General features: G+C 52.2%; 12 protein-coding genes and 2 pseudogenes across 23 annotated transcripts; 9 read left to right on the top strand and 5 right to left on the bottom strand.

Moving 5' to 3' along the window:
• The first annotated feature begins 2086 nt into the window (after window positions 1–2086).
• On the top strand, window positions 2087–10156 carry CNPY3 (canopy FGF signaling regulator 3). Its single transcript, XM_060110037.1, has 6 exons — window positions 2087–2443; window positions 6241–6364; window positions 7177–7273; window positions 9037–9159; window positions 9395–9512; window positions 9837–10156. Exons 1-6 carry the CDS (start codon window positions 2269–2271, stop codon window positions 10055–10057), a joined length of 858 nt encoding a protein of 285 aa, XP_059966020.1. The 5' UTR covers window positions 2087–2268; the 3' UTR covers window positions 10058–10156.
• Window positions 10157–17873: 7717 nt separating this feature from the next.
• Window positions 17874–20667, top strand: GNMT (glycine N-methyltransferase). 2 transcript variants are annotated; one of them, XM_060110039.1, is made up of 6 exons: window positions 17874–18118; window positions 19206–19333; window positions 19771–19887; window positions 20033–20175; window positions 20282–20403; window positions 20496–20667. In XM_060110039.1, exons 1-6 carry the CDS (start codon window positions 17874–17876, stop codon window positions 20665–20667), a joined length of 927 nt encoding a protein of 308 aa, XP_059966022.1. The 2 variants fall into 2 exon arrangements, with proteins under 2 accessions (XP_059966022.1, XP_059966023.1); XM_060110040.1 differs by having other exon boundaries at window positions 17913–18118; window positions 20090–20175.
• A 332-nt stretch (window positions 20668–20999) lies between these two features.
• On the bottom strand, window positions 21000–33105 carry PEX6 (peroxisomal biogenesis factor 6). Of its 2 annotated transcripts, none has more exons than XM_060110332.1 (17): window positions 32116–33105; window positions 30424–30587; window positions 29867–29950; window positions 26262–26364; window positions 25759–25892; window positions 25010–25121; window positions 24451–24659; window positions 23878–24073; window positions 23604–23680; window positions 23322–23454; window positions 23035–23240; window positions 22856–22917; window positions 22524–22632; window positions 22107–22223; window positions 21920–21997; window positions 21628–21767; window positions 21000–21433 (listed from the first exon to the last, which is right to left on the bottom strand). In XM_060110332.1, the coding sequence occupies exons 1-17, from the start codon at window positions 32995–32997 to the stop codon at window positions 21297–21299; spliced, it is 2943 nt and encodes a 980-aa protein (XP_059966315.1). In that variant the 5' UTR covers window positions 32998–33105; the 3' UTR covers window positions 21000–21296. The 2 variants fall into 2 exon arrangements, with proteins under 2 accessions (XP_059966315.1, XP_059966314.1); XM_060110331.1 differs by having other exon boundaries at window positions 23911–24073; window positions 32116–33081.
• Window positions 33106–36259: 3154 nt separating this feature from the next.
• Window positions 36260–37238, bottom strand: LOC132497895 (zinc finger and SCAN domain-containing protein 5B-like; annotated as a pseudogene).
• A 1225-nt stretch (window positions 37239–38463) lies between these two features.
• Window positions 38464–58105, top strand: PPP2R5D (protein phosphatase 2 regulatory subunit B'delta). Its single transcript, XM_060110125.1, has 16 exons — window positions 38464–38627; window positions 43521–43598; window positions 52543–52753; window positions 53009–53208; window positions 53307–53417; window positions 53539–53631; window positions 54069–54199; window positions 54337–54396; window positions 54490–54598; window positions 54813–54866; window positions 55175–55345; window positions 55454–55581; window positions 56229–56330; window positions 56425–56497; window positions 56640–56756; window positions 56903–58105. The coding sequence occupies exons 1-16, from the start codon at window positions 38601–38603 to the stop codon at window positions 57038–57040; spliced, it is 1803 nt and encodes a 600-aa protein (XP_059966108.1). The 5' UTR covers window positions 38464–38600; the 3' UTR covers window positions 57041–58105.
• On the bottom strand, window positions 57987–59715 carry MEA1 (male-enhanced antigen 1). Of its 3 annotated transcripts, none has more exons than XM_060110130.1 (4): window positions 59641–59715; window positions 58876–59155; window positions 58690–58792; window positions 57987–58382 (listed from the first exon to the last, which is right to left on the bottom strand). In XM_060110130.1, the coding sequence occupies exons 2-4, from the start codon at window positions 59143–59145 to the stop codon at window positions 58231–58233; spliced, it is 525 nt and encodes a 174-aa protein (XP_059966113.1). In that variant the 5' UTR covers window positions 59146–59155; window positions 59641–59715; the 3' UTR covers window positions 57987–58230. The 3 variants fall into 3 exon arrangements, with proteins under 3 accessions (XP_059966113.1, XP_059966114.1, XP_059966111.1); XM_060110131.1 differs by lacking the exon at window positions 59641–59715 and adding an exon at window positions 59492–59634; XM_060110128.1 differs by lacking the exon at window positions 59641–59715 and adding an exon at window positions 59532–59634.
• Window positions 59716–59957: 242 nt separating this feature from the next.
• KLHDC3 (kelch domain containing 3) lies at window positions 59958–71005 on the top strand. 2 transcript variants are annotated; one of them, XM_060110127.1, is made up of 15 exons: window positions 59959–60107; window positions 62308–62520; window positions 62699–62875; window positions 63028–63143; window positions 63332–63403; window positions 63513–63726; window positions 63805–63891; window positions 64038–64146; window positions 64274–64347; window positions 68778–68925; window positions 69057–69123; window positions 69203–69307; window positions 69597–69671; window positions 69778–69895; window positions 70370–71005. In XM_060110127.1, exons 2-15 carry the CDS (start codon window positions 62367–62369, stop codon window positions 70504–70506), a joined length of 1653 nt encoding a protein of 550 aa, XP_059966110.1. In that variant the 5' UTR covers window positions 59959–60107; window positions 62308–62366; the 3' UTR covers window positions 70507–71005. The 2 variants fall into 2 exon arrangements, with proteins under 2 accessions (XP_059966109.1, XP_059966110.1); XM_060110126.1 differs by lacking the exons at window positions 68778–68925; window positions 69057–69123; window positions 69203–69307; ... (1 more) ...; window positions 69778–69895; window positions 70370–71005 and adding exons at window positions 64471–64549; window positions 65674–65834 and having other exon boundaries at window positions 59958–60107.
• A 4220-nt stretch (window positions 71006–75225) lies between these two features.
• Window positions 75226–89927, bottom strand: CUL7 (cullin 7). 2 transcript variants are annotated; one of them, XM_060110058.1, is made up of 26 exons: window positions 89605–89927; window positions 88181–88768; window positions 87597–87748; window positions 86959–87456; window positions 86290–86428; window positions 85996–86192; window positions 85497–85725; window positions 84709–84946; window positions 84517–84622; window positions 83062–83289; window positions 82695–82785; window positions 82420–82591; window positions 82141–82246; window positions 81742–81837; window positions 81432–81607; window positions 81176–81309; window positions 80650–80832; window positions 80284–80390; window positions 80001–80183; window positions 77972–78132; window positions 77592–77808; window positions 77186–77477; window positions 76363–76508; window positions 76120–76246; window positions 75825–76030; window positions 75226–75601 (listed from the first exon to the last, which is right to left on the bottom strand). In XM_060110058.1, exons 2-26 carry the CDS (start codon window positions 88758–88760, stop codon window positions 75278–75280), a joined length of 5088 nt encoding a protein of 1695 aa, XP_059966041.1. In that variant the 5' UTR covers window positions 88761–88768; window positions 89605–89927; the 3' UTR covers window positions 75226–75277. The 2 variants fall into 2 exon arrangements, with proteins under 2 accessions (XP_059966041.1, XP_059966042.1); XM_060110059.1 differs by having other exon boundaries at window positions 88379–88768.
• A 401-nt stretch (window positions 89928–90328) lies between these two features.
• On the bottom strand, window positions 90329–93901 carry MRPL2 (mitochondrial ribosomal protein L2). The gene is made up of 7 exons (XM_060111041.1): window positions 93705–93901; window positions 92392–92560; window positions 91702–91843; window positions 91477–91592; window positions 91290–91400; window positions 90938–91011; window positions 90329–90577 (listed from the first exon to the last, which is right to left on the bottom strand). The coding sequence occupies exons 1-7, from the start codon at window positions 93798–93800 to the stop codon at window positions 90365–90367; spliced, it is 921 nt and encodes a 306-aa protein (XP_059967024.1). The 5' UTR covers window positions 93801–93901; the 3' UTR covers window positions 90329–90364.
• Window positions 93902–94212: 311 nt separating this feature from the next.
• KLC4 (kinesin light chain 4) lies at window positions 94213–106069 on the top strand. 5 transcript variants are annotated; one of them, XM_060111037.1, is made up of 17 exons: window positions 94213–94610; window positions 94990–95039; window positions 95737–96018; window positions 97021–97251; window positions 98892–98973; window positions 99581–99791; window positions 100232–100319; window positions 101421–101522; window positions 101772–101945; window positions 102260–102359; window positions 102560–102612; window positions 102826–102896; window positions 103078–103186; window positions 103769–103909; window positions 104211–104326; window positions 104681–104744; window positions 105599–106069. In XM_060111037.1, exons 3-17 carry the CDS (start codon window positions 95761–95763, stop codon window positions 105647–105649), a joined length of 1851 nt encoding a protein of 616 aa, XP_059967020.1. In that variant the 5' UTR covers window positions 94213–94610; window positions 94990–95039; window positions 95737–95760; the 3' UTR covers window positions 105650–106069. The 5 variants fall into 5 exon arrangements, with proteins under 5 accessions (XP_059967020.1, XP_059967018.1, XP_059967021.1 ...); XM_060111035.1 differs by having other exon boundaries at window positions 94955–95039; XM_060111038.1 differs by lacking the exon at window positions 94213–94610 and having other exon boundaries at window positions 94856–95039; window positions 104684–104744.
• A 1219-nt stretch (window positions 106070–107288) lies between these two features.
• Window positions 107289–167355, top strand: PTK7 (protein tyrosine kinase 7 (inactive)). 2 transcript variants are annotated; one of them, XM_060111614.1, is made up of 20 exons: window positions 107289–107543; window positions 143732–144019; window positions 144393–144495; window positions 144859–145049; window positions 145145–145295; window positions 146266–146414; window positions 146664–146930; window positions 150507–150640; window positions 150797–150932; window positions 151044–151163; window positions 152691–152840; window positions 152958–153108; window positions 153206–153333; window positions 154674–154877; window positions 155743–155898; window positions 156527–156759; window positions 157754–157834; window positions 164713–164864; window positions 165682–165860; window positions 166353–167355. In XM_060111614.1, the coding sequence occupies exons 1-20, from the start codon at window positions 107465–107467 to the stop codon at window positions 166511–166513; spliced, it is 3213 nt and encodes a 1070-aa protein (XP_059967597.1). In that variant the 5' UTR covers window positions 107289–107464; the 3' UTR covers window positions 166514–167355. The 2 variants fall into 2 exon arrangements, with proteins under 2 accessions (XP_059967597.1, XP_059967598.1); XM_060111615.1 differs by lacking the exon at window positions 107289–107543 and adding an exon at window positions 135376–135457.
• On the top strand, window positions 129230–130276 carry LOC132497100 (large ribosomal subunit protein uL10-like; annotated as a pseudogene).
• Window positions 167356–174288: 6933 nt separating the features above from the next.
• Window positions 174289–183136, top strand: SRF (serum response factor). Its single transcript, XM_060109804.1, has 7 exons — window positions 174289–175151; window positions 176774–177040; window positions 178513–178774; window positions 179336–179455; window positions 180986–181177; window positions 181562–181638; window positions 181851–183136. Exons 1-7 carry the CDS (start codon window positions 174633–174635, stop codon window positions 181944–181946), a joined length of 1533 nt encoding a protein of 510 aa, XP_059965787.1. The 5' UTR covers window positions 174289–174632; the 3' UTR covers window positions 181947–183136.
• A 1797-nt stretch (window positions 183137–184933) lies between these two features.
• Window positions 184934–223142, top strand: CUL9 (cullin 9). Its single transcript, XM_060109132.1, has 41 exons — window positions 184934–185032; window positions 186759–187362; window positions 187913–188067; window positions 188373–188885; window positions 189406–189541; window positions 189691–189884; window positions 190156–190555; window positions 190973–191165; window positions 193815–194022; window positions 195840–196036; window positions 196601–196818; window positions 197647–197896; window positions 197986–198091; window positions 198623–198850; window positions 199109–199199; window positions 199323–199494; window positions 200945–201050; window positions 201337–201432; window positions 201637–201812; window positions 202058–202191; window positions 202552–202731; window positions 202917–203026; window positions 203107–203289; window positions 203415–203575; window positions 203838–204066; window positions 204155–204344; window positions 213572–213717; window positions 213868–213997; window positions 214146–214345; window positions 214801–215051; window positions 216027–216372; window positions 219249–219389; window positions 219519–219683; window positions 219848–220011; window positions 220379–220472; window positions 220999–221073; window positions 221222–221332; window positions 221456–221573; window positions 221903–222036; window positions 222653–222726; window positions 222807–223142. The coding sequence occupies exons 2-41, from the start codon at window positions 186768–186770 to the stop codon at window positions 223015–223017; spliced, it is 7581 nt and encodes a 2526-aa protein (XP_059965115.1). The 5' UTR covers window positions 184934–185032; window positions 186759–186767; the 3' UTR covers window positions 223018–223142.
• Window positions 223143–238325: the final 15183 nt, after the last annotated feature.

The following is a 238325-nucleotide window of genomic DNA, read 5'->3' as shown; positions in this document are numbered from 1 at the left end:
GGCGGTGAGGAACTGTACTCTAACACTCCCCACACACATGGCGTCAGTGACTCCCAGCTTGCCAGAGCCCCTTTGCCCTTTTAGCTACTCTTCCACGAAAACCCTCACCTCTCCTCCACTGTTCATCTCTCACCAGCCTGTAAGGAGATTCTCCCAGCTCTTTTTTGGATCCTTCAAGGAGGGAGAGGGCAACAACTTCCGGGGAATCAACCTGTCCACCATCCCCACAGAGCCGGCTCCTTCCCTAACACACAGAATGAGGGAGGGGTAGGCTGGGTGGGGGTGGGGGCGTATCCAGCCATAATCTCAAAGTTTCTCCAGCCATTGTCCCTTCCCAGCTCTCAGCCCAGATGTTGAGCCCAGGGCTCCTGCCAAACTAAGCTGTGCCTCAGTAAATGTCCTCTCAGAGGCCCTTTTGTTTATTCTGGAAGCAGGCTTCCCTTAGCTTCAGTGCTCCTACCCATCTTGCCCCCCTTCCCCCAATCCTGCCCTGCCCCAGACTCTGAATCCCCACTGTGGTGGCTTAATGTTATTTCCCAAGAGGGTTCCTGGCCAGACTCTTGAGCCTCCTCAAGTCTTTTGAAGCCTAGAGAGCATGGAGGACCTCAGGACAATGTCCTGTCCCTCTACACTGTAGTATGAATTCTACATACCACAGCTCCTGCCTAACCAAAGTGCCTTGTCACCCACACAACTGTTTTGAGCAAGAAACTAAGATCAGGGGCTTCCCTGGTGGCACAGTGGTTAAGAATCCGCCTGCCAATGCAGGGGACACGGGTTCGAGCCCTGGTCCAGGAAGATCCCACATGACTGGAAGCAACTAAGCCCGTGTGCCACAACTACTGAGCCTGTGCTCTAGAGCCCGCGAGCCACAACTACTGAAGCCCGCTCGCCGAGAGCCTGTGCTCTGCAACAAGAGAAGCCACCGCAATGAGAAGCCCATGCACCACAAAAAAGAGTAGCCCCTGCTCGCAGCAACTAGAGAAAGCCCACACATAGCCAAAAATAAATAATTAAATAAATAAATTTTTTAAAAAAAGAAACTAAGATCAGGAAATGACAAGTCAATGGACTGAGCATCAGTCCTTTAAAGTCTTTATAAAATAGCATAAATATCCAACCTCTAGGAAGGAAACAAGAGGCACTGGGAAATACAGATTTATGGACAAAAATGGAATTTGCAGACAACCTCCCAGAGAAGCCAGCCTTGGTCTGTGCGTGTCCATAGAACACTGAGCTCAGGGGCAGCCTGAAGCAGCCCCAAAGACCCAGAGAGTCCTCCTCTTGATGACACAGCACAAGGGGGTTTCACTCAGCAACTCCTTGTGCTACGCACCCTGTTGCTGGGGAGATGGAAGGGAAATCAATCATTCATTAGCCAAGTCCCTGCCTTGTGGGAGCTCAGAATCCAAAGAAATAAACAATAGGCCAGAAAAGGGAGCCAGATTACACACTAAAAAGAAAATTATTGCATGAACTTTTTACAATCTGCTCAATAAGCTTTAATTCTATTAACCCCTTTGAGCGTCACAGGAACAGGCAAGTCTTGAACAGCAGCTAGGAGGATCACTTTGTCATCATACAGATAAAAGCTGAGGCTCAGAGAGGAAATTATTTGTTCTAGTTCTCACTGGGACAAATCTAGGGTTACTGGGCCCTAAGAAAGCTGATTGAAGGCTGGGGACTCTTTGAATCGTCCAGGTCTCATCCACAGCGCCTACTAGAGTGACTGGCAATTAGAACAATAACAACAGCAGCAATAATAATAATAAAATTTAAAAACTGGTTCTCAGTAAGTACTAGCTTCATAATGACCCCAGGGGAGAAGCGACGTGCAAGGAGGTGGCGAAGGCAGTGAAGACTGTCTTTCCCATACCTTTCAGGACCAGGGCGCTGCTTCCTCTCCCCTAGCCCTGATCCTCCAGCCCCTCCCAGAGCCTCCGTTATGGGATGGGAAAAGATGTTGCCATAGGTCACTGAGGGCACCATCCACTCTCTCATTGGCCGAGGACGAAAAAAGATCGTCCTCCCTTTCGCTAGAAGGCAAACCCCGAAAAGCCCATTGGCTGACTAGTCCGCGGGCCTCGGTCGGCTCTGGGGGCCGGACGAGGCGGCCTGAAGCGGGAGCAGGCGAGGGCGGGGGGCTCCCCGTTGGCCTGGTTACGCTGAGGCACGTGTGCAGTCCCGGAAGCGGCTCCGGGAAGCTGCCTAGCTCGCGCAGCCGGAGGAAGCGCAGCCGGGTCCGCTCGGGTCGGGTCCGGCTGGGCCATGGAGCTATTACCTGAGCCCGCGTCCCCGCCCCGGCCCGGGCCCAGGCCCCGCTGTCTTCTGCTTCTCCCTTTGCTATTGCTGCTGCTGCTACTCCTGGCGGCCCCGGAGCTGGGCCCGAGGCAGGCGCGAGCAGAGGAGACCGACTGGGTTCGACTGCCCAGCAAATGCGAAGGTGAGGGGGCGGGGCTTGCGGAGAAGCGTCGGGGGATCGAAGGTCCTGGGCTCTCCAGCGGGTCTCCACTCCCTGACCCTGGTATGTGCCTGGCCCTGTGCTGGACGTTGGGGACACAGGGGCGGGCGAGAGTTCAGGTCTCAGTGCACTTGGAGCTCAGAAATCGGTGAAAACAAGCACTTATAATCGGGGTAGTAGATGCCGTGATAAGGGAGGCACAGAACTTTGGGGGCTGGGTGAGGAACATCTAAATCTAGCCCAGAGATGGGGGGAAAGGCTACGTCCAGGAAGCCCTGAACGATTAGGAGTTAGCCGGGTGAAGAGAAGCGAAGCCACAGATGGAGAGGCCTACAAGCAAAGGACAAGTTTGAGGAACTGAAAAGATCCATATGACTGGTCTTGGGGGAAGAAGAGCTTGAGACGCTCCCTTTGTGCCCTCACCGCAACCTACTTTGTGTCACTGGAAGTCTCCCCCACTAGCTGTGAGCTCCTTGAGGGCAGCGACCTTGACTCAGATAGCTATTCACACAGTGCCTAGTAGGCAGCCAGTAGTTGTATTTGGAATAAGTATGAGTGAAGGGGGGTGGGGGTGCTGTGGGTGTGTGGAGGGGGGAGGAGGGTCTGAGCCCAAAGGGGTCACTTTAGGAGAAGAAGAGAGCTTGGGGGAACTTCCTGAGGGAGGAAGATTTTAGGAATATGGGAAAAGAGTAAATCCCAAAGGCTTCCCAAGGTGTGGCACTGGAGAGAGAGAGAAGGAGAGGGCGTGGGAAAGAGAGAAAATAGCGCCAGCACACAAACCAGCGATTCAGGACTGCGAAGGGCCTACCTTTTTTTCCCTCCCCTCTCCATTTCTGTTTCCTCCTCAGGGCTTTACACCCACTCCTTCCTTTTCCCCTCCCTAACCCCAGCCCCCCGCGAAAGTTGGCTATAAATCTGTTGCATCCTAATACAAAGCGTACAGTCGGCCAGAGGTTCCCCAAGCACTGGGAAGTGGGAGTAGTTTGGAAGGCGTAATCTTTTTGTTTGAGAGATTAAAGGTGAGATGCTTCAGAGATGAGCTGACCTCACTGGTGGGCCTCCCAATGTGGATTCTAGCCTCTACTTTCTCCCTTACTGCCTTGAATAGACAGTCAGAGGGTTATGATGCCTTCCTTTCACTCTTCTTTTAGTCATAGCCAACATCTTTTGGGAGTTTCAGTTCCCCTTCTCATTTCCTATCTTATTCTAATACCAAAGAGCCCTTACTGTTTCTCTTATTATTCTCATAGCCTAAGAAGCTCACATTTCTTTTCCTAAGACTCAAAATAGCACAGAGCTGGCAAAGATCTTTAGATCATTCTAGTCCAACCTGATTTTGTAGGTAATTAATACAAATAATTTTAAAGGGATTTTCAGTCATAGGATGGCTTGGCAAACTCCAACCCTTTGGCTCCTCTTAATCATGTATATTTACTTTTACTTACCACTGTGACATCTTTGATATTAAATGCTGACTATCTGGCCAACAAATCCTGCCTCCTGGCTCAGTAGCCTGAGTGGAAGAGGCCTTGGCACAGAGGAAGGAGAACCTGCCCAGAAAAAAGTGGGTGGATGTCCATGAGGATCTGGGGTCTGTGCCATGGGTCTCCTCCAAGTCTGGCTCTGGATGTGACCCCCAGACGGGGTCTTGAAGAGGTAAGGTTTGGAAGAGTTGGGCAGCAAGGTTGTGGTTGATGGGTATAAGAGAGATGAGTTGATGGGTTCCAACCTCCGGGGCCTGGCATAGTGCATGTTGAGGGTGTGGAAGAGGGGGGCACAGGAGCCATAAAAATGATGAGCTTGCACACAGTACAGGACAGAAGAGAGGAGGGAGCCCAGATCGTCCTGGATGGAGAGCCAGGGAGGTGAGACACCCTCAATTAATTGCAGACTCTGAGGTCACTGGCTTACATTTTGTAATTTTCATGTGTTCCAAGTTCTCCAAGCCATCTATTAATGCACATGTTATAAAATTTCACCAAACAAGCCTGCAGGGGATTTATTTGTTTCAGTAGTAAGTTGGTTTCCTCCCCAACTCTGCTGTTGGTGTTATAACAACGCTGATGGCATTTAGCCTGCAGACCATGTTCCACTCGGAGACATCAGAAGCTGCTCGAGCACCAGCACAGTCTCTGTGAGCAATGTTTATCAAGTATCCAACACATACAAAGTTCAAGACTAGGGGAATAAAGAAAAAAATCCAGTACATTATCCTCATTTTGAGTGCCCTTGTAGTCGAATCAGAGAGACACATGAGATGACGGAGGCCCTTAGTGAGAGCATGGATCCTACAGAGTCTCAGAATGAAATCAAGAGCAGGTGGTATTCATCCAGAAGGGCTTCCTGGGGGAGGAGGTTTTTAAGGTGAGGTTAGGAGAATGGACAGACAACCCCTGAAGGGGGACATCATGCACTTTCCTGAAGCCCCAGGCACTGCCCACTTTCAGTGCTAGCACTCCTTATGCAATGGTAATTATTTGTTTACACTTCTCTCTTCTCCATTAGACTGAGTATCTGGAAGGGAGGGACCTTGTTTCTGTCTGTGTATTCCCAGGCAGTGCCTGACACACAGGATTTGCTTAATAACTGTTCGAGGAAGCGTAAGAGGAAATGTGAAAATAAATGAACAAAAACAGTAGAAACAGGCCTGTGGGGGGAATGGAGCAAATTAACTTGGTAGGAATAGAGTGCTCGTGTTGGAACAACATGAAATCAAGAAATAAAACAGCCATGAAAGACATTTTGGGGAGGCTTCCCTGGTGGCACAGTGGTTAAGAACCCACCTGCCAATGCAGGGGACACGAGTTTGAGCCCTGGTCCAGGAAGATCCCACATGCCATGGAGCAGCTAAACCTGTGCACCGCAACTACTGAGCCTGTGCTCTAGAGCCTGTGAGCCACGACTGCTGAGCCCGCATGCCACAACTACTGAAGCCCGTGAGCCTAGAGCCCGTGCTCTGCAACAAGAGAAGCCGCTGCAGTGAGAAGCCCGCGCACCGCAACGAAGAGTAGCCCCCGCCCACCGCAACTAGAGAAAGCCAGTGTGAAGCAAAGAAGACCCAACACAGACAAAAATAAATTAATTAATTTAAAAAAATTTTTAATAAAAGATTTTAAAAAGACATTTGGAGAGCAACTGGGGAAATTTGAATGTGGACTGAGTATTAGATGATATTGGAATTGTTGTTAATCTTCCAAGTATGGTGATTTTTATGGTTAGGTAGGAGAAGGTCCTTGTTCTCAAGAGATGCGTGATGACTTGTTTAGGAGTGATGTAAGTCTACTTACTTTCAGAATGATTTAGCAAAAACAATGTGTATATTGTTGATATCTATTATTATCACATTGCTTTATATTATATATTGGGGAGACAGTGATAAATCACTAACGACTGTTTTTTTGTTTTTACTAACAACTGTTGACTGTGAGTGGAAGGTATATAGTTATTCATTGTACTCTTTCAGCATTTCAGCTTTTCTATATGTTTGAAAATTTTTTAAGTAAAATAAATGATTGTGGGTGTGGGGAGCAGGAAGGAGCTGGGAGAAATGAAGCCAGTAGGAATAAGGGCCAAGTGTGGACAGGGGGCAGTGGATCTTGGAGCCCGCTTTCCCCTACTGAGCTCCATTTGGTGGTCTGGTGCTAACTCCTTTCTGTGCTCCAAGCATTGACTCCACCCAGTCTGGGAGAGGCGTCCACTTGGGTCTGTTTTGCTGGGAGCCAGCTCCCGTCAAAGGCTCAGATGCACTCAGTAGGCTGTGCTGTGTCTCCTTCCCCCAGTGTGTAAATATGTCGCAGTGGAGTTGAAGTCAGCCTTTGAGGAAACTGGCAAGACCAAGGAAGTGATTGACATGGGCTATGGCATCCTGGACCGGAAGACCTCAGGAGTCAAATACACCAAGTCGTAAGTGAAGTGGTAGGGAGGGGGGCACTGGCCTGGTCTGCTTTTTCCTCGAGGCATCAGCAGCTTGAAGTTCCCTTCTCCCTTCTGGCTAGGCAGACCCACCAAAGGGAGGCAGCTCTGAGACCTAAGTTTGCCCACTGGTTCTACCCCCATTGTGTGGCCTCCGTAAATCCCTGAATGCCTCTGGGCTTCACATTCCTCATCTGTAAAAGCAAGACTGTTGGACCTTATCAGTGATTCCCAGGCTCTTGGATTTTACGGATTAATTTTTTTAAATATAGGATTACTGGGGAATTCCCTGGCGGTCCAGTAGTTAGGACTGGGAGCTTTCACTGCCATGGCCTGGGTTCAATCCCTGGTCAGGAAACTAAGATCCTGCAACCCTCACAGCGTGGCCTAAGGAAAAAAAAAAAAAGATTACCAACTTTTAACTTTGCCAGGTATAAATATTAAAAACAAACCAAAAAACACTTCCATCAGCTATGATCATCCTTTCAAAATGAAGTGATATCCTAACATCAAATTTTAATACATTTTGCTTTATTTTTTAAAAATATACTGAATCATTTAGCTTTATTAAAACAAAACAAAACAAAACTTCCTTCCCGTAGAGCTGTTAAAAGTGTGTCTCTCTGGTCTGTGTTCCGGCATTTCAGAGCCCCCCCCCCCACAGGTGACCTATCTTCCTTCCAGCTCTGCCTTCCCGTTGGTGAGATGTGCAGATGTTGGGGTGGCAGGGCTGGAGGGACAGACCACTACTCCACCGGGGTGAGGAGGGGCACTCAGGCCCTCTCGTGCTGCTATCTTGGCAGGGACTTACGGTTAATCGAAGTCACTGAGACCATTTGCAAGCGGCTCCTGGACTACAGTCTACACAAGGAGAGGACTGGCAGCAACCGATTTGCCAAGGTTGGGTTTGTGCTGGCCCTTCATCCCCACCGGGGCCAGGCTGCATGTTTAAGTGTGTCTGCTGGTCTGGGTGCCACTGGAAGATCGTGCCCTGGGAGCATCCCTCCTCGGTCTCTCCCCATTCTTCATCCGTTGCTGTTGGCACCCCTCCCCTTCTGAGCAGCCTGACTTTTCAGTGGCAGTGGGCACATCCCTGATGGTCTGGGCCTGCCCACTGGGGTCTTGCCTCAGCCCCAGATAGAAATGCTCCCGGGTGGCAGCCCCCTCGGAGGCCTAAGCACTTGCACAGAGAGAACTCGGGCTGTGCCGAATTGTGAGGGTTTAGAGGAGATGTCAGAAGACTCGGGGGGCGGTGACTGCCACGTCCCTCCTCTGGGCCCACAGGGCCCCTACCTGGACCTCCATCATGGTGCCTTTGTGACATTTATTGTGCTTACTGTGTACACGAATGCTTCTCTCCCTGGAGAATGAGCTTTCTTGCAACAAGGCCCACGTTTCTTTGTCTCTGCATCTTCCATGTTTGGTAGGAGAGTTGTCTCCCACATTTCTCCACCTAAGTACCCTTATAGCAAAGGAGATCCATCAGAAACCCCTGGGAAACCTAGATGAATAGTATCAAACCACAGAAGTCTTAGATTTTATCTTTATAATTGGTGTTAATGTTGTACTTGGTAATAAATCCATGTTTAATGTAAAAATGTTTAACATTATTTTCCATAGCAAAAAAATTAGAACCAACCTAACCATTCACCAGTGGTTAAATAAATCAGTGTGGCCGTTCAGTAGGCCATTTTGCAAAGTGTAAAACGAAGAATGAGATAGCTTTTTATGAACTGAACTAAGATCATCTCCAAAGTATATTATTAAGTGAAAAAGGCAAGGTGCCGAATGGTGTGTATGATACATACTGCTGCTTGTGTAAAAAGTGGGGGTGGAAGAGAGGATATATTTGTGTGTATATTTGCTTCTAGTCACGTGCATGATCTCTGGAAAGACAGAGGAGAAATAGATAGTGTGTTGTCTCCGTGGAGAAGAATATTTTTTATGCAACCAAGAGTCCTCCCTGCTTCGCCTGTGCCTCTTCCCCTCAAGGAAAGACACAAGCCATAGGAAGAACCGAAGCAGGGAGTGGGCCTGGATATGGGGGAGGCCACAATGAGAGGAAGGAGCCAAGACCAACTTATTTCCTGGAAAAGGAGTATTTGTCCAAAGGGCCTGAGGGCAACAGCAGACTTTTTTGGTTTTTGGGTTTTTAAATAAATTTATTTATTTTTATCTGTGTTGGGTCTTCGTTGATGCACATGGGCTTTCTCTAGTTGCAGCGAGCGGGGGCTACTCTTCATTGCGGTGTGCCAGTTTCTCATTGCGGTGGCTTCTCTTGTTGCGGAGCATGGGCTCTAGAGCACAGGCTCAGTAGTTGTGGCACATGGGCTTAGTTGCTCCATGGCATGTGGTATCTTCCCAGACCAGGGCTTGAACCCGTGTCCCCTGCATTGGCAGGCAGATTCCTAACCACTGCGCCACCAGGGAAGCCCCAGCAGACCTTTTGGAAAGGAGGAGTGTGGGGAGGCGGGACAGGGCGTGTGTGTGGAGGGGTTGTGGGATGCAGGCCTCAAAGAGGGGAGGGGAAGGTCAGGACAAGTGTGAGAAGCTATAGGGGGTCTTGACTTCCAACTGGGTCCTTGGGCCTCCAGCTCCACCGGGAGAGGAGGAGGCAGGGAGAGGAAGGGTCTCTGCCTCTCATGTCCGGTCGCCTCTTCCAGGGCATGTCGGAGACCTTTGAGACGCTACACAACCTGGTGCACAAAGGGGTCAAGGTGGTGATGGACATCCCCTACGAGCTGTGGAACGAGACCTCTGCGGAGGTGGCTGACCTCAAGAAGCAGGTACGGACCCCTCGGCCCTCAGAGGCCAGCTGTGCCCCACAGAGCTGGGTGGTGGGGGGTCCTCGGCTGAGGAAGGCCACCAGGAGCCGGGGGACCGTGGTCAAGTCGTTTCACCCCTCTGGCTGCAGCCTCCTCGGGAATCAGCCACCAGCCTGGTGGGCGGCGGGGCTCGGCTGGGCTCCTCGGGGAGAAGTCGGCGCCAGGCTTTGCCAACGCGAGGCGTTGTGGTTAACAGTGTGACGTGCTGGTGGAGGAGTTTGAGGAGGTGATCGAGGACTGGTACAGGAACCACCAGGAAGAGGACCTGACTCAGTTCCTCTGCGCCAATCACGTGCTGAAGGGCAAGGATACCAGTGAGTCTGAGGGCATGTTGGCCCTCGATCGTGTTGTTTGCCTCCCCCTCAGGGGACGTGGGTAGGGGGAGGACGGAAAAGAAATAAGAAGTGGGGGCATCGTAGCATCTGTCCTCAGGGAGCTGGATGGGACAGGGTGGGGTCAAGGCCTGACATGCCCGGTGCAGAGTAACGTGCGGATGCCTCAGATGCCCCAAAACGGGCCTGGGGCCACAGCAAGGCAGAGCTGGGACCCGTTCCAGTCGCCGCCCCCAGTGGCTCCGCAGCCAGTTCTCCTCACCCAGCAAAGCCATCTGTTGACGGTGTCTCTCCTCCTTGCCCCAGGCTGCCTGGCAGAGCGGTGGTCTGGCAAGAAGGGGGACACAGCCGCCCTGGGGGGCAAGAAATCCAAGAAGAGCAGCAGGGCCAAGGCCTCGGGTGGCAGCAGCGGTGGCAGCAAACAGAGGAAGGAGCTGGGTGGCCTCGAGGGAGACCCCAGCCCCGAGGAGGACGAGGGCATCCAGAAGGCTTCCCCCCTCACCCGCGGCCCCCCCGAGGAGCTCTGAGCCTAACTCAGCGCTCCTGCTGACCCAGAGCCCTGACCTGGGAGCTGAAGGATCTGGGCCCTGCCTCTGGCAGACAGAGCGGCACCGGGCTTCAGCTGTGCCTGCCTGGGCTGCGCCTCTTCTGCCACAGACGGACTCCAGCCCTGGAAGAACTCAGATCAGCTGCAGGCAGCCCAGGCTGGCCTTTTCCCTCTGCCCAGCGTTCCTCTCCTGACCCAGACTTCAGGTGGGCTCTGCGCTCTCAGGACTGCCCAGGACTCCAGTGTGAACTCGGGCAGGCAGGTGTTGAGCTGGGCCCCGGGACTGGGGCTCCAGAGCCCCGCACGCCCTCGCTCCTCCGGCACTGACACCGGGAAGCAAGACTGAGGCCCCAGCTCCTCCTCTCTGCACCCACCCCTCCTGTGGACACCTTGCACTCTGCCTGGCCCTGCCCAGGGCTCACAGAGTAAAAACCTTTCGGCCTTTTTCCGTTGGATTTCTGAGTCCTTTTCAGCCCCTCAGAGGGGCCTGGAGCCCCCTGTGGCTCTTCCCTGCCCCTCACCTTCCAGCCTTGGGGGCTGAGGATGGGAGGCTGTTCCCATCCTCCCATCACTGAGGCCGAACCTGCTGACTGTGGGGAAAGCAAGTGCAGGGAGGGCCCGGGGGGGCTGGGGCGAGGGGTGAGCCTTGGGTATGCGGTGGGGCCAGGCACAGTGCTCCGGTGCTGCCCCTCAGCTGCTCTTGGTCTCCCCGAGCCCCCCAGGCCGGGAGGGGCCTCACTTGTGCCCTGGCACCTGGCTGCCCTCATTCCTTCCCTCCCTCCCGCCTCTCCTCTCCCCGCCACCAAGGCCTTCCCGTTGGTTGTGTAAGGTGTACGCCAGTGACCCCACCAGCTCCCGCCCCTCGTCTCTACCTCCGCCTGGCCCTGCCTGTTGGTCTTGAACCTTGTTCCCTGATGACCACACCTGACCACTCCATGCTTCCCAGCTGTTGTGCCCGGAGCCCGCAGGGGAGGGAGGACACCCCCCAGTCCCCCCAGAACAGCTGGTTGCACCATATTCTCTGGGAGTAGGGGAGAAACAGGAAGGCTGGCCTCTGGGGAGAAGGGATGGGAGGCTCCGGCACCTCCCTGTCTGTCCTGAAGGCAGAGATCTGTGGTGGGTCAGAAGCATTAGTGGTGACAGCTGCGAGTACTCAGTGCTTTAACCCTGCAGTGCACTCGGGTGGGTGCTGTTAGCCCCGTTTTGTAGAAGAGGGAACTGAGGCTCAAGTCACAGGACACGCTCGAAGTCCTGTTGACAGTGGCACAGCTGCACGCGGACCCTGGCTTTGAGACCCCAGCCCACTGTATTCCCGCAGCCCCAGGGCCCCTCTCCCAACACCTGGCATCGGCCATGTGATTCGCATTGAACTGGTTTGGTTTCTTGCCCGTAACCCATGCCCACCAACAAGTCTCTTTTAGAAGGAAAATAGGACGCAACCCCTGCTTCTAGAAAGGAGAGAAGGGTGGAGGTTCCCGCCAGCGCTGCGCCCACACCACATCCCCTGAGCACCCGCACCCAGTCTCCCTCACACTCCAGGCTGGGCCCAGCAGGTAGGAGGGGTCACTGCTGAGGTGCCCCAGAAGGATTTTCCCAGCTTCTGGCAAAAAGGCTCTGGGGTCCCCACAACTGGGGCTCAGCCCCTCCCCCCTCCCCAGGGCTGGGAACACCAAGGCCATAGAGAGTGGAGCAAATTGGAAGCTGCTTCTCTGGCCCATGAGGCTTAGAACAGGCCCTTGGAGGACGATACTTTTTAGTCTAGCGCCCCCCTCCCCATCTCCAGCGCTGATACTGGCGCCTGTTGAAGGGGCTATGGGCAGAGATTCCAGCCTAGACCGTGGTCCCATCCTGGACTCTGGTCTGAGCATAGGAGGTGACTGCGGGGGTCCGGGATTGGAACCCAGGGCTGGGGAACCATTTGCAGGCCCCTGGACTGTCTAGGATTTGGTGGACAGTCTCTGACCACCCCTATCCTGTCACTAACCCACAGCACTTCAATACTTGGCTTAGGTCTGTCCCCAGAGCTTCACTGTCCTTAGAATAGGATGAGACAAAGACCTATCCCCTTACTGGGGTGTTGGCCCAGGGGCCCAATCCCAGGCCTAGGCCCAGACCAGAGGGAGGGCAGCGCTGTGACTGCTTTGCTCTTTGACCTGTGGCTGCTGCAGGATGAGTGCCCTCACTTGCCCCCCATTCCCCACAAGGCCAGGCATGTTGCACACTCACTAGCTCTCCACGCACCCATCCCAGCAGGCAGCTTCGCCCTGGCCCAGCCTAGAAAAGAAAGAAGGCAGGATCTGGCTTCCCAGGTTTTTCTTTTCCTCTCCCCACCACACACACAAGCCTTTCTGAACTGGAGTACTGCCTCCCACTTTCCCATAAGGTGAGGGGTCTGGCTGAGCTCTAGTGAACCTGATTTCAGTCCCTTTGTTAGAAACCCAATTAGAACGGGGTCTCCTACCCTCACCTGGACATGAGAGTCACTTGGATGCTTGTTAAACATACAGATGGGCCCCCCTCAGACTTGCTGGGTTGGGGATCTAGGAGTCTGTGTGGGTCCTAAGATGAGGCCAGCTGGAACCCACTCCACCAGGAGAAATTCGGGTGTTGTGCTAAGAGGGGCCAAGACCTCAATGAAGCCACACTGGAAGGAAGTCTTGTCCTCAGAAACATGAATTATCAGAACCCCAGAGGGGATCTGTCTCTCTTTTGGAGACTTTAATCATCCAGAACCACAAAGGCTGATGGACAAACCACAAGGCCAGTTTGTTCCAGTTCAATGACAGTCAAGTCTCAGGGGTTGGGGTTCAGTAGCCTCAGAAGTGGCTGCATCGGGGCCTCTGTGTATTCGTTTTAAGGAACAGCTCCTAGGAGGCAGGCTCCTCTATTTCCAAGTTCCTGGGTGGTATTTTCATGCAACATCTTTTCACAAGTTGGAAAGTGGTGCTTTTCACACCTTTGACTCCCATCTGTCAGAAAGTTGTTTTAATAAAAGTTTTGTTAGAATAAGACACTTGACTGCCAGAATTCCTGCCAGAAAATGATAATAAGTATACAAGCCCATGAGGTTTGCAGTTTGAATGGAAGCCCTTTAAATAAGGACACCTTGTGCAGTTCACAACTTGTCCACATGTGCACAGCAGCCCTAAATCACTTTAGTTCACAGGTACGAACAAAATTCTTCATATCTTTGATCTTGAAAGAAAAACACATTTTTTCGTGATAGGTGCATGGTCCATGCCTAACTGGTTTGTGGAAGGACTCTGTACTAATCCTAGCAGAAGGGCCAGCTGAATCCCTCTTGAACATCCACTGATGGCCTGGTTTGCACTATTAAGAAACTTCACTGGAATAATAATAGTAGCCACTGTTTTTTGAGTGCATATTACTATGTGGCAAGCACAGCTCTACATGCTTTAGTTAACTCATTTAATACAGCTGTGATCCACACAAGGCCATGGATTTTTAAACACGTTATCAAAGTAAAATATACAGAAAAGTACACATAAGTGTAAGCTCAATGAATTTTTACAAGCTGAACACCAAAGTCACCAGCATGCAGATTGTGAAACATTATTACCATCACTCCAGAAACATCCCCCACACACCCTACAAAAAGAACAGGGATTTTTGTCTACTTTGTTCACTGCTATATTCCCAGTGCTTAGTACAGCGGTGCCTGGCACAGAGTAGCTGCTTTCCCCCCCACCGCCGGCCATACCACAGGGCTTGTGGGATCTTAGTTCCCAGACCAGGGATTGAACCCGGGCCCTCGGCAGTGAAAGCTCAGAGTCCTAACCCCTGGAATGCCAGGGAATTCCAAGAGTAGCTGCTTAATATCTGTTGAATGAATGGAGCACAGAAAGGTTATACAACTTGCCCAGGTCACACATTTAGGAAGTGGCCCAGCCAGGTTTTGAACCCAGATGGAATGGCTTCAGTGCCCCGGGGCATAGCCTCCATGCCATAGAATCTTGCAGCCATAGCTGGTTGGCTCATCCACCATCCTCCCCTTAGACATGGCTCTCTCTTCTAGAAAGCAGACCAGCTGCTGTCCACTAGTCTATTTATGTCCTCAGAGTTTAAGGTTGGACATGCAGTTAGGAGTGAATTAACCTTCAAGTTTTTCTCCCCTTTCAAAGTTTACAGTTGTGTATAGCTTAAAGGCAGCTTGACCTTTAACGTTGCCCTCAAGAGCTGGCTTCTCTTTACAATTTCTTTAAGAGGAATCCGATTTTACTCATTCTTTCTTTAAAAGTGTACTCTCCATCTATCAAGTTTATACAGGCCAACAGAGCTTAAACTTCTGCTAAAATGGGTGTGATTCTCTACAGGAGATGTAGCTGCACATTGAGACCTGAGAAGTGGGCCAACCCCATCACCAGCTCCAGGGGTGGCAACATCTCCTACCATCATTACTTTTCTAAAATAGAAAAGGTTCTCTGTCCGAAAAACAAAACAAAACAAGACACTCAAAAAGCCAGGTGTGGGAATTCCCTGGCGGTCCAGTGGTTAAGACTCCGCACTTCCACCACAGGGGGTGCGGGTTCCATCCCTGGTCCAGGAACTAAGATCCCACATGCCATGCAGCCAAAAATGTAAAAAAAAAAAAAAAAGAAAGAAAGAAAAGTAATATAGCCACCATTAATCAGTGTTATAACCCACCAATATAGGGACCAATTTTATACTCATTTGATGAGGCTTTATTAAAGCAGATGAGTCATATCATATATTGAAAAGGCTAAAAAAGGATCCATTGTAATAAATCTGCTAGCAGAGTTCATGTGGGTGGGTGGCATCCCAATGGTCAATCTGGACAGATAATCAGCAGAGAAGAGTTTTTTCCAGCGGCTTGGACTAGAGTTTGGAAATTGGCAGCCCTCCTCTGAGCAATGTATTTCTACCTGTTCTGAATCAAAACAAAACCAGCCAGAATGTCTTCCATTTGTAGTTATTGTATATACATAATTCATAATTCTAAGATTTTAATGTGTCCTCAAATAGGTATAGCCTTGGAGTTTGTCCAGTTGCAGCCATGTTCCCAACCTAAAATCTCTTTGCAAACATATTATACATTTGGGGATGAAGAATTTAGTCTTTTCAGCCTGTTGCAAATAATAAGCATTGCATTTACAAAATATCACCTAGGGCTTCCCTGGTGGCACAGTGGTTGGGAGTCCGCCTGCCAATGCAGGGGACATGGGTTCGAGCCCTGGTCCGGGAGGATCCCACATGCTACGGAGCAACTAAGCCCCGTGCTCCACGGCTGCTGAGCCTGCGCTCTGGAGCCCGCAAGCCACAACTACTGAGGCCCGCGCGCCTAGAGCCCGTGCTCTGCAGCGGGAGAAGCCACCACAATGAGAAGCCGGCCCACCACAACGAAGAGTAGCTCCCGCTCAGCACAACTAGAGAAAGCCCAGGTGCAGCAACGAAGACTCAACACAGCCAAAAATAAATAAATAAAATAAATAAGCTTGCTGATTTCTAAAAAAAAAAAAAATCACCTATTCTTATTTTCAGCTAAGTCAAACTGTAAATCGATTTATATTCTGTGACCTTCTCTTCCATGGCCCAGGGTTATCTAAATTTGGGTTTGGGTTATCTAAAATTCACATAGAGTAACCAAGTAAAACAAAAGGCGGTTTTGATATATTTCAGTGGGTAGAAGACATGGACAAACAACCTAGCAATGAAGGACTGCAATTACTTGGTACATTTTGGTGGTAATTAAAGAAGATTACAACAATTAAATACAACTTTCTACCCAATGAAATATCAGTGAATACTATCTTCACGTAGAGAAGGTTGAAACAAACATTTGTTTTGCGTGACAGCATCAATTAATAGAAAACTTTCATTTGGAAAATAATTTCATCATAACCATCCTCATGTTCACTCTTCTGAAAAATTGTGGCAGCATCTTAAATGTTCAGAGCTTGGGGAGTGAGTAAACAAGTTGCAGCACATCCTCTCAGTGTAGCCAAAAAATGCTTAAGGCCAAGTAATTTATGGTCAAGAGAAGAAAATATGCTTTTGATAGTTAAAAGCAAAAAAAAAAAAAAAAAGAAAAAGAAAAATGGTCCATGCAATTCCATGTGTACTGTGATCTCGACGTTTTTTTTTAAATGCCTCTGGATGAGAAAGAAATCAAATAATTACTAACTTCAGGACAAAAATCTTGTCTTTGAAATGATGAGTACGTTTAGAAGCTATTCACAACCTATATATTTTTTTAAAAAACCAAGTTTACCATCAGCATTCATATTATTTTAAAAAATCATATTATAAACTCCCCAGTACAGTGTCTTTCTAAGCCTGTAGCCAAAGACCTGTCTGTAGGGTCAGTGTGAGCACAGACTCCACTGCTTGGGCATGGGCAGGCCCATTTGAGGTCGTCTGTGTGCTAAAAATAGAAAGGTAAGAATGATTACATATCTTTGGGATTCCTCCAGCTCCCAGATTCTATAGATGGTAAAAGGGGGAGGGGATGGGGAGGCTCCTTTGTTCTAAATTCCATACCTCTGCTTTTTCTGAAGCCAGAAGAACAAAGACAGGTGGGGAAGGCTGTTCTTGCTGTCTTGGGCTTCCCTGGGTGGCATCATTTTCCTGAATCCACCTCAGTCCAGGGTCTTGTCCCAGGAAGAGACCTTCTGCTTTGGGGAGGAAGGATGGATGTACAGTAACCAAACTAAACGACCGATTTATGAAGTGACAGTGAGCAATACGATAGCAAGAGCACCAAGCACTCCCAGCCCTGACCCTGGACTTCGCACACTGTGGGCACCTCCATGGAAGGCAGTTGGTCATTGGAAGGGCGCTTGGTTGGAGAGGAATTGGAACCAGACTTCACCTTAGGCAGCTCAAAAAAAAGCTTGATGATGCCTCACCTACAGGACAGAGGAACACCTGCCCCCAGGTGGGTGGAATGATTCCTTGGGCCAGAACTGCTCCTGGACTTGAATGGCCAAGCCAGCATTTACCCAGATACTCCCCATTCCTTCCTTCCCTGGCTGACCAGGCCCTCCTTCAGCTGGGCAGGTTTTTTTTTTTTTAAGATTTATTTATTTTATTTATTTTATTGTCTGCTTCCAGTCTTAGTTGCAGCACGTGGGATCTTTGTTGAGGCATGCGGGGTCTTTCATTGTGGCGTGTGGGCTTCTCTCTGGTTGTGGCGTGCGGGTTTTCTCTTCTCTAGTTGTGGCGTGCGGGTTCCAGAACGTATGGGCTCTGTAGTTTGCAGCAAGCGGTCTCTAGTTGAGGCCCGCGAGCTCAGTAGTTGTGGGCTTAGTTGCCCTGCAGCATGTGGGATCTTATTTCCCTGACCAGGAATCGAACCCGCGTCCCCTGAATTGTAAGGGGGATTCTTTACCACTGGGCCACCAGGGAAGTCCCTGGACAGTCCTTCTTTAGATACTCGAATACCTTTTTTTCCCTGCTAGGGAGAGGGTCCAGCCCTGGGCGCCCATCTCTGTGGACTTAAAGTTTCTTTCCAGCTTGGGGCGGGGGTAGAGCGGGCACTCTCACTTCTCCCCTTTCTCCTGGCCCTTCCTGGGCCCTCCTGCGACCTGGGTTAAGTGGGCAGGGGTCTGGGAGGGTCCCTTCCCGCCGAGGGATCGGCCAGAGGGCCGGATCTTCAGGCGGGCGAGAAGGGCTTGTCTAGGATTGCCGTGCAGCGCCCTCCCCGCGGCCCGGGCAGCCGCGGCCCCGGGCCCGGAGCCCAGCAGGGGCGTGTCCCCGCGCTCACCTGCCATTGGGCAGGTGGGGCAGCCGGAGCTTTGGCAGGGGCCGTATTATAAATGCGGAGCCGGTGGCAGCGGAGCCACGCACGTCGCAGGATGGTGGACAGCGTGTACCGGACCCGCTCCCTGGGGGTGGCGGCTGAAGGACTCCCGGACCAGTACGCGGACGGAGAGGCGGCGCGCGTGTGGCAGCTCTACATCGGGGACACCCGCAGCCGCACCGACGAGTACAAGGCCTGGCTGCTCGGGCTGCTGCGCCAGCAAGGCTGCCAGCGGGTGCTCGATGTGGCCTGCGGCACTGGGTGAGCCCGGGCAGGGGCCAGGGGACCGGAGTGAGCAGGAGCGGGTAGTGGGTGGCGGGTGGGGACCCGGGTGAGCGGGCGCCGGGGGACCGGGGTGAGTGGGGACCCGGGGCATTGGGGCGACAGAGTCGGCTCGGCCCGGGCAGCTTGATCGCAGGACTACGGCCGGGCACGTCAGGGCAGCCTCCTCCGCCGACCCTGAGCCGGGCGGGGGCACGACGCCAGGGCCAGGAATGAGTGTTTGCCCAGGCAGAACAGGCAGGGCGAGGCCGATGATGGCAGGACCGGGCCCAGGAGACCCAGGGTGAGAGCGAGGGTGTGGGCACATCGGGTGGGGAAGGCGGGTTCCGGAGGGCGGCGCAAGGGCCAGGCCTTGGGGCCACACCGACGTAAGCTCTGTTCGGGCTCCAGCGCGGCAGCGTTAACACTTGTTCGACATGTGCCTCTAACAAAGTACTGTGCCAGGTGCTTTTGATACATCAGTTTTTTAAATCCTCACAAAACCCCATGAGGTAAGAAGTGATATCCATTTACAGCTGTAGAAATTTGGCCTCAGAGAGGTAAAGGTGGAGAGAAGATGCGGACCCAGGTTGTTTAGGGTCTGACCTGTGCTCTGAACCACCATGCTGGGAGTTCCCCGGTGGCCTAGTGGTTAGGATTTTGCACTTTCACTGTCGAGGGCCCGGGGTTCAACCCCTGGTGGGGGAACTGAGATCTCACAAGCCTTGTTGCCCGGCCAAAAACAAAAACAAAAAAATCATGCCATATTATCTCCTGTGCTCAAGTTACCTGACTTCCAGGAGCCTCAGTTTGCCCCATCTCTCAAATGGGGATAACACCATCTACCTTACTGGATTGCCACGAGGATTAATGCACATCTGTAGAATACCTGACTCGGTGCTAAAACAAAAAAGAAAAGTTGCTACCGGGTTCTCAGCAACAGATTTGCCAGGTCAATTGAGGTCAGTGGAGAGAGGCTGGGGACAGGATATAGAGGAGACAGAAGTGTCCAGCACAGGGTCTCCTCCTTGCTTTCCCAGGCCCCCCTGACTGCCCCTCTCTGCCTGTCATCCCTGGTCCTGCCCAGGGTGGACTCCATCATGCTGGTGGAAGAGGGCTTCAGTGTGACAAGCGTGGATGCCAGTGACAAGATGCTGAAGTATGCGCTTAAAGAGCGCTGGAACCGGCGGCACGAGCCTGCCTTTGACAAATGGGGTACGTGGGTCCAGCCAGGCACCCTCAGCCCAGCCACCAAGGACACAGTTCTCTCCGCCCTGGGCTCCTTTAGCTCCTGTGGTGGGGTGTTTTGTTTTCCTCAAGGGAGACAGTGAAACCACTGTCATCTCCCTGAAAAGGGAGGCTTAGGCACCAGAATGAGGTATTGAGTATGAGGGGCTAGTTTTAATTATGTTTATAGTGTCTTGTCTTTCCCCCGTAAGCACAGAGCCTTCCTTCTCAACCATGGCTTCCTCCTCCCTGGGCCGCTCTTCCCCTTCACCCTCCATGTCCATAATGATCCCCTCCCCCGACTGGATGGGGAGTCCCTGGGTGTGTCTTGAAGGGGAAACTGAGGCAGGACTCCACTTGGTGGAGGTGGGTACTGCTGGTACCGTGGTGCCACCCTGATCCCTCTTCCCCTTCCCGGCCCCCAGTCATTGAAGAAGCCAACTGGATGACTCTGGACAAAGATGTGCCCCAGCCACCAGGGGGTGGCTTCGATGCTGTCATCTGCCTTGGAAACAGTTTTGCCCACTTGCCAGACTGCAAAGGTGAGAGAGGACGTGGCCTTGGGCATGGACACTGCTTTGAACTATATCCTTTCCAGGCCCCTGGGGAGGAGAAAGAGGGGAGGGAGACTGGTGCTGGGGGCCCTGAGCAGACGCAGCCTCTCTGTCCCTGGCCGGCGGAGTTCAGGGGACCAGAGTGAGCACCGGCTGGCCCTGAAGAACATCGCGAGCATGGTGAGGTCAGGGGGTGTGCTGATCATCGATCATCGCAACTACGACCACATCCTCAGCACAGGCTGCGCACCGCCAGGAAAGAACATCTACTATAAGGTGGGGCCCCTGGGGGAGGGGCCGCCCAGAGAGGGAGGTGTGGTACTGGGGTCCAGGTCCCACTGGTAGTTGCAGAGGCTAACGCAGCTGGCACCACCACCTGCAGAGTGACCTGACCAAGGACATCACAACGTCAGTGCTGACGGTGAACAACAAGGCCCACATGGTGACCCTGGATTACACGGTGCAGGTGCCAGGGACTGGCCAGAGCGGTTCTCCTGACTTGAGGTACCCACCTGGCAAGGCAGGGCGGGTGGGGGGGGCGGGGTGAGGGTGCTGAGACCACCAGTCCTCATGGTTGGTCGGGGGCTCTGTTGCAGTAAGTTCCGGCTCTCCTACTACCCTCACTGTCTGGCATCCTTTACGGAGTTGCTTCAAACAGCCTTCGGGGGCAAGTGCCAGCACAGCGTCCTGGGTGACTTCAAGCCTTACAAGACGGGCCAGGCCTACATTCCCTGCTATTTCATCCACGTGCTCAAGAAGACAGACTGAACAAGCCCTCAGCTCCCACAGCCCTCTGCCCAGGCGCTGCCAGGCTCTGTCTGGGGAGGAGGGGACCAGTAGCCCCACACCAAACCCAGCTCCCTCCAGTGCAGATCTTGGGGGTGTGGGGAGGGGCAGACTGCAGCTGGGGGCCAGGGATTTGGGTTCAGGCGGATGGAAGGCTGAACAATATAGTTTATGCCTTTTTCAGGTCCTGTATACCTTGTGTTTGTATCAAAAGGATCAGGCTCCTGCGGTGCCCACCCTGCCCTCCCCTGAGTTTACTCCGCCACCGGCTTGCTCTTCTCCACGCCAACCTTTTACACCACAACACCAGCAGGGGGCGGCATACGCTTTATTTTCAGCCACAGATGGGGCTCCCTCAGGACCTGATCCTTCCTCCTGAGCAGAGGGGCCTTAGTCTTGGAGCTGGCCTGGAGGGCGGACAGGTGGGCAGAGGATGCCTCCTGAGCTCTCTCGGGGCTCCTGATGCCACTCGGCACTCAAGGCAGTGCCTGGAGGTAGGCAGCGTTCAGGTGGGTCGGTGGCACTGGCCTGAGAAAGAGCCTTTGCTCTCTCAGGTCTCTGTGGAGATACCTTTAGCCCCTGCGGGCAGGGTCTCAGGCTGCAGGAGGTTCCTAGCAGGCAGCAAACTTGCGCTGGATGCTCTTGTACCGGAGCAGCTCGTGCTCGCTGACCGAGGGCTGTAGCCGGGCCGCAGCCTGCAGCAGGTCCTCCATGGTGAGCAGCAGTGCCGAGCTCCCGGGCTCCAGGCCTGGGGGTGACAAGGGGAGGTGAGGCCAGCTGGGGCACAGAGGCTGTGGTCTCTGCCCAAGCAGGGGAGTACCCTGGTAGGCACCTTCTTGCCCAGAGTCCCCCAGTGGTCAACAGTCCCTCCTCTGAAATCCAGAACCAGGCCTGGTGCCCACTAGGTCCTTGGCTGACCTCTGGGGCTGGTGAGCGGCTCACCTTCCTCCAGGTCCCGAACCCTGCGTTTGAGGGCAGCTGTCATGGCATCGGAGCATAGGGAGTAGAGGTCTGCGCCCGTCAGCTGGGGCGGGCAGTGGTCCAGCACGTCCACCAGGCTCACAGAGGGCTCGAGCCTGAATCTGTTGTGGGGATACAGGAAAGAAAGAGACTTACCTGGCATCCCCTACTCTGTCAGAAGGCATCCCTGACCAGCTTATTGTGCACTCTGCACTTATCCCCTACCCATCCCAAGGCTCAAGCCCTGTGGGGGTCTCCCTCTAACAGGGCATACTTGCGCGTGATGGCGCTCAGAACACGCAGCTGGGAGGCGCGGTCCTCGCTCACTCCCACAAACACCAGCTTGTCAAACCTTGAGGGAGACAGGTGGGTGTGAGTGCCAGGGTGCCTGGCATGAGGGTGGAGAGGCACCGGATGGGGGTCAAGGGACAGGCCCAAATGGGCCTGGCGGGGGTGCACACCTGCCGGGCCTCAGGAGGGCAGGGTCCAGGAGGTCTGGTCTGTTGGTGGCGCCAATCACAAAGACATCCTGAGTGCTGTGAAGCCCATCCAGCTCGGCCAGGAGCTGAGACACCACCCTGTAAAGGAGGAAGTGAAGGTGAGAGAGTGCTTGGTGCATCCTCAGCCTCTGCCCTGCTTGTGGTGCTCCTTGCAGGCTGTCTCCACAGGGCCCCCTGCCCGGTTGTGCTTTGTGTACCCCTCCACACAGGCCCCCTTCTCCTCAACGCCCCACACCCAACTCCACGGCCCCTTTTAGCTTCCGTTATACTATCGCAGAACCAGAAGGGCAGGAACTCTTTGGGCTCCAAAGACTAGTGCACCCTGTCTCACATCCCTCTGTCCTGGACCCCAGATTCCATTCTGGCTCAGACCCCCACCTGTCCATCACACCTCCAGAGTCTCCACTTCGCCCCCGGCTTGGGGCCAAGGAGTCCAGTTCATCAAAGAAGATGATGCATGGAGCTGCGGCCCTGGCCCTGGCAAACACTTAGGAGAGAGAAGGGCCCACAGGACGGGGAAGCCCAGGGGGGTTTGAAGTCAGGAGATGGGGAGGGAAACCCATGTTGACAATTCGTCACTAGCAGTTCAGGTAAGAGGCCCCACCCAGCAGGAACCTGACCTGGGGAGAAGAAGACTAGCAGTGACTGCGAGCAGCCTGAGGGTAGGGGCGGCTCAGGGGCCAGAAGCCCTGCCCCCACACCCCGCTCACCTTGCCGTACATTCTCCTCGCTTTGGCCCACGTACATGTTGATCAGCTCCGGCCCCTTCACGCTGAGGGAGGGGATGGGAGAGGGTGAGACTCCTCAGATGCAGAAACACACGACACACCTCCTGCCCCCTGCCGCTGCCCCCAATCCACCCGCCCTCCCTGCCAGGCCCCCTCGCCACCTGAGGAAGGTAAGGCTGCACTCAGTGGCTACTGCCTTGGCCAGGAGGGTCTTGCCCGTGCCAGGGGGCCCGTGGAGCAGAAGGCCGGAGCGCCTCAGGCCCAGGCTCAGCAGCTCAGGGTGCTCTAGAGGGAGCTGAACAGTCTCCAGAATCTCCTTCTTCACCTCCTGCAGCCCACCCACATCGTGCCAGGACACCAGGGGGATCTAGGAGATGGAAAGGGCACAGTTGGGCACGTGCTGGTGGAGGGAGCTCCGGTCCCACCTCCAAGCACCTGGAGTGTCTACCTTGGGGGCTCCGACAGCCTGGGAGTGAGCTGACTGCAGCTGCTCCAGCGCCTGCCCGAAGTCCTCAGCCAGGAGAGGAAAGCCAGCAGCACACAGCTCCCCCTCATCCTCCTCACTCAAGCCACCTGCCCAGCTGCAAAGGAAAATCCAGGGAGGCCTCTGGAGGACCCAACCTGAGGTCTCCTCCCCATAAGGGCCCTCACCCTCCTCCCTTCCTCACCAGCCCCTACCCACCCATACCGCCTCTTGCCGCCTTGCCCCTCCTGTGCCCAATTTCTTTACCCCGAGTTCTTGATCCTGGTGCAGGCTGCCCGGCTGCTGTGGGTCAAAAGGGCATAGAGATCCCCTACCACAAAGCCCTGGGGAACCACAGGAGAGGACACGTGAGCAGGGCACGGTAGGCAGGAACCCATGGGGGGCTGGACCCCTGGCTGGAGCAGAGGCCCATCACTGATGCCTCGGGTTCTCTACCCTCACCTGCACACTTGCATGGCAGCAGGACTGAGTACCCCCGGCAAAGAGTGCAGGGCGGCCCGTATCCTGCCTGGGTACTCACTGCACACCGCCGTGCCAGCTGCGCCAGGTTCACCTCTTGGCCCAGCGGGAGGTGGGCAGTGAGGGCCCGCAGTATGCTGAACCGCTGCCCCTCTGACAGCACCGGCGCCTCCAGCTCGTGAGGAAACGCTGTCTGCACATCCGCAGGCAGGTCCTGGGCCCGGCTTGTGGTGGCCACGACCATCAGGGGAGGGCAGCTGCAGACAGGGAAAGGGCAGCGCTCAGGGCAGGAAGGTGGCCGGCAGGCCCTGAGCACTGCCTCGTCCTGAGGCCGGTGCAGGAGGGCAGGGAGGAGGGGAGGGCTGGGAGGGGACAGGGAGATGGGCACCCCAAAGCTTCCTGGATGGGGCATCCCCCCCACACAGGGCGCTCAGTGAGGGCAGAGGCTGTGCTTTAGTGTCCCCCAAGAAATACCAGGGACTGCATCCTCCTCCCTCTGGGTACCCCCATGCCCCTCAGCTCAGGGTTGCCTGGAGAGCTGCCAGATGGGCGGTAGACGTCTAAGAAGCCACTGAGGGGGTGATGAAGAGAGGCCTGGACCCTACCCCCTTCCAGGCCCAGCGCTGGATGATACCTGGTGAGGGGGTCTTCATCCAGGAGGAGGCGACGCAGTGTGGCCACCACACGGGCGTCCTCGCCTAGCCCATCACGGTCCCGGCCCAGCAGGTCCACAGCTGTCAGCAACAGAACCACAGGCCGGCAGCGCCCGGCCCGGGAGAAAGTGGCCTGCAGTTTTGTCTCCACAGCCCCGCTACTGTCTGCACAGAGGCTGGAGCAGGGCACCTGGGGAGGGGGTCCCGATGGGCCTGTGAGCAAGGGGGCAGGGGTGACTGGGGCAGGAGAATGGGGGGAGGAGTCACAAGAAGGTACAGGCCATCTCTCTTTGGAGGGCAGGGATGGGGGAGGAAGGTAACACTGCCCGAGCCCTAACTCTTCTTTACCCTAACCTCATTTCCTGGACTGTCCACCAAAACCTGGGAGCATCCTCCTTGTTGAAAGCATCTCTCAGTAGCTCAGCATCATGGGACTATGCCTGACCCACTGGCCCACTAGGCCGAGGTGGCAGGGTCAGGCTTCTAGCCAGGGGGAGAGGGAGGAGACGTGGTTGGGACCTACTCTCCAGGGACCCTCACCTTCAGTAAGTGGAGCCCGAGGCGGCTGCAGGCGGCAGCGACTGCAGTGGTCTTCCCACTGCCCGGGGGGCCCCGTAGAAGGACACTGCCTGTTCCTGTCAGCAGGGCACCCCTGCAACCAGAGAAGAGACGTTTGTTTCCTCCATTCTGCCCAAATGTGAGAGTCCCTAGTGACACAGGGCCCTTTGGATCCAGAAAGCAGACACCGTCCTTGAAGCAAACCCCCTCCCCAACCCCCGGGGCTGTCGCCACATGGTGAGGCCATATTTCCCACACCACCTTGGTACTCTGGTAGGGGCATGGAGCATATCCAGCAGCTGAGACTAATTCTCTTTTGTCATCAAGAAAGCCTTGGCTATTCTGTCTGGTTTGGATTGTACTGGGCGGAATTAGGGAGGCGTGTGTGGTTACACTTAGGCCAGTGGTATGAGGACCTGTGTCTTTCAGGTACAGGATGGTGAAGGTCAGGATGGCTAGTGGGTTCCCCAAGGGGAATGGCAGTCTCAGAGACAGTTGTCCCCGATGGAGATTCTTCCTCCATAGCTGACCCTGGAGGACAGTGGTTATCCCAGGAAAGGAGCCTGGGAATTTGCTTACAGAAAGGACATGGGCTAGTGGCCTGGGCCTAACAGTTGGAGGGAGGTCCACCTAATTCCACTCTGAACAGGGAATTAGGAACTAGTTGTCTGGCCTGCCGCTCCTCCAGGGACGTTCTGAGCAGGTTTTTCTCACACAGAGGCCTCACTCACCCTGGCTGGAGGCGAGGCTTCAGGGCAGCACAGAGCTCCGTCACCAAGCCCTCCAGGCCTGGAGGAGACAAGCTGCTCCAGGGAGTGGATTCACCTGAAGGGAGCCTTGGAACAAGGCTCAGGGTAGAACCCACCTGTGAAAGGTGGGAGGAAGCTTTAGTTTCTAGAAGTTTTTTTTTTTTTTTTTTTTTTTTTATGGTTAATTTACAACGTTGTGTTAATTTCTACTGTACAGCAAAGTGATTCAGTTATATAAACATACACATTATTTTTCATATTCTTTTCCATTATGGTTTATCCCAGGATACTGAATATAGTTCCCTATGCTATATAGTAGGACTTCGTTGTTTATCCATTCTATACATAATAGTTTGCACCTGCTAATCCCAAACTCCCAGTCCGTTCCTCCTCCACCCTCCTTCCCCCTTGGCAACCATAAGTCTGTTCTCTAGAAGTTCTTTCTGCTCCTTTCCCCAAGTCTACCCCCACCGCTAGGGCCTCACCAAGTACAAGGAGGTGTGAGTGGTGTCAGCTACGTAGGCCCTGGTTGGCCCATCCGGAGCTTCCCCAACTGTTTTCTTCACTTTAAAAAACATCTCCCGCCACCTGCAGGAGAGAGGCCCAATGAACCCCAGATCCAGAGCACACACACCCCTCCCCAAGGGCAAGGTGGCTGTCTCAGTCAGAGGTCCACTGCAGGGACAAACTCAAGAGCAGCATAAATAAATGTCCCTAGACATGGTGGAGGTGGAGAGGAAGTGGGGGACGTGGAGGAAAAGGAAAGCAGATGGTCTTTCTTATCTCCCTGACTGGATCATATGCATTTTTTTTTTCCTGCGGTGCGTGGGCCTCTCACTGCTGTGGCCTCTCCTGTTGCAGAGCATAGGCTCTGGACGCACAGGCTCAGCAGCCATGGCTCACGGGCCTAGCCGTTCCGCGGCATATGGGATCTTCCCTGACTGGGGCACGAACCCGTGTCCCCTGCATCGGCAGGCGGACTCTCAACCACTGCGCCACCAGGGAAGCCCAATCATATGCATTTTGAGCACAGGAACTGTGCCTGTCCTCCACATCCCTCATGACAACATCACCTGAGGGTGTGTTTCTTCAAGTAAATGGCCTGCCCACCCACTCCAATGGGAGCAGCCACCCCTGCACCAAGCAGTGACCATCTGTTTTCACTGGCTTCAGAACACAGTCTCCCCCTCAAATACGTACCCACCAAGGCCACCCAAAACCTCAGAGGAAAGAGTCCCTTGGCTCTTATTCAAGCATCCACAAAATCTAATTGCAGGCAGATTCCTTCATAATGACATTTAATGATTAATGAGTCTCTATTTTGGCTGCACATTAGAATTATCTGTGAAACTTAAAAAGAAAAATCAACATCTCTCAAATACTGTATGATTCCATTCAGTAGATTAGTGGCTGCCAGGAGCTGAGGGAAGGAGGGAACAGGGAGTGACTGCTAATGGGGAGGGGTTTCTTTCTGGGGTGATAAACATGCTCTGGAATTGGCGATGTTGATGGCACAACCTTGAGAATATACTAAAAGCCACCGAACTGTACACTTTAAAAGCATGAATTTTATGGTATGTGAATTATATCTCAATTTAAAAATTAACAGGGCTTCCCTGGTGGCGCAGTGGTTGAGAGTCCGCCTGCCGATGCAGGGAACACGGGTTCGCGCCCTGGTCTGGGAAGATCCCACATGCCGCGGAGCGGCTGGGCCCGTGAGCCATGGCCGCTGAGCCTGCGCGTCCGGAGCCTGTGCTCCGCAACGGGAGAGGCCACGGCAGTGAGAGGCCCGCGTACCGCAAAAAAAAAAAAAAAAAAAAGAAAGAAAAAAATTAACATTTTCCTTCCTTTGGAAAAAAATAAAGACTGCACAGGTCCCAGCCTCACCCTGCTGCTCTAATAGGCCTGGGGTGGGGCTCAAGCATTTGTATTTTTCAAAAGCTCCCAGCCATAACCAGGGCTGTGCAGTCACTGGCTAGCGTCAGAGTGAGTTAGGGTTACTCAGCCTGCTAAGGGGATGGGTAGCAGATAGCAGTCACTAGTCCAATTTTCCAGGTAAAGAAATGAACTACTCCCATCTTTAATCCTCAGGCAGAACAGCAATGACAGAACCTGGGCCTCTTTAAGGTCCAATCAGGGTGCAAATTCCTTTGCTCAGCGTCGCACAGTCACAGAACTGCTCCCTCTGGCAGCAGAGGAGGGTGGGGGTGGGAATGCTTTCAGGTGGAGGGGGAAGCATACCAGGTTAGTATTATGAAACTCATGTAACTATAACCATAGGCAGTGACTGTGGTAAAAACTAGAACATAAGGAAAACTGTCCTACTGTTATTCATTATAAATAAATGATGGAAATAAATAAATAAATAAATAAATGATGGGTGGGTCCATAACCTAGACTGTCAATCAAGCTGAACATCCTGAGTCAGAGTGCATATGGCAGGCAGTGGAATCCAAGGAGGAACAGCACTGGGGCGGGGAGGGGGGAGGGAGACATGCCCACCCCTCTTCCACGGAGAGTGGAGGGACCACCTCAGTGAGTACACGGGACAGACCTCTGGAACATATCTGGACACTGCTGGGGAACACCGGGTTGCGTTCCCGAGAGCCAGATGGGAAACAGTGGAGCTGGAACCCATAGGCCTGGCGTGGGAAAGTGGAACGCTGGGGAGTCTGAAGGGGCTAGAGTGGACTTCCTTGCCAGGGATCACAGAAGCCTCCCTGCAGGGCTTCCCTTACCAAGTCCAAGAAGTGTGGCTAAAGCACTCATCTCTGTCCTTGGACCCACCTGTCCACCCCGACCCTGCTTTCCAGGACCTGCTCAGGGGGGAAGAACCATGTGCTCAGCACCCAGAGGAGGGAGACAGGTCTCCAGGGGGCTGGAATGGCAGAGGTCCAGGAACAGGACGGGCTTGCCAGTCTGTCTTAGGAGGGCCTAGTGCCTATTTTCCTTTCAAAGTACAAAGGGTGGGCATTCTGCAGTTTTCCTACAGAAAGCTAGCTCATAGACATTTGCTGTATTTAAGATGGGATACAGAGTAGGAAGTGACGGACAGCAGCCTGGCATTCTCCACCAGGACCCAGTTGTAGATTTGAACTGGGAAAGCTCAAAGAGGTGCCCTGCAGTGCCAAGTGGGATTACATAGGGCACTACCAGCCCCTTCCTCTGGGTACCATAGCCCTGAGACTGGGGAGACAGAGTGCTGGCCAGAACCCAGCTCTGAATACCGACCAAAGACGAATCAGGTGCTCCAGACAAGGCGTCCCTCTCTTGGCAGAGGGCCCAGGCTGGCTCGGCCCGGGACCTTGGGCACTATGGCTCTTATGCCCAAGTTCCGGCAGGCGGGTCCCACCACCTCAATGAGATTTCCTGGCAAGTTGGGTTAGTGTGCCTACCAGCTGTCTTCTCCTTCTAGTAAATCCCTACAGGAAATCAGTCCTGGGGTGTGGAGCTACACATTCTTCCCCCTCCGCATAAGGCCAAGTGGTCTCTGAATTCTTCGTCTCACCATCTTACATGCAACTTCTGTAGTCAGAGTCAACAGGAGGAGGAGAAAGGCTGGACTCCTTGTTTTGGGTCCCTAGCTCAGTTACGCTCTATTTCTCATTCTGTTGAGGATAAGGAAAGAGGGAAGGCCTCCCAAGGACAGCAGAAATCCCTCCCTCCCCTGCCTTGGGAGACAGGATTGAAAGCAGCATGTGCACATTCCATCCATTAGGATAGAAATCAGGGCCTGGGTCTCCTCCTGCTGAGTGTATCGGAGGTGTGGCCTAAACAACACTGGTTAAGAATGGAAAGCAAGGAATCCCACCTTGGTCTAGGCCATTAAGCTGTTCTAAATGCTTTACTTTATCTAGGACCACCAATCGATTTGAAGATAAACACCCCCAAAAGCTAGTAGGCTGTGGTTCTTAATTCTTTTTTTCAGTCACACACCTATTTGAGAACCTGAAGAAGGTATGTGCCTTCTGTCCAGAAATATGTGTGACAACAACAACATGTTCCTATGCACAAAATTATTCCATCCAAGTTGAGGACTCCTGCACCCAGGTTAAGAATCTCGGCTGTAGGAAAGGAGGCAGCTGCGTACCTGGGCAGTTTCTCTGGGCTTCCTTCCAGGATCTCTACTTGCCCGACTGTTGGCACACACAGAACATCCCCTTCCTGGACTGCCCTGTAACACAGCAGTGGCCCTGGTCAGCTCACAATGGGAGTCAAGAGCATGGGCCTGACACGTGCCCGCACAGCCAACCCCAACATGCAGACTATTCTTAGGGGCCTACTGCCCACCCAGAGATCCCAAGTAGTTGTACAGAGAACAAGTCAGACCTAGAAAGAGCTGCAGGAAATGGCAGAGAGGCTAGAGAGGGGATCAGAGACCAGAGAGGGGCAAAGCAGGATCCCGGCTGCTTTGGGGTCCTCCCAAATCAAAGTGGTTTCTCAGTTTAGGATGTCTGGATTCACCTCCTGGTCCAGATTACTCCTCTATTGTCCGCCTGACACAGCAAGAGGCTTCTAGCCACAATATTGCCTTAAACTGTGGCTTTTTAAAATCAGATGCTCTGTGGTACCTGAATCTAAGGCATGGGATAGGAGGAGAGCAATGAGGGTAAGGTGCTATCCTCCTGAAAGGGGGACGCAGCTAACCTGGGTGTCTGAAAGTGCCGGTAAAGAACATGGTCATAAGTTCCATTAGTGCTGTAGTGAGGAGAGGACACAATTTCGATGTGTAACTCTTTGGCAAACGGAGGCTCAGGCAGCACTGAGCAGCTTCCTTTGTCTTCAGGGGTGCTGGAGCCCTCCAAGTATCTCTATTAGAGAAATAACCACCACCTTGTAACCTTCTCCCAAGGAGTCAGGCTCTACCCAATCCCTTAGCAATCAATATTTCTGCTTCCATCCTTTATCCTTCCCATAACCATAAGGCTTGTGGGAGAGGAGACCTAAGGTAGCAGAGCTGAATACCTATATCTTCCTGAGAAAACAGAAACCTCTCCTTCTAGTGGGCACCAGGAAGAGATTTCTGACTCTGACTTTTCTCACTCTCCCTCCAAAAAGTTCACCAGGAAAGATAACCATTCCGTAATACCTTTATACTGGCCCAGAGCCAGAGAAATAGTAAAGACATTTAATGTCCACAAGTCATTTGAGTGACACCAGGCAGCCACTGGGAATATTAATTGGACATTAGTGGGGACACTCTGAATTCAGGCTGTAGTTAAAGGATATGATCACAATGAAGCTGAAAGGGCTGCGTTAGCTGAATGAGCTCCAGTCTGAGTAATCCAATATTTTTCCTCCATTCAGAAGGAAATCCACACCTAACTCCCATTCGTGCATATCTTATATCTCTTTTTGACATCCCATAGCACTAACTGGCTATGCCAGCATTACCTAATATAACTTTCTACAGTGATAGAAATGTTCTATATTAACATGTGGCTGTTGAACACTCAACATATGACTAAAGCAATTAACGAACTGAATTTTTAACTTCATTACTTTCAGTTGATTTAAAGTGCCACCAAGGGGCTAGTGGCTTCCATACTGAACAGCGTAGGCCTAAACCATACAACCAGGTGCTTAATTAAACAGTAGACTATATTTGCACCCCCAAAATAATTACCTTCTTGAAGTAAGCTTCTTAAAAGGCAGAAACCAAAAACTCCTCCTGGATATATTTAATAAAATATTAAACTTAAACACCAAGCACTAAAGATAATAAAGAGCCCTTCCCTTCAAGGAATTTACAATGTACAGTTGAGGATTAGACAGATTACATGATCATAACAAAACAATAAAATAAATGCTCTCTGAAAGGTACAATACAAAATGCTATAGTAAGAAGAAGTAATGTTAAATTTGTGGTGGTGAGATTATATAAGGCTTTGAGAAGATAATGCCACCTTTAGATGGGCCTTCAAGGAAAGCATGGTAGGATTTTAACCGAGGAGGCTAAAAGAATAGGAAGGAACTTGAAGTCAAGGATAGCGTGAGCAAAAGCTGGAGGTATCCTCCTCCATACTACCCAGTACAATACTGGATACACTGCAGCAATTCAACAAACAACTGATTAGATTTAGTAGATTAATATATACAAGTGGTAATTTGACCGTAATTTTCACCTTTCACCCAAATCGTGAAAGCCCTTCCCATGCACCACCAACATGTTTTAATTGTAGAGAATGGGTAAACAAGGCTAAGAGGCAGTAAGTGAAAAGTCCAAGATCTAAGGAGTAAGGGACCTAAATTCTACAGCTCTGATCTTCCAATTCAGTTAAGACAAAGAAGAGGGAATAAAGACGAGGAAGCATTCCTGACCTCAGTCTGGTATCCTACCTGAATTTTAAGCTCTCCCACCTCCAGGGGATCACAGCCGAGATTAAAAGCCAGAGTAGCAGGCACGAGGGCCAGTCCGTCAGCGAGGGGCTCTCCCAGCTGCCCAGAGCTGGGTCCCAGCCTTTCACAGAGGTCCCAGCGAGGCTCTAGGACCTGCACCGTGGCCAAGTGTGGCTGGGAACCGTTCGATGACTCTCCAGCCCGGGTCACCCACACCCATTCGCCCTGGAAGAGGCTGAGGCTACGAAGACAGCTCCGGCTCACCCCCAGTGCATCTCCAGTCCCTCCCAGAACTCCCCGGAGTCGCCGGACTGTGCCAGAGGCCGCAAAGGAGGACACCACCGGCGGGGGTGGGGGCCGGCTGCTGTCCTCAGTCTCCGGACCCAGTTTGGCCCGCCCACGGAGCTCAGTCACAGCTAGTCGCGTCCCTGGGCCCAGCAGCCCTTGTAACGCCGGCCGCGTCTCCAGCACCCGCGGTCCGGGTACTGGCAGGGTCTCTCCGCGCCTCACCAGCAACGGCCCGACTCTCGGTCCGAGCCCGGGCCCAGACGAGGTGCCGAGCAGCGCCCAGCCCAGCGCCGGGGGCCGCCGCACCGGCCGCGCCCGCACCCATGCCCCGGAGCCCAGGGCCAGGAGCCGCAGCAGCGCGTGGCTCACCAGCAGCTGCGGAGGCCCCGGCCCCTGCTCTTCGGTGCCCGCGCCCGGTCCCTCCAGGGCTGCCACTAGCAGCGCCGGCCCTGCCGGGCTCTCCCCAGCAGGCCGCAGCGCCAGCACCAGGCCCAGCCCCGCCGCAGGCCACGGGCCCCCGGGCGGCAGCAGCACCGCCAGCGGGGGTGTCTCCGTCGGGAAAGGCTCCAGGACCCGCAAGACTGCCAGCGCCATGGTGACAGGAAACCAACAAGCACAGAGCACAGCGAAGGAGGGCGCCTTCGGGAGCCGGAGAGCCAGACGTCCAGGCGGCTCACACGCCGCTTCCGCTTCCGTCAGGGGAGGTGCGAGGGGAAGTGGGCAGGACGTCGGATGCAAGAGCTTGCTCCGGGAGGGTGAGCTGCGCCTTGGATCGATCCGGCTGGTGTCTCGGTGGCAGTAACGCAGTCACTGTGGTCGGGTAGTCTACGCAAGCACCCTTTGAGAAGTGTTTACAGGGATTTACCTTCCGCGCCTGCTTGGGGAGTAACGTCCTGTCAATTACCCTCCCCATAACATGTATTTAACAGTTTATTGAATGATCAATGAACGGTCGTTGTGTTCTGCACCAAACTCGGCCCACTGCTGGGAGCTGTGGGTGGAGTGTTTAGGAAGGAGTCCACTCTGTGGAACTGTAGGCACTGAGGTTTGAGGGTTGTGGGGAAGGTTGCAGGAGGGAGTGGTAGGATTATAAAACTGTCTCAGACGGGCTTAAGGGGATAGGTAGTGGCTGCTGGCTGAATTACTACACGTGATTCATGTAGCCCTGGAGTGTTTGGTGTTGCCACACCTGTTCCAACACATCCCACACAAAACCCACGTTCCAGTGTTTTTTGTCCTGTTTGTTCTACTCCCACCAAGCCTGAAGCAACGACAAAGTAGCCTCACTTTTTCATCTCTCCAAAACCAGATGCTCTCCCCCCACCAATCCTTGCAGACTGGAGATCCATTCCTACTTTCACCCTACAGAGGAGTGGGCAGCAGAGCAGACAGAAGAGAGAGGTTCAAGGCTTCAGTCATGAGAACCAAACCAACAGCTTGCTTCCCATCTGCGCTGTTAGAGTTCATCCTTGTCTCCACCTCCACTGCTCTGTATAAAACACTTGGACACTGGCTTGCCTCACTTTCAGTTATTAACAATATTCTTGCATTTAGAATCAATGGATTGGGGAATTCCATGGTGGTCCAGTGGTTAGGACTCCGTGCTTCCACTGCAGGGGGCACAGGTTTGATCCCTGGTTGGGGAACTAAGATCCCACATGCCGTGCGGTGTGTCCAAAAAGAAAAAAAGAAAAAAGAAAAAAAAAAAGAATCAGTGAATTGGTTGGTGGCAATCTCCTCTTTCTGGACCTTGCATTCTCTTCCTTGCATTCCCTGCCTAACCTCCTTTCCTTCATCTTGAGGCAGTCTTCTACTTTGTATATTCTACTTTCCTGCAAATCTGAGAGGTGAATATTAGATTTACATGTTATAAGGTATTTTTTTTTGATGTGGATCATTGTTTTCTAATTAATTAATTAATTAATTAATTACTGTTTGGCTGCGTTGGGTCTTCGTTGCTGTGCGCAGGCTTTCTCTAGCTGTGGCAAGCGGGGGCTACTCTTTCTTGCGGTGTGCGGGCTTCTCATTGTCGTGGCTTCTCTTGTTTCAGAGAACGGGCTCTAGGCGTGCGGGCTTCAGTAGTTGTGGCATGTGGGCTCGCTAGTTGTGGCTCACAGGCTCTAGAGCGCGGGCTCAGTAGTTGTGGCACACGGGCTTAGTTGCTCCGCAGCATGTGGGATCTTCCTGGACCAGGGCTCGAACCCATGTCCCCTGCATTGGCAGGCGGATTCTTAACCATTGAGCCACTAGGGAAGTCTGATGTGGACCATTTTTAAAGTCTTTATTGAATTTGTTACAATATTGCTCCTGTTTTATGCTTCGGTTTTTTGGCCGTGAGGCATGTGGGATCCTAGCTCCCTGACCAGGGATTGAACCCACAACCCCTGCACTGGAAAGTGAAGTCTTAACCACTGGACCGCCAAGGAAGTCCCTATAAGGTATTTCTATTCCCTAGAGAGACAAGAAAATATTTTTTAAATGTTTGATTATATTTCCTAGTCCTAAACCTGAAATTGCCCAGTTCTACATCTTTAAAACAGCTTGCAAGAGTGTACTAGGGGAACTTCCCTGGTGGTCCAGTGGCTAAGACTCCACGCTCCCAATGCAGGGGGCCTGGGTTCAATCCCTGGTTGGGGAAATATATCCCACATGCTGCAACTAAGAGTTCACATGCTAGTTCACATGCCACAACTAGAGATCCTGCACGCAGCAACGAAGATCCCATGTGCCACAACTAAGACCTGTCACAGCCAAATAAATAAATATTAAAAAAAAAAAAGACGGACTTCCCTGGTAGTGCAGTGGTTAAGAATCCGCCTGCCAATGCAGGGGACACAGGTTTGAGCCCTGGTCCAGGAAGTTCCCACATGCTGCAGAGCAACTAAGCCCGTGCACCACAACTCCTGAGACTGCGCTCTAGAACCCCTGCTCTGCAACAAGAGAAGCCACCGCAATGAGAAATCCGAGCACCGCAATGAAGGTAGTCCCCCACTCGCTGCAACTAGAGAAAGCCTGCGTGCAGCAATGAAGACCCAACACAGCCAAAAAAAAAAAAAAAAAAGAATGTACTAGGTACCTGAATTCACAAGGATGGAAGTTCCCATTTGATAGGTCTAAATTATTATGTGGCTCTGTCCCCTGCCTCTCAGAGGAACCAAGAACTGGGAGGATGGTGGGGTGAGTCCAAAGAGGATATGCCCCCTTTACACAGTAGCAGGCAAGCTCCAGGCCTCAGGGCTATCATGCTCCTTGAGGTCTTGGGAATGGGTAAATACATCCGGTATCCTGCCTGGATCAGCATCCATACAGACACAAATATCCATCCACAAATAAACGTGCTTTCCTCCTAGGCTTTTCCCCCAGCGAATAATGGATGGCATGCCTTCCACTCTGCATTACCTTGAAATCATCATTTGTCACTGAATGCCAAATATTACTTCTGTAAGATAGCCAGGAGCCTAGATTTTGTTGCCTTTACTTCCATACCTCTTGCTCTTCAACCTGCTGTAACATTCCTTCCATTCTTCTGAAACTTTCCTACAAAGATCATCTGTAACCTCTTAACTGCAGAATATAGGTGAGGTTGTTTGATTTTTTTTTTTGACAAAAAACGTATTTGTTTATTTGAAATTTAAATTTCACTTGTTTTCCTATATTTTATCTGGCTGCCATGCCAGGAGCATCCTATTTTACAATGAAATCATGCCTAAAAGGAAGACAATCAGCAGCAGCCTAAGTTTCATGATAAAGTATTTAAAACCACTAGGACATGCATTGTTGAAAGCACACAAACAAAAACTTATTTTAAAAAACATAGGCTATACTAAAGTAGAAAACAAAATCCAAAGGGAAAGATAAGTCATCACTCAAAGATCCTTTTAATACACATGGATGGAACCCCATTGGGTTACAGTATCCTCCTAAGTTCTTCACATGTCATCCATCCTTTGTATCACAGAGGTGACAAATCATCCTGAATTCCCTTCTTGGAGCAAAAGGGACTTGGACCTGAGTGCGGGGTCCTGGGAAAGTCATTTGGAATGTGTTTTCTGGTGGCGTTTGAAAGTCCCCAGCTGACAGAAGGCACTGTGACACTTGGGACACAAGTATGGTTTGTGCACAGAGTGAGTGTGTCAGTGAATGTTGAGGTTCCCGCTGTGGCTAAAGACTTTGTCACAGTGCTCATGTCGGAAAGGCTTCTCCTTGGTGTGGATCCTCTTGTGAGCATGCAGCGTGGAGTCGTGGATGAACTTCTTGGGGCAGAAATCACGGCAGTATGGCTTCTCTCCTGTGTGGATTCGCTGGTGAACCTGCAGGTCCGAAGGCTGCATAAACCCTTTGGAACAGATATTTCATTTAAAGGGTGTCTCTCCCGTTTGTGTCCTCTGGTGAAGGGTAAGCTGAGATGGATAAGGAAATCTCTTCTTGCATATCATATTCATAGGGTGCCCATCCCCAGGCTTCTTTTCCCTCAGGAAGACTGGTTGGTCCCACTGTGCTAGGTGTACCAACAGAATGGGACCCAAGTTGTCCTGAGAATTCTCCTTTGTCCAAAGATGTGGCTTCTTCCTGACGCACTTCTTGGGAAGTGGGACTGTTGGCCTGTTTCCATTTGAAACATCTTAGACTCCTCGAAGAACCTCTTCTGTATCCACTCATAGTGGAAACTTCTCCCTCAGGACCCTTGAGAATTTCAGGCTCTTGAGATGCTGTTTGATCTTCATCTTACTCAATGTTTCTCTGGAATCTGACACTATTGACCAATCCTCTTATACTTCCTTTGCCATTATGACACCAGTTTACCTCCTACATTTCTGATGGCTTCCAGAATTCATCCTCAACTCCTCCCTTTCCCTTACCATCCTCCCCACAATCCTGTAATCAACAAATCCTGAGCAACCACAGGCTTATTCTTAAGCCTTCTCCAGTAGTCAACCTGCTACTGGAGTTGACTTTCTGAAACATATTCCTCCAGCCACCTCTAGGTTTGTGTAATTTATTACATTGTATCTTTTTAAAAATAAATTTATTTTATTTATTTTTGTTTGCATTGGGTCTTTGTAGCTGCTGGCGGGCTTTCGGAGAACGAGGGCTACTCTTCGTTGCAGTGCGCGGGCTTCTCATTGCCGTGGCTTCTCTTGCTGCCGAGCATGGGCTCTAGAGCGCAGCCTCAGTAGTTGTGGCCCATGGGCTTAGCTGCTCAGCAGCACATGGAATCTTCCTGGACCAGAGCTCTAACCCGTGTCCCCTGCATTGGCAGGTGGATTCTTAACCACTGCGCCACCAGGGAAGCCCTACTACATTGTTTCTTAATCATCTATTTGTACACGGCTGTTAACTTCACCAGACTCTGAACGTCTTGAGGGCAGGAACTGATCTTATCCATTAGGACACTGGCTTTGGCAGAGTGGGAAGTAAGGGATGTATTTCTGAGACACTCAGCAATGAGGTAGCATTTCCACTGCGTTCCCAAGTGCTCAGGTCTAGCCGGTTCCCCAACCCTAGGGCATATGCAGTAGGAACGGGGATCCTCTTCCCAAAGTTGCAACAAACCCTAGATTCTCATCTCATTTCACCCCGGTCCCGGCCTGCCAGGCTTCCCCTTTGATCCTCCTCAAGCCTTGTCTTGGAAAGGATGCCCTCGAGAGATCCTGGTAGCTCTCTCCACCAATTTTGCGTAGGCAATTAGTGTTACGTTACCCTGACGAAGAAGGGCACCCTTCATTTTAGGGCTTCTTTCCTTCAATTCGGACTGGGCGGAGTCGCAGTGGGGAAAGAGTAAGAACCACTTTAGAATTGAACGGCCGAGTCTGGGGCACACCAGATGCCGAAGTGCAGCACTGGGTGCAAAGCCCGGGCATCCCCTGACCCGCGCCTCTCACGCTAAGCTCGACCCCCTTTAGGGCGGGACCTCCCACTTCAGCCAATACTGGGAGCCGAACCCTGGCGGTTTGTACTCTTCCTTTCCAATGAGAAAAAAAGGAAGCCGCTTGCTTCCAATGACCAATCGGAGAAGGCGGCGCCTGGTTGTCAGGCAGGTTTGTAAGAGTTCGGGCCAATTGGAGGCACAGACACCGCTCGACCCGGGCGCAGCGCGCAGGCGGTGGCGAAGAGAAGCCGAGCGGGCCGAGTGCGGCCGAGCAAAGCCGGAGCCGGAGCGGGGCCGCAAGAGCCGGGCCGGGTCCGGACGGGCCGAGATGCCCTATAAACTGAAGAAGGAGAAGGTGAGCGTGGCCCTTTTCCCCGCGCCTCCGCCTCGGGGCCTGCGCGGAGCTCTGGGAGGGGCCCGAGCCAGGCCCGGGACAGCCCCAGACTGACCCTCCCGTCCGGCCCCCGCAGGACTCCCGGGGCCGGCCCTCCGCCCCGGCTGCTGGTCGCACCCCCAGCCTGTGCCGCAGCTGAGAAAGCTCCCTCCCTTGTCCGGGGTAGAGTACCCCCACATGCACCTCCCTCCACCAACCCCCGGCCCAGGGTAACCTCCTCCCTCCAGATCCTGCCCCACTCCCAGGTTACTCCCCTGCCTTTTCTGCCCTCATCCCCTCCCCATCACCACCCCATCCCCCACCCGTTTGCCGTTTGGGACAGCCGCTTATCTGAGACTGCACGTCCCTCCAGAACTAACCCACCTCTCCAACCCCGCGCAGCCCCTTCTCTTCCCTCCTCTTCCCGCCCGCCTGGGCCTGGGCCTGGGCCTGGGCCTGCGCCTGCCTTCTCCACCGTCCCCTACAGCCCCTTCTCCCTCCCTGCCAGGCTCCTTGACCTAGAACGGCTCTGCTTTCTCTCTCCTCCACCGAATCTGGCCTAGGCCCCTCCCTCTAGTTCTTCCTTCACACACAAACTTGTAAACCAGGACTGAGCCCTTCCTTCTGCCGATGGAACCTCGGAACGTCAGCGTGTCTGAGCGCATCCAGTGCAATCCCTAGTGATACAGATGAGGAGACTGAGGCCCCGACAGGGGGACAGGGGAAGGGACTTGGCCAAGGTCACACAGCCTACTGGAGGCCCAGCTGTAATATCAGGTCTCCTGACTTAAAGGCCTCCTCTGTTCCAAAGCCCCTCTAACAGGCATCAACCCACTCCCAGGTGCATCCTCAACCAGTCACCTTTCCTAATCTGGGCAGGCTACTCCCCTTATTCCTAATTGAAGATAACCTTTGCATTTTTCCTTTTTTGTACCAGTGCTGGGTTTCTGTCTTTCCTGGGCCACACTGTCCTCAAATTGGGAATCTGCCCTCACTATCAGATTAGCTGTCCTTCTTACTCCACAGGGCAGCCACCCCTGGACACCCTTGCCTTTGTCTTGGTGTCTTGACACGGCGTTTCTTGATGCTGCCTTCTTTCACCTTCCTCTTCTACCTCCGAACTGCCTTCCCCTCTTCTTCATCCCTGTCTTTCCCTACCCTCTGTTTCCTGCTGCTGCTGATGTCTGACTCAGAGGTGTGGTTCCTTTGAGGTACAGACTCACACAGAGGATGCTAGGATACCAGTTCCAGCCTCCCCCAGCTTCTTCTTTCCTGGGGCTGGTCCTTCATGGTGGGCGCTAGCTCTGGCCTGGTGTTCTGCTCACCCACTTTATGACCCCAGAGGTGTCTTGCTTTCATTTGCCCTCTGATTGGCTGGGTTGCTGGGTTGCCATCTCTGACCTTATCAGTTAAACTCCCTATCCTGGGGCTGTTGGAGATTTGCCAGGCAGCTCTGATTCTGGATTGTCCCCATAACCTCTCAGGGCCTGAGATTCTGAGTGTTGAGTTGGTGATGGTATAGCAGGCATTGAACCTCCTTGGGTGCTGAGCTGGGCAGGTTTGGGTGCCCCACCGAGGCCCTGTGTCCTTGGGGAGCAGGCATGCTGAGGTGGTTTGGGCAGCTTAGCTGTAGGTGATGCATACAAAAGTCAGCCACACCAGGAGCTGAAGGGCTCCTACAAGGAATGTGGAGAGCAATGCAATTCAGGGGAAGCTGGTGAGGTCCTCACTGATCTGTAGTTGTTAGTCTGATGGAACGGATACTGTCCCATCCACAGAAAGCCTTAATCTACTAGAGGATTGAGAAGAAGAAGAAAAATTCTTAAGACTTGCTAGGACCACAGGTGTTAAGTGTTTGGTTGGGAAAGAGTATGGGAAGGATTGGTGTGCATGGGGCCAGGCATCTCTGATCCCCTTTAAGGTTTAACTTTCCACTTTTGATTTCTAGTTGCATTTGGCCTCCTTCAATGGTTGACAAGTCCTGACGATGTCACTGGGGTTTGCCTAAAAGAGGTGGGGGCAGAGAGGAGGTGGGGGATGGAGGGTCTGTATTGCTCATCCATCACCTCTCCCCTTTCTCCTTCATCTCTGCTGGTCCCATGCCTGGCCTAACCTCATGGCCTCCTCCCTGAAGCCCGTCCTGAACCCTTAGTTGGGGGTGAGCTCTCCCTCCTCCCCTGGATTTGCAGAGTACTCGGTAGGTCATTTATGGCTCTTTTGTGTTCCCTTGGACTGGGATTAATTGTAGACAAGTCTTTTCTTCCCCCTTGAGATAATAACTAAGTTCCATTTTGGTTTGGCATCTCCTTGTACACAGTAGGTGCTCAATGGATGAGTGCTGAGTCAATCCTTGGGGAGATTTGCATCCTTCCTCTTCCCTCATGTTCTGATCTAGGACTTCTCTCTTTTACGTTCCTGGGTGGTGGCGTGCCTTTGCTCCCTCCCACTTTCTTCTTGTTCATAATAATAGTAATAACATTGACTAACATTTCATTTTTCATGTGCCAGACACTGTGCTAAAGGGAATTAGGGGTACTTCCCTGGCGGTCCAGTTGTCCCGTGCTTCCACTGCAGGGGGCACGGGTTCGATCCCTGGTCGGGGAACTAAGATCCCGCATGCTGTGTGGCACAGACAAAAAAGAAAAACGTTAAAAATTAAAAAAAGGGGGGGGGGGCGGAATTAGGTACTTTGATTGTCAGCACTTAATAGGTGAGGGAAACAGGCTCAGCGAGGCTAGTTAAGTTGCCCATGATTGTATAGCCAGTAAGAGCTGGGCCTGGAACACAGGGCTGGCTCTAAACCACATTGCCATGCAGCACTGGACAGCTGGGCTGGGCTGAAGTGTGTGCATTTCACCTGCTCAGCGGGAGCCAGGAAGCAAGGGTGGTGGCCTGGTTCCCACGCCCACCCCCCAACGCCACCCCCCAGGCAGCCGGGATCTTTCTTCTGCACATTGCCTGAGAGATATGTCTGAGTGCTGCAGGGTGGGTGGAGGGGTACAAAAAGGAACAAGGAGCTCACGATCAAGGAGAGAGGTGAGACGTGGGTGCAGATGGGCCAGCTTTGTCCGAGAGGCCCACGTCTGGGGTGTGTGCAGACGGTCACCTCAGTGTTGCGTCCTGCCTGCACCCCCTCTTCCTTTTCCTCTCCACCCCACACTCTGCACCACTTGCTGGCCCCTCGGCAAGGGGTGAGTGTGCCCCGCCTGGTCAGTGGGCCCTGGGAGAGCGCCTAGCCACCCAGAGCACAGGGCTCCTTCCTACTGCTATGACTGCCTGGAGCTGCTCCACACCTGGGAACGGCTTCCTGCCTCCCCACCCCCACGAAGCCTTCCCCCTGCTCCAGCCTACGCGGAGCTCTCTTCTCCCTGAAATCCTTTTGCCCCCGTGGGCATAATCACTGGATTTAACACTTCTCACTGAAGGGGCTCAGGTGCTATCAAGTGGCAGAATCTCAGAGCTAGAAGTGATTTCCAGGGTCCTCCAATCCGATCTGCATTTAAGGCTCGGGACCCTTTTGCATCATGCCTTGGAGGAGGCATGAATGCACCTCTGCTTGAATGCTCTTGGGTTGGGGAGCTTACAGCCTCACTAGGCAGCCGGTTTCTGTGCAGCTGCTCCAGGAGAAAAGTCTTCCTTCTTTGGAGCCTCAGCCTGTCTTCCTGTCACTTCTGCCTGTGGCTCTTGGGCCTCTGGATCCACATAGAACAAGTTGCATCTTTAGTCCACATGGCAGCCCTTCATTTATTCGTAAAGATCCCTCTTGCTCCCCCACCCGCCATGACTCCTCCCTTCCATTGTTAACTATCACAGTTCCTGCAGCTGTTGCTCTCAGGACCTGCTTTTGAATCTACTCCCTGTATGGGTTGTATTTTCCCCGAAGAAAACCTAGCCTTTGTCTTTGTCCCTCCCAAAGTGTGATGCTCTCGACTGTACCAGATCCTCCAGAATGGCCCTATCAGTGCCAAGGATGGGGCGCTTCCATGTCCCCTGGTGCCAGGCGCTCTGCACAGGTCTGTTAACTGGATGGCAGGTCACATGAGCTGCCGTGGCAGCCACAGCACGTGGATGATTTGTGTTGAGCTTTTGCAGTCAGACCTAAACCCCCAAGTCTTTTTCACATTTTCCTCATCCTGTCCCTGGGCAGTTGCTTTTTTTTGGCCCAAAGCATAGGAAGAGATGCTGGGCAGGCCAGGGCTCTGAGCCAGCAGCTAGGTTCCCAAGGGAGACTTTGGACTAGTGCGCATTCTTTATAGCAATTCTGGGCCTTATCCCCATCCCTGTCCTTGTGCTTGTCTACCGAGGCATTCTTGGGACGATTCCTATACCTGTTAGCATCCCTGGGCCCCACTGATTATGCCAGTAGCAGTTTCTAGTCTGGATGCTGTTTGTGATATCCAAAAAAGGCTTCCAGGTCTTTCCAGATGGCCTCAGGGGTAGAGTGGTGACCCCCTTCCCTCCAGCATGAGAGCCTCAGGCCCCCTCTGCCCGCTTTAGCCAGAAGCCAGTCTGAGCAGCTTCTTCCATGTTGCTCTTCCCTTGAGCCTCGTCACCCTGGTTCTTACTTGACAGAGGCCCTAACTCATACAACAGCCTTGTGAGGTGAAGGAGCATGGTCATGCTGGATTATTGTGTGTTAGAGTTGTCTTCCTAACCAGATTCTGAACTCGGTGGTGCCTTTGAGGGACTGAATCTCCCTTTGTGTACCCAACCTGCCACCCCACCGCCCCAGGTTTAAGGTAGGTGCTCAGTGGTGCTGATTGACTCATTGATTCAATTGGACAGAGGAGAATTACAACAGAGACCTGAGGGATGAGGATGAGGCCTCTCCCTTCCTTGGCATCTGTTAACTCTACCTTCGTCTTCTCCCTTCAGGAGCCCCCCAAGCTTGCCAAAGGCGTGGCCAAGCCCAGCAGCTCGAGCAAGGATGGTGGAGGCGAGAGTGCTGAGGAGGTAATGAACATGGGCATAGCCCTAGTTATGGTGCAGGCGCCAGTTACACCTGCTTGATGGCCAGTGGGGTGAGGGATCTCAGGGGGCCGGAGATTATTGGGGCAGAAGGGAAGGATACTTTCATAGCCAGGGAGGGGCCTGGACAGCCCATCCAGACTGCCCTCAGGCAGGCTTTCCCTTTGGCGGCTATGGACCAAATAAGCCCTCCAGTTTTTCTGATTCCGCAGGGATTCCTGTGAAAGTCAATTCTCTGTCTACCAAAGTGTTGAGAATTCCTTTTCTCTTAGGGCAAAAAGCTAGGGGTACTGAGTCCTGGGGAGGAGGGAAAAGTACATGGGAGCACATGGGTGCTCAGTGGGGTGACTTCAGTGTAGCTCTGGGTGGGGCAGGGGTGGGGAGTGGCTGATGTCCTTGAGTCGGGCAGGGCTGGGCCCACCTTTCTTGGTCCTGATCAGATGGGAGCTGCTGAAGGACAGGCATGAGCAGAGGTCAGCGCAGCTTGGCAATCTAGGGCTGTAAAGCAATAAATGACAAGCAGAGAGCACACAGGAGGGTGGAGGGACTTAAGGAAGTCCAGGGTGTGTCCATGGAAGTTTGGGAGTGTGCTCAGTGGGATGCTTGGATGCTGAACGGTCCTGGGAGCACACTGAGCAAGTGCCTGTGTTACCCGGAAGCTGGTGATCCTTGGTTTCTGTGCTTCCTCCCTCCTGTGCTAAACTGTTCAGAGGGATGGAGGTGAATAGGAAATGGAGCTGTCTAATTCTGGGCAGGTCTTGTGGGTTGGGGGCGGGTCATGGAGAGGAGATCGATTAAAAAGCGTTTGGTTGGGGTTAACTCTGGATTTGGATTTTTCTGGATACTTCTGGTCCCTATCACCTCCAAAGAGAGCCAAGCACTTTTCACACCTGCGACCATCATTTTACCCTCACTTGAGTGATGCGAGGAAGCAGGGTAGGTTGTCTCCATCTTACAGACGTGCGAGTTGAGGACCACAGAAGAGAAGTTCCTCCTTCCTCTGCACATACGCTGGCATCTGAACATGTCTCTCGGCCAGTCCTTATCACTCAGTGCCGGCACTGTTGGTTCCCAGATGTGTTTCTCCCCACCAGACTGTGAACTCTGAGGGAAGGAGCTTGCTTCTTCCCCACACCTGTGTGCTGACACCCTTGTTTCACAGGAGATCACCAGGAGATGCTTCTGGAGGGCACACCCTCTGGGCTCAGTCTCCCCTTCAGGAGCCGTGACATGTGTGGGACCCACAGGGAAGGTGGTCGGGAGCCGGCAACTGATACTCAAAGCGGCAAGAGACTTGGAAACAGGATTTAAAGGGACAGAAAGGAATAGCTTGGGGGGCCACTCCTGCCTTCTGCCGGACTCCCTCCTGCTCGTTCAGTTACTAGACAGATTGGCTGTCATTTCCTGGAAGCAGCCCTCCTTGACCACCCGCCCCCATCCCCATGCCCAGGACGCAGTCAGGGCCCCTGGTACCCAGCATCACTCCACGGCAGTGCTTAATCACAGCTGTAATGAAACAATTCCGTGGGAATTCATTGTGTGTCAGTTGTCTCCTGTGTTAACACTTAGCTCCTGAGAGGCTCTCGCTCACACCGAAGGGCCTGGCCCCCTGGAAGCACCAGCATTTGAATGCATTAGTGAATGGATGAGCAAACAAACCAACTTCCAATTAGACCTGGAAGGAACCCTCTCCTTTCATAGGTAGGAAAATGAAGGCTGAAGCAGCTTAAGAAATAAGCTGAGACCAGCTGCTGTGATTTCTCCACCGCCCTCTGGAAAAGAAGAGTGTCGTGTTCACCTTGGGCTCTGTTTTATGAAATGCCGCTCAGGGCTCACCTGTCTGAGGCAGCTGCAGGAATTCTGCTCCATGATTTTGCAGAAATGCACCCAGGTGGCCCCAGGCAGTGGGACATGGAATAGTTGGGGGCCAGGCTGTGAGGCCTAGGTCATCAAAAGCTGTTTGTCACAGTCCTTCTCTTGCCCTTTTTCTTTCTTTCTTTTCTTTTTTTTTTTGATGTGGACCATTTTTAAAGTCTTTATTGAATTTGTTACAAAATTGCTTCTGTTTTATGGGTTTGTTTTTTTTTTTTTTTTTGGCTGCGAAGCATGTGGGATCTTAGCTCCCAACCAGGGATTGAACTCTCAACCCCTGCATTGGAAGGCAAAGTCTTAACCACTGGACCGCCAAGGAAATCCCTCCGTTGCCCTTTTTCTAGTCCAGAATTTTGGGTTCTTACAGCCAAACTTACCCCGTGTCAAGCATTTGCCAGTCTTTCCAACTGATCTTAATAATTTATAGCAGCAAACATTTATTTTATTGAGCAGTTACTTGTGTATTAGTTTCCTAGGACAGCCATACCAGTTACCATGAATTGGGTGGCTTAAAATACCAGAAGTTTATTCTCTCATAGCTGTGGAGGTCAGAAGTCTGAAATCAAGGTGTCAGCAGGCCTTGTTCCTCTGAGGTTCTAGGGAAGAATCTCTTCCATGCCTCTCTCCCAGCTTCGGTGGCTTTCTGCGATCTGCTCCTTGGCTTGTAGAAGCATCATTCCAATCTCTGCCTCCGTCTTCACTCAGCGTTCTCCCCTGTGCCTCTGTCTCTGTGTCCAAATTTCCCTCTTCTTATAAGAACACCAGTCATGTTGGATTTAGGGCCCACCCTAATCCAGTATGACCTCATTTAACTTGATTACATCTGCAAAGACCCTGTTTCCAAATACGATCACATTCATAGATGTTGGGTTGATGTGAATTTTGGGGGAACACTGTTCAACGCAGTACACTCTGTCTCAGGCACTGTGCTAAGTACTTGCATGCATTTAATCTTATAATCTTCTCATTTAATCTCTACAGCAGTCGCTGAGGTCATCTGTTACCATTATCAGCCCCATTTTACAGAGGAAACTGAGGCTTAGTCATGTTAAGTAGCTTTCACTCAGGCCAGGTCTGTGGCCAGTCCTCCTGTGCTCTTAATGACCTAATAGGCTGGTTCTAAGATTCTAGAAGAGTCTTAGAATGGAAAGGAGCCTTGAGAGATTAGGTCGGACTCTGCTACAAGGCAGGGGTCTTTCCTGGCCTGTCTTTGGAAAAACCATTTCAGTGTTGTGGACTTTTCTATGTGCTGTGCCCTGCCCTGAGTTCTGGGAGCAGGGACAGAGGGAGGAAGAAACGATCCTGGTCTCCCCCACTTCAGCCTGACATCACTGTAGCCAGAGTTGTTACCCTAAAAACATTTTTGGTCCTATCAGTCCTTTACTTAAAAGCCTCTCTTGGCATCTCACTGCTCACAAATTCAAATACGCACGCAGCCTCAGGCCTCCTGGGCGGGCCCCGCCCTGTTCTTCCAGCCCCTCTGGACTTTCCATCTTCCAACCCGACAAGCCTTTTGTGGCTCAGGGCTCTTATTGGTGTCATCCTATTGGCCTGGACTGCTTTATCTCTCTCTTTTCATTCTTTGCCTAAACCCGTGTTTATCCTTTAAGAGCCAAATGAAAAGTCACCTCTTCAGGGAGGGCTTCCCTAATTCTTCAGGCAGAGTTTGTCACTCAGCCCTCTGAGTTCCTGAATCCTTTGCGGCGCTCTGGTTTTGCATTGCCCTGTACTAATGGCCGCTTTCGTGTCTGTCTTGCCCACTGGACGGTGAGCTCTTCGAGGGCAAGGGCCATGTCTTATTCACCTTTTAATCTCTAATGTGTAGCATGATGTTTATTGAATAAATGAATTAAGAATGGGTTTTTTGTAAGCTGTTACGAAAAACCCAAACTAACTCTTTGGCCAACCCAACAGCGCTCTAGGTGTCAATACAGGAGAGAATGCCTCTCTGATTTTCAGGATTTGAAACTAAAATGATCTTCTCTCAGCTAGTTAATTCATTATGCAAAAGCTTTAACATTAATCTTTGCATTTTTCACTGATAATTTTATCTTTCATCTTTCTACTACAGTACCTTCTATAGTGCTTAAATTATATTTCTACGTCCTACTTTATGTTTAAATATATGGGTTTAATGATTACCGGTGTCTGTGTTAGGGTCAGGTTGGAATGGAATTGGTTCAGAGTGGGCAAGTATAGTTGCAGTCTCCTGAGTGTGAGGGTGGTGTATAAATGCAAAGTCCCACTGGAGGGGCTTCCCTTGTGGCGCAGTGGTTGAGAATCCGCCTGCCAGTGCAGGGGACACGGGTTCGAGCCCTGGTCCGGGAAGATCCCCCATGTGGCGGAGCAACTAAGCCCGTGTGCCACAATTACAGAGCTTGCGCTCTAGAGCCCATGAGCCACAACGAAGAGTAGCCCCCACTCACCGCAACTAGAGAAAAGCCTGCATGCAGCAGCTAAGACCCAATGCAGCCAAAAATAAATAAATTATATATATATATATATATATATATATATTTTAAAAGCCCCACTGGATTGCAGGAGGTCTGAATCTAGGAAGGAAGGCTTCTTGGAGTTTGGATCCTGTTGCAAGTTTAGAAGTGGGAGGAGACGGTTGTTCAGGCAGAGGAGACAGCCACTGTGGAGTCTCAGAAGTGGGAGCAGGCAGGTCACCAGCTTGCCTTTGGGCCGTGTCCACCCATGCTCTGATGGCTGCAGAAGGTTCTCCTGGGGATGCAGCTGCCTCTCATCTCCAGCCCAGGTCAATAAAGGAGAAGTTGGAAGCTAGAGCTTTTAGGAGAAAGGGTTGAACGTGAAGTGAGTTGCTGGCACACACCTATACTCCCTTCTGACAAGTATGTTTCCAGGGCTTTGCTGGCCAGCCCAGCTGTCTCTCAGCTGCTCCTTGTATCTGGGGCCTGGGAGCCAATGGTCCTTATAAAACCAGGGTGGCCCAGTGGGCTGGGGGCGGGGCAGACTAAGCCGGCTCAGCTGCTCTCCGGCCACCCCAGCCTTCAACAATGCCATCCTGAAGGGGAAGGGACCTTAGGCATCAACTCATTGGGTGGCTTTTTAAACTATGATTTTCAGCCATGCAATCTCTGTTTTCTTAAAACCTTACTTGGAGAGTGTTTGGACTACTGATCTAGTCCAACCCTCTGCTCGTTAGCAGAGAAAATTGAGGTCTTGCTTTTCCCTTTTTGGGAAGAAGGCCTCCTTTCTCGGGATGTCCCCTCAGTGCGAGGTTCATGGAGATGCAGGGTTTCTGCATCTTATCCGGGAGGATGGAGAGAGACATATTCTTCCCGAGTCTTTTTCCTCAGTTGCCACTGAGCCCCTCAGCCTAGTATCTCTGATGTTTCTCCTTCCCACTCTGCTCCCACCACTGTGCAGGGCTTTGTTCTGAAGGTCCCCGGTCAGGACAGGAGGGACCTATGGAGATGGGCCTGGGCTTGGCGTCCCCCGCCCCCCCCCATCAATCAAATAACCAGTCATTCGCTGAATGCCTGTTAGGTGCCAGTGCCAGTGCTGAGGAGACCCAGAGGGGCACAAACCAGGGTCCTGGCTTTAAAGGGACTTGCTTTCTAGTGGGGAGATGACACATGAGCAAAGTGATCAAGAGGTGTCACTGGGGATGATCCCAGAGCCAATGGAACAGACAAGCAGTGTCAGAAGGTTGAGGGTGGAGGGTGGACATGCAAGTCCTGGAGTGATTGGAGAAGGCTTTTTGGAAGAAGGTGGGTCTTGAAAGATGCAATGCCTTCTTGGGTTCTCCCATTTTATTTTATTATTTTTTTGGCCACGCCACGTGGCTTGTGAGATCTTAGTTCCCCACCCAGGGATTGAACCCAGGTCCACAGCAGTGAAAGCACGGAGTCCTAACCATTGGACTGCCAGGGAATTCCCTGGGCTCCCCCATTTTAAAACAAGAAGGATAATGAACTCTACGGAACATTTGAGGTGTGCTAGTTTCAGGAATTTCCAGGCTGTATTCCTAAAATCCAGGGATGGGAAATAATAATAATGATAACGATAATAGTAGAAGATACTGCTTATAAGACACTTCTGTGTGCCATATACTGTTCATTTAAATCCTTATTACAACCCTGTGAGGTAGTACTATTGCCATCCCCACTTTACAGATGAGGCACAGAGAGGCTATATGACCTCCTGGAGGTTACTCAGCTAATAAATGGCAGAGCCGGTAGTCAAACCCAGACAGTCAGGCTCAAGTCTGTGCCCTTGACTGTTAAGCTCCACAGATAAGGATTGGGTTGTTCCTGCGATAGGGAAATGGGGAGAGTCTGATGCACACCAGGCTCTGGCCCCCTGGCCTTTTGCCTCTCTCCTTCATCCTCTACCAAGGTGTGATCCATCCTCTGTATACAGGAAGAGAGACCCCAGACTTCAGGGTGCCTTGCACTGTCTAACCAAAAAAATCACACTGGTTGAGTGTAGTCATGGCAAGGGAAGTGTGTGATGACTGCTCTTGCCCCACTTCTTTGCATTCCCCTAGTCAAATTGGTGTCTGGGGCTCATTTCAGGAGGAGGAGAGGGCCAGATGGCCAAAGCAGTAATGAGCTACACTGGACCCAAGACCTGCCCTGGGCTGGACCCATCGCTCCTCTCCTGCCTCTGACCCCCAGATAGGTCACAAGCTTGACATAATTGTTTCTATAAAAAATTCAAGGGCTTTCCTGGTGGCGCAGTGGTTGGGAGTCCGCCTGCCGATGTGGGGGGCATGGGTTCGTGTCCCGGTCCGGGAGGATCCCACGTGCCGCGGAGCGGCTGGGCCCGTGGGCCATGGCCGCTGGGCCTGCGCGTCCGGAGCCTGCGCTCCGCAACGGGAGAGGCCACGGCAGTGAGAGGCCCGCATACCGCAAAAAAAAAAAAAAAAAAAAATTCAAGAGCATACAAAGCATAACATTTGTCTTCCTCCTTGCCCCTTATCCCAGAGAGTTTCATATTCTCCCATTCTTATTTTATGAAGTAAGAGTTTATGGAGGGGGCTGGAGAGGAGGCGGGGATGGCAGGTGTGAGCACAGGAGGACAGTTTTCCTGTGGTGTGGGGACCCAGCTGGACGTGACCTCACTCCTCTGGTCCTGCTGCAGTCTCCTCTCTGGTTGGGGGGAAGGGCTGTCCTGTGGCTCAGCCTCTCCCCTCTCCCAGCAGGGGGTTACCTGGACAGTACCTATGAGTGGACAGCCCTGCAAACACCTGTTTGTGTGCTTCTGAAAATGGGCTTCGTGGGGCTCTTGACACCCGTGTCTGGGAGGAAGTAAAGAAATAACTTTTGGAAATTAGCTGTATTTCTCCCATTATATTGTCTTTCTTTTTTTTTTTTTTTTTTTTGGCCACGCTATGTGGCTTGCAGGATCTTAGTTCCCTGACCAGGGTCCTAACCACTGGACTGCCAGGGCATTCCCTATTTCTCCATTATAAAAGCAGTGTCAGCTTGTAAAAAATTTAGGAAAATAGGAAAAAGTCATGTCTCATTCTGTCATTACAGGAGATAGTCATGAACACAATGCACTTGTTCTTTCTTTTTCTTAACTGGATTTTGGGTTCTGTGCATGTTTTAATGTGGGTGAGCTCATTTTGTATATACAGGTTTGTATTATCCTTATTTAACTTAGCATATGGGAAGCAATTTTCTCTCATTCCATAGTTTTAGGCTTTTTGTTTTGTTTTTAATTTTTATCAGCATGGTAACAGGTGCATTGTTCAGAAGGTCAGATAATACTCTGAGGCTTTTAATGAGCAGGGCAGCCCCTGTCGCTGGCCCCTCTTCTCCTGTTGTTTTGTGTCAACCACATTCAACTCCTAACTCTTTCCTTGCAGATTGACTTTTTTTTTTTTTTTTTTAAGCTTGCCCTATTTATTTATTTATTTATTTATTTATTTATTTATTTATTTATTTTGTGGTACACGGGCCTCTCACTGTTGTGGCCTCTCCCGTTGTGGAGCACAGGCTCCGGACGCGCAGGCTCAGCGGCCATGGCTCACGGGCCCAGCCGCTCCGCGGCATGTGGGATCTTCCCGGACCGGGGCACAAACCCGTGTCCCCTGCATCGGCAGGCGGACTCTCAACCACTGCGCCACCAGGGAAGCCCCCAGATTGACTTTCATACCTCCAAATAAGATCTTTTTACTGCTTTTTTTTTTCCCCTTTAATTTGTGAGCTTTAGATATCTCTTGACTTCCTAATGTGGAAAATTAAGGCCCCAGTGTCTTTTACCTCCGTGCAGACTTTTCCCCTCCTCTCAGAATACTTATCACCCATTTTGGGTAAATTACTCTGACTGTGTAAACATTTTTCACAGCTGAACCATGTATGATTACATTTAGTACATAGTTTTCATAAACATAATTTTAACTCCATGATTTCCATGTATTTATATATTTGCCATTATAAATAAGACCATAAAAAGTGTTTTTGCACAAAGCCTTTTTTTATATTTAGGATTTTGCTTTATATTTCTAGTAGTTAAACTGCTGAGATATGGGAAGGAGTTTTTTTAACTGAAGACTGTCACACGTTCAGTAAATGATAAAATAGAGTAATCTTCAGTGTACTGCTAGATGCATTTTTACATATGTTTATGCTATGAACCACCTCCCAGACCCAGTCAAGATATGGAATGTTTCCATTAGTCAGAAAGGTCCTCGTGCCCCTCCTCAGTCACCACCCGCATCTCCCCAACCCACACCGCTGCCACCCACTCCCCGGCAGGAGAGCCACTTGTCTGACTTCTGTCACCGTCAGTCCATCAATTAGCTTTGCCTGTTCAGGAACAGGAGTGAGCGTTTTGAAGGCTCTTGATGCACAGGCAGCGGGCATCACTTTGGGAGACATGCCTTCTAGACCGCTCCCTTCCAGGGCCACATCCCGCAGTTATATCTGACCCTGGTCTTGGCTCCTTCAGGGCAGGAGGCAGCTGCTTGCTGCCCAGGCCCATAGAGGCATAAACGGACCCGGGGCTGGGCGGTGGGCCAGGCCTGGGGTGGGAAGCGTAGCTTGGCGAGTGCACTCCAGTGACTCGCTCGTTTGACCAGGCCCAGCCCCAGCCCCAGCCGCCACCACAGCCGCCACCGCAGCCGCCGTCATCCAACAAGCGTCCCAGCAACAGCACGCCGCCCCCCACACAGCTCAGCAAAATCAAGTACTCAGGGGGGCCCCAGATTGTCAAGAAGGAGCGACGGCAAAGCTCCTCCCGCTTCAACCTCAGCAAGAACCGGGAGCTGCAGAAGCTTCCTGCCCTGAAAGGTGCTTGGGAAAGGTCAAAGGGGCTGGGGCTTCGGACCTAAGGGACAGTGGGTATTGGTGGAATGGAGGTTTGGGAATGTTTGGGGGAGGGTGGAAGCCCTAGAGAATGGGAGGGGGAGTTGCGCTGGGGCTGGGGGTGGGCATCCGGGGAGCAGGATGGTGGCAGGAAGGGATCGGGGAACACCCTGCGAGGTGAGCAGGGCATAGCAGTGAAGGACCACAGAGGAGACCTGACCATGGCCAATCCGCCCCTAGACTCACCAACCCAGGAGCGGGAGGAGCTGTTTATCCAGAAGCTACGCCAGTGCTGCGTCCTCTTTGACTTTGTGTCAGACCCACTCAGTGACCTCAAATTCAAGGAGGTGAAGCGGGCGGGGCTCAATGAAATGGTGGAGTACATCACCCATAGCCGCGATGTTGTCACCGAGGCCATTTACCCTGAGGCCGTCACTATGGTAGGCACAGGGAAAGGGGAAAGCGGGCAGGGACGGGGGCCCCGGAAAAGCCCAGACCTGCTCAGAGAGCTCTCACCTGAGCCCTCCCTACCCCTCAGTTTTCAGTGAACCTCTTCCGGACGCTGCCACCTTCCTCAAATCCCACTGGGGCCGAGTTTGACCCCGAGGAAGATGAGCCCACCCTGGAGGCCGCCTGGCCGCATCTCCAGGTACCAGAGCAAAGGGGGCAGGGGCCTGGCTGTGGGCAGTGGGGCACTCTGAGCCCTGCAGCAAGGGGGCTCTCCCAGTCCTTGGGGAATGCCCCTAAGTGATGTTCCTTTCCCCCCGCAGCTCGTGTACGAGTTTTTCTTACGTTTCCTTGAGTCTCCCGATTTCCAGCCAAACATAGCCAAGAAGTACATTGACCAGAAGTTTGTCCTTGCTGTGAGTCCCTGAAATTCCTGCCTTCCCCTCCTTCCAGTCCATGAACTCTAGCCCCACGTCCCCTGACTCCAGTCCCAGCTGCTCTTTTTGGTTCTGCTGAATATAGGTACTGTATTGGGTTTCAGCTGTGTCTGGTGCAAATTGACCATGGGGGTTAAACAAACCTACTCTGTCCTTAAGAAGCTTCCAGCATAATGGAAGGAAACAAAAAAGCAACACTGTTACCCTCCCCCTTCCCCCCCCCACCCAATGGGGAATGCAGCATGTATTCCCAGACATCACCTGGGGTAGAGCAGTACAATAGAATCACTCTTCCCAGAGACTCGTCTCCACGCACCCTCTTCAGAGGGCTTCCTCTGGCCAGGACCCAAGTCACCCCAGCCCTGGCCTCCCCCGGCTCCTTCCTCACTGCCGCCTCTCCTCCCGCTTGCCCCCAGCTCCTGGACCTGTTTGACAGTGAGGACCCTCGAGAGCGGGACTTCCTCAAGACCATCTTGCATCGCATCTATGGCAAGTTTTTGGGGCTCCGGGCTTATATCCGTAGGCAGATCAACCACATCTTCTACAGGTGAGGCCAGGAGCCTGGGCTCAGGAGCAAAGCAAGCCCCTCACTAAGATGGGGTGGGAGAAGGGTGGTAGGCGGGACTCCACAGAATGCTGGAGGGGCCTCAGGGGTTATCAAGAGAGTCTTTGTTCTTCCCTCAGATTCATCTACGAGACAGAGCATCACAACGGGATTGCCGAGCTCCTGGAGATCCTGGGCAGGTGAGAGGGAAGAACCTAGAAGAGGCCGGGAGGATTGGTGCATTGAGCGTGGACCTGGCCCTTTGGTCCTGACAACCCTCCCTTAACTCCCAGCATCATCAATGGCTTTGCCTTGCCCCTGAAAGAAGAGCACAAGATGTTCCTCATCCGTGTCCTGCTTCCCCTTCACAAGGTCAAGTCTCTGAGTGTCTACCACCCTCAGGTGAGCTGCCTTCCTCCTGATGATCCCCGGCCCTGGCTGCAGAGAAAAGAGGGAAAGGGAAGCATTCCAGGCGTGATGGGGCGGCAGAGGGAGCAGGGGGCGGAATTCCTCTCTACGCCTCCCCTTCTGTTCTGGGGTCTGGTTTCTGTCACCGAACTCTCTGTGACCTTCTGAGCCCTGCACCTCACCTCCTTTCTGTCTCAACCTTCTGCAGCTGGCGTACTGCGTGGTACAGTTCCTGGAGAAGGAAAGCAGCCTCACTGAGCCGGTAACTCCCCTGCTGGGCCCCAGGGTCCACCTCTCCCTGTCAGCAGCACTTGCCAGTTGGTACCTATCAAGCAGTGCCGTAAGCACTCAGGGAGGATGTAACCCGACAGGTGACATGGTTTCCTCTCTAAAGGAGAAGTAAAACCTTTGTACACCTAGGGAGCATCCAAGCTGGAGAAACATGAGCACTTGGCTGAGGCCACCCAAGCTGTGCCCACCAGGGTTGGGAGGAGAGGGCAGGATGGTTTCCTGGAGACCCAGACAGGTGTTGAGTGAGAATTTTATTCCTGTGTCCTCCTCTTCTCACAGGTGATCGTGGGCCTTCTCAAGTTCTGGCCCAAGACCCACAGCCCCAAGGAGGTGATGTTCCTGAATGAGCTAGAGGAGATTCTGGATGTCATTGAACCTTCAGAGTTCAGCAAAGTGATGGAACCACTCTTCCGCCAGCTTGCCAAGTGTGTCTCCAGCCCCCATTTCCAGGTGAGACCCAGACCCAGAACATCCCAGCCCCTGCCTCCCAGAAAACTGAGGAGGGTCTCTAGCACAGCGAGCCATATCCCCACCGAGTCTCGCCCGTGTCCCCACCAGGTAGCAGAGCGTGCCCTCTATTACTGGAACAATGAGTACATCATGAGCCTGATAAGTGACAATGCTGCCCGAGTCCTTCCCATCATGTTCCCTGCACTCTACAGGAACTCCAAGAGCCACTGGAACAAGTAGGGAACTGGGGTGGCACTGGGCACTGAGGATCTGGTTTTGGAATGTGGGAGGGTGTGGATGGACTCAAGAGCCAGTGGTCTCATCTGGTCCCTCAGCAAGCGGGGCTGGTGCTCACTGCATATTAATAGGGCCTTGAGGGACTGACCGGGGAGAAAAGATACCCATGTGAGCGATCTGTGCTACCCAGCAGCAGAGCAGTGGCCTCTGTCGCATCTCTTCTTGAGGTCAGATATTCTGCAGCTTTGGAGATGTAATTCCATGTTGTGAGAAGCTGATGTGATCCTCTTAGTAGGTATTAAATCCCAGTGTTATAAAAAGGCTCTCCTGCTTAAAGCAAGTGCGCTGGGAGGCCATTAGTGTGGGCTAGAGGAGTAGGAAGTAGTGGGGAAAAGGGAGCTCTTGGAGCACGGGGTGTGGGAAGGATGGGTAGGCAGACTCATACCTGTAAAAGGCCTGAACTGCCAATCTCAAGTCACGTGATTTGGCCAGAGCGATGAGCTTACACTGTACAGAGGCTGGTGGGATGGGAGTAGTACATGAGAAAGCTCTTAGCAGAGACACCTCGTGGGAGAGACCAGATTGAGGTCCCGGCAGTGAGGGCAGGCTCTGGCCTCTCACACCTCGTCTTGCTTCCTGGCGGCAGGACAATCCACGGCCTCATCTACAATGCCCTGAAGCTGTTTATGGAGATGAATCAGAAGCTGTTTGATGACTGTACACAACAATACAAGGCAGAGAAGCAGAAGTGAGTCTCTCTCTCCTTGGGGGTGTTCCTCTTCCACACCAGTCCCCTGTGCTTCTCTCTCAAGCCCACCCCAATCCTGTCTTTGCTCCCTCAGGGGCCGGTTCCGAATGAAGGAGAGAGAAGAGATGTGGCAAAGGATTGAGGAGCTGGCTCGCCTTAACCCCCAGGTGAGGTGCTTCTGCCCTTGCCCTGAACTGAGGGGTCCGGCCTGGGCGGGGGGAGGGTTTGTCTGAGGAGGGGCAGGAAGCAAACAGGGTCCCCAGACTTCCCGAGCGGCTCTCGCCACTTGTCTGCCTCCTCTCCTCTCAGTATCCCATGTTCCGAGCGCCTCCCCCACTGCCTCCTGTGTACTCGATGGAGACGGAGACCCCCACGGCAGAGGACATCCAGCTTCTGAAGAGGACGGTGGAGACAGAGGCCGTGCAGGTGGGAGGGTACGGGGAGCAGAAAGACAAGACAGCCCTGGGAGGGAGAGGAGACAGGAGCCGCAGAGCCAAGGAATCAGGGCAGGAAACACTGGGGTTTCTCGGGGCGTGGTCCCCATTCCTCACCTTCTGCACATCCCCACACAGATGCTCAAGGACATCAAGAAGGAGAAAGTGCTGCTTCGGCGGAAGTCGGAGCTGCCTCAGGACGTGTACACCATCAAGGCACTGGAGGCGCACAAGCGGGCGGAAGAGTTTCTAACTGCCAGCCAGGAGGCGCTCTGACCTCCTCACCCTCCCACCACAGGGCCACAGCCCACTCAGCCCTGGGACACTGCCCCAGCCCTCCACCTTCTGCTCCCCACTGGCTGACTTGGGGCAAGGCAGGGCCTCTCTGCTCTAGGGAGGGGGATGAGGCACTTGAAGCGGGGACACCCCCAGAGTGGTCCCTCTTCTCCCCCCAAACGTGTTCATGCCTCCCTGCGGCTAGTACAGACAGGCTGAGCGCGGCAATGCTCAGCGCTCAGACAACTTGGGGATGCCTGGCCCCCTCCTGCTCCTTATCCCACAGCTGCCTGAGGCTGCTCTGAGAAATACACACGGGAATAATGTGCTCCTCTCCCCTCCCCTGCAGCCCCATTTGAACTCCAGGCGTCTCCTCCTTGTCTCCCTCCCCTGCAGGCATATAGGGAGCAGCAGGAGATGATTCTCACCAAAGTTATGTCAAACCCCATTGGCCCCTGGAGTGAATTAGCTGGAGGGGAGCCAACCCCCAACAGCACAAATAGGCCCCCAGCCCCAGCAGTGTGCAGGCTGATGGGGTTGCATTATTTCCTCTTACCCCTGCCTGATCAAGACAACATGGGAGAGCAAAAGGAGAAAAGCAGAGGCTTTGGACAGTAGATGATGAATATAAGGCCCAGATGGACCAAGAGAAGGGGATGAACAAATACCCTACCCTGTACCCCCTCTTTGGTGAGCAGCAGCCCTGGGATCACTGACATGGAAGGGACCATCCTGGGGCTGACTGCTTTCCTGTGCTGTTGGTCCCCAAAGCTAGGAAGAAGGAAGCAGGGGGCAGTGCCCTAAGCATGGCTCCCAACACCTATTTATTTCCCTGTTTGTGCTGATGCTGGGCAGGCTCTCACTTGTCCCTTTCAGGAAACTTGGAGGGGCGAGGGGTTGGGGGGGGGGGGCTGGACCCGGGTTCCAGGGGCACAGGCAGTGCAGCTTTTGGCTGTGTACATAGGGTGCTTTATTCCCCACAGAGTGATACATGCTAAGGTGGGTTGGGCTTGGACCGTTGTCCCCATATGTACAGAACTGAATAAAGTGGGTCTCTGAGAAGAAGTCTGATTTGCCTTGACGTGGAAGGGAGATGGGGAGGATGGAGATGGACATTACAACCAGGATGTGTTCAGTCCTGTGCTGGTTCTGGCCTGGGATGCAGGGAGATAAGGCACCTCTCAGGGTGATCACTTCCAGGAAGGGGCAGCCTGCCGGGCTTGGAGGGCCTTCTGTACCACATCTTCCCACTGGGCATCTGATATCTCCCGAGCCCAGGCAGGAACCCCTGGCGCAGGCAGGCTTACACCAGCCATCGTCCTTTTCACCAGCTCCACGTGTTCTGAAATCACAGGCAGACCAGTTAGGGGGTAGAAACAGTAAGACCAGCTCCCCTCCCCGTTCGTTGAATTAACCCAGAGCTTTTGGGCTAGTGAGGTCAGTGAATCTGTCCTGTTATTCCTAGGCAAGCCTGCCCATCCCCACCCCCAGCCTAGAAGAATAGCATCTCACCTGGATTCTGAAGTCTGCAAAATCTTAGATTACCAACTTGTTTTAGAAACAGGGTGTCCCTGTGACCTCCCTCTACTGGCACTAACCAGTTCCCTTCCTCCATTATTACTCCAGAATAAAAGAATGATCTCTTTTACCTGGGTCCATGGGAATAGAGCTGTGGTTGCTCGATGCTATAGCTCCCTCCTCATCTTCATCCTCACTTTCTAATGGTGGGTCTGGCAAATGAAGCCCCAGGGCCTGCAGAGCCAGAGATGACAGCTCAGGGCCAGTCCAAGGACTCCAGCTTCACCTGCTCAGGAACAATGCCTCCCCCACCATACCTGGATCCGATCCTGGATATCAGCAACTACATCTTCTCCATCCCCGACTGGTGCCAGCTCCACCTCCTCGTGTTCAGGATCTTGGTTCAGGGGCTGGTAGGAGTAGCCAGCTGGTCCTGCCCCCGTTTCCTCTTGCTCTTCCTCTGGTTCCTCACTGCTCCAATCCCCAGTGCCTTCTGTAGGGCCCTGGTGTGGCCCGAGTTCCTCAGTCTGATTGGGGAAGATACGTTCAGGACCCATGGTGTCTCCCCCTAGAACTACTGCTGCCATCGGGCAGGGGCTGCAAGAACAGGGCGGCAGGAGAATAGTGATCGGATGAAATTAAGTCCACCTTCAGCCCCTCATCCAGCTCCTTCTGGTCTCCTCCTACGTCACGAAACATTTAAACGCCCCAAGTTTCCTGCCCCCCTCCCCACCATCCAGCCTCTCCTGGGCCCTTCACCTCTTAAGCCGATTTATCTCCAACGGACGCCCACCCGCCTTACTCCGCCAATTCTTAACAGCCCAGCCAGAGGCCATGCCACCTCCCAAAAGACACCCCTTCGAGAACGCCCCTCCCCCCCAGTCCACTTAGGAACTCCTGGTCGCCAAATAAGCTCCCCTAGACAAGGCGTACCCGCCCCCTTCTCTCCTCTCCAAGGGGTTCCCCTCTGTACCGCCTGACGAACGCCCTTCGGGTCCCAGAGGTTTCCTTCAAATGGCCCCAGCTGCGCCGTCCCCAGCCGCCCCACCGAGTCTCGGCGCTGGCGTTTCCGCGCGCCTTACCCGCTCAGAGCCCGTTGCCAAACTCGCACCTTCACTTCCGGCGCGGCAGGACGTGCTGGGGTGCCTAGTCCTCCAACCCTGCCGCGCGCTCATGATTGACGCGAGCGAGGACGAAGGGTCCGCCCCTTGCCCCGCCTCCACCGTCTTCTTCCCGGACAACCAAGGACTACATTACCCAGTAACTCCCGCGATTTTTTGACACGTATCTGGGCACATGCCCAGAATCTCCTCAGGCTCCTGCCCACTCTTCAGCCCCTGACGTCCCTCCGGAGCCCCGTGAACTACAAGTCCCGATAGGCTTCGGGCACTTAGCTCTGACTGCATGTGCGCAGACAGCTGCCCGCCGGAAGGATAGAGCCTGGTTGTGTTTATCTCGTTGGGGACCGAGTCGTCGGTTGGCGTGCAACGGGGTTCTAGGCTGCAGGCAGCGTGAGGACCCGCGGCCCCGCCCCGGCCCGGCCTGGCAGGTAGCCCGGGGTGGGTTGAGGGACAAGGAGAATTATAGGGGCTGGGGACGCCCATGCTTAGCGCCGGAGTCGTGGGGGAGGGGCCTGAGAGTGAAGAGGTGGGGGTGGGGAGGGAGCTAGGGGGATGATGGGAAAGGAAAGTGTTAATGGGGAAAGAAGGGCTCCGGGAGGATGGTGAGGAGACCAGTGGGGGAGACCTGGTAGCCGGAGGAGGCACTAAAGGAAATTGGAAAGAAGATCGGGTTATGAGGAGAACAGGGAAGCTGAGGATAATGGAAGAAAAGGGCGGGGGGTGTCTGGAGTTGTGCGGGAGGGGAGGTTGGGATGACTGGGAGACGACAGGGCTAGCGTCACATACAGGGAGGAATATCTCTGGCGGAAAAGGGTCAATGGATATTAGCTTTTTTTCCCTTAGGGGAAGAGGGAAAATGGAGGGCTGTCGGGGTGGAGCTTGGAGTTGTGGGAGAAGGAAGAAGGAGAAAACGGCAAAGCTCTCAGGAGATCAAGAAGGGCCAGAAACGGGGAGTGAAAATTGCAAGAGAATAGGAAGGGGGGTAGGTACATGAAGGGAATTGAAGAAGCTTGAGAATGCGGCAGTGATGGAGGATGGGAGAGACCCAGGGATAAGAGGAGCCCCTGAGACCCTGGGGGCTTGTTCTCCACGAGCTTGAGTTTTTTTTTTTTTTTTTTTTGGAGGAGAAGCTAAGGTTTTTTTCTCCACCTTTGGATGGAATTGCTTCTCTCTTGTCCTCTGAGTTCTTTGCTTTACCTTGATATAGCTGAAGTGGGGAGTGGAAGCTATGAGGGAAGATGGACTCCAGTTCTTAAGCTCTTCAACCTCCTTCCTATCTGTCCTTACAAGCCCAGATCCAAGAGCTTTTGGATTGAGGACAGGAGTAATGAAGTGAGAGTGGTTTCCTGAGGGGCTATTTCAGGTTTGGCAGAGTGGCTATTTAAAGCATGGGGTTGGGGGTTGAGGGAGGTTGGGCAGGGGCAGGAGGGCTGGCAAGCCAGCTGAAACCTGTGTGTCTTTCTTGCGAGGGGCCTCCCTTACTTGAGCTTTTTCTGTGCCTGAGATTCTGCCTGGCTCTTCCTTCTGCCAGGGCTTCTTTTTTTTTTTTTTTTTTCCCTTCTGCCAGGGCTTCTTGAACAGGGAGCAGATGATCTACCCAAACCCAGCAGGTGCTGCCAGAGCAGGCAGTGCCAGCTGCAGGATTTGCCTGACAGAGCCTTCAGATGTACCCATTATCACTAGGTTAGCGGGTTGTCTTTAAGAGACCATGATCTCTCATGCCTGGGTCTTTTTCTTGTCCTGCGCAAGGGCATTTTTCTTTCCTTTCCCTTTCCAGTGCACACCCCCACCCCTGTCCCCTTTCAGAGACCCAAGTGGGAAAAGAGCTGCTGGAAATAGCTTGTTCTCTACCACAATGGCTAGGTTGGGCAAGTGGCACGAGGAGAAAACCCTACCCCCTCAATCCCCAGCACACACATACCTTTCTGGCTTAAGTTCTTGGCAGCATGCCAGGCACAGCTGTCAAAGGAACTCCTCATGCCTGTGAGGAGCCCTGGGTGACCCCAATGACCACAGCTCTGCTTGACAAGAGCCCCCTATGAGGGGCTGATCATCCATGGAGGTCCCTGTCCAGGATCAATCCCAGCCCGTCCTGGATAGAGGAACTGTTCCACTCTAAAAGCCTAAAAGCTTTTCTGCTTGGAGGCACTCATGCCAGCTTTCAGTGGACTGTCTGGGGTTGGCTGGGCTATTAATAGCTCTGAGTATTTTGAGATCCCTCTCCCCACCTCAAAGAGCACGGAGATTCTTAGAGAGGTGGCAGTAGGCAGAGCAGAGTCAGAAAGACGAGAGAACTCACGGACCTTTGAAGGGGGCTTGGAGCTTGGGCCAGGCCAGTGACAGGGTGCGGCCGCCATGAGTAGGGGACGACCACGTTGAGCCCTTGATCGGCAGTCTGAGCTGGCAGTCAGGTCAGAGCGGCCCCACCCTTTGCTGTTGGAGAACACAGGGCCAGGGCTAGCTTCCTGACCTCAGCAGCTTCCCTGGGGCAGAGCCAGCCACCTGAGCTGTGGAGGGGTGGTGTGGGAGGGCCACCAGGGTGACACTTCGAGGCAAGGCTAGTCCTGGGCAGAGTTGAGCCAGGCAAAGGCTTTGCCTGAGGAGCCCGTGGCCCTAACTTGTGTGCAGGTAGCGAAGGCAGCAGGCCGTGCCGGGGGGGCATGTTGCTGTAACCAGCGGCCCAGGGGATGTTACGGTGGACGGTGCACCTGGAGGGCGGGCCCCGCAGGGTGAACCATGCTGCAGTGGCTGTCGGACACCGGGTGTACTCCTTCGGGGGTTACTGCTCGGGTGAAGACTATGAGACGCTGCGTCAGATTGATGTGCACATTTTCAATGCAGGTAAGCTAACTCAGGGACCATCCCTGGGTGCCCACATCAGGGAGGGCAGTGGGTGGCTGAGTGAGGTTTGATGGTGGCCCCCACAGCCAGAGGGAGTGGAGGAAACTAACATGTGGTTTGGGAAAATGTGGACGGCCTGAAGGGAGGTTCCCAGGGCTGAGCAGAGCTGTGCCCACAGTGTCCTTGCGTTGGACAAAGCTGCCCCCAGTGAGGCCCGCCACCCGCGGACAGGCTCCCGTGGTACCCTACATGCGGTATGGACACTCCACCGTCCTCATCGACGACACAGTCTTCCTTTGGGGCGGGCGGAATGACACCGAAGGGGCCTGCAATGTGCTCTATGCCTTTGACGTCAGTGAGTATGAGTCTCTGGAGGCTGTGTTCTGCCAAATGGTGCCTTGCGGGGCTGGGGAAGGTGTGGGCTGAGGGGGGCTGGGAATAAGGCGCCCCAGAGTCGAGGAGGGAGCACCTGCTTGCTTACTGGGACCACCCTCTCCCCTCCTTCAGATACTCACAAATGGTCCACACCCCGAGTGGCAGGAACAGTTCCTGGGGCCCGGGATGGACATTCGGCTTGTGTCCTGGGCAAGACCATGTACATTTTCGGGGGCTACGAGCAGCTGGTAGGTCTGGGAAGAAACTAGAGGTTTCCCTAGGGTGGGAATGAGAAGGAGGAAGGGGAATTGAAAGTAGTGGAATGGGAGGCTTTGGTTTGCCTGCAGGTTCTGAGGTGGGAGGGACGGAGGGTCAGAGAGTGACCCCTGCTCCTCCCTTTTATTCCTTCCTTCACTTCCTTGCTCTTCCTTGTCAGGCGGACTGCTTTTCCAATGACATTCACAAGCTGGATACCAGCACCATGACATGGACCCTGATCTGTACAAAGGTTGGCCCTTCTTCCTCTCTCCCAGATCCCCACCCTCAACTTAAGGAACCATAGGGAGCTCAAACAGTGAAAGCTGACCCCTCCCCCTCCCGTCTCTGCTCCTGCCCAGGGCAACCCTGCGCGCTGGAGGGACTTCCACTCGGCCACAATGCTGGGCAGGCACATGTATGTCTTTGGGGGCCGTGCAGACCGTTTCGGGCCATTCCATTCCAACAATGAGATTTACTGCAACCGTATCCGTGTCTTTGACACGAGGACTGAGGCCTGGCTGGACTGTCCACCCACCCCAGTGCTGCCCGAGGGGCGCCGGAGCCACTCAGCCTGTGAGTGTCTGTTAGGTCCCTGCGGAGTCCCCGTCCCCCCATTGCCCCTACATTCTTGACATTCCTCTCTCCTTCCAGTTGGCTACAATGGGGAGCTGTACATTTTTGGTGGCTATAATGCAAGGCTGAACCGGCACTTCCATGACCTCTGGAAGTTTAACCCTGGTAAAGAGCACTGGCCCTAAGGGAGGGACAGGGAGCAATTGAGGGGGCGTGGAAAAGAAAAGAATAATCCTGAGTGGGTGAGGGGCGGGGGTGGAGAGGATTTCTGGGCTAGCAGGTGTTGAACCTCCATTTAAACTTCTCTTTAGTGTCGTTTACCTGGAAAAAGATTGAACCGAAGGGGAAGGGGCCATGTCCCCGCCGGCGCCAGTGCTGCTGTATTGTTGGTGACAAGATTGTCCTCTTTGGGGGTACCAGGTTAGGAGGAGAGAGGGGAGGCTTCCAGGAAGGGCCTAAGCCTGTGACTAACGTGGGAGACATTTGAGCGAGAGGGTCTCGTGGGTGGTCTTCACTACTTCCTTCATCTCTCTTTTGATCCCTGTAGTCCGTCTCCTGAGGAAGGCCTGGGAGATGAATTTGACCTCATAGATCATTCTGACTTACACATTTTGGACTTTAGTAAGTACGCTTTTTCTCTAAATGCTTTTGCCATCAGGGTCCCTGTCTTTGGGTGGTGATATCCAGGACTGGACCCTTTCCTCGGCTTTGACCATCTCCCTCTCCCCCACTCCTCCTTTAAAGGCCCTAGTCTGAAGACGCTGTGCAAACTGGCTGTAATTCAGTATAACCTGGACCAGTCCTGTTTGCCCCATGACATCAGGTACAGTGAATGGTTGGAAAGGAGGGACTGGTTGAGGGTGAGTGGGCAGCACAGGCGTGACCTGATTGGCTTTGGTCTCCGTGTGCCGGAGAGAGAAGATTTTGTTCTGTAGTGTACTTGTGGAGAGGGAGCTAGAAGGAAATATAAAACTGTCAGCTGGGTAAGTTTTGTGGAAAAAATGTCCAGTTCTCAAACCAAGCCCACAGGCCTCACTTCCTAATTCCTGAGCTTATGCAGTTATTTTTGTTAATATGCTGAAAAAGTTTGATTAAACCTTAGAACCTAGCTGCAGAGAAAAAACAAGTTTAGGAGCCTCTGGATCACATTAATTCCAGAATTAAGGGAGGCCCTTCCTAGCTCCTTCCCTTTGAATTCCATTCTTAGGTGTAAATCAAGCACTGAAAGTTGTCTTGTGTATAATTGTGCCCTTCTGGGTCATTCTGCGACACTTTTCCTCTCCTTGATTCAGTTCAGCTTAATTCTTACTTGCTGAGGGTCTGTGTGTTCAGTATTTGGTGATAGAGTATATAAGGCTGAACAGATGGATCCCAGGCTGGCCCAAGACGAACACATGTGCAAGTGCCTAGTACCAAGTAGAGTAGAGCCTTGGCATAAGGAGGCACTTTGTAGAATGACAGTTGTCAGAAAGAGAGGAATTTAATTTTAATATGGTGGGATGGCTGGGGAAGGCCTCAGGGAGGATAGGAGAGCTGAATCAGGGCCTTGAAAGGATGGGAGTTGAGAGCAAAACCCGACATTCCTGGTGGGGGGAGGGGCATCCTGGTTGGATCTGAGCAGAGGAGGAAAGGTAGGTTGGGACGTTTATTGAGATGTATACACAGATGTTTTTCTCCAGGTGTTGGGCACAAGAATATCAATAGGTAAACATAAACAGGAAGTCCACATGAGCTTGCAGGTGCACTAGTGGGTGGTAGTGGATTTGGTGGTGGGTGGAGGCCTGATTCTTAACCCTCACAGGGCTGTAAGGAAGAGCTGGCCGTGGGTGGTGGAGCTTTAGGAAGTTGAAGGTACTGGTGTGTTCATTGCTTTGTTTGAGCAATTCTGGCCTTGGGGGTGGAGGCTCCCCCTTCTGTCCTTTCTGCCTGTCATTTTTGGCCTTCCAGGTGGGAGCTGAATGCCATGACCACCAACAGCAATATCAGTCGCCCCATTGTCTCCTCCCATGGGTAGGAGGAAGTTTCTGCCGCCTCCCTTCCTGAGCCTGCTGGTGTCTTCACTGCCCTTGCCCATCTCTCCCCCGCCTGCCCCTTTGGACCCTGGACTTGGTATACCTCCACATGGAGTTGCTGGACTAGAGGTGTTTTCTGTGCTGTGAACTTAGTGGGGAGCTGCAGGGGGGAGGGCTAGGTCCCTTCCTCCTTGGGCCGAGGGCCCCTTCCCCTTGGTGCTCTGTCCCATTCACCTCCCTCCAACTGCTCCTGGGCCTCTGCTCTGCCCCAGGTCAGCCATGCTCTGCTGGGAAGCGAAGGGAATGGGGAGGAGGGAGAAGCAAGCAGTGTCAGCCTCAGGAGCTTCCCCTCCCCACCCCTCTTTCCACCTCTTCCCGCTGCTTGAGCCCTGAGCATTGATTGGGAGCTGAGAGGAGTTGCAGCTGTTGGCATGAAATCTCCTTCTCCCTGACCTGGGGAGGGGAGGACCAGCAGATAATCCCACCCTTCCTTGAGCTGTTGCTGTACCCTGATGCTCTCAGCCAGCTCAGATTTTATAAAAATGAATTGAAAGTCTCCAAACGTGTGATCTCTTTTGTGTGGAGTAGACAAGGGACGGCAGGAGTTTGCAGTGGGGCCAGGGTGCTGAGGTTCTGGCTTTTCAGCCAAGGGCATTAGGAAACCAAATACCACCACGGCCTGGCCGGAGTTTCTCTTCGGCGCGGAGTGCAGCCCAAGCGACAAAAGGGAGGGGGCAACGTTATTTACGGTGGGCGCCCTTGTCCGCCCAGGGAGGGCTCCCCGGCCGCCCACCAGCGGCCCGCCCGGCGGTGGGCAGGATCTGCTCTATTGTCACCAAGCCTCGCGGACTCGGCCTGCCGGAGATGCCGGAAGGAGCGGGGCGGGGCGGCGGCCGCCGGAGCGGAAGGAGCGCCATTAGTCTTCGGCGCGCCGTGCGAGCAGATGCTGAGTGCGAACTCCCGGGAATGGGCGGCCTCCGGGTCGCCTCGCGGGGCTCGGGACGGCGGGGGCCTGGGGCCCGGGGACCTGCAGAAGGGTGAGGGGACGGCGCCGGGCCGAGGGGCAGCCGCGGGGGCGGGGTGAGGGGCTAGTGGCACCGCGTGTGGTGCGGGCTCGGAGCCTGGAGACGCCGTGACCGTGAGACTCAGTTCTCTGAAAGATGCAAACACCGGGAGCGCCCCCAACGCACTGGAAAGTGGGGAGTGAGAGAGGATGCTTCCTGGATTAAGGACATCCTGAGCAGTTTTTTAAAGGGCGAAGAGGGTTTTTCGCAGGGAGGAAACGTTATGTTCAAAAGCAGAGTCAGGAAAGGGGATGGATTGTTGGGGAAGGTTTAGTAGGTGAGGATTCAACAAATTTTGCCAACATTAGTGAGCATCTGTTGTGTGCAGGCACAGTTCTAGATGCTGGAGATAACAGTAGTAAATAAAGCAGCACAACACTGTCCTCAGGAAGCTTACCTTTTAGGGGTTTAAAAAAACCCAAGCAAATTAATAAAAGACAATAAAACACGGAATTGCAGATTTTTAAAGGGTAAATTTTTTGAAAAAGGTGATAAGAGCTTTGAAGAGAAAGCAGGGAAGGAGTTACTGTTTTAAGTAATCACAGAAGGCCTCACTGGGTAGGTGACATTTGAGAAACCGTTCGAAGGAGGCGAGGGAGCAAGCAGTGCAGCTGGAGTAAGTGTTCCAAGCAAAGTCAGGTGCAAAGGAACTGAGGTGGGAGCATACCTTCCTGCTTAGGAACTGCTTGGAGGCCAGTTGACTGGAGAGGAGTAGGAAGGAGGAGATGGTAGGAGATGAGATTAGAGCCAAAACCCAGGCTAGGTCACATGGGGTCTTCAGGCTATTACAAAGCCTAGAGCTTTTCCTCTGAGCAAGATGGAAGCCATCGGGGAGTTTTGAGTTCTGGAGTGACATGACGTGTAGGATATGTATGTGGAAATGAGGTGGGAGTGATAAGATTTGCCTTTTTTTGTTTTGGAAAGAGGAGGTTACTTTATTAAAGACTTAAAGTGAAAACTTCAGGTCTGAAGTAGTTTCCTTTTGTAAAAAAATTTTTATTGGGAATATGGCTGATTTACAATATGTTAGTTTCGGGTGTACAGCAAAGTGAATCAGTTATACATATACATATATCCACTCATTTTTTAATTTTATATTATTTTTGGCTGTGTTGGGTCTTCGTTGCTGTACGTGGGCTTTTCTCTGGTTCCGCTGAGCGGGGGCTCCTCTTTGTTGCGGTGCGCAGGCTTCTCATTGCGGTGGCTTCTCGTTGCGGAGCACGGGCTCCAGGCGCGGGCTTCAGTAGTTACGGCACACGGACTTAGTTGCTCCGCAGCATGTGGGATCTTCCCAGACCAGGAACAAACCCGTGTTCCCTGCATTGGCAGGCGGATTCTTAACCACTGTGCCACCAGGGAAGTCCTATCCACTCTTTTTTAGATTCTTTTCCCATATAGGTCATTATAGAGTATTGAGTAGAGTACCCTGTGCTACAGTAGGTCCTTATTAGTTACCTATTTTATATATATCAATACTAGTGTGTATATGTCAATCCCAATCTCCCAATTTACCCCCTCCCCAGGTTTTGCTTTTCAGATGCCTCTCCCAGGCTGAAGCGGGGAGCATAGCTTTGAGAGGAGTGAGACTGGAGGTTGGGAGAGCAGTGAGGAGGCTAGAGTACTGATGGAGGTGAGAGGTGTTGAGCGTATCCTGAACCAGAACAATGGCGATGGTAGCTGAGCAAGGGAGACAGAGGTCCTTATGGGGAAACCTGTGAAGGAGTGATTTAAAAGAGCCTTACATATACACCTTCTTTAGCAAGGTGAGGCCCCAGGTACCTGGAACCGATGGGGAGTTACCTGTCAGTGTAGCGCCATTACAACGTGTGCTGCCCAGGACCTTCAGTGATGGGTCTGAAGGGGATGTTGGAAAGGATCAGTTACCTAAGGAATGAAGATGGGATGGCGTCTTTGCAGCAGTGGCAGATGCTGAGCTGAGTTGCGGTTCCCTCCCACCCCCACCTACCTTTCACAGGCACATCTCACATGTCATTTGAGGAGCTGTTAGAATTGCAGAGCCAAGTGGGGACTAAGACGTACAAACAATTGGTAACCGGAAACAGCACTAAGAAGCAAAGTGCCAGACCACCTGTCCAAAAAGCATGTGTTGCAGATAAACACAGGTGAGGCGCAAGGCCTGCCCCAGGAGTTGGAGGGTAGCTGGGACCTTGAGTAGGTGTCTGCTTTCTTGGGTGGCAGGTGGGAGGCCTTTGACAAGACTGGAGTTCCCTTGACCTGTTTAATTTCTCCACAGGCCCCTGGAAATGTCAGCCAAGGTCCGGGTGCCATTTTTGCGTCAAGTTGTTCCCATCAGTAAGAAGGTGAGGAGGAGCCAGTAAGCTCTTTCTCAGTGAAAGGAGACTGAACAGTTCTTTTATATTCTCTCTGTTCGCTCCAAAGGTAGCCCGGGACCCCCGCTTTGACGATCTGTCAGGGGAATATAATCCTGAGGTGTTTGATAAAACGTATCAATTCCTAAATGACATCCGAGCCAGAGAGAAAGATGTGAGTAACATGAGATTGGTCTGTGGGGATTCCGAGTGGTGAGACTAGAGCACAGGTCCGAGAGTCAGGCAGAGGGGAGCGGGGCGCGTCAATTTACTAGCTGTGTGATCATTGACAAGTTACTTAACCTCTTTTTGCTTCAGTTTCCTTATCACAGAAAGATAATAATTCCTGTCTCATAGTGTTTATGTGAGTTAACATATGCGAACCTCTTAGAATAATGCTTGGCACAGAGTTTCACCTAACATTTACAGAATGCTAACTGTCATACTCATCTTCCAACGTGGAGCTTGTGAAAAAGCAGCTGAAGAAGCGCCGTTCAGGGGAGGAGCGTGAGAAACTGCAGCAGCTGCTTCAGCAAATGGTGAGTAAGTCAGAATACGGGGGAGGGAGGTGAGAGCAGGTCGAGGCAGGAGGTGATTCAGTCCCTGCTATTCACCTGTCTCACCGATCTCATCTTTGCTCCTCAGGAGCAGCAAGAAATGGCACAGCAGAAACGGAAGCGGCAGCAGGAGCTGCACCTGGCCCTGAAGCAGGAGCGGCGGGCTCAGGCCCAGCAGGGCCATCGGCCATACTTCCTGAAGAAATGTGAGTGGGGCACAGCTATGACAGGCTAGTTACAGGAACAGGGGTTGGGTGGCCATAGCGGCTAGTTACAGGAACAGGGGTTGGGTGGCCATAGAGGCAGGATACTGTGTTCGGGGTCCATGAGCTCCCTAAGGGAGGCATGAAGGCTGGATCCCATGGTAAGTTGGAGGAAAGTAGAAATAGTAGGGAGTTGTTGTTTGTAACCATTCTTGTATCCCTAATGACTATGGGCAGGGAGTGTCCTTTTTATCTCTGTCCCACCCCCACATATGTGGATAGGGCACAGAGAAGGAGCTCATAGTTGGTTGAATTGAGAAAGAGTAGATTCATAGAAGTCAGCTTGCTTACACACGCCGGTGAACTCCAGATGAGTCACATATCCCTGCATAGTGGTTGAGAATTACTGACCTGGGGAAAGGGAAAGAAGCCGGCTTCCTCCTTTGCTTACCAGCTTTCTTTCTCCTTGTCCTCTAGCTGAGCAGCGCCAGTTGGTCCTAGCTGAGAAGTTCAAGGAGCTGAAACGAAGCAAGAAGCTAGAGAGCTTCTTGAGTCGGAAGAGGCGCCGAAATGCAGGCAAGGACAGAAGACATCTCCCTTTGAGCAAAGAGTAGTAAGGAGCTGTCCTCAGCTCTGCCACTGCCCCAGTGAGAAACGCATCTGTGGGGACACATTTGGTCTTGGCCCGTTCTGGTCTTTCCCATTCAAGGGCAAGGGTCACAGCTGCCTGGGAACCCAACTGGCTCAGAGATGACTAGAGGGCTCTTGGACTGCCTGAGGGCTGGACAAGAAGAGCAGCTCAGCCTTCTGCCATTCCACCCTTCTTCTGCTTGGATCTGGGTCATCATGTCCTCAAATCCTCCCATTCTTGCCCTAAAATAATGATTCTGGTATAGAAGGAAAAGGACTGGTGAGTGACCTTGAGGCCAGCTGAAAGCCATAGAGTCTCTGAGTGGCTCCCGGGACTGGGACTTTATGTAGGAGCCAGTTCATAAACACTCGTGTCACTCATCTTTTTATTCTGCTGCTTTTGTGGGTGGCCTAGAATTACCACTTCAGGGGCCACGTGTTGGATGGGCAATAAATCTCATGCTCCTACAAAGTGGGAAGTCAGATGAGAGACCCTTCCTATTTAAACTGAACAGATGACACGATCATTCAAAGACGGAACCAATCCCACAACTCATCTACTTAGCTTTGGTCTTGGATGCAAGGGGAGGTAGAAGATGGGGACAAAAATATGATAATATGGGGCTTCCCTGGTGGTGCAGTGGTTGAGAGTCCGCCTGCTGATGCAGGGGACGCGGGTTCGTGCCCCGGTCCGGGAGGATCCCACATGCCGCAGAGCGGCTGGGCCCGTGAGCCATGGCCGCTGAGCCTGCGTGTCCGGAGCCTGTGCTCCGCAACGGGAGAGGCCACAGCAGTGAGAGAGGCCTGCGTACCGCAAAAAAAAAAGATAATATGTAAGCACAGCTGGCTCTCAGTACTGTTTGGGTGGAGAATTCATATGGCCTATGTGGACTGGAAAATCCTCAAGCTGACAATTCAGTTTAAAGTGATCTCAGGTTGATAGTGCCTTTAGGCACCTGGCAGAAGCAAATGCATTCCTCTCTTTAGGATTGTACTTTAAACCCAGGCCCCAAGGAATTCCTTCAGATAAAATTTCAAGGAATCTAAGCTTACAGTGAAAACAAACAAGGGGAAAAAAAACCCCATAAGCAAGGGTCATTAGGAACAACAGGCAAGAGAATCAGACCAGCAAAGACTGAGATGTTAGAAGTATAAAATACAAAATACAAAATGTCTTAACGTTTAAAGAAAAGCTATGACCGATGAAAAAAATATCAAAAAGGACCAGATTGATAAATTTTTTTAATGAAAAATATGCTATTTGAAGTTAGAAACTTTATGGTTAAGCTGCAGATTAGACACACCTAGAAGGAGAATGAACTGGAAGTAGATGTGAAGTTACACAGATGGAGCCCAGGGATAGAGAGAAATGGAAACTGAGGAAAAGAGGTTAAACAACACGGAGGATAGAGTGAGGAGATGTGAGACAAATCAGAGTTCCAGAAGGACAGAGTATGTTAAAGGGGATGAGAATTATAATTGATAATTTATGAACCCTAAGAATCAGGAACACCAGTTAATCACAGACGGTGGGGTTGGGGACCTAGATAAATCACAAAAACTACAGAACATTAGAAAGATTAACATCTAAAAAACAGCTATAGGGAATTCCCTGGCAGTCCAATGTTTAGGACCCAGCTTCCACTGCAGGGGGCCCCCTGGTCGGGGAACTAAAATCCTGTGTGCTGTGTGGCGCAGCCAAAAAAGTAATAATTTAAAAAACAAAAAGCAGCTGTAAGGGAAAGGAAGAGGTAGAATTAGAAGTTAAGACATCTGTTATTGCTTGATGCTTCTGGGATGGGGGAAAGGATAGAGTTCTGATGACAGAAACGCATAAAATGCGCTTCTCCCAATGATTGTTAGATGAGGGCTCTAGCTACCAGGATAGTTCGCCTGTCCCGGGGGAGTGAGGGAGCCAGTGCTACAGGGTCCCCGGTGTCACGTGTGTCAATCCTAGTTTAAAGCCAAAAGACCGATTCTGGCTGATAAAAGCAGAAATAGACTATTGAACTACTGGGCTCACAGAAACACTCAGAAGGCTGGAGAGAAGCTCCAAAAAAGGAGTGGGGGATAGAGCAGTTAAAAGCACTGTAAGTCCTACCTGGGAACCAGTGTTGACGTGAAGATGTCAGTGCCGACACCAGAGGTGCCCCACTTCCCCCTGCTCTGCTCTAGACTGAGGCGTTCCTGGCAGAGGCGTCGAGTCACCTGGCTGCAAAGGCGATGCTGGGAAAGCCAAGTGTCTGGTCTTTCATACGGTGGGAGGTGGGCTCTGCCTTCTCCCTAGGTTTGTGGTAGGGAGTTTCTAAGCACAAGAAGGGGGTTCAGGTGAAGGGCAGTCAAGAAACCGTAATGTATGTCCACCACACGGCTGTATTGGTCCCCAAGCCTCCAAACTGCTACTTTTGCCCTTCAACGAGGAGCCAGAGGAGATGGAGAGCTCTGAGCTTCAGCTGTGGGTTGGTCTGGTTGGTTTTGGTTTTTACTGTTAAAAGCTTTGTTGAGATAGCATTCACATACCATACAGTGTATCCATTTAACGTGTACAATTCGGTGGTTTTTAGTGTATTCACCGAATTGTGTGACCATCACCACAATGTTGTAACATTGGTGACACCTCAAAAAGAAACCTGGTACCTTCTAGCAGTCACTCCTCAGTTCTTCCCAATCCCCCCAACTCTAGGCAACCACTAAACCACATTCCGTCTCTAGATGTGCCGATTTGGGGACATTTCATATAAATGGGATCATTATGTGGTCCTTGGTGTGCAAACCAGCTAAAGGGATATACGGAATTGAGGCTGTGAGGATGGTCTCATACGGGGATCAGGGAAGGAAACTTTCATCCCCTGAGTCAGCCAGGAAGTGTTTGCCCTGTCGAGATGGAAAGTCCTGAGGGCAGGGAAGGAGGCTCAGATCTTTACTGGTCCTGGTGAGAGAAGGGTAATCAGGACTGCTCGCCTGGGTGGCTGGATTTGGGTACCAGATCAGGCAGATCAAAGTGGGGTTAGACTGTGTGTGGAGGACAATGGGCAATGTAGGAGCTGGACTGCAGACAGGAACGTGCAGGGTTTTGGCGTCATGGCTGGTGTGCTCTTCCTTTAAAGACTGTTGGAGGTTTGTCCATTGCAGATGAGCAGGTGGGTACCCTGTGGGAGACTTCGGGGCAGGGTGACTGGGACGAATAAGGGGTTGAGCGAACGCCGTGGATGCGACTAGCGGCCTGGAGCCCAGCCCACACCAGAGCCCGTGGGGGCAGCAGCAGCAGCACAGGAGGTGGCAGTGGGACAAAGTCCCACCTGGTCCCCGCATGTGGTGCATGCTGGCCTGGCTACTAGAGCCCGGGGGCTCTCTGGGTTTCTGTGGGAAAGGGTAGGCTCATAAAGAGCATGAACCCAGAGAAGCAAAAGGCGCCGGCCCCACAGAGCTGGCACAAAAAGGAGGACGTGGCCTGGGCCAGCGAAAGAGAGTCAGGCCATGATCTCTGGCACAAAGGTGGAGGAGCAACCAAGTGACACAGTGCAGCAGCTCCAGTGTGCCCACTGCTGGCCCAGCCTGATGCCGCCTCAGAATAGAACGGACCAACAGGGCGGTTCTGCTGTGAGAACCACCAACGGCACCACAGGGCCACCACACTGCAGAGCAAGCAGGGGCCCTCTGTGTCCACACTTTGCTTTGTTGCCTCATCCTGGGCATCCTGACTCCCAAGCCCTGGCCGCTTTTTCCCTTACAGAATCTATTCCAAATGTCAGTCCTGGGTGGCACCCAGTTCGCTACGGCCAATGTACCCTCTCCCACCACCTGACTCTTCTGTAGCTTTTTCCTAGTCATCTAGTCATGGATTCAGGACGCCTGGGTCACTCCTTCCCTCCTGCGCTAAGGGCCCTGCCCAGACACAGAGCTCCACCCCTGGCACCGGGTCCCCTAGCCTGACCTGCCCTGCCTCAGTGTGGGTGGGGCCGGGGGGCCAATCAGCACAGAGCAACAGGCCTGCCTCTGGAGCTAGCTGGGGTCCAACTCTGGCGACAGTGTGCAGCTCTGCACAGCCAGAGGCGGGCAGAGGCAGGGGAGTAGAGAGGGGCAAAGAGGAGGAGCCCGTGGGAGCTGCAGATCCTTCTAGGTCGGCTTCTAACCCAGACCCTACAGCGTCCGTGGGGAACACATTAAGGTCCTGGGTGCCTGTAGTGGCCGCAAGGGTCCTTTACCTCACCGTCCCCTTGTCAGCCTTACCTCAGGACAGCGCTGTGCACACTTCTGAGCGTGGTGGCCAGAAGAGGGACTTGGTGGCAAAGCCTTCACCGTGTCAAAGGCTCCCACACGAGTCCCACAGTGACTGTCCAATTCCACAAACAAGTGAAATGGAGCCCTGCTGGATGATCTGCCGAAGTTGCAAGCCATCCAGCGCATGGCAAGATGGACTCGAATCTCCACCCTGCCAAGGTGAAAGCACTTCTGACCACATACCCTCCGAGAAGACCCATCCCCGGAGTCCACTTAATCCCCCGGCCAGGAGGGGGATGCTCAGTCACACCTGACTCCCTCTACCCCTCTCCCCAGCCTGCCATCCTCACCCGAAGAGACTCCTGGCACAGCATGAGACTGCCTCAGAGTGGAGGGCTCTTCTCCCCTTTCAGCCAGGAAAGCCCCTGCCCCTGTCAGCTCCCTAGCAGTCACCACACAGGCCAAGTAATCAAACTGCTGCATTTTATTCTGTAGAAAGCGCTGCCCTACATAACCCTGAGCCTGTCTCCAGGGCTACCGGAAGGTAGAGAAGCTCTGGGTGCTTGTGCAGGAGGCATAGGGCACGCCCCGGGAGCGAATCTGCAGGGTGTGGAAGGTGAGGGGTGGGTTTGGGCCCGAGGAGCCGGGGTTCAGGGACTCGGTGTGAGGCTCCATCACAGTCACGGGGACTGCATAGGACAGCATCTGGGGCCGGTCATCCTGGCGTCTCACTGTGCCCTTGCCCAGGAGGTGCAAGACACAGGAGAGGACATCAGCACTGCTGCAGGTGGACCCCCTGCCAAGGCTGCTGACCAAGCCCCTGGAAGGACACGGGCCCTTCTGCCAAGCCTCCAGCACCTGGTATGGAGCGGGGAGGGGAAACGATATGTAAGACGCCCAGCTTACTGCACCTCTAGCTCTCAGCCCCAGAACAGCGAGGCCATGAGGGGCACCCCAGCCCCACTCCTCACCCACTACAGGCTCTACAGTGAGCCAGAGACTTCAAATGTGGATCCATCCTCCTGTGGACTGCCCCCTGCCCCTGGCAAAGCCTCCTCACCCAACGCCCACCCCCGCCTACCCGGCAGACAAGCTGGTCAATGTGCAGGCCCTCGTCCCCGTGGGCCTTGAGGATTCGGAGAATGAGGCAGTTGAGAAGGTTCCGTCTCTTCTCCAAGTTCCGGCCCTCTTCGTCCTCAGCTTTCAGGTATGTCTGAGCTGGGATGAGCCACACGTTGCCCCTCCGAGGCCTGGGTTCCTCGCTACCATCTCGAATCTTGAGCACCCCTGAAATAAGCGCTGGTCACTTGGTGGGGGGGCCCTCGAGGAGGCTGGCCCCAGCTCAGGGCAGAGGCCCCGGGGCCCTAAGTACAGACCTCCTGGGGCATCCTTTGTCTCGTGAAGGTCCAGGGGGCCCCTTGAAGAGGTAAGAGGCCCAACTGCCTGATTCAGCATGTCTGGAGAGAGCCCGGAGAGCGCCAGCAGACTCTCCATGGAGACCGCCTTAGGAAGAGGAGGGAAGCGTCAGGGCCTCCCCAGGAGGTGGAGCAGAGAGGGTGGAGGGAAGGAAAAGGAGGGACAGGTGGGAGAGAGCAGGGAGGCGTGAGGGGCTGGGCCACCTTCAGCTCATTGAGATGCAGCAGCAGCCACATCTGCACGGTGGACACATGCAGCGTCTGGTCCCCAAACTGCAGTTCAGCCCGGCCCAGCCATGTCCACTGCAGTCGCCTCTGCGGGGCCTGCTCTAGGGCAGGGTAGCTCTGACCTGAGTGTCAGGGAGGAGGAGGGAGTCAGGGGGGCTGGTGAGGACGCACCATCGGTGGAGCTTTGTCCCCGTTAATCTCTGCAGAGTCTGGGGCCCAGTGTTTCCGGACACTGTGGTTCCTGGTCTGAGCTTCCAGAGCTCAGCCCTCTCTGTGTCTGCCTCCTGGGTAAGGGGAGCCCACCCTGTGCCAGGCAGGCTGTGATCAGTGCCTTCGAGGAGTTCCCCCATTTTTAAGGGAGACAAAACCATGAAGTGAGGAAGGACTGGGGCTCTCACCAAACTGGAAACGTCTTCCCCAGTAGTGTAGGAGCTCCCTGAGGGCAGGGTCTAAGTCTCACCACCCCCTCCTTTGTCGCTGCCCAGCCCAGGATCAGCCCCCACTGGGGAGATTAGGTTACAATGACTGACCAGGAACGAAACACCCACCACTCTCTGGTGGTCTCAGGTGCCTCCTGCCTCCATCCTCCCCACCACCCAGAAAGGGAGTCTTGGGTCTTATTTTAAAGACAGAAAAGACAACAGGCTGGGGATCTGGCACCTGTAGCCCCACCCCAAACCTAAGCTCCTGCCCTTTTCCTCAAATCTACCCCGTGAAGGCTGCCAGCCCCAGGGGCCACCCCCAAGCCCAGGTTCTTTCCTGGTGTCCCAGCCCCCAGTCCTCTCGGCCAGCTGCTCACTCTTGCTGTAGAAGTTGGAGTATCGGTTCAAGGTGCCCCTCAGGTAGGCAGGCAGGCAGGTTCTGGGGTTGAGCGTGTGGCAGATGGAGGCAGTGGGCCAGCAGCGTGGTGACAGGACGAGCACAGACATTTCTGGCATCGCCCCTTCATAGTAAAGGTCCTCGTTCTCATCCTCCTCCTCCTCCGCCGCCTCCTCTCCCGCCCCGCCGGCCGCCGATGCTGCCCCAGCTTCCAGCTCAGCTTCCTCTCCGGTCCCTCTCTCGTGCCCCCTGCCGCTGGCCTCGTGGCTCACCTGAAGACGATGGAACACAGGGCGCCCCAAAGCCAGCGGCTCCTCTGGTCTGCCCCGTGCCTCTCTCTGTGCCTCCCACCCTCCCACTTGCTAATTCCCTTCCCCAGTGCCCACCTGTATTTTCTTCTCTGTGTCCTCCAGCTTCAGGAGTTCCTGATCAAGCCGCTGGAGCTGGTACACGTGGAACTGGCGCTGCAGCTCCTCTGAGGTGCTCAGGCTCCGCAACATCTGCTGGGGGAGGCGGTTGGGGAAGCAGGGGCCGATCTGCTCCAGCACGGCCCCCTCCAGCCAGCTCGAGCCCACGCTTAGGAGACGGTCCGCCATGTAGTGCCTGCAGCGCGCACAGCCCAGGCCAAGCCTCAGTGTGGGTGCTTGGCATGGCCCCCCCGCTCCGGGATTCCAGCCTGCCGGGACCCCAGCCTCCCAGCCCCGAGGGCTGGCCCTGCCCGTCATCCTGCCTCCCCCCACCTCCCACTCCCTTGGTCCACACTCACTGGTAGTAATGCTCGAAAGTGGTGGCTATCTCCAGGCCAGAGAAGATCAGGACGGTTTCCAGGCATCGCTGCAGTTGGGCCAGCATCTCCATCCCCCGGGCCCCACCGATCCGGCTGCCCTGGATCCGCTGGTCGATGTGCCGTGCAAACTGCTCGCTTACCTGGGCAGTGGGGAGAGCACAGGAAAACTATGAAGGAGAGAATGGAGGAGGTGAGTGGGAACAGGGGGAGGGTCTGAGGAAGGAAATATGAATGGCCAGCAGGTTCATCAACTGGTCAGCGATTTTATAAAACCCTTATTTTTTATTTTTTTAAAGATGTTGGGGGTAGGAGTTTATTAATTAATTAATTTTTTCTCTAGTTGTGGCAAGCCGGGGCCCCTTTTCATCGCGGTGCGCGGGCCTCTCACTATCGTGGCCTCTCTTGTTGCGGAGCACAGGCTCCAGACACGCAGGCTCAGTAGTTGTGGCTCACGGGCCTAGTTGCTCCGCAGCATATGGGATCCTCCCAGACCAGGGCTCGAACCCATGTCCCCTGCATTAGCAGGCAGATAGCCACTGTGCCACCAGGGAAGCCCCGAAAACTGTTTTTTCCACATTTAGCCTGTCTAAACTCAAACTAACAATAGTAACTCGATGCAAGGAGACACAAACACACCTCAGAGATACGGCGGGTTTGCCTCCGCAATAAAGCAAGTCACGCAAATTTTCTGGTCTCCCAGCGCATACAAAAAGATGTTTACATTATACCATAGTGTATTAAGTGTGCAATAGCAGTATGCCTAAAAAACAGTGTACATACCTTAATTAAACAGTACTTTATTGCTAAGAAATGCTGACCATCACCTGACAACACAGGGTTGCCGCAAACCTTCAATTTGCAAAAAAACACATTATTTGCAAAGCACAATAAAGCGAAGAGCAATAAAAGGAGGTATTCCGGGCTTCCCTGGTGGCGCAGTGGTTGAGAATCTGCCTGCTAATGCAGGGGACGCGGGTTCAATCCCTGGTCTGGGAAGATCCCACATGCCGCGGAGCAACTAGGCCCGTGAGCCACAACTACTGAGCCTGCGCGTCTGGAGCCTGTGCTCCGCAACAAGAGAGGCCGCGACAGTGAGAGGCCTGCGCACCGCAATGAAGGGTGGCCCCCGCTCGCCGCAACTAGAGAAAGCCCTCGCACAGAAACGAAGACCCAACACAGCCAAAAATAAATAAATAAACAAATGTGGGGTTTAAAAAAAAAAAAAAGAAGAAAGAATATTAAAAAAAAAAAAAAAGGAGGTATTCCTGTAAGTTTTGTGCACAAAGATGGTCACATCACGTTGTTACAGCCATGCTTCTGGCTCCCACTTCGCTGTTCTCTGCTTACCAGGGCACTCTGCTTAACTGTGCATCTTCTCTAGGAGACTGTAAACTTTGAGGGAAGGGATTTCGTCTATCTTCAGCTCTTATCTCAGTGCCTGACACATTTTAAGTGCCTATTAAATATTTGTGGAATGACAGGAATGGTGGAGTAAATTATAGTATCGATACATTTATTGGATGGAATTTATATAAAAATTTGAAGACAAACAGCAACACTGAAAATGGCTTTTCATGTTAAGGGTCAAAAGAAAACAGGATAAAGCATTTTAGCTACTTGTGAGTAAAGTATATGAAATCAAGCACCCAAGTAGAAGAAAGTATGCCGAGATGTATTAGGATGGTACAAAGTGGGTCATTTCTTTCTTTTATCTTCCTTTTTTTTGCGGGGGGCGGGGCGGGGGGGGGGGGGGGCTGTGGGCATGGCTTATGGGATCTTAGTTCCCCGACCAGGGATGGAACCTGGGCCCACAGCAGTGAAAGCGCAGAGTCCTAACCACTGGACCACCAGGGTATTCCTGTTTTTTTTGAATTTTTGATAACATGGTTCTATATTAGTATTGTACATGCTCCTTGTTGAGTGGAAATGGAAGGGTGGGCCATTCTGAGGAGGGGAAGGGAGAGTTTAGGGGGGGAGGCCCCAGGGGAGGGGAGGATGGGAGGCTTACGTGGGCAGCTATGAGGAAAGGGTGCTTCAGCAGGGCACCAGCACAGCCGTTCTGCAGCGCCAGCAAGAAGGCTGCCCGTGGCCCAAACAGCTCGGAGCTTGACTTCTGCAGATTACTGAAGTGTTCGCAGTAGCGGGGCACAAAGTCATCATCCCGCCAGTGTGAGGTCAGAAAACTGTTGACCTGGAAGGTGGGAAGGGGCGGCAGTGTGAAGGGCAACCCAACAAACCGCCGGCACAGTTCCGCCCTCCCTCCCCACCCCACCTCCGCCGCTCCTGCCCACCTGCTCCTCCACCACTGCCCGCCAGCAGCGGGTCAGGTTTCTCATGATGCTGCTAGGAAGCCCCCGGGTGGCCAGGGAGCTCCAGTCATGGCTTCTGTTTCTACCCTCTGTGGAGACAGGGGAAGGGGCGGAGGCAAGGCGGTGGCAGCCCTCAGCTCCTGGGTCCCCATTCGAGGGTGAGCCTGGGGTTCCCTCCTGACATTCTGCCACCCAAAATGATGCTCCCAGGTGGGGGTGACACAAACCAGAAGATGAACAGGCTGAGCATGCAGGGAGGGGTGGTGAGGAGGGACAGACGCCTGTAGTATGTAGGTTGGGGGAGGGAAGGCCCCCAACCGAGCTCCCGCCTGAGCCCCCAGCACTCACTGGGCCGAGGAGCGGCCACCACTGGAGGGGCTGCCTCGCAGGGCTCCACGTGCACCAGCAGGTGGGTGAGGCGGCGCACCCGTGAGGAGAAAGCTGCTGCGCGGCTCTGCGGGTTGTGGGCAGCCTCCCGACACTCGAGGTACTGGTCCAGCAACCAGCCCAGGGGGCTGACCCCATCCTCATCTGGAGGCGGGGGAAAAACAAGCCAAGGCAGGGCATGTCTCCAGGGCAGTGGGGAAGCTGGGCTGGACAGGAGTGCCAAGAAAGAGCAGCAGGACAGGACGATATGGCAAGGGAGGTAGCAAGGTCCCTCCTGACCATGTGGTGTCTGTCAGCAGGCAGCCAGGAGACACGAGAAAGGAGGCGGCCCCTGGGCTGTGAAAAGGGAGCTTGGGGGTACTGAATGAACGCAGGTATCCACAGGGCCAAGAGCATAACCCAGGTGGCTCTAGGCCAGAGCAAGAAGGGGCTGATGAGCAGGGCCGAGCAACGGGATAGTAAAGGGGCCAGGGGCAGGGACAGTTACCGGGGGAGGTGATGTTCTGCACCAGGGGGCTGACCAGGGCCTCCCAGCAGGTCTTGCCCAGTGCTCGGGCAGCTTCACTGTCTGGGAGGAAGCGATCAGCAAAATTCTGCTCCTGACGTAGAGCCCCGTTGAGTCTGGGGAGAAGAGTGGGGAGGAAGGTGTTGGGGGCTGGAGCCTAAGTGACTCCTGTGTCCACCAGCCTAAGATTGCCAGCTACCCCTCTCACGCACACAGGTACACACGCACTCCCACACACCTAGAGCTCAGGTGCAGGAGGCTCCTGCGGTCCTCCGCGATGTCCTGGCTCCAAGCCTGCGCCCTGACCATGTAGAAGAGGCGTGTGTGGCGACACAGCTGCTCCCGGAACACCGGCCAGAACGTGGGCTTGGGGCCCAGGACCTCTAATCCCCGAATGCGCGTGTCGATGCCGCCCTGCAACGTGCAAAGGCCCATTTCCGCCGGCCCCATACCCTCCTCAGGAGGCGCTGGAGAGGTGGCCCAAGATCTGCAACGGTTACGGGCCGCAGAGCCTCCTGCCCATGGCTGCCCCCCTCCCCCGGCCCCACCTGCTGGCAGCGCTTTATGCGGATCTGGATGACTGGCCAGAAGCGGTTCAGGTTCTCCAGGAGGACCACCCGGCTGGCAGATGGCATCACGTTCACCTGGTGGCAAGGGGGTGGCAGGCAGAGAGCGCTGTCACACGTGTGGATGGGAGTGCTGAAAGAACCCTAGTCTGCTCCCGTTGCCTGCTGTGTCCCTCCCTCCCCCAGCCCTGGGGTGTGCGGGGTCCTGACCGAGGGGTCCTAATGCCACCCTCACTGCTCAGGGCCTGGCGCTGTCACGCGGGCACAGGGATGGACTTCATCTACTATGGGGCTCAAAACAGGGAAGAATGTAGGCATTTAGGGGTCTGGGCAGGAGGGTGGATCCCTTGAGGGGTGGCCTAATGGCACAGGGGTCCCTACCGAGTTGAGTTCCGTGTTAAGGGAGGTGGCGCTGTCGCCCCCGAACACCACCACCCTGGCCGGCATGTAGCTTGAGTCTTCGCCAGCCACCAGCAGAGCCAGCTGCCTAGGAGCAGGGCAGAGGGACCAATTGGAACCGATCCAGTCGTGTCCTCACAGACACAGCTGAGGGGACTCTGGTCACCTTCAGGGGCGTGTGGGTGCTTCCCCAAGACAAACGGCAGGGAAGTCACGGGACAGCGTGGGTGTGTGTCTAGGCACAGGCATGGAGCGCGTTACCTGACGAGGACGCCCTGGTGCATGTGTAGGGTGATGTAGTGGGAGCCGGCGCTGCCACTGGACTCCCAGTAGGTCTTGGGGTTGCGGTCCGTCAGCTTGCTGGCCCGGTGCGGGTTGGAGGACACCTCCACCTTCTCCCAGCACTTGTCCTCCTTCACCTCCACGCTGGAGCCTGCGGGCAGGCGGGAAGGGGTGGCGGTCACAGCCCTGGCAGGTGTGGAGGGAAAACACACAGAGGTGTGGGGACGCGGGGTGATGGGGGGACAGGCACGAACCCTGGCACAGGTATCTGAGGAACACATCAAAGAAGGGGATGTTGATGGGGCGGTGCGTTCGTCTGTGGTCTTCAATCTGGCCCAGCACCATCTGCAGCCAGGACATCGGAGAGAAGGGGTGCGGGGAGGGGGCAGCAACATGGAAACACACGTGGAGGAAAAACCCCAGCAGCAGCAGGGCTAACTCCGTAGCACTGGCAGAGCAGGACCAGCTGGGAAAGCGGGGCCAGGAACAAACGGCCCCAGGTTCACTAGATTCACCTGCCTTCCAACTTCAGGAACACACCCCCTTCCCCTGCCACTGCTTGGGTTTCATACTCTTACTCAGCTGTGAACCCAAAGGCTTCCCCCTGCCCTTCCTCCTGACCTGGATACAGCCTCCCAGGATGTTGGTGGTGAGTTTCCGGTAGAGGTGCGCATGCTTCTCACACTTGAACACCATGTCCCGCAGCTCCTGAGCCAGCTCCAGCTTTCCCAGATGCTTTTCCAGGGCTTTGGAGATGGCATCCCGGGCTCCCAGCTGATTCAGCACCACAGCATAGTCCCTGCTCACCGAGGCCAGGTGGTGCAGGAAGAGGATCAGTTCCTGGAGCACCTGGGAAGGAGGCAGGGGGAGGTGAATAAAGGGGACAGACCACAAGCGTCTTCAGTAGTACTGACTACACACGTACTGTGTGCTGGGTGCCAGGGCTACTGCAGTTAACAGAGTGAGGAAGTAAAAAACAAGGATGAGGAGACATGAGGGCTTGGTGGAATTAGAGAACCAAACAAACTGCAATGGAAAAGCCAAGAGGTGCCCTGGACCCTGGGGTTCTTGACTACTGATTACGCTGGCAATAGGCGCAGGGGGCATCCCCGGTTGTTTCTTTTCAGGCCCAGCTGTCCCAAGAAACTGCTGTGGGGCTGTGTTATGAGATGCTCAGCCCCCAAGCACAGACACCTGACAGCAAAGAGGGGGCCGAGAGGGACCGGATGTATGTGTGGACACTCAGTAAGCCCACCACAGAGCTAAAATCTGGGTAGCCGCCAAAGGTGTGTGCTACAGACACCCGCTGCCTCCATGACCCTAGTTCTCTGACTGCTTCCCAAGCCTTCTGTGCCCAGGAGTGCTCTGTGGCAGGGGACTCTGGGATGTGATGGTCCCCTCTGCCTTCTTCACCCCCCTTTCCTTCACAGGTCCAGCCAAACAGGAGCCACTGAGGCTCTTTTTTTTTTTTTTTTTTTTTTTTTGCGGTACGTGGGCCTCTCACTGTTGTGGCCTCTCCCGTTGTGGAGCACAGGCTCCGGACGCGCAGGCTCAGCGGCCATGGCTCACGGGCCCAGCCGCTCCGCAGCATGTGGGATCTTCCTGGACCGGGGCACGAACCTGTGTCCCCTGCATCGGCAGGCAGACTCTCAACCACTGTGCCACCAGGGAAGCCCTGAGGCTCTTAATGTAATATAAATATCATCCTTTATGTAACAAAGGAGATGGCAAATAAGATCACACATTTGGGTTATATTTGCATAATGAAATACAGGAAAGATACATACATTAATACAAATGGTCACCAATAAGGGGCATGTGGGTGGCATTGGGAGGACAGGGACTCAGGTGGGAGTGAGAATTTTGTTTCTACCTTGTTATATTGTTTTGATTTGTGAACTGTGTGAACGTACGATCTATTTTTTAAAATACAATTCAATTTTAAAAATGAAACCCAAACCAAGAGCACAAAGGCTCCACGGTGCCCTCTCAAGCCCCGCCCAGGGGGTCTGCCTTGCCAGAAGCTGCCTGGCGTCCTCCCCCTCTCAGCATCTTCCCAGGGCAGGGCAGGGGTACCTCTCGGTCAGTGTCTGGGGACCGCAGGCAGGCCATGCAGGCGTCCATGGCCTCATGCCAGGGGAGAAGCAATGCCTCAGGAAAGTCCACCAGCCGCATCAGGATTCTGGGGAGCAGAGGGCAGTAGGAGAGAGATGTGCAGCCTGCCTCGGAGACCCCTCTGCCCAGCCCCGCCCCTCACCACCCCCTCACCTCAGAACAGCCAGGTGCAGGGCCTTGTTGGCCACAGGAGTGTCGAGGCTCCGCATCAGTGCGAGGAAGGGCTGGGGCTGCCGCTGCAGTTGCAGCAGGAGTGGCTTGACCTCGCTCCCACGGGGCCCCTCTGAGCTGAGAGCTTGCTCCAGATCCAGGAAGATTTTCCCAGCCAGACCGTAACCCTCCACCAGATGCTGCAGGGGAGTGTTGGGGCACTGAGTCGGGGCTTCTTTTGCTACAGGAAAGGGGAAGTCACAAGAATTGGCCATCGTTAGTGATGTGAAAGATCATAAAAGGAGAGACATTCATAACTCTCAACTCGTTTCCTCATTTCTCCTAAAAATATTTTTAATTTTTTTCCCCCTGAACGCCAGGTTTTGGGGATCTCATAGCATCTCTTAATGTACTTTTAAGACAGCTTCATGACAAACTTTTTATTTTGTATTCTTAAAATAGCAAAGGAGCTTCCTATCTGCAAATAGCAGAACATTTCCCTGTACCTGGAAACATGCAATAATCTGTTTTTCTCTACAATAGAAAAAATTCAATGTGAGGGCTTTCAAGGCTTCAAATTTCTTGCAATGTTCTAACTTGACACTCCTTCATACTCTGGAGGAAGGACAATGTCTGCTTCTCCATTCACTGCTTATCTCGAAATTTCAGATTCTTCCTAAAGTGCCATCTCTTCCAGAGAGGATTGCACAAAAACCAGCAAAGACATCTCTCTTGGGCTAATGCCCTCCCAGAGGCCAGTGTGCAGAGCTGCTGTCTGTTTGGCAACCCACCTTCCACTCTGGCTGCGTCTGCTGATTCCTGAGGCTGGGCCTGGGCTTCCAGCAGGGATGGGTAGGCCAGCTGCCCTGTCAGGGCCTCGGGCCCGTATTTCCTGTAGACATGGCAGTTGAGCAGGTCCCTGAGAGCGCTGTCATCGAGTCGCTGTGGCAGAGCCAGCAGCAGGTCCTGGGCCAACTCCATGGGCATGGCCAGCTCAGCCAGGATCTCGTCATCCAGAATCTGTCATCGGGGAGAAGCTCTCACTGCAGGCGGCTCTGCCGGCGCAGAGGCTCCAGAGGCACTTGCCAGGGGAAGGGAGTTCTGCACACGCCTTCTCCATCCCAAATCTCTCATGGGGTGCCCTCCCAAACAGCTCGCCAACATCTCCGAACATCCTAGACCCCTCCCCTGCAGCCTTACGCTATCACCCTCCACTTCCCATCCTGAGCCTTCCAAATGCTGTGTCACAGTCCAGCCCTCCAACCTCTGTGTGTCTCTGGGCGGCTCTACCTCCCCATCCAGGTTCTCCTGGAGGATCTGGAGAACCTCCTGATGGTCGGGTCCATCCAGCTTCTTGATGAAGAAGAGGAGCTCCCACCACTCGGCCTGGCTCAGGTGTTCACTCTCCTCAGCGTCCTCATCCTCAGGCAGCACGCAGGGCACGGCGTAGAGCTCTGCCATGGGCTTCCACCGCCAGGAGGGCAGGGCTGTGGAAAGGAGAGGGGCACAGGGACGTCACTGCCCGCCCAGCCAGACCACCGCTCCTCTGCACAGAGCTGATCCCTGCTTCCCCTCTGGGCTCACCTACACCCACAGCTCCACTGACCGCTGCCCCCTGGTACTCATCAGCCTCAACCACGTCTTCGATGTCTTCCTCAAAGCCCAGAATCTCGAGCATGTGCCAGTGTACCCAATAGGTGCGGCCTGTTGACTCCCACAACACCTGGGGGATATGGGAAAAGAGGGAAGGGGAAGAGAGCTCACCTAATGACCGGCTGTGGCCCGATGCTGAGGACACACAGCCCTCACAGCCCTCAGGGTGACCACCTGGCCAGGTTTGGAAAAACCTCTAAAGAGCAAAACCTGTGGTATATGGAGAACACGTACACGCACACGAAGGATGCCTTCCCCAAACGGGAACGGGCTCTCTCCCCTCACCTATCCTTGGTGGCTTATGCCCCATACTTCCTCCTGGCCTTAACCACACTGTCTTCCTGAACTTGACCTTTGGGATGGTCTTGCCGTATCAGTCTTGTTCCTGGGAGTGAGTCTTCCTGACCTCAGTCTCCTAAAGGCAGATTTTCTCAGCCCTCCAAATGGCTCCCCTCTCAATTGCTGACCCCCTTTTACCGTACCCAGCTTACTGAGGGTTTTCACTTTGAGTGGCCTGCCAGAGGCCCCACCTTGAAGCCCCAGCTATGCCCCACCCAAGACAGACCCCCAACGGTGGCCCGCCCCCGCGCTCTTGCTCACCTGCACAGGGGGCACGCCATCGTTGCTCTGCCGGAACTCGCCTTCGTCCCCGGCACTGATCTCCTCGTAATCGTCCAGCATCCGCACTCGCATGCCCGGCTGCAGCGCGTCCCGCACGTACAAGGCATAGGTATTGCCACTTGCGAACTCGGAGCGAGGGCGAAACCGCCTTGACCTCCTAAGGGAGGGCAGGGCCTGAGCGGGTGGGTGCCCTGGGCCTGCATCTGCCAGCTGGGGCTGGAAGATGGAACAGGAGGGTCGTGCCGAGGGCCCCTGTCTGCCCGAGGCCCAGTCCCAGCGCATGGCCTGTACCAGCTCCGAGATCAGGGTGCCCATGGCCATGCTGAACTCCAGCTCCAGCCGACCCCTCTCCCCACTCAACTCCTCGGGAGTGGAGCTCTGGGCTCCTGGTTCCACAGCACTGTCATTCAACTGATCCAGGAGGGAGGTGACGTGCAGATAGCGCTTCACCAGGGAGAAGAGCAGCCTTCCTGGGACCTGTAGGACACAATCTTTGGCCTATGTCCCCCTTGCTCCAGCTTCAGTGCCTCTCTCCACACTGTCCTCTGCGGACAGGTGCAAAGGCCTGATCCCTAGATTTTGTCCACAGCTCCCTCCCAACACTCTCCATAGAATACCTGTGGCAGCTGAATGCCCTCGAAAGACATGGGATGTTCAGAGAGCGTGGCCTGTGCAAATAGTGCCAGCAGAGCACAGCGGCTGTCAAAATCCAGGTGTTTCTCAATGGCCTCCTGCTGGCTCAGTGACAGAAGGATCTGGGTCCGGGTCCCTGTAACCCACACCCCAATCAGTAACAGCTCCCTAACCTTGCCCTTCCCAGGCATCTCTCTTAGACGCTCTATCTCTCACTCCTTCTGCTGCCACACACTAAGAATGACATGATTTGCTGATTTGCTTCAAAAGCCAAAACTTACTATCTTATCCTATCCTATTACTGTCTCATATGCAATAGTCTAATAGTCTAAATTCTTCCTCTGCATAGAAAGGCAGTTAACAGGAAGTTCTTGAGGATTCAGTCTCCCCCTTCTGCCGAGATGCCCACACTCACCTTCCCACCTCCTTTTCTTCCAATCCTAAGACAAGGGCAACAGAATCATTTACGTACTGATGAGATCAGAGGCTTCTGTCACAGGGACCTGTGAGACGCTAAGCTGACCCAGTCCCTCTCCTGCTCCCCTTTCCTCCCCACACTGCCCCTCACCAGCATCATGGGAAGCCAGGGCTTGTATCATCCGGCCTGCGCTCCAGCGAATTTGATAATCGGGACTACTGAGCATGTGCATGAGCAAGTCCAGGACCCTTGGGTCTTTGAAGACCCCCGTGAGGGGCTCAATGCTGGCATAGGCGCTGAGCACATGGACAGTGTGAAGCAGAGGGGCGGGAGGAATGGTGCCCTCACATTCCTCCAGCTGCCGAAGGGCCCTCTGAATCAGAGACTTCACATCGGTTTCCATCTCCCCCAGCACAGATTTGTCGAGGGCTCCAGCCTCCCCTGCTGTCTCCTGGGAGGGCCCGATGACCTGGCCATCTTCGCCCAGCATCTTGTGGCAGTTGGCATAGATCTCGTCATTGGACATCCATAGCAGGATGTGCTCAGCCTTGCAGTCCACTTGGTTAGAACCCCCTTCCCCGTCATCCCCACGCCGGAGGATGAGCCAGCGGATCTGGTACTCAGGATGCCCATCATGGCCCACTCGCTGGCGTATCAGCTCATCAGGATAGGCGTGCAAGCCGGGCCCCAGGGGCACCCTGAATTCCCTGTAGCGGAGTTCCCCCACCATCCTGGCACCTGGCAACACAAGGAAAAGAGAATAGGCAAGCTAGAGTGAGATGGGAGGTCAGAAAATCAAGGACACCCAGAAGTTGGGACAGCAAATGTGACAACAGCTGTCGGGCTGGGTGGGGTAAAGCAGGGCCCAGGAGTTGCCTGCTGCATGCTGGGTGGGGCCAGGCCTAAGCAGAGGAACACTGGGGTGTTTGTTCTGAAAGAACTCAAAATTTGGGGGCTAAAAGGAGGGTCCAAGGCCCTGCATGCAGCATGGAGCGAGTTGGTTTGGAGCAGAGGAAAGGGGACAGTGGAGGCATGGCAGCCTTAGAATTAAAGTGAATCCCAGGGCCCAGGGACAGGCGGCAGCAGATCTGAGAAGGGGGTATGCGAAGCCCAGAGGGGTGTGTGTTTCGGGGAGTTGGGATCGAGACCCCGAGTGAATATGGGAAGGGGTGATAGCTCCAATGATTGAAGCATCGGAGAGTGAGTCTGCAAGGGCAAAAGACCCAGAGACCTGGTGTGGAGTGAGGGCGCAGGGCGCGACGGGCTGGGAGAAGGGGCTGGTAGGCTGGAGGCGCCCAAGATTGGAGGCGCTTAAGCAGCAAGGCCAGTGGGGGCGACGTGAGGCCCCGAACAGGGTGCACAGGAGACCCGATGGGTGAGGGGCGCGAGGCTTGTAGGACCGGGGTCGAAGACAGGAGAAGCCAGGGGCGCGCGGCAAGGTGCGGGGGAGGGGGCTAGGCCAGATAAACAAGAATCCCGAGGCGCGGCGGAATCGGGGGCGCGAGGCCCGGTGGGCGAGTGGGCGGAGGAAAACCCGGGCTCGGGGCGGGGGGCCGCGGCGGGGCTGTGGCCACCTCAGAAGTCGATGGGGGTCCCGGCGTGAGGCCTGTCCTTCGCCGAGCTAAGGACGCGGCGCAGGCTATGGCGGCGGCGCTGGCAGAGATTTGGGCCCCGCCTGGGCCCCCCGAAGGGGTCGAGGCGGAGAGGCGGGAGGGGGCGTGTTTCCGCAGGACAGGCGGTCGCAGGGGGCGTGGCGCGCGGGATCGAACGCCCTGGGGGCGTGGCGCTGCCAGCTCCCGGCCTCCGCGCAGGTCTGCGGCCTCCGGGGCCTGGCAGGGCGGGGCCTGCCCCCAACCAGCGGCGCCGCCCGCCTAGCTCTGGGGACCCGTCGCCCGCCCGCCCGGAGCCGCCGCTCATTTCCGCCAGGCCCAGCGGAAAGCTAGGGGCCCTGGGAGAGCGCCGGGGCGGAGCCGCCGGTGCCACCTCGGCGACGCGCGGCACCTCCTCCTCCGCCCTTTCCTCTTCCTTTCCGTCCCCCTCCTCCTGTCACCGGAAGCGCCTTCCCCGCTTCCCGAAGTCAGAATTGGAAAAGACTTTGGAGGTCATTTATTCCCCCCTCCTCCATTACATATAAAGGCACGGAGCAAGGTGGGGGGGCACTGGAAATGAGAGGGGAACGGCCCGTGTTTGCCCCATACTTTTCTTTCCTTTCTCCTTCGGCCAACGGTTGTTTGCTTCTGTCCCCGCGCCCCCCCTCATCCAGTATGTACCTCCTCCCTCCCAAAAAAGACAGAAAGATTAAAATGGGGGACATTTTATTAGAGTCCAGGGATATCAGCTTTGGGCAGCAGCTGAGGGCAGCTTCACGTAACTCTTCATGGGGGGCAGTGGCCGTATCTTTCGGCCAGCCCAGCCCCCCTTGCGGTGCCATCGCCCACTGTTGGGCCTCTTTCCCAGCCAGCGGTTCCGCCCGGCCTTGCCGATAACCCGTTTGTTATGATCAATGTTGGATACTCGGCCCACTGTTGCTATGCACGTTTCCAGCACCTGAAAGAGAAAGCAGATGGAGGGGAATGCACCATGGGGGGAAAGAGCCTGACATTGTTGAGGGCATGGACTCTTGGGAGACTTCTTACACTCAAGAAGAGAAGGGAGAGGAGAGGGGGAAAGCACAACATAATTGAACCTGAGTGCAGGTCCTACAGTAGTTGAAAACGAAAGGCACTGTTTCCTACTCCATCATGGTGCCAGCCTGACAAGGCACGCCTAGTCACATGGCAGAAAAGGACAGACCCAGCTCGAGGCAGTTCTCAACATAAAACACCTGGGAGCTATCCTGGACAGGTTAGGTACATTCCAAAAATTCCTCCCTCGCTGATCCCTCGCACCTGCATCCCCGCCACACACCTGCATCTGCCTCTTAGAGGGCAGCTGGATGATGGCTGTCCCATTCACCTTCCGTAGCAGCACACCACAGGTCCCTGGGAAAGGGAGAAACAGCTCTGCGACCCTCCACAGAGCAGGAGGTGGGGGGCAGATTTCCAAGGGGCCACACCACACATACTTTGAGGAGGAGAAACACTGAAGCAGGATACATGGAAGGTTTTAGGTCAAAACACAAGCACCTCTTCAGCCTTGTTTTTCCTTCTTTTTCTCTGCCAGTGGACCAGATGTGGGCCCATGGGTTCAGAGAGTTGCAACATCAGGTACCCCTTGGCCTTCCAAACTGTAAGATCCCAAGCAGCTCCTTTCTTCATACCTGCGGCTCGGATATACTGGGCACCCCGGCCTGGCTCACTCTCCACATTGTTGATGAGGGTCCCCACTGGCAAGGCCCCAAGAGGGTGTGCATCCCCTTCCCGAGCAGCAACTAAAAGACAGAATTTCATCAGTACCAGAACCCCTGCAGCCTCCCAGCCCACACACATCTGGCAGCCATCTCTCACCTGCCATTCGGCCTATGTGGTCAGAGTTCAGGATTGTATCTCCAGCTTGCATGTTTTCTGTGGCAATGATCCAGCGTTTCCGGTTGCCCCCAGCAACCAGAGCTATGTCTGCTGACCTGTTCAGAGTAAGGCACAGGTAAGCAGACCATCTAGGCAGCCTCATGTCTCCTGAAAAGCCACAGAGCAGTCATTCAGCCATACTACCACCTCACATCCCAAACTTGCCTACAGGGATCATAGCGGACAGTGATGACCTTCTCCTCAAAGGGTCCTGGCTTGGATTCCTGCTCGGGCCGGAACCGCAGAAAGTCAATCATTCGATAACGTTGCTTGTGGCCCCCACCAATACCGTGCACTTGGATTCGGCCTGTGGTCAGGACAGTGCAGGGACATGACCCTGGTCAGACGAGTCAGTTCCCAGCATTGGGAACAGACCCATCCTAGGCAGAGAGCAGCGCTCCCCAACATAATGACACAAGCAGAAAATGATAAAAATTTGCACAGCACAATGGGGTGAGGGTGAACACCTACATGGAGCTTGGTAAAAACATAATTATGATATTGAAATTGTATAAAACATCCAGATAAAGTCTCTACAAATTACAAAATTCAGTAAGTTTACTGAGAGCCATGTAACTCGTGTTCAATTTCAACTATCGTCAATTTTTGAAGGGTGTGAAGAGAAATGTCATATAACTTCCTGAGTACGTCCAGTTTTCTTCAACTACCTACATTATCTTTAGAAGCACAGACCACTTGTTTGTTGCTTTGTATTCTACTCTTACACACGTACTACATGCAGGAGTCCAATAAATGCTTTTTAATTACATTCCTCTGCCTGTATCAAAATACAGGCCTAGGATCCTACCATGTTTTTGCCCTTTACTGCTGAAATCTTCTTGTCCTTGCTCCCACCTGTATGGTTTCGGCCCCCAGACTTCCTCATCTTCACTGGCATAACGGTATACTTGGTACGACTCTTCCAGGACACAAACTTAGCACTAAGGGCCACAGAGGTAAGGACTGGGCGGCAGGGAAGCAACATCGAGGGAGAGGGCAGCAGAGGAAGGACATTGTTTGTCACCTAGAGATAAACAGAAATCTCTTTCACTTGAAAGCTAACTGAAGGAAAAGCTTCAGAGAACCAAGGGAGAGGGCACAAAGTTTAGCTTGTAGCCTCCTTCCTCCTGGAAGTCCCAGACCAGCTATCCAAAAACTCCACCCATCACAGCTTGCACAAATACCAGTTCGGAATGTTTATCTAGGTGTATGTGTGTTGATTACCTCTCCTCATCTGATCCTCTCACCTCTGAAGTATTTCTTCAATGGAATGTTCTCCCCTTGGTGCACCTTCTTCCAAATTTGGCTCAAAACTCTCCTTCTCCAAGAAACTTTTCCTTCCCTAAACAACTCCCTTCTCCAGGGCTGGTAACTTCCATACACCCATGTACCACCATTGGCATCAATGCCTTTTGCCCATTTTGCTGCATGTTTCTGAGAGTTTTTCAGATATGAATGGAGGGGAGAGATCACTTATGTCTTGTTCCCTTTTGAATTCCCAGCACTTCACAAAGTAGGCTGGTTTGGTTTTGAATTTTAAGTATGCATCTGCCAAACTCTACCATAAGTCTGAAAGGTCCAGGGGAGGTAAGACTTAACTTCTCTTTTCTGTAACTCACCAGTCGCCCACTAGGAACCTTGAGACATCTTCATGTTAGGCTCCTATTCTTGGTATCTTGCCCTGAATTCTCTAATCTCAGTAGTAACTCATCCTTAATGGTTATAATAATGGTTAAGAGCCCAGGCTTTGAAGCCAAATTACCTAGCACCAATGGTTGGTGTATGACCTTCGACTACTTATGTTTTCTCATTTGTAAAATGGGAATATAATAACTAATTTATAAAGTGATTGAAAGGAATTAATTTATTTAAAACGTCTATTACTTATGCTTGGCTTATGAGAGACAATAAGTGTTAGTTATTATTGAAACCTGTACATTTTTCTGTAAAGCACTTTCACCTCCAGTATCTTGTCTGAGGAATCCAGGGACCCTGTGAGATAGCAACACTTATACAGAGGAGAAAGCTGAGGCTGAGAGTGACTTATCCAAGGTCACAGGCCGGCGTGACTCCTAAGCAGACTCGCATCCCCCACCTCGCTTCTCCTGGCGCCCCCCTCTCCGGCTGCCCGAACGGAAACAGCCACATTCCCGGGTACGGTGGATTACCTGGGAGGCCAGGAGCAGGCTTGGGCCGGGGACGGCGGCAATCCGGGGTGTCAGGCTCACAGAGCCAAGAGCGCGGGTCAGTGCCCGCAGGGCCATGAGTTGGACCAGGCTCAGCTTGGCTCAGCACGCCACCATTACCTTTAGCCAGGCCGCCTGGTGCTACTGGATGACGCTAACAGGTCCCCGTTCTGTCGCCCCTTAATGACGTAAAAAGAGGCGGTCAGAGAACCCGAGACAAAGCTGGACACACACCTCTTACGCTCCCTGCTCGTGGTAGAGCCAATCCCCGGGTGGCTCTTAGGTCGCGTGACTGTGGAACAGGCTCCGCCCCTTGGAGCCGTCAAAACAATTGCCTCGAGCGGCAGCCATGATGGATTTAAAGGCGCAGTACCGGCAAGAGCGGCAGCGAGATCGACGGACTGCGGGTGAGTCTTTGAGGGTACCTCTGGGGCTGAGAGTTGAAGTCCCGCTACCTCTTTCCTGCACTCCCAGACAAATGAACAAATGAGCCTCTCCGACCGAACTTACACAACTCCAGTCAGCCTTAAAAACTCCGCCCCCCCCGGCGATTCTTCCCGCCCCTCGGCGTCCAGACAGAGGGACAGAAGGCCTGCCCCGCCCCCTGCGCTACAGACTGACTCAGTGACCTCGGGATTGTCAGTCCCGGGCCCTCGTCCGTGACACGGACCTCGGCCGTCCACCCGCACCACCTCCCGTCACCCCTGCCCATCTCACTCTATCCCCACCCTGGGCCTCAGGGCAGGTCGACAGCCTGGGACACCTCTCCACCGCATTCGCAGGCCCGGGAGACCACCTCCCAGCGCCGCGTTTCCCTGTGATCCCGCAGCCGCTCAGCAGACTTGCCGTTCTTCCCTGCATCATCGGGCGTCTGGGAGGTACCCTAAGGTGACTCCTCTCAGAGCCTGTTAGTATGTGATCGTGATAGACACAAAACCATAGAAATGACTGGGTTAGGAGTGACCAGGTCTTCCTCCTCACCCTTTCCCAGACACGCCCCTTGCCGCAGGTCTCAGATCAAATCTCACTCCCTTCTTGGGAGAAAATAGCTCCCCAGGCTTGGGGTGGGACGTTGGCTTGGGGAAGGAGGAGGGACATTGGTAGTCTTTGAAGACCTGTAGGCAGGGGAGGGAGGGCGTTTGTCCTGGGTGGGGCTCCATGCCAGGTCCTCTGGGTGGCTGTGAAGTGGTGAGAGAAGGGGTGGGAACTCTGGGCTTCTGGACTTTGGGCAGGGCAGATCCTTCTGAGTTCCTGGCTGTTTGAACAGAGTTTCTTCTGAGCTCCTGCCTGAACACCACAACCAAGGGCTATATACAGGTAAGAAAACTTCAAAGATGAGAAACAAGGCCCTTTTGAGGAAGTAGGAAGATAGCCTGAGACCTGGGGTTTCAGGCTAGTGGGGAAAGAGGCAGAGCTGACCAGGTTTGGAGATGCTGGGCTCAGCCCCGTGGGTGATGCAACCTGAAGACTTTGAGCCTCTAGGCCCCTCTCATCTGGGTCTTGTGATGAAGGCTCCTCTCTTTTTCTTCTCCCTCCCTTTCTTGGTTTAACTTTGAAACCTATTCGTTCCCCTTCTTTGAAAACTCTGCGCTATTTTCTGCATACCTCTGGTCTGCTTTAACTCCATTTTCTTTGCAGCTCTCTCAGACACCCTCTGTGTTCCCTATAGTGCTGTCTCTACACTCCTGATTCCTTTTCCTAACCCAAGCTCTCTCTCCAGCTCCTTTTCTATTGTGTTCCTTAGTTCTAAATCCCTCTGCTACTTCTCAGCACCTTTGTTCTTTCTACAGTTTTTCGTTCAAGTCAATTTGTCTCCCTCTCTCTTTCCCATGACCTTAGCTTTGTGTCTAGTGTCATCACAGGCTGCCAACCCACTGGTCACTCTCTCTCTCCAATTAAACCACAGGGTCCCCCCCTACTGGTTCTTGTCCCTTCATTTGGATCCCTCCCGCCCAAGGCGCTCAGCCACTCTTTCCAATCTTTACCCCACCTGAGCTCTGTTGTTCCTCTGTAGCCCAGGCAAGGTCCCCCAGCCAGGATGTCGGGCCTGGTATTGGGACAGCGGGATGAGCCTGCAGGGCACCGGCTCAGCCAGGAGGAGATCCTGGGGAGCACTCGTCTGGTGAGCCAAGGGCTGGAGGCCCTCCACAGTGAACACCAGGCTGTGCTGCAAAGCCTCTCCCAAACCATCGAGTGTCTGCAGCAGGGAGGCCATGAAGAAGGGCTGGTGCATGAGAAGGCCCGGCAGCTGCGCCGTTCCATGGAAAACATCGAGCTGGGGCTGAGTGAGGCCCAGGTGAGGGGGAGGAGGTGGTGCCAAGTGGCCCAGGGTAGATGGAGGAGCAGTTGTCTGATTAGGGCTTGGAGGTCACTCGGGATCCCCTTGTCCTAATAATTGCTTGCATTCATTCACCCAGTAAATATGTATTAAGCTTCTACCATGTGCTAGACACTACTCTCCTGGACACTAGAGACACATCACTGAACAAGAACAGCCATAAACCTTTGCCATCTTGGAGCTTACATTCTAGCTGGGGAAGGCAGACAATACACGAATAAATAAGTGATTCAGTATGCCACAATGATAACTGTTAAGGATAAAAGGATAAAAATAAAGCAAGGAAGGGGACTGGGGCGTATGGGGAGAGGATACAGTTTGAGATAGGGTGGTCAATAAAAGCCTCATTGAAAAGGCTCCATTTGAGCAAAGATTGGAAGATGAGGGAATGAGTCATACAGTAAACGGGGGAAGAGCGTCCTAAACAGAGTGGACGGCAAGTGCAAAGGCCCCGACCTGGAGCCTTCCCGATGAGTTCACTGAGGGGCCAGTGTGGCTGCAGGACAGTGAATGAGGGCAAGCAAAATAGAAAGTGAAGTTGGAGAGGTGGTGGAGGCAGGGGACAGATCCTGTGGAACTGTAGGCCATCGTAAGGACTTGGCTTCTACTTTGAGTGAGATGGAGGCTATTGGAATGTTTTGAGTGGAGAAGTGATGTGGTTTAACATTTTAAAAGGATCATTTGGCTGCAGGGTTGAGACCAGACTCTAGGGGAACAAGGGCAGAAACAGGGAGGCCAGTGAGGAGGCAATTCTCATAATCCAGGTGGGACTTGATGGTGGCTTGGCCCAGGGCGGTAGCTCTGGAGGTGGTGAGAAATTGGATTCAGGGTATGTTTTGAAGGTAGAGTCATCACTACCCAACCCTGCCTCCTGGCCCCTGCCAGTCTTGCTGGCTTCTCTCCCGCCTATCCCTCAACACTCCTATCCAGAGCCCGGCGCTCACAGGATTGCCCACCTAGGTGATGCTGGCTTTGGCCAACCACCTGAGCACAGTGGAATCGGAGAAACAGAAGCTGCGGGCTCAGGTCCGGCGGCTGTGCCAGGAGAACCAGTGGCTCCGGGACGAGCTGGCAGGCACCCAGCAGCGGCTGCAGCGCAGCGAACAGGCCGTGGCTCAGCTGGAGGAGGAAAAGAAGCACCTAGAGTTCCTGGGACAGCTGCGTCAGTATGACGAGGATGGGCACACCGCGGTGAGCATGTGCAGGCGAGGCTGGCTGGGGGGCGGACAGCTGGGAGTGACCACAAACGTGGGGGCAATCGCTCCATCATCCACAAGGGCCAGCAGCCCTGCCCAGCCTGCCCCCACCTGGCAGAATTCAGGTCCTGACACCAACTCCAGAAGACAGCAAGGGAGAAACAAGGGTCACTCATTCAGTCAACATTTCATCAAATGACTACTATATGTCAGGCGCAGTGCACTCTGCTGGGGATGCAAAGTAAACAAGGCAGAGTTCCTGCTCTGACAATAATAGGTTTTTCTGGGGGGGACAGATAGGCATTTGGACAATTCCAATTCAGAATCCTGAGCTCTGCAATTAGGGAAAGCGCAGCCCCGTTGAGCGAGTCCTAAAATTTGCTCTCAAAATGTGTGGAATTTAACCCTCACTCAACAGGCATTTCTATATCTCTGTGCCTTAGGCAATGCAAGAAGATGTGTGGCAGGTAGATGTCAGGAACTACAAAAGAGAGTTTCTGCCTTCTTGAGTTTATAGTGTAGCTGTAGGAACAAGGCTTACATGTGAGAACACGTATGTGACAACACAAACAGAAAGTGCCCAGTGCTGGAGGAGCGGTTCAGTCAGCGTGGGAGGGCTCCCAAGGAGAGAGGTTCCTGGGGGCTGGAATGGTCTGAAAGGTTCACAGAGGAGGCGGGAAACAGGGATGGGCAAGATTTAGGTTGGATTTTTTAAATTTGATTTTAGTTATTTTTTTATTTGGTTTAGGAATTGGGATGGATTTTGGTCGTCTGTGAGGGAGAGGGAGGAGCTTTCTAGACCGGTGTGTGTGTGTGTGTGTGTGTGTGTGTGTGTGTGTGTGTGTGTGTGAGATAGATTCATAGATAAGGTGCCAGGGCTGGAAAGGTGGTCTGACCCAGGGAAAGTGGGATGATTCGTATGGGACACACTGGTGAATCTGGGCAGGAGAGTTGAACGTGTTTGTACAAGGCTGCAGTGCCTGGTGGGGTGAAGCATTTTTGCCTGGTGTGAAAGTAGGTTATTCAGTAAGGACTGGGCACTACATACAGAGTGAGTGGTGGCAGATGAAGGGTGTCAGGCTGAGCTAGACACTTTGGGTTCGTGTCAATAAGATGGGACACACCCCTGCCCTCAGGAGAGCCAGGACAGACATGTAATCAGTGTAAACACACAGGGATCAACACGGGACTATAATTACAAGAGTTGAGGGGGAAAGAGGTGGAGGGTGAGGGTGCTTAGGAAGGAAGGAAGCTCTCTGGATGTGAAGGAAGGGAAAGTCATGACATTTTGGCTGAAGCATCTCTTGGGGTTTTTTTTGTTGTTATTTTTTGTTTTCTGGGCCGTGCCTTGCGGCATGCAGCATCTTAGTTCCCGGACCAGGGATCGAACCCGTGCCCCCTGCGTGGAAGCACGGCATCTTAAACACTGGACTGCCAGGGAGGTCCCCATCTCTCATTTTTTATGAACAAGAGAGGCCTAAGCTTGGCGGGACAGATGCTGGCCTTCCCAGGGGCAGGGACATGAACAAGGGACTTGTCCTAGGCCCCACCTGTCAATGATTTCATGGTTTAGAGGGGGCTTGAAGAGGCCACTGAGGCTATCTTGGCCCAGACATGCTGCTTCTTCCCTTCCAGGAGGAGAAGGAAGGTGATGCCTCCAAGGATTCCCTGGATGACCTCTTCCCCAATGAGGAGGAAGAGGACCCCAGCAATGGCTGTGAGTCTGCCTCTGGAGTTGGAGGGTGAAGGGGGGGCATCAGGAGGCTGGTCGTAGCTGTGGCCTACCCTGAACACAGGATGCTCACCATCCAGGAATAGGTTTTCCACTTCCTCTGGAGATGGGCCAGGGACCAGTACTTTGATTTCCTCAGCTTCCCCCTTATTCATCAACATGTATTAAGCACTTAGCCTGTGTCAGGCACTGTGCTGGGCACCAGGGAGATGAAGATGAGCACGACACAGGTCTCGCCAGTAAGGAGCTCACAGTCGAGTGGAAGAGTGACCCTGGAGGGGAAGAGCATGAGCTCCTCAAGGGAAAGGACCAGGTCTTTCTTATCTTTGTATCCCTGGCACAGCCCATGCCTCATGCTTATTGAGTAGTTTGTTGAATGAATGAATGACTGGGTGAACAAATGGGATTGTGATGGGCACGGGGCAAGGGAATAGGCAAAAGAGTAGCAGTTGAGGCAGGTCTATGCAGGGAGCCTGGTGGGGGGTAGGCACAGGCACGGAACAAGTCTTGGAGTGGGGTGGGGAGGGCAGACAGCAAAGGGAGAGGCAGCGTCATCTGAGGAAGTCTCCTGTCTTTTTCTGTGACGGTGTAGTGTCCCGTGGCCCGGGTGCCCAGCACAGTGGCTATGAGATCCCGGCGAGGTTGCGGACACTGCACAACTTGGTGATCCAGTATGCAGCCCAGGGTCGCTATGAGGTAGCTGTACCACTCTGCAAGCAGGCACTGGAGGACCTGGAGCGCACGTCCGGCCGTGGCCACCCCGACGTGGCCACTATGCTCAACATCCTAGCTCTGGTGTATCGGTGAGTATGGCCTCCTCCTCGCACGAACCTGCCTCCACGTTCCCGCCTTGATTCGCCTTTGGTTCTCATTCCTCCTCTCCACAGGGAACCTCTTCTCCCTCCCACCTGGGGGCTTTCTTCTATACCAGACTCTTATTCTTTCATACCTGAGCCCCTGACCTCAGAGAATACTCATCCCTCAGGTTTTTTGCTTCTCTCATCTCTCCTCTGCGGGGGGATCTCCTTCTCTTGCATCTTATGCCTTATGGCCTTCCCTGGGCATGGCAACTCTCAGCATGTGTCAGTGAACCCCTCTCACTGCTCCCACCAGGCTTCCTGTCTCCTCATGGCGGGGGCCCCAATCCCTAAATGTACCTCAGTTGTCCCAAAGGGAAGGAAGTAAGGAGATGGCTTAGGGCCGGAGTTCGGGCTAACCCCTTGCCACTTTTGTCCTCTTACAGGGACCAGAATAAGTATAAGGAAGCTGCCCTCCTGCTGAATGATGCCCTCAGCATCCGGGAGAGCACCTTGGGCCGGGACCACCCTGCTGTCAGTATTCCTTGCCCTCCTTCCCCTGTGCTCTCTCAGCTTGTTCATCTGCTTCCCTCAGCCCACTCCCTGGGGCTTCTCAGGAGGGAGGCATGAAGACTCATTTCTCCCAGGCTCTGTCTGCCGTTCCCAGTGGTTCTCAACTCTCTGAGACCCAATGACTCCTTCTTATAATGAATATTTTCCTAAAACTTAACTCGTAGATAATGTAACCAAGCTACACGTATAATTTCCTCAAAAGTTGAATGATACCCTATTAATATAAAAGAGAAATAAGGAAAGTAATTTATAATAAAATAATATGTATAATACATTACAGTAAAATGAAAATGCAAAACAATAACAGTTGTGTTGAGTGCAACAATGCTAGAAGACATAATACAGTAGTCTGATATATAATGACTGAATAACTTTAGATTTAGAAGAAGTAAAACAGGTAAGTCATTCTACATAGAAGTACGTATTAGAAAAATGACAGAGGAGAAGAATTGGCGCATGCAAGATTAAAATCCAGTGTTAGAATAAGTAATAATGAACCAGATTTATTTGTCTGAGATAAGAGAGAGAGAGAGAGAAGTAACCTTAAGTAGGGATAGCATGCCAAGACAAATGCTAGATTTGTCAAAGTGGAGACAATGAGAAATAAGATATTTTTGAAAATGAGCTGACTGTGGAAAAAGAATTCCCTGTGTTATGACGCATGATAGGCAGGGATGATGTCTCTCAGGAAACATAACTCCTGTCTTGATATCCCACCAAGCATCAAAGCTTACATTCAGCGTTTGAAAGTCTGGCAGGACATTCAGAAGTTGCCTGAGCTGTCCCACACAGGCAGTCTGTAGCATCCTTGCCTCCCCAAAGGCCCCCAATATTTACGGCAACCAAAAAAAACCCTGCCTCCAGAAATGTCTAAAAATCTATTTAGAGGGTGATGCCACCCCCATGGAGAACCTCAGAGCCACGGGGGTCAGTACTTTCCCCTCCGCTGCCTCTGGTTCGGGTGGCAGAGTCCATTTGTCTGGGCATTGTGCAGCGTGGGGCCCTGCTGTTCAAGGTCCTTTGCAGCACGAGTTTCTGATGGGGGCGGGCCTGTCTTCCTAGGTGGCTGCCACACTCAACAATCTGGCTGTGCTCTATGGCAAGAGGGGCAAATACAAGGAGGCGGAGCCGCTGTGCCAGCGGGCCCTGGAGATTCGAGAAAAGGTGCCTGTGCCCTCTGCCTGTTCTTCCCTGTTGCGATGATCCCTCCTCCACCATCTCTCTTCTGATCTACCCTTGCCCCTCACTTTTTTTCGTCTCACCCCCCATCTCTGCCTTATTCCCTGTTCCATCATTCCCTTCCCCCTGCTCCCTGCACGGGCACATGCACACACACACACACACATGCACATGCACACACACACAAGCACACACATAATCACAGCCATCTGTCTGTCCTTTGTACTCCTCCAGGTCCTGGGCACCAACCACCCAGATGTGGCAAAGCAGCTGAACAACCTGGCCCTGTTGTGCCAAAACCAGGGCAAGTATGAGGCTGTGGAGCGCTATTACCGGCGGGCACTGGCCATCTATGAGGGGCAGCTGGGGCCGGACAACCCTAATGTAGCCCGGACCAAGAACAACCTGGTGAGGGCAAAGGTGGTGGGAGGAGGGAAGGGGAAGCATCATAGTCTGGTACACTGACCTCATCGCCTTTGTGCCCAGCTCTGGGGCTGCCTCTGGGGCTGAGGGGTCTGCTTCATTCCCGTGGGAAGGCAGAAGTTCCGTAGCCTCTTGGGAGTGGAGTGGAGTGGGAACACCCTGGACCCTGCAGCTAGACAAAGAGGTGTGAGGTGGATCTCTGGGGAAAGTCATAAAGATACCAAGAAGTGGAAATCCCAGGCCTGGCCAAGACCTTATCTCTACCTCTTGCTCCTGTGTTTTTGCCTTCCTGCCCCCAGGCTTCCTGTTACCTGAAACAAGGGAAGTATGCTGAGGCTGAGACACTCTACAAAGAGATCCTGACCCGTGCCCATGTGCAGGAGTTTGGGCCTGTGGATGGTGAGTGGGGAGGGCCTGGGCAGGGAGGCTTCAGGGAGGAAAGGAAATGCAGACCAAAGGTTGGGGGGTTGACCACAGTGGTTCCCAAGGGGGAGCCAGACCCCTTTAGTCCAGCCCTGTCAGCCTCTGGGTCCTGGCCCCCCCGTACTGTCCAGCTCCGTTCTCTAACCTCGCCACCCCATCCCATGTATCACCCCCAGACGACCACAAGCCCATCTGGATGCATGCAGAGGAGCGGGAGGAAATGAGCAAAGTGAGTGGGGGTCCCAGCCTGGGGAGCCCGAGGCTACCAGGGCCTCTGACTTACTCCTGCCCCAGCCCAGCTCCTCATTTCCCATCCAAGCACCAGCCCCAGGTGCATGGTGCCTTCCCCAGCCCAGCCTGCACCCCAGCCCTGCGCCAGCTTGTACCGCAGTGTCTCGGTACTCTCATCTCTGGCTTCACCTCCCCCTCTGTCCTCCTGCAGAGCCGGCACCGTGAGGGCAGCACGCCCTACACCGAGTATGGAGGCTGGTACAAGGCCTGCAAAGTGAGCAGGTGAGCTGCGGGTGAGCAGCCGGCTTGGCCTCCGATGCCCTCCATCCAAGCCCGGCTTCCGGCTTCCTGGACCTTCCCCTTCTTCCCTTGGACCTTCCCCCGGCCTTAGCTCTGCTCCCTCTCTCTCCTGCTTGTGTTCTGAGTCCATCTTCTTTTCCTTCCCTGGTCTCCCCTGCCACAGCCCCACAGTAAACACGACCCTGAGAAACCTCGGAGCTCTGTACAGGCGCCAGGGAAAGCTGGAGGCAGCTGAGACCCTGGAGGAATGTGCTCTGCGTTCCCGGAAACAGGTCAGAGACCAAGAGGGGAAGGAGGTCTGCAAGGTAGGGCCCTGGGGACAGGATGGAGGACCACTGAGGCTGCTTGTGACTCTCTGAAGGGTAAGAGGAGAGGCTGAGGAGGAAGACAGGACAGGCAGGTGAGACTCTTTTGTGACTGTGGTTGTTTTTTAAGTGTGTTCTTACCCCCACCTGCCCTCTGTGGTCAGGACTCCAAGTTCAAGGTTCACTTCACTAAATGGGGCTATTATGGGAAGCCCTGCCTTTTGATAATGTGAAGAATCTTCTGAGGCGGGGCACAGGCAGTGTGGGTGAGAGGGTTGTGGTTGAGGGGAGTTTCTCAAATTGAGGGTCTTGACTCAGTGGGTCCTGAAATCAATTCAGTGTGGGCCTCGGCTAAAGATCGATGTGTATCTTTATGTAGGAAAGCATTGCAAATAGAAAAGGTGAGTGTCTCCTTTCCAGTACGTGTGTACTGGGAAGTCTCAAAGAAAAATGTTTTCTTTATTGCGGCTGATGGTGAGAAAAAGTTTGGAAGCCCCATCCTGAGGAGTTCAGAAGTGGGAAGTCCCAGCTCCTTCCTTTTCCTTCCAGGGCACTGACCCTATCAGCCAGACCAAGGTGGCTGAGCTGCTTGGAGAGGGTGACAGTGGAAGGACCTCCCAGGAGGGCCTTGGGGGCAGTGTGAAATTCGAGGGAGGTGAAGATGCCTCAGTGGCTGTGGAGTGGTCAGGGGTAAGTCTGATCATCGCCCCTTCATCTCTCCTGCCTCTCCTGCTGGTGGTGGTGAGAGGCTCTGAGCCTGTAGGATGCGTGTAGGACGTGCGTGTCGGAGGGGACGTTGTCCCCATCCCAGTTCAGTTAGCCCATCCCTCTCAGGGGTCTCTCTGCAAGCCAGCTGTTGACCAGGCTCTTGTTTTCAGTCACTGGGCTTTTGGGGGGAGGGGGAGGTGTGCAGAATAAATGGCAGGAGTAGACTCAGAGGCCAGTCTGCCTGGGATCCCTTTAGCTTCTGTTCCCCATCCCTCTCTGCCAGGATGGCAGCGGGGCCCTGCAGAGGAGCGGCTCTCTGGGCAAGATCCGAGATGTGCTTCGTAGAAGCAGCGAACTCCTGGTGAGGAAGCTCCAGGGGACCGAGCCCCGGCCCTCCAGGTACACACTGAGACTGAGGTATGGCAGAGTAGGCAGGTGAGCCCTGGCCTCCAACTCCGCTTGGCCCCTCATCTCTGGAGGAGAAGAATCTTGGAGAGAAACGTGGAGGAGGTCACTGGGGTGGCTGTGGAGAGAGAGTGTGGGAAAAATGGGTGCCCCAGTGCGGGGACAACAGTACCTGAGCAGATGCTGGTGACTGATGAAGATAAGAGAGTGCGTGTATGTGTGCGGGGGGGCGGGGTCAGATGGTGGGGAGGCAATGATCTGAGTGTGTGTGGTGGTGCCCAAGAGTCCCAAGCGTTAGGGCCACCCATGAGAAGAGAAGAGGCCTGGATTCTTTCTTTTCCATTGTAGCAGCAACATGAAGCGGGCAGCCTCCTTGAACTATCTGAACCAACCCAGTGCAGCACCCCTCCAGGTGAGAGCAGTGCTCGTGAGTGTATTGGTGGGTGAGAAAGAAAGGATAAGCCCAGTGGGGAGAGGGGAGAGTCATCTGGGATGAAGGCTTTGCCAGGGAATTGGAGGTGGGCAGACAGGAATCAAGCAGCTTGTTGGGGGTGGTGACCGCCAAGGGACAGTTTCGGGCCAGAGATAGTAGCAAATAAATTAATCAGGAGGGGAACAGGAATGAATATTCTCTAAATGGGTACTTTGGGATTATGAATAATTCAGGAATGATTTGGGGATACTAATTGCTCTCCCCCTATAGCCACCATACTCCTCACCTTGGGGACTCAGCAATAGATGAGAAGGGAAAAAGAAAAAAAAAGCATTAACTCATCTCCATTTGAGAAAACAGCAATGACTTTTTTTTTTGGAGAAGAGTTCTCTGCTTTATTTTATCAGCGATGTCAGTGAGAAATTATGCAAAGGATGTATTGATGAGAATTAGTCTCTATAATGTTATCCCGAAGCACTTTTATATCATGATATTGTAGAGATCGTATAAAGACTGTACAAGTTATATAACAAGAAATGAGTCTCTGTTAAAGAAGTAGCAATGACATTTTAATGGGAAACGACCACCTGTATCAACACATTCAAAGTATATGCCAATATTCATGCGGTTCTTCCAGGTATTTTCTCCACCAGGTTGTGGCCTTCTGGGAAATCGTAGCAAAGACTAAACAAATCCCAGAGCTTGGGGTTGAGGTTACAGGCTCCATCCTAGGTCCAGAGAGAGACTGCAGCCGTGAGATGGATAAGACTCCAGGGGACAGTCTTTGGGAGGCTGAGGTCCCTGGGCTGATGGCATGCTATTGTCTATTTCAGGTCTCCCGAGGCCTCAGTGCCAGCAGTATGGACCTCTCTTCAAGCAGCTGACATTCAACCCACCCCCCCAGGTCTGCTGGGTCCCCCACACAGTCCTCACAGCATTCCCTATTGCTCCTGGCTCTTCCAGCCCCAAGGTGGGACAGTGAAGGGGGAGCGGTTAACCAGAAGATTGCTGCTGCCCTTAGGGTCTCAGCTCCCTCCTCAGGAATCCCCCTCAGGAAGGACCCTCAGGACATCCTCTCCCCACCCTGTGGTCCTCTAGAGTAGCTAGCTCTACTACTAGGGGCCCCAGAGCGGGTAAGGAGCAGGTATGCACCCCAGAGATGCAGCCTGCTGCTGGCTTTTCTGCCAGAGGGTTTGGGGCTGGCCAGCCAGCCTGCCTTGCCCTGGCCTCTCGTTCCCTCTGCTGCCTCACTTCAGGTCCATGTACTTCACTTCACCTAAATAAAAGAACCAGGTGGCCATTCAGCCACTTGAGTCCTAACTGAAGAGGGTAGGAAGCAAGGGTGGTGTTGGGGCCCCTCACAGAAGGGTGAGGGGCAGTGATGGATGGGGCAATAGGAGGAATGTTGCTTCTTGGATCTCTCCTCTCTTCCTTCCCCTGTTCGTGTATCCTCTCCAGCAGGCCGCAGGCGTCTGGGGGATGGGGGGAGGCCCACAACCCAAGGAGAAGGTGCTGTGGACTGCGTTGTCAGGGACATGTGGCGGCCATGTGGCAGGACCCTGGAGTCCTGGCGCCACTGCTCCTGGCCTGTGAGGCCCTCTGTGGTGGCCCCTCCTCCTCCCAGCTGCTTGGGGGAAGGGAGGTCTAAGCAGGCCTGGGGGGCCCTCTGGAGCCAGAGGGGGATGAGGCACTTACTATCCATACCCTCTCGGCATATCCTGGAGGCCCAGCAGCAGCTGGGGCCCATCTTCCAAAGCTTGACTCCTCCTGACCCGCCTCCTACACCCCTTGCTGCTTTCACAACAAAGAAAGAATGTGGGGGTGGTGGCGCTGGGGGTGGGGGGCGCCTGGAACAAGGGCTGTACTGGGCCTCCCCACAGCTGGAGACTTGGCCATGCCCTGACACAGCCCAGACTGCCTGGAGATGGACTTGGGATGAATTTGTCAGTTTAACAGCCTTCAGCCTGGTGTTCAGAGAGCCCAGTCTCTCTCTACCTTTGGGTTCAGATTGGTCCAGAGCCAAACCAGACCCTAGCCATGCACTGGTCCTCTTCTTCTCCAGGCTACTTCTCTCCTGGGGCTCCACAGTATCTCCAGTTTACCTTGCTTGGGGATACCAAGGACACCCTTCTGTTCTGGATCTCCCTCCGGATTTCAGGTTGCTGAGAAGTGAGCCAGAGCCCACCCTTTCCCCCCCACCCGGAGAATTTGGGGGAACTGTTGGTCACAGCCCTCAGGAAAGCCCAGAAACCACGATCTTCCCCAGGAGCCACGGAATCACAAAAGTCACTTTAGGTCCCCTGAGTCCCTGCACACTAGGTGGTAGGCACAGCATCCGTTCCCCTATCTCGCTCAGGTCCCCACACTCCCCCGGGGCTTCCTACTCTCTGTCCCCCATCCGTCTCCAGACCCCTCCCCCAAGTAGGAGCTCCTCCCCACAGCGGCGGGGAGGGGGGCGTCGAGGGGGCGTCGCGGGGCGGGGCTTGACCGCGGCGGCGGCGGAGACGGCGGCGGCGCGCGACGGCTCGGAGGTACCGGGCGCGCGCGGCTCCAGGTCGGGACGACGCGGGCTCTGACTCCGGCTGCGGCTGCTGCAGCGGCACCCGCGCTCCGGTGTGCTCGGCCTCCTGGGCCCGCCGGGGAGCGCTGACCGCTAGCCCGCCGTGCGCCCGCCCGCCCCCTTTCCCGGGCCCGCCGGGATGGGAGCCGCGCGCGGAACCCCGAGCAGCCCTCGCCGGCTGCCTCTGCTCAGCGTCCTGCTGCTGCCGCTGCTGGGCGGTGAGTCCCGGCGAGCTGGGGGAGCCCCTAGGGCCAAAGGGGGCGCCGTGGAGGTGGGCTTGGACAACTGGAGCGGGGGAGTCACCCGGGCGTAGGGCAGGGGCTCTCTGGGCGGGGGACGAGGTCCCGGCGGCCGGGAGATGGCGAAGCCCCCGCTTACTCGGCCGGGCCCCTCTCGCCCCCGCGCCCGCGAGGACGCGTTTCCAGCCTCCCCGGAGTTTTCCCGGCCCGAGCCGAGAGTTTGCTCGGGAACTGCCGGGAGTTGCCGGCTCCCGGGCTCCAGTGGGGCGTTTCTTTGCGGGGGAGAAACGGCGCCGCCCCCCCACTTAGGGGGTGCAGCGCGGTGGCTGAGGGTCGGGGAGATGGAGTCCCCCCGGCAGGCTCAGCCTAGGTGAGGGAGGCCGGCCTGTGGCCGGATGCGGGACCGACCGGCGCGCGGGGCGCGGAGCTTTGTTACCTATGCCGGCCGGACGCTCCTGGCTTCCCTCCTCCAAGTTTCTGGGCCAGGCTGGGACCCAGACGGCCCTGCTGGTGAGGGCGGAAGAAGGGAAAGAAGAGTGAGGGTCCGTCCCATCTCCTCCAGCTCCCGGCCCGAGCCCTGAGCCCACTCCCTCCCAGGGTCGGATCTGGGAGCTGAGAGTCCCAGGCTGTCTCGGTGACTCATGTGTGAAGGCCGCTGCCAAAATCGGGCATGGCCGGCCTGCAAAGGTGCGGACGGGGTTGGTTCTGCTCCTTCCTGGATTTCCATCCTCTCTCTCCCCAGCAAGTAAAGAAAATCTCTCTTTCTACGGGCAGAAAGGCAAAAAGAGTTCATTCTGTCTTCTTGGAGGGCCTCAGCATTTCGATGAGGGTGTGGCCCCTATCTCTAGGGCAGACTGGACCCGAACCCTCCCCTCGCTTTATTTCCTGGCTTGGTCACACCTGAGAGTCACCACCGAGGTGTTGAAGTGCTTTAGAGGAAAGCGCCAAGGTACCCGCACACCCCAAACACTCTGGACTGGAAGTATGCCCCTCGCACCCTGTACCCCCTTCCAAAACCCACGATCTTTGGTGATGTTCCTGGCACCAGCCCTCTCTGGGGGAACTCTGCCCAAGAGACCTGGTACGAGCTTATCACTTTCCTCCTCTTTTGAAGAGTGGCCATGGGGAGGGTGGGGAGAGTTGCCTTTTCTGACATCTCCCTGGCCTGCCAGCTGTTGAGGGGTTTGGTGCTGATGGAATGGAACATCTCCCACACCCCTAGTTGTAAAAGGAGAGGTAATTGTAACCCAGGACCGAGAGGTAAGAACAAGTTCCCCGGATTCGGAGGAGGTGTTTCTGGAGTTGCCCTGTGTTCCTTCTGATGTGTGGGGTGGTAATGCTCACGGCAGAACCCACATCTGCTCCCGGAGGAAGTATGGAAGTTTTTTGCACAGCCAGCATAGGGGGCCCAGCCATATGGGCCGGTAGTCCAAGCTCACAGGCTTCCTAGGTCTGCAGGCTGTTTGGGTTTTGGTGCGTGGGGTGCCAGATATGGCTGCCTTCACTGCTGATGTTTAGAGTTCTGGGGAAGATTCTGGTGGAGACGGGGCTCTTGTTCAACAAATGCTAAATTCCTAAATTCCTTCCATGAGAAGATGACTCTGATGTTAAGCGATGTTAATCCGGTGACTGGTGTTTAGCGAAGGGGTGGGTTCTGGTGGGGGGAGTTAGGGCAGGCTGAGGGCTGGGGACTGGAGGCCTGGAATCTCCTCTGGGGGTGGGGAGATGTCTTGTGCTCAACAAAGGAACATTTTAATGAGAGCCTTAAATCAGTTCCATCAAATGTGTCTTAGTGTGGAACCTGCCCATGCGCTGTAAACAGTTTCAGTCGAGGCTGAGGCGCTTGCTGTCTGTCTCCTGGTGAAATCCGGGGGCTCAACCCACCCCTGGATGGCATGACTTCAGGGGGCAATGATTTTTCAATAGATAACAGTAGATGTTTCCATCTCATTGTATAATTAGCTGGATTTGTAGTGAGACCCCGCTGCTAATAAGGCAGGAGTAGGGGACCTAGGCTGGCTAGGTTTGTGGATTAGGCCATTTTGAAGTTTGGGTAATTATGCTGTAAATGGCTGAGGAACTTTCCGAACTTTGAGATCCCTGTTGTGATAAACATGGTGGAGGAGGAGGAGAGGGCTTGACGTTTGAAACCTGGGATTCTTTGCCTCACGGCTGGAATGGTTGGTTGGGGTCACTACCCATCCCTCTTCCCACCCCCGTCTCTGGGTTCTTTCCTCCAGGATCTTGTTTCTTTGGGGAAATGGAATTGTCACGTCCTGAGATGGCTTCTGCAGCCTGTAATTCAGCCCTTTTATCAGTGATGGGCTTTCTCAGATGTTGGGAAGTATGGCGGGAGGGCTAGAGTAATTTCTGCTCATCACTTGCCAAAGGATCTAGTCAGACTCCTGGCGTTCAGAGCAGGGCTGAGTGGTGGAGAGAGCCCAGGCCATCGGGATGAAGTGTTTGCCAAAACAGCAACTCAAGGTTCTTTGACAGGCCCTGTGGCCCTGGCAGATTTCTTCACCTCACAGTTTGCCTCCTCTGTAAAGGGACTTACTTCCTGGAGTTGTGCTGAGGATTAAATGTAACGAAGTATATAAAGGGCCCCTTTCTTGTTCTTCCCTCTCTGGTGGTGTGCTGCCAGCATTACCTTTCCAGCTTTACAGTCACCTCCGACAATAAACATGTTCCATTCACTGGAACCCTCCATTCCAGCCCAACTAGTCTCTTTCCCATCCCCTAAAACATACGGGGTTTTGCAGACCTTTCTTTTCTCTCTGGCCGGTCTCCTGGTATGTGCCGCCTTCCCCATCTCTTTTGCCCAGCCGCACCTCCACTTCCTTCCTGAAGCTGTCCCATCTCTCCTACCAGAAGGTGGATGCCTGGAGAACCTCTGGACTCTTAGGCTATCTTCCATATTTTAGCCCCACTTGGGTTTTAACTTACTGAAGGGATTTAACTTACTGTAGAATTCATTATGGTGGTATCTTATTTATAGTAGATGCTTATCTAGGTTTATTAAAAAGTGAATGAAGCATTTGGGTACAGGGCAGAGTGACCAGTGGCAAAGGTAAACAGCCCCTGTGCCTGCTAGGCATTGGGGGGGTCTTTTGTGCCCTTTCCCACTTCTCTGGGTTGGGGTTGCCTGTCCCCTCTCCTTGTGCCTGTTCTACTGCGACCCAGTCAAGGGACCCGATCTTCCTTCCCTGTCTCTGGGCTGTCTGTTCTCTGCGGCGGTTTTCTGAGTTTTGATGTGGCAGGGCTTCTGGCTTTCTCTAAGAGTGCTGGGCATGGGCATCCACCTCTGCATATGGAGCTGACCTGCCTGGAAAGGCCACAGCTTAACCACCATGAGCTATATAGGGGCCTAGATTATCTACAACTTTGCCACTCAGAACAAGGGCCAGGGACTTCCCTGATGGCGCAGTGGTTAAGAATCCGCCTGCCAGTGCAGGAGACACAGGTTTGAGCCCTGCTCCGGGAAGATACCACATGCCGCGGAGCAACTAAGCCCGTGCGCCACAACTACTGAGCCTGTGCTCGAGAGCCCGCAGCCACAACTACTGAGCCTGCGTGCTTAGAACCCGTGCTCAGCACCCAGAGAAGCCACTGCAATGAGAAGCCCGCGCACCGCAACGAAGAGTAGCCCCCGCTCACCGCAACTAGAGAAAGCCCGCGCAGCAACGAAGACCCAACACAGCCCAAAATAAATATAAAATAAATAAATAAATTTATTTAAACAACAACAACAATAAAAAAAAAAAACCAAGGGCCAAAGACCAGCATCATCAGCTTTCCCTGAGAGCATGAATCGGAGTTCCAGACTGCATTTTAACAAGCTCCCCAGGTGATTGCACCCAAGGTTTCAGAAGTCCTGCTCTAAGCATCCTTCCTTATATAGAAACTCGAGGTACAGAGCTTTCCCGTTGCAGCCGTACGAATCAGGAGCCCTAGATCTTGCACAGTATTTGAAGACTTAGCTTAAATAACTTAGTTCATGTGAACTCTCCGGTGTGATATTATACACTTAAAAATGACCTCACTTTGGGTTGAATTTGAATTAGATTTTGTCAGGAAACTTGTCCATTAAAGGTGTGACTCCAGAGGATTTGCAACACTAAGGGTGGAGCTCTGTTCCTCTGGGAGCCTTAGCTTTTCCTAGAGGAGCGTGTGTCTCAATTTATAAAGAGAGCCAGTGGAGAAATTGGATTTGTTAGGAAGAAGTTTGGTCTGTGGACGACTTTTCAGGAATACGTTTGGTTCATAAAGGGAGGCAATGTCTCCACTGGGCTGCAACAGTTGTAGTTGTTAAAGTTTTGGAGGATTTCATATTTTGGAGTGGGGCGGGTTTGGGTGAGTTGCGTGTTTTTGAGCCGGTACAGCTTCTTTGAGACTCATCTGGGAGGGAGGGTGGCCGGTTCAAACTCTAATATTTGAGCCAAGAGCAGTGTGGGACCAGGGATTCAGTCTTTGGTGTGTTCCTGATGGAGGAAAGGGTCATTAAACCGGGCTGGGTATCCTTGGCCTGCGTCCCTTAGCCTCCCTCGGCTCTCCCTAACCTCAGTACGTGCCTCTCTGCTCTGTTGCCCGGCAGAGCCACGTGGTGGGAACACGGTTGCTGGCGCGGGCTCTGGCCTTGCCCGCGGGCTGCCGGCCTGCCTCTCTCCTTGAGTCCTGCGCTGCCCCCCACCCCCCAGCTGTCTGATCCTTTGTCCCGAGGGTATGGGGGTTCTGCCATGTGGCTGAGGTAGAGTCCCGCGTTGGGGTTCTTGGCTTCACTGCTCAGTGCGCATTCAGTCCCGCCGAGCCCCCTGGCGCTTTGGTGGAGCTGGCACAGGAGCTGCTACAGCTAATCAGTGGTTTGAGGAAGCCCTCTGTAGTCTGTCACTTTTTCCATCCTCTTTTCTTCTCTGAGTTCAGGCCACTTCCCTCCCAGTAATGCTACACAGCCGCAGTGGGGCAGGGAGGAAGCTGTGCTGGAAGGGCTGACCTATGCGGGCGCCTTCCCCGCTCTCGCAGCTTGGTTTGGGGTCCCGGAGCTCTCGTGTCCCTGTGTGCATTAACTGAGTGAACGCACAGGTGAGTGGAATGCAATCTACCGGCTGTCCTGCAGATCCTACGTTCCCTGCCAGAAACTTAGACCCTGATGTGCAGGACATGAACTGGCTGGCTTAGGTGTGTATGTAACTTCTGATAACTGGGTCCTGAGTCTTTGGGGTAGGGTTTGTGAGTCACACGTTAAGAAGACGTGGATTTGTGTTTCTCGAATACGTGGTCCAGAGACAATTGGGGAATATAGTGGGAGGGCAGGTAGCCAGAGGTACTGGTTAAAATTTGAGTCACCTGAGCCTTAACTGCAGGTCTGCCCATCAGAATCGTTGGGGGAGGAGCCAGAACGTGTAGTTTATTTTCCCGTTTGTTAGATTACATTGTATTGTTTGAATAGCCAATCCTGTCACATAGTTCAAGTCTCAAAAGGAAACTGCATTTTAAAAGAGCTTCCCAGGAGATTCCTGTCTACTCTCAAGTTTGAGAACCACTGTGTAGCCATAAGGAGAATTTGTCTGTCTAAAGTGGCGGTGTGGTGATGAGAGAGAGGTATTAATGCTGAGGGGTTTAGGATGGGCTCAATTCAAAGCTTTTGGGTGTCTTCTTTGGGTGAAGCTGTTTCAGGTGGCGCAGGAGGCGGGAAGGCGACAAGATGATGAGAATCAGATGAAGTATAATGGGAGGCAACAATTGGTAAAGTGCTAAATAGATGGAATAACATTCCAGGATGTGTAGGAAGGTGAGTCCATGATGCAGGAGCAACTGGGGGCAGTGGGAGGGCTTCAGAGAGGAGAAAGGATTGACTTTGCTAGTAGCTGTAGTCTGTGGTGACTGATCAGAATGATGGAAAGGCATTGGATCAAGAGTCTGAAAACTTGGGTGGTTCTCTGCTGATACCACACAGGATAAAGGAAGAGAAGTGACATCTATTGGCTCACTGCTGCTGGTCACACGACCCTGACCTGGTTCATTAACCTTTCCGAGCCTCAGTTTCCTCATCTGCAAAATGCAAATGATGCGGACTCCTGCCTTGCCCGCCTCTGGGAAGTTAGGGTGTAGCAGTCGCAGCTGTGAAGGTGGTTGACCCGGGGAAGCAGCCCCTCTGGTCAGCCCTGCTATCTCTTCCCAGAGACGGTCCTGACCTTCTGTCTCCCTTTAAGGTGTCAGCCTTTCGCTCCAGTCCCGTCTTTCTAGAATGGTTTGCGAGGGCTCAACTTGGTCACTCTTGACCTATAGCTTTAGAAAAGGTTTTCTCATTCTAAAGCACAGATTTTCTAAACGGGTCTCAGTATTCCAACAGCAGCTCGGAAAGGTGGGCACAGCCACTTCGCGTTTCCTGGTAGGAACTCTTCCTCCCTCTATCCCGGTGGCAGATTCTCCCCAGGGTGATGAATGCGGGTTCAGGACCACCTCCCTCGGCCTGCTGAGGTGCTTCGAGGGAGTGAGTAGGAAACAGTGAGCTTCTTGCAGCCGAGGCGGACTTTTATAATACCCAAGGGGGGGTGTTTATCATCACAGGATGGCTGTGGGGGTCTCCCCCGTCAGTTACTCTGTATAACGTGCAGGAACTCCTATGGGAACCATGGGGAGGTTCCCGAGGTGCGGTGTGGTCTCCCTATGAGGGGGTTAAGGTGGCCAGAGTGGGCGCTGGCATGCACCGCTTCTCCTCCAGGAGACACACTGACTCTTTTGTCCCCTTCTTGGGTTGGTGGTGGTGGTGGGGGCAACGAGGAGAATGCTTGTCTGCTCTTGGGACTTCTGGGATGTCCTAGCGGCTAGCTCATAAGGTGCCTTTGTGCAAATTAGAAATAGGCACCCTTCCTCCAAGTGACTGCAGCCCTGCATGAGGACACAGGGCTTTGGCTAGTGGAGCACAGGCAGTATTTCAATAGTACCCCCTTGGCCGGGCATTTGAGCAGTGCACAACCTGTACGGTCGTACATGGCTGTGCCATTGGAATGAGAGCCTTGCAGCCAGTTGCTCTTTGCTTCCCAGTTCGTAGGCCAAGATGATTTTGGCGACCTCTAGTCTAAGAATATGTTTCATAGGAACCCTTTTCACTACTGTTCTCCTGCCTCCTGTGGTGGGGGCGTGGGGCACTACTGCTCATAACATACACTAGGAGAAGCCTGGGTGGCTGGGCCCCCAGTGCTGTACCCATTCCACAGTATACGTCTGTGGCTGCTGAGGTCTCGGCCTGTTTCTGGGCTCCTTTCCCCGCCAGAGGATTTTGCTGCCTTGCGGAATCAGGCTTCTAGCCTGATGTGATCACTGATGTAGAAGGCTGTCTGTCTTCAGGGAAGAAATGCTGCTCCGAGTTTATTTCCCATTTCATTAAGGAGCTTCATGCTTACCTGTCTCCTGTGTCCCCTCTCCCTTGGGGCCCCCGGGGCCTCCCACAGCCCCAGGTAAAGTGTGTGGCCATTCCTGATTCCGAGGAATTCCTGCAGTAGAAGTGGTGTCACTTCAGTGGAAGGGATGGGTCCTAGGTCTTGCTGGACTTTAGTTCTGGGTACCCTACGGGTGTTCCTCCCTCTTAGCCTGAGGAGACATTGTGAGGAGCACCGGGTTGGGACTTGGGAGATGTGGACCCTGCTTCCACATTTGCCCCAGATTGCTCGTGTGACCTTGGGCAAATCCCACCTACCTCTCGGGCCTCAACTTGAGAAGCCCTTGGAGGACCTTGCCTGTGGTGACCGTTGAGGCCAGCGCAGCCTTACCATCCACAACCCCCAGCCGTGCTTCTGCCACACCTTGTAAGGTTGTCCCCCTCGCCCTCAATGTTGGGAGAGCACTTGCATCTGAGGACTGCGTTTTATTCTGGAGTGTCTAGTGCATGGGCACAGATGCGTCTGGACTCGATCAGCTGGAATTAGGGTGTCTTTCCCTGGGTGCCAAAGGGAATGAAAGGTTTGGAGAGTTTGGGGAGGGAGTTCTTATGAGAAAAAAAACACACGAGAGTTTTTATCTGAGTATGGGAAAGCAGCCATCTTTACCTGGTTCGTTTCAGTCTCAGTATTTGAGGAACCAGTGTCCGGGTGGGGAACCCCTTTTCTTCTCTTGCACAGAAGGAGGACAACTGGAGGGAGGCTTGGAGTTGGGAAGAGGGGTTGGGTGTGCTTTGGGAGAGCCTCGTCCGTGATGACCGACAGCTGTACTCAGCTCTGCAGTTTACAGAATGCTTTCACTCGCACTGACTTTCCATCCGATCAAGAAGCCACAGAGGGCCTCCCTGGTGGCGCAGTGGTTGAGAGTCCGCCTGCCGATGCAGGGGACACGGGTTCGTGCCCCGATCCCGGAGGATCCCACATGCCGCGGAGCGGCTGGGCCCGCGAGCCATGGCCGCGGAGCCTGTGTGTCCGGAGCCTGTGCTCCGCGACGGGAGAGGCCACAGCAGTGAGAGGCCCGCGTACAGCAAAAAAAAAAAAAGAAGCCACAGAGGCAGGATGCGGGTGGTTGGGTTTTGTTTGTTTGTTTGTTTCTGGAGGAGTGGGGGTGGGAGGCATTTGACAGGTAAAGAAACTGAGGCACAAAATACGATCCGCTCAGGACTGCAGAGCTGGTAAGTAATAGAGCCGTTTCCGTGCTCTCATATGTCCTTGTATGTATGTCATCACTAGAGTCTATGAAATGTTGCATACACGCCTTGGAACCAGGTGACTATTGGGGAGTGGATTTTGCAGCCGAGATAACTCTCTGGGTGGGCTTAGAGGCAATCCTGCTAGAGTCAGAGGGAGTGTGTCCATAACTTAAACCTGGAGAGATCTTTTGGGACACAGCATTCAGGATTGCTCATTTTTCTCCCCCCACCTTTTTGGTTACAACAGTCAGGTTAAAGTTTTCAATGGTCCATTCAGAGGTTTGTATACGTCTTAAAGTTTTTAGTGTTATGATCAGACTATATGTAATCTAGAAGTCCAGAACACCGTGCCTGCATCCCCAAGATTGGAGCTTTTCTCATGAACCCATGAGTCCTGAGTCTCTTCCGCCTGGTGCTTCTGGAAGGTCATGGGCAGTTACAGGCCCGGGCTTGCAGGTGTGCTGCCGCATTCCAGACCGGTGTGCCTGCTGAGAGTTGCATACTGGGTTATGCTGCGGTGGAGACCATGTAGGTGGTAACAGAATCATCTCTGCTCTCAGTTTACCTCCTCTGATGTCTTTTGTACAGATAGATGTGCCCGTGCCCTGGCACATAGTAGGGGCATGATGGATGTAGGTTTCCTTCCATTTCTGACTTTGGAGGCAAGTCTTAATTCTCAAGAGGTTTCAGAAGAGGTTGAACAATGACCTCGACATCCTGAGAGACGTAAGTTCTTTGGTGCCAGGTGTATCTCCCTTCGGCTCAGCCATTGACCGCGCTTGGCAATCCTGCTAAGTTTGTTCTTCCGCTTCTGAAGTTCTCAGGTTGCAACACGGGAATTTACGCTCTATCATGGAGGGTGCAAAGCAACACTTCAGTGTTCTGATTCTTTTGTAGCTCATCTATTAAAAAAACACACAAAGATGAGCTGTTTCCCAGCTGGGAGAAGAAAGTAGGCTCCTTCAGGCTGGCAGTTCCATTGAGAGGTGGTGTGCTAGGATGGCATTTGTGATCCCAAGTTCACTTCCAGCCACCTGAATAACAAAACAAATCACAGACAAAGAAAACGGTTGTCTTACAGTCTTGGGGGTGGGTGGGCGGGGAAAGGAAATGCTGTTGGTCTTGGAGCTGCAGCTACAAAGAGCAAATCATTCTGTTTGGTTAATTTAGCAGATTAAACCAATTGTTAAACTGACCAATTTAAAAAATGCCCAACTTGCCAGCAGTTTTGCAGCTTGTGATCTGGGCTCCTCCTCTACCCTAGGGGTTCGGGCCTCCTGCAGGAGGAGCTTGGAGGGGAGGGGGGAATGCGGTGCCTTGGAACAAGCCCTGGGGGCCTGGAGGAGGATCTCTGTCTTTTCTTTACCCCCCCCACCAAAAAAAAAAAACTCCTTAAAACAAAAGGCTTTTATTTAGTAAACACCCGCATGGCACCCAGCCCAATGCAGTGTCCTGAGTTGCTTGGTGCCGCAAGGGGGATGGGTGGGGAATTTGCCTCTTTATTTCTGTGTAAGAGGTTGGGGTGTTGTCAGCTGCTTCTCAGCCTTCGTGCCTTCCCTTACGCTCTTCACCTTTGTTTCGAGGGCCTCTTGAAGATGGTCCGAGAGGTCCGCTCAGCTGGCCTGCTCTGTCTCCGGTGAGTCTCTACTTGAGCCTCCCCATGAGACTCTACTTGAGCCTCCCCATGAGACTCTACTTGAGCCTCCCCATGAGACTCATTTTCCCAGGCACCCCGAATCTGCCACTGGCGACCCAGGAAGGGGGCAGGAGAGCCTGGGCCCAGCCGGGCCTGGGCTTGGGTGGCACCTCCCTCGGTCCCCTTCCCACCCGGCCGGGATCAAAGCAGCCTCCTCAGGGAGCAGGGAAATGCCTCTCCCAATAGCCCCACCAGTGAGTAAACAGCCAGGGCCTCTTGCAGCTTTTGAAGCGCGGTGCTTCGGCCCAGAGGAATGCAGAACATTTCATTTTAGGAGTGGACTTAGGTTTCCAGCGCTCTTGGTATTTGCAAATTTGAAACAAATGCCCTCATTTAGCAGCAGGCAGGCTGGGCAGTAAACCGGGGCTGTTTAAGGGCGTTTATGACGGTCACAGGTATTTGTGGGAAGAGGAACCCCAGCAGGTTTGGGAGAGGACAGAGGGTTTATGGTGAGGTGGGTTGTACAAAGGCCCCAGCCAGGTCTCCGGTGGAGGGTTGTTGTTAGGTGGGCTTTGCCATAAAAAGCATTGCTGCCTCCTGCCCCCCAGGAAGTATCTCCTTCTGGCAGACAAAGGGGTTTGGGATGGTGTTTAATCCCCAGGGTTGATGCTCAGGGCCTTGCCCCTCTCACTTGGCTGCCAAAGTATCAGATTTCCAATGAACCCTTCCTTCTCCCACTCCCAGAGCTTGAAAGGCTCATTAAATGTGCTTTATGTATAACAAGTTGGCTGAGAGCTTCCCCCCTTCATTTCCAGCCAGTTTTGTGAGGAAGGAGCTAGGGAAACCTGTTTTCCTTTTGTTGTTTTTGGAAGTAGGATCTGTGAAGGTGCAATTGCAAAAAGACCCTAATTTCAGGAATCAGCAAGCAAGTGTTGTTTGCCCTTGAAGGGGCGGGGCAGCTTAACCAAGGCTGGTCTGTCTGAGGCCTGGCTGCCCCGCGCCGGCCCCCGTGCCCCCAACCCCGGAAATTCAGAAATCTGTTCAGGAACTGAGTTCTGGCTTTGCAGCTTGCTCCCCGGGAGACCTTAGTTCACTTTGCCTCTCTGAGCCTCAGTTTCTTCTTTTGTAAGATGGGGATGGTAATACCCATCCCATTAGAGGTCTCGTGAGAATTAAATGAGTTAGTACTGTATTTCACGAACTCTAAGATGCTCTCTCTCCCCCTCCCCAGTTTCACTTCTTTGGTTGTGAGATAATTATGTAATGTTGTGCCTTAGTTTAACTGGTACCATTTCCTTTTGCTGGAACATAAATAATGGTGCATCTTAAAATCAGTGACATCTTTGAAATTCAGTGTATGCAAAGGACTTCGTCTGTCCTATTGTGAATACTTGATAAAAGGTAGTTAGAATGTGATTTAGTGGGCTTCCCTGGTGGCGCAGTGGTTGAGAGTCCGCCTGCCGATGCAGGGGACACGGGTTCGTGCCCCGATCCCGGAAGATCCCACATGCCGCGGAGCGGCTGGGCCCGCGAGCCATGGCCGCGAAGCCTGTGTGTCCGGAGCCTGTGCTCCGCAACGGGAGAGGCCACAGCAGTGAGAGGCCCGCGTACAGCAAAAAAAAAAAAAAAAAAAAAAAAAAAAAAGAATGTGATTTAGTTACAGACCTGTTTTTGCTTCCTATCTATTAGTAACTTGCAATAGAAGCTGTCTTCCTTTTAGTCTGGCACATGAATAACAAAGGATGTTTAAGGCAGATGGCCTCATGCTAGGTAATGTGGGAGGGGAGGTCGGGGAACTTCTAAATCCTTAAAAAGCAAGCGATATCCAGAAGAGGAGGTAGCTGTCCCTAAGAGGGCAAACAGTCTCTTGTGGAAAGAAAATACCTCTCTTATGGTAGAGTCTCCAGTTATTTATTTATTTATTTAGCCACACCACCTGGCATACGAGATCCCAGTTCCCCAACCAGGGATTGAACCTGGGCCCCGGCGGGGAATTCCCCTAGAGTCTCCATTTTAAAAGGCTAAGTTGAGGGACTTCCCTGGTGGTCCAGTGGGTAAGACTCCATGCTCCCAGTGCAGGGGGACCGGGTTCCATCCCTGGTCGAGGAATAGATCCTGCATGCTGCAACTAAAAAAAAAAAAAAAAAAAGATCCCGCATGCTGCAGCTAAGACCCAACACAGCCAAATAAATAAATAAATAAAATATTTTAAAAAATTAAAAAGGCTGAGCGGGGAATTCCCTGTCGGTCCAGTGGTTAGGACTTGCTGCTTTTACTGCTGGCGCCAGGGTTTGATCCCTGGTCAGGGAACTAAGATCCCACAAGCCATGCGGCCAAAAAAAAAAAAAAAAGGACATAAAAAGGCTGAGCTATTCCAGGGGGAGACTGGAGACTCACTCCAGGAATGGATTGTCTGGTAGGCAAACTGAGACAGAACCAGAAGAGGGTAATGAACAAGGCAGGGACACAGAGAAGCACCAAAGAGGGGAGACACAGTAAATGCCAGGTGCTCAGAGGGTGAAGACCTGAGGGTGGCATGCGGGAGACCCCCAGGGGGTGGTAGCATGGGCTTCCGCTCACAGCAGCACCGTTGCGTGGGGTTGATCTGAGCTTTCTGGAGACAGCTGGTGCTAATCATTCTGCTTGGTGCTACCTGAGCATTGGCTGGGTGGTGCGGTTCCCCTCAGGACACAAGTGGCCCAAAGGCTGGGGAGTTCTTCCTTTGCTTGAGTTTTGGTCCATCTGATGGTGGGATGGATTGGCTGTCAGGTTGGGATTTGGATGGCACATGAAAAGACAAAAATATGTCCCTTTTGTATGTGTCAGTGGATATCGAGAGCAAAGCTTTTTTTCTTTTTTAGTGGATTGCTGTGTAGATATGTGTTTTAGGCACCTCACCTTACAGGAGTTTCAGAATGCATTCTTTCTGTGTGGTTGCCCAAAACTTTAACCCTTGGTAGGTGTGCCCAGCTAGGAAAGGGGCTGATTAAGGGCTCGCCTGGAGGGCAAGAACTCAGAAGTCCCAGGGTCTAGAGACCCAGCCCCTCCAGGGAGTCAATGCTCTGCTTTACTTCCTTTGGGAACGTTTTGAAGGAGAATAAAGCGTTGCAGATGCTGTGCCTTGAACAATCAGGAAGAAGGGCATTGAGGTTAAGAAAATTCCAGGGCTCTTTTCAGGGCGTTTCTGATGATATAAAAATGTATTTTGATAAAACTCTGAAACTTCTGGGGAAGCTGATCTTCCCATCGCCTGTCCTGGGAGGCAGGGGTTCTTTTCAAACCAGGTCAACAAATTCTTTGAAGCCCTTTTGTATCTCAAGCACCCAGAGCACTACCCGCGGGCCCTCCATTGTCCTGAGCGTAACTAGTTGTCCAGTTTGAGAAGCCTTGAGAGGACTTGCCTGGACCTCCGTGGGGCTCCTGCCAGCTGCTGGCCTTGAGGGTGACGGCTGTAGCAGCTGAATTAACAGCCGTCTGTTCTGGGCCAGGCCGCTGCCTCAGCCTTGGGGAGAGGTGTTGATCAGGCTGATGGGGCAACAAATCCCCCTGAGCCCCAGGTTGGAAGTACATTAGTTAAACGTTGCTCTTAGACTCCTGACAAATTGCTTTCAGTTTTTGCTGCCAAAAGAGAACTCTGAAAACAGGGTGTAAATTGGGTTATTGACACTGTCTCCGTTTTTGTTGCTTCCATGAGGTTGGTGGAGGAGGGCGCCAGTCCAAGGGAGCTTTTCAGGTTCCTCTGGTACCTGACATCAGGTGAAGAGGAGGAGGGGGTGGGCATGTGGGGTGAAGTGCCCTTGAATGCAGGAAGTGTGGTGACTGGACAGGCCTTTGAGGTGCCTGGGACCAGCCTCTTTCATTAGATCAAAGAAATACCTTTTGTTTTTCTGCTCACACTTTCCTCTGCCCTGGAGCCAGAGTCGTAAAGAGGTGGAGTTGTGAGGGTCTGCATCTGGTAGTTGGGGTGGTAGGTGGAGGCGGGGCGGAGGGGGGGGTCTTCCCTCCCGCTGTGCGCTTCCTGCATCCTGCTCCCACTGTCCTGGTGTGCAGGGGTCTGCCTGGGCTAGCCTGGGCACCCCGGGCTCTGCTGGGCTGCCCTCCCGGTAGGGCCCCACCTGAGCTGGGCTATAAGCTGGAGAAACCAGGCGCACAGAGATGGATTCCATTGCAGGCTAAGTGTTTTGTTGCTGAATCGTTTGCATTCATTAAAAGTAGCGAAGGGTGAGTGATATTTAAGGCAACACCATGGGTTTGCTGGAGGCTGCTGCCTTAGAGCCTCATTAAGAATTCTTGGGGCCGGGGAAAGGATGGGCGTAGCTCATTCAAAGCTTACTTAACTTCTGACTGCCTTGGGCATAGGCCAGCTGCTAAAATATGAAAAATGTCTGCCCAGAAGCCCCCAGAGCTTGGCCAGACTGCCCTGGCCAAAGAAAACATACACTTACAATTCATTATTTAGCCTCCTCCTGCGAGTTTGCTCGTGTCTCTTCCTCCCCTGGGACCTTGCTGAGTTGGGGGCACAAGCGGGGGCAGGAAGGCTCCTACGTATTTTAAGGGGAAGCTTAGCCTAAAGCAAGTGCTGTCTACATTCACCCCACCCACCCCCTGTTCCCTACTGATGGACTTTAGGCTGTCTCTGAGGGTTTGCTCTTGTAAACAATGCCACCACAAATATCCTTGTATCTATCTGTACCCTTGGGCTTGTGTACCTGAAGGGTAAATTCCCAGTAGTCGAGCTGCTCTGTCAAAGGATAGGAATATATCACAACTGGGTACAACATTCTGTATTTATGTTATTTTTCTGGGGAGGGTGTTTATAGCTTTCATCAAATTTCTGAATCCCTGCTGTACAGTGGGCCTGTGAAAATCGCACGGGTTAAAGTGTGAAAACTAGTAAGCATGGTTAAGGTGTGAGACATTGCTGGGGTGACTGGAGAATTTATCATCCAACCTGGGGCATTGTTAATAATTATGCCAAGACAACCAGCATAAGCCAGGGTTGTTCCAGGTAACTTGGGAGGATGGTAGCCCAGTGCCCAACAAGATCTTTTCCCCTGATCTCTGGGACCATGTATGTTCTCTCTTCTACACCATGGAGCTCTGAATTACCTGCTCCATTTTCTTTTCCATTCTAGCAGCTGTGTTCTTTTTGTTGCTCCCAACTTGATGATGAGCTTGGTAAGGTGGGTCCAGTTCCTGACCTTTGTTTTCCCAGATGCTCAGTGGTTGTTCAAGTTGTTCTTGGATTCCCAAGACCAGAATTTGAGTCCTGGAAGCACTGTAACTTCTGAATTCCATTTCTCCTCTTTTCTTTTTTTAAAAAAATATTTATTTATTTGGTTGCACCGGGTCTTAGTTGCAGCAGGCAGCCTCCTTAGTTGTGGCATGCATGTGGGGTCTAGTTCCCTGACCAGGGATTGAACCCGGGGCCCCTGCATTGGGAGCGTGGAGTCTTAGTCACTGTGCCACCAGGGAAGTCCCTGAATTCCATTTCTTAATCTGCAGGATGACAATGATAATATCCACCTCATAGATCTATGGTGAGGGTCTAATGAAGGAACGTTTGTGCAGGGGTGTTGCGGCGTGGCCTTTGTTTGTGGGAGGCAGGCTTCAGGGACACGCATATTGACATGTGTTGTCACTCCTTATTGACATAGACTTGGGAGCTCTTGAGCATTGCTGGCTTTAGATTTGTGTTTTCCACTTCTCCAGTTATTACCATCCCTTTAATTGCTCTCGTATCTATTCCCTCCCCTTTTATTCTATTGTCCGTGGCTTTGCCATTTCTCCCTTGGAATACTGCTGGAAAAAAGAAGTGAATTTTTGAAGGCAGCATCTTTTTTTCCCTCTCAAAAATGTCAAGACACGTACTTCATGAAACCTAAGATAAAAACATCCGGTGAGTCGCAACAGACTGAGATAAAAAAGAGCTTACCGAGAAGGGTGAAGAAGTAATAAGAGGACTGGCTGAGATAATGGAGTATGAGGAGACAAAAAATGCAATAGCAGAATTCAGTTTCCAGTATTCACTTTAAGGAGCTGAATCAGCACTGCAGTTAATCTAATCAATGTCATGCAGCTGAGGAGCTCTCAGAATCCAGAGGAAAATGTACAGTGAGGTGAAAATGATGAAAAAATGTGATAATTAGAGAAATAGATTCAAGATTTTAAAAAGGAATAAACAAAGGATATACAAGTAGAATTAAAAAGCAGATCCGAAGAGGCAAGTAAAACACAATACATATAACAAAGGAAGAATTGTAGTATTAAAACATAAAGGAACAGGTGGATGGCCACACCGTGCATGTCACAAAGTTGATATGACCTTGATCCCAAATGCTGACTGACAGTGCGGAAGAGGAAAGTACACTACTTAGAAATATTGGTATGAAAGTCTAAAGAAAATACTGGCAAATACTATGTTAAAGATAATGTACCATAAATAATTAGGATTTACTCCAAAAATGGCATGGGTGGTTTAATTTAACGTAATTCATCAAAATAAGAAGTCAAAGGAGTCACACAGTTATCTCAGTAGATGTGAAAATGACATTAGATACAAATTAGCATCCATTCCTGTTTTTTTTTTTAATCTTAAACAACAACTAACGTATTTAAAAATGAAATTATAGGGAGTTCCCTGGTTGCACAGTGGTTAGGAATCCGCCTGCCAATGCAGGGGACACGGGTTCGAGCCCTGGTCCGGGAAGATCCCACATGCGGCGGAGCAACTAAGCCCGTGCGCCACAACTGTTGAGCCTGAGCTCAAGAGCCCGCAAGCCACAACTACTGAGCCCGCGTGCCGCAACTACTGAAGCCCACGCGCCTAGAGCCTGTACTCCGAAACGAGAAGTCACCGCAATGAAAAGCCTGCGCACCGAAACGAAGAGTAGCTCCCACTCGCCGCAACTAGGGAAAGCCCGCGTGCAGCAGCAAAGACCCAACGCAGACAAAAAATAAAAAAATAAAAAATAAATTTAAAAAAATGAAATTATAATGCTGTTCTCTTTAAAGAAGTCACTACATTAAAATAATAAAGTCTCTACTATTTAACATTATTCTGGAAATTGTAGCTGAAATGATACTGTAAGAAAACGAAAGTGAAAGTAAAGTTAATGGTCTTTGCAGGTGGTGCCATTTTTTTTTTACATGTGAAACCCAAGTGTCAACTGAAAACCATTAGAATCAGTAAAAGAGTTGAGTCATTTGGCCAAATACAAAACTACACAAAACCCAGAAGTTTCACTAGTTATCAGCAAGTAACCTTTTAGAAAATACAATGGAAACGTTTATCCCATTCACAAAATCAACAACAATAAGAAAACCCATAAAATACGCAGGTGTAAAGCAATAGAATGGAAACTGTATGTTGAAGGAGTCAGTAAATAACACCCTTCTTTCCTCTGAATTTTAAACCAGTGGATGCAGGGAGGAAAGAAAGACGGACAGGAATTAGACAGATGGAAATTAGTGTATCACCTTTATTACAGATAAAGGTTAGGTTGAGGAACAAGGTTGTAATCTGAACAGGATAAGCTTGTCTGATTCATCCCTGAATTGTGTGTGTGTGTGTGTGTGTGTGTGTGTGTGTGTCTCTGATTCATCCCTGAATTAGGGGGGGTGTGTGTGTGTGTGTCTGATTCATCCCTGAATTAGGGTGTGTGAGTGTGTGTGTGTGTGTGTCTGTCTGTCTGCAGGGGGTATATTCCCCCTCCCCCAAGTGGGCAGGAGAGGAAGGATCAGAGCCAAACATATTCGGTGAGACATCACGCCTCCCTGGAACTTCTGGGAGGAGGTGGAGTGAGACTCCAGTGGTACCCCCTCCACTGAAATGGGGAAGAGTTATTCCTCCTTAAAACTTCCTTTGCTCCCTGAGCTCACCGGGGCTTAATTGTTGAAGGCCCTGGACTTCTAGGGGGTGTGGGTGCCTGGGGTGTGGCTCTTCCTTTCAAGGAAAGGGCACAGCTGTCAGCTATTCCTGCTTCCACCTTCACTAACCACACTGCTCCTTTGTGGGTGCTTCCAGGACACCTGGAGAACAGAGTACATTTCCCTCTAAAAGGCTCTTGAAGCAAAACAGGACAGTATTTAAATGAATTCCAAGACAGCTTTGCACCCAAGGGTGAAAATTCACTTCCTATCTATTTCCAAGCCCAAATCATGTGCAAACATATTTTCTTCTGAGTAAAGTAACATTTGAGAACAGGAACTCTCACTGCCCTGTTCACTGCTGTATTCCCAACACTTAGAACAGTGCCTGGCACTTAGTAGGCATTCAGTAACTTAATGACCATTCTCAGGGGGGAAAAGTGTGACATGTAATGCAGAAAATGCCTTATATTAGTGATCTTATTGATTACAAATTAATAAGAAAAAGATAACAGTAAAAATAAGGAAAAAAGTAGACAAAGAAATTGAATAGAAAATTCAGCTAACCAGTGAACATACAAAAGATGGCTTTATGTTAAGAACAGACTAAATGTCTTAAATGAGTTGCAGAATAAAACAAAGTATCATTTTACATTTCTCAAATTGGCAAAGGTTAATAAGTATCAATGTTGGTAAGGAAGCATAAATTGGTACAGCCTTTTTAAAGAGCAATTTGTCATTTATCAAAGCCCTGAATTGCATTCTCTTTGGTCCAGGGGGAGTCCTGTTTCTAGGAAGTCATACTACAAGAAACATTCCCATTACCAATGTGCATAGGTACCTGTACAGAGAGATTCAGTTGGGGCATTGTTTGTAATGGCAAAAAATTGAAAACCATCTGAATGTCCATGATTAGGGTGTTAGACAAATAGATTTTGGGTCACCGATACAGTGAAATAATATACGGTGGTTGAAATGAATGGGCCAGAACCATGTGAACAGACACGGAAAAATACCTGTGGTTAGCTGTAGGGCAAAAAAAGCAGTTTGCAGAATAGCAGGTGTTAATAGGTTGAATAGTGTCTCCTGAAAGGATATGTTCAAGTCCTAAGCCCTGGGACCTGTGACCATGACCTGATTTGGAAATAGGGCCTTTGCAGATGTAATCAAGTGAAGAGATGTCATTAAGGTGGGCTGTAATCCTATGTGACTGGTGATGTCCTTACAAGAAGAGGAGAGACACAGATGCGCACAGAGGGAAGGACGTCACGTGATGACAGAGGCAGAGCTTGGAGTGATGCAGCTACAAGCCAAGGAGCGCCAGGGATTGCCTGTGACCACCAGAAGCTGGGAGAGAGGCATGGAACAGACTCTTCCTAGAGCCTCCAGAAGGAACCAGCCCTGCCAACACCTTGATTTGGCAACTCTGGCCTCCAGAACTGTGAGAGAATAAGCTTCTGGTGTTTTAAGCCACCCAGCTCTGGTGATTTGTTACAGCACCCCTAGGAAACTAATAGACCAGGTATGACATTATCCCATAATCATGCCTCTGTGAATGTACCTTGACAAAGAGCTTCTTCAGTCCATTTTCTAACCTAACAGCCACCTCCTTGGAAACAGGGACTCACTGTGTTGGTGATTTTTTTTTTCCGGGGACAGCCTAAGCAGGGTAAACTTGGATTTCACCTCCTTTGCCTGCTCCACCCCTCACAAAACAGTGTCCTAGTGGCCTTTTGCTGTGTTCCCCCTCATCATCCCTTAAACTCTGAGCATCCGGAATTACCCTGAGTTCGTGTTTTGTTTTTGTGCTTCTTTTTCTATTTGCCAAGCCCCGTTCCTTCTTTTTTTTTTTTTTTAATTTTTTATTTTTTGGCTGCGCTGTGTGGCATGTGGGATATTAGTTCCTTGACCAGGGATTGAACCTGTGCCCCCTGCATTGTAATTGCAGAATCTTAACCACTGGACCGCCAGGGAAGTCCCAAGCCCAGTTCCTTCTTAAAATCTTGTTTTGAAGAGCCTTCTTCCAGGATGCTTCTCTGCCCCCTTATACCCTCACTCTGAGTTAAAAGCCTGCCTTGTGCACCCACCCATCGTGCACCCACCCATCATGCTGTGTGATAATGTGGTAAAGCCTAGTGATTATGATAGGTTTTCCTTTGGAGCCAGATGACCGGAGATTTGAATCCTGCATTTGTCACTTATTAGCTGTGTTTACCTTGAGCAAGTGGCTTTACCTTTCTGTGCCTCAGTTTCCTCATCTGCATAACGGGGGTCGTAGTACCTACCTCACTGGGTGGTTGTAAGCATTAACAATGGGGTTAAAGCTCTCGCAATAGTGGCTGGCACGTAATAAACGTTCAGTAAGCCTTTGCTATTGTAATTATATGTTTACTTGTCTGACTCCCCCACTAAACAGAGATACTTAAAGGCAGTAATTGTATTTTTCTCTCTCCATCCCCAGTGTTTTGCAGAGTACTTGGCACATGGTAGGCATTAAATAAATGTTTGTTGAATTAATAATGATAATTAATGTAATTGCCAACCAGGATCCCATATTGGGCTCAACTCAGTTTGGATCCACATCATGCAGGGGCCAGTGAACCCGCCACAGATCAGCTGGTATTTCCCAAGCTCCTCCAATGGGCAAGGCGTCCACAGTGGAGGGGATGGAAGAGTGGACGTCCAGCCCCTGACCTCAGGGAGCTGAGAATCTGGTGGAGAAGATGGTGGAAGCGCATGAAACGTTAATAACAATATTAGGTCTTAACCGTTTGTGGGAGCAACAGAAGAATGTGCGTTCACAGTTAACTATTTCAGCCCTTGTTTTCCAAATTCCTTCTAGAGAGCTTCTTTTTTTAAAATAAATTTATTTATTTATTTTTGGGTACTTTGGGTCTTCGTTGCTGCGTGTGGGCTTTCTCCAGTTGGGGCGAGCGGGGGCTACTCTTCGTCGTGGTGCGTGGGCTTCTCACTGCGGTGGCGTCCCTTGTTGCGGAGCGTGGGCTCTAGCCACGCGGGCTTCAGTAGTTGTGGCACACGGGCTCGGTAATTGTGGCTCGCGGACTCTAGAGCGCAGGCTCAGTAGTTGTGGTGCACGGGCTTAGTTGCTCCGTGACATGTGGGATTTTCCCGGAGCAGGGCTTGAACCCTTGTCCCCTGCATTAGCAGGCGGATTCTTAACCACTGCACCACCAGGGAAGTCCCATAGAGAGCTTCTTTTTAATAATGAAACATAGATCTGGAGGCTTCGTCAGGGTCAGATTTGATTTTTTTTCCAGGTATACTTTCTCAGTAGGCACATAACATCTGGTTGTCTCTCTGGAATTAGCAGCCGTCAATAATCATTGCCAGATCCAGTATTTCATTAGGGGCTATACAATGGTGATATTCTATTTATCAGCTGGAGACTTCTATAAAGATAAACCGTCCCTTATTAACTGTTTGGTTACCCTGAGGTATAGCTGTTCACGAAAGGGAAAGTAAATGCTTCTTGACCAGTTTTTAAAATAATGAGCCTCTCGCCAGGCGTCCTCGAGTGAGTGACATCATCTTTAAACCCTGAGTGGCAATCCCTGACACACTGCCGCGATGCCCAGGGAAGACAGGGCAACCTGGAAGTCCAACTACTTCCTTAAGATCATCCAACTTCTGAATGATTATCCGAAATGCTTCGTTGTGGGAGCAGACAATGTGGGCTCCAGGCAGATGCAGCAGATCCGCAGGTCACTCCGCGGGAAGGCTGTGGTGGTGATGGGCAAGAACACGCTGATGCACAAGGTGATCCGAGGGCATCTGGGAAACAACCCAGCTTTGGAGAAACAGTTGCCTCACATCCAGGGGAATGTGGGCTTTGTGTTCACCAAGGGGAACCTCACTGAGATCAGGGACATGCTGCTGGCCAATGACGTGCCGCCTGCCGCCCTGCAAAGTCGCTGTGCTGGTCCAGAACACTGGTCTGGGCCCTGGGAAGACCTCCTTCTTCCAGGCTTCAGGCAGTACACTAAAATCTCCAGGGGCACCATCGAAATCGTGAGTGATGTGCAGCTGATTAAGACTGGAGACAAATTGGGAGCCAGTGAAGCCACGTTGCTGAACATGTCCCCCTTCTCCGTTGGGCTGGTCATCCAGCAGGTGTTTGACAATGGCAGCGTCTGTAACCTTGAAGTGCGTGACATCACAGAGGAAACTCTGCATTCTCGCTTCCTGGAGGGTGTCCGCAGTGTTGCCAGCGTATGTCTGCAGATTGGTTACCCAGCTGTTGCATCTGTACCCCATTCTATCATCAGTGGGTACAAGTGGGTCCTGGCTTTGTCTGTGGAGACTGTTTACACCTTCCCACTTGCTGAAAAGGTCAAGGCCTTCTTGGCTGATCCATCTGCATTTGTAGCTGCTGCCACCACTGTTGCTCCTGCTGCTGCTGCTGCAGCCCCAGCCAAGGTTGAAGCAAAGGAAGAGTCGGAGGAGTCGGACGAGTATATGGGATTTGGTCTCTTTGACTAATCGCCAAAAAGCAGGCAATTCAGCCGGCTTTATTTGTGAAACGAGGAAATAAACGCTTATGTCTCTTACCAAAAAAGAAAAGAAAAGAAAAGAAAAGAATGAGTTGGTTTTCTATCGTCCTTCAAAGGTGACCAATGGAGGACTCTGGGCTCTTTTTTTTAATTTTAAAAACATTAAAAAAATTTTTTAATCTTATGATTTGGCATTACCGGTGTCTTTAAAAAATTTTTTTATTGGAGTACAGTTGATTTACAATGTTGTGTTAGTTGTAGGAGTACAGCAAAGTGAATCAGTTATACATATATATATATCCACTCTTTTTTAAGATTCTTTTCCCATGTAGGCTATTACACAATACTGAGTAGACTTCTCTGTGCTATACAGTACGTTCTCATTAGTTATCTATTTTATATATAGTAGTGTGTATATGTCAATCCTAATCTCCCAATTTATCCCTCCCCTCTGGGCTCTTTTTTTTTTTTTTTTTTGCGGTACGGGTGCCTCTCACTGTTGTGGCCTCTCGTGTTGTGGAGCACAGGCTCCGGACGCACAGGCTTAGCGGCCATGGCTCACGGGCCCAGCCGCTCCGCGGCATGCGGGATCTTCCCAGACCGGGGCACGAACCCGTGTCCCCTGCATCGGCAGGTGGACTCTCAACCACTGCGCCACCAGGGAAGCCCTGGGCTCTTTTTTTCTTTAAACATCATTATGAACTCACAGATTTTAAACTTACCAGTGTGTTAAGGCCATGTGGTTCTTACCATTATGAAGCTTAAAAGGTCCCTTCTTGGGCTTCCCTGGTGGCGCAGTGGTTGAGAGTCCGCCTGCCGATGCAGGGGACACGGTTTCGTGCCCCGGTCTGAGAAGATCCCACATGCCACGGAGCAGCTGGGCCTGTGAGCCATGGCCGCTGAGCCTGCGCGTCCGGAGCCTGTGCTCCTCAACAGGAGAGGCCACAACAGTGAGAGGCCCGTGTACCGCAAAAAAAAAAAAAAAAAAAAAAAAAGGTCCCTTCTTGGCCTCGCGGGAGCCTCTTCAAGCTGGCCCTGAACCTTTTGATGCGACCCTGCTTGTTTTTGCTCATTTCCTCGTATGATAAGATGTTCCAGGTTCATCCGGCACATTTCCTGCCCAGACCTGGAATCAGGTACTTCTCCAAGGAAGAAGGGCATGAATTTTTTAGGATATTGGTACAATATTACCAAACCACTTTCCAGAAGGACATTATTATCATTTACACTCCCATCTGCAAGGCATGAGGACCATTTTCTCCATATACTCAACCAGTGTTGAGTGTTATTTTAAAAACTTGGCATTCATTTGATAGGGCAGAATGATTTGCATTTCTTATTTGCATTTATGTTCCAATTTGCATTCATTAGGTTACTGGTGCATTGGAATGTTTTCTTATATTTATTAATCATTTATATTTGTTTTGAGAAGACATGCTGTTTTGACCATGTTACTATTAGAATTTTAGTAGTTATTATGATCAATTTGTAACTGTGTATCAAGGCCAGCAGCCCCTTTTCTGTCAATTGCTAGAAACCATTTTCCTAATTGGTCGTTTGCCATTGGGAGTTGTTTACAACTTCTATTTTATGTAGTCAGATATTTTCCTTTATAAAGCATTTTCCAGTCCTCTCTCATTGGGGACTTACGGGATCAGAAAGCTGAACCCTAAGAGTTATCTCCAGGCATTAGTTGGCACCCAAACATTCACTGTGCTGTCCTCACCTAACTACCGTTGGGTCCCTTGAGGCCAGAGGCCTGCCTCATTCCAACATGGTCTGGATCCATTTTCACCCAGACAGACTCGCTCTGACTCTTCTTCATATTGAAGGTGGGAGAGTGACTGAAATGATGAGCAACTGCTAATCTGGGCACTGCCTGGAGGTTCCCGGGGCAGTGGGCCAGAGAGCGCAGAGGTCCCAGCAGTCAGCTGCTTTCCTGTGGAGACCCACTTAAGTGACCCGGCAGCTCCAAGGCTCCATGGAGCAACTGTGGGACAAAGTTTTGGACCCCAGGGTCTGTTCAGAACCTATACACCCACATGGCAGAGATTGAGTGGGTGGCGAGTCAAACAGGGCAGTCGGCAGCTGCAAACGGTCTGCGTGAGAGGGATGCCGACCAAGGCCTACACTGGGTAAGAGGTGGTTGTCATGGGACGGAGGCCCTTAAAAGATTAAAAAAAAAAAATCTCGAACATAATAATGACGAGCAAGAATGGCTAAGAGCCCAAACTCATATGATACTTAATACGTGCCAGGCACTGTTCCAAACATGCTACATTGGTTAACATGTGAATTTACTTTTCGCAAGCCTAGGAGGTAGATACTGTTATTAGCACCATTTTATAGCTACAGAAACGGAGACACCGAGAGGATAAACAGCTTGCCCAAGGTCATATGCTCGGTAAGTGGGAGAGGAGAATTGAAGTGCAGACAGTCTGACTCCAGACTCTGAGCTCTTGTCACATCTCCGTCCTGCCTGTACACTGTGAGCCAAGGCCTTAAAGTGGTGCAGCTCTTCAGACTTCCCAGGGGGCATTTTGTCCCTGCAGGGTAAGGAGCAGCTGGCTTTACAGATGGGGAAACTGAGGCCTGAAGGACAGAGTGATTTGCTCAGAGCTGTCTGTGCAAGTCAGATGCAGGTCTTTCTTTTTTTTTTTTTTTTTTTTTTTTTTTGCGGTACGCGGGCCTCTCACTGTTGTGGCCTCTCCCATTGCGGAGCACAGGCTCCGGACGCGCAGGCTCAGCGGCCATGACTCACGGGCCTAGCCGCTCGCGGCATGTGGGATCTTCCCAGACCGGGGCACGAACCCATGTCCCCTGCATCGGCAGGTGGACTCTCTACCACTGCGCCACCAGGGAAGCCCCAGATGCAGGTCTTTCTGTAGGTGACACTCATTTGGCATCAAAGTCAAACTCTTTGAACCTCCTAGGAACAGAATTGCCCTTAGACAGGTACAGACAGTGGTTACCTTTTCCCTTTGAGAGGGCTGACCCCTCCGGGGTCTGGTGAACGGGGGGTGGGGGTCTTACTTAGGACTTTCCTGGGCTCCTGAGGGCTGTGGAGGCGGGCCTGCTCTCGGGATCTCATGGTCTGAGCCCAGGCTGGCTGTATCTGGAAGCTGACTTCTTTGCCCTTGTGTGAGGAGCAACAGAGTGTGTTCCAAGAGCACCAGGACTGCTGGATCAGCGGTTCTGGAAAGGTTGGGTAGAAAGTGCCCTGCTGTCTTCTTGCTCCTGGCCTAATGGCTCAGACCATTTTTAGATGTCAGGAAGTGTAACAATATGGTACATTTATCTTGGTGAATAATGGATGAGCCCAGGGAAGGTACTATATTTTTCCTGGTGAATTATTTACCAGGAGCGTCTAATTTGAGGCTTTCCACTATGAGTGGTCTGAATTGGGTGTATCTAGAGTCCCTCCCGACTCCTCTCACTCCCCGGGTCTCCCAGCTACAGGTTCGCTGTAACCTTCCGTGTCTAGTGTTACACGGTGGCCTGTAGCCAGGGACTCTCTGAGTTTGGAGTCCCTGTGGCCACTGGGTTGGGTGGCAGGAGGGAGTGAGGAGGACCCTCCCTACTAGAGATGCAGGGAAAGCCCTGTGGGGGGTTTACTTGGCCGGGGGTTGGGGGGGAAGCTGGGGTCAATATGGGGCTGGGGGCTGCTCTACAGGCATGGGGAGCCTTTTGTGTGCTTACGTGTGTGTGTGCACATATGTGTGCTCTGGGGTCTTTGTTTTTCTTGTCCCTTTCTCTGGGTCTCTCTAGGACTGTATGTTACTCTCTGTCTCTCAGTTTGTCTCTGTCCGTGTCTCTCTGTCTGTTGATCTGGGTCTCTCTGTGTCTCTCTGTCCCCGTCCCTCCCCCCTCCCTCCCTCCCTCTGCTCCTCCCTCCCTTCCCCTATCCACACCATCAGTCTCCCTCCAGCCCCCTTTTTCTCATCTTCCTGTCTCCCTCTGTCTTTCTCCATCAGTGTCTGCTTCTCTCTCTCTCCCTCTCTCTCTCTCTCTGCGTGACTTTAGAGGCCTGTAAGAGGCACCTCCTGGGATGGAGGGGCAGCCAGTTCCAGACTTAAGTGAAGCCAGATCTTGGTACCTTCCAGACCCTGACTTCAAGATCGACAGAGTAGGCATAAAATAAACTTTAGGTCTTTGTCATTTTTTTGGCTATTCAGTTATTGCATCAGCCACTCTTAGGGGCTTTTTTTTTCTTTAGCTATTTGGGTGTGCTTTATAACACCACCCCGCCCCCCGGCCTCCAAAAGTCAGTTATCCCTAGGCTTTAAGCATCTGGTAATGTGTTGCAAGTTTTTGGTGCTTTTAAAAATAACTTACAAGGAATTGTTTCTGTCTGTTATTCATCAGATTGTATTTTTTTCATCTGTTGTTACTGATTTGGAGATTGAAATACATATTTTGCCATCTTTAGCCAGAATGCTTTTTCAGAACAGCTGATTTTTCAAAAACGACTATTTTTTGGTTATTTTCTTTTAAAAAATAAAGGAGCAAATCATCAGTGATGCAGTTAAGAAATAAAGGAATAAAATTGGTTTTGTCTTACTAGAGAGTTTATATTTTAAGCTGTAAAGTGAAGTTTATAAGGAGTCTAGGAAATGTCTGATGCTTTGATTCTAATTAAGCAGCTGGCCTGCCTTCCCCTCCCCCTCTCTGTCCCCTGACCATGCCCTCCCCCAACTGGGCAAGCATCAGTTACATCTGAGTGATGTTGGAGCAGTGACCATGGCCACAGTAGTCGATCCCCACCTCCAGATAGCTTCCCCCTCCGACATTTTTCCAGCCACACGTGGTAGCAGAGGTGGCTGAGGGGAGGGCCTTTGATGGCAGCAGCAGGTCTACCTTCAGAAGAAGGCAGTGGGCACTGCAAAATCCTGCCCCCCGCACCCCTCCCCAGCAGCCTAGGGGCGAGGAGGGCACCCTTGCCTCTTGAAGACACTGGCTCTTCCAAACCGCCTCCTTCAGTCGGGATTCTTCTCTTTGTGTTTCAGATTGAGGCTTAAAGCCTGGAGCAACCCTTTCCCTGGAGAGAAGGGTTGGTTTCCAGAAGCAGCTGTTGGTCAGACAGGTGGAGAAGAAAAGAAAGGAAGGCTGGGAGAGGGACACTTGGAGGACGGTGTCCGGCTCCGACTCCTGGGCCCTGCCTTGTGCCCTGGCCCCGAGGGGATGGCCAGGCTGCCGAGGGCCGGGTTCATCTCCTGCACATGTGTTCGGCATCGCCGCGTGTCATCGGGTGTGTGGTACACGCAGCCCATTGCTGCAGGCCCTGGGTGGCTCGTGCTTTCCACATCACACATAGCAAAGCGATGTCCTCACATTCCCCACTCTTGTCTGCTCCAGGAAGTGGTTTGCAGAGCGCTTCTAAATATAAAAGTATGAGCCTGCCTCTTCCTCTTATCCCTTTGGAACCAGCTGAGGACCAACCTCTTTAGTCACTTTGGGGGTTTGATGGGAGGAGGAAGGGGCACGGGAGAAGCTGGGGGGTGCGCCTGCATGTGTGTTTCCCCAGGCTCTGCTGATACCCATATGCGTGCGGGGGCGCAGCGTGAGGCTAGGTGCAGTGCTGAAGGCCTGGGCAGGGTGCCGGGGCAGACAGACAGGAGGGTGTAGGCTCAAAGACTGATTTTCAAACTGTGGGCAGCTATGTTCAGCCACTTAACTTGTTTTCAAAAATTTCATTTTCTTCTTGCTTCCCCAGACCCAACAGTGTGTTCTTCTACTGGGAAAAACAGCAGGATGTAGGTGATGGCCACAGGGAAGACACCTTGAAACATAGTGCTACATGGAATAAAGTGAGAGGCAGAATGAGAGATAATGCAAGACCATTTATATGGGTTAAAAATAGCCGCACACGAAACAACAATCACATTTGACCAGAGCACATACAAAGAGAGGATCTACCTTAAACAGGACAGAATGGTTGTTGGTGGGACTTGGATAAAAGGGGATAAAGTGAAAGAAATGAAGAGCAGCCAGCATGGCAGCGTGGAAAGAACACAGATGTGGGAGCCAGACAGATCCAGGGGCAGTTCCCGACCCTGCCATTCCTGGGATAGCCTTGACCCCAGTTTCCTCCTCTGTGAAATGAGGCTGGTCCGTGTGGAGGGTTCTTTGGATGAGAAATAATGCGTCCATGTAATAAGGGCCAGCAAGAAGCAGACAGTCAGAGTAGCTAAGGCAGTGCTGACTGATGGAACTTTCTGTGGGGACAGAACTGTTCTACATCGGCGCTGTTCAGTACGGTGGCCGCTAGCCACATGCGGCTCCCGAGTACTAAAAATATGGCTAGTGGAGCTTCCCTGGTGGCGCAGTGGTTGAGAGTCCGCCTGCCGATGCAGGGGACGCGGGTTCGTGCCCCGGTCCGGGAAGATCCCACATGCCGCGGAGCGGCTGGGCCCGTGAGCCATGGCCGCTGAGCCTGCGCGTCCGGAGCCTGTGCTCCGCAACGGGAGAGGCCACAACAGTGAGAGGCCCGCGTACCGCAAGGAAAAAAAAAATACGGCTAGTGGAACAGAGGCAATGAGTTTTCAGTTTTGTTTCATTTTAATTAAGTTACATTTGAATATCCATGTGGCTAGTGGCTGCCATATTGGACAGAAAAGGCCGAAGGGATATTTTACTGTCTTTAGGAGCCAGGGAGGATTTTCCCTCATTGAGTGCGGTTGAGGCCACTCCACCTAAAGGGCAGGGAATCATGTTCTCCCTGCATAGGGAGTTTAGGGTGTGTGCCTCAGAGATGAGTAAAAAGAGCTCAGAAAACAGAGTCTCCCAGAGTTTTCTGAGCCTGTCTTGAAAATTAATAGATGAAGTCAGGTCCAACCAGTCCCCAGACTGTCATTTAGTTTGCTCTCAGCTTGCACAAGAAAGACCGTGGGAAGCTCACCCCCAGGCTCGCCCTGGCACTGTTCTTGCTGTGGTATCCCTGGGCCCCTCCCCACTGCACCGGGAGGAAGACCTGGTTGGGGCCTGGGTCTGGGCCTGCCTAATGAATGGCTGTGGAACCTGCAGCGAGTCCCTTTCCATCTTCTCTGGATGATGAGGGGCGGACTCTGACCCCTCTGGGGTCCCTGAGCACACCATCTGAGCATCCCAAAAGTCTTCCTGGGCCTGAGCTCCTGGCTCATTTCCCCGTCTCGTGGTCCAGCAGCCCCATTGCCTTCCCGCAATGTAGATTATTTCCGCAGGCCGCGCACTGGTGTCTTCAGGAGACAGCTGGCTGCTGTCTCTGTCTCTCCTTGGAGCTGAGAATGGGCATACAAGGTGCCCATTCAAGCTCACCTTGAGCTTGAAGTCTGGCTTGGAAGATATGGCTCTCGGTCACAGCACAGGCGGGCATATCAGGGGGGTCACGGGCAGTGAGCTGTCAGTGCAAGTGTGTGGCCGAGGCAGGCAGAGGCGGGATCTCCTGGGGAGGCAGGATGCAAGCTGAGCCGCGGGAATGGGAGTAGCTCATGAGCAGTGATGCTGGGTCCCAGTTTGCAACTCCCAGCTGCCTCTAACTGCACACCTGCCATTTATAGCATCACTTTTAATCCCTCCCGGGGCTGGCCCTACATGTGTGTGGGCTTTAGGGGCCGGCTGTGCAGCTGGAGGCTGGGGGGCAGGAAGGGGACTCTGGGGAGTGAGCGCTTTGTTTCTGTAACTGCCTCTCAGGCTCAGTGCCAGCGAATCCAGGACTAGGTCTTGGTGACTGTCCAGTCACATCCTTTTAGTTCTCTAATTTTACGTATCATAAAACTCCCTGGTGGCAGGTGGTGGTTGGTCAGGGTCACCCTACTTGTGAGGGATTGTATCGAGACTAGAACCCAGGTCTCTCTACCCCATGTTGCTTCTGCCTGATCACACCACCTCACTCTGGCTGAGCTTTTAATTTATTGCCGCTTCCTTGGAGACATCGCAGCCATCTGAGGGTTACTAAGGGCGAGAGGTATGTCCTAGGTATGGCCCTCTGAGCCCCAGCAGAAGATAGGTTGGTGCGAGGATCAGGTGGTGTGGCTGCTGGCTGAGGAGCTTCTTAAAGCACATCTCCCAACCGGTGTCTCTGCCCCTCTGGGCTTGGATGCCGCATGGTACTGGACACGAGGACCCGCTTGTGCCGTCAGAGGTTGATCTTCCCCTTCCAGGGCCTCCCAGGAGCGGGCAGGGCAAGGCTGAGTTGTGGTTTTCATCTAAGGTAGAAGAGCTGGCCCGCTACGTTGTTTCTGTGTTAATCCCTGGTGATTTTGTTCTGTTGCTCTCATCCGGATGTGGGAGCCTCTCCAGATATTTACAGTTAAATCCCAGGACAGGAAAACTCAGCTGCGTCCCTGACTCTGCTCCCGCCCGCATGGCTCCAAGTGAGGGCTGTGATGGCCTGTGGAGGGCTGCGGGGCTGCTGTCAGCGAACCTGGGGCCTTCTGTAGACACTCGGGAGATGGGGCCGAGGTGGGGGGCAGCTAGAACTTGCCCTGCCTCTGGGTCTCTGAGTCAGCTGTGGTGGATTTTCAGCAACCCTCTGAACCCTGGTTTTCTGGGGCTTATCACCATACAGGGTTGTTGGTGCTAAAACCACATGGGGTATATTGGTGGTGGACTGGTGGTGGTGGAGGGGGACATTCCAGATCCCCAGATTCACAAACCCCACTGCAGCATGTTGTGTTCCTGCCGGCCCAGGTGAACTGGGGAGATGACTGGGCTTGCTGTTCATGCAAACGACTTGTTCTTACAGAGACTGAGATTTGTTCCTCAAAAAACTGACACATGCCTATGAGCCGTGGACCCTTGGAGTGTCCCAGAGCAGCTGAAAGTGCACCAGTTAGACCCTGAAGGCCAAAGTCCTGTGGTGCCTTGGCCCCTTGGGGAGGAGAAGTGGGGCAGGGACCCTGGTACCCCTGGGGCCTCTCATTTGGTGTCCTTAGAGTTCCCACATGGAGGGGACCTGTGAGCAGGGCCATCCTCGTGTGGTGAGGAGGCCTGGGGCTGCTCTCTTTCCTGGAACAGAGCATTTGTGCCTCTCGGGTTGAGGGCTGTCCCTCCTGGCCTGTGTCCTGATGCTGTCGCCCCAGATGGGACACAGGAAGTTGGCAAACCTCTCCCTCAGGGGACCATATGCCCAATAGGAGCTGTCTTGGCCTGTGCTCTCGAGGTCATCCGGGAGTCAGGATGTCTCCACAGGGACGTGGGCCCTGGAACCAGGGACTGAGTATTGGGCATGGAGGAGTCAGCTTCCTGCCTGTGGCTGGTTGGCCTCGTGCGTGAGAAAGGTCACAGTCACTCGTGATTACACACATCCGTGCAGAATGCCCATGCCAGGGCCACCCAGGGTCATCTTGGTACCTCTGCCTGGTCCCAAAGCAGCTGTCCGAAGGATAGAGTTTCTTTAGTAAGAGGGAGAGAAGGTAGATGGAATCAACTGGTCGGGTTTGGCAGGTTCTGGGACCTGTACAGATTCAGGGGTTGTCTTTCCAAGCCTAAGAGGACTGGTCTCTGGGAGACAGGTAGTTGAGTGGCCCAGATGGTTACTTGGACCGAAGTAGCTGAAATTATCAGAGCAGAAAAACTTCCTGCTGCTCTCTGCTCTCCACAAAATCATGTTTACACATGTGTGTGCGCAGATGCACACGTATATACATGTGGGTCGACTGGGCCTGGAGCCCAGAGAACATCAAGGAAGGCGGGCACCAGACCAGCTGCTTGCTGGTGGGTGGGGAGCAGGAGTTGGGCTGCTGCCCACACAGCCCTTTCTCAGGGGGCTGGGGCCAGGGCGCAGGCAGAGTGAGTGTCTGCATGTAGATGGCTGTTGAGGAGCCAAGGAAATGGCTTGGAAAACGTCTTTACTGGGTATTTGCAGCGCCAGCTCTGTTGGGGTCGTGCCTGATGTGGGCAGATGACTCTGCCTGCCGGTCATGGTGCCGGTGCTTCCTGGGCCCACCATGCCCTCTCTGTGCTCCGGGCTGTGCTATGGGCTTTGCGTTTATGAACCCACTTAGCCTCACACAGTCCCCGAGTGGTAGGCTTGGGGTCCTCACTTTACATCAAGGGAGAGGCCAGCGGAGGTGGCATTGCTAGGGAGCAGCAGGGCCATTGGCTGCTGCTATGCTCAGCGGCTTCCTTGAGGGGCACGTGGGCCAGGTGTTCTGTGAGGGCCTGGGTGTAGAAGGTGTCATGCACGGAGGACTGGACTCTGAAAGCGGGGAGGCTTTGGGAAGCCCAGGACTGGTGTGCTTCCAGAGCGGGCCTTCCCCGGACCACAGCCCTGGGGGCATCCTCAAGTCAGGTGGTGCAGGGACAGGGATGTGCTGGGGACTGTGCCACCTCGAGGCAGGTACCACCTCGATCCCCAGAGCCTTCCTCCTTCTCTGTCATTCAGCCGAAGCTTCTGAAGAGTCCCTCACTTCCCAGCCCCTCCCTGTCTGGAGTCTGGCATATCTGCCAGGGGCTCCTCCGTCTGCCCGTTTCCCCTCAAACAAAACAACAGACCAGCCTCTCCTGCAGACCATGCAGACGGCCAGACTGGGCACAGTAAACGTGGGTGCCACAGCACTGGGCCAGGCTCCTACGTGAGAAGCCTGGTGGCCAGGGGTGTGGGCTCAGAGCAGGGGCCGGGGTCTTAGAGGAGGCCTGGTGGCTGCCCTCCCTGCCTTTTGTAACATCTAAAGTCTGCCCCAGCCAAGCACTAACCAGGACCTGCTGTGAGCTGACGTCAGGACAGAGGGCCCCGCGGGGCCGGCTTTGATGTTTCCCAGGCCCTGTCTTGGGGGTGCGGAGGGGGATCTGAGTGGCAGTCTGGGAATGCAGCCTCTCACCACAGCTCCTGCAGCTCCAGCCCCGGGACAGGACGGGATGCTGGAGGCTGAGCTGGGGTCCCTCTGAGTCATGCCATCTCTTCTGCCAGCTCGGGTTTCTGTGGCAAGTGGTCTGTGGTTCCTGCTACCCCACAGCCCCTTTCCCTCCATCCTACCCTCCACCTGATTATCCCTTTCCCATCTGGGGTCTGAGATGGTGCTGGGCCTTGCATGGGGGGAGCTTTCTAATATCCCTAAAACTCGAGTCCTTGGGCAGGACGGGTGATAGAGGTAAGGATCACGGTAGCCGCCTGCCGAGCGAGCTCATCCAAGGCACTTCACACGTGTTGCTGTGTTCTTGAGTCATGACAGCCTCACGGGAGAGGCAGAGGAAGCTGGGGAACGGTCTGTGTTCCTTACCCAAGGTCAGGCACACCGAGTGTGATGGTCAGGATCGAGGCGGACCTGACTGCAAACGCTTAACTAACGCTCCTGTGTGTGGACGAGACTCCTGGCCCCCACTGTGTCTGGAGAAGCTGAGTTGGGAAGTGGGGAGTCATCTACACTTTGAGGCGGATGATCTCTCTCTGGTCTTTGATGAGCATCTTTAGTTCTGGGTCGAGGGTCCCAAGATTTGGGTGAGTCACGTTTGCAGAGGCCTGCTGAGGCCTGGGTGCGAGGTTGCCCATCTGTGTCAGGAGTCGGGGTCGGGAAGTGTTCCGGACGCCCCTGTGTCCACCAGCTCTCGCCCCACACTTCCTCTGAGGTCACCTCAGTTCAGCTAGTGTTCGCTGAGTGCCTTTGTGAGCCTGGCGTTGTCTGCAGGAGGTGTGTCTATCTCTCTACCTGGCTGCGGGGAGTGAGACCCATTCTGAGATCAGATACTTCCAGGATTGGTTTTGAGTTCCTGGGCGGGGCTAGGAAGAGCATGGGGTATGGAGTTGGCCTCCTTGGGTCATGGTCCTGGCTCTGCCACAAATTAGCTGTTTGATCTCGGGCAAATCCCTTCATCTTTCTGGACCTCAGTTGACCCACCCATCTGTACTACACAGGGTTTGTACCACGTTGCTCAGCGGGGGCAGGACCGCACTCCTGTTCAGAGATTGGAAGTGAGCGGGGATGTTTGGGTTGTTAGGGTGACTGGGTGCAGATTTGCTAACTTGCACAGTGGATAGGGTAGCCCAGCGTGGTGGAGAATTGTCCCATCCAGAGAGCCAGCAGGAACCCAATGTAGAAGTAATGCGGGAGCTCCCAGCCCCTTTCAGCTCTGTGTGTCTTGCGGGTCGGCCCCTCTGGAATGCTGGCAAGTGGACCAACATCGGGTCAGCCCCTCCTCTGGACCCAGCCCTGGGGGATCCTGAACTTGTCTTGAAACTGACTTTATGAGGAGACGGGTTCTTGTGCCCTAAAGAACCAAACCCCCCTCCCCCCGCTCCGCCCAGGGACTTGGAAGGGTGCTCTTTGGGCCAAGATCAGTCTCCAGTGGTTTGGAATGGGATGGGCAGGACCCCATTAGCCTCTTCCTTCCTGCCCTTGCTGGGCCCAGTTTGGCCAGAGGCAGAGCCTGCTTCTTCACGTAGCAGCCCCAGGTGGCCTGTTCCTTCTTCCTGGAGGGGCAGCACATCCTCCTCTGTGCCATCACCGCCCCCCCCAGCTCCCAAACTCCCCAGGCGGCTGGTGTCCCGGGCTCTGCAGCTCCGGGCCTCTGCAGGGCACCCACACGGACCAGGAACAAAGCCCAGTGTATTATTCCTGCTTGGAATATGCCACCTGCCTGGCCCTGCCCTCCGCCTCCCCAGCCCATCTGCCACTCTGCACAGGCTCTTCGCTCTCCCCTTTGTTTGGCTACAGTTCCACCTTTGATTGCAGGGCCCCTTTCTCCGAGGGTGCCCCCCTGACCCCTGCCAGAGCTGAACTGTAGCCATGCAGGAGGGGGAGTGGATTCAGGTGAAAACCTGGGACAACTTAGCTCACCTCTCACCTAGCACAGAAGAGCTAGCCTTGGCCACAGACGGATCCTTAAGGATGGAGAGAAGAACGTGGGGGTGGCCCTGGCCTGTCTTTGGGAATAATGCCAGTTCAAGAGAATATTGGCTTCTCCTGTGATGGAATGGGTTCTCCCAAAGACGCCCCTGGGGAATGGTGGGCTGCAGAGTGGTCTGTGGATGGGATTCAAAGCCGCCTCCCTGACCTGTGGCCTCCTCTGATGCTGGACCCTCAGCGGGTACGTGAGTGCCAGTAATCCTTCCAAGAAGCTCTTTGGATCATGATTTAACTTTGCTTAGTGTCCTGCATTCTGAAGATGGTGGGAGGGTTGCTTGCTAATGTTCCCCGCTCCTTGGTCTAGCATTTCCTATGATCTGGTCCCGCAGCTCCAAGGCCCTCTTCCTCTAGGGAGTGTCCCATGTGGCATTAATCCCCTCCTTCCCCTAGCCCTTGGGGCTCCCTCCCTCTTCGGTGTTCTAGAGGCACCGACTGCCCACATCATTCATTTGGCACGAGCTTTGCCTTATCCTGTGTCCGCCTCCAGATTAGCGTCCTGGAGGGTACTGCATCTTTGAATCCTGCGGAGTGCCCAGCAGAGTGTAAACGTTCCTCAATGGACACTTGGCAACTGTGGTCTCATGATCCTTCTCACTTGCACTTATTGGACGTCTCCTGTGCACAGGACAGTGGGTGACCTGTGTTAGCACAGTGGCTGCAGCTCCCCCTGACCCTGCCTCTCCCGTGTTCCCCATCTGCAGGTGCCCAGGCAACCATTGTCTTCATCAAGGAGCCATCCTCCCAGGATGCGCTGCAGGGGCGCCGGGCGCTGCTCCGCTGTGAGGTCGAGGCCTCAGGCCCAGTGCACGTGTACTGGCTGCTGGATGGGGCCCCTGTCCAGGACACCGAGCGGCGCTTCGCCCAGGGCAGCAGCCTGAGCTTTGCAGCTGTGGACCGGCTGCAGGACTCGGGAGCCTTCCAGTGCGTGGCTCGGGATGATGCCACCGGAGAGGAGGCTCGCAGTGCCAATGCCTCCTTCAACATCAAATGTGAGAGCCGGGGGCTGTGCCCGCCCCCTCCCTCTAGACCCTCAACTCCTGAGCCCTGTGGGACTCCTCCTCTGCCTCAGCTTCTTCCATTTCCAGTTGAGTGGGGCAGGGAGAATGCAATTGGGGTCAGCTCTCTGCTTGTGTGGATAAGAGGAAGTTAAAAAGTTTTAATTTTTTCAGAATTTATTTTTTCTCCCCTTCAAGTCTTGAACCCATTGATCTGCCGGATACTTTTGCAAATGGCAGGAGCAGTGAGGCAGTGTGCCCCGGTGTCTCGTGGCTCCAGAGCCTCCAGGTTCCATCGTTTCCTGCTTGTCCTCCTTCTCCTCTGCTTCCTCACCCTTGCTCTGCCCCGCCCCTCACTCTGCTCCAGGGATTGAGTCCGGTCCCGTGGTCCTGAAGCATCCAGCCTCGGAAGCCGAGATCCAGCCACAGACCCAGGTCATGTTGCGTTGTCACATTGATGGGCACCCTCGGTAAGGAGACGTTGAGGGTGGGGAGGGAAAGGGTTCTTCTGGCCTGGCAGAGCTGTCTCCCCAAACTGTGGACTCTGCCACTGCCCCTGCCCCATGCTGCTCCCCACTGGGCCCTGGTCACCAGAGAAGGGGCAGCATTGTGCTGTGGAGCGATGCTGGATTCTGGGAGCTGGGAAATCTAGAATCTCAGCCAGATTCTGCCCCTGAATTGTGTGCCTTTGTGCAAGTCAGGGTCCCTCTCCAGGCCTCAGTTTCCCCATTTGTAAACTGAGGGGTCTAGCCTTGACCCTCTGATTCTGGCCCTCCCTACCGGCCACCTGAGAACCCCCTGCCCCCCTGCTGCTGACCCCCTCGACCCCTCAGGCCCACCTACCAGTGGTTCCAAGATGGGAGTGCCCTGTCTGATGGTCAGAGCAACCACACGGTCAGCAGTAAGGAGAAGAACCTGACCCTCCGGCCAGCCGGCCCTGAGCACAGTGGCATCTACTCCTGCTGTGCCCACAATGCCTTTGGCCAGGCCTGCAGCAGCCAGAACTTCACCTTGAGCATTGCTGGTGAGCCTGGGGCGGGGATGGAGAAGGTGAGTTGGGGATGGGGGAGGGGCCTCCCCACCTTGCCTGCTCATGTGTCTGTGCCTCCCTCACCCCAGATGAGAGCTTTGCCAGGGTGGTACTGGCTCCCCAGGACGTGGTAGTGGCGAGGAATGAGGAGGCCATGTTCCACTGTCAGTTCTCAGCCCACCCACCCCCAAGCCTGCAGTGGGTCTTTGAGGATGAGACTCCCATCACTAACCGAAGCCGGTAAGGCATCTGGCAGCAGCTTTCCAGTATGGTGATAAAAGTTGTGTATGGTTCTCTAAAGGGGAATGAAGTTCTTATCACAGATATCATAGATCTATACATGTATTACTTCGACTTTCCAGCAGATGGCAGTAGAATGTCTTCCTGTTACAAAATGAGTCCAACAAAGGGAAGGGTCTCCAGGAAGGGCATCTTTTTCCAGTTTCCACAGACACACTGTGTGAGCCAGCGGTGGCCTGCTACTTTCTCCCCTCCGCTTCTGCCCACGTGGGTCTTCTGGGATGGGGGCGTAGAGACCCAAGGATGGAGGGACACAGGGGACCTGGGGGATCACAGTCTGCACAGGAAGGTCCCGGAGGGCAAGGGTACGTTACTTACACACATGCACGCACATGCACATTTTTTGGAAGAAGCAAACATTACCAGAAGGTGCTGGGAGGTGTCAGGCCCTCTATAGGGACTTCTGTCCTCATCCAGGCCCTATGAGAGCAGAGACCACACCACCTGTGTGGTGCCAGGTGTGGCCATGGGCCTTTGGAGGTGTGGCTCCCTAGGCTGTGGGCTGGGATCCCGCCTGCCTGCAGCCCTGAGGACATCATCAGTAGTCCATCTGGTGCATCTGAGGGACTTCTGGTGCTGGAGCTGGTGCTTTACCAGCAGGCGTATCTTGACTCAGCGGGAAGATGGCCCCTCTGTCTCCACATTGATGGCTTGCTGCCTCCCACTTGCACTGCTGCTCGTCTGGCTGCCCCAAAGCTGCGTCTCTTGTAATTAGAACACACACCTCCACATACACACGAACAAGCGCACGCACACACCAGAGTGGCGTGTTGGCTTCCTTCTCTCTGCCCTGTTCCTGGTTGATTCCTTCCTGCATATCTGACCTGTGCAGGATGGGGTTCCACTGGCTGCCCTCCAGAAGGAGGCCTGTGGGCCACTCCTTTCAAAGAGCAATCTCTCCCCTCCACAGCCCCCCGCACGTCCGCAGAGCCACTGTGTTTGCCAACGGGTCCCTGCTGCTGACCCAGGTCCGGCCGCGCAATGCAGGGGTCTACCGCTGCGTAGGCCAGGGCCAGAGGGGCCCTCCTGTCATCCTGGAGGCCACTCTCCACCTGGCAGGTGGGTCCCTGGGTCTGGGGTGCCGAGGTGGGAGCCGCCTTCAACGTTGTGGGCTTGTAGAGATTTAAGCTCCTGTTTCCACTCAGAGCAGCTTGGAGGGCAGAGGGAGGAAGAGGATGCTGGGGTTGGAAGAGGAAATGCTGAAGGTCATGGGGAGGGCTCGTGCTGGAAAGGGCAAGGCTTGCTGCGGGAGAACATCAGGTACCCTGGGCCCCACAGTAACCAGGCTGTCTGCTCCCATCCCTGCAGAGATTGAAGATATGCCACCATTTGAGCCACGGGTGTTCACGGCTGGCAGCGAGGAGCGTGTGGCCTGCCCGCCCCCCCAGGGTCTGCCGGAGCCCAGTGTGTGGTGGGAGCACGCGGGAGCCCGTCTGCCTGCCCATGGCAGAGTCTACCAGCAGGGCCATGAGCTGGTGTTTGCCAGCACTGCCGAGAGCGATGCTGGTGTCTATACCTGCCATGCGGCCAACCTGGCTGGTTGGCGGAGACAGGATGTCAACATCACCGTGGCCAGTGAGCACCTTTGCCCTGAAGGGCGAGGCGAGGAGGGGAGCCCAGGTCCCAGGAGGTCTTGGGCTCTGGGTGTGATGGATAGAGGCTTCCCTGGTGCTCACCTGAGGCCCCACCTCAGCTCTGAGCCCTGCCGGCTTGGGAACCAGTCAGCCGCTGGGAGGTGATATTGGAGTGGACAGTGGCGAGCCAGGCACAGAGGTTGTGGTGCCAGAAAAGTGGTCCTCTGGCTGCAGAGGACAAAGCAACGGAGTGGGAGTCTTGAGACCCAGGTCCCACTCTGTCCCCAGTGCATGGAATGACCATGGGTAGAAAGTCACCTGCCTTGCCAGGGGTCAGTTTCCTCATCCATAAAATAGGGCTTAATAACTCACTACCTTCCCTACTAGATGGCCAGAAAGATCAGTGAAGTAGATAAAAAAGATTTTTCCTTTTCTTTTTGGGGAAGGTGATGTGTCAGAGTTATAGGTAGGAATTATTTTATTTGTTGTTATACTTTCCAGATTTCTACAGTGAACATATGACTTGTGAAATAAATGATAAAGACCTATATACCCTTGCTACAGGCATATATACCCTTGCTACAGGCATGGTACTTATTTACACCATGCCTGTGTCAAACGTTTGTGATAATTTTAAAGGATATTCGAGACAAATTCATACACACACACATACCATTTTGCAACCTGCTGCTTCCATTTACCTCTACATCTTTCCAAGTAGGTAAATTGCAAAAATTCAAAAAGATTTCAAACATGAAAAGAGCTTTGTACACTTGTAAGTTGTGATGGTATTATTCCCATTAAGTTACTAAAACCCAGGAGACATGCGCTTTCGTGCTCAGGTACCTGGTTCAGGTGGGAAGCTGCAGCACCCAGGTAACATGCGCTCAGGACACTTCCACAGCGACATGCAGACAAATGCAAGCAGCCATGATCAGCCTTTCTCCAGTCGGGGTCTGTTGTTCATCTGTTTCATTGGGGATGCTTTTATTTTGTAATTTTGCATTTTATTTATTTATTTATTTATATTTATTTATTTTTGGCTGCATTGGATCTTTGTTACTTCGTTACCGTTTGCGGGCTTTCTCTAGCTGCAGAGAGCAGGGGCTGCTCTTCATTGTGGTGTGCAGGCTTCTCATTGTGGTGACTTCTCTTGTTGCAGAGCACGGTCTCTAGGCATGCGGGCTTCAGTAGTGTGGCACGTGGGCTCAGTGGTTGTGGCTCATGGTCTTAGTTGTTCCGCAGCATGTGGGATCTTCCTGGACCAGGATCGAACCCATGTCCCCTGCATTGGCAGGTGGATTCTTAACCACTGAGCCACCAGGGAAGTCCCGGGGAGGCTTTTTAAAATGCAGAATCTGGGACCACACTCCACATCTCCTGCCCCCAGCCTCTCTGGGGGTGGGCCCGGACAAAGAGTGTGCAGCACATGCTCCAAGTGAGGCATATGCGTGCTGGAGGTGGGAGTGCTGGCTTTGATCAGTCTTCTGACAGACACTAACAGTGCCCTGTGCCTGCACTGCTCCCTGAGAAGAAGACCTGTGGAGTAAGAGTGCGTGATGCACGCAGGGCTGGACTGGTGCGAAGGGGTAGTGGGTACAGTTCGGAGGAGGGAGGACTCCATCCCTGCATTCCATCAACAGATTTATCGAGTGCCTTCTTTGTGCTAGGCGCTGCTCCCAGCACTGGGAATGCAGCAATGAACAAAGCAGACAAAAATCCTTCCCCTTGTGGAGTTTGTAGTCTAATAGGAGCAACAAAGCAAGCAAGGAAAACAATTGAATGAACAAATATATGATTTTAGGTGGCAGCAGAGCCATGAAGAAAAATAAAATAGGGTAAGTGACAGAGAGATGGCATGAGGGCCAGGGGGAGTTTAGAGAAGACTTCTTTAGAAGATGGTATTTGAGCTGATGCTTAAATTAAAGAGGGAACCACGTGGACGGGCCCTGAGCAAGAAATGGGCTTGTAAATTGAAGGGACAGCAGTAGCCTGTGTGGCTTGTGTTGAATAAGTGATGGTGAGTGTGGTTGAGGTTGTCTGAGAGGCAGAGATTAGATCATATGAAGCTTTGTCAGAACATGGTAAGGACTTTGGTTTGTAATACAGGTGTACCAGTTATCTACTGCTGTGTAACAAACCAGTCCAAAACTTGAAACAACAGCCACTGATTTGCTCAATGATTGATTCTGTGGGTATGGTTCAGCCCCATGTGCTGTTGGCGGCAGCTGATACGTCAGCTGGTGGCTGGCTGTTCCCTGATGTCCTCCCTCAGGTGCCTCGCTCAGTCTGGCAGTTGAGGGACGATATTGACCAGGGTGCCTTGGTTCCCTTCCACACAGCCACTCCAACAGACTAGCTCAGGCTTCTCACGTGGAGGCTGGGTTCCAAGAGTGCAAAAGTGGATGCTACAAGCCTTCTCAAGGCATTAGTTTAGACATTGTCCACTATATTCTATTGGACAGGGCAAGTCACAGGCCACCCAGATTCCAGGCAGTAGAGAAATAGACCCTGTCTCTTGATGGAAAAGTGGCAACGCCACATTACAAAGGGAAGCGAGAGATGGGAGGACTGTTTAAAGCCATCTTTGCAGAATCTGCCCCACCAAGTCAGAGGATGAAAAGTCCTTGCAGGGATTGAATGTGAAAGTGACATTTTCAAAAGGTGACTGGCTATTCTGAGAAGACTAGACTGTTAGGGGCAAGAGTCCAAACAGGAAACCAGTTAATAGATGACTGTAATCACCTAGGGGAGGTGTTTAAGGGGCTTGAACAGAGGTGGTAGCAGTGGAGGTGGGAGGTGGTGAAATTTAGGATACATTTTAGAGCTGAGGTAGATGAGGTTTGTATAGAATGAATGTGATGGCGGGGGGGCGGTGCGTAGAGAGAGAAGTCAACTAAGTTTTTGGCTTATACAATTGGCTGGATAGTGGTGTTGTTTACTGAGATAGAGAAAACTGTGATGAGCAGGTTTGGGGAGAAACTGAGCATTCTCTTTTGCACGTATAAAGCCTGAAGTGCCTATTAGATATCCAATTGGAAATGCCGGTAGGATTTGCAGGTCTGAAGTTCACTGGGGGGAGGTCAGGAGCCAGGCTGTGTATTTGGGACTCATCCACTTCGATAGTACTGAAGGCCGTGGACTGGATGAGATCATTCAAGGGATGAGCATGGCTAAAACAGAACAGAGATTCAGGGACCGAGCCTTGGAATGTTATGGTGTAATAAAGAAAGCAAGGATTTTGGAGTCATGCAGACCAGAGTTTTCAATCCTCTCTCTATCATGGATTAATAAATCACCATTACTTCTTTGAACCTCTGTTGTCTTATCTATAAAATGGGTATAAAAATAAATACCTTGGGGGTATATTGTGATCATTAACTAGGATAATATTCAAAAGGTGCCGGCACATGGGCCTGCACTAAGGGGTAATGGCTGCAGTTATCACCGGAGCAGACAAGGGTTTCTAAACTCAGGGCCGGGGTCGGGGGGGAGGGTATTAGAATTTCTTGGGATTGGATCTGTTGGTTTTGCAGATGTGTTGGTCAACCTTCTGTTTCCTCCCTGTCCCTCTAAGCTGTGCCCACGTGGCTGGAGAAGCCCCAAGACAGCCAGCTGGAGGAGGGCAAGCCAGGCTATTTGCATTGCCTGACCCAGGCCACACCCAAACCCACAGTCTCCTGGTACAGAAACCAGATGCTCATCTCTGAGGTGAGAGCGGGGATTACTGCTGGTGGGGGACGGGGACACGGAGTCCTCTGTGCTCACCTCCAAGGCCCGCTTCCCCCCACCCTGAGACTGCCCCCAGGGAGATGATGGTGGGGGGCAGGCTGAGACTCGCTCTCAGGCACATCTCCTGTGCTGCAGGACTCGCGGTTCGAGGTCTTCAAGAACGGGACCTTGCGCATCAACAGCGTGGAGGTGTACGACGGGACGTGGTACCGCTGCGTGAGCAGCACCCCCGCTGGCAGCATCGAGGCCCAGGCCCGCGTCCAAGTGCTGGGTGAGCTGGCGCCTGGCCTCCTGGGCAGGAGAGGACCAGGGAGGGAGCAGCAGGGTCCAGAACCTTCAGGCCTGCCACCTCAAGTCCTCCCCTTTTCTGCTACTGAAACAGAAAAGCTCAAGTTCACACCACCGCCCCGGCCGCAGCAGTGCATGGAGTTCGACAAGGAGGCCACGGTTCCCTGCTCAGCCACAGGCCGAGAGAAGCCCACTATTAAGTGGGTCCGGGCAGGTCGGTACTGTGTGAGCATGGGGTGGGGGCCAGCACGCAGTCCACTGGTCAGATGTATGCCTGTCTGAGGACCAGCTGAGTGCCCGAAACTTTGGGATAGACAAGAAATGTAGGGGCCGATTTATGGTCCAGTTAGAAAAAAAAGCCAGACGCAAAAGAGGTCAGGTTACAGCATTAGACAACATATAAGACGACTCAAGGCAACAAATGATTGGATTGGTCCAGACAGGGCCGTAAAGTCCTTCTTTCCCCCTTTTCAAAATAGTCATCCTTTCCAATGTAAAAGTCATCCTTTAGAAAATTTTGGCAGAAAATAATGCATAATCCCACTATCAGTCATCTCTGGGTGTGTACCTTTTTCTGTGTACGTCTTTTTGTTTTTACATAGCAGTTTTACTGTACATATAATTTTCACTTACTATACTTCCATGAGTAAGTCATGCTTACTATAGAAATGGAAGACGCAGATAACTGTATGTAATTTTATCTTTTTTTACTTAACATTATCAAGCATTTCCCTGTGGTTTTGTACATAAACATTGGTTTTGATGATTGCAATAATATTCCAATGATTGGATTCACTGTAATTTACTTAAATATCCCCTAAATGTTGGACATTTGGGTTGTTAACCACCCTCCCTTCCTCCCTCCCTTTCTCTGTCTCTCTCTCTGTCTTTTTATTGCTGCAATAAACATCTTGAGGCAGAGTTTTTTCTGGACTTGGGTTTATTTCCTTTGGGAAAGATTCCCAGAAATGGAATAATTATGTATAAAAGGGTATGCACATTTTTACAACCCTTGATGCGAATGGCCAAATATATATATATATATATATATATATATATATATATTTTTTTTTTTTTTTTTTGCGGTACGCGGGCCTCTCACTGTTGTGGCCTCTCCCGTTGCGGAGCACAGGCTCTGGACGCGCAGGCTCAGCAGCCGTGGCTCACGGGCCCAGCCGCTCCACGGCATGTGGGATCTTCCCGGACAGGGGCACGAACCCGTGTCCCCTGCATCGGCAGGCGGACTCTCAACCACTGCGCCACCAGGGAAGCCCCGAATTGTTTTTTAAAAAGGTTTTTACATTCCCATTAACAGTGAGAGAGAGTGGGGTTGTAGACTCTGAGCAGCAAGTGGGCTGTCTCTGCTCAGGTGTCTGGGGGAGCTCTCTGTGGGGGGGTGGGACTCAGAATGGGTGGGACGATGGCAAAGAGCAGGAATGGGTTCTAGGAGTGGAGAGTGACAGGCAGTGAGGGTGAGAGCAAGGCAGATTCCAAGCCCAACCAGAAGTCCAGTTGGGTGGAAGTGGAACGTTATACAGGGCAGTAGAAGGATGTGAGACTGAAAAATTAGAAAAGGATTAAGTAATAGGGACTCCCAATGTCTGGCTCAGGCGTTTGGATCTTGTCTGTGAATAGCCAGGAGCGGTGGCGTGTTTTTCAGTAGAGGTGAGTGACTGAGGGCATTGCTGTCCACTCATGGGACTCTGGTCCATCCCATCATTCCCCACTGTTGCCCCTATAGATGGGAGCAGCCTTCCAGAGTGGGTGACAGACAACGCCGGGACCTTGCACTTCTCCAGGGTGACCCGCAATGACGCTGGCAACTACACTTGCATCGCCTCCAATGGGCTGCAGGGCCAGATCCGTGCCCACGTCCAGCTCACCGTGGCAGGTGCGGCCGTGCAGGGGGCTGGGGCTGGGGCTGGCGGACCCTGTGGGGCAGCTGCCTGCACCCCACCAGCCCCTTTGCTCAGTGCTCCCTGCCCGTCACCGGGCTCTTCCCATCCAGTGTTCATCACCTTCAAGGTGGAGCCGGAGCGCACGACCGTGTACCAGGGCCACACGGCCCTGCTGCGGTGCGAGGCCCAGGGGGACCCCAAGCCACTCATTCAGTGGAAGGGCAAAGACCGTATCCTGGACCCCACCAAGCTGGGACCCAGGTAGGCTATCTCCTTCCCACCCCTACCCTGCCTCTCCTGCAGCCCAGTCTCCCTGGAGCTGGCCTGGTGGGCAACGCTGTGACTTCTCTCCTGGCAGGATGCACATCTTCCAGAACGGCTCCCTGGTGATCCACGATGTTGCCCCCGAGGACTCGGGCCGCTACACCTGCATTGCGGGCAACAGCTGCAACATCAAACACACAGAGGCCCCCCTCTACGTCGTGGGTATGGGACCCGGAGGGGTGTCCTGCACAGGAAGTGGGGGCACCTCACTTCTTTCTCATCCTTGTACTCATCGGCCCCTGTACACAGAAGGCACGAAACCATTTTTGCGGTGCGTGCGGGCATTCAGCTGTGTCCCCTCCACCAGGCCACCTCACCGTCAGTCTCAGGCTCCTTTCCTGGACCTGGGCTCTCCCTTAAACATTCCACAGCTAGTGGGTATGTGCCTATTCTGGGGAAGTCAGGGGGATGGTGCCCTTGTCCTAAAATGCTTCCTCCCAGGTCTCCCTACAGGTCCCTGGGTGGGCGGGCAGGGGATCAGGCCAGGACGCAGCAGCACGAGTTTCCTTTACCCTGGAGGCCCAGAGAGGATGATGTGTCAAGTGAAACACCCAGACTAGGGTCAGGGACTTGGGGTTTGGGTATGGCCTCTCTTGCTAACCACCTCTGTGCCCTTGCAGGTGTTATTTCCTCCCCAGGGGCTTTTTTCTCTGTCTGTAAGGTGGGAGTGGTTTAAATGAGAGGTTTCAAACTTTTTTTGGTTTAGCAGCAGAATTGGTTTTCTAGACAAAGTTTTATGTGGAACTTTAAATGGGTAAGGTGAAGTGACAGCCTCCTTGGTTGAAGCCACTGGGTGTGTGTGAGAGTTGGGGGATCCTGCATGGCCTCCCCCCTGGGCCTCTCTCCCTTCTGGCACCTCTTTCTCAATGGGACCCGAGGCCACTGAAAGCCCCTAGACTAGAAGATCCCTTCTGCAAATACGTTTCTCTTTTTTTTTATTTTTTATTTTTTGGCCGTGCCGCACATGAAAGATCTTAGTTCCCTGACCAGGGATTGAACCCATGCCCCCTGCAGTGGAAGCGCAGAGCCCTAACCACTGGACCGCCAGGGAAGTCCCTACCAATACATTTCTTGAAGAACCACTCTGTGCTGGGTGATGGCTGGGATTCTAAACCAAAAGTTCCCAGATGCAGGCTCTTCAGAGCCTGACTCATGATGTCAAGTGACTAAGGAAGCTTGTTAACAAACAGTGTGGGTTTGTGGTGGGGCCGACAGGTGTGCTTCTTAGGTGTGTCCCCGGCCTTGTGTCCTGATGCAGAGCCAGCTTGGGAATCACTGGCCTCAACTCCTGCAGAGCTCCCTCTGGCTTTGGTGGGGCCCTGAGGACCTGGCCCTTGTTGACGCCATTGCTGGTGGTGACCCTCCCTGGGTCGCTCTGGCTTGGTCAGGTCAGGTGTCTGGGAGGTTGTCTTCTTATGTGTGCAGTAGGGAGCGGCCAGTAGAGAAGTAGGGCTGGGCTTGCTTCAGCGGCCCCTGCTCACAGCTATCTGTATGTCTTTCAGACAAGCCGATGCTGGAGGAGTCGGAGGGCCTGGGCAGCCCTCCACCTTACAAGATGATCCAGACTATCGGGCTGTCGGTGGGCGCCGCCGTGGCTTACATCATTGCCGTGCTGGGCCTCATGTTCTACTGCAAGAAGCGCTGCAAGGCCAAGCGGCTTCAGAAGCAGCCGGAGGGCGAGGAGCCAGAGATGGAGTGCCTCAACGGTGAGGGGCCCTGGAGGAGGGAGGCCCAGGAAGAGGGAGGCAGTGCTGTGTGCAGGTGCTGAGCGCCCTCCCGTGGCCACGGAGGACAGCGCTGTGGCGCTGGAGGGAACAGCTGGAGCCAGAGCAGAGCCGCTCTGCCCCCCTCCCCCTCCCCCCCCCCCCCACCCCGCCGCCCCCCCTGCCCCAATCCCAGCTGGAAGCCTGGAGTTGGCCGATTCCCTGGGCTTGGCTTCTGCGCAACCTGGCTTACATCTTGCTCATTGGAGCCTTTTGGGCCAGCCTCCTATGTTTCCCTGCCTTCTCCCTGCAGTTTGAAACCACAGACATAATTTAAGTATATGTGTTCATGTTTCTTTGTACACCTTGTCTCCCCCCATTAGTCTTTGAGTTTCCCCAGGGGCGATCTGTCTGCCTATTTCCCTCCTCCTGCATTTTCTCCTCCTACTGGGAGCCCCCTGGGGACATTGCTGGGTCTCCCCTCTCAGTTTAGTAGTTCAGGAGCAGGGCCTGGGTTTCCCTTGTTGTGATTTTCCCTTTGTGCCCGTAGGAGACCCTATGAAAGCAAAAACCCTTATGTCACCATGCTGTCCAGGGACCATCGACTCAGATGAGACTTGTGCAGTTTGTTCCATTTCAAAAGTTGTAATCGGCTGTGTCAATAAGTGGTCATACCCTAAGGGATGCCTGTCTCCCTCACCCCAGCCCCATCAGTTCATCGGTTGGATTGTGTGTGGATTTTGTGTGGGACCCCAGGATTGGACCCCTTTGGTGGAAGTGGGAGATTGTGGAAAAGAACTGCAGTCCCCACCGTGGTGGCCAGAGTGTCAGGTTTTATCCTGACACCCTCCCTGCCTCTTCTTCCCAGGCGGGCCTCTGCAGAACGGACAGCCCTCAGCAGAGATCCAAGAGGAAGTGGCCTTGACCAGCTTGGGCTCCAGCTCCGCAGCCACCAACAAACGCCACAGCACAAGTGACAAGATGCACTTCCCTCGGGCCAGCCTGCAGCCCATCACCACACTGGGTGTGTTGCCTTGGCCATCATCACCCCTGCTTAACTACAGGCTCTGGTCTGTCTTGGGGCTGCACTAGGGCTGGTGGCTCTGGAGTCCCTGAGGCCCAGAACATCAGAAATGGAGGGAGCTTTGGGGAGGCCCGGTCCAGTGTGTCCCCCACCTGTTGTCCACACCCCACCTCCACAGATTTTGTCATTCCTGTGTATTATTCACTTGATGTTTTCTTTAGATTGACTCTCCCTCACCTTTAAAAAAAAATCTAACTAAAGTTAGCTTTGTTTTAGGAAGAACTGTGAGAAGTTACGGATCTGTGCTAGTTAAATATTTTCTGAGCATAGGTTAGAATGTAGAACTAAGATCTGTTTATGGTGAACGACCTAAAATTCTCATACAGACCACCCTCTAGAAAATACTATTAATCTGACCCCTTTATTTCACTGTTAGCGACTGCCAAGCCCAGGGCAGAAGGGGAAGTGGTTTGCTCAGGGTCACCCACACAGCTGGGGCCACCGCCCGGTCCAGGTGGGTGGAGCAGAGAGACTCCCTGCTGTGTGACACAGGCCAGGTGCCTCCCAAGTCAGGGGCTTTTCTCTGCTCCGGGGAAGGCTGCTAGCTGACTCGGATGTGTGCCCGCAGGGAAGAGCGAGTTTGGGGAGGTGTTCCTGGCAAAGGCGCAGGGCTTGGAGGAGGGGGTGCCAGAGACCCTGGTGCTTGTGAAGAGCCTGCAGAGCCGGGACGAGCAGCAGCAGCTGGACTTCCGGAGGGAGTTCGAGATGTTTGGGAAGCTGAACCACGCCAACGTGGTGCGGCTGCTGGGGCTGTGCCGGGAGGCCGAGCCCCACTACATGGTGCTGGAGTATGTGGACCTGGTATGCTGCTGGCCGGGGCCCTGCTTGTCTCGGGCTGGGCAGTGCTCTGACCTGGGGGGCGGGGGGCACCGTGGGAACCTGCTGTCACCACCTTGAGATGCTCAGCCTCCTGTCCCCCCAGCTCTCTGACACCCACCTTTCTTTGACCCGCACCCAGTCTGCCAGCCCCAGGTCTGGGGGTGGGGCCCAGGTTCTTCCGGCCTCTCCCTCTGCCCGCTGCCTGGATGCCTTCCAGGTCCTCTTCTCTGACTCTCGTTTTCTTTGGTTTGTCTTTTGTTTTTTTTTCCTCCCCAGGGCTTGTCAGCCCTTGAGAATAAATACGTCAGAAACTGGCTTTCCTTCTTTCCCTGCAGCCCGTACCACTTGAGGGACAGTGTGAACCCAGCCACTAGCCTTCTCTTTCCACCCTGCTTGTCACGCCCAGCTCCACCCCTCACTCTTCATTCCCTGGCCCATCTAGGCCTAATCCCCTTGGTCTTCAAACTGCTGCTTGTCACTCTCCCCAGCTCGGGGGGGGCAGGACGGGGGCGGAGTGACCCTCGTCTTGCCGTTAGTGAGTGCTGATGAGCACTTTGTGCATGTTTTTGCTGCTGGTGTCCTCTCTTCGTTACGTCTGGAGGACACAGCCATCCTGTCTGGGGTCCGTGAAGACCCTGTGAAGACAGAGGGTTGGGGGCTGTGGGGTTTTCCTCTCTTGGCTCCCTCAGGGCAGGGGCTTCCTCACCTGCCCATCTGGGGCCTCCCCTGAGGGTCGCAATGACCGTCCTCCTCCCTTTCCGACTGAGAGTGTCTAGGAGGCACTTCCTATAGTTTTTAATTCCCACTGGCCTCTCCCCATGGGAGGGGATCTGGGCTGGGGATTGGGCATTCAGGTCGGGGCTCCTCACCCCCCCACCATCCCCCCGGGGCGGGTACCTTGTGAGCACCTGCTGGGTTGGATGTTTTGGAGATACAGGCTGGACTGACTTGACAGAGACGCTTGGCTTTTCCTCAGGGAGACCTCAAACAGTTCCTGAGGATTTCCAAGAGCAAGGATGAAAAGTTGAAGTCGCAGCCCCTCAGCACGAAGCAGAAGGTGAGGACGGGGGCGGGTCGAGGCCCCCAAGGTGGGCCAGGACCCAGGGCAGTTACCTAACCGAAGTGCACTGGTTGAATGCAGCCTGTGGGCCAGGCCCCGTGTAAGTACTTACCTCAGTGATCACGGTGATCCTCTGCGATACATGTCGCTATCCGAGTTGTGGGTGAAGACGCCAAGGTTTAGAGAGATTAGGTGACTTGTCCCAGTCATGGAGCCTGTGAGTGCCTTTGTGTGGCCACGTTGCCTTCGGAGAGAAGAGCTGCCCTTCACCTTGGCCGCTGCAGCAGGACGTCTGTCGCCTGCCTTGGACGCTGAGCTGGAGGAGCAGCAGGCAGCCTGGGCGTCTAGGGGCCTTTGGGGCTGGGCGTGGCCCTGAGCATGTTTCTTCATCCTCCGCGTGTGAACTGGCCTCCTGACATGGTGCCCCTGCCTCCATCTCTGAGAATCCACAGGATTGTCTGCTGTGGCTGTATATGGAAAGCCACAGGACAGGACATGCTTCTCCAGCTGGGTGGGATGTCAGGACCCCAGAGCTCACAAATCAGGACACGCATGGAGCCAGTGAATCTGGCATCATGGGCCCTTGGGGATGCAAAACTGAGACTGCCGCACGTCCTTGGGGCACTTAGGATCTAGTGGGAGAGCTTGGGTAAGTGAGTATGGCGTGTGCCTTACAGACTTCAGGTAAGACACAGAAAGCAAGTGAGAGACATAAAATAAGAGACATTGAAGACGTCCACGTCCTTTAGGTGGACAGACAGTGTGGTTAACAAAGAAGGTCCCCTGGTAGAGAAAGCCATTCGAGTTCAAGTCTCAAGGACAAGAAGTAGGTGAATGGTGGGAAGAAGAGGAGTTTAGGTATGTTGCTTTGGCTGGGACAGGGGCGTAGGCAGGTGACAGGAAGTTATTTCCATCACGTGACCCGAGGGACTCTCTTTGGCTGAGAGTCGTCACCACTGTTGCTGAAGATTTCTCCACACTTTTTTGCCCAAGTGTCTTGAACTTGACGGGGAAAATTCAGTAAGTTGGGTTTCATACTCTCCAAGGACAATATTCTGCATTGGATGGTGGGGGAAGGGCATTGCTTTAAAAAAAAATTGTAGATTTATGGACCGTACCTCAGACTTAGGGCGGAATCTGTGAGAGTGGGGTCTGAGGATCCGCATTTTTTTTTTTTTTTTTTTGCGGTACGCGGGCCTCTCACTGTTGTGGCCTCTCCCCTTGCGGAGCACAGGCTCCAGACGCACAGGCTCAGCGGCCATGGCTCACGGGCCTAGCCACTCCGCGGCACGTGGGATCTTCCCGGACTGGGGCACGAACCCGTGTCCCCTGCATCGGCAGGCGGACTGTCAACCACTGCGCCACCAGGGAAGCCCAACGTTCAGTTTTTAAAGGGAGGTGGAGTGGTAAGCAGGCTGCTCCCTGGCCAGCTAGAGCTGGAATGAGGGTGCTGTGCCTGGATGGGGAGGAGCCTCAGGAGGATTCCAGGACAGCTGTGGGATCGCGATAGCAATCAAAGACACAGGCCCTGGGTGGTGGCATAATTGTAGGTGATGCATGTTAGAGTAGCTGATAAGATGATGGAGATTTTGAAGTTTGAGCACTGTAACCTGTGATTTCTCCATGGATCACCTGCAAGCTAATGATGGGACCAGGAGCAGGGGCAGCTTAGCACACCTGGTGGACAGCGCTTTGCTTTAAGCAGTCAGATGCCGGATAGGAAGCAGCAGCCTGTTTGGGAAGAGCAGGGAAGTGTCACGGTGGCTTAGCCAGAACTCAGGCGAGCCCCCAGGGTGTTAAAGTTGGAAAGGAGGGGTGGATCTGGTCTTTACCAAAGTGCAGGTGTTTATAACAGCATTTGAAAATTAATCCCGTGGCCATCTGATGGCGGCTTGCCCAGCAGTAAGGAAACACTTAACTGGCTTGGGTTAACAGAATTCCCTTTTACTGTCCTCGCTTAGCCAGTATTTCCAGAAGCACTGCTTCTCTGGAAAGATAACAAGTTAGTCACTGGGCCAAGACCTCTGTCTTCTGTTCCCATGACTAATAGCAGATTGTTTAGCTTGTGAGCCAGAGCAGAGAGGGCAGGCTGAAGGGAAAGCCAAGTCTGATGAGGGCTTGTTACAAAAGCCATTGTCTGCCCCTTACAGACGACCGGGCAAGGCTGGACAAATGCCCTGGCGTTTTGAAGCCTGAAGTAGAGTGTGTCCATTTATAATGCCTTTTACCACCAGTGCCACTTGGGGCTTCCTGAGGATGGCAGCCTGGGAGCTCTTTGGGGAGCATGACCTCCACTTTTCCTTGGAGATCCAGTGCCCAGCTCTGCACCCAGGGATGGCTCAGTAATCCTGGTGGACCTGTTCACCTGACCTCTTCTCATTGGCTCATGCATTTGGTTGGAAGCTCTCCGGAGATTTTGTGGCTTCACTTTTGATAAAGAAAATGCACCGGGCCTCCCTGGTGGCGCAAGTGGTTGGGAGTCCGCCTGCCGATGCAGGGGATGCGGGTTCGTGCCCCGGTCTGGGAGGATCCCATGTGCCGCGGAGCGGCTGGGCCCGTGAGCCATGGCCGCTGAGCCTGCGCGTCCGGAGCCTGCGCGTCCGGAGCCTGTGCTCCGCAGCGGGGGAGGCCACAGCAGTGAGAGGCCCGCATACCGCAAAAAAAAAAAAAAAAAAAAAGAAAATGCACCAAGAAGATGAGATTTCCCCTAACTCTTGGTAGTGGCCCGCGTTCAGCCCATCTGCATATGCAGTGTCAGTCGATATATTGGATATGTAATGGGTCCAGACTGGTCGTGGTTGGGATCAGTGCTGCCTAATAGAACTTCCCGAGGTGGTGGAAACATTCCATACCTGTGCTGTCCAGTGCAGTGGTCACCAGCCCCATGTGGCTACTGAGTACTTAGCATGTGGCTAGAGAGACGGAGGAGCTGAATTCTTTATTTTATTAAGTTTTAATTAACTTAAATAGGCACACGGGGCTAGGGGGCTACTGTTTTGGACAGCACAGGTGTAGACCATTGTTTTTAAACTTTTTTTGACTGAGACCCACAGTAGCAAAAAAAAAAAACAAAAAAAAGGAAAAGAGAGCACGTTTTACATCACAATGCAACACAGACGTGCATATTTATTTATTTATTTTAAATATTCTAAAGTGTCACTTTTTAAAAATTAATTAATTTATTTTTGGCTGCGTTGGGTCTTTGTTGCTGCGTGCGGGCTTTCTCTAGTTGTGATGAGTGGTGGCTGCTCTTCATTGCGGTGCACGGGCTTCTCATTACCGTGGCTTCTCTAGTTGCGGAGCACAGGCTCTAGGCGCACGGGCTCCAGTAGTTGTGGCACGTGGGCTCAGTAGTTGTGGCTCGCGGGCTCTAGAGCGCAGGCTCAGTAGTTGTGGCGCACGGACTTAGTTGCTCCTTGGCATATGGGATCTTCCCAGAGCAGGGCTTTAACCGTTGTCCCCTGCATTAGCAGGTGGATTCTTAACTACTGTGCCACCAGGGAAGTCCCAGATGTGTATATTTAAAAAATGAAAAAAGTTCCATGAATGATAGTTATCCTTACCACGTGTGATACACTCTGATATTTTCTATTCCTTTGAAAAAAATGCTGGTTAAGATTCACTAAATGGGTTTTATGCCATACTAGTAGGTTGTGACCACAATTAGCAACTCTCCAGTGGAAGCAGTGGGGCCTGCAGGGATCTCACTGGTCAGAGCACACAGACTGAAAAGATCTGTTTTTGGAGTGACCCCTCTCCCAGTGTTTGGACTCAGCTCCTCTCCTGGCCTTTCTGTGACTCTGGGAGCCAGGCTGGTGAAGCTGCTCGGAGCCAGCCAGGGATGCCGAAGGGCCAGTCCATAGCCAGCACCCCACCCCTGGGGTCACTGATGGCAGACAGCCCTTCCTGTGCCCCCATCCACAGTGAGGTGACCCAGGAAAGGTGGCTGCAGTGTTGAGGAAAGAGCCAGGCTTTGGCATTTGGCTGGGACTGTGTGCAAAGCTGAGGAGGAGCCCCCCTCACAGAGAGCAAGCAGGGGAGCAGCTAGCTTGGCTCAGGGCCCGGGCGCACAGTAGGTGCACAACAAGTGTTCCCACCCCCTTCTCTCTGACTGGGTGGTCTCCTTCTTGCCCTAGGTAATGTGGGAGCAGCCCTTCTACCACTCACATTCACCTTTGTTCCTTTTTGAACTTCAGGGACATAGATAAACCATAATCTTGGTTAATCTGTGACATACTCTCATTGGTCCACACACAGGCTGCTTTTACTTACTTAGTTATTGCTATTTTTTTAATGTGTTTATTGACGTGTGTATGTATGTGTGTATGTTTGTTTCATTTTGATATTTCAAACTTAAAAGACTGTAAGAATGGTTCAAGGAGCTCCTACAAACCCTTTATCCAGATTCAATTGTTTACATTTTGCCCCATTTGCTTTATTATTCTCTGTGTCTGTATATTATTATTTTTATGCGTTTTTCTGAACCGTTGGAGGTAAGTTAGAGGCCGACTTTTGACCTTTTGCAATCAGATGTGTGGCAAATGATACCTTGTCGGGTCTTGATTAGTATTTTCTTGATCACCCATGATACTGGTCATTGGCCACATTTGTCTCTCCGTGATTTAGTACGTGGTGGGTGGCTTCTCCCTTATGGATCCTGAAAGTGAGTCTGTGTGCTGGAAGAAATACACAGCTGGCCAGTAACTTGTTAAATAACCTTCCACGCAGACCTCTTTGCGTTTCTGTTTGCCTTGTTTTTATACACAAGGAAATGCTACATGTCCTGTGTCCCTTGGTGTTGCTCCCAAGGATTGGATAAGGTGACAGAAGCATAGGGACCATTGGTCTTTACAAGCACTCTGCTGGTGCTCTGATTTTACCTCTGTTTGGCATGGCTCACCTTCCCCCAATTGGTGGCACCCTTCTGCAGGTACAATTCTTACCTCCCTTCTAGACTGCCCTCTCACCAGGAGCCTAGTCTTGCCATCCCTGTTATATTCCATCAGCACCCAGTTGTATGTGGTATATAGTAGATGCTCAATTGATATTCGTTCAGTGCATTGGTGTATATTTTTTAAATGTTAGTATTTCTTAATTATAATAACATTTAATATGTTATATAATGTATTATATGTAATACATTCACATGGCTCAAAAACTTTTAAAAGGTATCAGTGAAAAATCTCCCCAACTCTCTTACACTTTGGAAAATAGTTTTGCATTATTTTGTAATGGTAGAGCTACTCACAGTCCATGACCCACCACGAGGTATCTTAGAGAAACTCATGCATGTATACACTCATAAGAACATTCATAACAGCACTGTTTTTTTTTTTTAAAGAGGGAGGGAGGGAGGGAGGAAGGAAGGGAGGGAGGAAGAGAGAGGTCATGCTCTTATTTATTTATTTATTTATTTATTTGGTTGTGCCGGGTCTTAGTTGTGGCCGGTGGGCTCCTTAATTGTGGCTTGTGGGCTCCTTAGTTGCGGCTTGCCAGCTCCTTAGTTGTGGCATGCATGTAGGATCTAGTTCCCTGACCAGGGATCGAACCCAGGCCCCCTGCATTGGGAGCTTGGAGTCTAACCACTGTGCCACCAGGGAAGTACCCAGCACTGTCCTTTTTTTTTTTTTTTTTTTTTTAATTTTATTTTTGGCTCCGTTGGGTCTTCGTTGCTGCACGTGGGCTTTTCTCTGGTTGTGGTGAGCGGGGGCTACTCTTCGTTGCGGTGCATGGGCTTCTCATTGTGGTGGGTTCTCTTGTTGTGGAGCATGGGCTCTAGGCACGCGGGCTTCAGTAGTTGTGGCACGTGGGCTCAGTAGTTGCCCAGCACTGTTCTGAATAGTGAAAATCTGGCGGGGGGGGGCAGGAAACAAATTTCCACTGACATTAGAAGGAATAAATTATGATGTGTTTATCATGAAAAAGAACTAAGTACAATGATATCCCAAAAAAAGGATGAACCTTGCATTGTTAAGTGAAAGAATCAAGGCACAAAGGAATATACGTATTTGTATGCTTGCAGCCTTATCTGGTTCTAAAACAGGCAAAATGGAATTGTATTGTTTGTTTAGGAACATATGAATAAGCGGTAAAACTGTAAAGAATAGACAAGACATTATTTTCATAAAAGTCAGGATAGTGATTACCTCTTGAGGAGAGAGGAGAATTTGTGATGGGGAAGGAGCCAGTGGGGGGCTTCTGGGGGCCTATCATTGGGTTTTTTTTTTTAACTTGGTGACTGTTACCTGAGTGTGGGCGTTATAGTTATTCGTGAAAGTAGACATATATTTTATGAACTTTTCTATATGTAGTTCACACCAAAATATAAACCAAAAGTTTCCCTACCTTTTCTCTCTGGCCTCCAGCTACCCTTCTCAGAGGCAACTAGTGTGTGTGTGTGTGTATCTATCTACCTTCGCTCACACATATATTTTATATATAGATATATATGATTGTTTATTTTGTTTTTTATGAAATGCAACTAGTAGAAAATATGTAACTTTGAAGTAAAAAAAAAAAAAAAGAGGAGCAATCCATAAAGATGTGAGCTATACTTACTGCCAGTTATTTTTCACTCAGCAGGTGGTCACTATGTGTCCTCCCCACCCCACCTGCCACTCACTTAATCTAGCACCTGCTGTGCATGGGAGTGGGGCCGAAAACTTTATTTCATTCAATTCAGTTCTCCAACAACCCAGGAGGCAGGTCCTGTTATTCCCATTTTACAGAGAAGGGAACAGGCTGTTGTGCCTTTGTTTTGGGGCTTCCTTCAGCATCACATTAATGGTGCTGAGACCCCACCAAGAGCTGTGTCAAGGGCGGTCTGCCAATACCCCAGTCCTGATCTGCTCTGACAGCCCACTTTCTCATTCCAGGTGGCTCTGTGTACCCAGGTGGCCCTGGGAATGGAGCACCTGTCCAACAACCGCTTTGTGCACAAGGACCTGGCCGCTCGAAACTGCCTGGTCAGCGCTCAGAGACAGGTGAAGGTGTCGGCCCTGGGGCTCAGCAAGGACGTGTACAACAGGTAGGGGGCACAGGTCGGGTGGGCGAGGGGCAGAGGGCAGACACAGCTGGTGGGGGTGGGGTGGGAAAGGGCTTAGTCCAAAGCTGGAGGCCCCGGGAGGGGCAGAACCTTCCCACCCTCTCCCAAGGGTGCAGTAGGCATCCCAGCCAGTGAACCACAGCTCCCTGATCTTACACATTTTCTCTAGTGATAAAAAAATTATAAACCTTTTTCAAAAGTAACTAGTCACACTTTATATAGTTTTATATAGAATTTAACTATTCATATGGTTCCCTCTGTAACTTCCTGAATTCAGTAGTTATTATTTTTAAGGCTAAGACTTAAAGCTCAGCACCCACAGCCAGAGATCGCGCTGGAATATACATTACCTAGTGCCTCCGGGAACTTCCCCTTGAGTCATCCCAGTTTTGACTCACCCTGGTTTGTCTGACTGTTGCTTTAGTCATGATTGGGTTATCACTAGTAAAGCTCTTTAAGATTTCTTTTCATTTAACATGTTCATTTTTCACACTTTTAAACTAATAGAAAATATGTATGATTATTAGCTTTTAAATATTGACATTAGGCGAAGTCTGATTCTTAAGGGAATTTTTTAACTGTCAGACCCCATGTGGATGCCTCCAGATTTCATCCAGTATACAACCCCCCCACCCCACCCCTTGCTAAGCAAAAACGTTTCCAATTTCCCTGAATGCCTTGATACAGAAAATCTGGGCTGTAGCTTGGGTATGAGACCCAGACCTGGGATGAGGTTGGGATCCCAGGCTGTGCCCCTCACCCCCCCACCCCCATGCCTGTGTGTCCTCTTGTCCCGCAGTGAGTACTACCACTTCCGCCAGGCCTGGGTGCCGCTGCGCTGGATGTCCCCTGAGGCCATCCTGGAGGGCGACTTCTCCACCAAGTCTGATGTCTGGGCCTTCGGCGTGCTGATGTGGGAAGTGTTCACTCACGGGGAAATGCCCCATGGTGGGCAGGCAGACGATGAAGTGCTGGCAGGTAGGCAGCTCTGTTTCCGAGAGACAGTTCCAGATGTTCTCTAGGTGGAGAGCTTGCTCAGGGTCCCGGGGCCAGTTCAGCGCCCACCTCCCCTCTCAGGGCTGGTATCAGCACGTACACGGATATGGCCACTCCACTTGTTAGATTACCAAAATACCTTCATACTGGTTTGTAAATAGCCCTTGTCCCCAGCGTTCACTCTAGCTACTCTGGTGCCTGCCTGTTGACCCCACTTCAGCCCCTGTGCACTGGCTGCTTCTTGTGCTGCTTGGACCCTGCCCCCGCCAGCCAGAGAGATCTGGGACCAGGGGAGTCCTCCCCTTTGCTTGCAAGATGCTTTCTATAGACTCCTTGAATCCTTGCTCATCCACACTGGCCAGCATCCCTCAGAGTCTCCCTCACGTGGCTGCTTGTGGGAACTGCAGGCTCCACAGAGTATTGGACAGGTGGTTAAATATTTTGACTAACCCTCTTCCCACCGTCTTTCTGCAGACTTGCAGGCTGGGAAGGCCAGACTCCCGCAGCCTGAGGGCTGCCCTTCCAAGCTCTACCGGCTGATGCAGCGCTGCTGGGCCCTCAGCCCCAAGGACCGGCCCTCCTTCAGTGAGATCGCCAACACCCTGGGAGACAGCCCCGCGGATAACAAGCCGTGAGGAGGGAGCCCAGGCAGGCTGTGCCTCAGGATGGTGTGGGCAGGGGAGGACCTCCTGAGGGGTGCCCACAGCATGATGGGCAAGATCCTGGTCCTCTTGGGCCCTAGGGGCCCCGCCCAGGCACCACAGGCACTGCTGAGGTCAGGCAGGGCCTGGGCTTTCTTCCTCTTCCTCACCCTCAGCCCTTGGGGAGGCTGATTTGGACCCAGACTGGGTGACTGGGGCTTTGGGCTGGGCAGCTTTCTCTACCACCCCTTCCCCCATCAGGGGCAGTGTGGGTGCCTCAGGTAACCCCAACTTCTGGCCTGGGTCTCCTCCCCTCCACCAGGTCCAGTTCTGCCACTCACCTGCCAACTTCATCGGGGGAGGGCTAGGCTGGAGGTGAGCTGGCTTCAAGGGGAGTTCCTTACTATACTCAAGTCCTGGATTGTTCTGGCCCCTGGGGACCACTTTGGGGTCTGCACTAGGATCATGGAGGACCCAGCCAGCGAGTCCCCCCCCTCCCCCCCCCCCGCCACGGACATGTGCACGCTGACCCAGACCTGCGCCTCCTCCCTACCCTTCTCTCCTTTTCTCATCCTAAGTGCCTGGCAGATGAAGGAGTTTTCAGGAGCTTTTGACACTATATAACCCGCCCTTTTTGTATGCACCGTGGGCGGCTTTTGTATGTAATTGCAGCGTGGGGTGGGAGGGCATGGGACGCAGGGGTGGGTCCTGGAGGAGATGGGACAGTGGGCCACCCCTGCCTCACACCTTTATTGTTGTTGTTGTTGTTTGTTTGTTTGTTTTGATTTTTTTTTTACACTCGCTGCTCTCAATAAAGAAGCCTTTTTTACAACCTGCTTCTGATGCTCATTCCCTACTTTTTGCCCATAAATGATGTGCCTTCTTCCCTCGCTTATCAGAGGGGCCATGTGCCTTCCCGGAGTCTTGGGGGGTGCTTGGGCAGGGATAATTGACAGACACTGGTCCTTCTCTCTGGTTTGTGGAGCAGTTGAATACTTTTTTTTTTTTTTTTTTTTGGCCACACTGCGTGGCTTGCAGGGTCTTAGTTCCCCAACCAGGGATTGAATCCGGGCCACAGCAGTGAAAACACGGAGTCCTAACCACTGGACTGCCAGGGAGTTTCCTCCTGGGGAAGTTGAGAATGTGGACTCAGAGGAGGTGAGACCACCTCTTGTTCATGTGACCCTGTGTTGCTCTTTGATGCCAACTAATTATTCTCTGCTGGCTGGCCTGGTACTCACACTCAGGTACTGAGTGTAGAAGTGTGAGGAGGGAACTAGTTAGAGTGGGGTTGGAGAAGGAGTTAGTGACAGATTCAGGTCTCTGAATCCCTTTAAGACTCTAGGAAGGTGATGGAGGAGATAGGACTGAGCAAAGATGCGCTTAATGCCTCACTGCTCCAGGGCTTTCAGCCCTCGGCTGGTTTGATTCCTGCCTCTTCATTACCTAGACCTTGTGTCATCAGTTACACTCTACCATGTCGTAACTTCAGCATGGTTCCCCATCCTAAAGAGATAAGTCCTGACCTCTGGAATTGCTCTAGTTCCTTCTGTTCCTCACCAAATTTCTCAGTAATGAAAAGAACAGCTAATATTTATTAAATACTTGCTCTGTACCAGTCACTTTGCTAAGCACTTAACCTGCATTATCTTATTGAACTTCTGTGACCACTCTGTTAGCCAGATATTATTGTTCCCATTTCACAGATTAGGAAACCAAGGCTCAGGGAGGTCAGGTAGTTTCCCTAAGGTTGCACAAATGGTAAGTGAGCCACTGTTGTAGATATACAGTGTGGTACATCCCTCAGGTGTGTTGGAGTGTAAAAAAACAAAAACAAAAACAAAAAAATTTCTCTAGAGCAGTGCTTTTCAAATTGTGGGTTGTAACCATCATATAAAAAATATGAAACAATAAAAAACTATCTGAGTACATTGTATACCTTATGGGTAAGTATTGTTTTACAAAATTTTGTTTATTATATTTGATATGTGTTTGGGTATGTTAGCTTATGTCAGCTATGGGGGTGGTGCTGCAGCATAAAACCCCCAAATCTCACAACAATTTATTTTTCTCACAGGTCTGCAGGTTGGTGAGGTTTGGCTGATCTTGGCTGGACTTAGCTGAGTTCAGGCGGGCTTGGCACCAGGTGGTAGGTCTGGTTTGGGTCTACTTTGCTGGCCCCCAGAGCATGCTCTCATGCAGTAGCAGGAGCACAAGAAGTCCTGCCAGATCATGCCAGTACATTTAAAAGTGTCGGTCTATTAACATTTTATCAGCCAAAGCAAGTCACATGTCAAAACCCAACATCAGCACTAGTAGGATGTGACTGCAAAGGATGTGGGTATCTTATTCCAATACAGGGTGTAAAACTGGGGTACAATCATTGAATTCACTCCATGTTGTGATGTAAAAATTATTTCCTCCTGTGGGATGCACTCAGAAGTACTGGGAAGGCAGTACTGTAGAAGGTCATTTATCACTAAGCCTCTTCTTAGAGGCATCAGGGAAGATGCCTGGTCTTCCTTGACCGCTCTGCAGCAGCTAACACTGCTGGTCACATCTGCCTTGTCAAATTCTCGTCTCTTGCCTTTGGTGATGGTACGCCGTATCCACCTTCTCTGACCAGGCCTTCCTCCAGCCCTGCTTGTGGCTTCCTTCTGCCTGCCCCAGAGATGGCTGTTCTCCTGGCTTCTGTCCTTGGCCTTCCTCTCTCTACATTCTCACACTCAGGAATCTCATCTTACCTCATGTGACTTTAACTGGCCCTTCAGTGTGGACAGTTCCCAAAGCATTAGCTCCAGTTCCAGCCTCTACCTCAAGCTTCAGACTCACACTCGCCTTTTTCTACAGGACATTTCTCTCTACCTGTTTCCCTGGGCCCAAACTGAACTTACCTCTCTCCCAAACCTGTTCTTTAAGCCAAGTTCCCTGTTCCCTTTATTGGTGGAGAATAGTCACCCTTACTTAGAATCTCAACCCATCATGAGCCCTCTTCTCTGTGCACCCCCTTCCCATGCAGGCCGTCACCAAGATCCCTTTTTTCTACCTCTGCCCTGTTTCTATCTTTGCTTAATTTTAAGGGAAAAATTTTTGCATAGAAGTAATACTGATCATGGAAGAAGTCAAGTGGTACAGACTTGCATAAAGCAAAAAATAGATTCCTCTAGAAGGACCACACCCAAGCTCATTCTACAAGGCCACTATCACCCTGATACCAAAACCAGACAAAAATATCACAAAAAGAGAAAATTACAGGCCAACATCACTGATGAACATAGACACAAAAATCCTCAACAAAATACTAGCAAACAGAATCCAGCAACACATTAAAAGGATCATATACCATGATCAAGTGGGATTTATCCAAGGGACGCAAGGATTCTTCAATATATGCAAATCAATCAATGTGATACACCATATTAGCAAATTGAAGAATAAAAACCATATGATCATCTCAATAGATGCAGAAAAAGCTTTTGACAAAATTTAACACCGTTCTATGATTAAAAACTCTCCAGATAGTGGACACAGAGGGAACCTACCTCAACATAATAAAAGGCCATATATGACAAACCCACAGCAAACATCATTCTCAAAGGTGAAAAACTGAAAGCATTTCCTCTAAGATCAGGAACAAGACAAGAATGTCCACTCACGCCACTATTATTCCACATAGTTCTGGAAGTCCTAGCCATGGCAATCAGAGAAGAAAAAGAAATAAAAGGAATCCAAAAAATGAACTTATTTGCAAAGCAGAAATAGAGACACAGATGTAGAGAACAAACTCATGGATACTAAGGGTGGAAGAGGGGGGTGGGATGAATTTGGAGATTGGGATTGACATATATACATTACTATGTATAAAATAGATAACTAATGAGAACCTACTGTATAGCACAGGGAACTCTATTCAATGCTCTCTGGTAACCTAAATGGGAAGGAACTCTTAAAAAAGAAGGGATATATTTTTACCTATAACTGATTCACATTACTGCACAGCAGAAACTAACACGACATCGTAAAGCAACTATACGCCAGTAAAAATTTAAAAAACACATTCCTCTCGTCTGATGGAAAGCACGATGAGTGTTTGCAGCGTGGCTTTTCCTGACATTTCATGGGCACACTGACTCATGACCTTTCCATTCCCCCTAATGTTGCCATCAACCATTGAGATCTCTTTTCTTCTATGTGAAGTTAAGAATCCCTGTGTAGAATTCTGCTCAATCTTATGTGGCAGCCTGGATGGGAGGGGAGTCTGGGGGAGAATGGATATGTGTATATGTATGGCTGAGTTGTTTTGCTGTGCACCTGAAACTATCACAACGTTGTTAATTGGTTATTTCCCAATGAAAACAGTTATAGAGTGTTACTAATTTTTTTTTTTTTTTGGTGATAGCAATTTTTTTTTTTTTTTTTTTGCGGTACGCAGGCCTCTCACTGTTGTGGCCTCTCCCGTTGTGGAGCACAGGCTTCGGACGCTCAGGCTCAGCGGCCATGGCTCACGGGCCCAGCCGCTCCGCGGCATGTGGAATCTTCCCGGACCGGGGCACGAACCCGTGTCCCCTGCATCGGCAGGCGGACTCTCAACCACTGCGCCACCAGGGAAGCCTGATAGCAATCTTTTAAAAAGCAATCTTGGACTTCCCTGGTGTTGCAGTGGTTAAGAATCCGCCTGCCAATGCAGGGGACACGGGTTCGAGCTCTGTTCCGGGAAGATCCCACATGCTGCGGAGCACCTAAGCCCGTGCACCACAGCTACTGAGCCTGCTCTCTAGAGCCCGAGAGCCACAACTACTGAAGCCCATGTGCCACAACCACTGAAGCCCGCGCACCTAGAGCCCGTGCTCCACAACAAAAGAAGCCACCGCAATGAGAAGCCTGCGCACCGCAACGAAGATTAGCCCCCGCTCGCTGCAACTAGAGAAAGCCCACGTGCAGCAACAAAAACCCAACACAGCCAAAAAATAAATAAGTAAAAAATTTTTAAAAGTAATAAATTTTTGTTCTGATTTTATTTGGGTGACAAAAATCAGGAGAAAGAAAGTTCAGGGTGGGAATGTTGTAGAATGAGGGGATCTGGCTGAAATTCTGGTGCCCTTCTGGAGGTCCTTCATGGTCTGGATGGACAGGGGGCTACTGCGATTGAGGCCTTATCGGAGACGCACCAAACTCACATTCCAGGGAGGCCAGGCAGGGGACTTATCTGAGTTCAGTGGGCTGTGCAGAGTCTATAGTGAACCTGGGAGCAAATGCCTCTTCTCTGGCCACCGTTCAATTCTGCTGCGTGATATTGTTGTGCTCCTGCAGGCGCATAGGCCCGGGGTTGCTAAAAATTCCAATTTTTTTGAGAGAGGCCAGATAATCAGATTTCTGTGTAAAGTCTCCTGATTTTAAAATAGTCTATGGTCCAAAGAAGACACACCTATGAGCCAGTTTTTTATTGTAACTTTATCCACATCAGCAGTTTTGTTTCCTGAACCCGCAGTGATGTGGTGTGTGTGGAGTGGTGCCCCCCTTCCCCCGCCGGTGATAAAGGGCTGTGAAGGTGCTGTGGCATTAATGCTGCTGTGCAATTGCCCTGGGGTTCGGTGAAATGGGAGAGATGGCAGCCTCTGTGAAGGGAAGCTGAGTACTGTTGATCATCCTGGACCCCCTTCCCTGTGGATGGCAGATGGCTGTCGTTCTCTGCTGAGTGGAGTGCCACCGCTTAGGGCTGTCCACCCTGCGTGTCTAAAGTAGGTTTTTCAAATGGAAAAATCTTTAGAAGCCAGGCAAGAAGGAACCCCAACGGCTGTGATTTTGACTGTGCGGCTTAGACAAATCCCAAGCAAACATTTGTGGCCCCTGAAGCCCGTCTGGAACCTATTTATCTATTTGACCTGTTCTTCCTCTTGAGCTAACACATTCCATATGTTTAACTACCTGTTGTGCACAGTAAATTAGGAAAAGAGAAAAAAAAAAACTCTTTAAAAAACTATTGGGAAAGGGGGGAGAGGAGGGCTCTTAATTCCTGTATTTAGGGGTTTGATGAACAAGCCATGTTTTTAGTATGTATGTGTATATGTATATATACACACATGATATCTCACAAATCACTTGAACATACTTTATTTCAGTATTTTTCAGTCTTTGGATTGCGATTCACAGTAAGAAATGCAGTTGATGTTGTCATCCAGTACACACACATTGAGTCATATGAAACTGACAGTATCCTACCCTCTTGACCTATAAAATGGCAATTTTTTATGGTTCAAACTAAAAATAATGCAAAGAAAAGTTGTATGCAACAATATTTACTCTTGTCCCTTTTTTTGGTGAGACCCATTACTTTATTAATTTAAATGCTGGTTGCAGTATACTAAATTGATTTCACTATCACTACCACTTTATTCACTGCTTTATTTAATCTTCATAACAATTTTTAAGGCAGGAATCATCACCCTATGCCATCCCCTTAAACACAAGAGGCTGTTTATCCTAGGGACAAGGTGATTAACTCCCTAACCACTTACTTAGACCACCACTGCACTTTAATCTATATCTCATCTAATCTTTCTAAGGACCTCCTACCGACAATGAGTAATGTGGAGTTTGGAGAGGTCAAAAACTTGTTTCCAGGCACAGGGCTAGGGAGAGGCAGTTTCCAGATTTTAATAATTTCTGTAATAGTAAAGCTCAAGCTATTTTCACTGCCTTGGAGCTAAGAACCAGACCCAGACCCTGAACCTGGGTTTTGCAGCACTGCACTCTTTTTTTTTTCCTCCTATGGGCTTTTCAAGAGAAGGGCGTGTGTGTGTGTGTGTGTGTGTGTGTGTGTGTGTGTGTGTGTGTGTGACGCATGCACTTGCTTGCTTGCTTAAACTTTCTGTCCGGCTACACTTTTTCCCAGGCCTTTGCACTGGTTGAGGGGTGGGCTTTATCCCCGCGACCACCCCCTCCCCCAGCCCAGGCCGCAGCTGGAAGTCTTTACAGATCATCATCTCTCCTCCCTGCCCCCATTGGGGACCGGGAGGCCGACTGTCTCCCCCGGTCTTTTCCAGATGTACGTCTGCCAAAGATCCCAGCCCCCCCAAAAAAACCAGTATAGAGAATGATGAATGAGGACCGGGGAGCCGGCCTGGTGGGAAAGTGTCGTCGCCTTGAAAAGAGAGGGAAAGGGAAAGGAAGTGGTGGGGGGGGAGGGGAAGCGGTGGAGCAGAGAGGCCGCAGGGCGAAAAGTGTAGACAGCGGGGACACAAGCCCCCTTTGCTCCGCCAGTAACGTTGACTCCCTCGGGAAGGCGTGGGGAAATGCTCTAATCCCTGCAGTCCCTGGGAATTTGGGCTGCATATCATTTACTGCAATCCGCACAATCCACTCAGGGACTATCCCAGTGTTAGCTTCCAGCCCTTCCAGCACCGGGTTCCCAGTACCGCTCCCTCTCTTCCGCAAGACTGCGCTCCAGTGCTCTTCCAGGCTTCCCCTACCGCAGGTTCCTCCCAATTCTCTCTACCATTCTCTGGTCAGGGGGGCGGAGTCGTACCTCCTCTCCTGTTCCTTTAAGAGGCGTCGGCTCCTCCCCTTTCGGAGTTGCCGTCTGACGCCTGATGACAGCACCGAGTTCGGTATGTCTATGCAAATAAGCGCTCCCTGTGGGCCAATGGGGAGCGGAGGTGCTGGAACAGCGGACCAATGGGGCGGGGGTGCAGGGGCTCACCATATAAGGAGCGGCCTCGCCATAAAAGGAAACATTGTATCTCTTTATATGGGGGGAAGGGTCGGGGGATCCCTCGCCACCAGCGCGTGGTCCCGGCCCCCTCCACCCGCCGTCTCGGCCGCGGCCAGCAGCCCCTGCCCCCCGGGGGACGCTGACGGCCGCCGGGCGCGCCGCCCTAGCGTACGGACAGGGGGCGCTCCGCGCGGCCTGGGGCAACCCGGGCCACAGGGGCAGGAAAGTGAGGGCCCAGGTCGGCCCGGGCGTGCAGGGGCCCCGGGTTCGCAGCGGCAGCGGCGGCAGCGATAGCGGCACTAAGCAGCAGCGGGAGCGCCGGGTTGAGCCGGGAAGCCGATGGCGGCGGCGGCGGCTCCGATTCCTCGCTGACTGCCCGTCCGCCCTCCTACTTTGAGCGCCATGTTACCGAGCCAAGCTGGGGCCGCGGCGGCGCTGGGCCGGGGCTCGGCCCTGGGGGGCAGCCTGAACCGGACCCCGACGGGGCGGCCAGGCGGTGGAGGCGGCGGCGGGACTCGCGGGGCTAACGGGGGCCGGGTCCCCGGGAACGGCGCGGGGCTCGGCCCGGGCCGCCTTGAGCGGGAGGCTGCAGCAGCAGCGACAACCACCCCGGCGCCCACCGCGGGGGCCCTCTACAGCGGCAGCGAGGGTGACTCGGAGTCGGGCGAGGAGGAGGAGCTGGGCGCGGAGCGGCGCGGCCTGAAGCGGAGCCTGAGCGAGATGGAGCTCGGCGTGGTGGTCGGTGGGCCCGAGGCGGCGGCGGCGGCCACCGGGGGCTACGGGCCGGTGAGCGGCGCAGTGAGCGGGGCCAAGCCGGGTAAGAAGACTCGGGGCCGCGTGAAGATCAAGATGGAGTTCATCGACAACAAGCTGCGGCGCTACACGACCTTCAGCAAGAGGAAGACGGGCATCATGAAGAAGGTACCGGGCCGGGAGGCTGGCCGGCCACGGGAGACCGGGAGGGTGGGGACGCGCAAGGGGAGCCCGGGAAGGAGGCAGAGCCGAGGCGGAGGTGAGAGGCGGCGAGTCCGCAGGAGGTGTGTGGGAGGGGATGGCTGTTGCCCCAGGAGGGTGAAAGGGGAGGGGCCGCCAGGGAAATGTGGGGAGAGGGGAGATGCCGGGAACGTCCGGAAAAGAGAGGAAAGGCGCCGAGGTGGGAGTGACGGGCTCCAGAGAGGAACGGGGCCCTCGTGGAGCGGAGGAGTGAGGAGTGGTAATGGGAGGCTGCGGGGCTGCCCGGGGGGTGGTTAATGAGACCCGGGGGTCAGTAGGTCCAGTGCGCTCTGGTGTTGGGGGGAAGGCGCCGGAAAAGCAGGGAGAAGAGAAGGTATGGGGGTGAGGAGGTTGGAGCTGCATAACAACAATGAGCGAACATGTGTGGGAGGAAGGTGGGCATCACTAGAGTAGTGCTGGCTGGAAGGATCGGCAGGGCTGATGACCGAATGGGGCTCAAGGGCCCCAGGTAAGGGAGCAGGGCAGGAGAACTGATGCTGCCCTGAGCATCAGAAACCAAGTCCTGAGATGGCCATGTGTCTTCCGTGCATCCACTGGAAGCCGGCACACTCCCTGCAGGACAGGCTTCAGAACCATTTGCCCTTGGAACAAGTGGGATTTCCAGCCCTAGGGGAAAATCTGTGCACGGAGTTTGGGGAGAAGGTTTGCAGAGGTACCTAGAAATGCCTCCTCTTCTAGCTGATTATCCAGTGAAAAGGATGAGGAAAGGAGTTGTCTTGGGGTATAGAAGATATGGGAAGGGATGAAAGCAGAGGAACTGGGAAACAAGAAGCTAGAACTCTGGGAACATTGGCTGGTTTATATTTATCCCATATAGAAACCAAGGCTGCTTCCAGTGGGTTGTGGAACTTTGTTGGGAGTGAGGATGCTACCTATGGGGCCATCCTTGAAGGTCTGTGAAGGTCCCCTTCCTGGGTTTATGGCAGGGTAGTAGCTGCTAATCTAGCTGCTATCTCCCCTCACTCCAGACACTGTTGAGTCAAGACAAAGAAAGAGAAAAGGGGGAGCAGAGTATTATAGAGCAGGACAAAATGGCAACAGGTTAGTGCCTGTGCAGTTTCTGGGAAGAAACATGGGACATTTTAGAGCTTAGGTGGCCCCTTATCCCTAACATCTATGTGACTTCCAGTGTAGTAGCGACTTCATCCTGGTCCCTGTGATGGTGAGGAGGTAGTGGGAGCCATCTCTTCGTGAGGCTCTGGGCACCAAGCTGTAGTTTGGAGCAGCTACCTGGGCCCCTCCGTGTCCGCTGAGGTGTTATATGTTCTGTCACCGGGAGCTGTGGCTATTTGCTTGGGGTATCTGCAGGTCAGTGAGGCTGTTCCTCAAAAGAGAAGCATGGGGTTTTTCTACTCTTCAGCTCACCTTCAGATATCCTTCAGATAAGACCCTATAGAGTCACTGGAGAGGAAGGTAATTATGGGAGTGGGGGCTTGAGATCACTGTGTACTTCCCTCTCTTTCCCACTACCCAAGGAAGGTAGAGATTAAAAGTTTTGCTGACCTACCCATCTCCCCCCCTACCCCCAGGCCTATGAGCTGTCCACGCTGACAGGGACACAGGTGCTGTTGCTGGTGGCCAGTGAGACAGGCCATGTGTATACCTTTGCCACCCGCAAACTGCAGCCCATGATCACCAGTGAGACTGGCAAGGCACTGATTCAGACCTGCCTCAACTCGCCAGACTCTCCACCCCGCTCAGACCCCACCACAGACCAGAGAATGAGTGCCACGGGCTTTGAAGAAACAGATCTCACCTACCAGGTGTCGGAGTCCGACAGCAGTGGGGAGACCAAGGTGTGTTTGGGTCCCCTGTCTGAGGGGAAGGAAGGGGAGGGACTTGACCGGCAGAGAGGGGAAGGGGTCTCTCTCCCTCGCCCAGGACAGGTGGATAGGTGCCTACTGATGTGGAGTGGAGCCGGGTTAGTGCCCCGCATCTTCGGGTACAGGTGTCCATCCTCTCTATCCTGACAGGAGGCCGGCCCCCTAGATAAGCGGGCGGCCTCCGTGCCCATATAAGGCCGGCTCCGGCTCCACGCCGGCCTCCCGCCTGCAGCCCGCCTGCCTGGCAGGGCCCTTGCATTCCTCCCGCCAGCTGTCTCCCTGCTGGGGGCGGGGGCGTCGCTTAGCCCTGCCCTCCTGGCCGGCTGGGTGGCCGGGGAGTAGGAAGGGAGTGCTCATCGGTTCCAGGGTCCTGGGAAGCCAGCACTGTCAGCAGGCAGGCTGGCTGACTAGGCTGGAGACTACCTTACTAGCCAGCCGCCTGCCTCTTCAGGATGTCCGGGTCTGCGCACGTTAGGGAGTGTATTCGCCCGGCTGCTAGGGATGCCGGCCGTGGTTACGCCTCCCCCTTCCTTTTCCCGGTAAGGAGAGGGGGCGGAGCTTCCGCCCTTGCTGCTCTGGGGAGCTCCACCTTCTGGGTGGCCCTTCACTAACTGGCCAGTCGGAGGAAGCGGCACTGTTTGCCTTAGCAACGCCTCCACCAATCAGGGGCTTCGAGCTCCACTGCTTCGCAAACATCCCGCGCTGATCCAGCTCCAGTGTCGGAGCCCCCTCAGTTCTCTGGGCCTGGTTCTCAGCTCGTGGCTTCCTCCTTCCTCTTCTAAAAACAAAGCCTCCCTGAGGGGAGAGTCAGTGCTCTAGGCTCCCCACTCTTTTAGCAGTAGGGCTAATTTATTCCCATGAAATTTTGCTGAATGAATAAATTCTTTTGGTGCTTCATTGCCAAACCCCCAAGATCGCTCTCAAACCCTAAATTCCCTGAAAAACTGTCGGTCCCTATCTCAGAAGCCTGGCAGTTCAGATCTGGAAGGACCCTTTTAAGGATGACATAGTAGCCCAGCCCCCTCGTGTTTACAGAAGAAGAAAACTGAAGCTCAGAAAGAAGAGGTTTTCCAAGGGTCACACAGGTTATCATTGCCAGAGCTGGCAACAGACCTCAGGTGACATTATCACTGTCATCATTATAAGAGCAGCAAATACTGCTTTTTTTATGAGCCAGGCACTATTCTAAGTGTTTTACATATGTTAACCTATTTAATCTTCACAACGCCTATGGGGTAGGTATTATCCTTCTTTTACAGACAGAAGACTAAAGAAAAAAGCTCAGCAGCTCAATAACTTGTCTAAGAGTCAGGCTGCAGGTAAATGGTGGACTTGGGATTTGAACGCAAGCACACTGGTTCCATTCTGGGCTGTCAGTCCACACAGTTTCTTGAAGGGGCAGGGTCTGGTAGAGGCTCACCACTCCATCTTTACTCTGGGTGTAGGATACACTGAAACCGGCCTTTACTGTCACCAACCTGCCGGGTACCACCTCCACCATCCAGACAGCACCCAGCACCTCCACCACCATGCAAGTCAGCAGCGGCCCCTCCTTTCCCATCACCAACTACCTGGCACCAGTGTCTGCTAGCGTCAGCCCCAGTGCTGGCAGCAGTGCCAACGGGACTGTGCTGAAGAGTACAGGCAGCGGCCCTGTTTCCTCTGGGGGCCTCATGCAGCTGCCTACCGGCTTCACCCTGATGCCTGGTGAGTCACAAGGGGCAAACTCAGCATGCTAAGAGTGGGTTTAGGGCTGGCCCAAGGAGAATGACTTTCCTCGCTCAGAAGGAGGGTGCACAGGGGCCAGAGCCTGAGAGGAGCCTCTTATGTCCCATTGGTAGGCACTGGGTCCCTCCCCACTGGGACTTGAACTATTCTTGTCAGTAAGTTTCAACCATATGCTCTGGCCTTGTCTAGCAAGCCCAGCCCTGTGCCTCCATCGCCACAAGGACAGCAGATATTCTACCACTTCCCTACCTTGACTGGAAGGCAGATCATGTCCTTGATGGGTCAGTGCCTGCTCCTGTGTCAACCGAAGAGGGTAGAGTCAGGGCCTAGGGCAGGAGGAGGAGGGAAGGGCAAGAGGAGAGTGTGGAAGCCCCTGGAGACAAGATTCTGGTCATGAAGGGCCTCTTTGGCTCCCAGGAAAGATAAGTGATGGGAATCGGGGATAGAATGCCAGACCTTGGGCCTGGGGGTGTTTGAGGGTGCTTGGTGCAGGTGGTGGCTGGGTAGGACAGAGCACGAGTAAGTCTCTGTGTCTCATAGGTGGGGCAGTGGCCCAGCAGGTCCCAGTGCAGGCCATTCAGGTGCACCAGGCCCCACAGCAAGCGTCTCCCTCTCGCGACAGCAGCACAGACCTCACGCAGACCTCCTCCAGCGGGACAGGTATAGCTCGAAGCTCTGTCACCTCCCTGCTGTGCCTCCTTCATGAGGCCTAGCAGCAGGTGCCCAGCAGTATCCATCCCATAACTAAGGTCAGAGAATTTCTTAATGTGGAGACTGAGGCTTTTGGGTTAACCCTTACCCTAATCCTTATGAGAAAGTCAGGTGAGGGTGGTTGGGTTTTGACTCCTGCCCTGCAGTAGGGCTGTGGATTTCAGGAAGAAATTAGGGACCATTGAAGCTACACTCCTTAGGTGAGAAGCCTGAGGCCCAGAAAGGAGAAGTTACTTGCCCAAAGACACACGTTTGCTCAATTACCAGGAAGGACTTCTAGAGTAGTTGTCTCCTTGTGGGAGGGTGTCCTAGGTTTTGAGTAACCATAATTCCCCTCTGTGTCTCTAGTCATTTCAGAAATGATGAGACACTTTCAAAATAAAAGTACTTTTAAGTACTTTAAGTTATTTACAACCTGTTACACGAAGTTTGGTCTGTGGAAGGAGGACCAGTATCACAGCATCACCTGGGAGCTTGATAGAAATGCAGACTCTTTTTTTTTTTTTTTTTTTCTTTTTGCGGTATGCGGGCCTCTCACTGTTGTGGCCTCTCCCGTTGCGGAGCACAGGCTCCGGATGCGCAGGCCCAGCGGCCATGGCTCACGGGCCCAGCCGCTCCGCGGCATATGGGATCCTCCCAGACCGGGGCACGAACCCATATCCCCTGCATCGGCAGGCGGACTCTCAACCACTGCGCCACCAGGGAGGCCCAGAAATGCAGACTCTTTAGCCTCACCCCAAACCTACTGAATCAGAATCCACATTTTTAACAAGTTCCCCTGGTCACTGTATGCACATTAACATTGGAGAAGTGCTTATTTATTTATTTATTTATTTATTTATTTATTTATTTATTTTTTTTTTTTTGCGGTACGCGGGCCTCTCACTGCTGTGGCCTCTCCCGCTGCAGAGCACAGGCTCTGGATGCGCAGGCTCAGTGGCCATGGCTCACGGGCCCAGCCGCTCCGCGACATGTGGGATCTTCCCAGACCAGGGCACGAACCCCTGTCCCCTGCATCGGCAGGTGGACTCTCAACCACTGCGCCACCAGGGAAGCCCGAGAAGTGCTTATTTAAAAGCTGAATCTGTTAGCCACATGTTGAGGAAGAGGGAAGAGGAGTGAGAACAAGTGAAAAACGGGATGAGGGAGCTCTCTCTCTAAAAGAAGAGTATCTGAGTTTCCTTGGGTTGGGTCAGTCATTGTAATCTTTGTTTTTCCCAGGGCCTTGGGGTCTTGGAACAGAGCAGATAGATAATGGAATAGAACGATGTGATAGGATACACTTAAAGGTTGGTGTTGTGTTCAAGAAAAAATAAGGATAGTCTTAGTTGATGACAGGGAACCGAGGAACAAGTTTATCTAGCTTTTGACCTGGGAAATGGCAAGAGGGCTCCGGAGGCCTGGAGTTCCTGGGGGTGGGATGAGGGATGTTAATATGGACCAGTGCCGACCTCCCTGACGTGTGTCTGTGTTTGCCAGTGACGTTGCCCGCCACCATCATGACGTCATCTGTGCCCACAACTGTGGGAGGCCACATGATGTACCCCAGCCCCCATGCAGTGATGTATGCACCCACCTCGGGCCTGGCTGATGGCAGCCTCACCGTGCTCAATGCCTTCTCCCAGGCACCATCCACCATGCAGGTGTCCCACAGCCAGGTCCAGGAGCAAGGTGAGTTTGGTGGGGGGCAGGGTTGCTGAAAGGAGGGCCATTTCCTCCCTTACACACACACACACACACACACACACACATTCAAATGCCTCCCCCAACTCAGATGCACACACACATACCCAAGCCAGGTGCTCACACATATACCTACACATTTACACACACAGATGCTTGCACACACACTCCACCCAGGCTGTCCACTTGGACACTCATGCACACTTGAACACCCACACCCACATACATACTTAGACACATTTGGACGCTTACCTTTGGGCACTTACATCTGAGACTCACCCAGTCACTTGTGCATTTATCACCACACCTCCAAGATCTGGAAGTTTCTCTCGAGCAAGTGATTTGAGTTTCTCCTGTGGCTTTTTAATGCAGGTGGCGTCCCCCAGGTGTTCCTGACAGCGCCATCTGGGACAGTGCAGATCCCTGTTTCTGCAGTTCAGCTTCACCAGGTAGGTGGGGGCACCTTTCACCCCAGTCAGCCAGCCCCTTCTTTATCTTGACCTCAGGGATTCCATTACTGGGTGGTCCAAGCCAAGATCCTTAGCCGAGAGGCCTATCTATTTTCCTGGTCAGGCCTGTGTGGTGGGCAGGCAGGCAGGTGAGCAGGGGGCTGGTCAGTTCCAGCCCCCTACCTCCTCCTCACACATCCCCTTCCCTCCAGATGGCTGTGATAGGGCAGCAGGCCGGGAGCAGCAGCAACCTCACCGAATTACAGGTGGTGAACCTGGATGCCGCCCACAGCACCAAGAGTGACTGATCCGCCCTGCCGCCCTGGACAGATGGCCCAAGGGACGGCACCACTTATTTATTGTTGCCTTTTCACGTTTTCTTTACACACATGTTGACGGGCCGCAGGAGGGAGGCGGGGAGGAGCAGTGGGCAGCCACAGGACTGAGCCCTCTCACTCCAGCCAAAGAAATGGGCCAGCCTGCCCTCCACCCCATCCTCCCTCACCCTCCCCTCCTTCTAGCTCCACCTCCCATCTCTGTTGATGGTGGGGCTGTCCTGCCTCCTCAGACTCCCCTTGCCAGCTTGGCTCCGTGTTTGCCATGAGTATTAGCTTACCCGATGGGACCGTGCTCCCCCTCCCACACACAGGTCTCTGTGGGACGAGGCACTGTGTCCCCCTGAGGAAGCAGTCGGGGTCCTCTCCCCAGCCTCCTTGCTGACCCCACGTCAGCTCTGCGTCTGCCACAGGCTGGGTCAAAAGAGCCCTAACCCTGCCCCTCAGGGAGCCAGCTGGGGAGATGGGGCTTCTTCCCTCAAGACTTGCCCGCGCCCATGGCCCTTGCAGCTCCTGAGTAGCGGGGCCTGTGCATGGAGCAGATTCCTGGGGTGACCTGCCCTGCCCTGCCAGTCCCCTCGGAACTCCGGGGGCTGCTGGGTTGGAGGGAACCACCGGTGTTCCCTCTCCCCCTGTCTTCCCCCCCTCCTCCCAGCTGCTTTACTTAAAGTTGATTTTGAACTTTTTATTTGAGGAGACGAAGTGAAAACAAATCTATAAATATATATTTTTAAAATATTTAACTTTTTTTTATGGCGTTTTTCTCGTCCCCCTCCCTGCCCAAGCTCCCCTTCCCTGGGGAGCCCTGGGGCTCCCTGGAGCTGGCTGGGCTTCTGGGGACAGAGCCGCCCCATGAGCTTGGGGCCCGCCAGTGTTGGGGGGAGATGCTGGGATCGCCCGGTCCTGGGTTGTTTCCAGGAGAAAACCGGGGGAGGGGCCCTCAGGCCATGCCCCAACGGGGTGGGGAGGGTGACCCACAGCTCTGGGCCTCTTTTTGTCCTTCAGGGCTGTTGCTAGGGAGAGGGAAAAGGGAGACCAAATGTGGGGATGGGGGTGGGAGGGTGTCAGAGGCAACCGACTTCATTTGTGCCACACGCATGGGCATTGCAGCCTTGTGTGCCCCCAGGCCTGCAGCTGCCTGGGGCCCAAGTTGCAGTGAGCAGGGTGGGGTCTGGGAGGGGGCGGAAGGCAGGAATGGGGGGGGGGCAGAAGAAATGGGAGCAGCTCTTGGGCTGAGTGTGGGAATAGGGGAGCCAGAAATGGCAGCTCTCCCAGGGAGTGAGCAGCTACTGTAACTTTTTAAAATTAAGACAAAAAGCCTTGAAGAAAATGACTTTATTTTTCTAAGTGTAACCTCAGTATTTATGTAATTTGTACAGGGGCCGTGCCCCACCCCCTCTACCTGCTTTGGGGTAGACCTTGAGGGTGGGCCAACATAGGGGGAGGGTCTTTTACCCTGTGTCAGAGCCTACCTTTACCACCTGTATCCAGAGAGGGAGCTTTTTCAGAACAGGGCAGCGGTGGAGTGGAGTTTTATTAACCCCTTAGGACTGCCTTCAGTAGGAACAAGCCTGCTTCTGTGATTAGGTGAAGGGGTGGGGGACATTTTTACGCACAGCCTAGCTATCAAGGGGATGATTTGCCGACATGTTTGAGAACCTCCGAACCTCTAACCCCCGTTGCTGTCTTGCCCCAGTTTGGGGTGCCAAGATGGAAGTCATCTTTCTGGCTTTCTCCTGGAGGTAGCTGGGGGCTTATGGGTGGCTTACAAGATTGGGGCATGGCAAATCAGGGGCTAGAGAGTGGGGGAGCTTGGGACTCAGGTCTGTAACTGCCCAGCCCCTTTTCTCTGCTCTTGTTTTCACTCCACCATCACTCACTCACTCCCCCCTCCCACCCAGGGGAGGAGACCTTGATGAATTCCTCCTCTCCTTCCCACAAAAGACAGACCCAGTGAGTGAATCAGGCAAAGTGCTTATAGTGTGTGTTGTGTGAGCGTGGCCTTGGGAGAACATGTGTGCGTCAGGGATGAGGTGGCATTTATATGTGCAGCGACCCTTGGTGTTTCCCTTCCTTGGTGGCTCTGGGGGGTGTGTGTGTGCCTGAGTGAATGTGTGTGTGTGAATGTGGGGTGTGTATGTTAGTGGTTTCTACTTCCCTGGGATGCTGACCCAGGAATAGTGGACATGGTCACAGTCCTATGTACAGAGCTTTCTTTTGTATTAAGAAAAAATACTCTTTCAATAAATGTATCATTTTTGTGCACAGACTGTGGAGTCTTTGCCTTTGTTTTCCCATATTGGAGGGAGGGAGGTGTGAACATGAATCAAACCCCAAAAGTTGCTGCTCTGAGAAGTAAGCCTGGCTGATGAAATGCTAAGGGGTGCTTTGGGTTGTTGAAATTCTAGGATTATACTTGAGGAACATTTCCGGGGTGGGGGGGCTCGGGCCTTTATCTTTGGCCCCAGCTGTGCTAGGTGCTTAGGTCAACACAGAGAGGAGCAATTTTAATTAATAGGAAAAGTGACGCAACCAATCCAAAGCATCGGGTTTGGGAAACTCAGGGCCACGTGACCTAGTGCAAAATAAGAGGAAAGCCCTAGGGTGGGAGTGTGAGTTTCAGTGGGGGATGAGGAAGGCAGACCTAGTGAAGGGGAAGGAGGGCTTCAAAGTTGATATTGGATGGAAAGGGCTGCTTACGGCTGCTGAGAAAGGAGCAACGTGACCACTACCCCGGGCTCCGCGAGCAGCCCCCCACTCACCCCTCCCCGGGCAGCTCGCCCCCAGCGCAGCAGCCCCCGAGTACTACGCATGCTCCGCTTGCGCGCTGCGCTGCGGCCGCGCTCGGCCGTGGGCCGCGGTGGGACCCGTAGCCGCCCGGCCGTGCGTGCACTCGCGACGTGACCCGGAAGGGAGCTGCTGAGGAGGCGGAGCGAGGACGGCGGGGTCAGGACGGCGGGACCAGGACGGCGGGGCCAGGACGGCGGGGCCAGGACGGCGGGACCAGCGCGGTGGGACCAGCGCTGTGTACCAGCGAGGGCCGAGCCGGGCGGTGGGAGGTGAGAGGAGAGTTCTGCGCCGACCCGGTCCCTGCCTCGTTCCCTCCCCGGTCCCTTGCCCACTCTCCGTGGGGCTGACGACAGGAGCCAGGTCTTGCTGAGATTCGCTCGGACCAGTCAGCCTCTTCCGACCGCGCCTCTCCATCCTCACCCCGCCCCACAAGCCCGTTCCTGTGGCGATGCGGGCCGCCTCTACGGCCCCTGCTGGCCTGCAAGCTCGGGCCTGATCTTGCCACCTACGCCTACCTGCTGTCTCATCCCCGCATCCAGACCTCGTCTCCACACCTCAGTTTATTGCTCCTGTTCTAGGCCCTCCCTCTCCCCCCATTTAGGCCTTTCCGATGGTGTTACTTCACCCTGCTCATCAGTTGTCCATCGCACATCTCTGGTTACCTCCCTGTCCTGCTCCCCATGCTAACTGGACCCCTACCCCCATCGAGGTCCACATCCCATGTTTCCCCTCCTCTTCACGCCTTTCTTCTATTCTCATCTTCTGTCCCTGTACCCCAACATGACCCCTGCCTTATCACCATTTCTTCATCTTGGTTTATCCTCCGTTCTTATCCTTATCATTCCCTGTTGTCCCCACACTGCTTCATAGTGTTCCCTGACCAATAGCATAGCTATCACCCCACACGTATTTATAATCCTTTCTGGCTTAATAGCGTTCCGTTTATCTGGGGACTGATCCTACCTTCTCCTTCTCTAAGAATAATAATATTAGATTCTGTTTACTAAGCGCTCACTGTATGTTAGAGGCTGTTCTAAATGCTTTATGTAGTGATTTTAGTTTTTACAACAACTTCCTGAATTGGGTATGAATATTATTACCATCTTTCAGAGGAGGGAACCGAGGCGTAGAAGTTAAGTAACTTGTCCAAAAGCATGCACACAGGAAGTGAAAGAGCCAGAGTTCAGAGTCCCATTTATCTGACTCTGAATCTGTACTGTTGATATATTGCTCCTCTAGAATCTCTACTGTCTCCTGACCTCACTCCCTAGCCTTCAACTCCATGATCACTGCCTCTGTCTATAACTACCTGACTTAGAGCCTCACCGTACCTACTGCATAAGTGCAGGGTGGGACCTGGTTTTTTTCTCCCATGATTTTACTTGGGCCCCTAGTCCCCTCCCCCTTTCACAATATTCTCATACCCCTGTCCCGTCCAGCCATCTGCACGTGGGGGCCTCCTTTCATCTCTGTTCTCTGTATCTGCCGTGGCCCCCCCTTTTATATCCACAGTCCAGTTTTACCCTGTCATTTATACTCCTTGTCCTGCCACTTCGCCATCCTGACATTCCTGGCTTGTTCTGGCCCCACTGTCTCACAGGCTGCTGTCCTACCTGCTCACCTGTGTCATCCTTCTAAGTCCTGATCTGTACCCCTCAGCCGCCCTACTGTTCTGCCCAAATTGTCCTGATTAACTGTCAACTCTTCTTGTTACCTTGCCTTTTATTCTTCTCATCCTCTTTTGTAATTTCTTCTATTTCTTAAATCTTTTCATTTCCTTCTATCACCATTTTTCACGTCATTCTCCTCTTATAAATCCCAAAGTATGTTCAAGTTATTCATTCCATCCTATTCTTGGCCTTTTCTCTTTGGCCTCTAAATTCCATGCAACCTACCAATCACCACCCACCCTGTCTACGCCTCAAGATTCCACCCCCTTCATGTAGCCTTTTCCCTTTCCAACACAGCCTCTGTCTTTCTCCTTGTGTGTCCCAGGAAGTCAGGATGGTGGGGGAACGGCGCCCTGGGGACCTCATGGTGCCCTTGGGGCCCCGGCTGCAAGCATATCCTGAAGAACTTCTTCGACAGCGGCCTGGGCATGATGGGCGTCCTGAATACCTGATCCGATGGAGTGTCCTGAAGTGTGAGGAAGTGGGCAGAGTGGGTGTGGAAGAGGGCAAGGCAGAGCACATCCTCATGTGGTTGTCAGCCCCCGAGGTCTACGCCAACTGCCCCATGTTGTTAGGTGAGCGGGCATTATCTAAGGGACCTCAGCATGAAACAGCTGGGGGTTCCGGAAGCTTTCCCCGAGATCCGGGAGGCCTGGATGATGTGGCAATGGGAGAGATGGAGGCTGACGTGCGGGCGCTGGTGCGCAGGGCTGCCAGGCAGCTGGCAGAAGGTGGGACCTCGAGCCTCACGGCCGCTGTGCTCCACACCATCCACGTGCTCAGCGCCTATGCCAGCATCGGGCCCCTCACTGGTGTCTTCAGGGAGACAGGCGCCCTAGACCTGCTCATGCACATGTTGTGCAACCCTGAGCCTCAGATCCGTCGGAGCGCGGGCAAGATGCTGCAGGCTCTGGCAGCCCATGATGCTGGTAAGAGACAGCCAGGGGAAGAAGGTAAACACTGGGGAGAATGAGGCTACAGGAGTAAGAACAGGAAGAGGAGGGATTTCCCAGCTCTGTAAGAATGCCTAGTGTTTGGTGGACATCAGTTTCCTTGCAAAGGGAAAAATATAAAATAAGCTATCACAGGTGCATAAACAGGATAAAATGATAGCACCTGGTTTATCTGTCCATTCTCAGTGCGGTGGCAGAGAAGGGAATACGTTTATATTTTTAAACTGGTTTGAGATTTGTTAGTTGCTTATGAAATCAGTCTGGTGGGTTATAACCGACATTTTTTAAAATGTAAAATATCAGTACATGGCACTTAGAAATGTAGGTTTTGTAACCTGAAATATATGTTTCAGTTTCATATGTGTACACTTGTATTAGGTTACCAGGTAAAATGTGTGTGTTACTGTGAGTCTCAGTCACAGAGAAGTTTGAAAGCCTCTGGGGGTAGGGGATAGAGAGTCTGGGGGAAGGCAGCGGGTAAGTAGTGGGGATTGAGGAGAAGGTACAGATTGGGTGTGGATTACAGGAAGTCGGGCTCACGTCCTTCTGTCACTGAGCCAGCAAGATGGCATCGAGCAGCACATGGATTTTGACAGCCGCTATACTTTGCTGGAGCTGTTTGCAGAGACCACGTCTTCTGAGGAGCACTGCATGGCCTTTGAGGGCATTCATCTGCCTCAGGTACCCTGGCAGCTGTGGGGGAAATGCTGTGTACAAGGCCTAGGGCATCATTTCTGAAAATGTGGTTCAGGACTGCGTCATTAAAATGAAGGTTCGTGCTACCCTCCCCACTCAGAATCTCTGAGATGAGAATCAGGAATCTCTGTTTTAGGGCACTCCTTGTGTGTTTCTTCTGTAAATCACAGTTTGAGAACTACAGGTATGGGGATGAGGCCTTTATCTTTTTCTGGAGAGGGTGATATTGAGGGGAAAGGAGAGGGTCTAAAGCCGGGAGAAGAGGCTACACCATGGACTGTGTCCTCCAGATCCCAGGAAAGCTGCTCTTCTCCCTGGTGAAACGCTACCTATGTGTCACTTCCCTGCTGGATCAGCTGAATAACAGTCCAGAGCCAGGGACTGGAGACCGAGGCTCCCGATCCTCAAGGGAGGATTTTGGCCGGGAGAAAAGCCGGGGGCAGCGGGAGCTGGAATTCAGTATGGCTGTGGGCAACCTCATCTCAGAGCTCGTGCGGAACATGGGCTGGGCCCGGAACCTCAGTGAACAGGCCGCATCGCCACCCCGGCCAACCCGGTCCATCTTTCAGCCCGGCATTTCAGGCCCCAGCCTTTTACTCCCCACCAACGTTGCCACCCCCAGGAGGCAAGGGCGGGCCTTCCGCCAGCGCGCTGAATTCTCTAGCCGTAGTGGCTACGGCGAGTACGTGCAGCAGACCCTGCAGCCGGGCATGCGAGTGCGGATGCTGGACGATTACGAGGAGATCAGTGCCGGGGACGAGGGCGAGTTCCGGCAGAGCAACAATGGTGTGCCCCCTGTGCAGGTGAGCAAGAGCGTGGGGATGGGCCACCGTTGGGGGTCTGTCTTGGGTGGGGCGTAGCTGGGGCATCCACACAGGGGACTCCTGCAGGCCACCCAAGGAGACAACCCCAAGAAAACTGGAATGGTTTAAAGGGGGTCAGTGATGGAGAGGGGGGCTGTTTGGAGGGCTGAGAAAATCTGGCAGGAGTGGGTGGCCTGTGAGGTCAAGGAAACAGTTCTTCCTTCCCACCCAGGAAGCAGAACTGACATGTTCAGACACCCTGACCCCCACCAGTGGAGCTGGCTAGGAGGGAATGTGGGCGCGGAGGCCATACGGATTAGGAAGAGATGAGAGGCAGGGCCTGCCTGGTAGGGGAAGGGAGCCTTTTGCTGAACGGAGGTTTCCCAAGCCTAGCCAGGTGTGCCCCTGAGGACTGTGTGCCCAGGTCTGGGTCCAGCCATGTCTTCTCCAGACTGCACAGCAAAGGGTTCACAGGGCTGAGCCCTCTTGTCTTCTCTCTTTCTTCCTCCCTCCGTACTAGGTCTTTTGGCAGTCGACCGGCCGTACCTACTGGGTGCACTGGCACATGCTGGAGATCCTGGGCCCCGAGGAAACTGCTGAGGATATGGCTTCAGCAGCTGTGGAGAAGGGGGCGGGGGCTGCTGTGTTGGGCACAGGTGAGCCATGGAGGGGACATGAACGTCGTGTCTCTGAACAGAGGAGGAGTGGCTGGAATGAAGCCCTTCCCGACCAGGAACTGCCCCACAGATTCAGAAATTCAGTCTGTTCCTGGCAGAGCTGAGGCCCCTCATGCCTGTCTCCTCAGCACTTCCCTCCTGGGACTGGAAGCCGGTGGATGGGCTCTACTCTTTGCCGTACCTCCAGCCCGAGCCTCAGAAGAACGAGGAACTGGGATACCTGACCCAGGCTGAGTGGTGGGAGCTTCTCTTCTTCATCAGGAAGTTGGATGTATGTGAGCAGCAGCCAATTTTCCAGAATCTTCGGGAGAACCTGGATGAGGTATTACAGGCCTGCGATACCTGGGGGGTTTGGAATGGCATTGGAGGCGGGATCCTCTAAGGTAGTTCACCATATGGGACTGCCTAGGGGAAGGCTGAAGCGAGGGGTTAGAGAGCCCGGGGGGTCCTGCTGGGGGAGGAGGCAAGTGCCAGGAGGGTCTAGTATGTAGCAGGTGTGCAAGGCACGGTGGGAGGTGGCCGCCCTTCTGTTCATGTCCCCAAGGCCTTTGCGTCTGCTCCTTCCTAAAAAATACATACCATTCTGTTGCCAGACCCTGAGTGAGAAGGCCCTAGGTGAAATCTCCATGCCCATAGCGATGGCTGAGGGTCTGCTGCAGGTTCTCAGTAATCGGTTTGAGGGCAGTGCCCTCAGCGACCTGCTCAACTCTCAGATCTACACCAAGTACGGGCTGCCACCCAAGGCACCGAGCAGCTTGTCTTCTTCACGAAGTCACTCCAGTTCCCCAGATCTGGAAGAGGAGTCCAAGTCAGAGGCCAACTTCTCAGAGGAAGAGGCTGAGTCCCCCAAAGCAAAGCCCCTTAAATTAGAGGCAGAGCCTGCCAGGGGAAAAACTGAGCCCCCCATGGCACAGAGTGATTCGCAGCTGTTTAACCAGCTTCTGGTGACTGAGGGGATGGCTCTGCCCACCGAGATGAAGGAGGCAGCCAGTGGTGAGTCAGGTGCTGGGAGGGGAGGGCAAAGAGGTTGGAGCAAGTCCTGGGTGGTCCCTAGAGAAGTGGGTAGTCAGGGCAGAGGGCAAGCCGTGGAGGGAGGTCACTTTTGTATGGGAAAATGCTTTGGAAGCATGCATCCATTTTCCTTCCTTCGACCTTGATTATCTGTAATTGATCACTGCTCCCTTTCTTCAGTATCCCTGGAAAAGGAGGGTCCGTATTCCAGAGTATCGTCATCTTCATTGCTTGACTATTAAATCCCTCACACAGGATAGGGAAAGTTCTAGGTGCAAGCTACAGTAGTGAACAGTGTGTTAAAATATCAGTAGGATAACTGGACTTGACCTTTAAAGACTTCCAACGTGAAGGTGCCACAGTTTTTTTAAGGCACTGCCTTTCCCTCACCGCTTTCAGAAATGGCTAGAGCCTTGCGGGGTCCTGGGCCACGCAGTTCCCTGGATCAGCATGTGGCAGCGGTCGTGGCCACTGTGCAGATATCCAGCTTGGACACAAATCTGCAGCTTTCGGGACTCTATGCCCTCTCTCAGGCCGTGGAGGAAGTCACTGAACGGGACCACCCTCTGGTCAGTCCCGACAGATCCCTAAGGTTAGAACCGTGGAGAGGTGGAGGGGGTTATGGTTTAAGCTGTCAGTGGGGGAGGATGATGGGGGGAGGGAAGGAGGTATGAGATCAAGAGTTAGAAAGGCTAGGAGGAAAGAAGGGTCAGCCTGAGGGGTAGCTGAGCAGGAGGGTGGAATATTAACGATGGTTAATATTCTTGGGCATATATATATTCTTTTTCATATTCTTTTCCATTATGGTTTATCACAGGATATTGAATATAGTTCCCTGTGCTGTACAGTAGGACCTTGTTGTTTATCCATTCTATATATATTAGTTTGTCTCTGTTAATCCCCAACTCCCAATCCTTCCCTCCCCCATTCTCCTCCTCCACTTGGCAACCACAAGTCTGTTCCCTCAAATAGTGTTCTAATCGATCTGTTTTTCCTCACATCTGTCAGCACTGGATATTAATCATTTTTTAAATCTATCAGGTTGGCAAAATTTGAAGTGATTGGTACCTCCTTGTTTTAATTTCTTAGTTCTAGAGAAGTTAGGCATATTTGCATGCATAGTATTTCTTCTACTATAAATATTCATATCCTTTGCCCACTTTCTTATTGGGTCTTAGTCTTTTTTTTTTTTTTTTCCCTTTTTGCGTTATGTGGGCCTCTCACTGTTGTGGCCTCTCCCGTTGCGGAGCACAGGCTCCGGATGCGCAGGCCCAGCGGCCATGGCTCACGGGCCCAGCCGCTCCGCGGCATATGGGATCCTCCCAGACCGGGGCACGAACCCGTATCCCCTGCATCGGCAGGCGGACTCTCAACCACTGCGCCACCAGGGAGGCCCTTAGTCTTTTTTTTAAATGTATTTTTCTTAATTAGTTAATTTATTTTTGGCTGCGTTATGTCTTCGTTGCTGCTTGTGGGCTCTCTCTAGTTGCGGCGAGCGGGGGCTAGTCTTTGTTGCGGTGCGTGGGCTTCTCATTGCCATGGCTTCTCTTGTTGCGGAGCACGGGCTCTAAGCGCATTGGCCTCAGTAGTTGTGGCGCGCAGGCTCAGTAGTTGTGGTGCACGGGCTTAGTTGCTCCACTGTATTTGGGACCTTCCCGGACCAGGGATCGAACCTGTGTCCCCTGCATTGGCAGGCGGATTCTTAACCACTGCACCTTAAACTTTTTTTTAATTTACAGACATTCTGGATATTAATCCATTACTTCTGTTTCAAATATTTTGCTTGTCTTTTTCTTTCAAAATCATATTAACTTAATTTTCTGAATATAGAATACATGCTCACTGTAAGAAAAATAGAAAATTGTGAGTATAACAATCATCTGAAAACCCTTTATGCAGAGATAGTCACTGTTAACATTTTAGTAAACATCCTTACTTATATTTATTTATTCATATTCATATGCATTCATATGTATGTTAACTTGTTTATAGTAAATCGTGGCTACAGAGAGGGATATATATTTAAAGCACGTTCGATTCACGTTGTAGTCATCATAAAGCTCATGAGAGAAGACAGAAAGCGTCTCTACATGGGGAGGGGCTGTTAGCACTCTGGCCGCTGGTCCCCATCGGCACCTGGTGGAGTTAGGGCTCTATGGACCCCAGGACCTCTGGACCTCGAGACCCCAGTACAATGACAACAAAAAAGACAGAGATAAACACAACTTTCTCAGTGCTTTTATTTGCCTTATTTCCCAGAATTTTTCTTTTTGTCCTCCTTTCCTTCCTGTTTCCCAGGCCACCTCCTCAACATGCATCTCTGTCATTGTGGAGAAAAATGTCAGTCCCGGCTTTTTTCCTCTTGTGATGCTCACTGTGATCTAGGAACACTGGAGACACTTCTTCTTTCCCTTTGGATCAGCATTTCCACTGGATCCTTTCTCTAGCTTATGTGGCTGGGCTCTTAGTTTTGTGGATAGTATCTTTCATTATGCTGAAGTTTCAGATTTTCATGTTGCTACATTTTCAACTTTTTAAAAATGGCTTCTGGGTTTTAAGAGGGTCTATTTCATTCTAGGATTATAAAAATATTTCCTTATACTTTCTAAAAATATTTATGATTTGACTTTTCACGTTTAAAATCTGTTCGCGGTTTATTTTTGCAAATGGAGTGAAGCGGAGCTCCAGCCTTCGTTTTTTCAGATAGATAGCCACATGTCTCTGCCTCACGTTTTGTATGGTCCTTCCTGTCCTCACTGTCTGAGATGCTACCCTTATCTCTCTTCTCATCTGTTCATCTGTTTGGCTACCCTGTATTGTTTCCAGAGTTTTAATTATTGTAAGTTTATATTTTGATAAGTAGTAGGCAAGTCTACAATTACTTCTTTCCAAACATTTTTTGACAATTCTTGCATATTTTCTCTTCCTATACCTAAACCTGCCTGTCATTTTTTTTTTTAAAAAAAACCTTTTGGGCATTTTGATTAGCATTATACTAAATTTATAGATTTATTTGAAAAGATGAACCAGAGTTCATAACCTTTTTGCAGTAATCCCTACTTGATGAGGTGAAGAGCCTGAGACAGACTGCAGAGGAGAGGGCAGCAGGACTGGGACTGAGGCAGGGAGAGTAGGATGGAGGGGGGTGGGGGGGTGATGGACTGGATCTTGGTGGACAGGGTTGGGCAGGCAGTAGACATGACTCTTGGGATGGGGAACCCCGATGTCTCTTCTCTTTCAGAGAGAAGCTAGTGAAGACGCTGGTGGAGCTGCTGACCAACCAGGTGGGAGAGAAGATGGTAGTGGTGCTGGCCCTGCGCCTCCTCTACCTGCTCATGACCAAGCACGAGTGGCGCCCACTTTTCGCCAGAGAGGGTGGCATCTATGCTGTGCTGGTTTGCATGCAAGAATATAAGACTTCTGTCTTGGTGCAGCAGGCAGGGCTGGCGGTGAGTGGACTGGGCCTGGAGGTAGAGAGGGATGGGCAGGGTGGGCAGGTTGAGGGCGTGGCTGATCTCGAGGAGGTTCTCTGGTGATTCGGACAAGGAGGAGACATTGGGATGGAAAGATGCAGGTGGATGGGAGAGATCCAGCTGGACAGTCTTGGAGATTGAATGTGTATTTGGAGGAAGGGAGAAGGATGTTTTTGAGAATGACTCCCAGGTTGAAAATTGAGCAGCAGGGGTGGATAAGGTGGTCACTTGCCAAGGGGGAGAATGTTAGAGGAGGAAGAGGTGTGGAGAGAAGGTCAGGTTGAATTTCTAGGTATGCTGACTTTCCCTTGGCTTTTTAGTTACAACTAGGTGTCTGATTAAAGACTAAATTTCTAGATGTGACAGAGTATTTTTTAACCCTTTTGTCTGAGTGGTACTGGTACACAGAAAATACCTCCTCACCAGATGTGGGTAAAGCCCAGCCAGCCTTGCCATTGCCTTGCCCACCCTGGGCTCAGAGAATGGTGAAAGGAGCCCCTCGTTCAGGGAGGAAGAATTGGCTTCCTGAGTACTCCAGACAGAAGGGCTGGCTGGTAGGGAGCTATGGGCAGGGGACAGGTAGGCCTTGTCCAGAGCAGTTCTGAGAATGGATTCCAGCAGTGTAACGGCAGCAGCATGGACTGGAGCACAGGTGCTCTTAGGGCAGGCGTCCCAGGGAGAGGCCGGGAGGCTCGTCCTTTATGGGGCCAGCCTGGTGCTGCTCCTCCCAAGAGCAGCCAAGCATTCCTAGTTGAGCCTGTGTCTGCTCAAAAAATTCCCTGATCCTTTCAAACCGCATGACCAAAATACGACATTTGCCTCTAAATTTGAACTCTTGCCCTATAACAGAATTGCATCTTTTTGTATATAACTTAAGGTCTACAGAATTCAGCTTGGGGGAGGGGGAGGTAGCTAAAGGGAAAAAGCCTCATTATGAGGTAGCATTTGCTTGAAGGGTCCAGCCCTCACAAGGGGTATTGTCCTGAGAATTATTTCTAATTTACTTCATCCTTAGAAGGTTTCTTCTCAAGAGTCAACCCTTTCACCAGCCAAGACATTCTCCACCCTGATGGTTTAGTGTTCATGCTAATTTAAGATTCTCTTTAGTACCAGCAAACAAGTTGGCGTATTACCAGTATTTTTTCCTATAATTCCAGCTGCTCTGCCTGTGAGTCAACCCAGGTAGCCTTGTCCAGGCAGGCTGGATACTACCTTTGGAGGCCAGGGGACATAGGGGTGGGAGTGTTGGCACACAGGTGGTAGTGGCAGTTGGGGGAATGGCCAAGGTTGTGTGGGGAGGGGGTGCGGAGATCAAGGAGAAGGGGGACAAGGAACTTCCGTGTTTGGGACCCGGCAGCAGAGAAACTCCAGAGAGGTAGGACGACCAGGAGGACAAGAAGTTATGGAACTCAAGGGAAGAGAGGTTTTTCAAAGGGAGGAGTGGCCAAGCGAGATGGAAGACAACTTAAAGGAAAGTCTTGAAGGCAAGTAGAGGCTATGAAAGGGCTCCGTCCTGAGGGGAAGCTGCGGAGGGGTGGCCACCCCAGCACTCGGCGAGCCTCGGTGCTGGCAGAGAGAAGTTACAGGCTCACATTACCATGGTGCCTTAGGTGTTTTTGGTTGGCTTTCTTTTCTTTCCTTTCTTTTTAATGTCCCATCACTACCTCTTGCGTTTCTATTTGCAAACAGCTCAGCTGCCCCAAAGTTTGAGGCCTAGAATGACGGCCCGGCTCTCCCCTCCTCTGCATGGTGGCTTTGCCCACTCCTGACTCTGCCTTCACATCCTCTCGCAGGCGCTGAAGATGCTGGCCATTGCCAGCTCCTCGGAGATCCCCACTCTTGTTGCCGGCCGAGATTCCACCCACCCTTTGTTTGATGCCCAGATGACCAGGGAGATCTTTGCCAGCATTGACTCGGCCACACGCCCGGGCGCTGAGAGCCTGCTCCTCGCCGTCCCTGCTGCCGTGATCCTGATGCTGAACACGGAGGGGTCAGGACCTCCCCTTCCAAACTCCAAACTCCTGCTAAGCCCCAAGCCCTGCTGCTCCCCTGCCCAGGTCTTATGCATTCCACAGAAATTCCCCTCACGTTGTTGCCTCTGGATGAAATGTGGTGGCCCTCTCTGGCTGTTGTTAGAAGAGAGGCCAGTGGGCTTCCTTGGTGGCGCAGTGGTTGAGAGTCTGCCTGCTGATGCAGGGGACGCGGGTTTGTGCCCCGGTCTGGGAAGCTCCCGCATGCCACGGAGCGGCTGGGCCCATGAGCCATGGCCACTGAGCCTGCACGTCCGGAGCCTGTGCTCCTCAACGGGAGAGAAAAGAAGAGAGGCCAGTGGTTGAGGGTAGGGAGATTCCAGAGAGATCAGAGACACCTGCTCTTCCTTCCTGGAGTTGGGAGGAGTGACCTGAGGTCAAGAGGCCAGATGTCTGGCCTCAGGGGGACCCCCGGAGCCCCTCCCTCCTCAGCTGCAGGGCTCCTCCCTCCAGGAAGCTGGCTTCCTGCTTCCATTGCATTCATTCTCTTTCAACTTCTTCCTGGGTCACCTCCCTCCTCCCAGGTGCTCCTCTGCGGTGAGAAATGGCCTGCTCCTCCTCAACCTGCTTTTGTGTAACCACCACACTCTGGGAGACCAGATCATAACCAGAGAGCTGAGAGACACCTTGTTTAGACACTCAGGGATACCACCGGGGACAGAAGCCACACCCACCACACGCACCATCCTCATGATGCTCCTCAATCGCTACTCAGAGCCACCGGACAGTCCCGAGCGTGCAGGTACCATCGGGGAGGTGGTGGTTGTGCTGAGGAATTGGTCCCCGCCCACGGCCAGGAGGGCTCAGGTTTACATCCTAGTACCGTGCTGGAAAGACACGATGAACCTTCAGGAAATGAGTGAGGGTTTTGGTGCTCACCTTAGGTCTCAAGTAGAACTTCCTGACCAAGAGGAGAGGGGGACTGCAGAATAGGTACAAGGAAATTGCCTTCTCTGAATGGCTTTAAACATAAAAGGGTTCCCATCTGTCTGGGCTGGGTTTGGTCCGCTCTTATTGGACACTGGAAGGTTGGTTGAAATGACTTCTAGAGAGGCCTTCTGTAGAGGAATCGTAGCTTATGGTACAGAAAGTTGGTGACTAGAATGTGAACTACTGATGCCATAGGGAAGAAACCTTTTGTATTTACAAACAAGTGAAACCTGGAAGTATGGGGGCAAATCAGAATAAGCACTGTGTGTCTTTTAGTCTGTACATCTGAAGCCACCATGCTAGGTAGTATAGGGATGTGACTGTAGTAGCTAATAGTTATTGACTTGTGTAATAGCAAAGCTGACAGTTAATACTAAAAGGTAGTTGTGTGACTGTATGAGATTAAAACTGCTGTTTAACTTGACAGTTTTTGCCATACTGATTTTTACAGATGTAGTTAGGTATATATTTGGTGCCAGAAAAGAAAATCCCCCACAGTTGAGTAGAAATTTCAGACATCCTCACAACAGGAGGAAAATTGGGGGGCGGTGGTTATTTTCTGCATCTGCCAGTTTCTCAGTTTGACCAATTTGTATGACTCTCCTTCCTGCCCATTTTTCCCTCCTGTGTGTCTGAGCAGCAGCACTGGAGACGCCTGGCGCCCAGGGCCAAGATGGGTCCCCTGAGCTACTGATCCGATCCCTGGTGGGGGGCCCGTCTGCAGAGCTCCTCCTGGACTTGGAGCGTGTGCTGTGCCGAGAGGGCAGCCCAGGGGGTGCCGTGAGACCTCTCCTCAAGCGCCTCCAGCAGGAGAGCCAGCCCTTCCTCCTGTTTCTGCGGACTCTGGACGCCCCTGGGCCCAACAAAACTCTGCTGCTGACGGCGCTGAGGTGAGAGGCCAGCTCGGGGGCACCCGTGCGTCGGGGGCAAGGGCAGCTGGCAGACTGCAAGGACTTCACTTGTTTCCATCCCTCGCCAGGGTCATGACCCGGCTGCTGGATCACCCAGAGGCCATGGTCCTTCCCTGGCACGAGGTCTTGGAGCCCTGCCTCAACTGTCTGAGTGGCCCTAGCAGTGACTTTGAGGTACCAGAGCCCTGGCAAGGGTGGGGGAGGGAAAGGCAGCCTCTGGACACCAGCTACCTAGTGAGGTTCTGGAGGGCACAGTACGGCCTTCCTGGATGAGTCTGGAAACTGGGAGGGGTGTGTAGGAAGGAGACCAGCGTCATCTGAGCGTCTCCAGAACCGAGGCCTTCTGGCTGCACCTGAATTTTAAGATTCTGGGTTTAGGAGAAGCCCACGTTCACCAGTCCACGCAGTCCTTGCTCTCCGCCTTTGGGGTTTGTGCCTTGTGGAGCAAGGCTCAGACACTGAGGTTGGCTCCTGAGGTAGCTTGGTCCTGGCAGGAAGAAGCCTGGGGAGCTGTGCCCGAGCTCTGCCCCTGCCAACTCACTCTGGAGTCCCGGCACCCCAGTGTTCTGTGCCAGCCTGGCTTTGGTACTCTGCTTTCAAGTTCTCCAAAATCTCAGCCACCACATCCCCATTTGTAAACCCGCCCCTCAGCCTGTACAGCCTGCCCTTTGTTTCCCTACGTTAACCTCTGTGGCTCTGGGCCAGACTGTTCAGGAGCTGCTCTGCTTCCTGTATCGCCTGGCCTCCGTGCACAAGGACTATGCAGTGGTGCTCTGCTGCCTGGGAGCCAAAGAGGCCCTCGCCAAAGTCCTGGACAAGCACTCGGCTCAGCTGCTGCTGGCCTGTGAACTGCGGGACCTGGTGACAGAGTGTGAGAAACACGCCCAGCTCTGTAGTAACCTCACCTCCAGCGTCCTGGCTGGCTGCATTCAGGTGAGGGGGCGTGTGGGTCCGGAGCTGAGAAGTAAGCCAGAAGCAGGGGAAGGCGGTTCAGTGCGTGTCCCTGTTGGGCATAAGTAGTAGCAAATCTAGGGCACTTGTTCCCCAACCTTTACCCCACGTGGTTCTGTTCTGCCAAAATTTAGGAAGAAAGGGGTTGAGTGTTCTGTTGCCCCTTGATTCTTTCTCCACATGTGTTTCCGTGTCTCTGCCCCCTCCCCACACCCCTTCTCTCTGATGTCCGGGCTGCAGATGGTGCTGGGCCAGATCGAAGACCACAGACGAACCTACCGCCCCATCAACATCCCCTTCTTTGACGTGTTCCTCAGGCATCTCTGCCAGGGTTCGTGCCCCCATCTACTTTCTCCTGCTGCCACCCCAGCATCTGTTTCCCCCTTCCCTTCCTGCTCCCTAGTCCCCTTCCTTTCCTCTCTCTCAACTGACCAGGCTTCCCGCCTGCCCGCAGGCTCCAGCGTGGAGGTGAAGGAGGACAAGTGCTGGGAGAAGGTGGAGGTGTCCTCCAACCCGCACCGGGCCAGCAAGCTGACGGACCGCAACCCCAAGACCTACTGGGAGTCCAACGGCAGCACCGGCTCCCACTACATCACCCTACACATGCACCGCGGTGTTCTTGTTAGGTGTGAGCGTGCCCATGTCCATATGTGCATGTGTGCCCTCACACGCGCGTGTGCACACACACGAATATTCTGATATGCCCCAGTACACATCCTCAGAGGATTGCCCACATACACACAACCCCGACTGAACCCCTATGCCTGAGGGACACACTGAAACCCATTTTGTGCAGTGAACCTAGACACGTTGGCCTCATCTCCCTGAGCTAAGTGTAGACGTCCCCTCAATCCCCAAGCCTGTGCCGTGCTCCCCCTACAGGTCACGTGTCACTGCCCTGTGGTTTTGGTAGAGGGAGAGCAATGACTCACTTATCCACTCCTCCCGTGGGTATTTGTTTATTGTGTACTGTGTGCCAGGCACCCTGCAAGGGTCTGGAGCTGCGCGGACAGTAAGATAAGGGGCCTGTCTTCAGGGAACTTACAGTCTTGTTGGGGAGCCAGGCTGGAAAATCAGTAAGAAATAGAGTAAGAAAGAAGTTACGGTTGGTGTGTGCACTGGTTCCTGATGCCAACTGAGAGCTCAGAGGAGGCTGCCGGAAGGAGGGGCTGACTGGGTTGTTTGCAGTAGAAATTGATGAGGTAAAGAGGGGGCAACGGATACTCCAGGCCGAGGGACAGCCTATGTGCAAAATGGAAGCAAGAAACGATGATGTATTTGGGGGAACCTTAAGTAATTGTGTTTGGCTGGAACGAAGGGTATGTGTAGTGGAGTGGCAGGAGAGGAAGCCAGAAACGGAGCCAGAGCAGGACCACAGAGCTCTGTGATCGAACCACTTTGAGCTTTATTCTGAAACTTGAGGAGCCCACTGAAGGAGTTTAAGAGGGAAAGAGACAAAAGTAGGCATTTTAATTTAGAGAACTCTGGCAATTATGTGAATTTGGGTGGCAGGCTGGGAGAGAGTTGGAAGGCTTACTGAGTGATGAACGTTCAGTAAGGCAGAGGGGACGGGAATAGATGGCGAGGGGGCGGTGGACTGGGAGAGCTTGAGAGGTGGCGTCTACAGCGCCTGCCACCGACTGGATGAGGGCGGCCGTGAGGGAGAAGTCATGTGTTCTAGTTGGAGAACTAGGTGGATGGCAGTTTTCTTTCCCAGGAGAGAGAAATAGGAAGAGGAGCAGGTTTCTACAGACAGATGACCGCTCCCCGTGGGCATGTAGGCTTGGAGGTGCCTGTGGGCGTGACATAGAAATGTCTGTTGGATGCGTGGTGTGGAAGCTCAGGAGAGCGGTCTAGGGTAGAGATGTGGATTTGGGAGTCATCAGGGTGTGAACTTTAAGCTGAAACTATGGGTTTAAATGAAGCCACTTTGGGAGAGGATAAAGGGAAGAGTGGGGGTCTGGGGAAAACTGATGCTTAAGCAGAGGACAGGAGTCTGAAGAGGAAGTGGTGGGCTGAAGTTCTGAACCAAGACCAGGGCCCTGGTTCTGACTGATTTCCTTTTTCCTCTGCCAGGCAGCTGACTCTGCTGGTGGCCAGCGAGGACTCAAGTTACATGCCAGCCAGGGTGGTGGTGTTTGGGGGTGACAGTGTCAGCTGCATCAGCACGGAGCTCAACACGGTGGGGACCCTGTGCCCCGCTTCCCCTTACTCTCCATCCTTCTGTTGGTCCCGGGGCCTTATCAGAAGGACCCAGTCCATGGGGAGCTCCCACATCCCTTCGAGGCAGGCAACTGCCTCGTAAGCAGCGAGAATAGAATTAGGGCTGTGGAGGCGTGTAGATCCACGGGCGCAGGGCGGGAGAGGTGAAGGGCACACACTGTCACAGACTTGGTTGCTGTCAACAGTCCTTCCCGCTCCACTTCTGCAGGTGACAGCTCTCTACCTCTTCGCCCCTGCCCCACCAGGTGAACGTGATGCCCTCTGCCAGCCGGGTGGTCCTCCTGGAGAACCTGAACCGTTTCTGGCCTGTCATCCAGATCCGCATAAAGCGCTGCCAGCAGGTGGGGCGAGGGCAAAGGCTGGGGGCTGGGGACCAGGAGGAAGCACAGGGTTTCCGCAGTGCCTGGATTCTCCAGCATTCAGGCCAGGCTCAGGCCAAGGGTCCTCCTTAAGTCTGCTTGTGGATGGCCCAGGAAGCTGTTGAGTTCCAGAGATGCGGGAATGTCTCCAGGGAGCCGAGGGTGTGAGGCCTGTGCACATTGCAGGGCGGCATTGACACCCGGGTTCGGGGCGTGGAGGTCCTGGGCCCCAAGCCCACTTTCTGGCCACTATTCCGAGAGCAGCTGTGTCGCCGTACGTGTCTCTTCTACACAATTCGGGCGCAAGCCTGGAGCCGGGACATTGCAGAGGACCGCAAGCGCCTCCTCCAGCTCTGCCCCAGGTGAGTGGGCAGGAGGCAGGGAGGGAGGAGAGGGGATGGTTAAAGGAGCAGGAGATGTGCTTCAGGGGAGTCTGAAGGGTAAAGCAGCAGCGGGGATCGGGGACAGAGCAGAGGTGAGAAGTGTGTGCTGAGGGGGGGATCAGGGTAAGGGACTGGCTCGGCTCAGGGTGATTGGGAGTTGAGCGTGCTTGAGTGGAGGCCTCGGGGAAGTCTTTAATCCTTGACCAGACACTCTTTGTTCCCAGACTGAACAGGGTTTTGCGTCACGAGCAGAATTTTGCTGATCGCTTCCTCCCTGATGACGAGGCCGCCCAAGCACTGGGCAAGACCTGCTGGGAGGCCCTGGTCAGCCCCCTGGTGCAGAACATCACCTCCCCCGGTAACCGTCCCCACCCCTGGCCCAACTAACCCGCTCCTCGTAATTATTCCCAGGGCTGACCTGAGTTAATGCTCTTGGCTCTTTTGGTTCCTGTCTTTATCCCTGAAGGCTTGTCACCTCAGTGTTCCTCTCCTTCCTGCCCCAGGGACTGCTCCCTGAGACTCTGGTATTTGAATTCTCACCCTCACCCCCAACGTGTTCCCATGTCCCCAGACTCCAGCTGAAGCAAACCTTGGTGAGGGGAGGACGAAGGCCCTGCTGCCCCCAAATCCTTATTGTACAACCACTCCTTCTCTGTCCTCCTGGGCTCTCCCTTCCCCATCGCCCATGGAGACCTGTTCCTGACCCATCTTCTTCTAGATGTGGAAGGTGTGAGCTCCCTGGGGTGGCTGCTGGACCAGTACTTGGAGCAGAGAGAGAGCTCTCGGAACCCCCTGAGTCGAGCAGCAGCCTTTGCCTCTCGAGTCCGTCGCCTTTGCCACTTGCTGGTGCATGTGGAGCCTCCTCCTGGGCCTTCTCCTGAGCCGTCCACTCGGCCCTGTGAGTCCCAGTCTGGCCAGTTGAACTAAGAATCTGGGCAGCGGTGATAATCTGACTCCTCTCTCTCCTGGGTTTTACTCATCCTTTCTGCTTTGCCATGGGCCTTCCAAGGGGTCAGTTCCCAGGATGCCGGGACTCGCCCAGGGGCTGAGATGAACCCCGTCCTTTGACCTCTGTGTCCACAGTCAGCAAGAACAGTAAGGGCCAGGACCGGAGCCCTGGGCCTTCACCAGTTCTTCCAAGCAGCAGCCTGAAGAACATAACCCAGTGCTGGCTGAGTGTGGTGCAGGAGCAGGTGGGCAGAGGGAGCTGAGGTCCGGGCGGGACCGAGGCTGCTGGGCTGCCCCTTGGATGCAGTTTCCCCTTTCTCCTCAGGTCAGCAGGTTCCTGGCTGCGGCCTGGAGGGCGCCAGACTTCGTGCCCCGCTACTGTAAACTCTACGGGCGCTTGCAGAGAGCAGGCTCGGAGCTCTTCGGGCCCCGAGCAGCCTTCATGCTGGCCCTGCGCAGCGGCTTCTCGGGCGCCTTGCTACAGCAGTCCTTCCTCACCGCTGCCCACGTGAGTGCTGGGGACCGCCGGCTTCCCAGTCCATTTCTGCTCTGCCTTTTGACCTCCTTCCACCCGCCACCCTTCTGCTCCACTCCCTCTTCATGGTTTGCTGCTGCCCTTCCTGTTGCCCCCAGATGAGTGAGCAGTTCGCCAGGCACATCGACCAGCAGATCCAGGGTGGCCTGATGGGTGGAACCCCTGGAGTGGAAATGCTGGCGCGGCTCCAGTGGCACCTGGAGCCCATCATGGTCCTCTCTGGCCTGGAGCTGGCCACGGCTTTTGAGCACTTCTACCAGTGAGTGCAGGGCTGGAGAAGTAGGGCATGGGAGGCATAGCGTCTAGAGAAGGGGGAGACTTGAGTCTTAGAGGGAAGGTGAGGGAGGAGCAGTAGGGAGGAGAGATTAAGATGCAGAGATGGCCGTGGCACTGGTGGGAAGGACGAGGTGAGGGATGGCCTGTGACCCAGGCAGGCTACAACAGAGGTACCTACGTTCTGGAGCGGGGGGGCCCTGCCAAGCACCCACACTGAGGCTCGGCCTGGGCTGTGCGCGCTGCAGGCACTACATGGCGGACCGTCTCCTGAGCGTGGGCTCGAGCTGGCTGGAGGGGGCCGTGCTGGAGCAGATCGGCCCCTGCTTCCCCAACCGCCTCCCCCAGCAGATGTTGCGGAGCCTGAGCACCTCGGAGGAGCTGCAGCGCCAGTTCCATGTGTACCAGCTCCAGCAGCTGGACAAGCTGCTCTTGGAGCAGGAGGATGAGGAGGAACAGGGCCTGGAAGAAGAGGAGGTGAGAGCAAGGGAAAGAGTGGGAGAGCAGGGGAAGACTAGACCAAAGAAGGGAGCCCAAGAGCCCTTGAAATCCTTCTGTCTCTCAGGAGGAAGAGGAGGAAGAGGAGGCTGAGAAAGAACTGTTTATCGAAGATCCAAGTCCAACAGTTTCTGTACTGGTCCTGTCACCACGCTGCTGGCCGGTCTCTCCACTCTGCTACCTGTACCATCCCAGAAAGTGCCTTCCCACAGAATTCTGTGATGCCCTTGACCGCTTCTCCAATTTCTACAATCAGAGTGAGGAGATAGGGACAGGCGTTTGGAGATTGGGGTGAGATTTGGGGTGGTATCTCAGAGAGGAAGAGGAGAGGATCTTTGGACAGGAATGGGTAGATATGAAGAAAAATACTCTCTAGAGAGAACCATCTCCTAAGGAAGGGTGGAAAAGTGTGGGTTAGATCTTCACTCATTTCTCTCTTATTTTCTTCACCTTTGTACGAATTTGTTCTATTTTTCTTTTTTTTTTTTTTTTTGCGGTATGCGGGCCTCTCACTGTTGTGGCCTCCCCCGTTGCGGAGCACAGGCTCCGGACGCGCAGGCTCCGGACGCGCAGGCTCAGCGGCCATGGCTCACGGGCCCAGCCGCTCCGCGGCATATGGGATCCTCCCAGACCGGGGCACGAACCCGTATCCCCTGCATCGGCAGGCGGACTCTCAACCACTTGCGCCACCAGGGAGGCCCTATTTTTCTTTTTTTAACTTCAAGTTGCATGCTTACTTAATTTTTAGTCCTTTCAGACTTCTGATTTTCAAATGAAACTATTTAAGGCTATTCATGTCCCTCTCAACATTACTTCAGCTGCATTCAGTAAGTTTTTTGGTTTTATTTTTTTTAGAGTTTTTTTTTGATGTATAATTAGTATTCAATGAAGTGCACAAATCTTAATTATAGCTTAATGAATTTAATGTCCATATGCCCTCCCATAACCACTCCCCAGATCAAGATGCAGAACTTTTCCAGCACCCCAAAAGGCTTCCTCCTTCATGTCCCCTTTCTAGTCAGCATCTTCTTCCAAGAGAAATTATTCTTTTTCCCTTTATCATCATAGATTTTTGCCTTTAAGCATCATGTAAGTGGAATCGTAGAGTATGTATTCTGCTGTGTCTGATATCTTTTACTCAACATAACGTCTGTGGGAGTTATTCAGGTTGTCAGTTATGTCATTACTTTGTTCTTTTGCATCACTTAGTCATATTCCACTGCATGAATGCTGGACATTTGGGATGTTGCGTAAGTTTTTATCATGTAGTACTTTATTATTGTTTAGTTCTAAGAATTTTCTAATTTCCAGTTTTATTTCTTTGATTTATTAGTTTTTTTGAAGTATATTTTAAAATATTTATTTATTTATTTGGCTGTGTTGGGTCTTAGTTGCGGCATGCGGGATCTTTCCTTGAGGCACGTGGGCTTTAGTTGTGGCGCCCGGGCTCAGTAGTTGCAGCGTGTGGCATCTCTAGTTGTGGCACGCAGGCTCCAGAGCGGGTGGACTCCGTAGTTGCGGCCCGTGGGCTCTTTAGTTGTGGTGCGTGGGCTTAGTTGCCCCGTGGCATGTGGGATCTTAGTTCCCCAACCAGAGATCAAACCTGCGTCCCCTGCATTGGGAGGTGGATTCTCAACCACTGGACCACCAGGGAAGTCCCGGAAGTATATTTTTAAATTTCCAAACTTTTATTTTGCTTAGTTATCTTTCTGGTTTAGATTTTAACCTTCATTCCCTTGTGGCCAAAGAACATGATTTCTATGATTCTGAATCTTTGCAATTTATTGAGACTTCCTTTACGGCCTAGTAGATGGTCAGATTTTATAAGTGTTCTATGTGTGATTAAGAAGAATGTGTATTCTTCAACTGTTGGATATAGATTTCTGTATATTCCACTAAATTGACCTTGTGTTGTTCAAATCTGTAACCTTACTCATTTTTGTCTGTTTGCTCTATTACTTAGAGAAGTATGCTAAAATCTACCATTATAATAGTGAATTTTTAAACTTCTAATCATGTCAGTTTTGCTTTATATATTTTTTGACTGTATTATCAGATACAAGCTTAAGATCATTTAACAGTGCTGTCCAATAGAGCTTTCTGCAATGATGGAAAAGTTCTTTTCTGTGCTGTTCAATATGACAGCCATTTGTGTCTGTTGAGCACTTGGAATGGGACTAGTGTGACTGAGGAGCTCGATATTTAATTTTATGTACTTTAACCAGTTTAAAGTTAAAGAGCCACATATGGCTAGTGGCTACCGTAATGGACTATGCAGGTTTAGAATCTTCCTGGTCAGTTAAGCCTCATTATTGTGAAATGACCATCTTTCTTTCTAGTAAAGTTTTTTCTCTTAAGGTCTATTTTTTTTTTTTTTTTTTTTTTTTTTTTTTTGCCGTGCGCGGGCCTCTCACCGCCGTGGCCTCCCCCGCCGCGGAGCACAGGCCCCGGACGTGCAGGCTCAGCGGCCATGGCCCATGGGCCCAGCCGCTCCATGGAACGTGGGATCCCCCCAGACCGGGGCACGAACCCACGTCCCCTGCACCGGCAGGCGGACTCCCAACCACTGCACCACCAGGGAAGCCTTAAGGTCTATTTTTATCTGGTATTAATAGTATACCAGCTTTCTTTTTTTTTTTTTTAATTTTTTTGGGCATGCCGCAAGGCATGCAGGATCCTAGTTCACTGACCAAGGTTGGAACCCGTGCCCCCTGCAGTGGAAACACAGAGTCTTAACCCCTGGACCGCCAGGGAAGTCCCTATACCAGCTTTCTTTGATTAGTATCTTTCTAGTATATCTTTTTCTATCCTTTTACTTTTTTTTTTTGGATTCATCATTCTTTTAGGTCTCTTTTATTGTGGTCAAATATCAATAGCAAAGTTTGCCATTTTAACCATTTTAAGTATAAAATTCAGTTGTTCCTTTACTTGAAGATTTTTTTATTTGGAAATAATTCAAATTTACAGAAAAATTGTAAGAATAATACAAAGAACACTCATATATTCTTTATCCAAGTTTACTTTTTGTTAACGTTTCCCTCCATTTGCTTTTATCATTTGCTCTTTGTGTACATATACATATCTATAAATGTGTATATGTATGTATATGTGGTATGTGTTTGTGTATCCTTTTTTCTCATGAACTGCTGCATATATGCTGGCTCTTTGCCCCTAAATAATACACATTTCCTCAGAATAAAATATTCTCTTTTAAAACTGCAGTACATTTATTACTTTCAAATATTTAACATTCATATAATACTTTTAATCTACTTTCCATATTCCAATTTTGTCAATTACTCCATAATCTTTTTTTTTTTTTTCCAGTCCAGGAGAGGATCCAGTCTAGGATCACCCGTTATGTTTAGTTGTCATGTCTCTAGTCTCGTTTAGTCTGGAACAATTCCTCGGCCATTCTTTGTCTTTTGTGATGTTGACATTTTGGGAGAATATAGTCCTTTAAAATTTTCTAAGTAGTTCCTATCTTAAGTTGGTATATATCCTCATGATTAGATTCAAGTTATATATTCCTGGCCAGAGTACTAACTGATATTATATACTTCTCAGGGTATTACATCTGGAAGCACAGGATTACCATCTGCCCCTTGTTTGTGATGTTAATTTTGACAACCTGGTCAAGAGATTGTTTGATTTCTCCACTGTATAGTTAATATTTTTTCCCTTGCTACTATTAATAAGCAATCTGAAGGTCCTGCTGTATAGCACAGGGAACTCTGCTCAATGTTATGTGGCAGCCTGGATGGGAGAGGAGTTTGGTGGAGAATGGATACACGTGTACGTATGGCTGAGTCCCTTTGCTGTGCACCTGAAACTATTCACAACATTGTTAATTGGCTCTACTCCAATGTAAAATAAAAAGGTAAAAAAACATAAGCAATCTGTTGGCAGTATACTTTAAAACATGCCAATATTCTACTCTCATCAGGATTTCCCCCAGTAGCATTTTACTTTTTTTTTTTTTGGCTGCCTCTGTGGCTTGCGGATCTTAGTTCCCCAACCAGGGATTGAACCCAGACCCCTGCACTGAGAGCATGGAGTCCTAACTGGACCACCAGGGAATTCCCTCATTTAACTTTTAACTTTACCATACTCTTATATTTTAGGAATGTGTCTTATAAATACCTAGAATTTGTTTTTTTAATCAACCTAATAATCTCTTTTTGAATTGTCAATTTTTGTCTATAATTATTATGAGTAATGATGTATTTGGCTTTTATTTTTAACCTCTTAGTTCACCCTTCTTATTAATTTTAAATTTTAGTTATTTCATATACACAAAAGAGTATATAAAATGTACAGGTAAAGCAAAAAAAAAAAAAGGAACATCTTTATAGATGTGATTCTGCCCTGAGGTTTTATGCATTTTATTATGGATTTTTAAAAATTCCTTTTTTGTCTCTATCAGTTTTGGAAATTATGCATTCTATTTCTATAGTTGATTGCCCTTATATTTTTAATATAAACTTGACTTGTTACTATCACTTTGCATCTTCCTGAACAATAAAAGGACCACAGAAAATCTTAATTCCAGCTCTAACTTCCATCTTGTATCTTTTTTTACCTCCCAGCTAGTCATCATTATTATTGTTTTATTCAGTTTGGATTTGCCATCATACCAATTGCTTTAGTCACCATTCCTCTTGCATTTTTTTTTTTTTTCTTTGTGGTACGCAGGCCTCTCACTGTTGTAGCCTCTCGCGTTGCGGAGCACAGGCTCTGGACGCGCAGGCTCAGCGGCCATGGCTCACGGGCCCAGCCGCTCCGCGGCATGTGGGATCTTCCCGGACCGGGGCACGAACCCGTGTCCCCTGCATTGGCAGGCGGACTCTCAACCACTGTGCTACCAGGGAAGCCCCTCCTCTTGCATTTTAAAAAAATATTTATTTTATTTATTTTTTTGGCTATGTGAGGTCTTAGCTGTGGCATGCAGGATGTTTTTGTTTTGGCATGCAGGCACTTTGTTGCGGTGCACGGGCTTTTCTGTAGTTGCAGCGTGAGGGCTCTAGTTGTGGCATGCGGGCTCTGTAGTTGTGGTGCGTGGGCTCCAGAGCACGTGGGCTCTGTAGTTTGTGGCACGTGGACTTTCTCATTGAGGCGTGCGAGCTCAGTAGTTGTGGCGCACTGGCTTAGTTGCCCTGCGGCGTGTGGGGTCTTAGTTCCCCAACCAGGGATTGAACCCACGTCCCCTGCGTTGGAAAGCAGGTTCTTTACCACTGGACCACCAGGGAAGTCCCTCCTTTTGCATCTTGATCCTTCTTTCTGAGTTCAATTTTCTTCCTAAAGTACATCCTTTAGAAGTTGTTTTTTTTTTTTAATTTTTATTGGAGTATAGTTGATTTACAGTGTCGTGTTACTTTCTGCCGTACAGCACATGAATCAGTTATACATACACATATAGCCACTCTCTTTTAGACTCTTTTCCCATATAGGTCATAACAGAGTATTGAGTAGAGTTCTCTGTGCTGTATAGTAGGTCCTTGTTAGTTATCTATTTTATATATAAGGAGTATGTAAATGTCAATCCCAATCACCCAATTTATCCCCACCCCCCTTCCCTCCTGGTAACCATAAGTTTGTTTTCTACATCTGTGACTCTGTTTCTGTTTTGTAAGTAAGTTCATTTGTACCATTTTTTTAGATTCCACATATAAGTGATATTATACGGTATTTGTCCTTCTCTGTCTGACTTACTTCACTCAGTATGACAATCTCTAGGTCTATTCATGTTGCTGCAAATGGCATTATTTCGTTCTTTTTTATGGCTGAGTAATATTCCATTGTATATATGTACCACATCTTCTTTATCCATTCCTCTGTCAGTGGACATTTAGGTTGCTTCCATGTCCTGGCTATTGTAAGTAGTGCTGCAGTGAACACTGGGGTGCATGTATCTTTTCGAGTTATGGTTTTCTCTGGGTATATACCCAGGAGTGGGATTGCTGGATCATATGGCAGCTCTGTTTTTAGTTTTTTAAGGAACCTCCGTGCTTTCCTCCATAGTGGCAGTACCAATTTACATTCCCACCAACATTGTAGAAGGGGTTCCCTTTTCTCCACACTCTCTCCAGCATTTATTGTTTGTAGATTTTTTTAAAAATTTATTTATTTTTATATTATTTTATTTTATTTTTGGCTGCATTGGGTCTTCATTGCCACGTGTGGGCTTTCTCTAGTTGCAGCAGGCGGGGGCTACTCTTCGTTGCGGTTTGCAGGTTTCTCATTGCGGTGGCTTTTCTTGTTGCAGGGCACAGGCTCTAGGCGTGTGGGTTTCAGTAGTTGTGGCTCGCGGGCTCTAGAGCACAGGCTTGGTAGTTGTGGTGCACAGGCTTAGTTGCTCCTTGGTATGTGGGATCTTCCCGAACCAGGGCTTGAACCTGTGACCCCTGCATTGGCAGGCGGACTCTTAAACACTGTGCCACCAGGGAAGCCCTGTTTGTAGATTTTTTGATGATGGCCATTCTGACTGGTGTGAGGTGATACCTCATGGTAGTTTTGATTTGCATTTCTGTAATAATTAGTGATGTTGAGCATCTTTTCATGTGCTTTTTGGCTATCTGTATGTCTTCTTTGGAGAAAGGTCTATTTAGATCTTCCACTCATTTTTTAAAATATAATAATTATTATTTACGGTTATGAGAAACAAATTTTAAACAAATTTGCATACATGTTTTGTTGCTGTGATATATGAGAGACTGATCAGTAAAAGACTGTCAAGCATAAAAATATCAATGTTTTACATCAGGATAAAATTCTGTGGGGGAAGTGAAATGGAAATATAATTTCAAGGAGTAAAAGGAATGATGTAAAATGTCTGATTGTTAAAGAGCTTGTCTTGTACTTTTTAAAGGGATGATGGTGGCTGTCACAGCATAATGATTTGTTTTTCAGCATGTTTATTGGAATATAATTGCTCTACAGTGGTGCGTTAGCTTCTGCCGTATAACAAAGTGAATCAGCCATACATATACACATATCCCCATATCCCCTCCCTCTTACGTCCCCCTCCCACCCTCCCTATCGCACCCTTCTAGGTGGTCACAAAGCATCGTTCTGCTCATATTTTGTATATTTTGGAGATTAATCCTTTGTTGCTTTGTTTACGAAGAAGTCTCTTAATTGATGGAATGTTGTTGGAAGACTTTTACCAGTTTTTATTTCAGAATGGCTTATTTTCACTGTCATTTAAAAAATCATTTTATTATGAGAAATTTTATTTAATAATTTCTTTTTGGCTGCATTGGGTCTTCGTTGCTGCACGCGGACTTTCTCTAGTTGTGGCGAGAGGGGGCTACTCTTTGTGGTGGTGCGTGGGTTTCTCATTCTGGTGGCTTCTCTTGTTGCGGAGCACGGGCTCTAGGCGCGAGGGGCTCAGTAGTTGTGGCTCGCGGGCTCTAGACCGCAAGCTCAGTAGTTGTGGTACATGGGCTCAGTGGTTCCGCAGCATGTGGGATCTTCCCGGACCAGGGCTTGAACCCGTGACCCCTGCCTTGGCAGGTGGATTCTTAACCACTGCACCACCAGGGAAGCCCTGTGAGAAACTTTAGACATACACAAAAGTAGACAGAATAGATAAACTTCAGTATAGCAACATATATCAATTCATGGCCGATTTTGCTTCATTTGTACCCCACCCGCTTTCCCTAGCCCTCAAATTTAAGGTAAGGACTCTCTTTTTATTTATTTATTTATTTTTAATTTTTTAATTTTTTGCTGTACGCGGGCCTCTCACTGCTGTGGCCTCTCCCGTTGCGGAGCACAGGCTCCGGACACACAGGCTCCGCAGCCATGGCTCGCGGGCCCAGCCGCTCCGCGGCATGTGGGATCCTCCGGGATCGGGGCACGAACCCGTGTCCCCTGCATCGGCAGGCGGACTCTCAACCACTGCGCCACCAGGGAGGCCCAGGACTCTCTTTTTATTTTTTTTTTTTTATTTTTATTTTTTTTTCTTTTTGCGATATGCGGGCCTCTCACTGTTGCGGCCTCTCCCGTTGCGGAGCACAGGCTCCGGATGCGCAGGCCCAGCGGCCATGGCTCACGGGCCCAGCCGCTCCGCGGCATATGGGATCCTCCCAGACCGGGGCACGAACCCGTATCCCCTGCATCGGCAGGCGGACTCTTAACCACTGCGCCACCAGGGGAGGACTCTCTTTTTAAAAGCAAGGACACTACAATTATCAAACTTACAGAAATTAGTAACAGTTCCTAATATTATCAAATATACAGTCAATATTCATATTTCCCTAATTATCTCAAGCTTTTAAAATTAGGGTTTTTTTTTTTTTTTTGCCTGTTGAGGATCCAAACAAAGCCCACACATTACATTTGATGAGTTATATCTCCTGTCTCCCTTAATGTATAGGTTCCTGCCTCTGTTTTCTTCCCCCTTGCAATCATTTGTAGAGTAAACTGGGTAGTTGTCCAAATAGAGTTGTCCATTGGCTGAATTTTGTTGATTGTTTCTACACGGTGTCCTCTAGGCACCGTACTCTGTCTGCTTTCCCGAAGACCGATATTTAGATGTAGGAGCTTATTCAGATTCAGGGTTGATTTCTCAGGCAAGGGCACTTCATAGGTAGTATCGTGTACTTCCTCCTGGAGGCTGTCTCTCTCTCTGATGTTAAAGTGGATCAGTGGATTTCACTGTTGTCTGTCCAATTTATATATTATGTATAATTTCCCATTAGCTGTTTGCTAGACTCTCATTCATTCTCATTGCCATTAGGGTTAGGAGCTAGTGACATTCTGCTTCTGTCATTCCCTCTCCATGTGTTAGCCAGAATGCTTCCTCTATAAAGAGAAACTTCCTCTCATCAGCTTTTTGGTTACCCTGAAGTACAGTTTATACAGGAAAGGCTTGATTCTCTTCTCCTCCCCCTTATTTTTAACCAGTTTTCAAAATAATGTGTTGGTTCTCTAGCTTCCTCCAAAGATGACTGGTGAGGTCTTCTAAAAAAATATATCATTTTGAACTCATGGCTTTTAAAACATTTCATGTGTTTCAGTTCATCGCAGGTGTTATTTTTTTTGATCTTCACATTGTCCCATCTTTGGCCAGAGAGCACCTCTCAGGCTGGCTCCTTTTGATACCCTCTCCCTTTGACAGCATCCTTGTTTTCTAGTCTGAGCAAACAGCCCAGGCTCACAGAAGAAGGAAGAGACCTAGCCCAGCGGGTCTTTAAAACTGTCGGCTCCCTGGGAGCAAAACCCAGCTCTCCTCTCTGGTGTTTCTGCCGTGGAGCTCGCCTGGCGCAGGGCTAGGCTCAGGGTGGGCTCCCAGGTCCCTGTGGCAGACACAGAGGAGGCTGAGCTCTGGATGCTGGACGAGGCACCTCTGTGTCTGTGAATGCTGAGCCCTGCTCCCCACAGAGACTAGCAAAGTTTGGCGAATGGTGCACCCTCACCTCAACGCTGACCCCTTGTTTCCCCTACTCTGTCTCCACATTTTCCCTCAACACTTTCCCAGGTCAGAACCATCCAGTCCTGGACATGGGACCACATCGGCGACTGCAGTGGACATGGCTGGGCCGGGCTGAGCTGCAGTTTGGGGACCAGACCCTCCATGTGTCCACCGTGCAGATGTGGCTGCTGTTGAATTTCAATCAGACGGAGGTGCCTCAGCTCCTTGGCCTCTCGCTGTCTTCTTCTCTGCTTTGTCTGTCACTGTTCTTCTCAAGTCTCTCCCTCCTTCCTTCTGTCCTCCCTCTTATTTTCCTTTCCCTTGACTGTCTTCTCCTGACTGGCCCTGCTTCTCCTGACCAGGAGGTGTCAGTAGAGGCTCTGCTGAAGAATTCTGACCTCAGCCCCAAGCTGCTGCTCCAGGCACTCCTGCCCCTCACCGCTGACAGCGGCCCTTTGACCCTGCAGGAGGGTCAGGACTTCCCCCGTGGAGGTAGGTCTGAGGGGGGCTGGGCTGCGCCTCTGCTCCGAGGGGCGGGGCTCTCCGGGAGGGGGTGGTGTAGGGGGTGAGGATGGGGTCCCCCTGCCCCCACTCCCCTGTCCCTTCCCCTCCTCGGGCGCTGACTGGGAGCGGGTTCCAGGTGTGCTGCAGCTCCGTGAGCCTGGGCGCTGGCCCCGTGGGGAGGCCCTGTGGCTGCTACCTCCCCAGACGTACCTGAACGTAGAGGAGGACGAGGGCCGAGCCCTGGAGCAGAAGAGGAACCTCTTGAGCTGTCTTCTTGTCCGTATCCTCAAGGCCCACGGAGAGAAGGGCCTCCATGTCGACCAGCTGGTTTGTCTGGTAGGCAGAGGAGACCATGGTGGTGGTGGGAGAGGGAGGGAGTCGTGCTTGGGGGTGGGGTTGGAGGCAGGGGTCATCACAGGGAAGGTGAGCTGTCTCAGCCCAAGACCTGGAAGGGTGACATTTCCATTTGGGTTTTCTATTCCCGACGGGCAGTTAGACAGAAGGTAGAGACCAGACATGAGTGCTGACCAAGTGCCAGGCTTTATTCTAAGAGTTCACGTGATTAAGTCATTTAATCCACACAAAAATACTATGAGGTAGGTGGTGGTGGAGTTATTATTATTATTACTATTATTATTATTGTTCTCATTTGACAGATAAGAAAAATGAGGCATGAATTAGTAACTGGTCCATAGTCACACAGCTAGTAAGGGCAGAGCCGGGCATTGAACCCAGGCAAGCTGGCTTCTCTGGGTAAAAGCGTCCCGCCTGTTTCCTCTCCTCCCGTCCAGGTGCTGGAGGCCTGGCAGAAGGGTCCAAATCCCCCTGGAAGCCTGGGCCGCGCTGTTGCCGGGGGTGTGGCCTGTACCAGCACCGATGTCCTCTCTTGCATCCTGCACCTCCTGGGCCAGGGCTACGTGGAACGACGGGATGACCGCCCCCAGATCCTGATGTATGCCAGCCCGGAGCCCATGGGGCCCTGCCGAGGTCAGGCAGAGGTCCCCTTATGTGGCAGCCAGACCTCCGAGACCTCCAAGCCTAGGTAGCCACCCCTAGCTCTGTCCCCTTACTGCCACCCAGGACAGACAGCACTGCAGTGACGTGGGAGGGTTCGTAGCGCCAAAGTCAGGCTCCCAGTGGAAAAATATTTCATTTCTTTCTTTGTCTAACCCCATTTTCCCTGTCCCTGTTATCTCCCCCATTTTGCTAGCCTTCATTCCCCCTCCCAGCACTGTCGTCCCCTTCTCTGCCTCCTTCCCAAGCAGGGGCCTTGCTCTCCTCAGCCTCCTAAAGCCAGCCCTTAGGCAAGGGACCCAGACATGTAAACTCCTTTCTGGATGTCTTTCATTCTAAGCAAAATTGAAATATTATGCAGATATGTATTGAGTACTAACCATGCACTTTGCTCAGTGAAATATACAAATTCTAGCTTTCAGGAAGTCTGTTCTACAGAGGAATTTGCCGTAGGATTCCCCTAAGTAGCTGGCACCCCTAAAGCTTTTTACATCAGCTCCAGTTCACCAGGAGTTGTTATGGCTCTATTTTTATGCCTGCTGTTCACACTGTGTGTAAGGCAAGTTCTCTAGAGTAACCTTTCTCCAACTTTCACATGCACACACGTTCAAATTCAGTTGAGCTCCCGGTGACACTTAGGCTGCTGGTCCACAGACCGCACTTTGAGGCGTAAAGCTGTAGATTGTTTCTCACCAGACACCCTGGTAGTATTTTGGGCGGCACCTGCAGTAGGATTGTCCCATCCACTGTAGGTCAATTAGCATCGTGACCCCTGCCCACTAGATTCCTGTAGTGCCCCCAGTCATTGCAACTGCCAGCCCCCCACTCTTAGAAATGCTCCTGTGGGGGCTGTGCTCTGACAGTTGGATGGTTATCCTCAGGTTGGTTAAGCAAGTGTGGATGGAGATGTGCAAGCGGGGACTGGGGGACCAGGGTGGGGTTCAGCTAGCAGGTTGGATAAGCAGGGCAGCAAGACTGACCGCTGACTCTTCTCTCCCTCAAGCCCGGAAGTTGTGGCCGCCCTAGCATCCCTACAGCTGCCTGCGGGCCGCACCATGAGCCCCCAGGAGGTGGAAGGGTTGATGGAGCACACGGTGCGGCAGGTGCAGGAGACGCTGAACCTAGAGCCAGACGTGGCTCAGCACCTTCTGGCTCATTCGCATTGGGGCGCCGAACAGCTGCTGCAGCGCTACAGCGATAACCCCGAGCCACTGCTGCTGGCGGCCGGGCTGTGCGTCCCCCAGGCCCAGGCTGCCCCTGCACGCCCGGACCACTGCCCTGTGTGTGTCAGCCCCCTGGAGCCCGACGACGACTTGCCCTCTCTGTGCTGCATGCACTACTGCTGTAAGGTAATTTTGCTGCATATTATAATCGCTGGGAGCTTTGAAAAATCCCGATGCTCAAACTGTACCCCAGACCAGTTAGAATCTCTGAAGGTGAAACCCAAGCATCTGGAGTTTTAAAAGCTCCTCAGGTGATTCCAGTGTTCAGCCAAATTTGAGAACTATAGGTAGATAGGTAGGTAGATAGGTAGATAGATAGATACACACACACATACAGAATCAAGGTACTTTCTAAATGAAAAGTGTTATGAAATTGGTGATGACTGTAGTTTATGGTTTCCTTATCACCATTCAAGGCTCTTTGTCCCAGAACATCATCACTTATTTTTACCATATATACTCTCATTTAATATAAAAATAAGAAGGAATGGTTTAAACCAAAAAATAGCACAAAAGCAGAGGGAAGCATGAGAAGTCAGGCTGCGGTAAAGCTGAGGCAGAGAAGGTTGTAGATGGAGAGGGAGTGGTCCTCACAGGGGGAGGGGCTGAGGCAGGAAGCCGGGTACTGAGTGCCTCATCTTCCCTGCCTCACAGCTTGTGGGACCGGTGCCCAAACCCATCTGCTTAGCAGGATGAGCTCCCTTGTTGCCCTGAATTCTAGTCGCCTCTCTCAGCAGCGCTGCCCCAGTGGTGGGTGACCGGGGCTGTGTGCGTTTGCGTGCGTGTGTCCTTGTACTTTTTTCTCCTTCCCTTTTGCTCGGCTTCAGGTTACTCTTCTCACATAGTTGCCTCTGCTCCCTTTTTCCGGGTTCTTAATTATTTCCTTTACACTTTCACTTTTTCATTCAACTAATACTTGTCATGGACTTACTACGTGCACAGCTCTGGGTGCTGCGTGAGGGAGTGGGGAAACCCCAACTGGCAAGGACCCGAGAGCTAATACTAACCACAGCTAATATTTATGGGGGACTCACTCTGGGCCATTGTGCTGTTCTACACACATCATCTTGCTTAATTCCCAAAATAGTTCTGTGAGGTAGGTGAGCAAACTGGTGGGACAGCAGAAGGAGAGGCGATTTGGGAGGTGGACAGGGGCCCAGATGGGTTGGGTTGGTGGACAGTGGCCTTTAATTTATGGGAAGCCCTGGTGGGTTTTAAGCAGGGAGATGATATGATCTGATTTTCATTTTTGAAAAGATCACTTTTTGTGGAGAAAAGACTTGGATGGAACAAGAGTGGAAGTAGGGACACTGTTGTACAAAGAGGCAAGAGTTGGTGGCAGCTGGGCCTAGGGACAGTGAAGAGGGGAGGGGACGGATTGGGATGCATTTGGAGATAGAGCTGACAGGTGTTGGTGGCTTAGGAAAAGGGAATCAAGGCAGTTCCTGGGTTTTTGACCTGAGCATCTGGGAGGAGGGGATGTGTCATCTTCTACTGAGTTGGGGAAAATGTTTGGGCTGAAGGGCAGATTTTTGAGGGGAAATTCAGTCTGTTTTGGCCAAGTGAAGTTTGAGCTGCTTTTGCTTTGTTGGACACCTGTGTGGGACTGGCAAGTGGACAGTGGATTTTTGAATTTGGAATTAAGTGGAGAGGCCTGGCTGGCAACACCCAGGGAGAGAAGAGCAGGCCCAAGCTGTACCCCGACCCTGTAGAAGTGAAGAGACGGGGAGCCGGAAAATGGGACTGAGGAAAAGCAGGCTGATGGCAGAGGTCCCAGCCAAAGGGGAGCCAGTGGCAATGCAGGAGCGATCAGACAGGAAATCCTGGGGTCTGGAGCAGTCGGAGGTGGCTTCCCAGGGTGAGGCTTGAGTGGCAGAGGGCGGGAGGGGCAGTCCAAGCTGGAGACCATATTCCACTTGGCTGGGCAGCAAAAGCCAAGGGCACACCCAAAGCAGAGGGGCTCCTTGTGGCGGTGGAGTGGGCTCTGAACTGAGATGCTGGCCTTCGTCCTACAGGGCAGGGCTCCCACCCCATGGTGGTGAGGGGCCCTCATGGCCTGTGTGCTTGCAAGCGTGGGGGTCTGACTTTGGAGAAGTTTCCCCTGTATGATCTCAAAAATGCAAGAATTTTGCATTCAACTTCCCAGTTTATCTGGGCTTGTTTCACTATAGAAGGGGTTCGTTTTGTTTAGTACTTTGAGTGAAAATAGTCTGGTGAAGTGTTTCTTATTTATCCTGGAGCTTTGAAACCACCTGGGGGACTCTCCAGGGGTTGGATGCATCCTTTGGGGAAGCTCGGCCGCCCGCCGTCGGCAGTGTGAGGGAAAGGGTTGTTAATGGAGTCTTTTGGAGGCTCGGGTGCTCATGGTGTCAGGAGCGATGGGGGAAGGAAGCGCACTGATGGGACCGGCTCCCGCGGCAGTTGAGGGGTGAGGGGATGATGGCCTGTGTTGGCGCGGGCAGTGACGTGGCAGCAAGAAAAGGATTCGAGAGTTGTGAGAGCTCCAGCACTGGGGTGGCTGATGAGGATTTGGGGGTGCAGCTGGCGAGGCTGCTTTGTGGAGGGGGTTGAGTCTGGGGAAGCGGGAGCATCGAGACAGGCACTGAGGTGAGCAGTGGAGCGGGAGGCGAGGCTGCAGCTGTGGGGCAGTGACCCTGGCCAGGCCCCCGGGCCTCCTTTCTCTCTGACCTTCTTGCTGTCTCCAAATCTTTCTTAGAACTTGAACCTTCTCCTTTTTCATGATTCTCCTTTCCCATTCCCTTCACATCCATCCCAACAATAGTTATAATTACATTACCACGGTCTGCACATCCGCAAAGTGAACGGTCATTTGGGCCAATCTCAGGAAGACCCATGGAGGCCGGAAATCTTAGGGTCAGTTTCGGGGCTGTAGAAGCAGGCTTGTCTCTGGCCTCGTGCGCCATCAGGGAGGGGTGGTAGGTGAGTCACACTTGTGCTGCTCCCGCGCTGCCCCTGAGCGGCTGCTCCTGTGTCCCTCCCAGTCTTGCTGGAAGGAGTACCTGACAACTCGAATTGAGCAGAACCTTGTGCTGAACTGCACCTGCCCCATTGCCGACTGCCCCGCCCAGCCCACGGGGGCCTTCATCCGCACCATCATCTCCTCGCCAGAGGTCATCTCCAAGGTACCGCCTCCTCGGAGAGGCTCCAGTGCACAGCCCCAGGAAGTGGGCGGACACGCGGCGTGGGGGGGGCCCGGAGGTGTGGCATCCGGAGAGCCAGGCCCTCACCTCGTGGCACCTGCGTCCCCACAGTACGAGAAGGCCCTCCTGCGTGGCTACGTGGAGAGCTGTGCCAACCTGACCTGGTGCACCAACCCCCAGGGCTGCGACCGCATCCTGTGCCGCCAGGGCCTGGGCTGTGGGACCAGCTGCTCCAAGTGCGGCTGGGCCTCCTGCTTCAACTGTAGCTTCCCTGAGGTGGGTGCCCACCTGGCTCTGTCCTGGAGCCGGGATCCACACCTCTCCCTGCCACCCACAAGGACTCTTCCCTGTCCTCCCCACGCTGCCGTCCTCCAGACCTGACCTCCCCACCTCCCCGCAGTAAGGGCTGGGCTGCGTCCTCACTGCCCCTCCTGCTCTAGGCGCACTACCCTGCCAGCTGTGGCCACATGTCTCAGTGGGTGGACGATGGTGGCTACTACGATGGCATGAGCGTGGAGGCCCAGAGCAAGCATCTGGCCAAGCTCATCTCCAAGCGCTGTCCCAGCTGTCAGGCTCCCATCGAGAAGAACGAGGGGTGTCTGCAGTAAGAAGGGGGCACTGTGGGCACCGGCAGGGTCGGGGGGCATGGGAGAGGGTGGGAGTCCTGGCGGAAGGAAGGGGCAGTGGGCCTACCCGAAAGCTCAGCAAACAAGGGCCGTTACTCAGCCCCCTTCGCTGCACCCTCCAGAGTGATTCCTGGGTCTGAGTGTTCCTTCCCCCACTTTTAAGCCTACGCTGTAGAGGGGTATTCAGAAGCCAGGGTGTGGTCAGTAAGGATTGGTAAGGTTAAGGAGACTAAGAGGGCATGAGAGGGACCAGGGCCTCTTCAGTGGTGTGTCCAGGCCCTGGGCATTCCTGCCGTGGCCCTGGCCAGAGGCAGGAGCCCTCTGACCAGCTAGCTTCCTCCACAGCATGACTTGTGCCAAATGCAACCATGGATTCTGCTGGCGCTGCCTCAAGTCCTGGAAGCCAAATCACAAAGACTATTACAACTGCTCCGCCATGGTAAGGGGCCGGCGCCGGGAGGAGGGGCAGAGGCCCAAGGGCGGTCAGGATGAGGTGCTGCTGCAGGGCCTGGGCACAGACGTCTCTGTGTCCCAAGCAGCCGAACAGCTGTTGGGGTGAAGGCTCAGTGGGGAGAAGACGGAAGCCACCTGGGCCTACAGGTGCTTAGAGTTCTACCTTGGGAGGTCTGTGCATGAAGACCTTCAGCTCCGGAGTCAGACGTCTCACACCGAGGTGGCTACAGAGAGGCCGGGGCGGGCTGGGCGCTCCCAGGAAGCACCAGCCCAGAGCAGAGCAAGGACTCTGAGTCAGAGCCTGGCTCCACTGTGTACTCAGTTAACCTGTCCAGGCCTCAGCGCCCTTATCTGTAAAAGGGGATGATAGTCTGACCTACCTCACAGTTATGAGAATTGAATGAGAAAATCTGGGTAAAGCATCCGAAGGCCTCCATGAATGGTAGTTGGCCTGATTATTAACCTCCTGTCCTGCCAAGCACCCGACAGCCCTCTCGACCTGTCTTTACCAGGTAAGCAAAGCAGCTCGCCAGGAGAAGCGGTTCCAGGACTATAATGAGAGGTGTACTTTCCATCACCAGGCCCGGGTGAGCAGCGGGAGAGACAGCTGGGTCGGTGAGGAGGTCAGAGGGCTGGGCCAGATGGCCGGGCAGAGGCTAGAGGTCCCAACGGGACGAGTGCTCTTCTGACTGGGTGGGGATGCGCGTGCTGGCACTGACCGCCTTCCCTGCGCAGGACTTTGCTGTGAACTTGCAGAACCGCGTGTCTGCCATCCACGAGGTGCCCCCGCCCAGATCCTTCACCTTCCTCAGTGACGCCTGCCGGGGTCTCGAGCAGGCTCGAAAGGTGTGGGGCGGGGCAGGGGGGCGATGTGCCCAGGGGTCTGGTGGGCTGGGAGAGGGAGGGAGGGAGGGAGGAAGAAGCTGGTGGGAGGCGGCCTCAGCGGGAGCAGCGGCCTGGGCTCCGCAGGTGCTGGCCTACGCCTGCGTGTACAGCTTCTACAACCAGGACACGGAGCACATGGACGTGGTGGAACAGCAGACCGAGGCCCTGGAGCTGCACACCAACGCCCTGCAGATCCTCCTGGGTGAGCCCCCTGCCCACTCAGTGCTCTCTCCTGCCCCCTCTCCCCCAGCACCCACCCCCGACACACAAACGGGTGGGTGACCAGAGCCAGCTGCCCACCTTCATTCTGTCCCCTTCCTGTCCTTCATAGCCTTATCATGGTTATAAAGTTCCAGTCCTCAGGTACACAGTACAGAGCCCTTCACCCGACCTTTGCTTTGGTTACGACCTGTCCCCACCTCTAGGCGCTAGGCCCCGGTAGATGAGGGTGGCACATAGTGGGCGTCCAGTATGCATCTGTGGAAGGACGGGAAGAAGGGAGGGAGCCCCCGTGCCCTGCCCCCTCTGCAGAAGAGACCCTGCTGCGCTGCAGAGACCTGGGCTCCTCGCTGCGCCTCCTGCGGGCGGAGCACCTCAGCACGGGCCTGGAGCTGCTGCGGCGGATCCAGGAGCGGCTGCTGGCCATCCTGCAGCACTCCACCCAGGTAGCTGCCCGCCCAGCCTGGCCGCCCTGGGGGATCCTGAAGGAAAGGTGTCAAGGGTAAATGGACCTGGCATGCATCTCAGCTCCCAGGCCTGCCCCTTAGCCACCTGGCATTTCCTGCAAAATGGAGTTGGTTATCCCAGATCAAGGGTATTTGGCCAGTTGCTTGCTCCCCAGAATCACTTGGGGAGCTTCTTCAGAAGACTCTTTGCAAAGGTGGATTTAGAATCCTAGGACTGGGGGCAAGGGACTGGCATCCACCAGAATAGGGGATCTGAGGTTCTTTCTGGCTCTAATACTCTGATGTCAAGTCTAAAGTAGGAATCCCACCCTCAGGGAGCTTACGGACTGGTAGTAACTTGGGCAGAGAAGGTGTGAACATACATGGGAAGTGGGGGTGGTGCCTCACCGCAGTATCCTGGGTCCCTGGAGACCACCTCTGAGTCACATAACACAGAGGCAGTGGCTTGTGGAGGGCGGTGCTGAGCGGGGGGGCATTCCTGGCAGGGGCCGGGCCCCCCTCGGCCCTCAGAGGACGCTGGGTGAAGCGAGGCTGGGCACAGAGGCCCCGTGTCCTCTACTCTCCTGCTCCCCGCATCCTCCCGTCTCCTTTCCAGGATTTCCGGGTTGGTCTCCAGAGCCCATCATCAGAGGCCCGGGAGGCGAAAGGATCCAACATGCCCGGCAGTCAGTGAGTGGAGGGGGCGGAGCCACCGAGGGGGCGTGGGAGGCGCTCGGCTTCCTCTGGGGCTGAGCGAGGCGCTCTCCCAGGCCCCAGGGCTCCTCGGGGCTGCAGGTGGAGGAGGAGGAGGAGGACGACGACGACGACGACGACGAGGACGATGTGCCTGAGTGGCAGCAGGATGAGTTCGAAGAGGAGCTGGACAATGACAGCTTCTCCTATGACGAGGAGTCTGAGAACCTGGACCGAGAGACTTTCTTCTTCGGCGACGAGGAGGAAGATGACGAGGGCTACGACTGAGGGGTAGGATGCAGGGAGCGCTGGAGCCGCCAGAGTCCTGGGGCCACGGGCTCAGGAGTGCACCCTCCCCGTGTCGTGAGGGTAGGCGGTTACCAGTGTCTGTGGCACCGTCTTCTGTTCACTGAATAAACTTCTTTTTTTCATATACTTCTCTGGAAGCAGACCAGACAGCTTCCTCAATGGGCCACTTCAACTTGCCCCTCCATCGCACACACCCAGCCCTCCTCCTCCTTTACTGTTTTCTTTAGGCGTCCAGACTTCCATCCTCAGAGAAAGCCCACGGCAGACCTGTGTGACTTACACCGATAAAGGGAAATAAAGGTCCACGTGATACAGGGCCAGGTACAGGCTGGCCCACTTGCCCCAGACCCAGCCCTGCATCAGAGACAGAGAGGAATGGCCACTCCCACGATCGATCATCTTCCTCCACACTCCTGAGTGTTCCTGGGGGGAGCTTGAGGGCGTTAGGAAGTATCCTCATCTTGGGAGCCTGTGGATCTTTAAAGGGTCTCTACATCTTGAAGTGAAGTGGGGTGTTAAGAGGATATTACGGGGGACCTGCCCCCACCCCACTCTCACACAGACGGAAAGTTAGAATGTAAACATGCCATGAATCTGGTACTGGGGCTAAGGGGTAGGAATGGTACTAGAGCAAGTCTGGGGTCAGGAGAATTTAATGAGCTGGGGTGAAGTCAAGTAGTGGGGTCAGGGGAGCAGCCACCGCTCGGGAGGATCCCCTGCAAAGTACCCATCCAGCACGGCCGCCGCCTCTGCCGCCTCGTAGCCCCACACCTGGACCTGCGAGCCTTCGGCTGATCCCCGGATCGTGGCTGAGAGCGCTGGGAAGGAGGAGGGAGGTGAAGGTGGCTGCCTCCCCCCCTCCCCCCTCCCCTCCCTTTCCTGTCCCTTTTTGGGTGGGCACTGCTCAGAGCCCCCACAAGGAAGGAGCGGAGGGTGGGGTCCTCAGAGAGCTGGGGAGGGAGGCAGGGGCGGCCATCCAGGGCTGGGGGTGCTCACCTTGGTCAGACTGCGGGCGGAACAGGCACAGGACTGGTTTATTGCGGGCCACGGCCCGGTCCAGCTCATAGCCTATACCCAGAGAGGGCTGCTGGGCCACTTCTACACAACAACTGGGAAGAAAGAGGAGACCAAGGCTCACTTGGGCTTGTAAGGGAGACATGACAGAGTCTGGCTGTAGTGGGGAGGGAGCTCTAGAAAGTCCCTTCTAGGTGGGGAGGCCAGGCATGTCCAGGGGATCTAAGACCCCAGGGGAGTTTGCAGGCAGGGGGGAGCGCCACTCACCCTCTGCCTGCTGCAGCCAGGCCAGGTCCTGCTCATGGATGAGCCTGTCGCCCCCAGCAGCCTCTTCCCCTGTGGTTGAGGGAAAGCTGGTCAAGGGCCCGCCCTGGTCCTCAGTTCCTCTCCTCTGCTGTCGACCCCCCCCCCAAGGCCCACCCTGCTCATGGAAGCGGGGAGCCAGAAGAGATGACCTCCAAGGGCCCACCCAACACTAAGATTCCATGAAAATGAGTGAGGAAATGAAACAGCCCGAAAGAAAAATTTACTCCTGTGCAGGGGGATGTGTGATTAGGGCCAGAGGAGTGATACAGATGAGATGAAGGGAAGGAAGAACTAATTCACCATGGGTCCGTGATTGGGGTGGAGAGAAGGAGGAATCGCATTCCAGGTGGGGGAAAGGCAGGCAGTAGCAAGAGGCTGGCCCCGTGCAGGGAAACTAGGGCCTCATAGGCTCTCAAACTGTGGTGGGTATGAGAACCGCCCGAGAACTTGACCAAACTACAAAGACCCAGGTGTCAATGAGCCCAGGCCGATCTCCAGGTGATTCTCATAGCCAGGTAAGTTTGAGAACCAGTGCTGGAATGCAGAGTGTAACCAGTAGGGGTGTTGGCAAGGAAGGCAGGAGAGGCGCTGGGGTCACAGGGCAAGGAGCCCAGCTTTCCAGCTTGATTAAAATCCACTAGGAGCACGAGGCTCACAGCCCCCCACATCAGAGCAGGATAACTGGAGAACTTCTTAAAAATAGACTCTAAGGCTTTATCCCATAATCTGCATTTTCAACATGCTCCCGCAGATGATTGTTGAGCACAGTAAAGTTGGAGAGCCACCAGGCAGGGGGGCTCAGACCCTGAAACCAAAAAGACTTAAGCTTCAGGGTCCCTGGCTTGCACAGGCCCTTCCAAAAGCCCCAACAATTGTGATTTGTGATTTCGTCTTTTTAAAGAGGTTGCCCAGAATTGCATTGGGTCCCTCAGATCCTGGATCTGCCCCTGGTGGGGAAAGGGGAGAACATTTAAGGTTTTCTGAGAAGTACAAGAGTTCTGGCACCATTTCCAAAGTAGAAAGTCAGCCAGATTCCGGGCCAATCACGCCGCAGGAGCAGCACATACTGGTAACAGATCAGAGGGCCTGAGAGAGACGGTGGTCGCGGGAGCTGGGGTCTGTCGGGTCTGAGGGAGGGCTGATACCTCGGCCCAAAGAGGGGTAGCAGGAGAGAAAGCTTTAGTCCTAGGTGGGAGACAAGATGCCAGCGGGTGAGGCATCTCGCTGAAGCTGCCCGGCCCACTCCCGTTCTGCTCCTCTCTACAAACGCCTCCGGAAAAAGCCCGAAAAAGTTTTCCAAGGACCCAAAGGTCAAGATAGTAACTGAATGCGGAGAGTGGGCTCACAGGTCGGACGCACGCGGGCAGCCTTTCCTTATCGGGCAGGGGAGGGGCCCTGCTGGGAGCTTCCCCGCAAGAGAGCGGGCCTGGGTCGAGAGGCCGGACCTGCCCTCGCCCTTCTGGCCGTCCGCGCCCCTCACCGTCCGCGCCCTGATCGGCGGCCGCCAAGTGCTCGGTGAGCTCCGCCCCAAAGCGCCGCAGCCGCGACACGATCCGCCCGTACAGCTCCCGGTCCTCGCGTCCGCCGGGGATGCTCCCGCCGAAGTACAAGGAGGGGCCGCCCGGCTCCCCGCGCTCCGGCCGCCGCCGCCGCACTTCCCTCCCCGCGCCAGGGGGCGCCCGCCTACGGCACGTGATCCGGCCAGCCCGCGGGGCTCCGGTGCAGGAGTGTCCACACTTGTGAAATGGAGACGTCAACAGTACCCACGTGTGGGAATCCACCGCCTCCCGGACTTCTTTTAACTCGTCCAGGCAGAAGGCGGGGTCCTCCCGATCTTTTACACTGCTCCCCGCCGCCCCCAGGCCACCGCGTCTCTGCCAAAGGCAACTTCATCCTCCCAGCTCCTCAGCTCCCAAAGCTTGGAGTCAGTTTTGACTCTTCTCTTTCCATCAAACCCTACCTCCAATCCATCGGCAACCCCTACGGGTGGCTTCTCCTTTCCAGATAAATACAGACTCTGACGCCCACCTGTTGGGGAACCAACCTTGGGTCAGCCCCACCCCCACCCCACAGTAAAGCCTCTCTGCAGACGCCTGGTTGTGGTGAAGGAAAGGGCAGCGATTACTGCAGGGCTCCAAGCAAGGAGTTCAGGACAGGAGCGCTCAAAAAACCGAAACTCCCCTTTGGGGTTCAGGAATGCATTTTTAAAGGCCAGGCGAGGGAGAGGAGTCCCAGGGCAGGAGATTAACTTGAGCACAATTCTCTGATTGGTTGATGGTGAGGTAACAGGCTGTGTCACAGGGGTGAACATGATCAATCCTCAGGTTCCCTTAAGTCTGGGGGCTACGAGCTCATGGTCATCAGGTAGTTAATTTCTTCCATTTGGTGGTGATTTGAGCATCTGCCAAACAACTCAGAAAATGTGCAGATACTGTTACCTATGTACTTCAGAGAGCAGCTAAAGCAGAGGATATGGGAGAGGGGTCTGTCCCGGGAAGATCCCATAAGGTCCTGCGTGGTTACACCTCCACCACCTCTCTCAGCAGCCTCCTCACGGTCACCTCACTTCCCTGCTACACAGTCTGGTCTCCAGCGGGGGAACCCTGTGAACACATTCGTTAGGTCATGTCCTCCTCAGCCAAACCCTCCAATGGCTCCCACCTCACTTGGGGTAAAACCCAAAAGCCCTGCAGTGGCCCACCAGCCCCACCCGATCTGGTGACCCTCTTACCTCTCTCATCCCAGCTCCATTACTCTCACTGGCTGTTTTGCAGCCACGCTGCCTTTCTGGCTCTTCCTCAAGCAAGCTGGGCATGCTCTTGCCTCCGATCCTTTGCATTTGCTGTTCTCTGGAGCCCTTTTCTCCCAGAGAGCTCCCTGGTCACTCCCTTACCTCCTCCAAGTCTGTTCAGGTCACCTTCCCTGACCACCCTCTTCAATATGGCAGCCTCCCATCCCTATCACCCTCCTGTGCCTTGTCTTTTCTCCTCTCATTACCATACAACTGATTAATTTTGTTGTATGTCTTTCTACACTCAGTAGAATGTAAATCCCCAGAAGGGCAGGGATTTTTCTCTGTATTTTTATCCCTAGCTTCTAAAATTGTGCCTGGCACATAGGAAACATTTATCAAATATTTGTTGAATGAATGAGTGGATTAAATGAGCAGCTGCATTTGATAGCACTTTGTAATCTGCTCAGCCCTAGACTAAGCTAATAGAAGCAGAGTCTGCAGGGAGCCAGGCAAACACACCATGGCTCACTGGTAATAACAATGATTTCTCCCTCATTTTGTTTTGAAAATTACACAAATATAGGACAAAAATTTCAAATGGAATGAGAGAGTACACAGTGGAAAGGGAGACCTGAGACCCAGATCCCATTCCCCAGAGGAGTGCATCATTGGAGGTTTCTTCTGAATTCTTCCTGATTAACTATAAAATACCAAAGCATGGGGTGACAGAGCAGACACAATAACCATTTTTTTATTTTTTTATTTTATTTTATTTTTTTTGCTGTACGCAGGCCTCTCACTGCTGGGGCCTCCCCCGTTGCAGAGCACAGGCTTCGGACGCGTAGGCTCAGCGGCCATGGCTCACGGGCCCAGCCACTCCGTGGCATGTGGGATCCTCCCGGACTGGGGCACGAACCCGTGTCCCCTGCATCGGCAGGCGGACTCCCAACCACTGCGCTACCAGGGAAACCCAATAACCATTTTTTTAGAATGCAAAGACACAAAGAGAAGGCAAAGACATCTTAGGCTATCTCTGTCCTCTGATGGGCCCAGCTCCAAAGATACACGAACCATGGGGCAAACGTGTGTGCACAGCTGTGCACTAGTGCTCTCAGCACCTTCACATACACAGCCACAGGTGCATACTTAGGAGGCTGGCCTCAGGGGCCAGAGGCCTTGAGGGGCAACCTCCTTCACTCTCCCTACCCTCGGTCATGCCGTCCTCTGGTTCTTGCCACAGGTGAGGAACACACGTGCACATATAGACACAGAGCATCTTGCTTCTGCCTCGGTGTCTTCAAGAAAATAAGCCAGCCTCCGTCTCCTTAGCTCCCACACTTCTAATGTGCCTAGCATCCCCACCTCAGGCTGAAGGAGAAAGAAGAGAGAGATATTTTGTCTGTTTCTCTAAATGCGATATAAAGCCCTGCGATTGGTTCTGTGTCCACAGCTGAGTTGGGTGAGGATGCAGAGCCAGCCACGGCTGGCAGCTCAGATCCTTGCCTCAATGCAGAGAGGCCTGAGTCGGAGGGACAGGGCACTAAGTGATGGGCTGGGGGAGCAACGGTGGTGGGCAGGTCAGTGTATCCAACTTGTATAACAGTAAAGGGAGCAGCAGAAGACTATCTATTGCATGACTGTATTTAAGTGAAATGTCCAGAAAGGGCATATTTAGAGATACAGAAAGCAGAGCAGTGGAGGGCTGGGGTGGGAGTGGGAACTGACTGCAGGGTAGGGCCCAAGGAAATCTTTTGGGGTGATGGAGATGTTCGAAAACTGGACTGTAGTGAAGACTGCACAACTCTATAAATTTACAAAATATTAAATTGTACACTTACAAATGGCAAATTTTATTGACATGTAAGTTATTCCTCATAAAACTGTTTTTATTTATTTATTTTTATAAATTTATTTTATTAATTTTATTTTTGGCTGCGTTGGGTCTTCATTGCTGCACGTGGGCTTTTCTCTGGTTGTGACGAGTGGGGGCTACTCTTCATTGCGGTGCACGGGCTTCTCATTGCGGTGGCTTCTCTTGTTGCAGAGCACGGGCTCTAGGCACGCGGGCTTCCGTAGTCGTGGCACACGGGCTTCAGTAGTTGTGGCTCTTGGGCTCTAGGGCGCAGGCTCAGTAGTTGTGGCGCATGGGCTTTGTTGTTCCGCAGTATGTGGGATCTTCCCGGATCAGGGCTCGAACCTGTGTTCCCTGCATTGGCAGGCGGATTCCCAACTACTGCGCCACCAGGGAAGCCCTAACGCTGTTTTTAAAAAGGCAAAAATAAAGTGCTGAAAATAGTAAGTAGTATCAATATAATGAGATTCAACAATTATCAATTTATGACCAATTTATGATCTTGTTTCACCTACATGCATATTCAACTTCCTTGCTGTCCTATTGTGATGCAAATTGGCTACGTGTTCAACACTGTCTCCATTCCCTCTGATAATATGTTTTCAAGTGTTTTTTTGTTACATTTAAAAATCTGTATGGCTTGACAACTACTTAAGGGGAAGATAAGATTTCTTTCTACTAAGTATGATACTGTGATACTTTAGGCATTAAAGCACAGCTAGTTCTTTTCTAGTTTCATACTGGCATTTTAACAGATGGAATCTTATTTTAACAGACGCAAGTAGCGTTTGTTGTAAGGTGTATGTAACCTATGTTAACTTCGTGGTCTGAAGTGTCTAGCTATCAAGCGGATTCTTTAGTAGACCAAATCTTTTGTCACTGAAGTGTTCTGAAGCATATACCTTGATGTTTAAAAGAAAAATATTCGTTAAAGCAACTTTTCATCTTCTGGGATCTACTTTTTAAAACTTCCATCCCCTGTAGTTATCAACTGCATGTGCCAGGCCTCTAGAAATTGGTATGCTAAACTGAACCAACTTGATGGGAGTCACTATCCATACATAGGGCTTATTTTCCAAAGAAAAGTATTGTTTAGAGTAGCAAGATTATAAGCCTACCTAGGCATGTTGTAAAGCCGTTTGAAAAGTAACTGAGAGCAAGTTTTGTGAATGGAAATGTAGTGCTCAGGTCACATCCTCCTTTAAAAGTTGTAACAAATACAGATGAATTAAAAAGAAGTTATGTGAGAAAAAGCAAATTGAAGATTAATTCATTTGTAATTTTTTTTTTTTTTTTTTTTTTTTTGCTGCGTTGGGTCTTCGTTGCTGCGTGCGGGCTTTTTTCTCTAGTTGCAGCGAGCAGGAACTACTCTTCCTTGCAGTGTGCAGGCTTCTCATCGCGGTGGCTTCTCTTGTTTTGGAGCACGGGCTCTAGGCACGCAGGCTTCAGTAGTTGTGGCACATGGGCTCAGTAGTTGTAGCTCATGGGCTCTAGAGCACAGGCTCAATATGTGTGGCGCACGGGCTTAGTTGCTCCGCAGCATGTGGGATCTTCCCGGGCCAGGACTCGAACCCATGTCCCTTGCACTGGCAGGCGGATTCTTAACCACTGTGCCACCAGGGAAGCCCTGTAAATATTTTAATGTGTCTCTAAAAAATACCTTTTTTCTTTAAAAAATATAACGATAATACTATTATCAGAGCTGAAAAATTTAGTAAGATTTTCTTACTGTCATCAAATATTTTATCAGTGTTCAAATTTGAATTGTATGTTTTTATTGGTATATCCAATTATGTTATAAATGTTTGTTTACAATTTATTTGTTTAAAATCAGGAGCCACGGGACCTCCCTGGTGACGCAGTGGTTAAGAATCTGCCTGCCAGTGCAGGGGACACGGGTTTGAGCCCTGGTCCGGGAAGATCCCACACGTCACGGAGCAACTAAGCCTGTGCGCCACACATACTGAGCCTGCGCTCTAGAGCCTGCGAGCCACGACTACTGAAGCCCAAGCTTCTAGACCCTGTGCTCTGCAACAAGAAAAGCCACCACAACTAGAAGCTCATGCACCACAACAAAAAGGAACCCCCGTTCTCTGCAACTAGAGAAAGCGCACACGCAGCAATGAAGACCCAACACAGCCAAATAAATAAATAAATAAATAAATAACTTGATTACAACCTATGAGAGACACACTTTGATTCCGGACTCACAGAAATACAGATAACAACTATTAAAAATAAATAAATAAATAATAAAAATAAAATCAGGAGCCACATCAAGTCCACATATTGTGATTGGTTGACATGCCTTTTAAGTCTATTTTAATCAACACATTCCCCTTGCATATCTTCTCTCCTCCCCTCAACTGTCCTGCAGAGGTTCTTACAGTCTGGAGTTGACTGATGATATACCTGTAGTGCCATTTAAAGTGTTCCTTTGTGCTATAAATTGGAGTTGGATCTAGAGGTGTGACCAGATTCAGGTTCAATCTGGGGCTAGACTACGTCACAGGTGGTGGTGTGTGCTCCCATCACGGGGCACAGAATGCCTGGATGTCTTTCTTGTTTGAAGTTAGCAACCATGGATTCTCAATGCCCAGACCCATTCATTCATTTATTCATTGGATATACCAATAAAAATGTCTTAATATTAAAATAAAACTCACCAGCAGAAAACCACCTTAAGGCAAATGAAGTATAATAAAATACTCTTATAACTACCACTCATGCATGTCAAGAAATAGAGCTTCTCCCACTCAGAAGTTTCCATGTGCCCAATCCCAATCTCTGCCTCCTCATTCCCTCCAAAAGTAACCACTGCCCTTACTTTTACGGTAAGGACAAAAATAAACTTCCTTATGTTTCTTTATGGTTTTATCACCCAATGTGCATCCCTCGTCATATACTTTAAACTTCTTCATTGTTTTATAGGCCTTTTAAGTCTCTTTTAATCTATAGCTTTGGGGATACATTTTTTTAAGCATGTGTTTTGTGTGAGACACTCAGTGGGCACTCAAAGAACTAAAAAAAAAGGAGTGAAGAGGCATCTGAGACTTGAGACTCTGTTTGGCTTGGAGAAGGGCCAGAGTTAGCTCAAGAGTAGAAATCAAATCAATGTCATGTAGGGATGTGCGATGAGTGGAGAGATTCAAAGAAAGTAGAAATCAAGCATGGGGGGTATTCCTTCCGGTTTATCCTTGCACTCCAGCAATTAACACCCAGATCAAATATCACTTCCAGCCAAGAAGGAGTAGCAGGGAGCAGATTTACCCTTCCTTATATTTTGTTTCTTTGTTTTTCAAATGTGACTTTCCTTTCTCAGAATGTTGTAGAGAGAGCAGGGCTGAGGTTTTCTGCCCCAATATATATTATACCTAATATATACTATACCCACCTACTCAGGTACATTCTTAGTTTGATTTCCTCCCCATCCCAGCGTCTAGGCTGTTTTCTTGCTGGTGACGTCATTTATGAGGACAATTTTGTGAAAGTGGGGAACATCTGGGGTCCTAGTCCTCGTCTTTCCTGGGTCGGGAATCTATAAAGGCCAAAACAGGAGACTCAGCTTTAGCGCTCAGTTTTGTATTTTCTTGTGAGTAATTATGAATTTTAAAATTTATTAGAAAATTTTGCAAGTATGAGAAAAGAATGAAGAATAGTATATCAAATATCCTTGTATCCACTACCCAGTTTCATCAAATCTTAAAATTTTGTTATATCTATTTCAGATCCATATATATTATATTATAATATATTATACATATTATAAATATACATATATTGCACTATCTATTGTATATATAATAGATATGTATGTATATAGTATTGATATCTATGTATAAAAATAACCTAATACTTAAAATAGATATATAGTAGATAATATATTATTTATATATATGATAGTCTATACACACATATACCTTAGATCATGCTTGTTATACTTTTATTTTCAAAACTTCTATATCCTTACAATTTTTTTTTTTTTGCTTATTTGATTTATCAATTACTGAGGTAATTTTGTTAAAATCTCCCTTTGACAGTGGATTAAAAATTTTTTTTCTTGTAATTTTAACTATTTTTACTTTGTATTCTGAGACTAGGAGGTGAGTACAAGTTCAGAATTGTTATATGTTCTTGGTAGTATGCATTTTGTCCTTATGAAGTGACCCACTTTTTTTCCTAATAAATTCTTTTGGACTCATATATTTTTACACCTTTTGTTTCAACCTTTCTGTATTCCAAGTGTGTCTTTAGTAAGCAGCTTATATCTGCATTTTTAAAAAGCCGATGTTCTATTAATCAGTGAACTTTGTCAATTTATATTTATTGTGATTACGTATATGTTTGGAGGTTTTTCCTATTATCCTGTTTCATCTTTTATATTTACTATGCTTTTTCCTCGCTTCTTTTTGTTTGTTTGTCATGCTTTCTCCTATGTGTTTTTTTTTTTTTTTTTTTTTTTTTTTTTTGCGGTACGCAGGCCTCTCATTGTTGTGGCCTCTCCCGTTGCGGAGCACAGGCTCCGGACGCTCAGGCTCAGCGGCCATGGCTCACAGGCCCAGCTGCTCCGCGGCATGTGGGATCTTCCCGGACCGGGGCAGGACACCCGTGTCCCCTGCATCAGCAGGCGGACTCTCAACCGCTGCGCCACCAGGGAAGCCCTCCTATGTGGATTTTTTAAAGTTTGAGATATAATTGACATATAACATTATATTAGTTTCAGGTATATAATATAATAATATGATACACGTATGTATTTTGAAACGATCACCACAATAAGTTTAGTTAACATCCATCACCACACATAGTCACAGATTGTTTTCTTGTGTTGAGAACTTTAAGATCTACTCTCTTAGCAACTTTCAAATATACAATACAGTATTGTTAACTACCGTCACCATCCCCAGGACTTTATTATCTTATTATTGGAAGTCTGTACTTTTTGACCACATCAACCTATTTCACCTACCCCCACACTCCACTTCTGGCAACTATCAGTCTGTTCTCTGTATCTACGAGGTCATTTTTTTCAGATTTCACATATAAGTGATATGATATAGTATCTGTGTTTTTCTGTCTGACTTATTTCACTTAGCTTAAAGCCCTCAGGGTCCATCCATGTTGTTGTGACTGGCTGGATTTCCTTTCTTTATGGCTGAATAATATTCCATTACATATATATATATACACACATCTCCACTGACAGGACACAAGTGTTCCCTTTTCTCCACATTCTCACCAATACTTGTTATTTGTCATTTATTTATTTATTTATTTATTTTTGGCCACACTGTGCGGCCTGATGGATCTTAGTTCCCTGTCCAGGGATTGAACCTGGGTCCGCGGCAGTGAAAGTGCAGAGTCCTAACCACTGGACCACCAGGGCACCCCCTCTTGTCTTTTTGATAATACCCATCCTGACAAGTATGAGGTGGTATCTCATTGTGTTTTTTAAAAATTAATTAATTATTTTATTTATTTATTTATTTATTTTTGGCTGCGTTGGGTCTTCATTGCTGCGCATGGGCTTTCTCTAGTTGCGGCAAGCTGGGGTTACTCTTCGTTTCATTGCGCGGGCTTCTCATTGTGGTGGCTTCTCTTGTTGTGGAGCACGGGCTTTAGGTGCGCTGGCTTCAGTAGTTGTGGCGCACGGGCTCAGTAGTTGTGGGTCTCGGGCTCTAGACCGCAGGCTCAGTGGTTTCAGTGCGTGGGCTTAGTTGCCCCTCGGCACGTGGGATCTTCCCAGACCAGGGCTCGAACCCGTGTCCCCTGCATTGGCAGGTGGATTCTTAACCACTGCACCACCAGGGGAGTCTTCATTGTGGTTTTGATTTACATTTTCCTGATGATTAATGATGTTAAGCACCTTCTCACGTATCTGTTGGTCATTTGTTCGTCTTCTTTGGGAAAATGTCTATTCAGATCCTCTACCCATTTTTAAATCAGATTTTTTCGAGTTGTATGAATTCTTTATATTTTTTAGATATTAGCTGCTCATCAGATATATGATTTGTAATATTTTCTCCCACTTCGTAGGCTGCCTTTTCATCTTGTTGATGGTTTTCTTTGCTGTATACCTTCCCATGTTCAACAACCAAAAAACTGGGAGGATACATGAAACAATGACGTTTGACCATTGGCCATCAGGCGGCCTAAGACAGTGACTCCTGAAAGACGAAACAAGCCAGGTGAGTGTATTGTCTGCAGGGTTTCTAGGCTGCAGGTAGGAGGGATCCAGGCTGAGCCTGGCTGTCTCCTTGAGCTGAGGAGATGGAAGGGGAGGCCAAGGCAGCTAGCTTGCGGGACAGAGCACAGGATAGGAGAGAGAGCTCTGGAATGTTCAGAGGGTTCCCTGGGACAGTCAGCTGAGGACTGATCAGCACATATGTGTGAGGAAAGTATCTGAGGTGGGAAAAGAACCATCTGAAATGAACAGAGAGAACAATCTTTGGACCCCACACAAAATGGAAATCATGCCTTTCCCTCCAGCTGAAGGGGTAAAACCTCATAATTCTTGGGGCATTGAGTAAATGATACCAAAGTGTTTGCCTCAATGGTGGGGAAAATTAGGCCCAGACTAGATGCTTCTCAGTTCCCTCCTAACGAAGACTTAAAAAGTAAGCCTTGAAAGGATCAAACTGTTTCTAAGTAAATTAATTGCATCCCAGAACAAAGCTCAAGAGTATTTACTGAAGCACAAAAATATCCAGGACACCACAAGGTAAAATTAACAATATTTGGCATCCAATTTTAAAAATTACACTATGGAAAGGAGCAGAAATGTATGACCTACAGCGCAAAGATAAACCAACTGAAATGGTTTCAGAAATGATTCCGATAATAAAATTAGTAGACAGTTCATTAAAAGAGTTATTACTATTCCATGTGTTTAAGAAGTTAGAAGGAAAATTAAATATGGTAGATTTTTAAAAGACCCAGGTCAAACTTCTAGAAATGTAAACTACAAAAAAAAAATACATTGAATGGGATTCATACCAGATTACATGCTGCAAAAGCAAAGATGAATAAACTTGAATAAATAGCAGTAGAAACTATCCAAAATGAAACACGGTGAGAGAAAAGACTGGGAAAAAAATGAACAAAGCTCAGTGAACTGCAGGACAACTTCAAGCAGCCTAGTAGACAGAGTATTTGGAGTCCCTGAAGGAAAGAGAAGAGCAGAAAAAATATCTGAGTAAATTGTGGCCAAAAGTTTTCTGAACTTGATGAAAACTATAAATCCACAGATACAAGATGCTCAACAAACCCCAAGCACAAGAAACATGCATACAGGGACTTCCCTGGTGGCCCAGTGGTTAAAGATCCACCTTCCAGTGCAGGGGACTTGGGTTCGATCCCTGGTTGGGGAACTAAGATCCCACAGGCCATGCCACAACTAGAGGCAAATAAGCCCGCATGCCACAACTAGAGAGAAGCTCGTGCACGGCAACAAAGCCCAAGCACTGCAACGAAAGATCCCATGTGCTACAACTAAGACCAGACGCAGCCAAATAAATAAATAAATATTTTTTAAAAACTTAAAAAAAAAGAAACATTCATACAACTACACCAAGGCACATCATACTCAAGTAGCTTAAAAACAGTGATAAAGAGAAAATCGTAAAAGTAGCCAGAGGAGTAGAAAACATTACATACAGAGAAAGCAAAGATAAGGATAACTGCAGATTTTTCATCAGAAGCAATACAAGCTAGAAGACAGTACAGCAACATTTCTAAAAAGAAAAAAGTCAACCTAGAAGTCTAACCTAATACTCAGATCAGACTGTCTTATCTCTGCTCACAGTTCTTCAGTGATTTCCTGTCTAAAAGTCTGAGTCCTCTGTACATTGACTCTGCAACAGAGATGTTCATGCAGTAGGCTTATTGGGATGTGCCCTGAGTATCAACATCTGAGGAGGACTGAAGGAAGGAGCACTGGGCAGAGTAGATGCTGAGTTTTGACGCAGCCTCAACAGCTACCTTGGCTCACCCTATCGGGGGTTCGCAAATGGGTTGTTCCTTCAGAGTGGCCTTGAGTTGGGGTGATGGTGCCAGGCCTTTGTACTCACGAGTCTATCATCGATTGGCCATGGGATGCCCCAGGAAGGGCACATGATCTTGGGCATGGCAGCTCCCTTGGTCAAGGGCAATTCCAGACAGAGAGTGAGCTGAGAGAGCCGGTCTTCAGCACCCCAGGCAGCCAGGGAAATGAATCCCTGGATTCTGAAGGAGGATCTGGATGGCTCACCACATTGTCCACTATGCTTCCAAAAACTAAATGGAGAGAATCTAATCTCCTTAGCACAGCACACAAAGCCCATCATTCATGATCTTGCACAAGGTCACCCCTAGCTCACCACACACTGTCTTCTCAGCCTGGAAGTCTGTCCCACCCTCTGCCCTGGCCCCAGTCATCTGTTGAAAAACTCCTACTAATCCTTCAAATTACGGTCGAGTGCACCTCCTCCAAGAAGTCTCTTCTGGCTACTTTTGCAGATTCAATGATCCTTCTTGCCAGCATAGAGGTTAGAAGCATGCACCCTGGGGCCAGGGTTTGAATCCCAGCTCTGCCACTTGTTAGCTGTGTATGTAACTTAAGGCAAATTATTCAACCTCCCTGCATCTTAGTTTCCTCATCTATACAATGGGTATAACACTAATACGCTACCTCAAAGGGTTGTTATGAGGGTTAAATGAATTAATATGTGAAAGGTCAGAACAGTGTCTGGCAGGAGTAAATCGTTACTGCTATTATTATTGTTGTTGTCGTTGTGGTTGTTGTTGAAGTTACTCAGTGTGCATTTGTTGAAGACAAGAAGGATGGAGGAAGGGACCTGAGAGAGACAAACTGCAAAAGTATGCTCAGGGAATGTTGAGTAATCCAATCTGTCAGAAGGGTAATAATAGCCTCTCTGGGCCCATATTGGGAAGAATGTTTCATGTCACAGTAAAGAATGTGCATCTAATTTGCTAAGAGAAACGAGAGTTTGTCAACAGATGGGAGAAAGGACCAAAGAAAGAAAGGGCCAGGTTGAGCCAGGAGGTAAGGTGTATATATACATATACGGCGAGGTGAGAGTTACAGGTGAGGGATGGTGTTAGAAGAAATCGGGGGGGGGGGCTTATGAGAGGATGGGTACAGGTGAGGGGAAATGAGTTTAGAGGAAAGTAATATGAACGTATGGAAGATTATGTGGGAAAATCAGCTGAGGCTGATGGGAACAGGTGAGGAGTGATAGAGACATACTGGGAGTGGAGAAGATAAAGCAGGATGGAGACAGGTAAGGATTGTGGGGATAGGTAAAGAATGACAGGGCCCTGCTGGGGGATGGGGGTCAAGCGAATGGCAGAGACCAGTGAAGAGAATCTATGATCAGAAAC

The sequence above is a fragment of the Mesoplodon densirostris genome, chromosome 10 (genome assembly GCF_025265405.1).
Source record: "Mesoplodon densirostris isolate mMesDen1 chromosome 10, mMesDen1 primary haplotype, whole genome shotgun sequence".
In the NCBI taxonomy this organism is placed as follows: Eukaryota; Metazoa; Chordata; class Mammalia; order Artiodactyla; family Ziphiidae; genus Mesoplodon; species Mesoplodon densirostris.
This window is presented reverse-complemented; position numbering and strand designations above follow the sequence as displayed.

Bases quoted from the DNA above. Each gene is read 5' to 3' on its own strand.
- PTK7 (XM_060111614.1), top strand. From the start codon at position 107,465: ATGGGAGCCGCGCGCGGAACCCCGAGCAGCCCTCGCCGGCTGCCTCTG. The intron at 146,415-146,663 runs GTGGGTCCCTGG...CCATCCCTGCAG, and splicing joins GGCCACTCTCCACCTGGCAG to AGATTGAAGATATGCCACCA. The intron at 151,164-152,690 runs GTCGGTACTGTG...TTGCCCCTATAG, and splicing joins TATTAAGTGGGTCCGGGCAG to ATGGGAGCAGCCTTCCAGAG.
- PEX6 (XM_060110332.1), bottom strand. From the start codon at position 32,997: ATGGCGCTGGCAGTCTTGCGGGTCCTGGAGCCTTTCCCGACGGAGACA. The intron at 26,365-29,866 runs GTACGCAGCTGC...TCTCTCCTGCAG, and splicing joins AGCCCAGAGAAACTGCCCAG to GTGGCGGGAGATGTTTTTTA. The intron at 25,122-25,758 runs GTGAGTGAGGCC...CTCTGGTTGCAG, and splicing joins AAGCCTCGCCTCCAGCCAGG to GGGTGCCCTGCTGACAGGAA.
- KLHDC3 (XM_060110127.1), top strand. From the start codon at position 62,367: ATGTTACGGTGGACGGTGCACCTGGAGGGCGGGCCCCGCAGGGTGAAC. The intron at 62,521-62,698 runs GTAAGCTAACTC...CTGTGCCCACAG, and splicing joins TGTGCACATTTTCAATGCAG to TGTCCTTGCGTTGGACAAAG. The intron at 69,124-69,202 runs GTGAGGAGGAGC...TTCGCTCCAAAG, and splicing joins TTGTTCCCATCAGTAAGAAG to GTAGCCCGGGACCCCCGCTT.
- PPP2R5D (XM_060110125.1), top strand. From the start codon at position 38,601: ATGCCCTATAAACTGAAGAAGGAGAAG. The intron at 53,209-53,306 runs GTAGGCACAGGG...CCTACCCCTCAG, and splicing joins ACCCTGAGGCCGTCACTATG to TTTTCAGTGAACCTCTTCCG. The intron at 54,599-54,812 runs GTGAGCTGCCTT...AACCTTCTGCAG, and splicing joins TGAGTGTCTACCACCCTCAG to CTGGCGTACTGCGTGGTACA.
- MRPL2 (XM_060111041.1), bottom strand. From the start codon at position 93,800: ATGGCCCTGCGGGCACTGACCCGCGCTCTTGGCTCTGTGAGCCTGACA. The intron at 92,561-93,704 runs GTAATCCACCGT...GTTTATCTCTAG, and splicing joins GCCTGCTCCTGGCCTCCCAG to GTGACAAACAATGTCCTTCC. The intron at 91,012-91,289 runs GTATGAAGAAAG...TCCCTTTCCCAG, and splicing joins CCAGTATATCCGAGCCGCAG to GGACCTGTGGTGTGCTGCTA.
- CUL9 (XM_060109132.1), top strand. From the start codon at position 186,768: ATGGTGGGGGAACGGCGCCCTGGGGACCTCATGGTGCCCTTGGGGCCC. The intron at 198,092-198,622 runs GTACCAGAGCCC...GCTCTGGGCCAG, and splicing joins GCCCTAGCAGTGACTTTGAG to ACTGTTCAGGAGCTGCTCTG. The intron at 214,346-214,800 runs GTAGGCAGAGGA...CCTCCCGTCCAG, and splicing joins TCGACCAGCTGGTTTGTCTG to GTGCTGGAGGCCTGGCAGAA.
- GNMT (XM_060110039.1), top strand. From the start codon at position 17,874: ATGCGGAGCCGGTGGCAGCGGAGCCACGCACGTCGCAGGATGGTGGAC. The intron at 18,119-19,205 runs GTGAGCCCGGGC...GGTCCTGCCCAG, and splicing joins GATGTGGCCTGCGGCACTGG to GGTGGACTCCATCATGCTGG. The intron at 20,404-20,495 runs GTACCCACCTGG...GCTCTGTTGCAG, and splicing joins AGCGGTTCTCCTGACTTGAG to TAAGTTCCGGCTCTCCTACT.
- KLC4 (XM_060111037.1), top strand. From the start codon at position 95,761: ATGTCGGGCCTGGTATTGGGACAGCGGGATGAGCCTGCAGGGCACCGG. The intron at 98,974-99,580 runs GTGAGTCTGCCT...GTGACGGTGTAG, and splicing joins AGAGGACCCCAGCAATGGCT to TGTCCCGTGGCCCGGGTGCC. The intron at 102,613-102,825 runs GTGAGTGGGGGT...GTCCTCCTGCAG, and splicing joins AGCGGGAGGAAATGAGCAAA to AGCCGGCACCGTGAGGGCAG.
- SRF (XM_060109804.1), top strand. From the start codon at position 174,633: ATGTTACCGAGCCAAGCTGGGGCCGCGGCGGCGCTGGGCCGGGGCTCG. The intron at 175,152-176,773 runs GTACCGGGCCGG...CCCTACCCCCAG, and splicing joins AGACGGGCATCATGAAGAAG to GCCTATGAGCTGTCCACGCT. The intron at 181,178-181,561 runs GTGAGTTTGGTG...TTTTTAATGCAG, and splicing joins CAGCCAGGTCCAGGAGCAAG to GTGGCGTCCCCCAGGTGTTC.
- MEA1 (XM_060110130.1), bottom strand. From the start codon at position 59,145: ATGGCAGCAGTAGTTCTAGGGGGAGACACCATGGGTCCTGAACGTATC. The intron at 58,793-58,875 runs GTATGGTGGGGG...CTGGCTCTGCAG, and splicing joins ATATCCAGGATCGGATCCAG to GCCCTGGGGCTTCATTTGCC. The intron at 58,383-58,689 runs GTAAAAGAGATC...CTGTGATTTCAG, and splicing joins CTCTATTCCCATGGACCCAG to AACACGTGGAGCTGGTGAAA.
- CUL7 (XM_060110058.1), bottom strand. From the start codon at position 88,760: ATGGTGGGGGAACTCCGCTACAGGGAATTCAGGGTGCCCCTGGGGCCC. The intron at 85,726-85,995 runs GTAGAGCCGCCC...CCCCGATGACAG, and splicing joins AGGAGAACCTGGATGGGGAG to ATTCTGGATGACGAGATCCT. The intron at 78,133-80,000 runs GTAAGCCTCCCA...CCCACTGCCCAG, and splicing joins CTTTCCTCATAGCTGCCCAC to GTAAGCGAGCAGTTTGCACG.
- CNPY3 (XM_060110037.1), top strand. From the start codon at position 2,269: ATGGAGCTATTACCTGAGCCCGCGTCCCCGCCCCGGCCCGGGCCCAGG. The intron at 2,444-6,240 runs GTGAGGGGGCGG...TCCTTCCCCCAG, and splicing joins ACTGCCCAGCAAATGCGAAG to TGTGTAAATATGTCGCAGTG. The intron at 9,513-9,836 runs GTGAGTCTGAGG...TCCTTGCCCCAG, and splicing joins GCTGAAGGGCAAGGATACCA to GCTGCCTGGCAGAGCGGTGG.